The sequence below is a fragment of the Colius striatus genome, chromosome 3 (assembly GCF_028858725.1).
Source record: "Colius striatus isolate bColStr4 chromosome 3, bColStr4.1.hap1, whole genome shotgun sequence".
NCBI classification, from domain to species: Eukaryota; Metazoa; Chordata; class Aves; order Coliiformes; family Coliidae; genus Colius; species Colius striatus.
The window spans coordinates 7,480,663-7,728,210 of record NC_084761.1 but is presented as its reverse complement, the minus strand read 5'-3'; the positions used below and the strand labels follow the sequence as shown (position 1 = coordinate 7,728,210).

Genomic DNA, 247,548 nt, shown 5'->3' with positions numbered 1-247,548 from the left:
TTCCCTTCATTTTCAACTTTTTCCTAACCTGCAAACTGAATAAACTGCTGCCCACTGAGAGTGTTGGCAGTCCTTCTCCGTACCTGCTCTCCTGGTCAGTTTTCCTCAGCATTAATTGCCCTCACAAAATCAGACGTCACCATCAAGTGCTCTATGGAAAACATAAAAAAGTTATGTGAGGAAAAGCACGTGTCTCTGCTTCTGCCTGCTCTCACAGACCCTCAGCCTGGGCACCTCCAGCCAGGTCCTGCCTTGCCCGTGCCTGCAGCTCACACGACCCATATGGATTTCCCACTAGGCTACACAGTCAGATAATGACTGAAATGTATGGCTAACTCGTGCAAGGCAATGTTTTCTTAGTCTTTTGTGGACTAGAGTGCTTTTCAGATCTAGAAATACAGGAAGAATAATATGGTTATCTTTTCCCAAACAGCTCGGACCCCATTATTATGCACCATGTGACATGCAGAGTCCCAAATGCCTCTATTCATCTTGTGAAATCTGTAGTGAAACCCTAGATAAGGTTTCTTTTATCAACTAAAATGCATTCCTATGGCTGGATTATTTTTTCCACCTATAAAATGGAGGTATTATTACCCACAAATGGAAACAGTTTAATTCCTGCTTGTAAACTGCTTGATGATCATTAGATAGTAAGCGCTAGAGGAAGTCTTTTTTATTGAGTAGTTTTTGTCAATTCCCCTCTTTATGAGGCAGCATTTGGTACATTAAGCAAGTAAATCCTTAAGTGCATTTTTGACTCTTGGCTGCAGCCTATCTAAATAACCTAACACCGTCACAGGAGCAGGTGATCCTGAGCTAATGCTGGAACTGCTCATGCTAATAGAAGAGCAACTGGCTGAACGATCCAGAGAGACTTTTGTTGCTTTTCCATTTTCTTCTCATCTGCTTAATAGAGCTGAGCAGTTATATACCAGAATATATGACTGCTGCATGACTTCAGTTAAACTGAGGATGAATATTGCAAGTGAAATACCATCAAGATCAGGCTAAAAAGTGTAGAGAGAACTTTTGCCTTTGTAAGGCAGCATACTGTAGTTCTGTGGCACAAGGATTTTGAATTTGTGATCAGCACACCAAATTACCTTTGTCTTAACCTGGTTGTGTTGCTAAAGGCAAAAAAGTTGTGCATGTCTGAAAGACTGATTCAGACCTGGCAGAGATATGGATTCTGAGATCTTTCAGATTTATCTAAATCTAATTTCACAGCTCTTTTTTTCTAGGCATGTGTAGGGGGCTCTCTTCTACAAAATTCTGTTGTCACTGCTGTATTTGATCTCTTTGCAGGATGGGTCACAGATGAGCCTTAAGGTGCTCAGCTCTTTCTAGGTGATGAGTGTGCAGCATGCCTTTGTTTCCTCCTCTTTAAGTGGAACCTTCTGATATTATATCAGCTTGAATATTGTCTGCTGTAATGAGGATGACACAAGAAATTTCCATTTTGTAATTTAAACACATTTTCCTCTGATTTTGCAGCCTGAGTGCAGAAGTGTTTTCATCTGCAGAAATAAAGGAACATTTGCATATAAACGTGAGAACTGAGGATAGAGAGAGTGTGTGCAGGAGAGGGATTTCTGCTCTCTCCTACTTCCTTTACTCTGCCAAATTTGCAGTGTGCATTTTTGAAGCCAAGATCATGGACCAAATGCTATACAGCTACACTTATTTTACTATGACTAAATCGTTTAAAGTTACTACTGATCTATGTTAGTTTAATTATAGATTTTCATGGACTTATTCCAGATAAGGCCTAGATAAAGCAGTAGAATTTTGTCATAGGACTTGATTTGTTATCCAAAATGTCATGAATATAATAAGGACACTGAATAAATAATTTATAGTACCACGTGTCTTGTCTTATTTATAGAGTACAAAATGAGAATAATTTTACTAATTTAAAAAAGTTAGTGTGAGCATACAGAAGGGAATATGCCATTCTGGAAGATCATGCAGTACATTGAAAATAAGATAGATAAAAAGTGAGAAATGGAGGAATGTACTGAAAAGGAAATGCTTATATAAGGTTTGGCTTAGTAATGACTGTGATTAGAATAGTGCAGATCTGAGGAGTCCAGATCTTCTAAGACTTATTCTAGTATGCATTAGATCATGCTGCCAATCCTTAAAGTTCTTGACAACTTGGAAGTTCTGAAAAATCCAGTAGCAGACACTCTATTTCTTACTGCAGTTGAAAGTATGATTATATGCATTGAGAGACCCAGATAAAGTAATAATAAAACACGTAAATAATTCTAATTTCTTATCTCTGATGAGCAATTAATATAAAGAGCAAAACAATCAAAGCAGTGGTTGAAGAAAGGAGTCCTTTATTCTCAGCAAGAGACAAGAAAACAAATTGCAAAAATGGAAGAATACAAAAGGCTAAAAGGACAGCTCAGGGTTGCTCTAGACATTGGAATTAAAATACAAAACACTGACAGATATGCAGATTTGAAACTAGACCCCTTTAGTCTCATACATAGAGTAGAATGACTATCTGCCATCTGGAATTCAGGAAATCCAGTGAAGATTGGAGGTGTAAACAACACACACAGGATTACCAACATCTGTTTTTTTTCTTGAGGGCAAGTTAAAATAATGGGAATTATTGTACGATTTTAATAAAACCCGATGATATAAAGAAGATCAAACAATTGTATTTGTTCAGAGATGATATGGATTTACACATGCTGAAAATATGCATACAATCTATCATCTGTTTTCTGTTAATCTCTTCTTCCAGCTCCTATAAATCCTATAACAGGACAGAATTTCTTGCAGATGTAACATTTTGGAAGGTTCAACATATGATATCTGTCCTAATCTCTCTGGAACAGCTAATGGAAAAAAAAACCTAGTAAGTTTTGAAAACTCACAGTAGTATCTCATACTAGCCCACTCTGTCTTTATCTCCCATCCCATTTCTGAGAGTAAAAGACTCCAGGATGACTATGCCAGTATAGATAAATTGAGCAATCTGAGCTGAAACGTGACAGAGGATGATGAAACTTAAAGTCTTCTCCTTTGACATTCTATACAAACATAAATGAATTACTACACTAAACAGTGCTATCAGTGTCAAGAAAAGATCCTGTTAATATTTGGCCTTGATACCAAATAGCTTTCCATTTTCAAAGGGCCACAAAACATTATAAAAAATATTAAAAGTGTTTTGCACAATTCGACTTAAAAACATTGGTTGACCGGGACCAATATTGTGTTGCTAGGAAGGGAACAATGATGACATTGATTATTTCCACAGTTAAGAATCCACAATGTAATTGATTTTTATCTGACTCATTTAGTGTGGGCAGGCTCCATTTGTTCAAGAAACCTGTAATATATTCCTTGAATCACTGTAACTATGAGAGATAGAAAAGTTGGTGTAATGAGTTAAACACACTATTTAACTCAATTTGTTTTGCACACTGAATTCCCATTTCTGACACAGATACAGGTTCTATCTAGATCTACTGGTTGTTTTTGTAAGGTGTCTCATTCCTTTTGTGTGCTGTCTAATAATCAAGAATTCTTCTTTATTCAGGGTGCCTCTGATTTTGGATTTCCCTATCTGGAGATTTCATTTTCAGCTACAGGGAATACTTGCACCTTTCACTGAGTAACTGACACCTGGGCTGCCAGTAAGTTCGAAAGTCATGACCAGTAATGACTTCAATAAATGGGAGTGCTAGACTAGAAACAATTATTTGATCTGGTGCATATTTTTGTCACATTGTCTACTCCTGAAGAGCCATAGAAGTTTGGGTCGTGGGTTGTATTGAAACTGCTAGATGTATAAAAAATGCATAGAAGTCCAGCAGAGCTAGAGCTAGGTGAAGAAAATAAAGGCTTTAATTAAAGTACCCTCTTCCAAAATTATGCAGAAAATTTGTGATTGACTGCAATATCATCCTGAACTGTTGAATAACTTTATGATTTAAATGTACCCCAGAAGTATTCCAGTCAGAATTGAACAGTATTTACTTGCTGTCTGAGGTTCATGATTCCTGCTGCTCATTCCTCCTCAGAATACTACAGATTTTAGGTATACTGTTGGGCTTGGTCTAAGAAGAAAATCTAGATTAAGAGCTTTTAATTCAAATCTAGATCTACAATTTGTACTTTTTGGACTTTTCTTATTTTTAAACAAACAGATTTTCCATTAATGTACTAGCAGAAGCAGCAATCTGGCAGAAGAAGCAGTATTTAGTTTATGCATCTGTATGCATGACTCTCGGATTCCTTTCTCCTTCTTTGCTGATAAATGACATTTTATTAGAAAAAAAAATAAAACCCCAGATGATCATTAACCACAGTTGCTATTTCTGCCAAAAAAATATAATCAAAGAAGCAGCAATCCTTCAAGTAATAGAATTCAATAAACAATCAGAGCACTTGGATGTTTTTTCAACTAGGCATATAACAAGGACATTCTTGTTTTACTGTTACATTGGTTAACTTCAAATGGATTGCAAATGTTCTAGGCAAATCCCTTTGTTTCCTTGCTCAAAGCAGAAAATAATTTTTTCAGACTGGAAAAACTAATTTTTACCTTACAGGTGACATACAAACAATTTGGGGTTTTATGAAAAAAAATGATACTTCCTTTTTCTTCCTTTGTTTTATAAAAAGAATTCTTCCTCTTTCTTAAAAGAGGATTTTTTAAATGTTAAATTTTTGCAGGCAGGCTCTTTGTGGCTCACTTGTTTAAACAAATGTATGTTTGAGAAGCACATGTACATCACCATTTTGACAAGATAGAACAAACTGGAGATAAAGAAATAACGACATCAGATATACTCTGAGAAAAAAAATAGCCTTAGTGATACAAAAACCTGAAAGAGGAACCATTGCCACAGCACTTTGCAAAGCTGTAGCTTCTGCTACAGAGTGAAGTTTGACACCACAGAACTGTCCTGTGTGTAAGTGGAAACTGTATTTACACATCAGTCAGGTAAGTTAACCCTTCTGTTGATTGGCCTTCATGGGTCCCATACTGCCACTGCTCTCTCCTCAAAATACAGCCTCCTCAATGATTGCATCAGCAGTTGAGAGAATCTTTGCTGCCTTAGAAAATGATTTATCTCCTCTAAACCTTCATGGGATACTTCTACGTATTAGTATTCACTCATCTTGTGTGCCAGGTTTTACATGTGAAATAGATCTTCAAATTGGCTTTACCATCTGTGATGTAACTAATATGGCAGTCATTGAACTTCTAAAACAGGATGGCTATGAAGGATGCATCTATTTTGCCACAGAGTTCTATAAAACAAAACGTTTATCAGTAATTAAAGCTGGAGATGAATAAAGAAAGTATGCCGGGAAAACCACAGATTAATTCAAGCATAAATGACCCATTTAAGTTTTTTTTTTCACTCAAGTAATGACTGAAGAAAATGAGTTCAGAGACTGATGAAGGATGCTGAATAGGTAATTATTGCTATTACAAACCGCTTAGTTTAATTTGTAGGAAATATGATTTGAAAATTAAACAGTACTTGATTTTTTTACATTTCAGGGTGGACTCTTTTTCAGCTGTGTCTAGCACTTTTGTTTCTCAGAACTTCAATGACCTTTCCTTTTGTGTTCATGATAGTATTGGATAACCAGAAAGATCCATTTTTCAACAGTGTTATCTCAGTAATAAATTACATTTTCTGCTTCTCTCTCTCAGGTTCCTGGTCTAAAGATCTGTAGGTGTTTTACAGGCCTTGGGTAAAAAGAGATAAAGATCAAATCTGGGCACAGGTAGATGCACAAACAGAGGCTGATTTATGAGTGAAGACATAACACGTACCATGAAGCTTCTACTTTAACAATTAATAATAGATGAGGAGAAGACTGCATTGCCCTATGAGGCAAAAGAAATCCTTGTTTTGTATTAGTCCATCACTGCAACTACTCTCTTGCTTCACTGTGTTTGTGATGATTCTTTTCAGATTTCTTCCAGTTATACTTATTCATAACAATGAAGTCAATGACAGCAAACACTGCATATTGCCATAGTGGTATTCTTTTAATTTTTCAACCTTCCAACTTTTTTCAAATCTGTTACAAATATAACAGAGTCCAATGTCCAAATATAAAAAAGCAGACTTAATTGACAATAGAAAAGTGGTTTTCCTGCTTTTTTAGTTTCTTTTGCTTTTTAAAAATGGAGAACTACAGTTTAATTCATGGAAATATTACTTGGTCTTGTTGATACCTGCCTACATTTGCTGAAGGATGACCACAATAAAGATGTCCCCCCTGTACAGCAGGCAAATAAAGAAAATAACTAAAGTGCCTTTTCTCCAGATGGCTTGGAATCATTAAAGATAATTTTGATGTTTGTCAGTTGGTTGCAGGCATATGCAGTAGAGAATGTGTATAAGCTGTATGTTCTGTACAACAGTAGGCTAAGAAGGAGAAGAGTGCTACATTCAATGCTTAGCAAATTTACTCTGTGGTGAATTTACCCAGTGACCTTGCAAAATGGGCTGCTCCATCTATTTTTGTTTCAGACACCCTAGCTATAAAATAAAAGTAAAACACTACTTCTCCAAAACCTAATCAGGCTTGTTCAACAAGCTTGGTGGAGTCATTGAATGTTGTTCAAGAGTGGGACTGAGAGTGGAAAAGTTACATAGTGCCAATCCGAAGAAGTAGAGACTGAAGGCCATTTGTCTGTGGGGATGCACTCAACAAGCACAACACATATTTAACCGTGGCACGTTGATGACACCTATTTGACAACAGACTGTCTACAAACCTATGGTCTTGAACTTATGCAATGGTCTTACCCGATAACCTAAGCTAGTGGAATGAATGATAAAACAGGAACATCTTAAAAATAGTGAGGAATGATTAACATTTTTGTTGAACACAGTGGGATGGATTCATCAACCATAACAATTTTTTTCATAATTAACCATGCTGAATTTTTCATTTAAAAAAGCACAATGTTTGTATGTTGTAATTATTACAGGGTGAAACACGTTTGAATTAGAACAAGATAACTTTGTCATTGGGTAGGTAAATTCATAGTGTCAGGAAACTTCGTTCTCCTCCCCAGGTTCTAGGAATTATGTGCCTAACATTCTCTTGCAGCACACAGTACAAGCTACTATTAATAATATATCTACAGCTGAACATAAGGTATGGAGGGAGTATTTAAAATGTTTAATTATTCAAATGAAGGAATTAATTGACTGTGCCTTTTTTGCAGTTCCACAATATTTCTAAACATTAGAAGAGCTCAGCATGCTAGGAAGAATATAAGTGCCTGGGAGGAAATAAAAACTAAAACAAGTGGAAACTGAAAACTTTCCTAATAACTGAAGCTATAGCATACACAGTGTACATGCTGCCATTTGCTGTTACATGCCTAAATCAAAAACATGATAAATCCCTATGTATTTGGGATCCTGAATAGAAATAAATCAGATAAGAAAAATATGATCTTATCGTTCTTAGTAGAGTGTAGGCCGGTGGCATTTGCATATTAACAGCCTATCTAAGGCTCTCATAGAGATGGCAAGACTGCTGATTGGTGTTGGTGTTTACCAATTAACTTTGTTATAAAGAAAATATAAATTTATGTTTGCTGTCTTTTAATTAAATCTGCAGCACACAGGAAGTCACAGTAAGGTGGGTGGTTATGCATGTACGACTTCCCTATAAATCTTTTTGATGTTAGTATCTTGGCATGTATAAAAGAAATCTTTTCAGGGAGAAGATACATCACATTCAACTGCTTAGGCTTAGACTTTCAAGAGGTGTCTGCTTACTCCCATTTAATTATGAGTTCCATAACTCAAAATATTTTCAGTGAATGCATTGACCTTTTGAGTTGCAGATGCCATAGGAACTATATTGTACTCCAGCAAAAACCTTGAAGAAAGGCCTTAAATGTGAACAAGTAATCACTGATTGGAGAGCCAGTGGAGTATATCTAGTGTTGGTGTAGTACTCATACTTGTCCTACCACTTCAGTTTTGAAGAGCAAAGCAAAGTCCAAATGATACACATTTAGGCTTTTCCTGACAATTGTAAGCAAGATGATATTCTACTCACCAAAGAACCTCTTCTTTCTTTTTCTGTCCTTCCTCATATTAATCTGAAGTGGGTTCTTCATCTCATATTAATGGTTTCTGTTAAATAAACAAAACAAAGCCAGAAAGAAACCAAGTTCTTCTTATGCCGAGAAGAGGAAAGTAGGATTCAGAGCCCAGATTCTTGAATTGATTAGGAGGAGACACCTGCTTGTTATCTTCTGCTATTTAACCTCCATAGAGAGCACTGGGTGAGATAGATCTCTGTGATCGGTATTTAATTGTTGGTTTTCATGTTTTCCACTCAGTCTGCAGACTTTTAGGTTTATCCTTCTCAGGCATCTAACTCTCTAGATGTCCTGTAGAGAGAGCTTATATATCTGAATCTGCATTTGAGGAAAATTATGGAGGCATTATGGAGAAACAGTTTGAAGTCAGGCATTTAGAACAGAATAACTGACTGGAGGAAAAGGGTATCTATGTATATACAATATATATATACACACAAAAAATATGTGTAAAATGTCTAAAAAGTCTGATTGATGAATCTGATTCTCTGGGTGAAGATTTTCCAGTGCTGAACCTTTGGCAAAATAGAATTCATTATATTATTTCCAAGCTTACCTTGATGGAGATCATCACATTCCTTGCTGGAACAGGCTGGTGGGAAAGCAACTATTCTCACTAGAAATTGACTCGAAACCATGTTAATTTACATATTTGTATTCAGGCAAGCCATAGTCAAAGTTAAAATATTGTTAATATAAAATGTATAGCCATATAAACAAGTCATACAAGTCAGCATTTTTAAATTATCTAGCAAGAAGGAGGAATCTGTGCAGAGATTCAGCATAAAGATTGTGTATAACTTTCTTCTGCCCTAAGTCTTCTTTTGAAAATTTATTTCAGACTGAACTAACTCTTTTTATAGAGCTGAATTTATTTCCCAGTGTAAGTTTATAAGCCAGTATTGCTGAACTGCAGTAGGGATCCTCCCAGTATGCATTTTTAAAGCATTGAAGGATCTGTATATGGTCTGTTCATACACTTGATAAGCTACAGTACTTGAAGTCCATCTACCATAAATAAAAATGGGAAGTTTGTCTAGAAACAGCCTGGGAAGCCCTGACCTGAAGAAGCATCTGTTACCTTGCTGTCAGCCAGAAATAGTATCATAAACTAGTACTAGAATTTCCAGTCCTTTCTCTTGGCCTCCATAGCCAGAAGAAATCTGTGTAGTTCTGGTGTTGCACCTCCTTCAGCTCCTCATTGGGCAAACAGGAACCTTTTATCTTAATAAAAAGAGTAATCCATTTTTTACTAACAATCAGCAGAGAATACTTGCTTTTAAGGCTTCTGACAAGTTTGCTTAATTGGACTCTGGATGAAAAAGCTAGCATAAGGCTATTTAGTAGTCTCAATGCTCTGATTTTCCCACTTTAGCACTAATTTTTTTAATAAACTTTGGTTAATCAGATTTCTGGGACCCAAGCAAATAAAAAGTGAAATTCACCTTGTCTGAAAAGAGCCCTGGTCCCATTTAGGTCCATTAGAATTTAATTTAGTAATGTAAGGGCAAGTGCAGACTCCAGCACCCGGGGAGGAACAATCCCGTGCAGCAGTACAAGCTGGAGGTTGACCTGCTGGAGAGCAGCTCTGTGGAGAGAGACCTGGGAGTGCTGGTTGACAGCAAATTAAGCATGGGATAGCAATGCCCTCATGGCCAAGAAGGCCAATGGCATCCTGAGGTGCATTAAGAAGAGTGTGGCAAGGAGGCTGAGGGAAGTTCTGCTCCCCCTCTACTCTGCCCTTTAATAAGGCCACATCTGGAGTACTGTGTCCAGTTCTAGGCAGTTCAAGAGAGACAGGGAACTTCTGGAGAGAGTCCAGTGGAGGGCTACCAAGATAATGAAGGGACTGGAACATCTCTCTTAGGAGAAAAGGCTGTGACACCTGAGGCTGTTTAGCCTAGAGAAGAGAAGGCTGAGAATGGACCTTATCAATGCTTATAAATATTTAAAGGACTGGTGTTAAGATAATGGGCCAGTATTTTTTCTGTAGCACTCAGTGACAGGACAGGTGTTAATGGACATGAGCTGGAACACAAAAAGTTCCTCTTAAACATAAGGAGAAACTTCTTTAATGTGAGGATGAGGATGCTCTGGCACTGGCTGTCCAGAAAGGTTGTGGAGTCTCCTTCTCTGGACATTTTCAAAACCTGTCTGAACACATTCCTGTGCAACCTGCTCGAGGTGAACCTGCTTTAGCAGGGGAATTGGACTAGATCATCTCTAGATGCATTCCAACCCCAATCATTCTGTGAATCTGTAACATTCTCCCAGTACTTACTACTTCATCCAGCTTTTGAAGTATCATTGTTTCAGAAGTATACAAGCAAAAGTATTTCAGTAGCAAAAATCTGCTCAAAATTAATATCTCAATAAAAATATTTTATACTTAATTCCTAATATATTGAAGAACTTATATATATAAACCTTGGAGATGATATAAATATATATAAACCTTGGAGACTAGCATCTAGTTTCCCTGCAACAGCAATTCTTCACTGCTGAAAAAACCTTGTTCTACTTCTGCAGGTGTAAGATTAGCACTTTGTCCATACCCACTCAGATTTAGATTTACAATGATGCTGCCAGCAAAGACATGAAGTGCAATGGCATTCTTGTACAATGCAGCTGGTAAGAATTTGGAAATTGAAAATTGCAGTGCTTAGTATTAACTAGAGTTGAATAAATATCTTAAGAAAGGTTTTGTGAACCAAAGAGATTGCTATAATTTTTCACACTTTTTTTTTTTTTCTTGAAGAAAAGAGTATTGCAATATTTTGGGGTTCTTAAATAGCAAGTTTTTATCTTCTAGATAAGATAGAAAACCAACTAAAACCCTCATCCTTCTATAAATTCTATGTAAATAGAAAAAAATGCAAGGTAGAAGTTAACTTAGAAGACTTTCCATTTGAGCTTCTAAATAATTAATCTCACTTGAACAAACATACTACTACTATTCTGGGCAAAACTTGCAGACAGATAGGTATGTAAAATACTTTTTTTTGCCAAGAAGAACTCAAAAAAATCAGCACCTCTCATATGGTCTAAACTAAATCAAAGTGAAGACAGCATTTTGCAGTTTGTGCAAGTAAATTTGTAAAGACAAAAGTAAATAGATTTTTAGGACAAAATAATAAACTCGTTGTGGTGAGCACCATGATGTGTTAGGGAGGAGGGAGAAGCACCAGCTGCATCCATCATCTGTCTTGGCAATTATACTGTGCTCATCGCCATGGTATCAGAACACCTTTACAAGCTCTAAGGGTAATAATGGTAAAGCATCTCTAGTTTATCCTCATGTCCCAGGAAGGATGGCTTTGTTATTATTATTACTGAGGAACAGGTAGTTGAAAATATGGGATTTTACATTTTACTCTTAAGGAGGTGTGATTTGTAATTGTTCCAGTATCATCAGGGAATGAACTCCACAGCTGTATGCCATCTGCCAAGAAAATTTAGTCTGTTCATAGTATAAAGATAACTCTCCTCTTGTCCCAGAGGAATGCAGCTGTAGTGGAAGGTCATGAAGTCAGCAAGAAGTAGCCTTCATCTTCTTACACTGTCATAGCACAGAGAAGTTGCTTCGGATAGATGTAGGCAGGAAGGTAGAAACAAGGACTGTTGAATATGCTGCTGATTTTTATTGGCTTCCTTAGCAGTGTGGGCAGCTTCCCTCAGCATATGTGCAAGAGAGCTGTTCTTATCACTCCGCCAGCAGACCATGCCTCCCTTGGGTTTCAAGGCATTGATGGACGTGGAGAACAGAGTTCTGTCTGAATACATTTGGAGCAATGTATAGCTGTCTGCACTGGAGCATAAAGGTGCACTGTGTGTGAAATTATTATTTCCTTAACTATTTCTACATTCTCTCATGTAACAGGCATCAGAATGTGGCCTTTATCTTTGTTATCTGCGTCTTTTATTAATTTTTATTTTCTGTATCCCCTAATGTTAGATTTTGCTTTAACTGTGAATAACACTAGCATTATAAAATGACCCTATTGAAACAAATGGAATTTGATGTCCTATAAAGAACACCTCAATTAGAACAAACTTATTAAATCTTGATCTTTAGAGTGGAATCTTCATTTAATTTAATATTCCTTTTAGCTCTAATGAGTAAAGACTTTATTCTTTGCATACAGCTGTCACTAAGTAATGCTCTGCCATGAGATGAAAAGACTGGACATAGGTTCAGGCTTTGCATGGAGGATCTATTTCTGATCTTGCTGTGCAAGTGTTTTTTTTTAACTCAAGCTAAACATTATGACAGAGACAAGTGAGATAATTGGATGAGATATATGCTCTATTTCACTTATGGTCATTTTATGTGTTGAAATACTCGTGTCGTTTATGTAGGAGAGAGATCCTATTGTTCAGCCTTCTAAATTATCTGTTTCTTCATCATATTATCAAGGCTCACTTCAACTGTTCTAGTTTGCATAAAATTACATGCAATTTCCTTTTTAATTTAGTTATTTTTCTTTTTAAAGAAGAACAATCACTATATTCACAAGGAGTATTTTTTAAACTGGAAATTCATATTTAAGACTTCAAGGTGTATATAAATTACAAAATTGATTTTAAAAAGGCCAGCTTTCTGTTAGGTGTGTGGGAGTGAATGGCAGACTAATTCCCACACACCCAAGAAAATTGTGAGTTGTCCTTTTACCAAGTATTCAGTTACAACTGGCCCAATATACATTATTTACGTATTGTACAGAAGTATTCCTTTTGTAGTTCCTTTACTTTTCACTGGAATGTTACATGTCTATATAAACATACAGATCAAAGAATCCATTTTGAAATCTGTACTCTCAGATGCCAGTGTTTTGTATTAAAAATGTGTTTAACCTTATTGTACTCTGCAATAATCTGCTGTTAGGGAGCAGATATCCTAAATATTTTATTAACATTAGATTATATTTAGCAGGGTAGAGATAATCTGCTGATTTAGGTAAACATTACAACAAAAAGGTACCACTAGAATCTGCTGTCAGCATCTTTTTGCACTACTTCTCAAGACTCCCTAATGTGCATTTCACATTACAGTTAAAATCCTTATATTTGCCCTATTATTTATCCAGCTGTGGGATCACTACACTGTCACAAAAAATAAAAAACCCAAACCCTCAAGGCAAATATATTTTACAAAACCACAAGGAAAGGAAAAAAAGGATTATAAAAAATGTTCTGCTACACATTATTTACCTTAAGGGCTTACTTTTCAGTTTACTATTGACATGACTCAAAGAGCAAGGAGATTGGATTGATGCCTTTTTATTCCAGATAGGTATAACACAATACCTTGATAGATGTTCTAGATAGATATTCCACATATGTAGATATAACAGAGGTGCACTGGGCTGGGAAATATCAGTGATGAATCCTGTTAGCATTTTCAGAATACTCTCTAGAAAGAAAACAGAAGAAATGGCATTTACTTTGTCACTTTGAAGCCTTTGTGGGGTTTTGACCTAACTCTATGCTCAGGCACAGTATACCTGGTTGATAGATTATTTCTTCTCATTGGCTATGATGCTGGAGGACAGGGAAGTGAGTCCCTTTGGAGCCAGTTTTAGTACTGCTTTTTACATCAGCTGTCAAGTGGAGTCAATAAGGGACAGTTGTTACCATCTGCTTAAATGCGTGGCCTGGAACCTGTATATGTATTTGTGCACATCAACAGTTTTCCAACATATGTGCCCAAATTTAGTCTCTGAATTCATTACTGGGCTTTCAAACATGTGACCTGGTTTTCAGAAGTACTGACCATGCAGACATCTGGGGATTTCAGGGGAAGCTGTGATTATTCAGCATCTCTTGAACAAAATCACCCAGCACAGTTTCCATTTTAAAGCAGTGGAAAGACAGTTGTTGAGTTCAGTAGATACTGAATTGGCCTGTGGATATTTAAGCTTTGGCAACCACATTGGACACTCTTGGCCAGGCATGGGAATCACATCAGTGAATCAGCCACATGAAAACTGGAGTGTCATATGATAAAAAAAAACAGTATCAAAAAACTCGGGCCATTATGACTTCCTCTGTACTACTTCTTTTATCTGTCTTGTGACTTACTCTTTTAAAATCCTGAGCATCTTTTAAAACTTACCATCCTTTAAAAATGGAACCTTCAGAGAAATGTTCTTTATAAATCTGAAAGTTCCCACTTCTATATATTATTACTGTATGTAAGATACAAAATCTATCAAGCCTCAGATGGGCACGTTGTGACAATGATATGGAGAGACATCATTAAAGCTTATTATCAGGGAAGCACACTAAAAAGGTCTAATGTTCAGTAAGGACTTTTGATTTTGCTTGCCTGACAGTACATTTTGGAAGACACACAAAGCATATGGTGGCTAAAAATCTTTTGTTAGTTAAGTAATACAGAAAATTTACTTTTTTTGTGAAGAGCAAGTTCGTAACCTCTGAGGTTTACAGCTCACTTCTGTAGCCCTTGAGGGTTTCTAGTGCTAAAACTGACAGACTATCTCTGACTCATTAATTTGACTTCTTACTGTTCTGGCTTCCATCCATGGATATTCCAGGCCTAGAGAATGCACTTCTAGACTAAAACTTGTCTTAGTTAATGAGAAGTTTTTAGAAGAGGTATTGGTTAGATCAGCTCCTCAGCTGTTCTAACACATGCCAGAGTAAGACAGCAGAGGATTAGAAAATCTTTGCTATGTGTCCTCTTCCATGTCTAAGTGCAGCATCTTTATGCTCAGACACACTGTAGAGTCCATCATACTGACTTTAACCTTGATGATTTTTAATGCTATTTTAGGTCTGTTTAGAAAGGCTTCTTCTCTGCCTTTAAAAGTTGAACTCATGGGAACAAAGGTGGTTGGGCTTTCAGTTGGAAGGATACAAAAACAGTTCTGTTATTTTCTGATCTTCTAGACTCTTTCTTCTTTTCTTAACAAGACAAAATTTTGTTGGCACAAGTTTGGAATGATCTACAGAGCCTTTTGTTGACTGCAGTACTCCTCACACACTTGGTCAATCATTCCGCATCTAAATTCCATGGTACTGTAATTTCTAACAAGCAGAAACATACATTCTTCACAGGTACTGGCAATACTGTTACAATTCAAAAGTAACTTCAGTTCTGCCAAAGAGGGAAACTGACTGTCAGTTTTCCTTGTTCAGAATCAGAGGAATAGTTGTGCAACAGGCAAACCTGAGGGCACAACTCATTTTTCAGCCATACTGCTGAAAGCTGCTTTAGACATTTTGTCACTGGTTTTCCACTGCTGTACACTGAAGACATTTGCGGTATACATGTGTTTTCCCTTATACATTTGCAAGTACTCTATTTACCCTCTAAATTCATCTGTTTTTTTTCTGAATTTCCTTCAAAATAAACTGGAGCTACAAAACTCTCAGGATATCATTAAGTCCACTCCAAATGTGAATATTGTTACTGCCTGCCTCAACCCAAACCCATGCAATTACTACAATTTTGGTTTTGCAAGACCACCAAAGGGAAAAATATTAGGTATAAAGATAATTTCTACATTGCAGAATTGCAATAAATTATCTTCCTCCTCAGTGAGCTGTGAAACAAGTCTCTTGTGCTTTTTCATTCATGAAGCGTCTCCTGGCTTATTAAGATCTTTTGATGGCGATTCCCCCTTTGCTATGTGCAAAGTGTCGTGTTTTTTTCAGACTTCATGACAAGAACTAAAACAACCTCAGTGTTTGTAAGGTGTTCTAGTTAAAGTTGCTGTGAATTCAAGAAGTGATAAAAACAAGCTCATTCTGTCCCAATCTGAATGTGTATCTTTTGTAATGAAAGGAGAAAGGTTAATTTAAAAGGTGTGTGCTCAATAAGTATAAAAGGAGAAGTATATTTAGTGTTGACACTGCAGGCTGGGATTTTACACGTTTCACACGTTACTGCACTGATATGATACTAATGATTGCAGCTATGGCTAAAAGAATAAAGGTTTACGAAATGTTAGCCATGTAACTAAAAGAAAGGTCTAGAACCAGTTGTGTTTAACCATCCAGCAAGGCTAATACCAAAGGAAAGCATTCTCCTCATAGATGAATGACAATTTAATCGAAGCAAACAGGGCTGTCTGATGTGTGCTGATTCAAATGTGTAGAGATGTTCAAAACAAACTTCTGGGTTGTGTCATTCAAGGCTGTTTACAATATTTTTAAATCATAGGACTATTTTCAGTGTCTATAAACCTCATGCCGCTTGTAGTCTGCTTGTTAAACACATTTTGCTTCTTCCACACGTCTGCTAAGGTATTTCTTTCATGTCTCAAGCTACATTATTGCTCCGCAGCAGACATCTTCTAACATTTAACTGTACTTTTAGAGACTAGTGATTGCAAACATGCTGCCAGTTGGCCTGCTACAGTAGAACCATCACCTCTTTTGTTTTCCAGCTGCAATACATTTTGCATCTATACATCCGAACATCTCATTACAGTATGAAATAACTATCAAGGAAACAGACACTGAGTGCTCCATTCCAGTTTCCACATGACATTTCTTATCACAAAATACCTTTCACATCAATATTGCCTGAGATCAGGCCTGTCTAGCTGCTTTTTGACAGATTTTCACAGCTCTGGATTGTGCATTAATAATAATGATTGAGCTATATGGCATTTCTTGTGAATTAATGATTGGTTAGAAAGCTCCATTGACTCAGTGTTCAGCAAAGGGCTATTCTCTAGCAGGTCATTAGTCCCTGAGAAGAACTCAGAGGTTGCATCAACATTGTTATCATTCACAAAAGTGAGATACAAAATTTGGAACATCTAAACTGCAATTGTTCTAATTCTATGTTCTTCAGATTTATCACCACCTCAAAATTTAGGTTAACTCAGTAACTTCTCTCTTAATTTCACTCTTTTTCAAAGTCTCTTATTTACATAAAAACCCCTGCAAGAATAAGTTCTAAGAGTATATACAATTAAACACAGAAATGAACATGCATGATGCACAAATACATACACAGAGTATGAGTAACTTTCACTGAGACAAGGCTATACGTTGCCACAGAGTTTACCAGGAAAACAAAGCCCATTTTCTAGCTTTAGGTTGAAAACCCAAGCATTGTCAGTGATCTGCATGTGAAAGTCTTAGTGAAAACAACTGAATGAAATTAGAGGAAGATGTAACAGGAACATTTAACATTGCATAAGGCCTGTGCCTATAATTATTTCACCCTCTAAAGGCATATGCACTTGAGTAAAGATTCTAGTTTCCCAATTGTTTCAGAAGCAAAATACATTCTTTATGGGATAAAACTGTAGAAAAGTAGCTAATTATTACCTTAAAGCAATGTCAAAAAGAGAAGTCTTGAAAGTGGAAGGTGATGGGTTAAAGTGGGAAATAATTCATGTTTCTCGACTTGATAAATTAGAAGTTCATTGACTGACTTCATTGAGAAAAGCTTCATAAAATCACATAGTGACCAAAGACGTGCTTCAGTATTGTGTGTAATACCCATTTCTTTCAACTAGTTTTCTTGTTTACATCATTACATTTAAGGGTTTTGGTCATGTAGGTGTTCTTACAACTATGTGCTGTGAAGCCACTAAAACACACTGCTGCACATCTAGTAAAAAGGGTTTGTACCCTAGTTCAGAACAACTCTAGTTCATTATTAGAATTCTAAGACATGGTATAGCTAAAACAACTTCACTGCTAATATGACTAAAAGGCACAGAGTGTATAACAACTAGAGTAATTTATGATTCATTAGTGTAATATGATGTATGAGTTCTGGTTTCTATGGGTCTGATCCAAAGTCTTATGACACCATAGGAAACATTTACTTCCAAGCAGCTTTAATCACCCTCCTGTTTTCCCCAAGCTCTTAGGGTCAGATTCTGAGTGCATGGACCTGAATCCTAACCTGCAAATGTTAGATCCTAGTCAAAATCCTTTGGGCTTTTTTTTGCTATAGGGGGATTCTTAAGGGAACCCCCAGGAACTCAGTGAAACAAGAAACTTGCACCATAGTTAGGATTAGTAGCCCATAAAAGACATCATTTTTTGATGTCATTATTTCTGCACATGCATAGCACTAATCATGCAAAATATTTAAGCAGCTTTTTAGCAGTCAGATCAACAGGGAAACTTGCATAATCTTAAGCGCTTGACAGGACTGGACCATCAGTGTCTCTAGATGCAGTAATAAGTATGGAACAGAATCATTTTGTGCAGTATTTTCAGCACAAACCGCATCACAAAGTGTTAAATAATAAATAATAGCAGAGAGAAGTATACACAAGGGAGGAATGATATGATTTCAGAGGAGACTTGGAAGGAGATGTTGATGAGGTGGAGGTTTTAAGAATTAAATATTAAAAACTGAGAAGGCTGGTTTTGGCTGGGACTGATCGTTTTCACCTGCTGAGAAACCAAGGGGCTTTCTAACCTACCTCATGGGTAAAGATGCAAAGCTTACTGTCAAACTGCTCAGTGGAATAATCATTGTGTTTAAGAGCCTATTTTAGATCCAGTTGCAAAGGATCGCAATTAGCTAACTACAGCCCTCTCTGATAACAGACGTCTGCTTTGTCTTCTGCTTCACCTTTATGTTTATTTACTGCTTAGCATCTCTACACGGACTTACGCAAAGTTCCTGAAGTGCAGCAGCAATAGAACTCCCTCATCAGAGCAGCAGGGCAAGGGATGATAGGAAGCCTGCCACTGCAGAGCCCGGGCACACCAGCCCTTTTTCACCAGCGATGAGCGGCCCGCAGGGCTGCGGCGAGGCTATCGCAGGCATGCCCCCGAGGAAAAGATAAGCGGTTTTAAGCACCAGCCCACTGTTAAATCACACCATAATGGGCTTATTTCCTACATTTGGTGGCAGCATAGTATTCAGGATAGTATTATCACCACTCGCGCAGGTTATTGCCAAACCAAAAGAAGGAGTTGAGGGAGTTAAATAACAGGGATGGGGAGTGAATCACTAAAAAGTCTTTCCCAGTCAGTTCTCTGTTTGGGGGAAGTTTTTTTAATTCTGCATCTCACAAACAACCCGCAGCCTCACCGTGTCCTCTGGAGCCAGCCTGACTGACATTATAACAAGAATCCTAAATAAATGATGTGCAGGGGCAGCGCATGTTTAGCAGACATAAACGCAGCCCCGCTCTGAAGCATGCGGTACGAGTGGCACTGTACCTGTCACAGCGCGCCGGGGCGAGGGCAGCGCCCGCTCACGCCCATGGTTTAGCGGAGGCGCGGCCCCATGGACGCCGCTCAGCCGGGGGGACCTGCCTTTGCCTCACAGGTAGGGGACTCTCCGGAGAGCGCTAGCCTGTGAGGAGAGCAGCCACGGGGAGAAGTGCTCTGCTCATCTGGAGAGTGGCGCCCCGCGCTCCTCTTTCGGGGCTGCCACCGCCTCCTCCTCGCCCAGGAGCCCGCGGCGGGGCCGCGTGAGGGCGAGGCCGCCCGGCGCCCCCGCTCCGTCTCCCCCGCGCTGGCCGGGCGCCCGAGGCGGCGCTCTGGCTGTTACCCCCATCAGCGCGGGGCGGGCGGAGGGGAGGGGACGAGGAGGCGCTCCCGTGCTTGTGGAGACGCACCTGTGGGGAGCGCCCGTCTGGGCGGGAAGTCTCTTATGTAAGGGATGGTGGGGAGCCGGGCCGGCCCCGCGGCGAGGCTGAGGGGCTGAGGTGGGGGCCGGCTCTGCGGCGGGGCTGATGGGAGTGGGGAAAGCCCTATTGAAGGGCTACTCGGGAGGGGGGAAAGCCCTACTGAAGGGCTGCTCGGGAGGCAGCGGCCGTTGGCCTCTCAGAGAGGGACGGCTCCGCAGAGAGGGGTGCTCGGGGGTTAGGTCGGCGAGGAGTCCCGTGTCTCTGGCGCGCAGCCTCCTGCAGGTGCCTCGGAGGACGGGCTGAGCTCGCCGGGCTGCTTTGCCATAGTCTCACCCGCACGCTGCCCGCCAAGGCGGATTTCCCCTTTGGCGGCAGCCCTTCCCTGCCCGCTGGATGCCGCGGCGAGTCCGTCCAGCCTTCCGCGCTCTGCCCTGGCAGCCGTCGCTTCCCGCGGGCTCGCCCGGCTCCAGGCGGAGCTCGGCGGGTGCCGTGGCTGGGTGAGGGAGTTGTACGAGAGACCGCGCCGGGCTCCGCGGGGGAGCGGAAGGTGGGTGCCCCCGGCGCCTGCACGCTGGCACCAGGCGGCGCGGGGAGGCTCCTCGCTCGCCCTCTATCCTTCCCGCCCCTGCAGCGCGCTCGCCTCAGCCCTCCCGCCTCGTGGCCCCCTCCACGCCCCTCTCGCCAGCCCCTTCTCCCCAGCCCGCCGCGCAGCGCGGTGCCCCACACTCTCGCCGCCACCTCCACCCCTCGGTACTCCTCCTCCTCCCGCGCGCTCCCTCTCCCGCGCACTCCACTCCACAAGTGCCGCGCCGGAGCGGAGCGGAGCGGCGACGGGCTGCGGACAGTGCGCGGGGGGCGGCGGCCCCCGCCCGGCCCGGCGCGCCTGGGGCTGTCCGTGGTGCTGAAGGCGAGAGCGGGCTGAGCGGGCGCCCGGCCCCTGACGGAGCCCCTTTATGTTCAGCTCCTGGCGCAGCGCAGCATCCAGCAGCTCGAGCGGCGGCGGCGGCAGCAGCATCGCTGAGCCGGGGCTGGGAGGCAGAATGGAAGGCTTTTTTCGGCTGCTCTTCGGCTACTTGGTGGCGGACCTTCTCACGCTGGTGTGTCGGGCTCAGGAGAAAGCTGGCCAGCAGCTGGGAAGCTTCGTGGTGCTCTCAGGAGGAAACCATTCCAGCCTTGGGGAACAGGTAGACCCCTCCGAGCCACCTCCCACCCCGGACTTCTGCAGGGGCTACTTTGACGTGATGGGGCAGTGGGACCCCCCCTTTAACTGCAGCTCGGGGGAGTTCATCTTCTGCTGCGGCACTTGTGGCTTCAGGTTTTGCTGCAAGTTCAAGAAGACAAGGCTAGATCAAAGCACCTGCACAAACTATGAGACGCCGTTGTGGATGAACACCGGGAAGCCTCCTTCCCGCATAGATGACCCTCTGCATGACCCTACCAGGGATAAAACCAACCTCATTGTCTACATCATCTGTGGGGTTGTGGCAGTCATGGTGCTGGTGGGGATCTTCACCAAACTAGGGCTGGAGAAGGCGCACAGACCACAGCGGGAGCACATGTCCAGGTAAGGCTGAGTGCCAGGCAGCAGGGTCCCCTTCCCCCCTACCTTCACACCTACCTCTAGAGAGGAGAGAGGAGCCCATGTGTTCCTGCTAAACAAACAACTCCTGCCAGGCAGGCTGCATTCCCCTGCAAGGCGACCGAGAGAAACCGACTTTGGCAAGCAGAGCTTCCCAAGCCCAGGTTATTAAAGTACATGCATATTGAGGAAGACTAGAAAGAACTATGGAGCCTGCACAGACAGTAGTCCATTTTAATCTGCAGTGTTTGACCCTTTCCCCAAAAAGATCCAGCAAGTGTTCCCGAAGATACTGTGTATGATTAGGAAAAAAAAAATCCTGAAACCAGCAACACTGAATTATAGAAAGCCTGATGGGTTCCCTCTTCCAACTGTTTTAAAGCTTGGAAAATGTTTTACTTCTCAACAGAAGGATGTAAACAAATGTCATCTCACCCTCCCTCTCCAGCTGCAAAACGGTTTTGGCAGGACCTTCCCTACTCCCCCAACCCTTGCAAGTGTGTGAGCTATTTGTAAAATTTCTAAGCTGTGAAAATGAGCCAGAGTGGAAGGGAAAAGGGAGATGCAGAAAGGAAAAAGCTATTGTAGAATTTCTTAACAGTTCTTTTCAATAACTGTTGAGAGGTTGAAAAATGGAATATGAAAGTCTTGTATCATCCGTATATGTGTGTGTTACACTCTGTATCCACAGTGTAATGGGTGAGTTATATCAAAGAGAACCTCCCCCACCTAGAGTTAGGCATGCTGTGTACCATCTACTTGAGATACTGGCAGCCTAGTGGTGGATAAGCAGGTGGGCAACTCAGGACAGAGCCCAATGGCTTTAACAACATATTCCAAACTCAGATTCTCACAGCAGTTCAAAATCAAGGCACAACACATTTGTCAAGTTTGCAGTCTGTCTGATTCTTTATGCTAATCCCAGGCACATGAAAGTAAAGCAGATGGGGGAAAGGCATTAAAAAAGGCAAACAGCTCCATTAAAGAGTCTAAATAGATTCCAGCATTTTGGACAACTTTAGTGATGATATACAATTAACAGGATACCTTCTATTGAACGTGCAGTGTGGCAGAAAGCTTCCTTTTGCCCTAACTGGTAATAGTATAGTTCACAATCTTTAAAGCTTAAATGAAGAGTTATCATTTGAAAGATAGTCCAAGAGATCAACTCAGCACCTGGAGCTTTAGTTTTTACTGAAGTTTCTGCATGACTTCTTGATTAACTTCTTATCCTGCAATGAAAAGAGAAAGCTACAAATCCTGCAAATGCATCACCAGTTCACTGGCAATTATTTGCTATTTATAAACTGGTTGATATGGATATGCTTTTACTACTGAGAAACAAAGCACGCTGCAGAAATTTTAGTCAACGTCGTGTGTTAGTGACACTTCTCCAAAGATTTTTTGTTTGCTTGTTGAGGAAGTAATAATAATCCTTTAGATGTCTTGAACATTCTCAGCTACAAAACCGAGAAAAAAATACATGGATCTCAATTTATTTTTTAAATCTTACTCTTAAACTACGGATCGTGTTTGGAAAAAGCTCTCCTGTGTTTCAGCTTCTTTCTATAGTGTCTTCATGCAGGCAAAAAGACAGGGCTTGTAACAGTTACAAAAACCAGGACAGAGTGAAGTTGTAGCAATCCCTGCTTATATATGACTTAAATAGGTCCTGTTACCACTTGTAAAAATATTTTTTATCTAAAGTACAGGTGTGAAGTATTCTGAAAGATATTCTGGTTTAGTTTATAGAAACAGAATTATAGGGGACTGGAAAATCATTCTGAAATCCTTCAGCCATGTATGCTTAAAGATTAGATTCTGAAGTGGTTCTTAGAAAAGGTCATTTGTTACCCTGATTACTTAACAATGTCTGAGATCTTGTACTTTTCTTCTTACCATGAAAATGTTCAAGTCAGGATTATATAGAAACTTGGAAAGTCATGATCACATGGAAAAACAGTCACCCACTCAGTACACATAATAGCTAGTCGTGTTCTGAAAAAGCAGCACCACAGGGTTTTGATTTTTTTTTAAAATTCTCACACTCCTATTACAGCTGTGGAGTGGGCTTAACATTAACTTGTAAAGGAACTAGATTTGTAAATCCCTTCAGCAATCTAAAAATCTGTTCATTGATTGAAGAATGAAATAACCTCTCTGTCCTCAAATGTGTGTGTTTAACTACAATATTCTATCCTAGCTCATTTTATACTACCATTCCAGAAAAAAGGCTGCAATGCTTAAGAAAGAAATAATTTATCTGCTTAAACAGTTAATAGCACCAACAAGAAAAATGTTTAGTACATATTCATATTCACATTCACCTTTTATAACATCATAACAATGTAAAAAAAAAATTCAAAACCAAAAGCAGCACTAGTTATGATTTTTTTCTCTACTGAACCTTATTAATAAGCAGAAGTGTAATGCATTGAGAGTGGTAGGTAGGCCAAACCAAAAGTACTAAGTGTTACTCCACTTTGGCTGGCAGCAAGAAACACATCAAGGTCGATTTGTCATCTATTTCCTCAGCTAAGATCGTCTCCTTTCCCTTCCCTAGTCAATGTCTACAGGAAACACTTGAATACTCTTCATTCCTATGAACAAATTCACCTATGGAATGGATGGTACTGCTTATCAGAAAAGACAGTGCATAATGCAAACTGCTCTCTTTTTTTATGAGGGCTAATTTAGTAAAAAAATTGAATAGAATACAACTGGTGTAAGTTATCTATTTCCATTTTTGATGTACTAAAAATATTTAAAAATATGAACAGAGACCTGACACATGGGAATAAGAACATTGACTTAGAAATAGGAAGCAAAACTATGCCGCACTTATTAATTCCTTGTACCTTGCAGTCAGTGGATCTGCTTTTGAGGTGTGTAAAAGTAATGAAAACTTCACAAGTTTGGCGAGTAAGCTGTATATACACTCACCTTGCATTACATTTTGTTTACTGATACACCAAACCAAACCAAGAGCATTCCATTAATCCCACCGAATGTTCCTGAAACGCTTAACAATGAAAAAGCATTATGGAAAATAATGTATTTAGTGAAAACAATCTATAGGAAAAGTTATCTATTGAGCAAGTCTTTTCAGGAAAAAAAGAGAGTAAAAATTTGTCCTTTTTCAAAGAGTTTGTTACTTCTTTTTGAGAAAAAAGGCCAAGTGTGGCACTGTTGACATTTTTGTTCTTGTTAGATCACTGCTTTTCAGTAAAATGCTGTCACTGTTGGCATGGATTTGTAAATCTGAAATGTGAAAATGGAGAGGGGAGTACAGTATTAACTCTATGTGGCATGTTTTTCTTTAGATGTAATATGAGAATGTTTTTCTTATCTCATTCTTCTAGTTTTTAATTTTTTTACTTGACATTAAAAGGAGCTAGATAGACTCTTCAGCCACAATGCTCAAGAACTAAGCAGTAATAGTAGTATCCAAGCAGAGTAACTCTTCCTTTACTCTCCTGCTTTCCGAAAGAATAAGATAGTATATGTTATCAGGTTTGGCAAAGAGAATGAACGTGGCAGTAGTGTGCTTATAAAAAAATAGAATTGATCTGTCTCCTGAAGCAGACCTAGAAGCTCTGTCAGGCATATGAGGGCAGCATATTCTTGCTGCTTAAAACTACATCCATGGGACTTCCAGACTCCACCAGTTAAAGTGAAGAATCCTCTCTTGAAAATGAGTGGAAAAGGGAAAAGCTTTACTTCTGTTACATGGAGGAGATTTTTCTGTAAGTAAACCATACCTTTGTCCTCTTTCCTAATCCTTGTGGAGGATGTGCAAACAAACCAAGAACCAAAAAGATAATATTTACAATCATGTTTGTATGCTATAGCCCTTGTTTTTTTTAAGCAGTGCTTCTGAGAGTATGTTAACAGCCTTCTGAATATTGTGAACCATCTGAATTCTTCTTTCTTCTGTTACATAGTGCTGAGCTAATGAGTTAAGTCTTTTGTTGATCATTTAAAAGACATCTACCCAGGGCCAAAAATAGTCTGACTTGCCAAAATCCTGAATCCTATGTGTGAAATTATTTCCCTTATGGGTTTTGACCCAGTTTTGGAGGCAAAATATGACAAATGACCTTTCATGAAATAACCTGTGTTTCAGCTTCTTCAAGCTTGTACCCGTAAGGGAAATGCCTGGCTCCACATGCTTTATAACACCTCAAAACACTGTTACATATCCAAAGAGAAAGATCTTATGGCAAAAGAAATGCTGAAGTTTTCTTATGTTTGAATAGTTCTGGGCCATGAACTCCTCCATAGGTAACATTTCTCCACTTTTGTAATACTGCAGTCAATATTAATACACAGGACCTAATGATATCTCTACCTGATTAGATGGTTACCTCGTATTTTGCATATCTTTAAAAAAATCATTCAGTATAGCAAAGGTGTTGACAAAGACCCTCTAGGTGTATATAATTTTGCAATGGGACCCACTCTAAAAGTTTCTTCAGATAAAAACCAAAATCTGTAAGAGCATAGTTAGGTAGAGACAAACATGTGAAAATATTATGCCAGACTGTTGGCCTATGTGGAAATTTTTGAAGCAAAAGTCTATTCAAGGATTTTGTCACACACTAGGGCACAAACTCCCTTTACCCGTTTCATTATATGAGCAAAGCTCTAAAAGAACAAAATGCAGCTACAGAGTTTCCTTTGTACTTCAGGTACACATTTTTAACTTTCCCTGACACCAGTGGAAGAAAAGGACAAGCTCCTTGTTATATGAGCTATTCTACCCTGAGAAGATTGTACACTTTGGCTAACACAGTAAAAACATGGGTGCTGGATTGTTATAAAGAGAGCTAGATGTTGAGTAGTTTCTTATTTCATAACATAGTGGGAGCTGGACAGCTACTTCCTTAAAACCCCTTTGAGAAAAAGTACTCTTAAATGGTAGAAACCCTAGATGCCATTTTCACAGACAGGCAGTAGTTAATCTGTTATCTAAGACACTGTATTTAAAGTCTACAGTGAACAATATTTACCATCAGATTAAGGGCAGCGAGGAAAGCATTTCTGAAAACCCACTCTCAGAAAGTTGGGAAACACTAATCCATGTATTACAAGATCTCACACTTTCAAATCCACATTGAAATTAGGAACTTTTATTTGCTTTTCCTCCCTTCCCAGAAACGTGTCCAGCTTCCTCTGGAATTAGAATTAATACTGTTGTGAATAATTTCCTTTGTATAGAAACATGTTTGCATAAATTGACTAGATATTAATGGCTTTGGTCCCCACTTATTTTAAACTATGTTTTGAAACATAATATTTTTCTTTTGCACCATTTTCTACATACCTTTGTGAGAGCTCTTCTATTGAATTTTTATTATTCTGCTATGTAGGCCAGCTCTGCTATTTCTGCTGTATAAGCATTGCTTCAAAAAGAGCATTGCTCTGATGCCATTAATCATTTGGTTACTGTCTTCTGACCTTTTACAGTATCAACAGAGTATTCTGTAACGTGTTGATCACAACTGTAACTAATATTTTAGTAACATAATGCTGGCCATAAACACAATGAGATATCTATATTGTTCAGCTATGTACCAAAGAATCGTCCTGCAATCTGAAAACAACATCTACCTCAGGATTCCTTCCTGTCTGAAACTTAAATGAAGCTACTTTTTAATATTGAAAAGTACAGTGCTTCTTCATCAAGAAATCATCGTGTCACAGAAATACAGTGGAGGAGCTAGATGGCTCTTGCCATGGCTTTCACCCATGAATGTTCTTATTTTTATATATTTATTAGTTTATAAACTACTCTTACTTGATGCAGTATCTGGGACACTGTATATAATTTTGCAGAAAATGAAACTAAATTAAAAAAAAGCTCAAAGGGTCTAAAAATTAAAGCTAATAAAACAGAGATGCATTGACCTGAATAGAAAAGACTTGTGTTAAACCCTGAAGACACCGGTAACACATACCGTAGCTTTCTTTTCCCTAAGGCAACAGCTTCTGCAGGTGGGCCAATTATTCGGTATGGTACAAGAGTTCAGGAGGTAGCTATATGACATATACCTAAGGACTAATCCTGCACCTACAGAAGTCAATGGTAAAAAACCATAGCCCAGAGTCACGTGGTGCCATGCTGAGAGTTTCAGAGCTTAAAACTTAGTCACTAACTCAGGATCCAGGTAAGAAAGGACTTACACTCAGCAGGACATGGCAGTGAAACTAGTCCTTAGAAAATACATCAGAGCGGGATGAAGCTGTCTTTCTTTCAGATATAGTTACTAGCTGTAGCTCTGCAGGAAAACTCCACAACCAGCATCAGATTGGGCCTGGCCTAACTCTTAGGAGTCCTTTTACTTGCTCCCTCTTTGCTAGTGTAAGGCTTTCATCGTGTTTCTGAACTGGCTTCAAAGCAGCAAGGAGTGTTCCTATGCAAGCTCTGCTCCATGTTAATGACTAGGACACTCAGGAAAGGCAGGAAAGAGATATTTTGATCTCCCCTTCTGGATGGGAAGAGCTTAAATCCTTGATTAGGAAGAGTGCTATGCCTACTGGATTTCTACATGAAAATCATGTGACCTTTCAATTTTTTGATATTTTTGAATGAAAATGTCCAAGACCACTGCATTGTGTTGTGCTCTGTGCAAGTACATGTATGAGACTTCACTTTGACAGGCTTGGCTGGTAACCTAACTGTGAAGAGAACTGGTTTGTGAAAGCTATAGACCTAGAGGCTAGGTGCTGAGGTGCTCACCTTAACCCAGATGGCAGTGTTACACATGCAATGGCAGAACTCTACAAGTCTCAATAAGCTTAAATCAAATTCCTACAAAGTCAAGACAGCTAAAGAACTTAACATTTTTCTGTGTATTACTGCTAGCACATTGTCTAAGACAACCTAAAAAGAGCCTTAGGTGTGAAGTCTCACAATGAGTCTGGTTGCCTGATTATGCTGTGAATGGAGCTGGTTTCTCCAGCAGACACTATGATGGAGTGCATCTCAAACTAAAAAAATCTTGGAATATATTGGTGATGCCTTACATATTTTACAGATCCATTCTGATTTTGTTTGGTTTTCAGGGCTCTTGCTGATGTCATGCGACCACAAGGTCCTTGCACAACAGATCATATGGAAAGAGATCTAAACATTGTAGTACATGTGCAACATTATGAAAACATGGAGACAAGACCTCCTCCAAATAATTTACGTAAGTTATGTTATAACTTTATCAATATTTTGAATGCTGGCACCAAAAAGAACATTATGAAACAAATATTGCTGGATGTCAAATGAGGATCTACAGCACATAGGTTCTTGCAAGTTAGAAATATTAATTATTTCAAGATTAGGAATATTTAGGATTTCCTAGTGCAAATAGTGCCAACAGTAAGAGAAAGACATTTCGAATAGAAATATCAGTTATTTGTTTTTAATTAGATGTCTTGGTTGACTAATGTTGGGTTTGTATCTTTGTATTTTTGCTCAGCTTATCAAGCTATATTTTATTCTGTGTTTTGTTACACCAAAATACAAATAGTTAAACTTACAGCAAGATTTCACAAGATGTTTCATAGGACTGTAACATCCAAGACAACAGTGGTCTCATTAGGCTTTTAAATCATCTATTCCTATTAAAATAGTAAAAGACTTTCCTGAAGAGTGTCAAGTTGTATGTGGCTTTCACTTTCTGTGGTTTTTTTTTCTCTCTTTAAGGGAAAAGTGAGAGGAAGATTATTGTTTTAAGTTTTAAATAATAATTTTATTCTGTATCTGTTATTATATGTTGATGTTATTGAAGACAAGGAAAAATGCACCTTAGAGCTTCAGAAGAAACATGGTGACATTTCAAGTGGTTTTGCAGTCCTAGGCAACTTATTGACGGTTTTGTATTAGACCACAATACAGAGCTTTCTTGTGCTCAGATAGGTTTTCCTTCTGTGATGAATAGTTCCACTGCAATTTTAATTGAAGAGATATAAATTCACATCTCTTATATTAATCCATATCTTATATATAGAGATACATAAATGCATACTAATTATTGATAATATATTTACAAATTCAGGTTCAATGTATTTAGAGAAGAAAAGGGTTCAGGAAGGTTTAGATTGTTAGGTGGTGGATGGCTTTCTTCTGTGCTGTAGCTCAATGTAGATGTGAATTTTACTGCAAATATGACAGAATCACAGAATGGTAGCAACTGAATACTTGTACTGCGTTGGTATCTGAATTTCAAAACATTTAATGCACTAGTCTTTTCCTTTCTGTAACTACAGAAAGAAGAAAACTTGCTTATATTTGGAAAAAAAAGAGTTTTATTTGGACTGTGCAGTGTAGCAGTTGTGAGATTTTACTGCTGTCTTTTGGGGCAAAAGTGTAAAAACAATGGGAGAAAGAACAGATTCCTGTAGTGCATGAACTTCTGATACTTGTTTTGTGGTAGAGGCTGACTGTGATTTCTGATGCACATTGTTACAGAGTAACATGAGAGAATTAAAGCTGTGACCTCTAATAAAGATACCACATATAGTGAAGTGTGACACCTAATCTGTCTGCTCTGCTCTCCAGCAAAGTACTTCCACCTTCCACTGCAGAGGGGGAAGTACATATATACTGCAGCATCACATCCCTGATTGTTGTATAAAAACACACCACTTCTGAAGGAGAATTTATGCTTCTCTCTCAGTCAAACATGCTCTAGCCCTCTGGTGCTGAGGTGGTGAACTTCTGAAGGTTTAAGGAGGAGAGGAATATGCACTGTATCTCTCTTTGGTCTGTATATTAGCTCTTTATTCTCTAATTCTTCCCGTTGCAAAGTTTTCAAGAAGAAAGATGCCACTTGGTAATGAAGTTAGAATAAAATCCTTATTTTCTCCCATATGTGAAAAGTTTATTCAAAATCCTATTTAACGAAGGAGCCAGAAAGAGATTTTTACTGAATTGATTGTATCTGAATTTTTGTAATCATTACACAGAGATATTTTGCTTAAAACAATTTGTATACTACAATATAAGACATAAAATGGCAGGTCTTTAAAGTCCTTGTTTCTTGGATTTGAATTCAGATTTAAGCTTTGCTTTTATAAATGTTTACTTATAAATACAACTCACAGCCATATAGTTACTGCATTAAGGACGAAAAAAAGGGATGCATTTGATAGTACCTTAGAATCTTGACTTATGATGACCCCAGATATCCGTACCACATTTGTCTCAGAATTTGGCCCTCTGGCTCAGGTGGAAGAATTATATTTGAAACAGCTCTTACACGACTGTGATTTACACCACAGAAGTGCTACTGCTACTTTGAAGCTATCTTAATCCATTGGGTAATGAATAGGGCAGTCCCAAGACTGTTTCACATGCAGCTCAGGCATTCCTGCCACAGATGGAAACCTCAAAAGCAAGCAGATATGATGGTAACTGTTTCAGTCTTTAATCAACTTTATGGATTAAGTCAATCATTTTAGATTGTTCAGAGCAGACCTTCAAGTGGTGAAATTACTCAAGGCATTCTATAACTGATCTTACATACATTCACTTCATAGCAAGTAGATCATTATTCTATATTTGTTGCCATTATATTCCCTCATAAACTCATCTAAAACATGACTAAATGACCTACTAGAATTAGCCAGAACATCGCAGATGATTGCAGTCTATTGAGAGCATGCACATGTCTGTTGCAGAAAAAAACCCTTTGTAACGCAAGAAAAATGAAGGAAAAATTATTAAGACAAATTTTCCAAGTTTAGTGTTGTAGCAATTTAAAATTTTATAGTGGAGTTTTGAAACACTCCGAGAGTGGATATCACTGGCAGAAACTTGTGCAGTGCAACATTACCTACTACTTGTACTGGAAAAGTGCACGCATTTTCTGGGTATTTTTACCAGCAAATAAACCAGAGTACATTACATCTTTCCTAGGAATTCTATTCCATATCTTTACTTATACAGAGAAAAATGAAATGTTACTAAGTTATTGTAGAATCATAGAATGGTAGGAGTTGGAAGGGACCTCTAGAGATTACCCAGTCTGACCATTTTCTATCTACTATCGTCTCAAAATGAGACTTAGAATCTTGAGACTGGTGTACTTTTTACATTGGTCCATAGGTATGAAGAGGACAGAAGGAATTGCTTAGGCATTATGTACCTCTTCCATATTGTGTCTTTCAGAATACTGAAGACAAGGTGTTGAAGGCCAAACATTATTTAAAATGTTCTTATTTGAATGTTCAGTTGAGCCAGGCTCTTCTCAGTGATGTCTAATGATAGGACAAGGGGCAATGGCTACAAGCTGGAACATAAGAGGTTCTAAAGAAACATAAGGAAAAACTTCTTCACTATGAGGGTGAGGGAGCACTGGAACAGGCTGCCCAGATAGGGTGTGGATTCTCTTTCTCTGGAGATATTCAAAACCCACCTGGACAAGTTTCTGTGTGACCTACTCTAGATGGTCCTGCTCTGGCAGGAGAGTTGGACTAGATGATCTTTCGAGGTCCCTTCCAGCCCATAAGATTCTGTGATTCCATGATTTTACTGATACTGCCAACCCCATTCTGAAAGTGTTTTATGAAGGCAAGCTCTATCAAAATGACAAACTTCACATCATCTCTGACACTTAAAATGAGTGTATTTTTGTTTCTGGACTGCCATTTACCAGAGGACAAAGATTTTCTAAGCTACTTGCAGCTAGCACAGCTATTTGCCAAAACTATAAGTTCAATGGAAGGTGAAAAGTAGAGATCTCTTTTCGGCATCTTGCAGTTGATGGTTTCTTGCCCCTTCCTTTCTGTTCTGACAAGAACAGATATATTGGAGAGTATGGGAAAAAAACCCATTTTTTTTTCTTTGCCCATGGAAATCCAGACAACCTAGATGCTTTTTAGCAAATGCTGTTTTGTTCTTAGTGGTCATTAGCTGTCATAATTTTCTTCCAGTACTGTGCTTTATTTAGGATTAATTTTCTGTTATTTCCTTTTATTCATACATGTAATGCAGTGATGCTTTTTAAAACAAAGAGCAGATTATCTACCAGGAATCATAGCATTGAGGTTTTATAACACGGAATGTTAAATAAAATAGTCAAAAAAAAGAGGACATTTAAAAGTTATGTTAAAAACATCAAACCAAATGCAAATCTTCCTGCAGAATTTGCATTGTTTTGTTCATCTCTGACTTTCATGAATCTGAAGAAAGCAACAGCATTCAAGAGTTTCTTTTATTCTTCTTTTTATTTTCTTTCTACTTACTATGTTAGAAGTAGGTAATTTTTTTTTAACTTGGTGGGATGCTAACAGTGGTGCAATTGGACTTAGGAGACTTTGTAGCTACCTGATTTTTGAAACATGATTACCACTATTATTTCTAATTAATAATCTATGATAGTAGACTGAAACAAATACGTTAGTGCAATCCACAGGCAGTCTTCCAAATGATCAGTAAAACCTCTGTTACTCTCTCAATAATAATTAGCCTTGTACTAGTGTATTTAAAGCATTTATGCAAACTCCCAAGATAAAGGTGACTTTTAAAGAGAGGCCAGTTCTAGGTTATGGAGGTTTTAAGATGAAAAATAATGTCTTTTAACTAGTTTGACATGAATGGATTATTTTTTCATTTTGACTTTAACATTAAAAAAATTAATGTAAACACACCACTCAAAGAAGGAAGTTTTGTACCAAGTCAAATGGCCAAGTTTTAATAGTGGCCAAGGATTTGCAGCACGTGATGAAAATTACTTTTTCTTTTCTTAAATATATACAATGAAATAATATTTGCTGCTGAATTTGATTGTCAGTTGTCCTGGATACTTACTTGACTACAAATGCTAATGCTGAAAACAAAACTAAGACATTTCTGTAACTGCTGCCTCACGATAAGTTAACTTCTGTTACTTTTTTGTTTCTGTGTTAAGACAGCAAGCAGTCAAATAGGAGGGTGTTTTTTTTAAGTTCTTGTATATTAGAACAAGTAATCTGTATTGTGCATTCCTGTGTTTCCCCCTTTTTCTCTAAATAGTAGCTCAGCCTCTGTTTTCCAGTGAGAGAAACTGTCACTAATTTGACACTGAAAATACAGTGAGAATTTGTAACCTTTTTTGCAGTTTCTTTCATCCCCAGTGAATATGCTTTTTGTTGTTGTTGAATATAGTGGTCTTTGGCAAACCAATTATTTCTATGTTTAAGATACATAAACATGTTTATATCAGATGATTCATTTCATCACATTGCCTAAATATAATTCCTACTGTTCATTGAAAATAAACACCCAGGCATGTTCAGAAACTTTAATAAAGGGAAGTACTACTCTTTGAAAGATAAAGCCCTTGAAGTATATAGAACATGACAATTAGTTTATTTACACAGTACCTGTTGGACAGTGAATGGCATAATATTGCAAATGGACAGGTATGAGAATGTAACTATATGCTTCTGGTGACAGGGGCCATGAAACTCTACCAAACACTTTGTTCGGACAGAGGGCTGCCAAATCTAAAGGACTAAGCAAATAACTGTATGTTTGACCTCATTGGTATCTAGCTTGTTTGATTACAGTAAAATGCTTTTTTAAGCCTGGCTACATGCATGGCTGTAGCCCAAAGGAACTGGACTATGTAATTTTAATCAGCTGTTGTCCTCTTCACAGAAGGGCAAAATACAGCCAGAAAAGCTGAGCTGTGCAGACAGGGCTCTAGCCATATTTTATGAGTGAAAAGATGGACAGCACTAATAAGTTTTCAGCCAAGAAAAAGATAGTTTGAACACAGTGACAGAAGGAGAAATGAAGAAGTACTGCTGATGGAGTGCTCTGAGACAGTGAAGAATGAGGGAGACTAAAATGACCAGCCTAATTGGAGGACGTACTTAGTTCTCCAGAAGCTACAGTGCTCTGACAGGGGGGAGGGACTGTAGTCAGTAAATCTTGGGAATTTGTTTCCATTTAAAGCCTTAGTCTTCACTGCCAGTAGACAAAACTGAATTTTACTAGATATGGTCTATCCAGAAAGCACCTTAACACTATTAAAAAAAATATGGTAGTTTAGATTAAATTCCTCACTTAGTAGACGACTTAAATTAACCCTGGCAGAGGGCTACTTATTACGTTTTCATTCTAATATACAACAAGGGGGACTAATTTCACATTTCATTGATATACTCTACAAAACTAATCATCCAAGGAAAAGCCCATGCTGCCATCACCAGCCATGTCAAAAGGAAAGTTGTATTTCAAAAATATAATTTCTATTTGAGGTTAAAAGCTGCAAACTGCTTTGTCACAGCTATCTTAAGACCACTTCTTAAACCACTTCAAATTAATTTCTAGATACTGAGTGCAGCTCAAATTATGCTACCCATAGAACTTCAAAGCATTAGCAAATTGGTGGTAGAATTAAAAAAATATAATTATAGCTATAGCAATGCATTCCAGAGCTCCAAGGCTTCCATGCTGGAAACAAAATTTCCCATATAAACTTAAAGTCTGAAGATGCATTTCTCTTGCAACTCAGTCACTGTAAAACGGTAATATTTAATCAGTTCTGAATGTGTGTTTAGCCTCAATCATTATTATAAAAAATGTTTCTAATTTACATTCTGATTTTAATTCATATGCATGATGCTGATTTATGAGAAGATGCTATGAAACTTCTTGAAATATCAATGGGTATTTTCAAGGAAGTTAATTACAACCTGAGAATGAGAGCTTCTGAGTTTGTTTAGGAAAGACAAAAGGTAAACCGAGTGAAATGCGCCATTTATCATTGACTGTTGTACATTTCATCAATTAATTTTTTTCAGAAGACATGATGATTTTGAAAATGTTTCTATATAACATACACAATAGCTTTTTATTTATCACTACACCAGCCTTCCCCAAGCATAATATGTCAGAACTCTAGCGATGCCTTTACTGTACAACTGATTCTCTGCCTTTGGAGTGATCCTGCTCGCTTAACGTGGTAAATGAAAAAAAAGCAAAATCCAAAGCCCAAGTGAACATTAAACACAACATTTTTCATGAACAAGGACTAAGAGATTGCATCATGGGTCTATAATCAAACAAAAATGTGAACTTCACATCATTACATATGTTTGATGGATCTCCTCTTTATTCCAAATTGTTTTTTGTTAGAGATGACTGTATTGGAAGCTGTAGGCAAATGTTATGCATTCTACCTGCAGTTTGTGTCAGTGGGATATCTTCATAAGATCTACTTGATATAGCTGCTTCCATTAGGATTGAACAATGAAGTTTTCATTCTCTTTCTTCATTTATTGTACAATAAGAACAATTAGATTAGATTACTGCCTTGTATCCTATCATTTACTTCTAGTCAGCTTTTAATTCAGATAAATTTGACATATCTTAACAAAAATAATCGTCAATGTAAAATATATTTGGGAGAAATACAGTTAATCACTGATAGTGTCTTTTAGCAGCAATCATTAGCAGTATGGTAATAAAAATATTTAGAATAAATATTTGCACTTTATAATGCAGTTTAAAAGGTTGAATGATTATTGAATAAAAATTATTGTCATGACAGAAGAGAGCATTGCTGTACTAGACTATTATATAGGCAGCTTTGAGTCACACAAAGGCAGACTTGAAAAACACATATAAAGAATGGGACTGATTTTTCTGTCATTGGCGTGCGAATTAAAGTACTTTGAAATGTTACCCAGTAGTGCAAGGATGTATTTATCATCCACAAGGTAAAAAGTTCTATGTCTAAATGTGGTTTGGCTTTGGAAAACAGTTATGTGTTTCCCTTGCAGTTCCACTTTTACTTCTGTACTATCAGTGTAATTATTTAATGAAAGTTTAGTTCCACAGGTGTTTGTTATTGGATATTGATATATCCTGTCATCCAATACTCACTTGAAAACAAAGGCAATGCTTAGAAGAATAAGCATCCTCTATAGTACTGGCACTTTGCAATCTATGTTTTGCTTATTGAATTTTATCAATGAGGTGCTGTTCCTATTATACACTATTTAGTATCTAAAATTGTATTTTGTCTTTAGAAAGGCACACTAAGTAATAGTATCCTCCATGTTGTGTAAAATATTCCCACTATTAACCACAGCTGTCAGCAAGATTGATCATCAATGCTTCATGCCTCTTGCAATCTTTCATGTCACTGGGATTCTTCATGTTAAAAACTGGTATATGAAACAATGTCAAAGTAACAGGAATCACATTTTGAAAGAACAAAAATCAAACCCAACCAAATAACAAAACCTTTTTCTTTGATTGTATTCTGCCATATTTTAGCTCCTTAAAATAAAGAGGGGAGAGTCTGAGATAACTTTTTTTTTTTTAATGTGACATGAGTCTCCTCATTGAAAGATGAAAAATACCTTTTGCTTTCACTGTTGGTTTGCCAACACCATCACACAGACAAAATACACTTGCCTTTTCCTTACCAAAACAATGTTCTTTTTAACTGTTGACTTACAGCTTAATCATCTCTCCAAATCCATTAACTCCCACCCTCATATTTTGTCTTAAAAATTGTAGATTTTACCAGAAATTATAAAAACATAGATTCATTAATATATCAGTTTCTGTCCATGCATTCAAGCACAAGCATTAACTGTTGCAAACTGACATATCCACAGCTAAACATATACATTCTGTATCACTCTGGCTGTGTGAAACTTTGATACTTTATTTTTTATGTGTTAAAATGCTCTTATCAGAAATTTAACATTCTGTGAAATTGCTTTCCTCTTCATTTTTTTAATCAGTCATACCAACTTTGTCAAGCAGAATCAGTACGGTGGTTACAAAATAATATAGAAGAGGTTGGCTGCATACATTAAGAAGCTTATGAATACACATCCCAGTATTATGAGGCAATTGTGATACACTGTTCAGTGAAAGATATTTTCACAAATTTCAATCTACAGTTTCAATCATAAACGATTTTCAGTACCTTTGGTCTCTGCTTTACAGCATGACTTCTTGGAATGTACACATTGGTTCTGACTCCAGTTTTGTTATCATAAGATAAAGTCAAGAAGGGAACTGAGTGTATTTAATATTTATGAAACAGCTTTGTTGTTGATTTTTAGAGTAGAAAAAATAGTTGGAAAAAATCTGTGGAACCATGATACAAAGCTACATTGATAATCATTCTCAGATTATTACAACCTGGACTTTAATGTTTTTCTAGTGTATATTAAGTATACTAATACATTTAATCTTTAATTTTTAGTTACTACATTTAAATCACCTTTAAGAACCCATCAGTAACACATTTTGGTTTTAACTCATACATTTAAGAAACATGTCTGTGCACCCAAATTTAAGATTATAACTGTACTTCTGAATCTGTAATGAATTTGTAGCATAATCCAAAATAATACCATCCACTCCTTCCCAATTAGAGAAAATGCACATTTGATAAATAGTTACTCATACACAGACATGGGCATACATGAATGAGAGTGTACATGACAAAATTTGGACACTGGGGTTAGCCATTAGCTGTGTTTGCAATGGACTGTCTCAAATATATCTGTTTTTTAACCCATAAAGTTTGTTCTCAGTGTGTTCACCTTTTATGTTCCACAGCACCAGCCAGGAAAAAAAAACAACAGCCTTTCCCATGTAGATAGTTGCTGTTCCAGTGCTAATCTCATCATTCCTTATCACTTTTGACCTCCTTTATTTTTTTTCTCCTAACTTATTCTTTATGTGCACTAAACTTTGTGCTTCCTATTGCTGTCTTTTCTGCTGCCTGTAACAAGCTGGTCCTCTGTGGCAACACATGTTTGATGATGCTAGTTTTTGCTGTTTTTGAAAGCATGGGGTCAGCCATTCTGGAGAACATATGAAAGAATACCACAACAGAAGTATGGCAAATGCCTACGAGCCAGGGCACTGAGAACTACTTTTAGCCATAAATTACAAAAAGGTAGTGGATGAGATTCAGAGATGGGAGTAGGCACAGTCTGTGAGCCTGGCAACAAGAATAGGATTTTGCCAGTGCTTACAATAATGGCCAGTTTAAGCCAATTAGATGAAATTCTGATGGGTCAAAAGTAATTTTAAAGTACTCACCATCTTTAATGTCTCAGGGTTTTTACCCAGGGGCACTACAACTCACTTAAGAGCTCATATATATCTTACTGAGGCAAATTATGTTTTATTATTAATCTTAAATAAGGAGACAGATAAAGGGATTTGTGAGAAGTTTATCTTTAAGGAAAGTGCAGTGAAAACTACCAAATAATTTACCAAATTAAACCCTCTGAGAAGTGTTTTGAGAAGCCAGGAGGCAAGAAGTAATTTCCAGCCAGTTGTACTTTCCTTTTTTGTTCTGACTACAGGAAAGTTTGAGAATGAGGAAATTGTCCATGCCCTTGGCACACAGAAGAAAGAGAACCTTTTGTGCTCAGCTATGCTCCTCTCCTTTGGCAACACAGCTGCTGTAGTTGAACAACTGTTGTCACCTCTAGTATGCAGAACAGGCCACTTGAAGGGCTTGTGCAGATAACAGAGTTCTCAACCTCTGAACCCTGGCACAAAATAGAATTGCAGATGGCAGCTTTCACTTATGTAAATGGTGTAAAATTGCTCTGGAACCTTACTTGAGTATGAGCACAGTAGAGATTTGTTTTACTGAAGCCCTTCCAAGTACGGTGGGGTCCAAGTCATTGTGTCTGCAAAGGGTTAGTTGGCCAAGAACAGACTAAATGGTCTACTAGTCTGGCCAGGTGGGCTTGACCTGTGTAAAACAATGTGATTCAGAGAGCAAAGTAATAGATGAATTCTTGAGCATCCCATTGCTAAAAAGAATGAGGTCTACTGACATTATTTTATAAACAGCTTCCAAAATGGGAAAATAGGCCTTTAAACATCATTCTTATCCAGGAGTTAAACTGGGGAAGCTGGTATTTTATATATTTTTGCTCTTTGGTTGACATATCTGAAGGCCTGAAGGAGTTGCTGTGCAACGCGCTCAGCAGTTCTTTGTGGAGGCTGGGCTAAGCATCGGGAATGCAATTCTTCCTCAAAACATTGCTCTACCTCATCAAATTTCTAACTCTAGTTTAAAGAATATATTCTGCATTTATAATAATGGATTAAAGAATCTCTCATTTTTTCCTGAAGCTGGAAGTTTAGAAAAGTAACCAGCAGTAAGTACTGTGAGGAAATGTTCCTTTTGTCAAAACCAAACATGACCACTGTTTTGATTAGAACAGTTTCAAGTTTCCAGTTCTAGCTCTGTAGTTACATTGCCAATAATTCTTGACGTAATTAAATGAACTCCTATAAGGATTTTTTAAGCAAAATCATTTAAATTTACAATTTATTACTTCTTTCTCATAATTTTAACACTATTTTTCTTTGGTTCTTGATTTTCCTCCTTGCTTAAGGACATGCACTTGAGCAAAAATGGCTGTGAAAAGGAATACTTTTGCTCAGAAATAATTGACTCCAGGAAAGGTTTTCAAGAAGGTATACAAAATCAGAAAAAAACCCATGCACTCTATGGGATAAGGCATTTGCAGAAGGTTTTCCATAGGCATTTAACTAGAATAAAAATCTATTTAAGAGTTGTAATGAGCAAAATTCACTTATAACAGCCATCTCCTTGTTCTCTAGTATGCGTCTGGGGTTTATCTTGTGTCTTCAGGTTCTTGCACAGAAGTCAGTAAACTAAAATCTTACCTTAGTAGCCCAGTATACTATTCCATAACCATGCAAAAGTATGATTGTGATGCTAGAGAAGCTGGGGGCTAAGCTTGGATAAAAATGTTTGTAGGAAAAGCAGTAACAATTGCTAGAAACTTGTGAATCTTGAAGAGTATTAAAAATAAACTTATTTACGTTTCTTTGAAGATGTCCATATTTTAGCAGATGTATTATAGAGGATAAGTGTATAAAATATAATTTATATTATTAGGGTAGCTCTTTGTCTGACTTGATCATTATAGTAATAATTTAATGCGCCCATCTCAGAATTACCTAACTCACTAATTCCTTTCTGACTGTGATCCTACACCTCTTACAGAGAGGTCTGAATAACTATATGCAAATAGATTAGGCTTATTTCCACTCAGTAAGGAAATTACACTACAGAAAATAACCGTCTGCTGCAGGATTCTTTACAAGTGCATACAAATGACACACTTTATAACGTGATGATCTTGCATTGTCATAATCGAGAATTTTAGAGACATTAACATTGACTTGTGAAAATCTGTTTTGAAATATTTATTTGCAAACTACACATTATTTCCCAGGTGACACTATTTCCACCATTTCTGAAATATAGAGACATAGATAAAGATGTCTCTGCAACCACAGACACAGAGCTAGGGTATGTGCTGCAAAGTGTGATCACCTCTATCTGCTCTGTGCACAGGAGAAGATTTTCAGATTTTGTAAGAGTCAAACTCACCCAAACATTTTTAGAAAGTAAGTAGTCCATGACAATCTTGACTCTGTAACTTTGTGCTTTATTCTGCTGAAATTGTTCACTGAAATGGGAATGGAAAGTGATGTTCCCCTTTCCTCTTTACCATCTCTCATGCCTGATAATCAGGAAGAGGAGGGATTAACCCACTCAGTAACTCATACACAGTACCTCAGATTCCTCTTGCGTTTCCTGATTTTATCTGGACAAAGAATAATATTCTCTGGCTTCTTCAGAATTATCCATGCTGATATACATATACTGGTTGATCAGAGTTTGTACTTAAGCTTTTTTTCTGCATTCAGCCATTCGTTGTCCTAACAGATGTAGAAATGTGTCATCCTTGAGATCTCAATAACACCAGAAGGGGCAATGAGTTAAAAGTTACTGGAGAGAGTAATGGATATCTAGACAGAAACAAATGGCATTAGCCTTGTTCTCTTTTAGGAACAATAAACCTAGAGTTATTTATTGAGTGCAATAAAATGCTACAGGGCATTGTTAGCATGAAACTCAGATCCATAAATCAAATAAGTATTGAGATACGGTTCTGAGATTCTATAATCATCAGATAGGGAGATCTAGTCATCAAGGGTAGGCAATGATGGGAAAACAAGAAAAGAAGCATAGAACAATCTATGGCACATATCCTTCGCTGTGGATCAAAGAAGTTATCTATCAGGATGATGCCTGGTTTGTAGTGTCTAAATCCTAACTATACAGGAAAGGCTGAGGAGAGTGGGGCAACGTGTCAGAAGATCAGATCATAGAGGAAAACACAAGCTCAAAACTTGGCAGATGGTTTATTAATTGTTAATTCTTCTCATACTTTAAAAGATATTAAGTGGAAGCTTCCAAGTGGAAATTCCACACAATAGTTAATGCAGTTCAAAAGCAGCATTAATCCTCCTTTATGGCTTGTAACATCCTTGGGAAAGAAGATATTACACAGCTCCAAGGATGGAAAGTCACTGGTGTTACAAGATCTGCGGGTTACAAAGTGCAAAGTCCTAAGTGCATATTTCCCTGTGTGAAATCCGTGTACGTAGAAGTAGATTTGCTTTCCTTATATATCTGTAGCCTGTGTAGAGTTAGAGATCAGTGCAGCCTGGAAGTTGACGAGCGTAAGCTAGTAACTTTAAGAAAACTATTTTCATATAATTATTGACAAGTCTTTTCAGCTTTGAAGGAATTGACAGAAGAGGAATCATTTTGTCTTAATTGTCATCTCAGTAAATTAAAACTAGAATATATGCCTGTCATAGTCCAACATCACAGGCACAACTGAATCCTGGCAGTCTGTATATCATCAATATGCTATCATCTGAAGAATCCTTTTGAAATATTCTCATAGTGACTTAAAACCACCGATTTCACTAGATTTGACCTTTGTGAGATAATTGCAAGTGGTCTGCAGACTGCTTGCTCTGTCTTATGTATTTGATATCAGTGACAGTTCCTAAGTCTGTCATTCTCCCCAGCATTGCTCTAAGACATGGAGTGCTTTTTTACATTGCATACAGGACTAGAACAGGTACATGCTTCCTCTTGCATTGAAGCAGTTCCTGACATAGCGTCTGTATAAAAAATGATGAGGCCTTGCAGCTGGAGTTATGTTCATATAAAGCAAACCTAAGCTTTTCTTTTTTTCCAGTCTGAGTGCCTCTGAGTATCAGATTGTCTTTCTGCTTCACGTTGTAGAAAGGTGTTGCAGAATCCAGCACAGAGCTGGCTGTGGTCCAGCAATACAACATTATCATATTTATGGTTAGATACCTACAACTAGATAGCAGAGATTGCTACTGCTACAGCTGTCTGAAGTTGTATCCGCTGCTATCACTACCAGTCAGAGCAAACTAGGTTTGGCAAACTGCAGTATACAATATCAGCAAGCCTGGCAGATCCAATTCACGAATGAAGATCAGCATAGCCTTAACATAAAGAAATGCCAGATGAAAAGGTAACTTGCTCAGAGTGGATGTATTGAACGTATGGGATGAGAGAAGCTGTCAAAGGAAGATGACATTGAAGAGCCTCACTTCACAAGGAAGATGTCAGAAAGAGAGTAGGTTCAGTTTAAAATGCCCCAGAGATTCTCTTTTTTTTTTTTCTAAAAGGATTCAAAATTTCAGAACTAGATAGTGTGTAACACTCTGTAGCTGCCTACGTAGCTCACTGAACTTTTGAGAACAGAGCTGTGCCTGCAGAGCAGTCCTTACCCCTGTTTTCCTGGACTGACCGTTAGTCACTATATCAAGTTAACTCATTTAGTAGATGCTTGGATGAGAACCATATTATATCTTTCTTTTTAAGCCACGTAGAAATAAATCAGAAAGAGAAAAAGCAAAAAATAACCTGAAAACTAAACTCCTTTTACAACAATAGTGATAATAATTTAATCATTTGCCTAGCTGTGACTCAAAGCAGGACAGGCAAAGTCATTCCATGCAACCCGAGGAGTATCTAGTGGATGATACCGTTGTTTCATCTCTCTCTTTCACACTTGATCTCTTTCTTGCTTTTGTTGCCTTTCTGTTTGTGATTCTACTTTTCCGTGCCTGACAGTTGTAATGAAGATATGCCACAGTGAGTGGCATAGCAAATGTTGTAGAAAAATACTGCCAGAAGAGATGAAATGAGATAGCTAATACCTGACATTGGTTTCTGAAAGTGATCACCAATATGTAAATTTATAGAAAAAAAGAGTAAACTTAAAGGTCTTAATTAGTTAAAAAAAATCAATGAAAACACTTAAAAATGCACAGAACAAACTAACTCACTGTTAAGGTGTCATTGAAGCATAAGGATCCATAAAGGTGATATGGGAAATGACAGCAAATGTTTGTGACAGCTTCAACACCAACTCTAGCTGAAAAAGTGTTAACGGGTTTTTAAAAGCTTACAAGTTGTGCTACTTGGTTTAGAATAACAAATGTAGCTTTTAAAAACAAAGAATTGTGTTTTCTTACATATTTTAACATTCTTAATAACTTCAGGATACTGCAACTCTACGTAGGTTCTATGGTGGAATATGACATTCTCTCACCATCAAATTTCTGAGTTTAAGCCACTTGTGTACAAAGTATGTCTAAGCTGCCAAAGTATACATAATAACAAGCATTAATATATATCTCCCTCACATGCTATGTAGTAAATAACACGTATAACATGTTATATTCTCAGTGCACCACTGACATTGCATCAGAAGGGTAAATGGAGGGTAACATGATATTTTTTCCCCATCTGTGTAAGCAATCCCCATTTTGCTGTTCCCTCACTGTTAAGCATTAGAAGAGGAAGAACTTTTGTATTATTAATACACCTTTATATGAATATATAAACAAAAAAAGCCTTCTGTGAGTGCATTTTCTAATATTATCTGTAGCTACTATTAAAAGATTCCCTGAACTAAATCATTGCACATTCTGAAGCAAACAAATATATTTTAGCAGTGACAGTGTGATCTTTTCACCTATTATTTAGAATGCTTTATAATTATGGTAACTTTATAATAACTCTATAGGTACAGAAAAGTATTTTTGGATCTTAGGAATCTGTGCAAAAGAATGTGAAAGCTACAATAGTATACTGATCCCTATACAAAACTAGGGAAAGTCAGGTATTGTCTTTCAATGTCTTTGACAGTCTTTGAGTTTCATCTACTGTGTTTTAAATGAATACACTTGAGGTGCAGCAGTATAAATTGTATCTGCATAATACTATAATAATTTCAGAAATATAATACAATAAACACTACCATTGTTTACATAATCAAGATATTCCCATCTCATAATCCAAGGATGCTTGTAACAATCTGTTGTATCCCTTACATTAACATTATTACCTACCCTAGGTACACTGAGATGTAATTTAAAACAGAAATGACAGAGGACTGGGGATAAGGAAGTGCTGATCAAAACCGTAAGGATTTCTAGAGGTCACAAACATCCTGGCAGTCAGCCAGCACCACAGTTGCTGACTGGAGAACACTTTCCAGTTTCTCTGCAACTCCAGGTTAACACAGTTATTAAAATAAACACTTTGAAAAAAAAAATGAATCGGTATTGTTCAGGAGCTCATTTTGGAGAAAGAATGTGGAACCCTTTCTAATAACTATAATGCTTCAAATAAGAGTATTAAAATATTTGAAAATGTAAAATGACTACCCAGGCTAAGTTCTTAATTTTTATGCAATTCACTAAAGAAATTGTCTTTGGTTAGCAATGATCGTTCAAAAATTGGATATGAAGTCTGGCTATAATAAAAAAATCTCCTGCCATTGAAGTGGTTATAGGCATTGACACACACATACTGTCATAAAAAAAGAAAGAAAAAGCCATAAGGGAAAAGTGAGTGATTAAATAGAATATGAAGCTTGTTGTGTCTGGATCCCGAGTTTAAACTCGGTCACAATGAGTGTAACAGTGGCCAGCCTATAAATTTGCAGCCTAAACTATCACTAGATTCTAATCCTTTGAGCATTAAATAATCTGGGAAAAAAAGCAAGGTTACCAGTTTCTTAATAGTGTCAGTAGCTTGTTCTCTTAAGAAGACAGACTTATTAAAAACAGAAGTGAGAGTGTTTGTTAGCAAAGTTTTAATATATGAACACATTTGATCTTAACAGAAATAAAAGAAAGGTCTTTTAAACAGAAGTGTGTTAGCTTTATTGATTAACTGAATTTCAGGTGGAGTTGTTACTTGTGACACACTGACAGAGTAACTGGGCTATCCAGTGAGGTGGAGTGCCTCTGCTTTCTTTTCTCTCTCTATATTGTTACAACACGCTTTGGGCTAAAGCAATCTAAGTGGTATCCAAGTTCTCTTGCTGTGGGTGTGAGAAGAAAAGGGAAAAGCAAAGGGACAAAACTATGTTCCACAGCAATATGCTCACTTTGGCCACCCTACACATCTGGCCACCTCTTAGCTGCGTGGACTTTGTGCATTCATAGCTTTTAATGAAGGAATGAGTTTTATTTGATCAATGATGTATACACACGCCCCATATATAATACAACTCCTACAGGTTTATCCAGCAGCTCCTGTCATCAGCATATGGGCTGTGAAGCCAAACTGCTGCTTTCCTTCACTTCTGAGGGTTATATTTTAGACATAATTGTTTTTTAATGATAAATGCTTGTTTTTTTTCTGAGGTTTTAATTTTTTCTTGCTTTGATATTATGTATTAATATAAACTAGAAGTGTAAAAAATGCATGTAATCCTGAGAGTACTGTTAAACCCTGACTGATAGGAAAAAAGAGAAGAATACTAATGGCAACAGCATATACTGAAGATTTTGCTTTCATGTGAGTAAAGTTTAAGCTATTCCCTTAAGCTATTAGTGTAAGTAACTGTATGAGGAAATCCACAGACACTGCAGATGTGCAGGAGTGAGAGAGTAGAGTTTGCTTGGTGTTCAATGGTCCATGGGTAATAAGATGGCAGTACCATCTAGTTCCTACTGGACAAATGTCTACATCAGAAATTCCCATTTCTCCCCTCCCCCAGCTGCACATTTGGAATTTTCAGCAGCCAAAGGCTGAATTAAGAGAGGCAGGGCTACACCTGCAAAGCTATTTTGATTTTCATTCTATAGATAAAGATACACACACAAATAAATTCCTAGCACTTATGTGGCAATCTGAGTCAAGACATCAGTTAATTCCCTAAATATAAGTGAATGATTGTTAAACTCACATGCCTTTTGCCAAATGATTCTGTGAGATCTATTCTGATCATCCTAAACTTTAATCTTCCCCTAACAGTATTTGCCAACCTGATATGTACAGATTAAATACTCTGTCTCTGGAGAGTAAAGTAATGTTTTAGAGTTTTCAGTAGTTACTCTGATTCCTGGATGACAAACTTGTAACAGATGACATACAGGATGAATCACTGCTCTAATTAATTTTTTAAAAGATGGTGGATTGATTCATTAACACTGGTAGTTCCAGAGAAAATGTAGCATATACATAGCATAACACAAACAAACAGTGAGCACACAGTAGTTTGGTAAGGCACAATTATTGTTGACACTAATTTTGGGTGTCTTATTTTTGGATTTTGCCTGCACAAATAATGGACTTCAAAAACCATGTTGACATAACCTCTGCAGCAAAACACAGCTACATGTAGCTCCCATAGCCCTATATAAAGCAGGAATCTGTCAATCTTTTCTCCATGATATTTTAGCTTGATCTTGTCTGGGGCATGGACTCTTTTTTTTGATGATGTACCATATATAAACTATGGAAAAGGTTGTCAGGCCCATTCCTGCCCAGCTGTATGGCTTGGAGTGAGAGGGGCCAGGAACTTGGTGCAGTTGGCCCGAGGTTTCCTTTACATAGCTAGAGCTGCACCATCTTTTTTAGGAACTGTGGTGAGCAGCAGGTATTTCAACCCTTTTAAAAGGAAGAAGAAAACGCCATCACTGAAGTTGTCCATGTAAGATCAACCCCAGATAGTGCTTTAACACACTAGAAACCAGGATGGCTGGCAGAGCTTTGAGGCAGCTCTAAAGCACATTGTGACTGAAGAAAATTGGGATGTAAATTGTGAATATACAAAAAGATCTTTTAAGCTTTTTCTTTATATATGGACAGTCCTTAATGACAATGAACTCTAAATACAACATATACAATGTTGTAGATCTATGACTCAGCAAAAGCTAGCATCAATCTTTATTTCTTTTTGTTTTTCTCTTGACATATTGGCAAAACCATTAAATTTTAAAAAAACTTCTTAATTTCTCTTTCCATAGAAAAAAATTTCTCTTTTTATAGAAAAAATTTCAAGTGCTATATTTGTTGTTCTTTCTTATGAGACAATGGCTGTTGACACTCTAATACATTCTGCCACAGCTAAAGATTCACTATTCTCCATTCAGTTGGTGAGTCTTTTCATGCCTGTTATATCTTTTTTTTTTGTCCTCCAGTACTCTTTCTAGTGCCTACATGTGATACCTCTGTGCAGCTGATGGTGTTACTGATCTAACCCAGGATTTATAAGTTTTGCTCTCAATACTTGCAGGTCTGAAACAACATTTAGCATAGTTGGAATGAGAGACGATGGTATCATCCATTCTCTTATTGCTACAAATGTTCCTTCTGTAAAAATGTTTTTTAATAGGTTTTTTAATTTGTGGGCAATATCTTGCTAGCTTAACCAAGTCTCACTTTCCTGCATAGTTTGATAAACCTTAAACCCATTCTGTGCAACGTCTATAATTGTTTAGATGCATAGTGGCTTGTCATTTGCATCTCACGAAGCTTATAACAGTAGCAACTTCAATTAACTATGCCACTTGGCTTCATCATACTTCCCCCAAAATATCTTTGTCATCAACATTTCTCGAAGTAGCAATTCTTTTGAGGTTTACAGAATTTATAGGTCACAGGTAAAACAGCATGTTCTCTGCAAATGTTAATGAGTTTACAAACTGCTGAGTATTACAATGATAAATTTGATCGTATTTCTCTATTGACTTTACACAGTCTTGGCACCACAATATTTTTAGTTTATATCTCCTCTCAAAGGGCCCAATCCAAAGCTCGTTGAAGTCAAGGAAAAGAAGTGAATTAAGATTAGCAGCTTTTGATCAAACTTGAGACAGTCAGTGCTGTATAAACATTATCTGTACACATCCCTTATATACAACTAATGTCTCTTTGCACCACTGTACTGAATCTCGTTCTTTTTCCAGCTTTCCACCTGATTGGGGAATCTATTGAAGTCCAAGCAGTTAAGGCAGCTGTCTTGAGTCAGATAATTTCCAGCTTTCCAAATAAAAGGAACTAATATAATATCTACTTTATACTCACATCACTGTCAAAACTCATATGGTAGTGTGGAGGGTTTTCAGAGAGAAAGAGGGCAGAATGTAAGCCCCAGTGATTTCAAAAGGCCTGCCCCTGGTCAGTCATCTGCTTCTTCAGTAGGCTCCCTCTCCTACTTTTACAGACATTTTCACAAACCTTTTTGAGCACAGTACACTTTACAAATCAATTGCTGTAGCTCTTAAATGTGTTCTTTCATACCTGCAAGCATATAGCACAGGTTGTGAATAGGAGAGAAGGTTTCACTGCTGTTTAGTGTCTCTGCTGATATCAGTACAGAGAAATCTAGTCTGACATATTTTCTGAGCTTTTTAATATATTTACAGATAGAAAGATGACTTTTGTTTAGAAAGTCTCTTCATTTCAGGAAGGTGCAGGTTTTTTTGTTGTGGTAAATGATGGCATTAGTATATAGCATTTGAAGTGATAGTAAGTAGAAGTAGCACTACTTACAGAGAGGAATAAAACTGTTTACACCTGCTTTGTTGAACAATCTTCTCCAAGAAGCTAACTTAAATATACAGACTACAAAACTAAAATTTTCCAGATGAGAACCTCCATGAAATGCAGACCAAATACTGAAAATACCTAGTGATAACATATCAACTATCTTTGTCACTGAAAAATGTGTCTTACACAGCAAAGCCCCTTAGGTTACTGTATCAGAAAGCAAATCACACAAAACTGCTAAATCAGTAAAGGCAATTGTTCACTGTTGCTTGAAGCTATTAGTATACATGTGTGAGAAAAGTTTTATTCAATAGTTCACTCAGATACTCTCAATTATGTGAAACTTTGAAATCCTTGTGACCTTTTTTGCTATAAGAAATGATTTAAAATCTACTTTGCATCTGACATTTAAATATGAGAGACTATACCATTCATTTATTTACCAAAATAAACAGAGATTAGTGGAAAATGAACAAACTAAAGTGAACTCTTACAGAAACAAATTAAATTGTTAGAGGAATGAATAAATAGGACTGCTTCTACATTTTCTTCTTTTCTTGTTTTTGCAAGTCATTACATTTACTTTTACACAGCTTAGAGACTAAAGGCTAGGTATGAGATACTATAAGCACCTGCTACCTCTACCAAATAAACTATTCTCAGTTAATGAAATAAAATTTTGTAAGGAGTTGGGTTATCATACTGCTGAATGTCACTTACTGTCACTTAACGTTACCTCAAATCTTATGCAACTATCAGAAACTTCTCTTCATGTTATCAATGAACATGATTTTTGTTGTTTAGTTTAGATACTTGATGGACTGCTTTGGAGGTGTCCACTGAACGTTGAAGTAATAGATTTTATTTTATTGTTGAAACTGATTTTGAAGGACTTTAGTTTGTGGGTCCTGGCATGGTCAAGTGTTTCCAAAATTCAACTATATGACTGCTTTACAGTTTCTTAAAAGCCTGCTCTCGTAGTAAGAAAGAGACTCCGAAGATGACTGTTGTTTTCTGTTTTTTACTGAAGTGTTGGGGAAAGTGAGTAGCACAAGCAGTAGTCCTTTCTATGCAAAATAATCAGAGGCTCTTCAAAGGACAATGGTAACTCTTCCCTCTTCCATTCCACTAAGCTACAATGAAAGAATACAGAATTACACAATATTATATGAAACTAAAAATACATTTTCTGATCTCAGACTTGTATTTTCCTCGCCTCCAAAACCTATGGTCTAGTCAGTGTAATCTATCATGTAAAAATACTGTGTACACCTCACATACTTTCTAAATATCTGGTGAAATGGCTATTTGATTTTTTCAGAGTGTAGGATCAATATGAGTGAATGGACAGAAAAAGCTGTATGTATTTCTGAGATTATATTGATAAGTGTATTTTTTTTGTTGTTTACAACTTCTGGGGCCCTCAGTTTTGTTTTCTCTCTTGCTGTCTAAATTCAATATCAAATAACTTTACAATCCCACAATGCTGCTTCAAGCTTTAAAAAAATGAACTACAGGCAATGCCAGTTTTGGGCAACTATCCAAAATCACACAGGAGCTCCATAGTGCAAAGTAACTTTCGTTACCTTTGTATCATATAGCTACAATTTTCTTTTTCTTCTCCCCATTCCCTTGAGGAATGACCTCTGTGTCTGAGTTGCTGCTGTCTACAAAATGTGCTAATTGTTACAACTTTTCTTTCTAACAGGGTTTGTGTTTAATCCTATGCCTGCTAAGTACCTGAACAGTAGTTTCATTAGGGATTGTGTTTAATCCTATGCCTATTAAGTGCCTGAACAGTAGTTTCATTGTATATCATGTACTGTTAGGAAGTGTAAGGCATAAGCACTCTCAAGGTAACATATGATACACGATCCTTTTAGGTCTTTGTTCTGAAGGTGAATTGAAGGAAAACAGTATTCATTATTTGCTATTTCTTAATGTATTCGATATTTTTGGCCTACTTTTGGAGAGATATTCAAACCAATCAGTCATAATTCTCACATCTTTAAACACAACTTCATTGGAGAACTAATCAAGTCAGCAACATGCACAGCAACATCTATGCTGACTGTTTCAGACACAATTAAAATGTGTGTGTGTCAAGTCTGAAATTTTTGCCATTTGCACTATATACCAATCTTGATTTTGTAAAGATAAGTAAATACAACCAATAACTCTAACATGTATATAAATGTAGTATATAGTGGTTTTGAGTTAAAATAAGTGACTAGTTACATTTCATGAATGCACAAATGATCAATGCAGTTAAAAATATTTTGAAACCAATAATTTTTATACTAACTTTATATAGCAAGATAATGACATCAATGGGAACATCAAATAAGCAGTTTAAGGTCATACAACATGTACCGAACAAGTTTATGGCTACAGGTTACTATATCAGTGATGTTACTATCAATTATATTTTCTATTTACAGTGGTCATGTCAATGTTTTCAGTATGAAGCATTGGAAGAAATGTAAAAATGAGGAGGCACAAATATTTCTGAAATGATTAGGAAGTTTTTCAGTTTCTACAACAAATCTTTATCTAAAAAAATCAGTAGTTAAATAAACCTCAGACATACAACTCTAGTTAACAGATCCTCTGCTTCACAGTAACTGGTACTTCACAGCTTAAAGAGCAACTCCATGGTTTATCAGCATTTCAGCAGAACACTGTTGTGAGTTAACCTTATGAGGCAACGTAACTGAAAATATTTCAGCATGTCTAATTCCATATTATATGGCAATAGTGAATGTAATCCACAAGGTGAATGTCTCCACTCAAGCTCTTACATTTCTGCCCAGTGCTTTTCAATAAATAAGCACTTAATTTGGCCAGCAGTTCATAGGGAAACTGCTGCTGGTTCAGCGTGAGGGTATGCATATACCCTGTTTGGTAGGTACCAGTGATGTCTGTACCAAAAAGTTGTTCAGTATGAAGTAGGTCAAATTAGGAGAGACGTTGAACTGGAAGTAGAACATAAGGCTTTTGGAGTAAACAGAACATGTTTACATTGAGTTTAAGAATACCATCTTGCTCCCATTGTGAAAAAAAAATGGTGGTTTTCCTTCAGTTCCTTTTGCAAAGTTAAGCAGAACTTTGCTTTTTGTGTAGATTTTGTTGAGGACTCTGAGGGGGTAGTATGCCTTCCATTTATAGTACACCCACAGGTTTTGTTATTGCTCTTGTATTAAAGGAATGATAGACAGAACCATTAGCTGTGCAAATTATTTTCTTACATAAGAAGAAGAGAGTGTCATGCTATGATGGTTCAGGGGTGACTAGCAGCCCTGACACCACATTGCTTCTGTACAGGTCTTGCAACAGCTGCTGGGTCATTCCATCTCCACTCTGGATCACAAGGCTTTGCAATCACCTTGTTCTCATCATCCTGCCATGAGAATGCCATGAGTGGGGCCGTGGGTCTCTAGTGAGTCCCTCAAAACTGTCGTCTCATGCATCATGCAGTCCTACAGCTTATTGAACAGGCAAAACTCAAGGTTTTCCCAGACATATCCAGCTGTCTCATGACTGCCATATTTGCCATAATGCACTATAGAGTAATAGAAAAAAGGAGAAAGATCTGGCAAAGATATTAAAGTTATGCATTATTTGTGTGCCTGGCTCATTTTTCTTAAGACCTTGGTGACCCACATGCCTTGGGTATATCCCTGGAAGCCTGTGGTTCAGGCAAGTGGTATCTTTCTGTTCTTTGTGACTGTGCCACCAGATAACACTTTCAGCAGTAATGCCATTTGGAGTGTGCTCATTTTCTTTTTCTTGCCTCTTTACTGAAGGGTATTACCCTCCTCCTTCCCACCAATTACAATAGCATTGCTGCTTCACAGCTGTCTTCTGAGTCAGGCTGTTACGACTTTAAAATAACTTAGCAAAAACTCCCTGTATATATAGTTAAAGCTAGACTGGCTCCTCTCAGTGTGGCTGCACAAAATGGAGCTGGAAGAATGTCAGGGCAGCAGGCTAAGGATTGGGGGTATGAATAAGCTCTTTTGTTGGCATCCCTACACTTTTAGCTACAGGCAGCTCATATTTCTGCTGTAGACACAAGGTTTGTTTTCAACAATTTAGTGTCCTTCTGAGTTTGAAATACGAGAGAAATAAGCCTGCTAATCAGATTTGAGTCAGAAGTGGCCACCCCTAAATTAATGGCTATTTTCTGAAGGACTCTTAATTCCTCAAAGGACCTCTGATTTCATTTCTTGCTGATTTCCCCAATAGCTCAGAATTAAACAAAGCAAATCCATTTGCATATTTCAATACAGTAACAGAAATTGCAAATGATAAATAATTGTACATTAATCCCATGTTCTTCACGTATGTATACAGACATAATAGACTAGGCAAGTAATTCTTCCTAGAAGAGCTAATCAGAGGTTTTAATTTAATCAGTTCATTTTATATTAATCTTTTCTGTTTTGTCAGCCTAATACATGTAATAAAAATTTAATCTCTTCATTGTTTTAGTAATGTGAGCCACTATTTTACAGTGAGTACTTGACTGATGGCCACAGCCAAAAGAAACAACATGTTCGCTTACCCTCATGGGGATTTAAAATAACTGTTTTAATTCAATGCCTTGAATAAAAAATAGGTTTTTCCCCTCAAAAAGATGAGGGATAAACAAGAGAAATGGGGCTTGTGTTGATTTCCTCTTCCCCACTCAATTTTCTGACATTGGCTTAGAAATCTTTCAACATAAGTAATTCCCAGTATATGCATAAATTGACTAGTATGCTGTGGTTTTCTCGAGTCTCCAAAGACTTTTGTGAGACAGGTATGGGAAAAGGGAGTGCTATAAACTCTCGAAATAACCTTATTTTTCCAAGTGAAAACCATTAACAATCGTCAAAATAATGGTCCAGAGAAATAAGGGTTCAATCCAAAAGGCATAAAAATGAATGGTAAGCAAAGTGATTTTTCTTTCACGGCCAATGACTTTTCATTGTGGCCAACAGAGTACCAGTAATGGTAACACGAGCCTGGGAACCGACTATGAGGGCTTTATGCTGCAGTGTGACAAAGCTTTGCTAACAAAAGCTTTCACATGTTGGAAATGAGGAAATGGTCCCCTTACTGTGGAGCCCATGGATAAAATGCACTGTTTGCCATACTTCTTTTAATCTTGGAAGATGCAAACATGGTCTTTTGATTGTTTTTGTCTTTTCTTTCAGCCAGTGCTGGCAATCGGGCAACTCAGCATCTTAATGATTACACTGTGGAAAGTGGATATTCAGCCTTTCCATTACAATGTTTTACCCAAGGAAGTTTTCTAAATAAAAACAATAGATTCCTTTCCTTTCTGTCCCTCTCCTCCCTCCACTCTTCCTGTCAGACAAGCTTTTCTAGTGGCATTGTTATAAATGTTGGTAACTTTTGAATTATCACCATGGAACATACTGGCGAGAGAGAATCTTTCTATAAGGCTTTTCTAGTAGCAAATTTCATAAAGATACTGATTTTAATTAATTGAGCAGATTAATAGCAGAACATGTAATGCAATCATCTGATGATTAGAGGAAGCTCGATAAGCCATTTATAACACCAGGATTCAGCCTAATTCACCCCTTGACAAAAAAACCTTACAAATATACTGTATTTGCTGTCAGAATAGCTGCCTGCAATTAAGATCTTTTGCTGTCAACAGTGACAATGAGTGGAAATAGGAGCACGTTCAATGACCTTGAAATGTAGTCAGGTATCATTTTTACTCACATTATATTTATTGTTGTGATAGAGTTGAACCTACTTGCCTCAAAAAGTTCTTGAATATTATATAATTTTTCTAGGTATATAAGATTACTTGGTGCTATTTGTAGTAGCTGTATAAAATGTTAAATCACTAAATGTTGTACTATAATGATGTGTGTTTACACACATATATTTTCATATAACTTTATATAACAAAAATCCTACTTACACTTCAAAAGATTAACTTAACTAGATTTCAGAGAAGTTACCAATCCATGGTTAAAACATGCCATTTTTCAGACTCTAGAGTGAGGCAAAGAAAGGGCACTTTGAAACTACATATATATTTAAAAATAAGACACTTCTTGCTGCTAATAGGCTCTCTTCTGTTATCTTTTTAGTGGTTCTATATAAAACTGTCTCCTGCATTTTTCAACCCTAATTGTAAAAATGCTATTTTTTGCTTTGGCTAGCACAAGATTCCTTTGCTCCAGCCTGATAGAACAAAAGGAACCATTCTGACATAGAAAAGCTCTTAAAGACTCAGGCTTATCCTTTAGAAAATTGTCCCAGTGTAGGACTGCAGAAAGCATGCTTTGCAGGGCACGCTGAGACAGAGACTGAGTGCTACGGACACTGTGAAGGAAAATGGGGCATTGCAGCCAGCGAGCCACTGCCACACTTCTGTGTTCACTTCTTGACAATCTAGAACCCTTCTTAATATCATGTGTCTGTCCTGTGAATACAAGACTACGTTGCAGTGTTCCTAAGGTTTTTGTTGCTAAAAACAATGTATTTTCAGACAGCTGTCCCATTCTCCCTTTTCCATCAGCTCTTCTTGTTATGGAAAATGCCTGTAACACCAGTAAAATATGCAATCCAGGCAAATTCTCTTGCTGAGCAGAATGAGACCACTGATTGTTATTCAACAACTTTGAACAGGTGCTACGTGCAAAACACAAATGATTTACTAGCTTATAGGAAAACAAAGTTATAAGGTTTGACTTCATTCCCTAAATTTTTTATAACCGACTTCATGCTTTCTAGCAATGCTGAGCTTGTAATCCTGTTAGTCAGCTCCCTTTTACATGGTACACTGATTTGATTTGAGCGCTTTTATTCTTTTTCCTGGAATACGAGGATTCTGTGGACATTGTTTCAGGACCTCTCCCATTGCTTGGTGTTGCTGTGCTCCTGCCACTGGAGATGGCATTTCTGAATGAGCAGGTGTGTGGTCAGAACATCCCCATGACTCAGTAATCAGTAGATGGTAGATCTATCCCACAGGACTTTTGACTACCAGTTTCTATTATTCTTCTGTGAGGGAAAAAAACCTCCCAACCTTCCCAGGCTGGACTGAAGATATATCTGTATAAACACATCATGTTTATATATCACATGGAAGTGAAGTACATTTTGGTTGTATTAGAAAGGTTACTTGTTACCAATTTAGACTATTCACAAACGAGTTTTAAAAAACACTGCAAGTGTGGATTCAGCAGTACTAGAAAAGTAGTGAACAATTTGCTTCAGGTCACTTGTTTCAAGAAGACCTTTATTCCTATATTGTGGTACATAATAACATATGAAGGGTCATAGTACCAACCCTTGCCATGAAGTCAGTTATTTCAGGATTTTATTACTTGTTATTTTAAAGGAGGATCTCCACATTGCTATAGTCCTTATTCTTTAAAATGATGAGCCCATTTTTAAGCACTGTGGCATTTAGAGCCTTTTCTTATCTTTTACATATTTCTTGTACATTTACAGTTATGCTGTCTTGTTATCTCCTAGAAGTTGCACAAACACATTGATCAGTGTTATAAAACAGAGAAGTTATTAAATGTTTGTGTCACTACCTTGAAACTCAAGTAAATGAAACAGTACTTTTGAAGAGTGGGAAAAGTTTTCAAACTCAGAGAAAAAAGACCCCTAAACCAGTTCAGTAGCCATCCTATGGATTTCTGCATAATAATTGCTTACATTCATAGAGATTTTTAAAATGCTGCATGCTTCAAATTCTTCATGCTAACAAGGTGTACCATACAGCAAAGCAATATGGAGTCATAGAGGCAAAATTTAGGGTGGAAGGGACCTTCAGAGGATATCTAGTTCACTATCAACTACACACTCAAAATAGGTCTAAATAGATGAGGTTTCTCAGTGCCACGTCCAACTGAGTCTTGAACACCTCAAAAGGTGGAGAATCTGTAACCCTGCTGGGAAATGTGTTGCAATATTGAATCATTTTTCTGTGATTCCTTCACAGGTGTAAGACTTCATACTTTCTCCTGGTGTATTTCATGAAGTTCTGCTCAACTAATTTCTCCATCCTGTCCAAGTCTCTCTGATAAGCAGTTCTTTCCCTCAGTTTATTCACTGCTGGCCCTGGTTTAGCATCATGCTTGTACTTCCTGAGAGATCATGCTCATACTTCCTCACTCCATTCTCCAAGTTGTTATTTGAGACATTAAAAAACACTAATCTCACTGCCAAGCCCTAAGGAACCCTCAGCTGGTTTGCTGCCAGCTGGTCACAATACTTTGATCCCAGCATTCCAGCCAGTTTTTCACTCCTGACTATTCATACCATCTGTATCTCAGGAATTTGGTGATAAGGAGGCTATGGCAGGTTGGGACAAAGACCTTGCTAAAAATTTAAGTGTGCAACATCCACTGTCCTCCTCTTCTCTACAGGGAGAAAGCTCTAACCTCATCTGAGAGTGAGTAATGAGGTTGATTAGGCATGATTTGCCCTTTCTAAATCCCTGCTGGCTGTTCTCAATCACCTTCTTGTCTTTCATGTGTTTAGAAATGGAGCTAATCACCTTAAAAGCTGTAACTTTACCAAGGACCAAGGTGAGGCTGATCACGGATTTTATTACAATAAATTGAGTTGTAACTGTTTCACTTGAATTCTAAAGAAAAAAAAAAAGGTCTATCATGGACTAAATTACTTAGTAAGTTTTATGTACTTTATTAGTACAAGCCAATGGCTTCAAATATGAGAAAAAAACTACAAACCTGTTTGTAGCAAGAAACATCTCACTGACTGAAGAAGGGTGGAAACAGCGTATTACTAAATATACAAGATAACCATGAGTCTAAGTTAATTCCACAGGCTGCTATAATGGAGGTATTTTGCTACTATTGTACAAAACAATATTGAGGTACTTTATTAAAATGAAGATAAATAACACCTATTTTCTGAGGATGGATGAATAAGAAACTCAATTAAAAAAACCTCATCCTAAATCATTGTTAGTCTTTAGGACTCATCCTGTAAAGTGCTGAGCAAACACTTACTGATTAAGTTCCTAATTAGAGTAATAGAGCTTTGATAACTGCTATGTCATTAAACGTAAATTGGCTTTAAACTAATTGTATTTGCATTGTATCATGGTTTCTATTAATGAATGCATTAATGTTTATACTCTGCAAATGCTTTTGAAGTAAAATATTGAAGTCTATACCGCTTAATTTGAAGTGAAACGCCCTTTGAATACAAACCTGGAGTGGCGCTAGTGGAAAAGGTTCTGTAAAGGAATATGGTGCAGTTCTTTACTGTTTATGATGAAGAGCAGAGGAAAAGTGACTGGTGGATTTTTGGACTTCCTCTATTCTAGAAAAATGGAGCTGTGCATTGGATTCTGCAGCGTAAGTCAGGGTACGATGTGAGGGTTTCCTAATTTGGGCCAGCTGCCACCAACTCTGCTCTAGCTATACTACATACTCCAATAGTGAAATGTACAGTTAGAACCAATAGTTTTAGATATAGTGAGAAGCAGAAAAATAATCCAGCCATTTTGCACTTAAAATCCATAACCCCCTGCCAACCAAACCCAATGCAAAATAAGGAGGTGAGATGTAAACTGGTTCTGAATATATCATAACTGAGCTACACAATGCGTTTCTTTTCCTGGCATTGAGAATAAATGTCAGTGCTAACTCAGAACTCCCCTATTGGGCAAATCAGGAAACCTTTTGCAATACCATCTCTCTTTGCCAATACTTATTGGGCATGTCTAGGGATAAAAAACAAACCAACCAAACCAAACCAAACCAAACCAAACCAAACCACCAAATCCCAAAAGCTGCTTTATGCGGTTTTAACCTGACAGGGAACCTGAGACCATGTGTAGTGGTGTGATCAGAACAGCTTTCAGCAACAGCATTTGCTCTGGGAATTCTACTTCATACATAAAACCTTCTTTTGTATAGCTGGTCTTGCCTCATTTAATTTCAGTTGCTATCAACAGACAATAACCAACAAATAACTGTTCACAATTATTTTAGTTGGACTCAGAAACATGATGCCTGCATTGCTGTTCTACCTGTGGAATACAATTTGCCACTGCTCTTTGACCAAATTATTACAATTTCTACTATAAATTTACAGTACAGTCCAAAATGCAAGAAAAAGGAGAGTACTAATCTTAAAAACAATTCTTTTCATCAGCATTCCTGATGTTGACCTTAGTCAGTGGAATATTTGCAGAAGGCAAAAGCTCAGAGAAAATAACATGGACAGAAACTTGTTTAAATATTCATATGAATATTCCTATGAGCAGGTGTGCATTATTTTCTAGTTATTGCTTCCATGAGGAAAATGGTGCAAGTTATGAGAATTAGACAAAGTTCAGAAAGCACACAGTAATATACGTCGTAGTAAAGTAACTGAAAAATTTAGAGCTTAAAATCTGGCACTTGTATATTAAAATGATCAATGCTTGAACCCCATTTTCAGCAGTTTGCAATTCCAAATTCAAATAGACTAAAATAAAATAATTGATTAATTATATGCCAGCTGACCATTAATTTTGTTTCATAAACCAAGTCATCCAATTTTCTGATTCGAATATGTTGAATATTTAGTGGCATCCTATAATTCTGGAATGGAAGGCAAAGATATGAGGGTCATTTTTTGTCTAAATAGTTCTAAACAGCTGGAAACCTGAAACTCCACTTGTCAGACATTCTAGCACATTTCCAAGAGCTTACAATGCCTTACACACAGATTTTGCTGCTTCTATCGTGAACATTTGCTGTTATTGAGTATTTTTATTAAGACATTCAATCATAGTTTAACTCACTAACTGATATCACACTAGGGCTGATATTTGGAATTCCAGACATTTGGAGTCTCTGTTACCAAAATATTTTACATTCTGTGAGTAGTTGCTCTGTAAACCCAGAGCAAAAATAATCCTCTATGGAGATGAGCTTTATCTCCAGGGTCTGGGTTAAAGCTGAATGTGAACTCTGAAACTTGATGCTTGCAGGGAGGTTTTTATTTATACTCTGCTGGTATTCTCAGCCGTGTGAGATGAGATGAAGATGATTATTACTGTTATAAATGATAAAGCCAAAAGTAAACAAGTGAATTTCTTGTCAAAGCAGTGCCCAATATTTTGAACTTTAAAAAGCAAAAAAGAACCCTGAAAAGCTAGTGCCTTTTGTTTGCTATACATATTTTGCTTGCATAGTTTTATTAGACCTCTCAATATTTTTTATTTTTGAGTTTTTGACAGTTTTATAGTGAAGTCTAACTCATTCAAGCCACTGTGCAAAGTGGTGTACAAACGAGGGGCATGTATATCCCTGTCTCCCTCTAATGATTGATGTATTGTGCTCTAGGCATGCAGGAAGCTGATTTGGAGGTCTCAGGAGAAGTAGTGGTTAACATAAAACCATCAGACTTGTTAAGCAGTAAGATAGACTGAACTTGCAGTGCAATTTACTGCTCTGTGAAGGCACCTGTATTCTTTTTAGCATGAGTTAGACTTACTGTAAGCTTAACTTTTCACTTAACTTGCAGAGATCTGAAAATCTGGGACAACATGATAAATCACTCTTTTTCTTCTTAGATATTTGTCAGCATCTCCAGGGAAACTCACTGGTCAAGAAGTGCTGAATCTCCAGAAGGATATTAATATACACATGGAGTTAAAGTAGTGAAACCACCAAGTCCCATAGCATTTTAAGAATGATGATTTAGAGATGTCCAGTGGTATAATCTTGCCTTGCATACCTACCCAAAAGTCAGATTATCTTCAGAACAAGTCTTTCTGTTCTAGAACTATGCTGTACATTCCCCTAGAAAGCTTTGCATAATTGCATATTAATGGTTATGTTAAACAAATATAAAGGAACATAACCAAATATAACACTGTAGTGCAATGACTTTTTTTTACCTTTTCTGCTTTCAACATCTGGCTTTTTTATTTCTGAAGTGCTATTGGTCTAAGTGCCAAGAAGTGTTTTCAAATGAGTATCTCGTAAGTCAGAAATACAGTAGGTGATTTACTTAGTTCATTGCAGTGCTGTATGGGTGTCTATTGAAGTGATCATTCATGTATTCTTCAAATATGCAAATAGCATAATCTTTGATTTTAAAGAAAAAGATTCACTTACTTATTCAGGACAAAAACGTAGTCTTACTACAGTGGTGAAGAACATCAAACCTGTGTCCCTACAATATTCAGTTTTCACTAGGCCTGTGTTGATGCAGTAGTTTTTAGCTATGATTAAAACATTGTAGGAAAAAGCCTGTGACAAACATAGCTCAAATACCATAAGTGTAAAAGTTTATCATTTTTTCATAAGGAAATAGGATAAACCAGTACATATACTTAGCACCTGATAACAGAAACAACACCGGTTACTCCCATTTGTAAACTGGCCAAAGGATTCTTAGAACTTACAAGAGGATCAACAGAACAAAGGTTGAAAAATGTGCTGTAAAAGGGACTCTGGAGAAGAGATAGTACAAGAGGTAAAGTGCTGTTTTGGTGTCATGGCAGCCATCTACCATTTACACTCTGCAGTTCTGCATCCTCTATGAAAACACACAGGGAAATCTGCATTCTGGAGTGTATAGGTATCTGTTAGATGAACTGGATTCTTCATAACAAAGAAAAACTGCTATTTTGAACGGTGGTTTTAATAACAAAATGAAAATGTAAATGGTCCATACAATGCTCTACAAAGATTAAAGGTGACAGAAATATATTCAAGTTCAACAGATTGTCTTATGGTGAAAAATTGCTTTGTACAATAGTTTAAGTGCTGAACAAAATGTTTTGTGACAGAAATTTGCTGCATAGGAGAGATTGAAGGAGGCATGTTTGCAGTGTAGAGTGCATATATTTGACATACTGTAAAATTCACAAGTATTTAATTGTTGTACTCATAAAATATATGCAGTGAGCTCTCTGCAGTTTTCAGCCAGTGTCCTGTCTGATTACAGTATTTTGAGCTAAATGTTTCAAAAGCCACAAGCAGTCTTTGCCAAATGATTGTCTATAACTAGCCATACCTATGTGATTATCAGTGACTTCACTGGCTAAAGCACTCTATGCCTCTGGACTATTTACCCCTCAGGGCTTTGCTCTACTGCAGTTACCCCCTCGTGACTTTTTGCTTATTTGCAAAGGCAGATGACTACACACTTGTGGGAGCCTCAGCTCTTGCCTAGCAGTTGACATTTGACATTGATTAGCACAATCAGTACAGGGTTTATCCTTTTCTGCTCTAGCGTTCACAATACCCTTACATCCCATTAGAGTCTAGGGGCTCTAATGACTTCCATATATGTATTGCTACATAGCATTAAAAGGCCTGTTAGAGTCTCATTCTCAATCTAATAGGTATAGCATTAGGTTATCACTCAACAGCATACAGTGACAGAGAGGGAAAACTAGAGCTCTTTTCCATATGTGTGTTGTTACATAGCATTGAAATGTCAGAGTCTCATCCTCAATCTAATAAGTTATCATTAGGTTATCACCCAACAGCATACAGTGACAGAGAGGGAAAACTAGAGCTTTTCAGACAAAGCTAAGTTGAAGATAATTTAATTTGAATAACAAGCTGGATTTACTGGTAAAATCTACATTTCATCTAACCTTTGGGCACTGCACTTACTCTGTGCATATCTTTGGGAGGAAAGAAGAATTTAATAGGTTATACTGAAAATAATGTTCCTGCCTATAGATTTCCTGTCTCTTATTAAATGTGTTATGACTGTTGGATTCAGCTATATTGTTTTGTAAATGTAATTATTTTTAATATCAGTATTAGGAAAGAAAAGTAAACAGGATTCAATCTAATTTATGAGACACTTTAGAAGATGATTTGAAACAGACTGATTACAGTGTATCAGCCTTAATTACAGTATATATAAACTAAATAATATGAAATATTAATATGCTGTTTTCAGACCAAAGAATCAATACACAGATGGAAGTTAATTTTTTCCATGTGCTTAAGTCAAGAAATGAAGGCAACTCTATGTAGTTTTAGGATAGGTCTGAAATTTGACAATTAAATTAAAACAACCAAAATCTCATTCCTCCACAATGAAAGCACGACTCTTCAAAACTAAGCACTTGACTGCTTTTTTAAATTGAATTTTAAAATATAGTCTATTTTTCACTTGTTTCTTGCAATGCTAAATAAAAGTACTTCAATTGAAAAATTAAATTAAGAGGAATCAATTTGTGACAGATTTATAAAAGCATGTACTGGCTCCTACACAATATTGAACAGCTACTTCTTATTTAAAAATCAGATTTTTCCTACATGATCATAATGAATGATTCCAGAAATACCATTTTATTTTACTTCCTTGGTTCTGGGATTTCCTCTTCTTATTGACACCCCAAAACCATATCTGTAAAGCTCAGCCACGTGACATATCCTGCAAAAGATTGCTATTCAAATGTGGAACTTCTTGATGCACAGGGAAGATATTCTCCATGCTCTAGTCCTTAGACTTGCAGCCTGTTTTTTGTCTCAGTTCAGGACTGAAAGTCTTTTGACTTGTGTTGCTCCTGAGCACTGAGTGCGAGTTTCAGTCCTTGGTCTCAAGGCTTTTAAGATTTGAAGTTATGCCCTAGATATGTTGTGCTGCTATTTGTGCTCTCCTCCCCTGGCACACCGGTGGAACAGTGAGCACCACTCTACCTGTGGCACAGAATCATTGGTCTGAACATGCAGCACAGTTTCACACAGACAGCTAAAACATTCAGGTTTCGGTTTCTAAAAAAACACTGTATGAACCTATAACTGACAAACAGGAATTCACTGTGGTTTGAAGTGGTAGAGAATGTGAGGCAGGGTAATGTGAGCAATCTGCCAAATAGGAACACCAGATTTTTTGTCACAGACAAGACCCTTAAGCCTACAACTATACTAGAAAGCAGAATGAACGGCGATTAATTTTCTGGCTTGAGGTCAAACAGTATGGCAGAGCACATGTTCGTGCAGCTAACTATTCTCACATCTCAGATGGAGTGGCACCATCCAGATCGCTTGCTGGGAACAGTTTGTGGCTTGTGCTCTCACCCAAGCCATGTCCAGACATGTGGGTCGGTGCTGCTGGCCCACACCAAGTCTACAGAGACTGTGCAAACCAGTGAATAGTGCAGACAGCTGTGCACTGATGCCATGGCTGAGACACAGGGTCTATTTAATTTACTGCTACAGTTTGATTAATTGAAGGATTCACACTTAAGCAGAAAGGAAGTCCAACCAACAAAGTATAATTACAATAGCCTAAAATGATCCCAAGTTAATTTAAATCTCCTAAGAATTTTGTGTGCAGGTTTTCTAGTTTTCTGGTACACAGTGTCACAAGGCATATATGCATGTTGGGCCAAATTAATTGGACTTGGGGACAGCACATCTCCCAGTTTGGAGCAGCTGGTGCTGTTAGATTACACTAGCAGCACTGGAGTATTGTGTGGCTTCCACTGCCCTCTGGGGCTGGCAATCACGACGAATCATAGAGATGTGACCACAGTGTTGAGCCTGCTACCTCCAGCCTGCTCCAGTCCTTTCCTTTCTCACCTCACATCTATTTACTGCATCACGACTTCTCTGAAGGTCAGCCATTCAGCCTCCAGAGTGCTAAGATTTTGTGACTAGAATTTGGCATTTAAATTGCTTTTATTTTATTTTTAAGACAACATTTTTGCTTTTTCTCTTTGAGTATTAGTTATTCAAAAATGTCAAAGACAATCTCCAAGCCAACACCTCCCCTCCCCCATTTTTTTCTTCTCTTCCTGTCTCTATACATACACAGAGATATTTTTCTCTGTATTCTTTTCTTATACAGTGGACAAGCCTACAGGTTGGGGTTATTGGTTCATTTGTTCAGCCAATTTTGCAGAACTGTCCTTGGCATTCAGGGACAAATAATTCTTTCCAATCAGCAAAAAGGAGTCAAAAGAGATAATCCAATACTGCATTAGGTTTGTAAGCAGTTCAAGGTCTTATCAGGCTTCAAGATCTTTTTTCAAAGAGAAGCAGAGGTTTCTCAAAGAAATATATAGAACATCATAAACTTGAAGTAATAGTTATATCAGTGCAGACAGCAGAGGCAGTATACAATTACCTTTCAGATTCTGATGACCTTGACACTGTAATTATGAGCAACCACCCCATTATTGTTATGTCATTAAAAAGACAATAATTGCCTCTACATTTCCTGATTGCCAAGAAAAGAGTTTTTGATACTCGTTTATCAATTACTTGGAAACACCTAATACCGAGGTTAGTTCTAAATTCGGAGTTCAATTTGCTGAAAGAAATTTGCCAGTAAATTTTCAATCTAGCAGGCTTAGGCCAAGGTAGGTCTTACTTTAACACTTAAAAAAAATCAAAAAGACACAGTTGCCATTACCTATCTTCCAGATGCAATTTTATATTATTTTCTCTGTAACAATTTTCCTCCATTAAGAATGAAATACATCATTGGGTTAACATGTAACGTAAGAAGGAATTGCTTAGGAAAAGATACAGGGACTAGACCTGAAAGCAATAATCATCCTTTCTTCCTATTGCTTTTAGTGCTCAGCATTTCGCAAGGTTTGACCAGGGCCAAATTAATCACTTGCATTTAAATACCTCCACTATTTCACTCGGCTTCATAGATGTCACAATTTAGCATGAAGGGAAGTCTGAAGAGAATTGCCATCGGTTAAGAGTCATAGTGCAAAAAGTAGCTTAAAAACCAATCAGATCCTGAAATTAATTACTTTCTCTCTCTCCTTTCTGCTAATATCTGCAAAATTCTCTTTGAGCTTCTAAATATAGAAGAAATCAATTTAAAGGCAAAGTAAAGAGGAGTGGCAGCCAGTGCTTACTCCTAATCTATTAGGGTAGCTGTACCTCACGTGGACAAAACTCCTATTAGTCTCAAATTTTGTATGAAAAAGAAAAGCAGGGCTTGAGATGGTTTCACTACGGGCTTGTGCTGACAGCCAGCCTAAGGTCTGTGCATCAGTAATTTCTAAAGGCAGGTTTGGCTGGAACTGAACTCCTTCCCTAATGGCAACATGAGCTGGCCAGACATGAATCAGCTTCTGTCAAGAAGCCTTGTACTCCATGAGCCATTGTCTGCTACAGCAAGTTTTCCTTACCACACACACATGCTTCTTTCCTTTATAATATTTTTAAATGTTGAGTCTTTTTAATATATTTTTTTTTCAAAATAACACCCTTAAAACAAAACAAAAATAAAGCATGAGATGAGAGATTCTATCTCACCTTGTATTCCTGTGCTTTCCACTCCCTTTATGAATGTATCTTGCTCTTTTTCATATATTTACTGTAATCATATAAACCAACAACAAACCTGCTTAGCCAAAGTCTTAACCTGCATATCAAACAGTTAGAACTCTCCCTCATAAAGCTAGAGGCATCTGCTTCCAGGGAAAAGAGGTTTATTAAGTTTCACTTGCATTAGCTACACCTCTCAATTTATAATTCTCAAAGACGTATGTGGAGATGTCTTCCACCTTCTTCAGGGCTGCAAATTTGAAACACTGCAATATACATACATGAAATTCTCTGACTGAATCATATATTTGAATGTTTTTGCCAAAACCAGTGAATATTAGAATAAAGTAATTCTTTAGACATGGATTTTGTGAGGCAGATGCACATTTTCAGCATTTCAAAGTTTTCATAGTTCCTTTGATTCCAACAGCCTGATGAACATCTCAGGTTAGCCATATTTTTGAAGCACCTTGTTAAACATTGACCTAAACAAGAATTCTTTGTCTAAGAAAGGCTCATTCGAGCTTCCATTTATGAACTAAACCAGATCTTACCTCAGTCCTTTCTCTTCTAAGAAAATCCACATTTCTGCTTATAGAGAGACTGGAGTCAGAGCAGTTTCCAAGGAAATGGTGAGCTGTAACAAAACATATTCCTAGTGAGGTAAAGTTCATAGTCAAGAGAACAACACAGTTTCCAAGTCTACTGTACAAAGAAAGCTTTTCAGGTGAAACCAAATCTTCTAGTAGCAAAACCAAGATTCAGACATTGGTCCTGCAAACAAATATGAAAATAAAGGTGGTTTCACATGTCAGTATTGAATTCTGTACAGTTGCTAGACTTTGCGTTCATTTGCAAGATGTGAATTAGGGTTAAAAATCCCCATGCTTTTGAAGAGTAATTAATTATTTTAAATTTGGTTAATATTAGATATATTAAGGGTTTTGCTTTATTTAAGGAGAAAGCTGAAATTGATTTAAAAGACAAAAAATATTTTGATCTGTGGATTCCAAGGCAAGTCTGTAAAACTCAATAGAGATGCATTTTTTCTTCAAGCTCTGGATGAGGCTTGAGTGTCAATTTGGTAGCAGAGGCAGTATTTTTACTAAGAGTTCTCTAATGCTATCTTACTGTAAACAGATACAGTTTTAAAAAGAAAGAACCCTCAAAATAGTGGAATAAAATTGTAGTTCTGAGCAGATTTGTCTTGGCGTGCATTCCTCTCATTTGGAGAGACTTGGATCTGCGAGGATTTGGATGGGGTCATAGCTACCATCCCTGCCATATACAATGCAGTTTGGATCCCAAGAAACCCAGAGGTTTATCAAAATATGTAATACTAAACTACATCTTTTAATAAGCAAATCTGCAATTATAATCTGCAGTTTTGCACTCATTTGGTGGACTTAAACATTTATTTGGTCTTTTTATGTCCATGCAGGATCACACCTAGGTTTTTAGCGAGCTATTTCTTTCTTCTGCTGATCCTAGAGTTGCTGTTACCTTCAATGGCATTGTTTGTTTTGACCAAAAACTGAGTTTGGCAGCTACATTCTAACACAAAAGTAAAACAAGCTTTACTGAAGAACTGATTCTTGTTCTTGGCTTTTTTTGTCAACTGGTTATAAGTGTAGGCAACTCAGGCCACATGCCTCAAGGGCTTCCAAAACTTTTGCTTCCCATGGGCAAGGAGATACAGTTTATCTTAGTGGTTCCAGATGGTTACTGGAGATTAGTATTGCTTAGCTATATTGCACTGATGATCATTCTCAGAGCAGGCAAGCTGTAATTAATTGATTCCATCTGTATCTACATTTGGGCAGTGAGTGATTTATAATGACCATTCCTACAAAGCAACAGAGAGCATACGATTAATGAGTCAGCCCTGGTGGGCTATAGTACTGCTGAGAGACTGGTAGAACTGACAAGCCTTTCCATAAGAACATTAGTATACAAGTTAAGCTATTGCAATGCACTTATAGCTTGAGGTTTGAATACAGAGCATATATGTAACCTCACTATGCTATGCAGTTGTAAGAATTCCTTCAGGACAAAATTGGTTCAAAGGCACTAAAAATAGTATCTGAAACTACTACTGTGAATTCTTCAGTTAGAAGGTCATACCACCTCAGATAAGTCAAGCACTTTCTATTAAGGTTTACCGTTTAAAATGGAACCAGAGATTCTCTGGCAGTGACGTATTTTAGGAAACATGGAGTGCAAGATATTACAGTGCATATACTGAAGTTGATATTACTGTTTTTGGAGTACCTGTTATTTGGATAAGTTATTACAATTACATATTCATGAAAGAACAATATAAATTTTTCTGACAGTACAAAGGTTCCAATATTTGTTCTAAGGATCTTCTAGAGATCAAAATACAAAGACAACTCAAAACAGCCTCATAACTGTCACTATACAGGATCAAAGTTATGATCCATACAGTGTAACATCCTTATTCTGAATAATTTGGGTGATGTAAAGGACTTTATAGGATTTGCATAAGAGTTCTCTGAATTAGGATATTTGAAAGTTGTCATCTTGACATTGGGAAGCCCACCAGTTTAGTCCATAAAACAAGATCTCTGGACAGTTCCTTATTTCTGTAAAGCAATTTCTTCAGCTTTGAATTACATAGTTTTGATGCATTTCTTTGTTTGCTTCCCTAAATCTGAGTCATTGTATCACCAAAGAAGCATTTGAAGGACAAATGCAGAACAGTTCTTGTTAGTGGTGGCAGTTTTTCAGCAAAGAAAAACTTTCTGGGATTAGTATTTGAGTACAGTCATTGGTCCTAGACTGATGGGTGAATTTCTCCTCTACTTTGGTTCATCATATTTTAAATGGGTCCTTCTGAATATACTATACATTTTAAACAGAAATTTAATCAATTCTTGATCAAAAACCTGCTAAAAAGAGACAGATAAAAAATTGATGCTGAACACAAGTTACCTATGTGAATATCAGCACACCTGACAAATATAGATCATGCTATTATTTACCACCATTCATCCAGGTACAAAACAGGTGACTACAATATTTCAGTGTAGGCCTATCTATAATTAAAATAAACTTTTAAGTAATCTATTCTGGCTATGCTGTAGTAACAGCTGTCAGATTGAGCAGCACTTTGTAAATCACCTTCTGTTTAACATGCAAGTGTTAGAGTTATTTATATATAACTACACCATATAAATGTCACAAAGGATATTTGGTGATTCACAGATGATAACAAAGAACATACTGTGGGACAAACAAAGGAGAAAAAGCAGCATGTGTGTTTTAGACAGAGCCATTTGGAGTTCTTCACACTGTTCCTGAGGAGTTCCCAAAGGCATCAGCACCAGCACTGGATTAGACTTGTACTCACTTTGCTTCAAAACCCATCTCTACTGAAGCCAGCAAGAGTTTTGACCTTGTTTTTCTAAGACCCAAATTTTTGCTGATGGCTTTATGTGACAATTAATCCTATGTTAACAAAGAACAACCAAGTCAAAGTTTGTGTGTGGCAGGTTTGAGTGAAATAATTCCCCAGGATCTATCTACCTCTGAGCCATTAGGTACCGTTTCTACAAATTAGTTCACTGTTAATGTATAAAATAATTCAAGACAAATCACAGGTGTTTCATCAGACTATGATTATTGAGGAAGGAGACTTACAAATACATTTTATTTTCAACCTTAAAGCCTTCAGTTATGGTGTTAACCATTGTCCTTTTGCCTGGTGACCTTAAACCTCTCTCCTGGCTGTGATCTGTGCTTTGTGATATCTGGTTGATGATCATTGTATGGAGCTGAAATGTAGGAATTTAAAAAATACTGATAAATATAAAATGATTTTAGATATATTGAAGTGCTTTTGGAGATTTAAGCTCTGACACCCAAGGAAAATCTTTCTTCCTGGTTACAGGGTGCTCTCTCCCTTCTGCTGTTTACACTGTTTGATCGATTGTCTCACTCAGATACGATTGAATCTGTCTGAACTGGTAGAGATTGGATTTATCTGGAAGTTTTTTCTATAACTTGGGAAAGAGTTGGATTAAACAGATCTGTGGACCAAAATTTTGTGATGCAGGTTTTGGGGAAAAGAAGTATTTGAACTGGTCTTCTCATACTTCAATATTAAATATACACCTGTGTGAGACCCACAGCCAGCAACCGAGAGTAAGATGAGAGGTCTGAGCTCCCAGCTCAGACCAGATGAGTAACTCAGAATCCTAAATCACTGAGTTGGCAATCTTTCTACCAAAGCTGCAATAAAAAGAAATATTTAGGGCCATATATGGATGTGTTGCTTTTCCAAAGACCAAAGCTTTTCTACTGACAACTAAACTTACAGTCCCTGGTCAGCTCATATAGAACTGAGACAGAAATGAGGCGTTTTCGCTTATTGGTCAATTTTATACAATTGATGGTAGAGAGAAGCGTCATTCCAGTCTGCAGGCTCCTGATCATATTTCAGTCTTGTGTAGTGTACATACTTCAGAATGTAAAGTACATCTGCATAGAGAGATGAAGGTAGTATAACAAATGAGAAAGAAAAAGAAAATCAGTTAAAAATTAAATCTTGTTAGTTGCTTCTAACCAATAACACGTTAGTATTTGCACTACTTTAAAATCAGCAGGGATATAACACTCTGTCATTTACAAGCATTAGAAACAATTGTTAGAAGCATTCCCTAGCCATTGAGGGAGTTTATTTTGCTGTGGTTGACAGTGCTAGTTTTGCCTATAATTACTGGAAATGGCAATGTGAATGATTTCAAGGGCAAAAAAATACTTAAGCCAAAATTTACAGATGGCAAACAAACTTAGAAATAGGATCAGACCTACAACTTATTGCTGGCCATTAAAATTTTCTTTACAATTGTAATGTAATAGAAAAGGTACAGCTGCATTCAGATATTTTTCCTTTATTTCAACTTTAGATTTTTCTTTTCCTTTGACTCATTTCTTACAGCAACTCTTAGAGAAATCTTATTGCAATAAATTTGTCTTTTCAAAACACCTCTGAAACCTCATACCATTACCTGGTAGCTAATAGGAATCTAATCACTCATCTAGCATAAGTTTTCATTGCTTGTTGAAATAACAGCTCACAGTTGCTCTTGGACAACATAACTACTGCCTAAAAATTGCAAGCTCCAAACCCACCAATAAACATGCACACAAACAAAAAAACCCACAGGCTTTATAAAAGCAGAAACAGTCAATCAGACCCTGACAAAACAGACCATCCAAATGTTTTGTTTATTTAAAATCTTCACGCTTTTCCTTTGAAATGAAGAGGCAGTATCCACATATCCTTCACAGTTCATTAATCTTACCAGGATGCAATGGCATATTAATCAAAACTAGTGAAAGGAATGCTGTCCACAGCTGACTGCAATATACACAAGATGTCTCATTGCATTTCTTTGGAGAAGCATATTTATTCAGCGGAGTACCCTTGAGGATTTAATTCCAAACACAGGCATCCCCAGCATTTGCCTAAATAAAAATGCAAAGGATCTTCTGTCAAGAATTCCTTTGTTTTACTTAAAGTAACTTCATTGTTGAGGAAACAAACAAAAAAATATTGGAGAATTCTCTGTTACATCTCTTTACATTTCACCCAGGAGTTAATTTATAAGATCAGTGAGATGGGAAAAAGGGATGACACGGGGACATCTGCTGATTAAATGTTGCACAATTAAATAAAATTGAGTATTACAAAACAGAGCTATTTGTACAGCTTGACAACTGAAGAATGTATGTTAAAATGTGCAACTGTGAAGCATAATTTGGAGCTGCCAGACAAACTACGATATAGAAGTTTGGGAAGAATAATGATAGCAGATTCTTTGGCTCAGCTTTCGCCACTTTGATGGATGGCTAAAAATCAATACTCCAGCAGCCGTAGACAGGAATGCCACTGACTGTCTGTTCGTTGCATTTTCTGTCTTCAGGAATTAGATTTTTGAAGTCATATGCAATCAATCATTAGTTTAATCATTGTTTTGCTGTTTTGTGTTTTATCAAGCAGCAGATATTGACCTTTGTGGCTTTGATTTTTTAGTGCAGTTTTAAGTCATAAGATTCTCTGCCCTCTACTGATATGTTTCTCCCATGCCATTATCTGTGTAAACAGAAGTGCATATAGAAAATCTACAATGTGTTCATGAAGCAGCAACAAATTTCAAGCTTTGAAATTCTTATTTAGAACAAATGCACTTTTATGTTTAGAGGCATTAAATGACATCGTAATAGCAATGACTTAGAACCTGACTTTACAGGAATCATGCACACACTTTTAATTCTTACAGACAGCGTCTAATTTACTGTATTTATTTGGTTTAAAAATTCTAACTTTCTTGTCTTATCTCCTTCCCATTTAGAAGATGTATTTGCTTTGCTGAAGTGTGCATTTTTCCTAAAGACCTAGCACTCAGTCTTGATCAAGTCCTGACAACAGGAATTCCTCAAACCCTGATTTTTCTGCATGTTAATAGCACAGTTAATGAGCTTATGTTAATAAGACATTTTGAGTGTCTTTAAAAAAAACCCCACAAACATCCAGTACAAAACCTAGGATTTTCTAGACCTTTCACAATTAGGTATAGGTGTAAATTCAGAATCCACTTGGATATAAGGATTGTGCTTTAGCACAAACATTGCAGTACGAAGCTAAAGAAAAATCAAATATAAGATAGGAAAACACCATGCCAGAGCTAATTTTGATGAGAGCTGCTTCTCTGAGTTTCCATAAACTGAAGAAACCATTACAGCCATCTGCCCATACTCTGCATGAAGTGCTCTCTCCACCCTCCCATCATGATCCCCCCCAGATAAGTGGGGCCATAGCTTTAAGTTAGACTCAAGCAATCTTCCTTGAATGAGAATACTATGAAATCTCTACATATTATATAAATCAAAAGAACATTAAGCTCACTTTCATCTTATTGTGATTTGAGAGATCCTGGGAGTGAGTATATTGACAAAACCAAGATGCAGCAGGAGGAAAACTCAGTATGAGTGAAAATTTATTCACAAGACATATAAAATCTGCAGTGTAAAAGTAAGGTAATATCCCAGGTGTTTGGGCTGTTTTATCTGACCTTTAGAGTCTCTTTAAGAACAAAAGCAAAAATGGAAAAATGTATTTCACTGTGTTGTTGGGATAAAAAATTAACTTGTTCAAGGAATGTACATGCCAGAGATGACTGTTTTATGGTAGGAATAGCTAGACATGTTTCCATGTTAATCTAACTGAAGAACAACTCTTTCTGACAGCAGCTCTTTCTTAAAAACTGTGTCATAAATTCATTTCTCACAAAGGAGAATTAGTAGAGCATTAGTAGAGCCAGAGTAGAGACTCTGGCTGCTCTAAAAGGCAGTTCACGCGCTGCATTACATTAGACTTGTTTTCAAAAAGAAAAGCAACAGAATCTCTTACACTTTTTGCTACTATGCTGTTTTGCCTTTTTAGCATAATAATAGGTATATATATCTTATCCCTTGTAGATTTTTTAAGTACTAGGGAGTGCTATTAAGCAAATGCAGTAAAACAATGTAAAGCAGGAGAGTGAGGAGTGTGGACAAGGTCAGCCTAATGCTTTAGTCATATGAAACACTGGCTTCTTATTACTGAATTGTTAATCAACAGTTTGATGTTAATCTATAGTTCGGCAAAGAAATATATTTGTTTTGCCTGCAGAACGTAAGAAGGGATGGGATCAAAGACTCCATTCCTTGCCTAGCATGATTCTTTGAGCAAGAACCAGAAGCACTTAAAGTCCTAGCACAACTTTGCTGCTTCTTACCCCCATTCTCAGAACATTATTCTCCCTACACTATTCTGTAAGATAAAGCAGATAGGAAAGTTGGTTAGACACTAAGGAAGTACATGCTGTACCTTTTCTAAGTGGATATAAGAAAGTGTCCCTATACAAATTGTGGCCCCTAAGCTACAACTGGGTTTCTGCAAACCCAGCTCAACACTATGCACGTTAAGCCCTTGTCTGTGGCCTCTTACAACCAATGGGAGTCATTGCAGCGACTACAGTGGGCCTTGACTAAGCCCTGGAGAGGAGTTAAGCTTTCGCTCATCGGCATAAAGAAAGGCTGAAAAACCTGACAAGCAAAACAATTGCTTTGAAATATTTCTTCATTAAGTTCTCATAGAAAGGACTCTGGCTATCAAGCACCTTGTGGCATAGGGAAAGAACAAGCCTGTATTTTCCAACTCATGAATTGTTTGTTGAGCCTTTCAGCTACTGGGAAGTAATCAACCAATCCCCCAGTCAATAAAAAGAGTTGATAAACATCAAATATTACATAAAAATCACATCACATTTAGGCATTTTGAATGAAGAAATCTATGTTTATGTGTTACTGTAAGAGTATTTTGTTTTCCTACGTTATGTTTCTATATGGTGTGTTTTTCTGTTTACATGATAATGCACTTGCAAAACAGAGCAGATATTTTAGTCAACTATTACATATAGAGTCACATCAGTTAATGCTGAATATTTAAACAAATCTATAGTTCAGTAAGATGAATGTTTTAGTATGGCTAGCACTGAATTCTCTCATATCACAGTTTTCTCATTCATTACCTCTACAGTTTTCTTCCTTACACCCCTGCAGTTTATTTGTAGTTACTAATTTTATCTACTAGTAAAACTCATTGTTAGGTCCTTTGTGCAACTAATGTCTTGAGGTAATAATAAAAAATAACCTGTTTCCCTGTCAGAAATGTAAAATGTTGATGTTGCTTTATTGTTGCCCACAAGAAATGAAGGTCGTTCATTTAATGGCAACAAATATTTGAAAGACAGAAGTGTTACATTATCCTTAGAATGAGTCTTGTAAAACTCCATTTGCTAAATGAAAACCTTTTAAAGAAAAATGACTGAGAATGTCTTCCTAACATGTATGAAATTTTTACTATTTCCCTTTCATAGTCCAAGAAAACAATTTCACTGATTTTAAGTTAGCTACTTTGCTTTCAAGCACTGTACAAAGCAAATGCAGCCATAGAAACCCCCACACTCGTTCTGAAAGAAACATCATTAGCGACCTGCTGATAATAAATACAAAATATGAATATTTAGAAATTAGGACACTAGAAACTACTTGCCAGAGGTAAAATGGTCTGCCACAGACAAGGGAGATTGAAACATGTTTTTAAATTACTCACAGAGGCATCCTTGGGCTGTTTCTGATTCTCCAGTGTGTTGTCCAAAAACGAACACTGGAACACAAATGAGAGTTGGTCTCAGTTTATGCTACCAAATATGCTGCCATTCTGATTTTTTCTCCCCCCAATTTAGCTAAGCAAAATGTTTAGAAAAGTGAATTAAGAAATCTCTCCATTTTATATTTGGAACTATAAAAATATTCTTTCCACTCACAAAGAATCTACTAGATCTACTCCTCATCATTTTTTGGCCAAGATATCTTTTTAGCTAGTACAAAGAATATCAACAGAAGAAGGAGCTGCTCTTCCCCACAAACAGACTAACATGTTTCAGAAAGTGAAAGCTGTTAGGAAAGAGTACAGAAGCAAACATTTCAGATCTTAGAACATAAATGATTTTAAAATATTTTGATATTTATTCAGGAAACTTTTCATCAGTGCTTGCTGTTAGGTGGTTTTCACTTGGAACAGCCAAAGTGGGCAGTTGCCCAAGCCAGCAAACTGCGACAATTAAACAGCCATTGCCATCATGTTTACTTTTCCTTTACCAGAGCTCTGAAAAACAGACTGAGTCTGTTAGTAATGATATACTAAAGATTTTAGAAACTGAGGAATTCAGACCAGCCCATCTTACAGAATGCCTCTCTCTTCTAATGGGAGAAGATTAAAGGAGGCAATGAGTCAGTTTCAAAGGAAATTTCAAGCTGCCAATACTGGAGGTTCCATAGAGAGAAGTCAAACAGTAGCACTTGTTGGGCTCAGTGTCAGTGGACATCTCATTAACTGTACACCATGCAAAGGGGAATGTGCCAGTGAAAGACTAGGAGCTGGTTCTGGCAGTGTAGTCCAAATGTATGGAGGGGTACACAAGGGTTTATGGGCGACCGCGACTTGCACATGTGCCTTTCTCCAGAGACAGGACTTTGTGATTTGATTGAGACCAGAGGTCAAAGGAGCAGACAATTTACAGCAGTCCAATGAAGTTCCCAGAAGCGAGGGCTGCAGCAGTGGGTGGGATGAGAGCCTGTTAAGGGCATTTAATAATGGCAGTATTTATAATCAGACTTCTGGCATAGCCTTTCTAGCTCTTTGCATGGTACTGACACCAGGGAGTAGGAGCAGAAGTATTTCCCCCTGATATTTTTTTCCAAAACTACTTTAATAGAGCTGAGAAGGGAGAATGTGTCAGAGGATGGCTCTTCCTGTTACCCACCACTCCAGTGTGTGGCTTGGTATGCCATCCTTCAAGGTCTTAGGAAGGAAAGAGGAGCATGCTGGAAGTATTCAACATTGGCTTTTGTATTTTTGTTTTCTTTTCCATGTCATGCCTCTTGAGTATCTCATGGGAGCTCCAAGTAATTAGCCACAAACTCTAGTTTGATGATCCCTTTTAAAGCAGTTTGCTGTGCTCCTGTAGAAAGCCAGACTGTCCTTCAGGCAAAAGCAGCATATACAAAATATGATGTCTTTGCTAAAAATGTGCCTTTCCCCTTTGAAGCTGCCTGTAATTACATATCTAGGGAATAGTTTGATGTTTACATTTTCAAGTATATAGCTGGTTGTATTTAGCATAATATTTTTCATCTTTTCCCTTTCTTGTTGCACTTTTGGGGTCATAAATTATTATATCATGTTACAAAAAAACCAAGCATAGAGCAAGTCACAGCAGCCCTGAAACAAGAGGCCAAAAACCATTTAAGCACTTTTAGGTGGTGGCCATCTTCCCTGAGCCTTCTGAATGAGGTGCCAGCTGTCTCTCCCTAAGAGTTCCCATTCAGAAGAGTCTGGCTGTTTCCTGTGATGTCTAATACCCAAAGGGATCTACTGACTAGTCTGACATCACTTCTTGGGGAGAAAGTCTGGCCAACTGCCACAGCTTCTCCCCCCTGCAGCCAGACCAAATGTCTCTTTCTCAATAAAGCTGGCTTTGGACCCTTGGGTTAAATTCTTCTCTTGGATTTAGAAGCATAAATTCTGAAAGTATTAGTTGGTTTCAAAGGAGATATTCCAGATTTACACCATTTTTCTTATGATCAGAAGCCAAAGTGAGGTCTAGAGTACATAAAATACATCCAGGCTTTTGGTCTAAATTTATAAGGTTCCTTTATAAAGCCTTCAAACAAGATTTATCCTCTGGTTAAAAATACGTTTCAGTTGACTTCATCCTTGTCAGCTATTGAACAACATTCTAAAAGTCTTTTTTGCCACGAACACAGCATTTATTATTTATATAATATGTATGTACGTATGTGAACAATAACAGAAAGGATTCAATTATAAATCTACTGTCTTCTTTTCAAACACTACTTGTTACTTTATGATTTTTCTTGAAATCATTTGATACTTTTACAAACATTCTCTAAAAAATTCAGTAGAATAATGTATTTTCTTTAAGTTCCCGTCTCTGGACATGCTCCAGCACCCCGGTGTCTTTCTTGTAGTGAGAGACCCAAAGCTGATCACAGTACTTGAGGTGTGGCCTCACCATCTCTGAGTACAAGGGGATAATCACGTCCCTAGTCCTGCTGACCACCCTACTTCTGACACAAGCCAGGATGTCACTGGCCATCTTGGCCATGTGGGCACACTGCTGGCTCACATTCAGGCAGTTGTTGACCAATGTATCCAGGTCCTTTTCTGACAGACAGCTTTCCAGCCACTCTACTCCAAGCCTGTACCATTGCATGGGATTGTTGTGGCTCAAGTGCAGGACCTGGCACTTGGCCTTGTTCAACCTTGTACAATGTCCTTGACCCGTCACTCTAGCCTGTCCAGATCCCTCTGAAGATCCTTTTCTGCTCTCAAGCAGGTCTATGCTCCTGCCCAGCTTTGTGTCATCAGCAAACTTAGTGTACTCGATCCTCTCATCCAAATCATTGATAGAGATGTTAAACAGAACAGGCCTCAACACTGAGCCCTGATTAACAACACGGATGACTGGCTACAAACTGGATTTAACTTTATTCCCCACCACTCTCTGGGCCTGGCCATCCAGACAGTTTTTCATCCATTGCAGGGTACGTTTATCCAAGCAATGGGCAGCCAATTTCTCCAGGAGGATGCTGTGGGAGACCATGTCAAAGGCTGTACTAAAGTCCAGACAGTCACATTGCTCATCAGATTAAAATCTATGTGGGCTTTGTCTTTCCTAGACTCATCCCTACAAGCCTGGATGATGTTTGTTTTCCTTCTTGGTCACCTGTCTCTGTTTCTGTATCTTGCATACATTTCCTATATGGTTGAGTTTTGTCAGGAGCTACTTCTCCATCCACAGAGGCATCCTGCCACATTACTTGATTTCTTGCTCACAGAAATGGACAATTGTTGAACTTGGAGGTGGTGATATTTGAAAATGAGACAAGGAAGTTGCTGGAAAGGAAAAGATGTCCTGAATGTTAAATGCCGCCTCAGAAAATGATATTATAGCTGAGTCTGTAAAAGGTTTCCTGTCTTACTCTCATTAAGTGAGGCACCAAATTTTCCATGGCCATTAATTTCTTATTTTCTAGGTGTCTGTCAGGAGCTTTGCTTCTGATTGACAGAAATGCTGAACACTATTTATTGCAACTGAGATGAATAATAATTTGTAATTTGAACATAAAGAGCTTTATTGTTCTAAACACCATGTTCAGAGCATCTCCAAGCACATCAGGCACACCTCCAAGTCAGAGGATACTTTTGACCTTCATCTCTCTGTGCCTCAATTAAATGCCAGCCCTTATCTCACAAGAGTTTGTGAAGTTAAATTAATTAGTCATTGTGAAGCCCTCAGAGACAGTAGTGATAAATGAGACAGAAAAGTCTATGCAGGAACTATTTCTCTTCTGAGATGGTTTGAACAGTGAGAAACAAACAAGACTGGTGCTACACACAGCATAAAAAGTGTAAAAGAAAGTGCTGAATGAGAACTGTTCACCCTTGGAACTTAAAAAAGCAACAGTCCAATGGAAAAAGTACTGAGAGATTATGAAATGTGTATGCATGAAGAGTACAAGTACACCTACACAGACAATCTAAAAATTTTGTCATTTTCCTATTTTTAAGTGATGGTTTTGCAAACTTTGAAGTGTTTCTGCATGTATTTATGACAGTGTATTTGATATCTCAACAGAATCAGTGACATCAGAAGATTTTGGTGTTTGTGACAGACTTTTTCTTTACTTTGTGACTCATATTTGTATTAATATTCTTTCATTGTTAACATAAGTTTTTTCACTAGTGAAACTACAAGAGTGCCTCTGGTAGTATAAAAAATAGTCTCATTAAAAATGACATGTCTCTTAGATCCAATACTGAACCATAAGGTAATAGAAAACTTCTATATTGCAAGGAACAAATACATATTCCATTTTCATTAACATAATGGGACACATTTTCTATAGAATAATGATACTGTAACCACTGCAGCTTTTCCACATATGTTGTTAGGTTCCTTTATTTTCACAGGTTTAAAGCTTTGCTATAAGTCTAAGCTAGAAAATAAACTGTGAACATTCTCTTATCTTTAAAAAAAAAATCAAATTTTCTACTGCCAAATTTTTAAGTTCCAAATACATGAAGTTTTCTTCTTTCTAAAAGATGGCTTGTACACTTCTGATCCAGTATTTGCCATTTGGACAGCAAACTTTTTACCTGTTCACTTCAAAGAGATTTAGAATTAGTGAACTCAAAAACTCAGAATACAAGCCATTGGGCAAAAAATTTGCCATGGTTAAAACCCAGTAGAAACCATGGAGTCAGCATGGTTTTAGACCAAGCTAAGATTGAAATAAATGGGATGAGTCAGTGCCCACATGCTGCTGGACCTTCAGTACTTCTGAAGTCCATCTGAACCTGTGTCTGTTTCTGACACTACTGTGAGGTTTCACCATCTAACTTCTCTGATAGCTAGAAATGTGCTCCTAATTTTCCCATTGCCCGTTTAGAAACAGCTGGTTTTGTGCTGTCCTCTGTAGTGTTTACTTTGCAGGTATCTTTTCCAGGAGCAATCATACCTCCTCTCAGTCTTTTGTTAAGCTAAATGAGTTAAACTGTTAAAATATCTTTCACAGAATGGATTTTTTGTGCCTGTTCTTTGGGAAAGCCATTTCTGCAATGCCCATCTTTTGAATGTTTGATGTGGCTGTGCAGAACAATAGTATAGACAAAGTCTTTCAAATACTTTCTTTAGCAATGCAGGTATTTTCATCTATACTTACAAACACTGTGCCACCTAGGAAAACAAATGTTTTCAACAACTGTGGCATGCGAAGGTTTACAGGTATCCTAAATCTAACATGCCTACATATTTTCCTCCTCTGCCATTCCAGCTGTGACAGCTACCTTGAAGAAAAACTGTTTGGAACACAAATGATATACAGTGAAAGTCTGAACCAGGCTTAAGTCCTCACCAGAATCAAAGCAATCCATTCTTTATTGGAAAAAAGAGTTGAAAAGAGCACAGAAACACATAACCTACAGGAACATTCTGTAATATTTGGAATGACTGAAAATTTGTGATTACTGCCTAGAAATGCTAAAGGTAGAAATGAGCTTACAGAAAGCTAGTCACATTCCTTATGAATGCATTGGAGGGATAGGGAATGATAGTGATGGGAGTAGGATTCAGGTTCCATTGCTTCTATTTTGAAATATCAGGAGCACACATTGCACATGTCCTCTGGCAGCCTGGCAGTCCTCCAGCTCCTTCACAAACATTGCCTCCTGCTCCTCTGCCAGCAACCCTGGCTAGAAAGTTGCATGACTAACTGCATCCTTTCCATGCACCTTCACAAAGTATCACCACAGGAAGTTTACACTTTTATGTCATTTACACACAGAAAGCTCTTACTCTGAATTGTGAAATCTGTCAGTTATCACACAATCATAGAGGGCTTCAATTAGCAGAAAAAAATGTTCCCCTTCACCCCCTCCTGAGAAAGAAAGATTTCATTTGACCAGGTTCTTTAGAGAAAAAATGTTACTCAGAGGCAGCTAGATTCTGAACCTTCAAGTTTTAGCATGACAGTATAAACAATAATTTTTCATTAAAGACAAGAAGTATCTGCTTGACATGTCAGGTATTTCGTAGTCTGAGACACTGGTAAAAATGGAACCAGCCATAGAGGTTTCAAGAGGAGTCTGTATATATGGCACGCTCCAGTTGATGACAGAAATAAATCCTTTACATACAATGTCAAAGGCAGAATTCTTCAGCCTACACAGACACAATGAAGAGCAGGATGATCCTAGGTGATATTTTTAAGTCTGTACCACTGTTTAGGATTATGCAATCGTTCATTTGACTTAAGAAAATGAGAGGTGCAGAGATGAAAAGACCAAAAAAAGACATGAGGTCTTCACAGCTGCTCAGCTTATTAGAAGTACCAAAATGTGGTCTGTAAAGGCCATTAAGGCAACTAGAGCACAGTGAATTAAGTGATCCATGAAAAATATGATTCTTTCAAACCCCATAGGTCTTTTCTAGCAGTTGTGTGAAACAAATTTCTTTTATGGGGCTTTTTGCATTTTTTAAATGGATGGTTACAATTATTTTTGTTCTTGAATAAAACTACATATCCTGTGGGCAGTAAGGATACAATTCTGTCTTTGGGAAAGACTTCTAAATGTTTCCACATTTCTTCTACAAAAGAAAGATAAAAATCACCTTTGCAAAAACATTTTGACACTGTCAATAATTTCAGTGGTTTCTTTTAAAGTCAGCAATGATTAGCAGGTTAAATAGAGAACTGCTTTTAGTTTGATCAGATGTTTTTGTTAAGGAGTGATGGGAAGCTGTGTGTGCTGGTGGACCTGCAACTGGACACTAACACTAGATGGCCATTTGATCTGGGGGGTAGTCACATGGTGTTGCAAATCTACTGGGGAAGAAAAATTTATCTACACAAAAGTGAGATAAGCAGAGAGGCCCTTTATTTGATGATGCATCAGGGACATGGGATTATTCCCAAAGAATGTCCAATGAAGCATTAAAATTAACAGATATTTATACTCAACATTCTTTTGTTCTTTTCCACTATGCATAAATGCCTGCTTAGAGTTGTTCATTAAATTTACCCTTTACCTTGATTGGTTATTTGTTACTTTTATACATTACATCACTCTTATGGATTGCTCCCTTATTACACAAGTTATACACATTCATATATATTACAAAAATCACTTGTTCAACTAACTGATTTAAGCTATGGATTATTTGGGGCTCTGGACCAAAATGTTATCTGTCCCAGGTGCATTGCCAAATAAAGGATAAGAATTTCTGCTTATCTAACTGTTGTGTAGATAAACTTTTCTTCCCCAGCAGATTTGCAATACTCCCAGTTTTGCTACAGCCATCCCAATTTTGCCAGTTCTGGTACCATTACCTAGGTAATCTCAGCCTTTTGTGATCTGAGGGATGAAGTTACTTTGGTGCTTTGCAAGATGTTACTCCCTCAAAAGTCTCCAGAACACCTCCCTGATTGTCTGTGAAGTTGGGCCTTCTGTTCCCTTTCTCACAAAACTCCCCCTTAACCACCTGTGAAACCCAACCATCCTGCACTGGTAGCTGTCTGTAACTCAAGTCATTTTCTCACTCTTATGAATCATGTTCAGCACTTTTTCACATAATGTCCGGTAACTTTACACATCCTATTCCCCTACCTATCCCAAAGGCCAAGGTTTAGGCAATGCCCCAGTTATTTGCTCTAATGTTGATGGCCTAAAATCGGTTTCACATATTTCTTTTCATCCATCATTCATTCCAGATGGATCCTCTTCAGTTTCCTTCAATTTCAAATTGCACTGCATCATTTACTTATAAGCTTGTTGCTTACTTATCTTTCCCTCTGCTCAGCTCCTCCACTTGTTCTCTGGATTAGGAATGTTACAGGATGAATTCTTCTTTTCCTTTATCTCCTCTTATCAGCCTGTTAAAATCTGAAAACAGTTGCTAGCCTGAAAGAAATTTAGTTAACTGCAGAAAGACTTCAGCAAAGAGAGGAGTCTTACTGTCAGGCAGAAGCAAATGGGAGTGTTATCTCAAAACCAGGGTTGTGGCAGTAGTTTTTCCTAGTATGCATTCTTAGCCAGCTCTCACTGTGTATTTTTGAGTTGGGAAGTACAGATTCTGTATGCTTTTACATGCATATTACAAGCAAGTGATAGTAAATTAGGTGTCCATAACATGAAGCACTTCCAAACCATTTTTTTTACCCATAAATTTCTAAAATTCATGTCTCTCTCAATTGAAGGACCCCAAAGCAGACATATCCAAAATAGACAGAAAATCTAAAGATTTTGTTAGTAACAGTGAGCTATTACAAACATATGGGTATGTAACCTCATCACAGTACAGTTTTGAGACAGCTACAGCACTCTGCATTACAGCTGTTTGTCATAGGATCATAGAATGGCAGGGGTTGGAAGGGACCTTTAGAGATCACCTGGTCAAACCTCCCTGCAGAAGCAGGTCAACCTAGATAAGGTCACACAGGAATGTGTCCAGGCAGGTCAACAAGTCCAGACATTTGTCACATTCTATTTACTGTTTATGTAGAGCTAGATCCACCCAGCAGGATAAGCCTCTGTTGTGCTGCATTGAACATAGCACTCCAACAGCAAGGAGAGGAATTGCAGAGGAGGAGGAAGCAACACAAAGTGTTTGGAAGTAGATGTACTGATGGGACTATTTGGGTAAAGTGAGCAGGGAAACTGAAATGATAACATAGGCATCAAGATGATTCCAGTGGGTTTGAGATTGTTATATTGCATCAGGATGAGGCTTGTCATTTTCCCCTTTTCAGTGCCCTCTCTCAAATTTATACAGTTTATCAAAGGTTTGAGTGGTTAACTATTCAGATTTCCTTAATGTCTTTGGGATATAAGCATATATTTTGAAAAATAAAAAAGAACTTTTGGATGGTCTGTAATGTTGTGGATTTCAGTGACTCAGAACTTTCAGTTGGTTTCATTCAACTGAAATCTCAGCTGTACCTACATTTTGTATATATTTCATTTCTCCACTTTGCCTAAATATTATTTTCCTGTTTTTTAACAACCAGTGCATTTTTTTTTTCATTAGGTATGGATTTATCAGTGCAGTATATTCTCCTTTGTGTCATGTCAAAGTGGAGCAGCCATGAAAGGGTTCTGCCTCTTATTCAAATGAGGCTGCATCCTATTCTGTCATGATCCGGAGCTACAAGAACATCCCCTTTTCAACTGCAGTGTTATATTTCATCCTATCCTGAACAAAATCACATTAAAACTCCCCCACTAAATGTAGAGCAGTGAAGTTCTCATTAAAGTGTGACTTGAATTTCACTACCATGAACTTTTTATACATTAAAATCTCTTATTACTATCCCTTATTTCCGTTGGGATAAAAATAGAATTGAAAAAAAGAGAATAAAATAAACGTTATCATCTTATCTTCAGATACAACAACCAAAATCTGCCTCTTAGTTTTCCCAGCCTGCACAAGAGAAAGCAGCTGCTGTAGTAAAGGAAATCTCCTGAATAGAATGGCTTCAATGTGAACAAATCAAGAGGCACCTAAAGCTTTAAAATTTCATGACAGTACAGTATTTTCAGACACCTTTCATGGGGGCAACCACTGTATGGTAATGGGGATGGTTGTAACTTTGCCTAAAGCACTGTTTCTTCTCTGAAGTCAGCTAAAAGCTAGATTAGGAAACTCCAGAAAAATGGTTCATTGGTAGGCGGGAAAACTGACATTAGCATTGAGTTAGGGGTCTTGCATGAAACAAACTGCCACCAGAGGTTATAAAGGACTGGAAGCTTTGATGTTGCTGGAGCAGGGCTCCTTTGTTTTCTATTTGTAAAAAGCTCCCCTGTGGAGTTTTTATTTGGGTTGTTAAAATCAGTTTAACTCAAAGAGCTGACAATAAGCACTTGGGAGCAAAACTGTCTCTTTGAAAGTCTTTTTGCTACTCAACTGCATTGGCCAGCCCTGCCAATTTATAATTCTGTTAGCTCTCACTGCTCCAAAGGCTGCTTAAGCAAACAATTAAGCTTTGTTGATCACTCTGAGCACCAGCATGGCAAAATATGCATTTTCTCTGTAGCCTAGAAAACACCCAGAACAAAAACATTTTTTCACTCACTGTTCCTCACACCATGGTATTAGATGGCTGGAGGTTTCTGGGTTTAGTAGTCAAGGGCAACCCATGCTTAGCAAGGAGTTAAATTTCTGATGCATCAGAGTTCTGGGCTGAGAGGAAAGCCGATATTAAAAGTAGATGTCATTTTACACTTAATGTTCCTTGAGTAAGGCCATCTCTGTTGAATGCCTAATACAGTTTTGATTACTGACCAAGGCTGTTACATTCTACCCCCACACCAATTCCATAAGTATTACTCATTATTTCCAAAATAAACTGCTGTGGTCCCTGCCTCATGCTCATTGCATTGGCTGCCACTTTCTTTTGCCAGGACCTAAATGTTGGGCACAAACAACTGGCTCATTGGCCACATCTGGTGCATTCCAACCTGAAGCAGAGGAAATGTTTAAATGCAGCATAGCAGACAGAATACTTGATCAAGGGGTCCTTGCGAGCCAGTTGTGCTGGGATGCCTGCATATCATATCAACTATCAAATTGGGCACCTCTGAAGTGTGATTCATCCCACAAGCATATGCCTGTGCCATCTTATTCCCACTTAGGGCAGCCTGCTAGAATAAGATTTGAGATGTTTGTACAAGTAGGGAAAAATTTGCTTCAAGGTATATGGCACAGTGTGTATTATCAAAACTTACTAGATTGGAATAGTTCGTAGATGAGGAATCTATTGTGCTAGGTTCAACATCATACAGCATTGAGAGATGGTCTAGAAAGGGAAAGATGATCTGGAAAGTTTACTTTTTGTTCTGTTCTGAAAAGTCTTCTGGGTAACTGCTGAAATCTTTGCCTCTGTAAAATCAAAGTGATTAAAAGACAAGCTCTATGAGACCATTTGATTTTTTTATCAGAAAACGTCTTTGAAAGAATAGAAACCAGAATTTGACAAGTCTTTCAACCAAGTTCTAAACTTAATAATGAATGAATTTAATCTCTGGTAAGTTTCAGACTTTTTTGTTTCAGCCTGAAATATCTAGAATAGTATAATTCCAGCCAGGTCTTACAACCTCTTCACTCTGCCCTACTCAGGCTGCCATGGCTAGAATGCTGATGGGCAGTGTCTAAAGAATGAGCATCTCCTGCTTGCTTTGGTACCAGTATCACTTTTTTTTCCCCCTAAAAACAGTAACAGGAAAAAGTGATGGAGAGTGAACTTTTTATACTGTAATTCTCTGGGGAAATGAGCAAAAGGGCCCTTTGAGTTTGTCTGTGCTCAAGTTCTTGTACAGATTTGTAAGCACAGTTAACTGTTTTTACTCTCCTGACAGTTAAAGAATCTGTTCTCACTGCAGTAGGCACTGGGTGGAAGGTCACTACATAGCATTTGTTTGAGAAAAACAAAGAAGGAATTTTGCTTAATACAATTATTTTATACTGCTTTTATCTACCAAGCAAGGCAGCACTTTTTAGAACATTTGGAGAAGGCAGGAGGTGTTTTGTGGGAAGTAGTAATGAAAAATTCATGAAGGATTAAAAATAGTTGAATTTTTTGGGTTTAATTCAGAATCTCTTTATATTTCCCTTAGTTTCCTTCCCTATTTATATTGAATATAAACAATGAACTTGTTCTAAAAAAGTGAGATGAATGAGAATGCGCTAGAGTGAAGTAAGAAATAAATAAATTCTAAAGTAGTTAGTTAAACTCTCGACCCTATACCCACAACCAAGGATCAAAGTGATATGTTTAGATATTCAGACCATCCACATGTCTACCCACAATTGCAAGAAACTTCCCTGAGATTCAATGCTTTTTCTTTTGTTACCTGAGAAACGATGGCTTGAGATACTGTAGTTACCTTTAACTTTATCTGAGCCTTTCACTAAGTCTGAACTCATTTTGGTTGGAAAAGACCTTTAAGAACATCAAGTCCAACCACTAACCTCACACTGCCAAGCCCACCACTAAACCATGACCCTGAGCACTTCATCTACATGGCTTTTAAATACCTCCAGGGATGATGACTCCATCACACCACTGGGCAGCCTGGGACAGTGTCTAACAACCGTCTCATGGAAAAAGGTCATCCTAATAGCCAGTCTAAATTTTTCACACTGCTTGAATGAAATATTCCTATAACACAAGGCTGTGGAAACTAAAGAGAAAATGCAAGAACATAGATAATTGATGTTGTTCTGAATGATGCTATCTGGAAGATCTCTTCACCTGTAGCCCACTAGATACTTGAATATACTTCAAGTGCAGTTCTGTACTACACGCACCTTAACACACTCTTTACAATTATTCCTCCCAATTTACCCACTGGAAGGACGCACTTCCAAGCCTTCAAAAGACTACAGAAATGAAGTAGCATAACTCTACTACTCCTTAAAGGCATGTGATGCCCCTACAAGAAGACTACCAAAGTGTTTTGAGACAGGCTTACATGATGACAGAGTACAGAGTACCAGGAAGATGTTTAGAGGGTAGATTCCAAACTGATAGCTCTCTCTATGACTGTATCTGGGCTTCTGCATCGTGCCCAGTGTGGTTAGATCTCAGAAGAGCTAAGCTAATGTGCCATCTTTTTTTCTAGCTTCATTCTTCTTCTTTTATTAAAATCAAGTTGTATTTGGTCACACTGACACAAACAAAAGCTAGATACTTGCTGTTCATATAAAGCCGAAATCAAAAGAAGAAAACTCTCTATTTGTACCTTCAATTACTGCTTCTCTGGTACCATGTTCAAGGACCTTTACAGACAGTTATGAAAAATGAACTCTGACTTAGGATACGCTTTCAACCTCTACATTTCAGAAAGGTTTCAGGGTTAATATTATTTTTGCTTGTTTTCTTTTTCTCACTATAAATATGATGAGCAGAAAGATGTTGCCATGGAGAGATTTTATAATGTGCTTAAGAGCACTTGTTACAGTTATGTACCACAGAGCCACCTTCACTTATGTGTGAATTGTAGAGATACCTGTAAAATCACCCCAAAGAAGTAGATAGTCTACTGTCTCAGATGTTTGCAGCACTTATTTAAAGTTCAGATATCACAAATATTTTAGCAGCCAATAAATTATTTGGAGACTGCTCCATTTATAGTCAGAAAGGGGAAAAATGATTGGACAAAATCAATACATCTTACACCTAAAGTGTCATCATTATCTGAAGCCCAGCTTTGTAGTAAGCTGAATTAGACATTACAAACGTCCAGTAACACAGAGCTCTTGCAATCCAAGTTACCCATTGCTATACTATGTGCTTGAGGACATTTTTATGTAGAGCCGTATGAAATACAATGGCTTTGCTTTGAGCACTATTTTGCCACTGCAAAAGGCAGAGTTTTCACAAATTACTGAAGGATAATGTAATAGATTCTTCTCTCAGGAAAGCAATAGCCTGGGGGCCAGCGCTGCACTTTAGCTAAGTCTGTGCTGCTCTGAAAATGGTAGGCTCTGGAGTAGTTATGGTGTTACCATGCTCTCCCTCCTTTCCATTTGACTTTTGTATTGACATCTGGAGGCATACCTGTGGGCAGTGTGCCCAGGCACTGCTCGTGGCTTCTCTGTTCCCTTGGCTTGTTCAAACATGTGAGTACCCAGAAAGTTCTATTTTTCTTTGAGTCTAAACTTGAAGACTCACAGTCTGCATAGCTTTTAAGCCTAAGAAAATTCTGGGGCTCATCTTAAACAGATGGCACAGGTCTGTGCCCTGGAATTTCTCCAAGAACTTTAGAGCATTTAAATCTCTGGCATACCTGTAGCATGTCCATACTGCTGGTTTGTCTGGGATAGAGCTGAACGGCTCCCACTAGAGAGGGTAGGCTTTAATTAACATCTTTTGTAAACAGATGTTTTAAGCTGACACAGTAAGGCTTTCTCACTAGCCCCAGAAGGAAATATAACCAGTCCTGAGCTTATTGCTAGCTGAAATAAAGTGTCATACCATTCTGAGTCCAGTTGGGAAAGGGGAAGCAAAGCTCAAAATAGTATTTTCAGAGCTGGATACAGCTAAGAGTCTGAAGAGGGCTCTGCAATTGCTCTCTTGTTACGTGAGTGCTAGTTTGTGGCAAGCAGTGCTAATAGAAATAATTAACTCCCTAAATTTCAGAAAAAGTGCCTCTTCTGACGTTATGAGCTCAGTTGTGTGTCCAGATGAGCTGAGGCAATAGCAGAAGGCAGCACTTCTTGCACAGGCAACCTTCACCTTGGATAGCATTTTACATGGGCTGGAGAAGAAGGAGTCACATTGATTTCCTTCCTTTCACAGGCTCTGACTCTTTGCTCCATATCATCTTAGTGAGGCAACCAGCTCAAAATGCCAAATTACTGAAGGAAAAAAACCCTGCAGTAACCCACAGCCTTTCACTGCCAGCATCAGAGACTTCAAATCTCCATCAGAATCATGACGATTTATGCAGAATTTATGTGGATGATGTATGATGGCCCTTGAATTGAACTAGAATTGTGGGCAGATACAGACACATATATATACAAACACACATAATGTATTGTTATTTACATATTGTATGTATATTTCTGGAATTTACTCAGATTTCAAAAGGTTACATAGATTTTTGACATGAACATTTCATAGAATCATAGAACGGTAGGGGTTGGAAGGGACCTTTAGAGATCATCTAGTCCAACCCCATAAACACTGCACTACTGCTTTGAAAAAGAAAAAAAGGTGTTCATCAGACTTTCAGCACCAACCTGAAACTGTAATAAAACTGTAATAAGACTTGCAATATTATAAGGTTGCCAGAATTCTGAACTAAAAAAAAAAAATAGAAGAAATCACTGGTTACATTCCCTTTCGATACTTATGAATCATTTAGTTCAAAAGCAGGTACTCAGTTAATGACTGTATGGGATATACCTCCTGTGAATATAAAACCTAAACAGTAATTATTGTTAATAAATGGTGTTGCATAGTAAGGTTAAAAATCTTACAAAAGATTACAACTGGGTGTAAATATTCCTGAATGCCCGTGACCAAATGTGGTTCCCAGGGATTGCACTGTTATTGTACTCCAGTGACACGAGACAAAAATGTGCTCAAAAGTTAATAGCTAAAAAGAACAAAACTGTAATTTTAGAGGTAGGGATTGTTTTGGAATCATAGAATTGTTTTGGCTGGAAAAGACCTTTAAGAACATCAAGTCCAACCACTAACCTCACAGTGCCAAGCCCACCACTAAACTATGTCAGTCAACACCTCAGCTACACAGCTTTTAACTGTCTTCAGGAATGGGGACACCATCACATCCCTAGGCAGCATGTGCCAGTGTTTAACAACCCCCTATACCTATACCTATACCTATACCTATACCTATACCTATACCTATACCTATACCTATACCTATCTGTGCCTATACCTATACCCATACCCATATCCATCTATATCCATATATCTATATCTATCTCAGTCTATATCTCTCTAAATCTATATCTCTATACCTATCTATAGGATATATGTAAAACAATTACTTTTTAAAAAACTTGCATATACCAAACAAATTGTTTTGAGCATTTAGTATAAAAATGTAGTATGGTGGACTTTGAGGAACAAAGCAAGTTTATGTCAAACCAAGGTCAACTGTACTATCCAATAACATGCAGAGAGACCACAATAGGGAGAATTGCAGTAGCCCTTCCCTAAATTGTCCTAATTAACCCAAATCCACTCTAATTTTGATCTACACACACAGAGAGAAAAGTTAAGGAATCGTGGCTTTTAGATGTTCGTTGCTGAATAATATCTTTGGGTACAAACACCCTTTAACCCTTCCTGATAATTTGCAGCCTATGTTTTGCCTGAAGAAATTCATTTATACAGAGCTATAGCTAAAACAAGAGGGAACTGGAACACATATTCCGACAGCAATGGGGAAGTATTTTAAAAATTCCATCCAAATACACAAATACCAAGAAGAAGAAAGTACAAATGAATAAAAGGAATGATGGATGGAAGGAAGGACTGGAACAGGCTGCCCAGGGATGTTGTGGAGTCTCCTTCCCTGGAGGTCTTCAAGGCCCACCTGGACATGTTCCTATGTGACCTGATCTAGGTGACCCTGCTTCTGCAGGGGGGTTGGACTAGATGATCTCTAAAGGTCCCTTCCAACCCCTACCATTCCATGATTCTATGATTCTAAGTGGAAGGGAAAGATAAAGGGAAAACAATGGTTATGCAGAAGAAAACTACAGCAGAGTAGGAAGTTTTCAAAAGTTCAGAACTTTGTATTTCTTTATGAAATATGTATAACCTGTCACAGCCCTTCCCTAGCTACATGCAACTGTATTTGAAGTATTACACCAAGGACACTTTGGAGCTATAAGAGAAGAGAAATCATTCAAACAGATCTTCAAAAGTGTGAACTGATTTATAAGTCACTTTTGAAAGGGAATGTTCCATACAGCAACAGAGTGTAACAGTTTTAGTAGGCTGAAAGGCGGTTGGTGAGGCTGCTGTTACAGCTCAAGCTGCACCATGGTGGTTCAGACCATCACAGCAATGCCTGGTGCCGCCACCTGAACCATCCACCAGGTCTCACAATCAGCCTGGAGATTTGACAGTTAGTGGAAATTTGGCTGGTTAGTGGAAACCAGCCTCTCACTCTTCTTTACAAACTACCTTCAAATTACGCCCTCTGCATTCTGACTGCCGAAAACACTGATGTGTAGTAAAATTCAATTACATTTTAGGATTTAAATAGTCTCCAATTTTAGTCTTATAATTCCAATTTTCTACATAATCCCTGTAACAGGGATTATATAACAGGGTGCTCAATTGTACCTTTTTTTAAACTATCTGTGGGTCCAGCTCCTTGGGAAGAGAGAACATGACACAACTGAAAGGTGAAAGGCCATTTCCCTCCATTATGGTCAGTAGGCCCTATTTCTGTCTCATGTCCCTCTGAAGGAGAGATGAATGTCGTACTCCACAGTTTGCTCAAAATCCTTACTAACACACTGCCCGTGAAAACCTTCCCTTCTTCTCTGACAGACTCTTTAATGTCTCTTTTTCCCCTGTTGTAGGAGAATCTATGCAAGAACAAGGAGACAGGAAGTGGCCTTGTGGAAATTATTAATAGCAAAATGGAATGTAAATATGTTCCACATTGCAAAATGCAAACCACATTTTAAGCTTACTGTTGTTTTAAATCAACACAACCCCTTTAAAAAAGGCTATTGAAATAAGCACACATATACCTGCCTTCAAACACGTGCAGGAATAGACAGGAAAAACCACATTATATGTAAGGAAATAAGCCACTCTGTTTCATGCATTCCCTCTTTTTGATTGCTTAGCCTAAATCAAACCCATAGACTTAGCATATCATATACAAGTATTTATGGCTACACTATCTATTCCCAATGTGACGTACACGCACATTTTCGTACTCATAATTTCTACACATATGCATTAGATATGTGCCCTATTTTTATCCTGTCGTACCAGGATAAGGAAAAGATAATCACGAAGCCATTTCCCTGACAAACAGAACAGTGCAGACAAAACCATTATCTCTGTGGCCATCCATCTTGTGTGTTATTAGGCAGCAGTGGCAATGTTTTTCAATATTGCCTTTTTCTTCTATTTTTTTTCAGTATTTTTGACACTGCGTTTTAGCAATCCGAAAGTATTTTTACAAGTAGAAAACTGCACGTTTTTCCCCCCGTGTTGGATCCAGCGCGTTGCAGCGCGTTTCCATGGCCACGGTGTGGGCGGTTGCCGGGGGGATGAGGCAGCCGGCGCTGGCGTTGCCTCTCGCTCCGCCCGTGGATGCAGCCCAGCGAGAGCCGAGGGAGAGCGTGTGCAGGTGATGCTCCCTGGCATCGAACGCCGGGACACAGAGGTGCTTTGGTCGTCATCTGTGAGAAGTCTAATTGAAAATTAAGTGAGTTCTTCTTTTGAAGTGAGTTATGTGCTAGAGGATTAATTTTGCAGGAGCAAGAGTTCCAACTGCCAGGAGACAGGAGGTATAAAGAGATGAGTTGAATAAAAGTGTGGTGATGATTCAGTATCGGTGCAAGTTTCCACACTGAAAGCCTTGCCCATCTCTGTAGTATTGATTGAAATAAGGATCACAATGGAGTGCTGCTACCAGAATTGAACAAGTGAGAAAAACGTATTGAAAAGCATATAAAAAAAGCAGTAGTACTAGCATGTAGATTGCACTGCAGCAGCCTTTTGAAACAAAAAGGCTGTAGCACATTGTCTGACAATTCTGACGCAGGAAACTCATTTCAATGTCTCTGAGGCTACCTCCAAGGAGTACACCAGGCGAGTTAGCATGCGATTTTGTATTTCGTACCTTCAAAAAACTTCACCTTATCAAACAGCTGCACAGAGAATCCCGTGATCCGTTCTTTGCCCTAAGGTTTCTTTTCTCTGTGAGCAGTTCCACTAAGTTTTAGTGGATAGTAAACTGTAGCTGGGTGGCAAACTCTTGGGGAAGACATTAAAATCAAATGCAATGAGCCTTCGAAATGACTTGGGACTTCTAATTGGTCTGACGATACTTCTGGTATTAGGATAAGTAATAACAACAGATTGGAAATGCTTTTGAGCAGAGCAAGGAAAAATAACTGCTGCAAAAGAAAGGGATAATGAATGCTGTGCTAATAGAAGGTGTCTCAATGGCCTCTTGTGAAAAAAAAGATACAATTTCTCCTTCTTACTGAAAGAGACTGATTCAAAAGAGAATTTGCATTGTCTGACAATGATCAATATTTATGTCTCCAGCCTCCTTTGCAGATGCCCCAGAGTAAAGCGGATAGATAATTTAACTCTTACTAAGAGCTACAAAGAAATTCCATTAAATCATTGCAAGTCATTATCAAATCAACATTTTTCCAGCCTGCCAGCAACCTCCACTAAACGCACCCTGAGTGCTGGCATAGCTGCATGCTCTTGGAGAAGCATTAGAATACTTATTTATTTATTAATCTTTGCAAGCAACTCCCCAGCAGAATTTCTGGGATCCCCTCACTGATATCATAATTTCCTCTTTGAATGCAAACTGTTCACTAGATGATTTCCCAAACACACAAGGAGACTGTCCCTGTTTGAGGAGCTTGCAACTGAAAGACAGAACATTTAATCTGTTTCAGAGGAATCAACATTGGACAGTTTATACATAGTTTGAATTTAATGTAATCTAATATGAAATAAGAGTGGAATTAATTCCTTATCATTAGAAAGTCCAGCACTACTGTTGTATCTATGTCTCAACTTGGAGCCTTGTTCTTTTTACATCTCTTTGACAAGTCAACATAGCTCTATAGAACAGTATTGCAGATGTCCTTTGTGCAACATGACCCAGTCCCAAACTCTTGCATTGCCTTTGGCAATCAACAGTGAAATAAATATATACATATGACTCAGTATTGTAACTGTGACTAGTATGCTAACCTCACTCATTCTTTCTGTCTGTCTATCGCAGTTATTTCTAGGGCACCACACTATCTGAATGCTAAAAATTGCCCTTGACAGGAGCCAAACCCACACATGCTGGGTTTCTGAAGCAGCAGTGTAATTTCTGGCACCAGAGTGCCAGTTTTAATTAGGGAAGAATGAATCTCTTTAAATAAAATAATTGACCAGCATGGTAGCCCCACACTTGAAGTGAACTTAACCCAGAACTTGCTTACAGTCCTCAAATTCTTGTAGCTGATCCTCATTCTTCATCTTTCCTTCCACCTCCACACCTCTTTTTCCTGTTTTAGGATCAGGGAGGGGACCTAAAATACCATCAGATATCTATTTCTGGTAGGTCTGAAACCAAGACATACAGGAAATGTGAGGAGTAGTGGGCTGCAACCCATATCTTCAAATTTTATATAACAGTTCATGTAACGTGGGAATATGCTCTGGATCCTAATTGTTTTCTCTTTAACAATAGCAAATGTGGGAAAATAAAATAAATGCCATGTTTGTCAATAAAAATAATTAGTACTTTGAGTAGCATATTCCCCTAAGTTCAGATATGCTCATGTTATGATGATAATGGAAAATTGAATGAAAAATGGGCAGAGGCTTATGTACTTATAATTTTAGTATGCTCTAAAAATGGTTATGTGTGTGTCATTAGAGAGGAAAATGACTTGGCTTCACAGACCTTGTCTTCACTCAAAAAGTGATTTTTTTGTTTTATTGCAGGGTTAACATATTAAAGATTTGATGCATAATGGCATTACTGGAGAAGCGACAGGGAAAGTAGCAACGGAGGTTAACACAGCATTTCCTATTTGTTTTACAGCAGAAATGACATGTGCTTTGGTCATTTTCATGATGGGTTTGATGTTTAATTATTCTGTAGAAAAGGCACAGCTTTTCCAGTCTATGCTTAAGTAAGTGCTGTCCTCATTTGCACATCTCACAATCATTAAGGAGGAAATTTTGTGCAAATAAATTGGCATTTTACATACCCAATGTGGTAATGAATGTCATAGTTACAGACACAGTGTTATGCATGTAAAAATAAAAGCACATATTCTAAGTCATATTGAAGGAGAGCTACTCATTTTGTTTACAATTTAAAACCACTGAGCAACATTAAATATCCACCTTGGTTGTAGGTACAGGCTCTTCCCTAAACAACAAAGAGAGATGGAGTCCTTAACACTTTGATTGGGAATTGGAGCCTTTTTTTGGAACATATCTAAAATAATTGCTTTGAAATTGCCTCAAATTTTAACCTGTGTTGCATGCTTCTCTTGTTATTTTGTAACCTCCTCATACAGTTCACCTGACATTGTTACAATGAGATGGCAGCAACTAGATGAGTTAAGAAACCATAGTTATTATCTTCTGAAAACATTTTTGAGAGTGAGTAGGAAAATTTTTACTTAATACGTTCAAGTATAGCCTATGAAAAGAAAAGCCAATTTTTGAGGTCAGGGTTAATAAACAGGCAGATGTGAATATAAGAGGAAAAATGAGCTTTTCTATATACATCTCAATATATTGCCTGATAATAATCTGAGTTTTGATAGAAACTGGCTTTCCTTGGTAATCAGGAATGCAACTTTTGCATGAAACCCACAGAGTATTGTATTGCTATTGCACTGATGAAGTAATTATGTACTACTTCACGTCTTTATAGTAAAATAAGCTGCAATAAGTCCTTCTTTCTTTACATATCTCCAAGAAAAGCTTTATCTATCCATAGCCTCAGGTCATCAGCTTACAGATTACTCTCTACTAAATTTTACATAAGATCGAAGTTCAGGGAAGCTGATGGTGTTACTTCTGCTGGTGCTAACGGGATTTTCTGTAGGCCCTAGGAGCAGGAAGAGAATTAGAACAGACATAATTTACCTCCTTTTTGCACCTTCATAAACTTGTTATCATCATAAGTTACCTTTTTTTTTCCAATTGCATACAATAACCACCCTAGACTATGACAATATATTTTCCTGTGCTGTTGAAAATAAAATCTAGATGAGAAAGAATTAACAGAAATAAAAAATCTCTTGCCAGTCAAAAGTCAACAAGGTAAGACCTTGGGAAGTGCTCTGAAGCCTTGCAGGCCAGGCCTTGTGTCAGGACACACTTGAAAGTATTGCCAGCCAGCAGAACAGAGGAAACTTGCAGGGATAAGAGGAAATAATCATGGCACTAAATTTAAATGTCATTCATATTGACATTCAAATACATCAACTGTACCTGTAGAGGTTTGAATACTTACTATCTTATTACAAAGGAAATAAACACGTTTCACCATTATATCAAATGATATGTAGAACAACTCCAAACCCACTGATCACAAGAATGGAATGAAAAATCTCTTCTTTACCAAATAACGTAAAATATTATGCTGAATTTTACATTACTGTGATCAATAATGGAAAATACATAGCTCTAAAAATAGTTAATGATTCTGAGACATACATACACCAACAGCACTACCACATAAAGCTCAGAAGTTTGGATGCTAGAGGAAGAGCAGTTAAGCTATGTTAGTCAGCACTATCCCACCCAGATCTTTAGGCAAAACTATGGATCAGGTGCAGTTTCTCATGCAAATATTCCATTTTTAAAGAGGTTGCTTTGACAATGAAATGAAAATCAACATAAAAAAAATAGAGCATTAAAAATCATATACATTATTCACAGGTTCCATTCTCTTAACCACAGTTATAAGGCAATCTGTGAAATAATGAGCAGTAAAGTAACCAATATTTTTTTCAGCAGGGAAGCAATTGCTCCATGTGGCTCCAAGTGCCTTTCAGCACTTCTACCATATATTTAAAACTTTTACAAAAAACTGTGCAGCTTCCTCTGTTCTTCAGCAATAGAGACTGCATGATGAGTGAAATCATTGCTAATGGAACAATCACAGCTATTACTTTAGCTATTGCTTCATAAATAGAAATTTGCCAGTATTATTCTCTACTTGCACGCCTGTTACATGGATGTGAAAAAGAAAGTCTTCTTTCTCTTTCTAAAATTTAATTTTCAGTTTGCCTAAACGTGGCAGACATTTTAATTACTGACAATCTTGAATTTGAAACAGCACGAGATGAGGAGTCAAGGAAAGATGTAGTTGAATGAGATCGTTAGAGAAAGACAGAAAGAAAGATAACTTCATACAAATATTACTCAAAGGGAAAAAAGAGGTCTAACAAAATTACTAAGCAAGATGCATCCAGGTTTGAATGATATACTGGAAATAATTAGCTCAGTCCCCTTAATTTGTTTCTAAATTCCTTTAGATAATATTTTTATGACAGTTACATCCTTCTATATGAAACAGAGTTTCTTTCAGAGGACCTACAGTCTCCAGTCAATATCTATTCCAGTTGATTTTAGGCTGATCTCCTTACAGTAAATGGCATAACAGGTTGAAGGAAATAATGAAAACACAATCCCCAAGAAATCCAAACTAAATCAGCTTTCCACTGCACAAAGAACAGTTCTGGTAATAGAAAGTCTCTTCCACTAAGCTGGCAGGAATCAATGCTGCCAAGCAGTCCAAGTGGATGTTTGCAGCTGGTAGCATAGAAGCAGGAGGCTGCCATAGCCTAAGGAGAAAGTTGAGCACTAATTAGTATCACTTGCATGACTGACTGTACTCTCCAACAGACACAGATCAGGCTGCAATAGAACATTCTGTGTTGGACTGAAAAAGAAGGTGAGAGTTATGGTTTCTCAAGTCCTATTGGAGTGGAGTAACCCCTGTAGAGAATTCTGACACAGCAACTTAGCAATAGATCTGAAATTTTTCAGTGTTTAAATGAGAAGACATGAAGTGAACATTGTTCTTATGGTGAAAGAATAAGATTAAATTTCCAGTTCATACAGATGGTTTTGAAACAATAGTAAGAAACTTGTAAGAATGAGGGATTCTTTAACAGAAAGTATTTGGAAGTTCTGATGTTATCAGACATTTGACTGGGCAGTTCCCCACGTTTTCCAATGCCTTGAGCCAAATGTGGCCTCCCAGTATTTCTGGACAGCACCCTTTGTGACTACTGCACTTCAAAACTGAAATCATCAGTTAGGGCAGAAAAAAATGAAAAAAGTTATTTGTTTTTCAAGTATTAACAATCACTGCATGTGGCTTCTATACCTATCTATCTTAATTTTTCATGTAGAAGATAGAGCAGGTGAATAACTAAGATCAGCAAACTCTTACCTCCCTTGAAAAGAATGGCAGTGCATTTTACAAACAAAAAATGCACTTAGGCATAGAAAAGGAAGAGAAATTCACATTTTTACAAGAGTTATGCTCTTTTTTTCCCTGAAAGCATGAAGAATCTTTCAGAATTAGCCACACTTCTGGTGCTGACACACCAGGTTAGAAGAGACCACTCAAATGAGCTGGCTGGAGTTCCTGCAAACAATAAACACTCAAAGGTTGACAAAAAGAAAGAAGGTGGCTTCCTAAGATGTATCTTGAGATGCAATCACATCAGCAGCAGGCTGTAACACAGTGAGAACCTGAGCAGCAGCGGCAGCAGATGCAAGAGTCAGCCCAGCCCTGGCAGCCTGCAGAGGGTGGAGAGTGTAGCAGCTGTCAGTGGGATGGCAGCAGCCATGGGCCCTTGGGTCATTGCTCTGTGGAGAACACCATGCAAATGAGTGCATGTGAAGATAAAATTGGGAGCTAAATCTTTGGCCAATTAGCATGTTATAGACTAGTTACTGTGAAAGAAAATTTTGTGTGGTGGAATGGAAGAAGAAACATAAATGTCAATGGTCAGGTTCAGTCTTGAATGAAAATGCACTAGAGGATTTGCCTATAGTAAGATGTGGACCAGCCCTTCCATGAGCTGTGTCTATGGCATTCCCTCACATGCTAGCTTTTTAAGATTGCTTTTCTCTGAGTGGCAATGTCACAGACCTTCTCTCAAATGTATACTTTACAAAAATGATCACGGATCCAATAGTTCATAATTGATTACAATTCCATTAGGAAGTAGCAATATCTGCAAGTCTTATATAATCGAAAGACAAATCAATTCTAAGTACATTAGTACTTTTAACACTTCCAAATTCTGAGTTAAATGCTTTACAAATTACAAAAATCCTCATTTAATTACTTTAATAAATCTTGTTTACAGATGACTGTGAAAATCAGTGAAAACTAATTCACTTTGACTGTTCTGTCTTCAGTGCTGACAAAAATAGAACAAATTTCTTTTTACTATGGTCTGGAAAGTGGATAAAATAGCTGAATATAATCACAATATGCTAGCAGCACATGTTATTTTCCCACTATTAAGACTTGATATTTTTGAGGAAGTAATTCCTTTTATTGGAAAGGACTTTTGTTCCATTTATTATGGAAAACAGATCTTGAATATAAACTTGGTAACATATTTATCTTAGCTGAAAAGACTTGTTTTTTAAACAGTTATCTGTCTTACAGTCTCAATGTCAGAGGAATTTACTGCACAAGTACAGTTGTTGTAATCATTTGTTAATAGTTCGTGATCAAAATACAGAATAATTTGGCCCAAAACATTGGCAGACCTCTGGGCCATACAAACCAGTTAAACATTTTGATCTTGGCTTTCTCAAACTATTTTGGCAGAAATGCAAGGATGCCACTGCAGTGGAGGAAAAACACAACACATGATCATGAGTTGTTAATGACACTCAGAAATCAACAAGTTCCCCAATTCACCATTTTTCTATTATCCATACTCTTAATTGTCAACAAGCTACTAAGAAAAAGATTTCTACTCTTTCATTAAATAAGTGTGCAAGATAGGAGGCTTCTTCTTCATGGTCTTTGTAACTGATTCTAAACCTTTTGGTGACGTTTTCTTCCCCTTTACAGTCTGATCTAGAGCTCACCACATTCTGTAGAAGGCTTCTCATTGACAGTGCTGGAACAAAGACTGTTATTCTAGAGGAAGAGAGCACTAAGTTAAGTGTTGATGAAATATGCTATACGGGACATGTACGGAGACAATAAGAAAACTGGCTATATGTAGATCCAAAATTGTGAGGACTGAACCAAGAAAAACAAATTCCATTAACATTCTTTCCAACTTCCTTCCTCATACATGATTTAACAACTTAGCTGGGAGCCTAAAGGATACAAGATCCTCCCCAAGCCTGTAAAAAACAGGCTTCTCCAGCCAGTATTAATAAACATACTCCAGTAAATATCCATAAAAATCTCATGGTGTGTGAGATATGCCTAAGGATAAGAAATTTAGCCATTAGTTTATAATGACATTCATCAGGAAAAATACCTTCCAAATCTCTCTTTCTCTCTTTTGAATATAATTTCTTGTGTTATATCTTTCAGAAAGGAGTATCTCCCCTGTAATAGCCTTAGTCATTTCACAGTCATGTAGACACTCTTACAGTAGATAGATTCAGAAGACTGAATGTTTCAATTATTGTCTTCTGATTTAAACTCTTCAATTATTTCAACTATTGACTTACAATTTCTTACTGACCTAGTTCCACCTGATGCAGATCTGTTGCCAACACTGTATCAGAAGTGCTCCTTTTGAGGGCTTAATGAGAATAGTTACAAATACAGGTTGGGTTTTTTTCCAATGTGTTTGGAGATCATTTCAGCATACAGAAGGATTTTTTTAATAAATGAAAACAGTATCCAATTAATAGGTGACATATTACTGTATGTAGTAAGTCACAGCATACATACACAATGTTTTTCCTAATTACTGCACGGTACTATTAACATCACATTGAGTGTGCAGTATTACAATTCAAAAGCATTTTAAGCAGCCTAATTTTCTTCAGGCTTGGCACAGCTCTTTTCTTTTGATTCCTGAAATCTGAACCCTGCTCTGAGGAAGTGAGGACTGTGGACATTTCAATTGTTCAGCAGTGAGAAATAGGATTTGCATTCAAATGACGCCCCCCCCCCCCCCCCCCCCCCCGAAAAAAAAGAGAACTGGTCTATAATTAAGACAGTACATACAGAGATTAGTTGATAAAAACTCTAAAAACTATTCCTATTTTAAAGGGATACATAGCAAAAGAGAGAGTTTGAACATTAGAGCCTTTCCAGATAAGCATTTGAAAGGGTACTTACTTTAAGTGACCCAGTCAGAACCACTATATTGAACCAGCTGACTCACATGGTGTAGATGAGGCTAAGAGCTGGATTTAGTGATCATGATAACAAAAACAACCATATTGATGTGATAGCAGTGGCTGTTAGAGCTGCCTCTAGTGCTATTACTAAGCTGAAGAAGTGGGCTCTAAGAACTAAACAATATCCTAGCATTTAAAACATATCTATCATTATAGGTACCTGTTTAGAGGAATGGGACACAAGGACTCTAGAGGTAGAAGGAACCATTATCACAAGCCTGAATGATCAAAGTTGTCCAGAAAAATATATTTCTTGAATATGGTGTGTAATAAACATAATCAATGGGGACAGTTTATTCCACCAGAACTCTTGCCACTCACACAAGCTGAGAAGAGGAGATCATATTTGCTCTGAGAAACAGCAAATCTGCTTGGCTTCTGGGAGGAGGAAAAGTCACTATAGGTCTGCAATCCCATACACCCTGACACATCAGCATATTACTTGGTGCTATGAAAACCATTGCACCAAGCAAAGACTGACATTCAAGGAACTAATAAGAATTCAAAACAAGGATATTGTTATTTATGTGTTGATAAATTCTAATACTTTTATTCCTTTTTTTTCTTAGGAAGACCCTGTTTTCTGTAGCAGGCAGTACAGTGGCTATGTATGTGTTGTGCTTTTGGTATAAATCTATGCGAGTTCTTTCTATTGCATCAGTCAAAGGATATTAAAGTGTGATAGTAGAAAATCAGAGCATTATATTTCAAGGGAGCATTCTCAACTATTATGTAGGTGTTTTTCTTCTCCTTGCCATTACTAGAAACACAGGATCCTAACATTTACTCACTGATTTCTTGTAGAACAGACCTAAGTAACTAAAATGCACTGATTCATTTCAGTGATAGCCTATACAATTTTTACAATAATAATTTTCTTCCATACATGGATTGTATTGACTTGTTGGACCTTCTTGTAGAGACAGAAATGAAAAGCTTTAGATGTTATTAATTGCCATTATCTCTAATTTCAGAGTGTGCAACACACATAATACTGACTGAATTTCTTAATGATAGCTCAGTTTGTGCAGCAGACAAGAATTTGGTATCTTATCCCTCAAATAAAATTCTTTAGACCTGCCTGATTTCCATATGTTGTTAGTTGGAAGGTCACAGAGTAGATCCCAGTTCCCATAAGGAACTTTGGAAATCTTAACAAAAAAAAAAGCCCAAACCAGAAGGGTTTGCCAGCAGGTGTAGGAGTGTAGGGATCCTGGCAATCATGATTTGCACAGATATATGATTTCATCTACATGTGGGCAAATTACTGCCCCACTGACTGAAGTGAGTAGTATTGTAGCCCAGAGCACACAATCACAGCCCCACATTTCTCTTACTGTACTTAGCAAACAAATACAGATATAGCTAGTAAATAAAAACAACTACTTTTAAGATAAATGTATGAAGACACCTATTAAATGCTTTTCATGTCAATTGTGAAACTTCTTAGTCCTCTAGTAATCTCACTTGGATTAACACAGAAAATCTCCCTTATCCCAATTAGATCAGATTATCCTGTTCCCAGACTATAATTTCCCAAACCAATACTACACATTTGTGCTTTTTTTCCACTTAGACTCTGCATTAAAACATTTCAGATTTCATAAATCACATGTCCTCAGTTGGAAAAAAATGTCATCTACACCTCTTGTATAATCCAAAGAATTACTCCATCCAATCTAATTTCAGTTATAAGTGTTCCCTGAAAAACAGTATTGTGGAGCTCTGCATGAATTGTCTTCTGATTATTCTATCAATTTCATTTACAAGCTGATTTTCTGTCTTTCTGTGCTTTAAATTCAGACAATGATATGGCTGTTAGATTTTTTTTTACTTGATCTAAACTTTTAAAGCAAAAAGATGTTTTAAATATAGTATAATATTTCCACAGAAAATGTGTTAGTCAAAATAACACACAGGTCTTTCTTATGTAGACACGTTATTCTGCTAGGACTGTTTAAAAAGTTCCTAGCTTTGCATGATTATTCAGTTATTCTTGATACTGTAAATTCCCATAGTTTTATTTTATACACAAACTGATCTGCAGAAAAAAAATGGATTCAGGTAAATTTGTGAAAGCTGGCACGTCAGAATGAGATACTTCTGCTGAACTACACTGAAACAGGTCTCAGTCCTATCCTGGTCAGCACCTTTCAGGGAAAATTATGATGCTTTTCCTAGAGTGATGTGTTTGCAGTGTGTAGGAGAGGAACTGGACCTCTGTAGTAGATGCAGTGCTTCTCCTGCTAAGGGTTAATAGTTCCTTGTCGGAATTGCAGCTGCAGTTGTTTTTGCTCTGTGTTGTGCTTTAAATGCCTTAGCCTGCAAGCTCTCTAACCTACACACCATAAGCACCCTGACAACCAGACTGACATTTGCCATGTCCATTGACAGCAGGTACTTCTGTCATGTACCATACCTGTTGAATATATTAAAATTAAACAAGCTTGTTATGGTTTCCATTTTCAAAAGAAACAAGTGTTTCCAGGCAAATGTTATTTGCAAACTCATGTTGGGAAATGTGGATATAAGCAAGTTAAGTGAATAGTTTGTCCACATTTATTAAGTGTGTAGCCAAGAGAGCAGAGAAAATTTACTGATGCTTTGGTCACAACAGTATCCATCTGTTCTCATAGAAGACCATTATTTATTCATCTAGATTTGGCTTTCATTCTTAAGAGTCACTCCTGAACTTTGAATGCTTCTTAGTAAACTTGAAGCTAACCTCCCATCAAAGAATAGCAGAAAACATTGAGACAGTGTGTTCCTTTAAATCTTTTCCTAATGCACGCCTATATCTGAATTATCCTACTTCTCATTTCATTCAGCAGCTCTCACAGATCCTACCTGTTGGTGGATTTATGGTAATCCTGTACATTAATAACAACTCAATGTACTTGTCAGCAAATGAGATGTTAAGGAATATGATATTTGGAATAATTTAGTGCACTATGTTTGACCATTGATGTTTTAGGAGGTGTTGATCTTTCCATGAAACACCGTTTCTTCCACTGATATTGTAGAAATTGTACACAGACGTTATCTGCATTTAGTATATATGAACACTGTGCATTGCAATAGCACAATGACAGTCTATTTACATAAGTTACACATATGGGATTAGTAGCAGTGCTGCATATTTTGCACTATGTTACTCAACTCATGATAAGCAAGCACACCAAAAGTGGATCCCTTGGATCCCCTAAAACTTGACAGACCTTCACCTTCATCTCTGTCATCACTCCCTCTTGCTTGGTGCCCTATAGGTGATTTCTATCAGTAAGTTTCTCTGAGCATTTGTCCCCTCATGGTGCATAATTCCCTAAATGGATATGAGAGAGTTCTTAGCAGGTAATAGCAGTTCTACTTTTAAAGAGAAAGGGAATTATTTTACTCACTAAAAACATGGAGCTGAAGGTAAGTTATCAGCTCATGTAAATCAGCCAAGCTCCATTAATCTCAGAGGAATTGCATCAAATTAGCCAAGTTGAGGACCAGACCCTTAATTATTCTCTCAGTAATAGACTTCTTTGACCTTCTGCCTTAAGACTATGGCCACTAGACAGTTTTTAAACCTTGTTTTTTTGTAAGCAATTGGGATTTCACTCAGAGGAACTCAGATATTAAATGCAAATTAAAGTGGGTATTGGGGATTCTCACTGTACACTTTAAACATCTAATGCAACGTTTAGACTTTTCATTCTTGCTTAGTTGAAAAAAATCCTTACCTGTGTAGTATAATTGAAGTTGCTTCTTTAACCTTGTTATTTTTAATTGAAAGCAATAGTAACAGAATTTTGGTGTACATAGGTTTAAAAGATTCATTAACAAAGAAAAATAAATGCTTCTGCCTAAAATTGAAAATAAATTATCATGGTCCTGTTGCCTTTTTGAAAAGTAAATGTCTCCTTTTGTTCCTTACAGGAAATAGCTAGTGCAAAAAACTCAGCAATAGACAAAAGAATAAGTAGTTCCCAAAGGATTGTATTTTAGGTACTTTTTTCAAGATCTAAAAGCTGTTATGACATCAGATAAAATTCCAAATTATCAAACTGGTCACGTTTTGTTGAATCACAGATTACAGAGTGTTCAAGTGTTTCATGCATCATCTGACCAGGGACTTCACATATCAGGGAAACTCACGTACAGTCACTTCTGCATTGCCAGTTTGCCTTGGCTCTGCTTTCAGCCAGGACTTGCATTCCCTGACTACCTGCACCACGCTCGTGTTAATTCACTCCTAGCTTCCTTTCTCAAGTGACCAACTGGTTTTCTCTGAGAGGTGACCATGAGACAGCTGCTGTGGTATTTTGCTCTAAAATCCATCAAACAAGCAATGTGGATACTTATCCTGCCATGTTCTGTTTGCTACTCCAGGGACAGCTTGTCAGTAACAGTCCTTGTGCCCTCCTATGCCCTCACAGCATTCTCAGGGACATGAAATACACACCTGGCATCACATGGCAAAAGCACAGTTGTAAGAGCATTTCAGGCACTTTGAATGTAAAAGATGTATTCAATAGTAATTATGAGCTGAGGTCACAAGGGTCCTTCATAGGAACCATTTGATCTGCTTCTGCTACGTAAAGGAGGTTTGAGGACTGATTCCTAGTGCCAATGCCAAACAGCACTCAGCAGCTCACAACTCTGCTGTGTTGAGCTAGTCAGTTCGAGAGCAGAGGAGTCAGAGAAAACTAGCTGGAATGGGTTCTGAATTAGGGAGCAAACTGATTGCTAGGAAATGGAGCAATCATGGGCTAATACCTGGACTATTTTCAAGTGCTATCCAGGATAGATAGAGTTAGTTTAACCCAGTAGTTACTAATACTGAGCATGGGGACATAATTTAGTAGCAATGTTCCCAAATGACAATACTGAAACAGCATGTAAAGAATCAGAGATGTGACACATGCACTAGGACCAGTGCTCTGACTAATTTAGGCCATATAAGCTATGAGTTCCTTTCTGTCCATAAAAGTAGTTACCCACTATTCTAAGTGCAGCATAAACTAAAAATTAATTAGTGGCATGATTCATTTTAAGCTAAAGTCATCATTTATGTTGTGGTAGAGCACAGGACAGCTGTTTCTTTTGAAAACTATGAATGTTTGACTGTTTTTCTCTTGGTAAGCCGAAGAAGAAGACTACAAAAAATGTAGCTTAAATGAAATTGATGAGTTTAACTAATATTTTTCTGGGAAAGGATAATTCATGTTTTAGAGAAAAGAAACTGCAGTTCAGCAAGGCAAAACAAAGTTTCTGACATGATGCTACATACACAACTACTATTTAAGATGGAGAAGATGGGACCTGTTAGAAATGTGATGTAGGTAAGAACTGCAGGTCATGCTGAATGTAACTATAGGGCTGCAAGGATTTTACTTGGATTCCTCAAGGATCAGTGAAAGGTCGAGCTGATTGGTTCTCTTCATCAGAAAAGTGTAACAAAAACCTAGGAGTGTACTAATTGAATCTGCAGATGACAAAAGGTGAGAAACAGATGCCATATGGGCAATAACAGTATAATTCAAGGAGAGGACTGATCTTCAGGATTGAAATAACAAAAATCAGATGCATTCTGCCAGTATAAAATAGAATGCCAGTACCAGGGATTAATATAAAGTTCTGCCAAAATCTAAGAGCTATTTGATGACATATGACATACATGCCATGATCTAAGGCACCAAAAAGGCTTCCTGGTTACTACTTGATACAACTCTGGTCATCTCATCATGTGCAGTCAAGATATACTAATGTAAAGTGCAGGAAGTGTAGAGAAGAACTGTGAGAGAGGCCAAGAAGAAACAAAAAAGTCTAAAGTCTGTTTTATAGGATAAGATTAAAAGGTGCTGGTGTGGCAACCCAAGCAGAATGACAACAGAACAAAAGGCAAAACCACCTTTGGTATAAGTATATTGGAAGGAAACACCAAGTAGGAGAGCTATTTGGGGTAACAGGCAAAGCCGGTACAAGTCCAAACTGGTGTAGACTGGCTTTGTGTACACAGAGGCTGCAAATGATAAACTTCTAACCATGAAAGGAGTGAGTTCCTGAACCCGTTATCAGTGTAAAGAAAGCAGTTAGCTTCAAAGCAAATGTGAACCATTTATACTGTAGTTGCCTGAGAGAGCAAATAACTGGATTTGATAATCCAGAAAGTCCTATCCAATCTTAGTTTCGCGTTCCTGCCATGGTGATGCAGTGATGAGAGAGATGATTTCATTTAAATGCCATAGAGTGTGATATATAAATGTCCAAGTTCATGTCTCAAATCTTGATCCTAGGGAAGAAAATGTGAAACATCTATTTAGAGACAGAAACTCTGTCATGTATATGCACTTGAATCGATACAAGGTTATTTCACTCCTAAACTGAACTGAATAGAAGTAACTTTGTCAGGGCAAATTAAGCAAAGGTAAAGATCTACTAGTTTGTGCATCAGCTGTATATGTGTTTCCTACTGATGCTATAGTTACTAAAGGCTAAAACAGCATAATATGAAACGGAAGCTGTCAGCCCCAAATCCAAATCAACCTTGAAGATTGGGCAGAATGTCCTCCTCGGTTAAATTATATGTACTTTAAATTCATAGCCTCCTTGCTGAGGGACAAAATCAACTGGCAATAAACACTGCTTGTGTTTTTTATTCTGCTACTGCAGTAACTGCAGAAGGTGCCTTGATTAACTAAAAAAATCTACTCTGACATGATCAGTATAAATGGAAAAGCAAAGAAAAATTACATGCATTTCTAAACAGCATCTGACACCAAGAATACTCTGTAGAGGAAGAAACCTCTAAGGATGTCTTTGCCACAGAGCAAAGATCCCGAATCAGTACTGACAACACAAACCCTAGCACTCGAAGGAGTTGTAGCAGACTGTCACTGTGAACTGATTAGCCATAATGCAAAACAAGATTTGGATACCTTTATGCAGTGCCATGCTAATTGATAGTCACGCTGCTTTTGGAGTGTGAGCTAATACTCAGAGATACCTCTGAAGTATTTTGTGCACAGGATCTACTTGATTGATGAGGAAAAACTGTTTTTTTTGAAGAATTGCTAGATCACTGTCCATAGGAGAGGAAGTGGAGCCACCAATCAGACTAGCCAGGTAAATCAGTCCCTTTTTTATACTGCAAAGATTTCTTAGGAAAGTTGTTTTTTTCAGACTTCAGTTTTACTTACCTTTCTACTGAAACAGCAGTTTACTGTTTGGGGAAACGAAGATGTGGGAAGGTATGGCTTTCTTTAAGCTGTGGTAGTGAGAAGCAGACGCAAAGTCCTGCTGTGCCTACAGCAAGGGGTCCTAGGTCAGGGCAGAGTCAGATTGCAAAGGAATTTCCTAGAATAATATATGTTATATTGTGTATCAAAAGCAATGTAATTTCCTCTCTTGCTCCATACTTGGTGAGGAAATAGCAAGAAAGAGGTTGAGGAAAAAAACCAAGGGAAATCCATACTCAACAGATGAACTTAGGGACAAACTAAATGAGGAACAGAGATACCTAGGGAGGAACTTAATCAGAATTTCATCCTTTAGAACTAAAGGCAAGAGCAGATAATAAAAACAGAATAAATGAGCCCTTTTTGAATGGAAATTATCACCCATATATCTGAGACCACTTAAGACATTTCTACTTCACTCTAACGCAAAGTTGATCAGCTGCATCTAAGGCACCTTCAGCAATGCACACCATACTCAGGTCAGGATAGGGAAACTTCTACCTCCTCTTGAAACTGTACCCTGTAAACAGGAAATACAGGTTCAGAGGGGAATCATGACAGTGATTACATGTGTAACTTACACATTTTGCTGTAGGGAGCTGTTGATGTAAATGGCTTTGGGAGCAATGCTGGATTTCTTCTACAGCATGTTCTTTCCAGATATCTGTACATGAAGTTAAACCAGAACATAAACTGGCCTGTGAAAGAGCTATCTCTTTACATCGTTCTGAAGGACAGAGAGGAACACTAACATTCCTGAGAATCTAATTTACAACTATTTTAAGGACATTTTATGCTAATAGAACAGTCCAAGGGGCTTTTAATGTAAACGAGGCCCTGTGTCTCACACTATTTCAGCTCATGCATCTGTACAATAATAAATACTTAATTACCTCCAGGGTTGTTTGGGGAACTAATTAATAATGTGTGTAAAGTGTTCTGAGATCCCTTGGCTGAAAGACAGCACAGAAAAGCAAAGTACAAAATGTATTTTGTGAAACATGATGTTTTATAAACCAAAATAAATCAAAGGACACAAATACTAAACTGACAGGCATGACTTACTTGCTAGTTTTCATATCCTCTTGCCTTCTCCACTGTGTGCTCCCATTACTTAGCTCACACTTATGTGGTTCAATAGTTATTTCTATTACAAAGGGACAGTATCATCTTAGAGGAAGGCATAGCACAAGTGCATTCAAGCCTGCAAGTAATGCATATAGAAATAAATATTTGGAAAGGCATGGGCAGAGTATTGTTGAATGTGAAGACTTTTGCTCTGTTGCTCTGCATTATCCTCTGGCTACTCGTGCATACAGGCTACAGGAGAAAGAGCCCAATGCCCTGGATTAACACCTGCCTTGGCAATCCTACTGCACTGAGGAGGAGATATATGTCCTCTCTCCTGTTGGAGGGGAAATGCTTTCTCTTACCTTTAGCAAGGTCAGCAAAAGCTCCCTTTCACACCTAAGGATGGTTTGCTTCCCTGCCCTCTGATTTCTTTGATGCAGTTTTCACAATTTGAGTTAATAACTATTTTTATGGCCTCTAATCTCATAAACGTAGCCTCCTTAAGACATTTTCCAAACATTCTTAAAAGCTAAAGATGTTTCATTTTAAGAAACAAACTACATCACAGGAGCATAAGAAGACAGACAATTCCTGGGTCAGTAAGGCCAGGATATCTATCTGTCTAGCCATTCATCCATTGAAAGAAACACAGCTCCATAAAAACATGAATAATAAAACAACGACAAAACCCTAACCTATTTTTTTTTTTGAGTTTTAATAAATGTACCTATCTTATGGTATGGTCTTATGTGTATAAAAATGGTCCCAGTTATAAATGATCCGTATCAGCTCCTATTACAAAAGTACATCATTGTGATTCAGTGGAGAGGAAAGGAACAGAAAGTACCAGGCGACAGACTGCACAGAAACATTTTACATCACACTGTCACGGTTAGCCCCTTTGGGTTCTATTCTATCAGCTGTGATGCCATGCCTACATGGGGAAAGATAAGCAGGAGAGCAAAGCAGAGTTGTTTAATTAGAGATGTAAATGTAAATAATCTTCAATACAGCTTTGAGTTCAGGAGAATATAATAATTCAGAAATACAGCTTTAGTTGACCAAATTAAAATGTATTTAAGAGAATTTGTTTCTGATGAGAATATCACAGAATAGGATACTTAAAATAAATGTATGAATACTGCAACAAATGAATTTGTTTTCATTTTGCTTATGTGTCCCTGTATAGATCATTTTTAACTTATATCCTGTAGTAAACATGTAGAACAAAAGATCTTTCTAAATCTTTCTACACATTTCTTATCCTTTGAATAACAGCAGGAAAAGATGGAAGCACAGTCACGTTCAATGACTATTGATATGAATTGTGGTTGGAGGAGGACTGCTTCTTAACAGATGTCTGTAATTTTGTAGGTGAAACTCTGTTGTCAATTGCATGAAACTAAATTGATATTTTGCTTCTGCAACTAAATGTGAATTTAACTAATAAGACAAAGCCGCAGCCTTTGGACAGTAAAAAGTTGTCATTGAAAAATGCAGCTTATGAGTCTCCACTGTATGTCAGACTAAGGCAGTAGTTCTGCTAAACAACCTGCTCTTTTGTGAGATTGGATAGAAATCACCAGCCATCAACACGACTTCATGAGATAGGGCTGTGTTAAAGATTTCTCACCAAGACTACTGCTTAAATTATATGGGCTTGGTAACTTAATGGCTTTCTGACCCTTTGGATAAGGTGAATCTGTGCTGTTTTCTTGCCAGTGTATTTATTTGTCTTGGTATAAGGTAAGGCAGTAAGACAGAAAGCCAAAGTAGTGGGAAGATTGAATACAGAAATAGGAACTTGCAGGCAGCAGGAAGGCTGTCCATGCCCACCCCTCCCTGATAACTCTCACAGGAGGCAATGACTGGGCCATACTAATGAACCAATCTTACCCAGACATACTTTTGTGAAGCTGGCACAATACAGTACCTGAAGGGTACTTTAAGAGACAATGATGAAGTGTTAAGCTTTGTTAAACCTCAAAAGATGGAGCATCCTGAAGTTTTTTGTATGAGCTGAGTAGGAATGCTTTCCTCTTTCCAGCAGCCTGATCTCGTGCTTAGTAAGGTTCGCTGGACTGTTTATATGTTCATAGTGAAAGATCTTTTATAAAGAAAAACTCTGTGTTCTCACACTGATTTGCATGACAAATAATGTTATAGGGAGGGTAATGCAGAACTCAGGACAAGGGTATGGAACAGAATTTACTTTCTTTTATTACAACAAAAATGTTTAAGATGCATCTGGTAAATAGAGCATTGAATCTCAATGTAATATGCTATAAGTTGGCTAGACAAACCGAAGAGAAAAGCAGAAGGAAAGGAATAAACAGAATGCTCCATGTGGAAGTGAGGTCATTACATATGATCAATGACCATTTGGACAACTCACAAATGCTCCAATGCTCATATGCAATTCATTTGAGTGGTTTAAAAGGTACTCAAAAATCAATACATGAACATTCTGTTAAGTGCTTAAGTGGCTATAAGGAGCATGCATGCTGTTCTCAAGCATTTGACATGGTAACAGGCAAAAATTTGCTTCACCAATATCACCATGTAATGGTAGACTATATATATATATATATGGTGTCTTTTGGTTATTGAGTGGAAACTATTAACCCTGTAAAATCTGAGATCAAGAAAATGCACAAAAGTACATCACCTGCTGTAGAAGATATTAAGTTATTGAGCAATGGAGTTGTTGGAGTGGGTTTGTGTTAACTTCAAGGGAGCCATGCTATTGTTATTTTGTGAAAACTCAGGAGAAAGAGTAAAATTGGTCTATGCATTTATTGACCCCAGGCTATTCCTGTCACTTACCACAACTGCACTGACATGAATTTCCTTTTCATCAGAAAAGGAAAGAAAACTCACAACATGGCAATTTTTGGCAAGCTTAATCAAGTACAAGAAAAGCTTTTCTTTCCACATTTCCAGGTCACATTTCCATAGTGTTATCTGTTTAGTGGATGATAACAGCATGTCCCATACATGCATCATACAAACAGAAACACATGCAATAGCGACTGTATGCTGAAAATCTTCAGTGAAAGCTTTTTCCAGTTAGATTTTGACGAAGAAGCCGCTTGTATTTTCAGCTTCACAGAGGTGTGACTACAATGCTTGCAGAGATCTAGAACTTAAGTAATAGTGTGGATCAGTAGATGCAATGTACCTCTTAGGTACCATTGATTGGTGTTACACCAAGCCCTTTAACTCTAATTGATACATTGAAAATACTACAAAATCCCCAAAATAGAATCATCAAGGCTTTTTGGGATTTTGTTGTGGTTTTATGTGTTTTGGATGTTTTTTGTAACGAAAAAAGAAATATTTATGCCAGTGAGTGCTTAGACTGTGTTTAGCTTGGTTGTATTAATCCTTAAAGAAACATAAGTCAAATTTTCTCTTGCAGTTGCAATTCAGACACACAGCATATAATTCTTATAATTAAACTGGGAAAGAGAAATCAAAGAAACATCAGTTTTGATCAAAATAAAGCCAGTTGTATTTTTAGTTACATTACCTAACACATTCAAAGGACATTATACAATAAGTGTTTTACTGTAAAGTGAAATGCTATTTTAGGTAATTATGTGGAAAAAAATTACAGAGCAACCAAAAAGTTCCACCCAGTCCTGCCACTGCATACATGTATGTATGCAAACATTTCCCCTGAGGTAAGAAATGTTATTCATAGAACCATAGAATCATAGAATCTGAGAATCATTATGGTTGGAAAAGGCCTTTAAGATCATGGAGTCCAACCACTAACCTCACACTGCCAAGCTCATCACTAAACCATGTCCCCATGTCCCTCTCACATGCATAGAGTTACTTTTGTCTGCAAGGGTTTGTATCATTGAGGGCTGAGATGCCAGTAAAGGTGAGGCTTTCACTGCACAGCAGAGCCCTTCACATAAAGCTCCTTGCTAATATTTTCACTGCTGCTTGATAAAGTTGTCTTGAATTTGGGTTTTAGTAGGTATTGTGATCACTGCCAGAAAGATACAGATATTTATCACTGAACTCTGGACCAAATTTTAAATAGAATTGTGTAAATATACTACTTGCTTAGTGGAAGTACATCTCTCTGTGTCTTAATGGACACTATTTTAAGATCACTTCATTCACTGTTGAGAAGTACAATCTCTTCATGGGCAGGCAATTGTAAACATTGCTTAGTCTACTAAAGTTGCTGTTAAATACAGTGAGGCTGAGTCACTGGTGCCATCACTTATAACAGTCATTTACCTCTCAAAACATGTGCAATAATACTATTACTCTGATCTGGTAATCTCCTACATCCATTTTCTTAAATGCTGAGGCTTGAGTGAGACAGCTTTATGCTCGTCTTGGGGTTTCCTAGTTCATGTGCATTGAAAACTTCAAAAAAAAGGGATTTTTATCCTAAACCAGGATCAGTTGGATTAATATTCACAGCAAGTGGATTTTAAAGTACTGTGATTTTTTAACTATGATTGTTAACCACACAAAGTTTCAAGCTTTGTGAAATAGAAACTGGATGCTTCAGATTTTCTGTGATAGATCAAAATTTTGATCTATCTTTAAGAAGACATTCTTAAAAGTTCATCTTCAAAATGTAATGAACTTTAATGGAAAGAATAACAATAAACAGAAAGAGATAAAACCCTAATAAAATCTAAATCCTTTAGAATCATAGAATGGTAGGGGTTGAAAGGGATCTTTAGAGATCATCTAGTCTAAACCTCCCTGCAGAAGGAGGTCCATCTAGATCAGCTCACACAGGAACGTGTCCAGGTGAATCTTGAAGACCTCCAAGGAAGGAGATTCCACACCCTCCCTTTACCCCCAGAAAAACTCACATCTGGAATATCATAAGCATTAAAAAAAAAGAATTCCATATCTTTTTAGGATGATCATTTCATTGCACATGAACAGCAACCTGAACAAAAATGAAAAAGTCCTATCTTTCATATGCACAAGACACCAAAAGGACCTGGTCCCACACAACACTAACTGAGGAGGCTTATCGATCCTACAGGCATTAAGCACATCAAAATGAAATTGTGCAAGTGTTTACAGTAAAAAAATTAACTGCCATACTAATGCAAAAGATTCTCAAGGGCACAGAATGGCTGTCAGCCCTGTGATATATATCAGGGGTGCTTTCATATTTCAATATGAAGCTTCATCGTATTTCTCTCTCACTTTTGTAGGCTATTGTTGATGTTCCCTAGAGGTGTCAAATACAGCTCCACTCCACCCCCAGCTTTCATGTATATAGTATGCCACTTCTGCCAGATGATTAATGTTCAAGTTCTTAAAAGTAAACGCGTTTCTCTAGTTCAAATTCTATACCAGGAGATAATATTTTAAAGGATGGCAGTTCTAGTTATTTGCAGTTACTAAAGGCATTCATCTTTATTTTTTAGGGAAGGATTGAAATGCAATAATGGTGTATGGTGGGAACTGAGAGATTTATTTAGTTCGTTAGGAATGATTTATGGAAGTCTTGTTATGGGAGAAAAAATGACTGCAACTGAAGGTGAGTTATTGTGCACAGGTTAACTACATAACATCTTAAGTACCTGTAAAAATATAAATGACAGCTTTAAGGTTCTGATGGAAAGAAACATAGCTGAGATCAGCAATCAGATGGGAATATATCAGTAATGTAAGTCTCTCCTGAAGCTCAGTCTAAAGCTAAACTTTTCTTTAGCTTCAAACTAATTCAATGAATGTTCTTTCTTTTTTTTCTCCACTTGTTATAATGTGGAAAACTTATCTTCCAAGTTTCTCACCAGGATTTTAGGGAAGATATTTTTTAGATGAAATATTTCAAAAGAATCCTAGATCCCTGGTCACTGGAACAAATCAGCATTTGAGGAGTGCTAAAATTCAGACTGAAGATTTTTCCTGGGGGTACCTACCACACACATTGAGAATTAAAGAGAGTTCTGTTATCATTTCTTGTTAATGACAGACTGAAAAAAGAGAAACATAAAAGTGTGATGCAGCTACAGAGCACTATGTAAAAGGCAACATGTAGCTAAGAACCATCCCAAGCACCAGCACTTCCCAAGAGGAGCAGTCATTCACTAGGGAGCGAGGAACAGGGCTGTCAGCGAGGTGAAGTGACAAAGAGAAATCTCCAACAGCAGGAGCAGATCACAGTGGGACGGCTGTGGACTGTTATGCAACAGGAGAGGAGTGGTGCAATGCAGGCACTGCCTGAACAAGGCATTCATCTAGGAAGTTAAACGGTCAAAGGGATTTTACATGTTCTTTAACATCTGCTGGTAGAACTTCATGTTGCTTCCTGATTAATGAAAGTCTTAAATAATTAATGAACTTATCTTATTATTACCTTATAATAATATCTCATGTATGCTTTTGAGTGAGAATAGGTATGGCAGAAAGTCCAGGAATCTTCTTTCTTCCCATTTACAGCTTGCAACAGCAATGCCCGTTCTCCTAATGAGCACACAGCAATCACAGATGTCAAGAACAGCTTGATGCAATATATTGGCATACTCCTAGGGAATGATGCCACCTGCCTTTTCATTCCTTCCAATGGGATTTTTATAACTTTGTTTCATTGTAATATAGTAGTTTCCTAGCAGGTAAAGAAAGATTCCACATAGCATGTGAGCCTTTGCTTCTGCTCTTTTATTTAAAGAGGATGTTTTCAACTGCTAAAAACCGTGATAAAGGCAGAATGATGAGCAAAACTGTGGCTGATGCCCTTAATGTCCAATGACTTGGAAAGGACAGCAGAGGGAGTTTTGTCATCTTAAAGTGTGTTCATACTGCCTCTGTCCTCCCTGATAATTGCTTTAGATCAGCTGTTTCTAAGGGTGAAGCAACTCCAAACTGAACATTTTTTTTTTTTTAAATTCGAGAATATAAATATTAAGAGATGTAGGTGCTGGAATATGGAAGGAGAAGAAAGTAAAACAATGAACAGACGAGCTTCTGTAATGTACATGAAGTCTGCAAGTGAAGAGCACAGATTGCTTTTTGAATAATGCATTTTGTATAGAAAGCGCTCTAAATAACTCAGCAGAGAACACAGTGTGTAAGTAAGACAATTAAGCAATTTTACCAGTTAAGCTATGGTCTACCTCAAAATGAGGGTCATTATTTACAGCTTAGATTGAACACTGATATTCTTTATGAAACTAAATGTTTAAAGAGGACTGGAAGAAACCTATTTCCTTGTAAACAAAAAGTAGATCAGCCTTGGGTATGAAATAAACAACAAGACAAAATAGTCTAACCTAGATAAATAAAATGTGTTCACGTTCAAGGATCCTACTATGGAAATGTCCTAATTACATTTCATGAATCCTAGGGAAATAAAACAGGAGCTGGACTCAGCCTACTTGAAAGTTGTATTATTTTTTATTAGGATGACTAAAATTCTTTTTCTAAACCATGAAGGCAGCTTTAGAATTTGCATTTTAAGGGAGTGTGGCTAGTTCAATCAAAGAGCAATTGAGCCAGGGCAGTACTTTAGAAAGATACCATTTCTGGCCTCCCAGAAACAGAAGCCTCTTGTGACTGCAGAGCTGTGATTTGGGAGTCAAAGATGTCTTCTACTCTTCTTGCTAAATCTATTCCCAGAAGAAAAGCAAGCATAGAGAGATAAAGTGGTGGATATTTTTTAACTTAAATGATAGTAAGAAAGGGTAAATAGACGGTCTCTTCCAGACTCTAGCTAAAGTGCAAGGAGAATAGCAAGACAAAACAGCAAGGTGAACCAAATGAATTCTTAACAAGACACTGACAAAAGTATCTTCCTCTTATCGCTTTAGATGATGAAACAATGCTGAAGACAGGTTAGAAAAAAAGCTTAACATATTTTATCAGGTAGTACTAAGTATCTGCTGAACTTAATGGTTTAAAAAACGTAATTTGATGGGTAACTGTCATGTTGTATGGTTGCATGCCAATAGCCAGGCACATTGATATACCACCTCTTTTGACATGTCTTTAAATAGAAGAGATGGAACATTGAGCAATTTGTATAGAATAGGGAATTACAAAAGGAAAACATGAACTTTTGCTTTTCAAATGATATTTTTTATAATTTGCAGATCTTTTTCAACTTTTTTCTCTACAAAGCTACCTCAGTTTTGGAGATCTGTTGATTAAAGAGAATTTTGATTTAAAAATTATCTTTTTTTAACTCAAACATCTTTTAAACAAGAAAAATTCCAACTGAATCTCTAATCACGGTACCAGAAAGACAGATGAAATTCACTGAGTACTGAGAGAGAGCTTTACATTTTTGGCAAACAATCAGATGCTGGAATAACATTTAACCTTTGCATGATTTCACAGTGGCAAAGATCTTAAGCCAGGCTCTTCTCAATGATGGCTAATGATAGGACGAGGGGCAATGGGTATAAACTGGAACACAAGGGGTTCTAAAGAAACACAAGGAAGGTTTTTTTCACTGTGAGAGTGAGGGAGCACTGGAAGGGGCTGCCCAGATGGGTTGTGGAGTCTCCTTTTCTGGACACATTCAAAACCCTCCTGGACAAGTTCCTGTGTGACCTACTCTAGGTGGGCCTGCTCTGGCAGGGGGGTTGGACTGGATGATCTTTCGAGGTCCCTTCCAACCCTTAAAATTCTGTGATTCTGTGAAAACAAACTTTCTTGAAATGCTTGAGAACACCTGTCTCGGAACTCTTCCTGAGTTATACCTGTGGTTCTGAGATTACTTAGCCTGGGAGTACAGCCTCAGAAAAAGGAGCCTTTCTGAATACCTTTTATCCTGTTCTACCTATCCAGAATAGGCAATCCATATAGCCAACAGGAGGAAGATCCTTTCTGCTGAGAAATTATTGCTTCTTTCTTCCTCTGGATAGTGAGGGATCATAGTGGAAGAAAAAGAGGCACATCACAATTTGCCTGTGGCCTACAAATTACAACCCACTTCTGAAAGGATATTGTCAGAAACTCAAAGTTACAATTACCATCAAGTTGGCAAAACATTGATGTGCTTTTCTGGCAACAGCACTTCACTCAAAACATCCGCACTATCATAAATTTAATTGGAATTAAGAAAATAATATTCTCTGTATCAGAAGGAGGCTGAGTGCCTCTTTCAGATTTTTTATTGTATGTATTATGTTAATAAATATTTAATAGTAACATGCTAAGAGTTCTTTTACTGAAACACATCTCTCAGTCAGGGATTGTTACATGGATTTTCAGTAGAGACAGCTTCTTGTCATAGAATCATGGAATCATAGAATGTTTTGAGTTGGAAGAGACCTTCCAAGTGTCACCTAGTTGCAGTCTCCTTGCTGTGGACAGGGACATCTTTTGTTCTTGGTGAGTAGACACTTGTGAAATACAAAAAATACACTCCAATGATTTACTTAAATGCTCCTTGAATGGAGCATGTAAATCCTTTTAACTGGCTCACAATTTATGAGACTTCAAAAGGTAGGCTTTGAAGTCTAGAAAAGACCTTTGAAGTGGCTGAATATGCAAAAAAGAAATTAGAGTGTTTAGCACAAAGTACTGAACTTCATTAAGTGTTTTTGTCAATTAGAAAATACAGCAGGTTTTGCATAGCAAATAGGGTATTGTGTTAACAAAGACTTTGGCTATCTCCTGATAGAGCCTCTGAAGTTACCTAAGGGCTACTAACTAACACTCAGCCCTATTAGGAATACACAGACTGGACACAAATCACTTCAGAGATGGACCTAGCTATTGGATAAAGATAATAATTTGTGTTCTTATCAGCCAATTTGGTATGGGCTCCTGCCTATGGGACAGAGCTGCAGCTTACCTGCGTTTGTTTAGATCAGGTCAACATTTGCATCTGACATAAACACTTTGAGCTATGAACTGTATCTATAGTCATGCTCTGATAAATCTGAAAGCCTGAATTGATTCCACTTTTATTAACTCTCTCTTTGTTGGGAGATGCATTATTTTTTGCATTTCATGAAACATATCTTTTCTCTCTTTTGTAAATAAACACCAGTAGGCTTAAAGGCCCCTTATACTTTAGGTTTCAACTAATTAATTTAGCAAAAGTGTGGTGATAACATCTAAGATGGAAACAGTCTACTGCCAGGGTACAGATACAAAGATATTAGGAGTAAACTTCTCAAAGAGTAAACATGACAAGAGCTACTGAGATGAAGCCTGTGCACAAAGATGTAACATCTGCATATGCAAGTTAGCAAACACGTTGCAAGCTCTCAGTATGAGGGACATCATCCTGCTTAATAGAGGCTAAGTTTCAAGCTCAAGCCTTAATAAATCAGCTTGTGTTAAACAGCATACCCCTTGTAGAGGGTAGATATCACAGAAGTCCTTTCTTTTCTTGCTTATTCAGTCATAATAATGAACTATGGGGGAATGGACAGAACAATCTTCCTACGAGAAACCTTTAAAACAGAATGCAATTTATATTGACAGTTTCTGTCTACAAGTCATTGGTAGCTATGAATACATGAGTAGCTGGTGAATATTGTTATTTTGAACTGGGAAACTTTCCCAATCCAATGTTTCTGTCTGCTCGATCAAAACACTGAATTTATGTGTTTGGGCTGATTTAGTCTTCTGATTTTACAGCTTTTAATTATTAATGTCTTAAGCAAGACAAGGTAACTGAGACACATTTTCCAATGAAACTGCCTCTATCATAAAAAAGGATGTAAGAATGCTGTTGATCTGTACATTGTATTGCTGGAGTACCTACATAATCACAAGTGGGAACTGCCACAGAGAATACCATCTAGGCATAAGATAAGCAACAGATGGATTTGGGAAACAAATAGAGAGTCCAATATAACATTGAGACAATATTTGGTGAAAAGAAAAGGAGAGGTCAAAGCATACCAGCTGCATAATCACTCAAAATTTTCTGTCATCATATGGAGAAAAAGGCTTTAGGAAGGGATATGAAGGCAGGCAACAATTAGCCTTGTGAATGCTGATAGGAAGCTCGTGCTAAGCCTGGAGATCTGTGTTTGAAAACAACAGGTGAGTTATCAAGCTGTTGTTACTGGTACCAGGGAGATTGGGTGCTGGTGTATTAAGAACATCTGGGCTGACAGATGAGACAAGGATATGGCATAAAAATTATGTGATACATGTTGGAACACTTTCAGGTTTTCCCAGGTGGAATCCCTTGATAAATAAAGAAATAGGAAACATCAGTTGTAAAAGGAGGAAAATAACACAGAGAAGAATTGCTTGTTCTAGCACTGAAATAGGGAAAACACCTCTGATAAAAATAAAAACTGATCCTTCAGATTAATTCCTTGCCCACATAAGTATATCTTTTAGGGAGTAGCCAACATCTACATAATACTTGTTTTGTCTGTTGACTGTCATAATACTTTAGTCTACAGCTAAGAACAGAATTGGTGGAGCTGAAAGGCAACCATAAAACAATGATGTATTTTTATGGTATTTTAGTTCAGACAAGAGCAGAAGGCACTAAATGCTTACAGAATAAATAAAGGCCCAGACATTTTAAAACTAATTGTACTGGCAGCTAAGATTTGAGTTTATGATGGAACTCAATCTTGGAAAGTTCAGATACAATGGTTTAAAAATCTGAAGCTGGAAAATAAAGATATCAGAGGGAACTCTCATCATAGGCAAATCTTCATCCCTGCTAGTCAGAAATGAAAATCAAAACTCATTAAAGCATCAAGCTACTATGTGGTGCCACACACAACATTCACTTTTAGGCAACAGCCTACCAAATAAGCCTGAACCATCACTCAGACACTGAGTCCTACAAAGCTAACTAGATAAGATAAAGATACTGGAAAGCAAAAAAATCATTTTGGTAGCGTCAGAGAATTTGTTAAACATTTCAACATTTTTACATACATAAAGAGTGCACGTGGAACTTTGTAAAGTACAGTTTCATTGACATTTTCCAAGAAAATAGTAAGATAGCCTACCAAATGAGCAAGGGATTTGGCTGTGACTTGCTTCTATTGTATCAATTAAGAGTTACAGGACCAGAATTTAAGCTAGTGTAAACTGTTTCAGCTCCGATGACTTCGTAGGCTGTATGCCAATGGAGCCAAAATGACTTACACTTGCTGAAGATCTCACCTGCACTGTTCCAAAATGTTGGGAGGACTTGGAATTGGAAATGCTCAGCATTTGAATTTGCCCTGTGGCAACAGATGGGTATTTAGATCTCTCCAGGCACTTGGATCACAGGGAACACCGTTTGAAGGACATGGATGATATGTTTTTAGTAATTGCCATCTAATTTCAATCTGTCTCTCTCCATTTAGTTCTATTTTATTGCTTCCTCCTCCTCCTGTCATTCCCACCCTTAGCCTCAGGGACCTTTATATTTCTCTCCTTGGCTGGCCTCTTTTAATAAGGCCATGCCTTGTTATTTTATTACTCCTTAAGTGGCTCCCTGTCTTTGGGAGCATCTAACCTCCAAATCTGACTGCATCTTCTGAAGCTGAAATATAAAAGTATTTTGACAGGATTTGTTAAGAAGAAGGTGAAGATGCACGTTTGGCCTGGTGAAAAGCAGATGCACTGTTGACTCCTGAAAAGCAGCCATTTCTGATGTCACCCAATTAAACAGACTGGATTTTCTGGGGAAAAATTAGCCCCTTTACCCTTTTAATCCCATTGATTTTTCTATGTTTTTGCCTAATGTCTTGATTCTTAAGAAATACCAGGTATACCTGTTCATATTATTCAACCGATGGAATATTATAAGAAGTTAAAGTCAAGTCCTACTTGTGCTTGTTACTGGCGGTTATTTCATTGACTTTAATAAATGCAATATCAGGACCTAGTAGGGGGCCTTTGGTCAGCCTATATGTACTTTTGTGTAAATGTACACAATACATTACAGTTTCACTGAAATTGCTTTACTTTTTATACAGTCAAATTATATAGCTCTGACTGCCCAGTCTCTGCAATTTTCAAGTCAGCTATATCTACTTTTTGACTTTCTAAGCTTGCTGAATCATTGCAATGTGTGAGTCATGCTCAGCATTATTGTATTATATTGTCAGATGTGAGAAAAGAAAAATAACAGCATTTATCATAAACAAAGATTTAAAAATTTATCATATACAAGCAATGATTATTATGTACCCTTGGTAGTATTGCTTTATATCAGAAGCTGTCACAAAAAGATTTCACTGCTTATAATAAAAAAGTTTAAACTCTAACCAAATCACTGATACATTTGTAGGCATTAATCCACCATTTGTCTTTGACAGGAGCATTTGAGATCCTATGTACTTTACTAGAAAGTGTGGTTTTGACTCAGCATTCTTGGCTACAGTTTTTCCACCTCTTACAGAGCTATATATGCTGAAGGTCACCTTTCATCCCAAAGGTGACTGCCTGAATGTAGTAAGGGAAATGAGGAGTATTTGTCTACAAGCTCCAATAAAAATAATGAGAGGATTTTACACAATACTTAAAACATGCCATTTCCTTGAGACAGGACAGAAAAAGAATTCCTAAGGGAGAAAGGGATACTTAAAAAACTTAACATGCACTGGATGGTTTCCATGCCTCTAATCCTTTCCTGTTGGACTTCAGTTACAATTGCTTTCTACTTTTTGAATTTGAATACTGTAGATTGATATATAAATGTGTTATGAATCAAGCCAGTTCTCTAACTCACTTGTTCAATGTGAAAATTCCACTGAAGAAGTATGTTCATCTATTTCTAAGAAAGAGGTATAGAAACCAAAGACTGCTTATCTCCTTAAGAAGGTCCAGCATCTTAAACAGGGATTTCTATGTTTTAGGAGGAACACTGACTTATATCAAATATACCAGCCCTACTTGTGTTACACAGTAAAAGCTTTTGAGACGTTGGCATTAATAATCTGTACAATCTGTGAAAAACCTCTCGGCCCCAAACCTGCTGTGCTGCCCACACAGGAGTGAAGCACAAGTCACTCCACAGGACTCACCCTCCCTAAATGCACACTTTCCTGCCATGATTTCACTTTCTAGTCTTCAACAGTCTGATGCATTTTGCATAACACAAGAGGGGTGTAAAGGACACTACTTAGTGAGATCTTTCAGCAACAAGAAAAAGAGGACTTGGTTTCCTTCCAGCAGTCAAATGGGACAAACTCAGGTTTATTGGGACAATGCAGCACTGAATGGGTTAACAGTTTCCTTCCTCCACTTCCAGATTTTCTGCTATTTAATTAGTAGAGGTATTTTACCCCTCCTTCACTTGAAAAGCTGAATGAATTCACATCACTAGGAAAACACAGAAAATACAACATGTGGTTGTATGATTAAAGATTATTTTATAATGCAATCATACTAACTGGATAAAAGACATCTCTTAATTTCTGCATGCTTAGTTTTGCAACCCTAATAATCTTCTAACATCTTTGCCTGTAGCCTTTCTGAAGTGAAAATGTCTTATTGAGTGATAATTATCAAAGAAAATATGGTATTATAATAATTTATAAGTTAAGCCATCCTCTACTTGCTGGTCACAGTCAGTGCATCCTTATTATGCCTAAACCAGCCTGATATTTCTGCTCTTATTAAATTGGTTTTGCCTTTTCACCAATACATGATGAGGATTATTATGAACCAGAAGAATATTTTCAGCTTTACACTTCTAAGAAGCATTTCCAAGAAAGACATTTAGTCATAGCCTTGTGTGCAGCCCAAAGTGATAGTTGTAACAGAAATACTAATCTGAGCAAGCTTCTCAGACTTTGACTAATTGCTGACTGCTGACTGCTCAGTTTATGAAGTCTGAGCTGAGCTACAAACATACATCCAGCTCTGCAGAGATATGAATCAGAGCAAGAGCAATTAGTTAAAAAATCAGGAGCTGTTAAAAATAAATCATGTGATATTTTTGAACTTAATTGTCCAAAATTATGCATTTTCAGTCTTTGCCCTGTATTTAGTCACTCACAGAACCAAACATGCATCAATTTTCTTTGTGAAAATACGCATTTGTGTCTAGAGCCTTGATTTGCACGTGTCAGTTAAGGTTTGTACGCAGGAAATAGAAAATGGCACGTGGAAACTGCTGGGTATAGGCTGCGATTTTTAGCTGCTATTAATATTCCTAAATGACTGAAGTTGAGCATAAGGCATGATAAACAGCACAGAACTAAATATCACAATATCCATGAAAAAATACGCTACTAGATTGGAAAAGGGAGAGGATAAGGAAACAAGAAACCCATGTAGCATTTAAGTACAGAATCATAAAGAAAATGGAACATCTCATTAGCTAAGACAAAGAGTTTAAAGCAGCACAGCTTCAGCTGAACCCTTTGCTGCTAAACAAACAATATTCTCGACTCGCCTTCCAGAGTAAGTTTTTTCTGCAGTTTAGGCAAACTCTGTGAGGAGTACTGACTTACACAACATAAAGTCAGAATGCTGGAGGGCAGTGCTGCCATTCAGACAGATTTAGGATTGAGTTGGAGGCCTGGACAAAAAAGAACCTCGCAAAATGCAGCAAGGACACTTGTAGTGTCTTGCGCCTTCAGACAAGCCTCCTACAAAGCTCTGCTGGAAGGGATCTGGGAGTGTTGGTGGTCAGGAGGCTGAGTGTGAGTCAGTGGGTGCCTTTGCAGCAACAAAGGCCCACAATATCCCCAGCCTGTGTTAACAAGAGTGTCAGCAGTGGACTGAAGAATGATTTTTCTCCTTTAGTCAGCACTCATCAGACTACAGCTAGAACAGAGTCCACCTAACGTACCACTCTGCCTTATGGGAAACAAATTAATTCCCAGAAGAAAAAAATCAAACAAACCAGAAAGCTTGAAAGCTGCAAAATATGAAAGTGTTATTTGAACCATGAACATTAATCCCTCAAGGTATTTTCCTACTTCATCATCCTTTCCCCTACTTTTCCTCAGAGTATCAGATGTTTTATGAAAAGGATGAAAAAAATTCTTAAAAGTTCTATTTTGGACTGAAAACTCCTTTCTTTCTCATTGCCTCAGGATGTATTTGATTCCAATAAAGTACATGAAAAATCTATTTGGGATTTTCTGATATTCTCTCTGTCCTGACCTATTATTGTACCCTCTCTCAACACTCTGTGAGAATAGCAATATAAGAAGTGAATATTCAGAGACTCCCTGCATACACAGAGCTCAGACACAGCTGCTAACCAGCAAAAAAAAAACCCTAACAAACATTAAATAAACCTTCAACCTTCAAAGTCAGACATCTTGTCTGAAAGGGAAGGGTAGAACACGGTTAGAAATTGTCAGCTTTTTACTTTGGAACTTGGCATTGGCAGATCATCACAACTCTTTCAACTCATCTTCCAATTTCAAAGTGAAGTTTAATTTTATATTGTGTCTCCTTGCATTAGAGAGAGTGTGGCCAGCAGATCAAGAGGGCTGGTTATTCTCCTCTACTTGGCACTGGTAAAGCCACACCTGGAGATCTGTGTCCAGTTCTGGGCCTCCCAGTGCAACAAATATGGACATGCTGAAGTGAGTCCAGCAAAGGGTTATCAAGATGATTAAGGGGCAATAAACAGGCAATAGCAGAGCTGAGGACTAAGTGTAGGTCTGTCTACCGAGATGGTTTCATATTCATACACTTCTAAACTGTAGAGAACTTGTTCCTTTTAATGCAGCCTTTTTCTAAACTGTACTAGCCATAGCATTTCTAGGACTTTTAATTGCTGATGAGCAGGGAATATATCTATGCCTAGCAGGTCTTCCAGTGACCTGCATTCTCATCCTAAGGCTTGTGCTAGCTCTTGGAGGGGAATTTTGTGGTTAATCCTTTTGGGGTTTCTCCTCACAGTATTATTTCCACAGTACTTCTTCCTAACTGAAGGTGAGGACTCAGTTTCATTATCTTGCAAAAGTGTTTGTCCTCAAACAAGTACTCCTTGCCACCATCTCGTTACCTTGAATAAAGATAAATGAAGCTGGCATGAGAGTGTAAGGAAGGAGAAAGGTAATAAATAATAGAGTAGAAAATAAATATATTGAAGTACTGCAGTATGCAAAAGGTCTGGGAGAAAGTATTGTGTTCTTTTTTTTTAAAGCAGTCTTCTGAAAATAGCTGGGTGGCTGCTGTCATCTGATTTTTCCATGCATGTCCAAATTAAGAAATACAAGTTTTGTGTCATTAGATATACAAAATTTAAAGTTCAGTTTTAAAATGCCAATATGTTTATTGAAATTGGATTTTAAAGTTCATTTTGTACTTCAGAATACTCAAAAGTGTTTAAAAAAATGTGAAAAAAATGTATTGGTAAAAGATGAACATTTGGAACAAAATTGTTTTGTATATGGATAAAACTATTTCACTGCATTTAGTTTTCCTAGCTAAGTGCTAGTCTCTCTGTTGTTCCATATTTCTTGCACATCAAGTCCATTTCTCAGAGGCAATGTTCTGAAGAAGGTCCAGTCATCTGTACAGGGAACTCCCTGACCACATTGAAGCATCTCAGGAATTCCTTTAATGTTTTCATTTTTATATGCTTTTGCTGTAAATTAAGATTATTAATCTTTAATCTATTTGAAGGCTTTCAAAGGCTAAATACTAAGAAATCTCCATTAGCATCTTGCTTACTATGGATCACTCAGTAATTGTCATATACATGAAAATGTATTTACATATATATGTATACATACATCCCTTCACACAAACCCTTTCTGGATATGTTTTTTGGGATATAATGGATTTGATTAAGTTCCAACCCCTGTCAATTTTCTTTGCATGTTCATAGGCATTTGAAATGTTCTGGTTTTTGAAAAAACCTCTTTGAACTCACACAAGGGGATTAGCCTTTTAAAAGGAAATGACATGTTAGCTGCATCTGAATTAATTAGCAATCGAGTACCTTTCAAAAGAAATTAGTTCCTTTGTGACAGAAATCAAACATCTCCTTTACAAGAGTTTGGATTTTTTTTTAACTTCTCCATATTGTTTTTCTCTTCTTGGCCCTGCAACTACTGAAATACAACTTTTCCTACTCAACACACCTCACTGGGGCAGAAAAGCAAGTTGCAGAGAAACTTCACCGTTTGTTACACTGCACCAATACAGGCTCCTGTTTACACACACCCTACATATCCTTGTGAAAGAATCTGACAATTTTGAACTTGGTAAACACCAAAGAACCTAATTTAGATATTAAAGGAACAAGCTTAAACCCTTAGATCATGGCCATTGTGCAAAAATATGGCTATATATACATCCAGATTTTTTTTTTGCTGTATTTTTAAGGAAATACTGTGACTTAATGCAATTAGAAAACACCCTTACTCCCAGAGTTTGCAGTAAAGATTAATGTCTTATGAGTTCAGTTACAAGACAGTTATTTTAGTACTAAGTATTCAATGGACAATATGTTATCACTTGGAAGGAGAAATATTTCAGGTAAAAAGAGTCACAGAACTGCAGGCACCAACTGCTGAGAAATTGTTAGCGAGCTTAATCTATAACATACACCATTCAAAATCCCTTTTTCCTTTGTCTCAAAACACCAATTTTTGCTTCCAAGAAAACCAGTACCTTAAGTATATGTTCTGCTTCAGTTTGTTTTCCTTCAACAGCTCACAGAGCTTCACTGACCAGTGTAGGTCTAATTTCACTTTGGAGTGCATCAAGAAAGCAGTTAATCTATAGATTGTGACAAGCAGGTCATATTAAAACACACTAAAACATATGTATTTTAAATTCTTTCTGACTAATCTCTTATCTCCTCAAATGTTATTCTGATTTTTTACTATTCATTTAGATATGAAATGTTAATGGACTTTTATTCAGAAGGTGGCTTTATTCTGAACATCTCTTCTCAGGTAAGGGATGATAGTGAGGAGAAATGTTCTGATTTATTAAGCCTGAGGGGCTTTATAGGTTAAAAACCCCACTGTAAACTCAGTTGGAGACTGAAGTGTCAGGATCCAGCATTGTTGCTAAGATATAAACCATGTAAAAGACTGACTTTGCTTCTAGTATTTCCATGTTGTTGTTTCAGTGCCCTGATCTTTCCTGAGCAGGACACGGGGGATCTCACTCTAATATTAACTAAATACTGCCTGAGACAGTAAGCTGTCTCACCAGTGTTGGAGAAGCAGGAGCTAATTCTTCCCTGCAGAGGGCAAAGGCAGCCCCATGGGCTTTTCCAGCTGAGCTAATTCAGCTTTCTCATCAGGGAGCAAAACATGAGTATAAGGTATGTCTATCATGACCAGTGCCCAAGCTATTTCACCGAGTGTAATCCTGGGCAGGGTTGACATGCTAGAGTGTGTTGAAAATATGTGAATTCTTCCTAGAAAAAATCCAGCAGGAGGAATGAAAACTCTGCACCAGTCACAAACCTCTCTGGAAAGACAAATTTCAAAAAAATCCTCCCAGTCAAATGCAAGATTTACATTCAAAGTACTGGTAAAAGAAAGAGGAGTTGCGTGGTGAGTTTCCCAGATAAACAACTGTTAAGAAAGATGACATAGCATTATTATCAAAGTTGTAATTCAAGTTGGAGCATAAATAAAAATGATCTCATTTCTTTTAGCCCTGTTGTTGTAGGTCTGCTTACTGCTAGGTTTGAGAGAAATCCTTGTTTTGACACTTCATCCTAGATTAATGTTACTTTGCCAGTTGGTTGTATTGTTTCTATGACATACGATGATAAAATGTGCTAGGAGACATGAAATAGAAGTAGACAATACTACTTTAAAATAGAAGTAGACAAACATCTCCCCAAACTAGTCCTCTTCAAATTCTGAGGAATCTCAAATGCCAAGGAACCTGACTTTTTCTGAAAGGTGTGACTTATGTTGAGCTTGCTGATACAGGATTTAGAAGGCTTATGCTGGATTCATGGCGTAGATGCAGATCCCTGATATGGTTCAGCAGAAGTTATTTAATGTCCTCAGTCTCAGCGCACTATCTGATGAAAGGGAACAATCACACAAGCAAGTGTAGAAACTGCACTGAATATAGTGCAGCACTGAGATAAGTGAGGATGCAAATCAAATAGTGCCCTAGACAGTTTTGCATTGATCTGGTAGCATTCCTTTTGAGCTAAGCAGACAAATATTTCAAAATCTGATCTTGTACAGGAGGGGAAACTCTAAGCTGCCTCAGTAATGGTATTTTGTGAGAGCATGTCTAACCTGTCTCTTGGATAATCTGCCTTAGTGTACTAGAAGCACTGCAGAGAGTGCTCCATATTATAATAGTACACTGTAATACAGGTGAGGGTTTTTTTCTGAAGTGAAATCAGCAAAAGCCTCCAGGATGCAGTGAAAACTAATGACCCCACAACAAGCTAGTTATAAAATACAGAGGTAATAGCTATGTAGTCTTCAACAGGGAAGGGTTGAGTGTAAATACAACAATTTTGTATAGCTTAATTAATATGGTGAACGGCAAGACCAGTAAATGCTTTTCCACAGTGGAAGAATTCCATGGATGTCGCTTTAAGGACAGCTGATGACAAGAACACCACCATTCTCAGTGGATGGCTAGTGATTAAAAATCCAAACAAAAATGTGAAACAGAAGAAGGAAGCATTGAAAAGTTATAGCATCTAGAAAAAAAATATTGAGACATTGAGGAAAAGTCGGTGTCCTGCTTAATTCAGGGACTGCGAATTAACTCGTAAGAAGACAAGATGTTTAAAGAAGGAATGGGTAAAGTAGGACTATGCACATAAAGGGATAAAAGGGAAATTAAGAAACAATGATGATGGACCCAGTGACCTTTGCTGTTCCAGTAATTACAGTTATTATGTTCCTGAGTTATGCAATTCTCTCATGGTTGTGGCTTATATTCTATGAATAGGACCCTTAGTGTTAAAGTAAATCAGGACTTGTGCTATTTTTGGTTCTAAGCTAATAATTAAACAAACTGAAAAAAACCCCCTAACACTCTACATTCAAATCCTTCCCCCAAGCTTGAATAATAGAATGAGATACAAGCTGCCAAAAATGGTGATATTCACACATGAAGCTGCTACTTTGTGCTAAAATCTTCCCATTGTCTGTATATACTTCAGCAGGAGGGTAATTCAGGCTAGATATTTATTTAAGAACATAATAATGCCAAAACCAAGGTTTCTAAAACTAGTTAGATCTCAAAAACCCAGTGAACCCCACTAGATAAATTTAAAACATAAAATTTTTTAAAAGCATACATTTTGGAGAGATTTTTATTCTCTTTTTAGATTTTTAAACTTTAGGATAGTAAAACTTTCAGTCTTTGTTGTATAAATAGGGCCTGAACATCCACGAAACTGATCCCTCCTCTCCCTTGTTTCTCTTTAGATTGTATTCTTGCAGACATGAGCCAGGATTCTGATACCATTTCAGAAACTGAAGCTTTAGCTCTTAGATTTTTAAAGACATTTAGGCACCTAAATATGAAGCCAAAATTCTAGTGTGGTTTGCCTATCTCTTTAAGCCCTTAAATACTCTTAAAAAAATCTGCCCTCAGTGCCTGTTTACTACAGTAATACTACAGTGTAAAATACAAGGGCACATCAGACAAACCAAAATAATCTCTGATACAAAAGTGTGAACAGAGCCAGGTGGTATCTGTATTCCACAGAAGGAGAGAATACTAGGACAGTAATCTGTTTTCTTCTTAATTCCAGTCTGGTCAGCTGTTGGAAGAAATCCTTTTTGAAAGCCCGCTGTGAAGAGGCTGCGAGCCTCTGCTGACAGAATCAAGGTTTATAGCTTATATAAACCAGTAGCTATGGCATGCTGTGGGGAAGGACCAAGTCACCAGGTAAAGATCGAGAAGGGCTGGGAGGACAATCACTCAGAGAGGAAGGAATTCAGACATTTTAGTTGAAGACAAGACAAGACAGATGGGCAGATGCCTCTCCTGCTCAGCTTGCTGCCTCTGTCTGCCCCACACAGTAGAGAGATGGAAACATTCCAGTACATACATTTTACCATTGAGTGGACTACTTATTATTCTTTCTTGACATTGGTTAGTGCATCAAAGTTAGGATCCTGAGATTATTTTAGATTCTATAATATAAAATAAATGTTAAATAACAATAAAGTTAATTAGTGATTTTAAGGTAGTAATTACACTGTATTGCAACACTGCAATTCCTGTTCTGCTTCAGCTTTGAAGAAAACTGTGGGTTTCCCATTGTCACATTCTTACCTGAAACATATGGCAAGATGCCTGAGGCTAAGACTTTACTGCAAGAGTAGGAGCAGGAGTAACTACAAAAAGACCACTTTGAAAAGTTACAAAATCTGGGCTCTGCTGAGTCATGTGTAACACATAAACAACCTATTTTTTTGTACTACAGGATGTCTTTTTACTATTGTTATATATTTTTCCTGTTACATGAAATGGTTTGAAATCAATGGTGCAGAAGCTCTATTCATTTTAATGGCAGTGAGTAAAAGGCTGAAAATAGTATGCAGAGCGATATCTGCTCAAACCACTGAAGGAAGATTATCCCCTGAGATGAATCAGTAACTCCATCATGTTTTCAGGCCAAGTTCTTATTCTACAGTTTCCTGTTATAACTGTAACATACTCTTACTGAGCAGATCCAAAGGCTCTTCTTAACTAGCTGGTATTTTCTATTTACTTTTAGTAGTTATTTGCAAACGGAGCTCTGATACATGCAGAAGATCCCATGTCTGATGACCCACCAAAAATCTTTCTTCCTTCCTAACAGCAAATACAACACTTGCTAAAAGCACAGCAGATGCTTTGTCCGTAGAAATTGATTGGTTAAGGGAATTGACAGTCTGGTGAATTTCCATGTTGACAGAGCTTTTAAGTTTCACATGAATGACAGGGTCTGTGGAACAGGGTTTGTGCATTTAGGTGGGTTGAGAGGTAGAGAGAAAATGGAATGATCATTCTGTCTCTTCTGTTTCTATGCAGTTTAAAAGCATTTTGACTATTTCCAGACCCTGTATCACCCATGCAGACAACCTTTTCAGGCAGCAAGTTCAAAATGCAAACAGTATGCTGAGGTATTATTATTTCTATTACGCAAAGTCCTTCTGAAAGGCAGCAAACTTTCCATTAATTTCATTTACAGCTTTCCATTTACCAACCACTTTGAAAGTCAGAATGCCATGGTTGACTGCACAGAAAGTAGAGTCTTGTACAGTCATGGAGGCTGGTATTTATATAATGGTACACATTAAACCAATTTCATCAAATACGCAGAGTCTTTTAGGTGATAGAAAGATGCAAAGATAGCCTGTGAGGTAGTCTGAAGCATCAAGAAAATGCACCTGTGAAAATATATGTTCATCTGAAGTATCACAGCTAATTTTGCAAATTTCTACAGTAAACGTTACTGGAATACTGATATGTGTTCCAAAACCCAGAAAGGTGAAAATTCACCTCAGCTGGTAGTCATCTGACATAAAGCAATTCCTTATTGCTTTGGATTTGGTTAATCTAGAAGGCACAAAGTACTGTATTTCTGAGAATTCTGTTTTGAAATCAAGTAATACATCAAAAATGACTGGAGAACGTTTAACATTTTTGGTAAAAATTGAATGCAAATTGCATTGCAATGACAATCTGTGTAGAAATTTCAAGCCAACGTGACATATACCAGCTATGACATTATTCTACTTCCACTGTCACAAGAGATACCATATAAAATAATGCCATATTGACTGACTCCTTAGTAGAGCAGCATTTACAATGGGTGGCAATGTAAAAGAAAAAGGTTATAAACTTTATACCATGGCATTTTCAAATTGACAGAAGTGATGATTTAAAAGAACTGCTACAAATACTGCAGCTGTCCAAAGACGTTCCAGGCAGTGAAACATTAACATTGGGAGATTGTTTATCTTGACGTTAACTTCTTTTGGCTGAAAAAATAAAAACTCTTGAGATGATTTTCTGCAAAATGAGATCCAGATTTTCCAACCAGCTCAGCATTTATCTAGACTTTCATACAGACTAACCAGATACTAAGCACTCATTGAGGAAAATGTGGGCTGATAGCAAAACAAGAAAAGACGCCTACACTCAAAAGAACTTTTAGTTTGCATTCAAAAACCATAGGAAACAAGTAAAGAAGTAGAGAGGGTCACACCGTTATGAAAAAATGTTTATATTGACATTGAAATCTTTCCTAGTTTTGCCCTTTTTTTTCAATTCATATTGTTTCTCAGATTCAGGTTGGACTCAAAGTTTTTTATAAGCCAGATGAATGAGACTGTCCAGTGGCTAAATACTCTGGGATGAAGACTAGGCTTTGATTTCTATTTTTCTAGCAACCAGCAAAAATAAAGCTGTAAAACTTAGCAAAAACTTATAATTTGTCATAAATAAGAATTTTCCAGAATCTTATTTGGCCAGCTAACTGTGGAACAGCATGAGATGAGAGAAAGGAGAAGCAGGGGTTAAAATAGACGTAGCAGTTCTGGCAAGAACAGCAAGCATAACACTGTTGGGAAGAGATAGGGTGATATTCTGATCATACCCATTTATTTTTCAATTGAACTTTATCTGGAGCATGAGGGGGTTTAGTTCACGTGCACACGGAAGGTAGAATCTCATTACAAAACTCACACGTTAAGGAAATACCCATGACCACCAATTGACATTGCAACACATTGCAACAGGATAAAAGTACTCCCTGAAATATATAGTTAATTTTAAATGGAAAATGCTCAAAATAACTATGCAAGATGATAACATTTCATTTTCATCACTTACTATATTTATTGTATAGGACTTCTGTGGGACTTCATATTATAACTTCTTCAGCTACAGCAAGTGTTGGCAAAAGATTTATTTCAAAATATTCTTCTACCATAAAATGAATTCTAATAGTGCAGTAATTTCTGCAATGTGACCTGATTTGGATGTGCTTTTGAAACTCACAAGTGAAAAGTATAACCAGAGTTTGTTATGTACAGTAAGATGACAGCTCAACTTTAACCAGAATTGACTGAATTAGTTCTGGGTACTTTTCAATGAAGTTGGCCAGCCAACAGGATGTGCACATTTATGCCCTTTGAAGACTAGTTGATATTGCTATCTTGAATGTCTTCTACTCAAACAAGAAGCTTTTTCTGTGAGGAGATCAAAATGTTGCAATGCAATGCTAAACAGTTGAAATGATGGCAATTTTCCCAGCAAGTGTAATTACTCAAGGATTTGTCCAACCAAAGGGTAAATAAATTATTTCCAAAGTCTTTGTGAAAACCTCAGTTTGGTCAGAAATCTCAGGATACTGTTTTTCCTTGTTAAATGACAAAATTTAAAAAGAGATGCAAAGCTCTGTTTGTCAAAATCCAAATGACTGACTGCACTTCAAATGTTTAAAAAATGTGAAAATGTGGAGGCAATACAGCTAATGAACCATGCAAAAGCATTTGATGGATCTCAGCTACTGAGTTTCTTTTGAAGGAAAAAAAGAGGTATTGCCAGGATTCACACACTTGAATAGTAGTGCTACTTGTATAGATTTCCCCTTTCATTTCTCAAACTGTGTTTTATCTAAAACAAAAGTGAACTTGCTTTAGCAGGAGGGTTGGATTAGATGATCTATAGAGGTCCCTTCCAACCCCTACTATTCTATGATTCAATTACATGATTCTATGATTTTTAAATATAATTTTATACAAAAATATCTTCATTATAAAATTGATTGGTTTTCTATCATACTAGGTGTCATGGAAGAAGTCACTGAATGGACATTACTTCATATGAATAAAGAAGTCAACTTTTCCCATACACTGTAGTATTATGCAATGACTTCGTAATTACTTAATTGACTTTTTCAATGACTTGAATAATTACCTTCATAATTTTGAGTTAGGCATTAGAGATTTTAAGAGGTTATGCCAATTTTCTTTAAAATTAAATACTAGCAAAAATAATCAAAATGTTTTTGAATAAGCCCAAGGAGAGTGTGGAGTCTCCTTCCTTGGAGGTCTTCAACACCAGCCTGGACACCTTCCTATGTGACCTGATCTAGGTTGACCTGCTTCTGCAGGAGAGTTGGAACAAATGATCTCTAAAAGTCCCTTCCAACTCCACCATTCTATGATTCTATGATAATAGGAAAAAATGAAGATGGTGACCAAGTATGGTTAAAGCAATGGTTAAAGAAAACAAGTAAAAGTGTTCCTTGACAACATCCACCGAGGAAATGGAAAATGAATCTCACCTTTTATAACACTTGATAGAAGAAGAAGGGTACAAAACCACAACAATGGACAAATGTTTCAGGTCAACAATAACATGAAACCTATTTGCTGTTAGTTCTTTAACATTTTTAACTGCTACAGAAGTGTTTTTGTTGAACTGCATCATGAACAAGACAGCAGTAAACTGCATGAAATTAAAATGTTCATTAAATCTTTGTTGAAACATGACAAAAAGCATAGCAAACAGCCATGGAAATGCAACAGCTGTAGTAAAGCCATGAAGTCCACTAAATACAAGTCTTGAGGCTTGTGTTACCAATTCACCCAAAAACTTTAAGTATAAGCATCTCACATGAGGATACTACGTGATATAATTGCCCTCTGAGAGCCTCAGAAGGTATTACAATAGATTTACTGGACCAATACACACGTCACAGTTACACTTATTTAATTTCCCAAGTGAGCTCTAGCAGAGCATTCTTATTTGAATAACACTGACAACTTGGAGCTCTAAAAGCCTAAGAGTCGTGCAGTGATTTACCTGGGAAACTTAGTTAAAAAGAGTGACTTTAATTTATCGCCAAAACAGTACTGCATTCAGCTCTGCTAGATCCTGAAGCTGTATTGCATTCTACTTTGGGCTCAGATTTGGTAAAAAAAAAAGAAAAGAGGGAAGTATGTGCATGGGCTCACTCTTATTCTGGTCAGTATTTAGAATTACAGAATAACTCGGGTTAGAACGACCTTCAGAGGTCCAATCCCGTGCTCTAAGCATGGTGAACTTAAATCTTGTTACTCAGAACCTTATCCAGTCAAATTTTGAGTTACCTCCAAGAATATAGATTTCATAACTCCTCTGGGCATCCTCTTACAGTATACTCTTAACAATGATTTTTTTTCCTAACCAGAATATCTTATATTCCAACTCACACTTATAACCTCTTGCTCTATTATTTTTCACCCCTAAAAGAGTCTGGCTGCACTTTCTCTCCACCCTCCCATCAGAGAGCTCACTAATTTAGTGGCCCTCCACTGGACTCACTCTACTATGTCTACACCTTTTGTTCTGGGAAGGCTCAAACTCTGCATGGTAGTTTAGCTGAAACTTTCCCAAGTGTGAAACAGAGAGAAATGACTACTTATAAATCTGTTTAAGTCACTGTATCTGTCACAGATTTGTAGGGAAGGCTCTTGCAGGCAGGCCTCTGGTGCCTACTGAACAAGTGAGCTGGTGAAATCGCTATAGTAGTTTTTGCCTTTCATCAGCAAGTGATAGAATGAGGAGACTCTGCAAGAAAGAAAAAGCTCAAGGTCTGATTTCTGAAATGGATTTCCTTACAGGAAAGCTGGAAGGTCAAAGCTACAGCTACTCCTCAGTTTTGACAGCTGAGGTATTTTCTTAAACATAGGCATCTCCTATCATTTTAACACCTTACAGTGGCTGGCAAAATTTCTGGGTCTGGCAGACAGACACAAGATTTATAAGAGAAGCAGCTGGAGGCAAGGCAGGAAACCCTTGATGCCAGAAGTAGTGTCTGCAAGGGCCACCTGTTACTGCAGATCTCTTCTGGAGTCAGAGTGGCCACACAGACCCACCTGTTGAGGACTACTGACTTGCACCATGTTAAGCAACTACAGCTGCTCTGAGGCAGGTTTACCTTTGGCATGTTCACAGTGCTTCAACCTGATGTTGAGCATGGACAGCATCTTACACAAACTCCAAGCACAGACATGACAGAAACTTGTCAGCTGTATATATGGCATGAAAAGCATAAATGCATAATTCCCAGGACACAGCAAACATTACAGCTACACAGTCCTGCAGAAGAGAGAAAAAGGAAGGGAACAGCTCAGTCCTGTTGTAGCTGTTGGTTTCTTTCTTTTTGCCCTGAAAAGGCTGGTGTAACAGGGAGACTGTCAGCTTGGGAATTCAGTTATCTCAGCTGACTCCACTGCACCAAGTGAGATCTGTATGTCTTGCACATTTAGCCATTGCTTCAGAATCATGTCATGAAGATAGTAGCTCATAAGCGCCTTTGACATTTGCCTTCACAGTAATGTAAGTACTCTGACTATTTGAGTTGCTATTTTTTATGCCACTTTAAATGACAGAAGTATCACAGCTGCGCTCTGAATACATCAATTTACAAAGAGAATCTTACTTTAATAAAATGAAGACTTCAGAAGAGCTTACAGCAATCTAAAAATAGTTATTTACTCTCTATATTTATTCTGTGTAACTTATTGTTTATGCTCAGTTTAATAAACAGTTTACAAAGGATGACTAATACCAAATAGTTCAGACAGTATGATGTCTCACAAACTACACGTTCCTGAATAAGGCTCCACCTGTTAAAAAGCTAAGCAATGAGTACAAGCTCACAGACAAAATTGAAAAAACACCCCCTTCCTTCCGCCTCCAACCAAGCAACTATATCTGAGCAGCTACTCAATAACCTGAGAATGGAATACAGAAGTTGCAAAGATGGTATACACAGATGAGAGAAGAAAAAGCATGTCAGATACTTATCTGATTACCACAAGAATAACAATTTCATGGATATATCTCAAGGGATGCATTTGCAGTTTTAAAGTCTTAATCCCATTTGTACAATACCTACATAGATTTTTTTTCGACTTCACACACACACACACACACACAAAAATCAATAATTTGTGAGCATTTTAATTTCACAGCTTTAGTCACTCTGAAAAAGACTTTCAGTCAGCACAAGTCACTTCCTGACTATATTTTTAGGATAGTGAAAACTAACATAAAGATGTATCACAAGGCAGAAGACAGGAATGCAATGTAACAACTTCCACAATTAACAATGCAGCCTATCATGAATATTATACTTTCAGGCTCTGTCTCTCCTGGAGAGACGAGTTGAACTGAAAAGGTACTGAATTCTAGATGGTTCTATACATATGTTGGATTCTTGCAATGTCTAGTAGACTTGATGTTTATTTGTTAATCCTGCAAGCACTTCTGCAGCAACAGTCTCTCACCAGTCAATACCTCTGTCCAGATGGGATTTGTCAGTTAATAGTGATTCTCAGTAAACTAGGAAGTATTGCTAAACCTAACTGCAGACATTTTGGTGAAGCTGCAGACATTTTCGTTTCCCTCTCAGGCTCAGCATCTTTTTAAAATAAAACATTCTTGAGGGCCATGAGACTATTAAAAAAGGCAAAGATTGATGAAACTCGAGAGTTTCACTCACTTCACTTCCAAAGTTAACAGTTTTATTAAAAACTCTCTTCCCTCTGACCAGTCGTCTCTCTGAAGTTTCTAGTAGTTACTCACACCATATTAGAGTTTACAAAAATCTTAGGAAGGGATTTTAAAGCATCATTAGTCTCCTGGGTCCATCTTTGCTATATTACAGAAAAGTTTAGGGCCTGGCAATCTCCAATAAAATAGTGAACTCTGAAACTGCAGGAAGTTACACTTGCTAAATCTCATCCTTTATATTTTGTTACATGCTGGAACACAGTAATGAAAAAGCAGTTAGATAAATTGCATTTCATCTAACAAGCATGCAATCCATTCCAATCCTTAAGGAAATTCAGCATTGTGCACCAGCAGAACTGCTTTCCAGGACTCATGAATACCAGCCAGAGAGAAAAATGAATTATTGAACTCAAACTCAGATCTAGGACCAAGCTGCTATCAGGGCAGTGAAAGAACAGGAGGCATTACTCCTGGATTTTCTTCTTCCTGACTCAACTGTTTCCTTCTGTTGTCAACAAAATGCCTTCAACATATTGAAGTGCTGCATACAGAGAAACACATGGATACAAAATGTGCAAAGAATCCCTTCTCCCTCTCCCTGCTATTACAGGGGAACTAATATCTGCAAGAAATCCAGTAAAACTTTGTCTACTATATGTCTCCTGAACTACTGGGCAGGAAGGCATTTTCTTCTTTCCTTTCCTTCCAATTCAAATCTAAGTTTCAGACAAGATACAGCCTTATGTTTGCAAATGAGGACTGCGTAAAAGCTCAGCAGCAGAGTTAGCAACAAAATACATGAGCTTTTCTATTCCTAGCCCAATGCCTTATTTCAAAACCTAACACTTTTCCTCTCTTTCCTCCACGTAACATTCACGTAGTCAACTTTTAGCTGTGAATGAGTTATGAACATCATCAAATGGACAGATTATGCTGCTATTCTCCAAACGGATACCCTTACAAACTCTACTGACCTTTGATAGGGAGATTGATTTAGCTAAGCCACCATTTACTATGCTTCTTGTGCTTATCGATGCAATAAAGCTGCAATTTGCCTGCCAGAGTTTTGTCATTAACTGCAGCAGAACATGAAGCTGCAGGGCTGTGGTCAATGAGCTCAAGCCCATCCTCCTCTGTCTTTGTTTTAGTAGCTGTAAATCTTGGTGTATAGAGCTTCAGGAAACGCATTTTGTTGAACCTAAATAGTGGGAAGCTAGTCAAGCACATAATGCTTCCCAAACAGCATGGTGACTATCACAGCAGTAATACCATAGGAAACACAAAGTGATTTCAGGCAGGGAAAAGGAAATAGATATTTTGAAACATTGCTCAAACCACAGAAAGTCAGAATGACTGCTGGCACTTACTGCAACTATACGAAAAATGTATACAGATTTTTTTCTTCTGCTTGAAGAACCTTCAAATTTCTTAGCAAATGTAGACTGGTTTTGGCTTTTCTGCTACTTGAATAGCCCTATTTTAAAAATATTATGAGCTTCATTCAGTCAAATATTGGTAAAAAGAGCAGTGGGGCAAAGGCAAAGATCAAATGTTAAAAGACTTGGTATGAGGCTGCTTGACCTCTGCATCTTTATGGCTGTCCTTTTGCTTGATGCTGTCCCATACCTCATTTCATAACAGCTTGTGTCTTCCAGGAATTTCCAGTGATCCCACAGACATTTCCACTAACACTTGACAATATTGACCCCAAACTCAGATTCCTTTCCAGTGATCGTTCAGTTCTAGTTCAGCTGCCAACTTCTCTATTGCTGCCTTAAGCCTGTGCAACTATTTTTAACATTAAAGAAATAAATGAACATGGGAAGGAATGTTGCAACCTTAGGTACGCTAGTACCAGATGAGATCTGTTGTTAGTTACATCTGTTTTACTTTTTCCTGTAGTGGTTCTCATTCTATTCTTTAAACATTGCACAGACAAATTAGATCTGCACAGTGAACTTTGGGCTCTCAGCTTCCTGTGCTCTTTTGTTCTCCAATTCATCTGTCTCAGAGTTCTCTTCCAGTACTCGTCACCATAGAAACTGAGCACGTTTCAGTGATTACGTTTGGTGTATTATATAAAACTTCAGATATAGTAAGAAAGCTTTACAAAAGATTTGTAGGTGGGCTTCAAAAATGATCAGCATCTGAAAGTCCATTCTGCAGTGAGCCCAGTCCTCCGCATCCTGTCACCTCAGGTTTGTCAGCTGCCAGGATTTACTCAAGTCCAGCTGACATGGTAAAGTGAGATCTGCTGCAGTAGCTTAACCTGCTGGTCACTCAGAAGATTAAGATCAGAAACAAGAGAAGTGGCTAAGATCCAGTAACTGGATCAGAATACAAAGTGGGATTCATATGGAAAACTATCTTAAGAAGATGTAGGGCCCCTGCCTGCTCCTGAAAATACAGTAATAACAGTGTGAGGGCAGTTACACTTGTCAAAATGAGTGGTGCTATGACTGTCATCAGCATGCTGGCAATCCTAAAGAAAAGGTATACAGCTGCCCAAGCAGTATTGCCATTGTTACTGTTGTCATCATTGCCCTCAGTGTGAAAAAGAACCTTAGCCACTACAATACAGCATCATCTCCTCTTAGTTATCTTACCTTAGCAGCAGCTCATTGTTGCTAATTTAGAAGCTATTCAAAGGTCAGGTAGACTGTGCTGCTATTCAGAATCCTGTCTAGACCCAGGAGGAAATAGACTTTCGCAATTGTCTCCATGTTACAGCCTCAGTTTAGTAAGGTGTTTGGGCACATGCTTCACTAAGCAGATGACTAATACCACCGACTTCAGGCCCTTCAATGAAAAAAAGCCACAAGGCACCCAGCTCTACTGCTTTAACCAACCTGCCAGAAGTAACTACTTGCTGAAAATCGCAGTGTAATAATAAAACAAATACTAATGTGAATATTAACTGTGTAGTCAGGCCCCAGGTACACAAAAGAACTGCATGGATGGGCAATTATGTCTGCTCTCACAGGAGCCTGATGCTGCACATAGGTGCTGCATTCCTGCAACTTGCCAAAGCTGTAGGAGTAACACAGCTGCTCATATATTTCAGCTTAACAAAACAGATAATCTCAAGACTATTATTAAAATAATTTGAAGTGGATGTAAAAGCAATCCTTAATTAATGGGAATGATTCAGTGTGTACTTTTGTGGAATACCAGTCTATACTTATTTTTGAACCAGAAGAAGAAAAATGTCAGAGTTGAGAAGTATGTTGCTTAATTCATCTTGTATGGAATATATTACCTAGAACAATAGGAAGATGGAGACAGAAAAAATATATTCAAATAAATATGTATGTCAGTGTGTTCTGGTCAGGTACATGAAACTCCTCCAGTATGGCATAATAGGTGTAGGAGCACCAAGCTGATATGCTCCAGATTTTTCATTGGAATGTGATTCCACATGGGACATTTTAAGCTTTTCTGGAAATATTTTGTATTGCATTAACACTTTCAATATTTTTTAATGTCTTTTCTACATGTCCATTTTTCCTGAAGCCACTGTTTTGTGAGCCAAGAAAATGCTTCATAAACATCGAGTAAAATGGTTTGGGTTTTTTTTTCTCATCTAATAATTCCCAATAAGTTACACAGAAGTTCAATTTCACATGAGATGGTACTTGTGTCATCAGCATTTATGTAATTCTTGGAGCAGAATCTGCCTTCATCTGAGTTCCTTTGTTTCTACTGTGTAAATAAGAGTAGTCCATCACTGACTGAATGGAAATGGGAGATATTAGTCTAAGGACAATATTGAAAGAGTTAACAAAGGGGCAAAATATAGTATTTTAGTGCAGAATACAAATGATACTGTAGTAAATAAATCTTGTTTGTGACCATTAAACATGGATATGAAATTTGATAGGTAATTAGTCACAGTACACATACACAAATCATTTTACAGAATAAAGTACCTCAAGTACTTATATATCTTGATCATTCATATTAATGAAAAAAGTTAATGTTCTAAGCAGCTGATTTTAAATATCTGTCTCCAGGAAAGAAGGTACTTTAGATATAAGTTGATAAATTATCCCACCACACTATAAAACAAGCAGGCCTGTGTGTAAAGTGCTGCTAAGATCAATATCAGCCATCCATTTTGTACTGGTATGAAAATTTAGGGCAATGAAAAATGATAGTCAGCATGTGCACTTAGCACACACTCCTCAATGGAATCTACCATGGTACCACAGCAAATGCAGCAGTGGAATGGCAAACTAAGGATGTCTTTTCTGGTGGTGGTAGTAAAAAGGGCTGAAGAGCTCCTGCAGATATCCATGGGAGAGCCTTCTCATGGCTCCTGCAGGAGGGGAAATGAGCCTGAGCTCAGAACAAAGCAACCTTTGCTCAGTTGTTAGAAGGGCAGCACGGTCTGGATTGGGAAAGGCAAGGTACAAGCAGCAAGGTAATGGCACTCCCAGCATAAAGGAGAAAGGACCACACTATAAAAAAGGTAGTGAGAACTCAGCTGTGGCTGTTACTGTCCCACTTCTAGTGGGTGAAACTCCTGGAGTGCTGTGCCCAGTCCCAGCTACGGCCTGTGCCTTTCCCAGCACGCACTTGCTTGCTTCCTTCTTTCTGGAGATGGAGGAAGCAAAAGGCATGTTCTCTCCTTTTTTTGCTTTCCCTGTAGCCTTCATTCTCCACTTTGTGAGGGGGGATAATGGGGAAGCAGTTTCAACTTAAATTGGACCTTAAACTGGACCTCAGTGCAATTGTCAGTGAACAAGAAAACAAATTCTTTCTAACAGAGTAAGTGAACTTCAGATGCCTGTTTCAGTGCAACGAGTCCCCAGACTTGCCTGCAGGAGATAGCACTGCAGAAGTTAGTGACAAGGTCTCAAGCCTGTCACAACAAACTCGTGCAACCACTGAGGTAGATAAAACTAATTTGTTTACAGATTGTGGCTGTGTAGTGGATTAAAAAAAAGGTTAATGAATATTTTGATTTATACTACAAGTTGGATAAATACATTTGAATTGAGGCAAAAATATTGGATGCTGTAGCATCACCTTCCAAACACAGCCAACTAGTAAGTATTTTTAGGAATTTGGTAAAGAATTCAGAACAACAGAGGTAGAAGTTTTCAACAAATCTGTATCTCTTAGTGCTGTTGCTATTGTTACCTTAAACTACCTGTTTCATCCTACTCAGTGCCTAACAACCATTTCTTTCTCCTCTTTTTTTTTCCTTTATTTGCATTTAGAAGTTAACTGTATTGGCAATATCATTACAGGTAACCAGCAGCTTCTGATTTCTACTTTAAATACACAAGATCTCTTGCAGATAAATTAATCAGCATGAAACAGGCATCAGAAACCATTTGGGTAATAGGCAGAAGATTGACAGCTGCCTTCAGCAGAATGACTAACTTTTCCAAGTTACAAATGGATGATTATAGGGCCTGAAAAAAGGAGCAAGAGAAAATAAAAAAAAACCACAAAGCAGAGTGAAGACCAAATTTTAGAGAGGCTCATTCTTTTGCTGTATGCAAGGGAAGATGGTGTGTAGGCCACTACACAAGGCTCAGGTAGAAAATGAGACCCCTAACTTCCAAAAAAGAAAAGAATGGTGTTGCGAGACACCAAGACTGTGCTACCAAGACTATGTGCTGGCAATACAAATCACCTATGAACTAAAGAGAGGGCAGGGACAGGTGACATTGTAGCAGGAGTCTGCTACAAGCTACCTGACCAGGAAGACTGGGTGGATGAGACCCTGTGTAGATAGGAGCAGGATCACATTCACAGGCCCTGGTCCTCATAGAGTACATCAGTCACCCCAATATCTGTTGGACAGACAACACAGCAGGGCATAAGCAATCCAAGAGATTCCTGGAATGCACTGACAATAACTTCCTTCTCCAAGTGACAGAGAAAACACTGAGGAGAGGTGCTGTGCTGGACCTTATTCTCATCAAGAAGGAGGGGCTGGTGGTAAATGTGAAGCTCAAGGGTAGCCTTGGCTGCAGTGACTATGAAACGGTGGAATTTGTAGGGCAAAGAGGAGGGTGCACAGCAAACTCATTGCTCTGGACTTCAGGAGAGTCGAAGTTGATCTCCTCAGGGAGCTGCTTGGTAGAGCACCAAGGAATAAAACCCTGGAGGGAAGAGAGACCCAAGAAAGCCAACTAACATTCAAGGATCGCCTCCTCCAAGCTCAGGAGCGATGGATCCCAACAAAGAGGAATATAGGCAAAAATGCCAGGTGGCCTGCATGGATGAATGAGGAGATGCTGGACAAACCCAAACACAGAATGGAAGCAAGGACAGATAGCCTGGAAGGAAATTAGGGATTAGGGGAAAAGTAAAAACTCTGTCAGGAATGGCAATGACAACAAGAAAAGTTGTGTGTGGGTGATAAAAGAAAGACTAGGGAAAATGTGGGCCCTCTGTGGGAGGAAGGAGATCTGGGTGGGACATGGAGAGGGCTGAGGTGCTCGATGTTTTTGCCTTGGTCTTCACCAACAAGTGCTCCAGCCATAGCACTCAAGGCACAGAAGGCAAAGGCAGAGACTGGGAGAATGAAGGACCACCCACTGTAGGAAAAGATTGGGTTCAAGACCATCTAAAGAACCTGAAGGTGCACAAGTCCATGAAGTCTGAAGGAAAGCGTCTGCGGGATGAAGTGGCTAAGACACTGTCCATCATATTTAGGAAGTCATGACATTCTGGGGAAGTTCCCACTGACTGGAAAAGGAGAAACATAATGTCCTTTTCCAAAAAGGAAAACAGTAGGAAAACCTAAAGAGCTGCACACCAATCAGCCTCACCTCTGTGCCTGGCAAGATCATGGACCAGGTCGTACTGGAAACTATGCTAAGGCATATGGTAAATAAGGAGGTGATTGGTGACAACCAACTTGGTTTTACTAAGGATAAATTAACCCTCACAATTTTGGCAGCGTTCTGTGATAAAGCTACAGCATTGGTAGATGAAAGAAACTGACATCATCTGCTTGGATTTGTGCAAAGCATTTGACACTGTCCTACACAACTACTTCTCTCTAAATTTAAGATACTTGGATTTGTTGGATGAATCATTTGCTGGATAAGAAACTGACACCAATCTATGTGGTACAGTCGACATGCTGGAGGGAAAGGATGCCATCCAGAGGGACCCTGACAGGCTTGAATGATGGGCCCGTGCAATCCCAAGCACAAATACAGACTGGGCAATGAGGAGAAAGACTCAGGGAGTGTTGGTGGATGAGAAGCTCAGCATGACCCAGAAACATGTGCTTGAAGCCCAGAAGGCTAACCATATCCTGGGCTACATCAAAAGCAGCATGAGCAGCAGGTCAAGGGAACTGATGCTTCACCTTTAATCTTCTCTCCTGTGACCCCCACCCGGATTACTGCTTTCAGCTCTGAGGCAACCAACATAACAAGGGCATGGATCTGCTGAAGAGAGTCAAGAAGAAGGTCCCAAAAATGATCCGAGGGCTGGAGTACCTCTCCTGTGAAGACAGGCTGACAGAGTTGAGGTTTTCCTGGGCCAGGCTGAATGGGACTTTGAACAATCTGATCTAGTGGAAGATGTCCATGGCAGGGAGGTTGGAATGAGATGATCTTTAAGGCCTCTTCCAACCCAAAACATTCTATGATAAATGAGGCTGAATTTCCTGTAATGACGAAGAATCTTCTGCATTATGCATCGGGAGACGGAGGGAAGCACAGGGTACAATTCAATTGTATAGTCCAAAGCAGAATAGAGCAACTAGAGCAAGTTTATTGATCTAAAGAGAAAGATAAAGCACTAAGTGTAGATAGGAACATTTCTCTTTCTTAGTGGCATGATTCCAACACATTTACTGACCATCCAACTTAGAGACCATCTTCATTATTGCCATAACACCGTTCTACTTACAGTCATTACTCACTTTGACACAGTGCACTCTAGATGCACAAAACACAAGAAAATATAAATATTGCTTCCATTCAGTTTAACAGCCTTTTCATTTTTCTGCCTAATAGGAAGTACTGATTCTCCAGTCTTGCTGATGGAGAAGGAACAGTAAATCTGAATGGTGAGAAACAGTAAATTTGGCACTTGACATTAGAAAGCATAATGTAATAGAGGTGCTGATAAGTCCCTCTGTGTTTAGAAATCTTTTAGAAACCTCTTTTTTTTTGTGTGTGTGTGTAACAGCTTGAAACACAATCTAGTCACTCATCCAGACATTTTACCAGCTTTTGCAGAGTTTAAGTGCAAGTTCACCTGCGACAGCATTTTGTCTGCCAAGAGTACCTGTGTCATATGATTCACTAGACAGGAGACAAAAGAATAGTTATCAAAGGGCAATGTCAGTGTTTCCTGAGCAATAAAACTCAGTCTCATCAATAACCTGTACCCAGAGCCCCCAAAACTCTCCCAAGAAACAAATAAAAAATCATTGGCTGTTGAATCACGCCTTGATAGAATTGCCAGAGAGAGCACTGCAAAGTAGAGAAGCTAAACAAAATCAGATACTGTTCAAAATCACACCAAGATGAACAGAGCTCACTGGGGCTAGGCTGATTTCTTGCTATCTTTCTTATTGTAGCAGGATTCTCATAATAAGAAATAACTTCATTAGATTAAGGTCTAGAAAAGACACCAGAAAAAAAAAGATCCCAAAGTGGAAAGCAGAATGCTATTTATTTTAAAAAAGGCTCAACAAAACAAAACAAAACAATGATAGCATGATAGGCTCAGTCCTGCAGGTATTTTGTATATGAACTTCTAACATTATGCAGTACATAAAGCACCCATGGGAACACACATAGCATTTGCATATACTGGAAAATGGTAAAGGAGATGACAAAATAACGTAACTGAATGACAGAAAGCAGTGCTGGAAGGGGCAATTCTTGTGACCAAGTTCTGTTTGGACTTTTCCTGAGGCAAAAATTAGGTCCAAAATTAGTGTCACCTCCAGTCTCATTTTTTTTCCTGTGTTGTACACAGTGGTACTTTGATAAAAGTGGAGGTTCATTTTCTGACACTAAAAGATAACAGAGAGAAACCTCAACAGAGGGATGCCAATTCCTTAACCCTCAGATCTTTAGAATGTAAATACATACCAAATGGTAAGTGCTTGATTGGCTCCCATCAGGAAAGGAACAACTCTGCCATAAAGATACACAACTTTGTATTGCCATTACTGTACTATGCTGTAAGGCATACAGCATATATGGTATGCTCAGAAGCAGAGCTGTCCCCCCCATCCTCATCATTTTCCCTTCTTTGCCCTTCTGCTGCTCTTTTAAGAAAATGAAATGAAATTAAATTAAACCTGATAATTTTGTGACCCATTTTACTGTGTAGACCCACAAACAGTTGCATCTTTATAACTGGGTGGATGGTAAACTGCATCATGGAAGGACAAATAAGAGACTAGGGAAGACTGAGAGCATATTTAGTGGCAATAGGAGTTGCAAGAAAACATACCAAAGATGTGAGTGGAATTTTACTTTGTCTTTTTTCTTTCTACTGAGATGAATTATAACAGAAGTGAAAAGATGAACAGGTGAGAAGCTCCAATTATGCCCAAATCCAAGCATTTGAAAAATGAACCAGGGGAAACATATAATTGCACTCCTTGTGCATTAGTTGCTACAGCGTGTTCATCTGAACACACAGCTCAGGGTGAATAAACAAGTGCAAAGAATCCTAATGTGAGTATAGCTAGAGAAAGAAATGCTTTAGAGTACTGCCACATATATCTTAACTATTTGCTCAGAACAGATTTATTTCCCATCAAATCCTCCAAAAGCCCAGTTTGAATCTCAGAACAGGTATAGGAGAGAATGTGCTTTCTTGGAAATTGATATGAAAGTGGAACATTTTGTTTCAGAAGTTCTGTGTAGGCTTAACAAACTTTTCTGAGTGATATTGAGGACCACTATAAGAATTTCTACAAGTGCTGAAGTTTCTGGTTGCTAAGATGCACTGACCTCTTTTGGGCAGCACATTGATTATATGATGTATCTTTCAGAAAAGCAAGAATGCAAAACACAGAAATTAATATACAGTCCTTTTGGAGGAGGAGATTTAAGTAGCTATAGCTCACTAAGTAAACATCATCCTCAAATGGACATCAAAACCAAATCTGAGGAAATTTGCCATTTATTTCTGTCTCCTATAAAAGTATAAAGGCTTGGTAATTCATGTTGATTGTAAGTCTTCTACTACCACTTATGATAACTATACTTGGCAACTAATAGCATTTGGGGAGTAGTTTGTGCACATTCTGTATCAATGTTATGAAATCTGTAAAGCAGATGGAGTCTCTCTGCTACTGCAACTTAAACACCCCTGTGGCTCTTATTTGTCAAATACACACATTGCACAAACATCTTGATTGCCTCTGTCATCAAGGAAATCAATAATATGCCGAGTCCCCAGCAAGAGCCCTTCTCAGTCTTTCATAGTGTGTCACATTGCTGTGGCTGAGGCATATGAACAGAAGATGCCCGTAGTCACACATCAGGCTATCCAACATCCTGTAGGTGAACCCTCTTGCTCAATAGATTTGTCAAAGAACGTTTTCAATAAGATCATATGACAAAATACTGGGGGTTTATTGTAAATTTGGGTAGCTGAGCAAGTGAGACAAATGTCCAATGGGTGAGTCTATAGCCATTTTATCTGCCATTTCTCTATGGCTTCTTAATAGCTCTGCTCTCCACAGCAGAGTTTAAGATTTCCCAGTTGACTTTACTGCTATATTTAACCAACTAAATATAGAGAATACTTGACTCAGATTTGTAGAGTGCCAGTGCACTATTTCTCACAGACATCCAGGCTAGCAAACACAATTTATGCCATGGAATAATGGACGTGTGATGTTTCTGGGGATGTAACTCAAGAACTGCCCTGGGGTTCTCCCCTGGCAGTGAGCAATGTGCCAAGAAACATGGGGACAGAGATGGGGCACTTCACTGCCCGTCCAGATACCTCCAGCCACTGCCACCAGGGAGACTTTTACTCTATTAAGTGAAATTTCCCTAATATAATTCTGGTAATGACATTTCCAATGTTTCTAATGGTATAATTATCCACTAGACTGGTGACAGGGGAGGGCTATTTTGAATTGGATGGCAGCTTTTGATGGATTTTTCAAACTCTGATTAATAATTCTTATTATAGTAAATATAGTTTTACTGAAGTAGTCAGTTTTTCTTTCCTTGCAGAGCTAAGTGTTTTGCCTCCCTAACTGCACCTCCTAGAGACTCCTAGTATATGTTTTGTGTTTGTTGTTTTTGAGCACGGAGAGAGGGAGGGACACCAGGCAAACTGCACTGCTTTACTTTTCACCTTTGGGAAGCAGAAAGACAAACCAGCCAGGCAGGTGACTTCTACTCCTTGTAAGTCTTCAGAAAAGAGTTTGTACCTTGTTTTCCCCCTTGCTTGGGTGGGAAGAGCACAAAAAGGGGTATCACTATGATTACACCCTTTGGTACGTATTTGCTTGAAGAAATCCTTATTGTGGCAAAGTGATATATATGGGAAGTACTCATTATCAAGAATTTGCAGGGTTAAATGTTTGCTTTCAGTATCAGGCCCTTGAACTCTGACCTGCTTCATGTGTTTAGTCCTATACAGCCAGTGAAACTACTCCATACTCTATGACCACGAGTATCAGATCAAAATTATTTTCTGAGATTTTGTTTTTGTTTTTCTTTAAAAAAGGAAAAACTAATTCTCAGAACCACCAAGATTTGTCACAGTTTTGCCCTAATTATAAATCCAGATTTCCTGGGATTTTTTGTTCAGCTGGTTGTTAGTTTTCTTAGGGATCTATAATGAAACAAACATGTTTGAGCTTCCTTTGCTTTTCAGCTCTGGTAATATTAAAACACACTGACACATTAACATAATCTGTACCATGTTATAGCACCTTGCTGTTTTGTACTTTTCTTTAAAAATGAGATAAAAAAGAAAATATTAATGTCTGTCTGGAAGCATATTTCATGCATTAAAAATATAACAATTCAAAAGGATTCCTTTATTAACAAACCCTTAGGGAGTGCACATGGTTAAAGAGGCAACTAGCTTTTTCAGATTCAGGCTCTGTTGGAGCAGGAGGATTGTTGATTCTGTACTACCTAGAAAAACACTAAAGATACGGCAGAGAGTAAATGCAACACAGGCATAAGACAAATTTTTATGTATCTGCATCTGGACCTAACAGTGGATGAGCTCCTTATATTCCTCACATGTATTACTATCACAGTACAATGCCTTTTCCACAATGAGATTAAAGCAAATCACTGGGATAGGAAGATAGGAATCAGCATAATCTACCAATTGCAGTTAACTTTGCATTTGATTTTGCTTGTTTTAGCATTTAATGTTTTAACATTTTATTTTAACTAAAAAAAAGTGAATCATCTGAGTAAGAGATTTAGGTCTAATTTATGACATATCCTGAATAAAAATGGTTCCATAAGAAGAACTTCCATTGTGGAAAGTGGAAGGCAGACTGTACTTTCCATGTGGTTTCATATCATCTGAATATCACAAAGCAATGGCCACTTGGCATCTGTTTTGAACAGCATTTGCTTGAGTTAGACCTGGGACTTGACTCAGCTAAGAACATGGCATCAGAATATATCACAAAAATGATGAAAAAATACAAGAAATACCCTTAAAGTAACAGGTGTGGTATTTTTATACTTTTCCTAATTCAATTGATAAAAAGAGAAGTACAGATAAACCACTCCTATATAGCCATTAATTCAGGCATCCATTTATCCAGTAAAGAATGGAAACTGCTTTACAACTAGAAAAACAACTGTCATACTGTAGGTTGTTATAGTGCTCTTTGCAAAAGTCCAACTACTTGAGAGCATTTGTAAAGTTGTATATCAAAAGATAACCTAAACATCACTTAAAAAAAAGTTCTGCTAGAGATTGGAAAAATCAGTATTCACTTAGGCAGCAAAACACAGAGCACAAAGCTTGAAGGTTTCTGGGACACTTGGAGGGAGTAGTGACTGTGCAGTGCTGAAGTTGAAGGAGAGTGCAAACATACTGCAGATAGATCCCTCTCCCACAGAATCTTTGCCTTATCAAAACTGTGAATCCATCTCTGACTACTGGCACAGTCTAAGTGCCTATTTTTTCCAGTGTTCCTAGCTTCTTCATTTTCATCTCAAGGAAATAGATAACATTTCTCCCTACCTGTGAAACAAGGGCATTTTTCTAAAAATAACGTGAAATTCATGGAACTCTTTTCCTAACTCATGTACCTCAGGGGACTAATACTCAAAACATGACTGTAGCTACTTTGATACTAAGCTACATTTCACAGTATACTATATATATATATATATATATATATATATATATATATATATATATATCTCAATAGATGATTTCAGAAGAGCAGCAGGGCTTTCCTCTCCTTCCAACCTGTACTACTACAGTAACTTCTTGGTAGTGACAGAATAGGTGGGGATGGCTCATTGTTTCCTGATCTGGTCAAGTATTTCTCCAATAAACACAAATTATTTAGCAATGGTTTAAAAATTAGAATATCTGGGGTTTTATAATAACAGATACCTGACTTTAGCATGTCCCTTACAAGCAGGAGTTGAAGCAGAGATGAAGTGAGATGCGCTTCTGGAGATCAACACTTTCACTGCAGTGGCTGCCAAGCAGGGCAAATAGTACTGGTGGATCATTCACAGCTGGAAGGACTGGGGCCATTAACCCACTTGTTATACCATTAACACCTAGGCAGTACTTCTCATCTCATGTCTTTTCATCTTCACTTGTATAGAAGACATCATTAAATGATTGGGAAGGCTGCTAGGTTTGCAAAACTAATATGCTTTTCTCTTCTGGTAAGAGCAGAAAAGATTCACCAAGAGCAAAGGTCAGTCAGCTGGGGCACTTCTTGCTTTTAAGCAGCAAGTATTTTTACATCCGTCCATCCAAGTACATAAAGCAGCAGCCTGAGTTAAACAATTAAGCTTCATTGCAGAGGTAGTAAGGTGGTTTTGAAGGAAAGAGGTTTTCTGAAGGAGTACATACGGATCTGCCTCAGAAACATGCACACAGACTATCAAACAAATGAGAAGGGTTACAATCCATGGACTTTTAACATAGGTCTTTCATTTTGACGTGCAGTAAAAAGAAATTAGATAGATTATGAAGAAAACAAATATAAGAGGAAGAATAAAGGGAAGGGATCCCTTGGCAAGTTTGTAAACTGTCTGTTCCAAAATGGATTCAAACTGTAGTACTTTCTTTGAATCTGGTTTGGTTTAAGCATGTTGCCATCATCCTGATCCTCTGTGGATAAGTCTGTGAGTAAGCACACACATAAAAACCTACACTTCCTCACTCTCTTTTTCTGACAGTCAACAGGTTTGTGGTTTTATTTTAAAAAAGGTAGCTTCTAATACTAAATCTTAATGCTTTGTTAGATAACAAATGAGCTAAATTTGAAGCTGAAAATATATTTTCCTTTTCATGACTCTTTTATAAATTCTCTGTCTTCTCACATCCCATCCTATTGCTAAAAGATAATGTACCAGGCAGGAGAATAAGGAAAAGAGAGTTAAACCAATGAAGAAAGATGCTCAGTTATCCAAACAGGGTGGATGGCTGCCTGTCTCTGTTAAGAGGCAAACCTTGAGAAATTCTAAGAAATCTCTAATAAAGAGATTGTACAAATTTCAGTACTTACTGTTGCAGAAAAAGAGACTCAAATGCTGACATAAGAGAGCAGTTATAGGGCAAATTTCAATGCTTCTGGAATGCATCTTTCAAATACAATTATTTTACATTTATTCAGCCTTCAAGACAGCTGTCCCACTTACATACCAAGCCCCATTAAATGATTTTCTGCTCGGTATTAATTTGCACACAGATATGAAGTTAACCTCAGTTCACCATGTCCCTTCACAGACACTGTAATTCATCTTTATGATGTTTTGCTCAGCTTGCTACATCATGTGTACCTGTATCTAGCAACTCACATTGAAGGAGAGTAAGGGCTGTGCACTTCCACTGAGGAAAGCTATACAGAAATAATATTTCTTTTTTTCCAGAGAATACAGATTAATGATTTAAATATACATATATATTTCTAAGTATAAATCACTTTTTTCAATATATTATTATGTTTTGGCAGCAGTATTTCAAAACTACAAGCAACAGTAGAAAAGAGAGCCTATCTTACTAAGAAATACATATAAGAAATACACATAGCTGCAAGGCTTTCTTATCTTTTGAGTTATGAAGATTTAGAGTTCCACACAGAGCTTCCAAAGGGGTTGTGGAGTCTCCTTCCTTGGAAGTCTTCAAGACCTGCCTGGACATGTTCCTGTGTGACTTGATCTAGGTGACCCTGCTTCTGCAGGGAGGTTGGACTAGATGATCTCTTGAGGTTCCTTCCAACTCTACCATTCTATTCCTTAGCTGGACTATTCTGAGCTTTTGTTCTGTTGTGATTACATTAATTATCAATAAAGTTAATTTTTGCCAAGAATGGAGGTTTTCCACAACATATATTAATGGTCATACATTGATATATTGAGCTTCACATTGATTTTAAATGAGGTGACACTGTACTAGAACACATCCATGAAATTCCAAAGAAAAGATCTTTTTGGTTTGGTTAGGATCAAGTGGTGTACACAAGCAAGTATGATATGAGCCTAAGAGCCTTTCCCAATGGAAAGACTCACAGAACACCTCCCCCATATAGTCACTCAGCCCACCAAGAAAAATAAAAAAATCTTGTTTAGCATAATCTTTTTCGTCATTCTGTAATATTTCTTTATATAGTATCAAGAACCAAGGCTGCTGCCTTTTCCTTTGCAATGACACCAGCTTAGAAACTCATCTCTGTCCAAGATAACCCTATAATGCAATATGCATGAGTGAGTTCTCTTGGGTGATACAGCAGATCAGAAGAATTGACAAAGAACCTGTTCAAGCTGTTACATGGAGATTGATACCTAGCTACACTGAAATGAGAGAAGCATGGTCCAGAATGGAAGTGTGAACAGCTTTAAAATTCCTTGGGCTGCTTCCCATGAGGTCAGCCCACTCAGTGTGAGCACCAAGCAGATTGTGTTGGGAGAGTCAATGTTCAATGTTCATCAGTCTCAGGTGGAAAATGGAAACTTCACACCATTTCATCAGTTAGGAATGCGATAACTAAATCTTGTCCTCTAGCATCCTGGTTAATGTGAAGTAACTGTAAAAGTCAACAGAACTGTTCCTGGTACTGGAAATGGGATTATTTGACTGTTACATCTTGGAAGAACCTCAATGATAGCAGGAGCTCACACACAGAAAAACTATTTTGTGGTGAAGCACTAATAAGTGCATCTTTTTTATGTTTGAGAATGTTTCTTTCCTGGTATTATGTGTCAGGGGTTTTCTTTGTTTTTCAGTTTATGCAATAGCAAGCTCCCCATCTTCTCCAAGCCCCATCCTCTCCTAAATTTTCTGTGATAGACCAGGCAGTGCAATAAAAATGGACAAAGTCTTTTTGCATTATTTTAGGTATAGTTGAGTATAGGGCAGAAGAGCTACACTTTTTCCTCAATATGTTTTCTTGAGTAATAGAAGGAATCCATACCACGTCCATGTCCATCAGGCCAGGGTATGTGGTAGAGACAGGGGAGTCAGAACATTTACCTAAGATTAAAGCTGATTCAGAACTTCCAGGCATATACAAATGCTTTCACTGAAAATTAAGATGCACTCTAACATAGTTTGCCCTCTTTTAACTTCAGCAAATTATAGGTTTTATGGGGGAACATTTTCCAAGAAGCAAGTGAGTTGTGTCGATGAATCTCAATTATTTGCTAATGAGATGTGTAATTCCTAAGTACCACTTTGAAAATGTACCTCATACTGTTTGAAAGTATCCTTGTGCTCTCTAAGGGTGAGGCAATTTCCCTGAACTTTGAAATGAGCTGGTAGAAGGAATCAGTACTTCACACTTTCTGGGAAGAGCCTAAATCACATGGAAATATATCAAAGTAGCAATTGGTGTGGGCAGGGAATTATTATAATAGTGTGAGGCTGAAAACTGTATTTTAGACTTCTGCATAATTGCAACAAGAAGAGAATCTCACTGACATGAAGCTGAGAAGACACAACAGTGACTGTGCTGCCATTTATTTATTTTTAAATGGAATGGACAGTTCAGAAATTGGATGGTTGTGCACAGCTGGCAAAGTGTGGCCAGAAAAATAATCAAGGAAAAAAAGGGAAGGTGAGAAGGGGAGAGGGGGAGCGAGGGACAGAGAGAGAGAGAAAGATTACAAGTGAAATCACCATAATGGAAATGCAGGCTGAAAATACAGGACTACTAATGTGGAGGACACTTGACATCGTAAAAGGGATTTAAAGGAACTGGAAATAGAACTGAACAAAAATCGAGTCATACTATTAAGCAATCTGGCAGGAATTATTACTTTGTTTACTGGTTAAGTGGGACTGAATAGTAAATATAGTTTTATACATAAAATTGAAATGTTTTGGCTTGGTAATACTAGAAAAAGACAGTAACACCTGAAAGATTAATTTGGCTGCTATACATTTCATTCAAAGTGTCTTTTCTTCCAATGCATCATTGTTAAAACAGCATGCCTAAAATAGGTAGCAATCACAGGAAAAGTGAGAGGTCTAATAATTAATAGCAATGATGCAATTACATGATAAGTCTGTTTCATTAGTAAGAACTAGTATGCCGCTAGGAACAAAGGCTTTGCAATAGGTTGTTGAAACAAGTTAAATAAGTAGAAATAAGAGTGCTTAGCATGAAACTTCTAAAGAGAAACATTAGTGAGTAATTATATGGCCAGAACAATTTCTTCAGTATCTGCATTACCCCAAGAATTCCACATTTCTGAATCTAGTCTATCTCCTGGAGATCTCCAATTTTGTTTAGAGGTTACCCGGGATTAGTTTTGCATCAAGACAGATTTTATTAAGATCAGTTACCATCAAATTTGAAGGTATTTTGGAGATCAGGTCAAGATATCTGAAAAAAATCTCTCTCTAAAATCATGCCTTCTGTTTGGAATCTGGCACCATCATCATCATCATCATTTGTCAGTCTCATATGCGAGTTTCCACTGAAAATTGGTTTAGAGCACCGTAACTCTCCTAGAGAAACAGAATTATTGGGAATCTTATCTTCTCTAATTCACTTTAGTCCATGTCTGCCCACACAGTAAAATTAAGTAATGATTTACTTTTAAAATGCATGAAAGAAAAACTAAAAAATTCAAGTTGTACTTGTAAATTTGGAGGTGATAAATGCAGTAGATTAAACTTAAAATATATTTATCCTCTTCTGTTTTCCATTTGCTAGCTGTTCTCATACAAGTAATGTACCCTTTAGAAATCTGCAAAAAACAAATTAATGCATGTTTTCTCACATTACACTTTTTAAAAACAAATAACTGTCTGAAGGATTATCTCCTTCCCTAGGGCTAATTAAGAGTTAAACTACTCTGAGAAGTTATCTTTGTAAATTATAGCTATTGTATGCTATTAAATGTCAATTACTGGGGTAAGCTGATTCCTACTGCATATTTATTAAGATTAATTTACAAGATGTATTGAAGGAATTATTGAACATTTAAAAAATGTTAACAGGTACAATTACTAATAAATCATCCTGACAATAAAAAAAAGCCCTCCTTTTCTTCAGTAACAACATAAAGCTCATTAAATCTTTCAAATAAAACTGTGAGTGTGTTGCCAGAGACAGAATTAGTGGTTTTCAGCTATTGCACTGAAATATAATGGTCTCAACTGCACAAGGATGCTGGATAGTGTCAGGGTGGTAATTTTCAATATATATGATGTACTGAAGAGTCTCTTCCCTCTGGCTGGCTGCCATTTCTGCCTGCACTTGGTGATACTCTGCTGCTTTCAAAATTCCCAGTTCACGTTTGTGTAACAGGGGAGATGAGCCCGAAGTGATACAGAAGGAAGTGCCTCTGGGAGTTAGCTGACAAGTAATGGCTTAGGAAATTTCAAAGTCAAAGATGAAAAATTGTTTCCAAAGTCCATTGGCAGAGAAGATTTTCACTATTTATTCAATTTACACACTGTAACTTGAGAACTCGGATGACTCTGCCATTTTGTTATTTACAAGCAACTCCCCAACACCTACAATAACTGTTCATAAGAAAACACATTGTCAAGGAGCTACTGTTTTTTCATTTCTTTATTCATTTTAATCTTCTTTGAGTGCTATATGACCTTTATAAAGAATCCATCGTGGGATTTTCTTCTGATCCTTCACGAGTTGCCCTCTCAGATGCTGCTCTTTCCTCCCTATTTCCTTCTAAATCTCTACACAACATTGTCAGTGGGTGCATTCCTGTGATTTTTCTGTTGGCCTTCCCTTGAAACATATTTTCCTAACATTTGGTTCTCTATTAGCCTATGTCCCTGAAAAAACTAGCAACATGATTAATCAGCTACTGATCTTTTTTTCTTGCTCCTTTTATTAAAACCTTTGGAAGACTATTCTCTGCTGCCCTGGTGACTCTTCTACAGCTTGGAACTGGCAGCTCTAGTTGTTTTTTTCTAGGGTAATTCATCTTCTTGCTTTCTATGCACAGTTACTAACAAATCAATCAAACTCCTACATTTGAATTTAGTAGAGGCCTCGGACGGCAGGCTGCACTATTTCAACTTGTATCTGAAAGGCATATGTAAAAAAGAGACAGAATTGTTCCCTCATTCTGTCTGAATAGAAACTATTTGTTTAAGTCTACAACTGCCTGTAAACCAGAGGCATACTTAATAGAAATAATACAATGTGTTTGGTGTAATAATACTTAAATTTACCCTTACATGTTTGGGAGGGTTTGGATATAAAGATCAATCCCTGGGATGAAAGCACAATGATGATAAACTTGTTAAAGATTAATTGGTCATAAACATCTGTACAATTAAGGAGGATGTAGACTACCAGCACATTATGTAAACATGGAAAAAACAATTCCATTTTAGGTGGGATGATTATTGCAGGTGATAGAATGCATTTCCTTCTCTTTCATCAGTCAAGTCAAAGTAGCAAGAAATTCAACATATTTCACTGTAATATCAGGACACCAGCGTTAAGAAACCATTAAATAAAAGTATTTCTCTGAGGTATTAATTAGAGAGGCTTTGGTTTATGATCACAAACCTTTTTATATTCTTTTTCTTAGAAAGGTCATTTCATAAAGAGCTGAATGTTTGCAATTCTACGTGTAATAACATGCAGCTAACTGCAGAAAGGAACTAAATGAAATAAAAATTGAAATAAACCAGTATTTTTCATCAGCTCATGTATGAAACTTCCTCAGATACACAGCATGTAGGAGAAGTAAATACAATTTTTCCCAGCTATTTGTAAGGGCAAAAATATGACTTCTGGCAAACAAAGGAGCCTTTTCCTCTTTACAGGCATTCCCAGTGCCCAGCAGAAGCTGCATTTCCTTCCTTTCTTCCCTACAGCAGCCACTGAAGCTGGTCAGTCAAGCAGGAACAGAGGGCTCAGTCTATGCACAATGAACCCAAAAAGGACTGGGCAGCCTCTCCTCTGGGGCCTTGCAAAAGATGTCCTGTGGTTTCTTTGCACCAATGCCTTATTACCCAGAGTTCTGTTGCAAGGTTTTATTTTCTGCCATTCTTCTCTTGTTTTTGTTTTTTAAAAGAAGTGGAGAAAGGAAATTGGACAAAATGTAGATTCACACCACTGCAACAGGCGTAATACTTGTTACTGTGACCCCATCAAAATAACTCTCAAGCTCATGTTCTTGTGTACACTAGTTGAAGAAAAAGCCCAGCTGGCTCCCTTCCCACTCAGCCACCCAGTCTTTGCATCACTGAAAAAATTTGCTCTAGCAGACTGAATCACCCTCCCAATGCACTGCAAGCACTTCCTTGCATTCACAGCCTCCAACAGGCCCTTCTGCTGCTGCTGTACTTGTGTCAGGGCACAAGGATCTGAGCAGCTCTAGACTCACATAGCCCAGGGCTAGAAGGAACCTGGTAATCCCTCTACATTTCACGTAACACATTCATCTGTTGGTCCATCCCAGCTCTCCTGGGCTTTCCCATGGGCTGCTCTGGGCCATGAGGACTGTATTAACATCCAACCATTCGTCTAAACACAGCTATACCGCTAATGGCACATGGAGACCATGATGTGCCTGAAAATTACTCCTGTAGACCCATGAAAGAAAAACCACTCTGGTTTAGGGGATGCCAATCTAAATATACTGACAACATTTATACAGTGTTTAAATAACATTCACTTGCCATATGGGCTATGTGTTTATTCACAAGAGGGAAGCCCACCGCATTGCAGAATCTTTGGTGCATTTTATGTTAACAGAAGAGCAGAGATAACCTTTGATTGAGCTACCTACAAAGTTCAGCATCTGGCAATTCAAAGAAACTCCTCTCTGTCTTACAGTGACTAATCTATAAACATAATAGCATACTCTGTAACAACTCCCTGCACAACCTATAAGTCTAGCTGTAAACACCTCTGCTACCACTGCAGTGTCCACAACAAAAGGAACACTAAATTAGCTTGAGGAAAATAGTGAAGTTTAATGATCCAATTATGCCTTTGTCTTTAATGAAATATGGAAACACGTTTTTTATACAGGCAGAGTACTTTCCTATGTAAGTATGGTTTGGAAAAGAACTGATAAGTAAAACTAGTAAACTGGATTCAGAAAGTCAGTTTCTATTTCAGAATATGCCATTTTTTTCTTGAAGATTATTTTAATTATTTGTTTCTAATAGCAATGAAGTCCTGACGTCCTCTCACACATTTGTTAAGCAGTAAAAATGATTTGAAAGATTTAATTTCTTTCATATTTGTCTTTTTCATTTTCTTCTTGGAGAATGCTTGGCTGGTCTGAAGGCTTCTGCTATCAGACACTGTCTGTACCTCGTTGTGTTTCATTCCTCTTTCTCAATTTAGTATAGTCCATCCTGTTAGTTGTTACGAATCAGGAGCTCAATTTGATTGGAAAGGACTCCAAATTGATAAGCAAGAGGCATCAGATGATGACCAGCTACAGCTGGAATCTGGGTTGCTGTTTTTATTGAGCACTGTAGGTCATAAATGTTTTCTTATAATGTCTCATACCCTTGTCTGTATAGCAAGCATCAGTCTACATGGTTGCTGGTTATAAGCATAGGGATCACAGACATTCTCCTCACTCATGTATATATGTATGGGTGCATATAAGCATTAAGTCTGTATCCTTCCTCCTTCATCAACCAGTTTGGTTCCTGGAACACAGACAGAGTCTGGTTTTGCATGTGTAAGTAACAATAATTGCCAAGATTACCTTTTTATTATCCTCATTATCTAAGTCACATGCATAGATTTTTTTCAGCTTGAAAAAAAGGAAGCCCAAGTGATCAGTCAGTTGATGAACTATGGGAGACTGTATAAGATCTAGTCTGGTGCTTCATCAAAATGAAGCCTCTGCTCATAAGACAGATCAACCATAAGTCAGATGGCTGTTAACAACAACTGAATTAGAAACATTTTTCAAACAGTTCTTTCCTACACAAAGGCTAAACTTGTAAAGGTCAGAAGAATGCTGAATTATTTCCTATTAAAATTTTGGTTGCTGAAGGATGTTTTTCCAGTGTAACTAGATTTACAAAAGATTATGCAGCTTTGCTTATATGAACCTTTTTTTCTGCTTACGCATTTATCAGGAGAATATGTTCTGCACCTTGAGGTTGTTTTGGAGATAGTAGCTGCAAGACAAATTCTGGTACATATGATTGCTCAGTAACGACTGAATATGCATCCCTTTGTTGTTGATTACTACCAGAAAAAAACCCCACAACAGTTACAACTAAGAATAACAAAGTAATGAGAGAAGATTATGCTTTGCACTTGGAAAGGTTTTGAAATTTCAGAACTGAATTTATTTCTGGCTTGGATAAAAACTGAATATTTTGGCACTCTGCAAAAAGTCAGTTCAGCACTGAAGCTCTGGCTGCCCTGTACCTCACTGGACAGGACACAGATGTGGAGCTGGGCAGAAAACTACCGAGGAGCTGCAAACTGGAAAGCCAAAATCCCAGTGCCACGTTGGTGCACTAGTAAAGCTGCACCACAGCCAAGAACTGGAGTCATCTCCCTGGCATCTTGTCAGATGTGCCACGGAAGATGGAGAAGTTGGGAAGCAGATCTGAGCTTTTGCTTCCCCATCAACTTGCTAGGCAGGCAGCAGAGGTGCTTGGCAGATAAGGTGACAGAGATTGATACAACTTTCAAAACCTATCCATTTTTCATTAGCCTTTGGTTAAAACCAAATTGCTCCTGGGTAATGCTTTGATCTTCACAAATCAGCATTCTCCAGTTAAAGCATTTCTGACCAGCTTTAGCTGAGGCTCCAAATCACAAATTCCACAAGAGCTGGATGCCTGTCTCCATCAGGCATCCTTTGCAAATCCACCCTTCTGAGAGTATCACATTCTTGGGATGCAGGCCTGATGCCATGGGCTTTAATGTGTTCAGGATTAGAGCCCAATGGATTTCACACTAAGAACAACCAAGAGATAAACAACAGCATTCTTTAAGACTCTTGTGAAGTAGTCTTTTTCTGAAGACTTGGGACAAGAGAAAAACATTATATTTACACAAATTTACAACACTTACATTTTTGGTCCTTTTTATCTTTCTTGAAGAATGAAAAAATTACTAATGACATGCTATTTAAGAGTGGGAAAAAATCCATGAATAATAAATGTCATTAATGCCAGCAGCAATTATAATTGAATTGCCCACAGATATTTATTTCTGCTTATTTTTCCCCTCACTGATACTGCTACAGAAAAACATAAATTCACAACTGAATCTGCTATAATTTTACGTAGCTAGAATAAAGACTCGATATTTTACTCACATGAGGGTCACAATACTCACATTAATAGTTGAAATTCAATAGGCTGTTCTAATTGCACTTTGTTTTGAAATCAGGACAATTCATTCCAGACTCATCAGCGTTGAGCCATGGGCCCAAAGATTTACCACAGGGCTTCAGGTCTTTCACAGACTCCTTTAGCTTCAGATGTTTTGGAAAATAAAAGTTAATTCAGACTTTAAAAAAAAATCATAAGTTGTTTTCCTTTTTACAGCCCCATTCACCACCACAGGCTGGGGATTGACTTGCTGGAGAGCAGCTCTGGAGAGAAAGACCTGGGAGTCCTGGTTGGTAATAAACTAACCATGAGCCAGCAATGTGCCCTCTTGGCCAAGAAGGCCAATGGCATCCTGGGATACATCAAGAAGAGCATGACCAGCAGGTTGAGGCAGGTTCTGCTCCCCCTGTGCCCTGGTGAAGCTCCATCTGGAGTCCAATTCTGTGCTCCTCAGATCAAGGACAGGGAACTTCTAGAGAGAATCCAGTGAAAGGTGACCAAGATAATCAGGGGACCGGAGCATCTTATGCAGAAAGGCTGTGTGAATAGCCTTCTCCAGTTTAGTCTGGAGAAGAGGACTGAGGGGGGACCTCATTAATATTTACAAATACCTAAATGGTGGATGTCAGGAGATTGAAACATCACCTTTTTTCTGTTGTAGCTAATGACAGGACAAGGGGTAATGGAAAGAAGCTGGAACACAAAAAGTTCCATTTAAACATCAGGAAGAACTATTTCACTATGAGAGTGACAGAGCACAAGCACAGGCTGCCCAGGAAGGGTGTTGAGTCTCCTTCTCCGGAGGTTTTCAAGACCCACCTGGACATGTTCCTATGTGACCTGATCTAGGTTGACCTGCTTTGGCAGGGGTTTGGACTAGATGATTTCTAAAGGTCCCTTCCAACCCCTACCATTCTATGATTCTGTGATTCTGTATCTGCTCAGATGAGCAGCTTTTATTAACACTTCCAGCTTTGGTGCTTTCAAAAAATAAAATGAAAAAAAATCATTCTTTGAATCCAGGATTCAACTGGCTTGTTCTTGAGAGGCTATGTATTTTTAATTCTCTCTATGATCATAACTTTCATATAGTGTTTACAGCTGTATTAAATCACCTCTAAAACGTTAAAGATTTCCTATATATAAGCCTAGCAGCATTACAGTCTACCACAGTGAGCAAGGCAGTGGGACAGGCAATTTGCATATGCCCATTCTTATATGGCCAAAACTCCTATAGGTTTTACTTAGGAGAGTTTACTTTTTTCTAGAGTGGATATATCAGGTTTTCTTCCTAAATTCAAAGTGACCATAGTTTATTTCAAATCACTTTTACTAAATATCATTCTACTCATGTTGTTGTTATGGATGAGACACATAGTATAACAGTGCTGTCTGTATAGCAACCACCGCAGGCAAAATGACAGTGGGCTCAGGCATCCAGAGCCTTCAACCCTTTCTTCTACTGATCATATTGCTCTCATGTCAAATCTTCTACATTGTCAAAACAGAGATTTTCAATGAACCAGGCATATGGACAATCACTGGCTACCATATATCAATACATTCAAACATATTTAGTATTATACAGCTACAGATGAAAGAGTAGGCAGTTGCCTGGGTCACATAAAACTGCTGCTAATATATGACAATTGCCAAAACTTAGGAGGTTTAGCACATCTCTCAATTCTGTTTTCAGAAACAATGACAACAATAACATACAGAAGTAATATAATGATTTACACCATTAGCAGGTAGTGTTACTTATGGCTATGTACAGCTATATAATTTTGTGCTTTTAATATAGGCTCTGATATTGCTTAATTGAATTCTACCTAAAACCAGATATGAACTAAAGCTGTTTGGAGGAGGATATATTAAAATTTTATAACATGTTTTCCAGTGCCTCACGTAAATCTTGGCTATTTCAGTTCCGTTTGCATGGTTGAAGGGTTGAATCCTGAAAACAGCAATTCCTGTAAGAAGTATTGCTGAAACCTGGAGTTTTCTCCAAACCCTACTGCATACAATGAAAAAATGAAAATGATCCACCATCAGGGATTAGACTGAGGAGATACAGTCTTTATCCAGAAAAAAATGGCCTGTATAGTGCCATTGTGTGTGGGGGCTTTAGATGTTTAATACATGATGCTCAAGCGCCTTTTACCAAATGGGTCTCAAGTGGAAAATAAAATATTATGGGTGAAAGCCTGCCCTTGTCCCTTTGAGTCCTCAACCAGGCTAGGACTTCACATGAATAATGTGTCTACGTGCGTGACATGGTTATGTGTAGTACCTGACCTAGCTGGGAACAGGCTGGCTTGGCTTTAGAAGCACCAGCGCTGGGCTCTTCCAGACACAGCTGTCACTACTGAGAGAGCTGCACGTAGAGACCCTTCTAAGTCAAATGTACTCCTACCCAGAGTTTAGATTTTATAGATTCAGATTTAAAATGTAAAAATACCGTTTTTTTCCTTTCCCCCTTTAGACTGTTTGTGCTATTCTGTTATACATTAGATTACATCAGTGGCTGAGCAATGTGGCTCCCCAGGCAGACTGGTATAAAATGAAAAAAAAAAAGCCAGCAACCTTGCTGCTAGCAGAATAACTCACTTGTTACAAATCATAGCACCTGTTTTCACCTTCACTCCATAGAAAAGCCTCATATTTCAATCTGCTGAAATATAGAACCTATAGTTTACTTGCAGAAATTACTTCTGGAAAACAGTTGTTTAATACATTGTCTCCTTCTCTACTTTGGCTTAATAGAGTAGAATAGAATAGAATAGTTGGAAGACACCTATAACAGTCATCTAGTCCAACTGCCTGACCAGTTCAGGGCTGACCAAGTTAAAGAACATTATTAAGGGCATTTTCCAAAAGCCTTTTAAACACCAATAGGCTTGAGGCATCAACCACCTCTGTAGGAAGACCGTTACAGTGTCTGATCACCCTCAGTAATCAAATGCTTCCTAATGTCCAGGATAAACCTCCCCTAGCACAGCTTTAAACCGTTCTCACACATCCTTGTTACTGGTTACCAAGGAGAAGTGCTCAGCACCTTCCTTTCCATGTCTCTCCCTCAGAGAGCTGTAGAGAGCAATGAGGTCACCCTTCAACCTTCTTTTCTCCAAACTAGACAAACCCAAGTTCCTTAAGCACTTCTTATAGGACATTCCTTTCAGTCCCTTCACCAGCTTTGTTGCCCTCCTCTGGACACATTTAAGTGGTATTATCTTTAGCTAAGCAAAATCTGTCAAGTCTTTTTTCTTTTTTCTAAGTGCACAGTAGGAAGCCGAAGTATCAATATGAAAAGCACCATTCTCCAATGAAACTTTCCAGGAAGTGACAGCAGTTAAGACTCTAAAACAAACCGATACTCACATACACCTACAAGACATCAAAATTGTCCCTCACTTATATTCCCTTTATCATAATAAAGGTCAGGTTCTTTCACTAATCTCTAGTCAAGTGGACTGATGCATGTATAATAAATTACAGAAATGTTCTTTGTGCCTTTATTACTTTGTGAAAAGAAACAGCTAAGCAAAGGGTGATCATCTACCCATGAGGGAAAAAAAACCACTCCAAACCCCACAAAATTAAAAACATAACAAAAAAGTCTTTATTCTGTCCCTACTGAATGTCAAAGAGAAGAAACGGTTTTTTACTCCTAACAAAGCCAAATGGATTCATAATTGGCAGTTAAGCATGTAGTTACCTGCCTTCAGAGTCTATCTCCAAGCTGAAGAGTGAAAGATCTGCAATTTATTTCAATAAATGCAATAACTATTGACACACAGAAGAGATATTCTTCTGGTATTTATTCAAGGGACAAAAGTCTCAGGGTTGTACAGCTTTCTCCATCTTACCCTGATTGCAGGTAAACTGCAGAATCTTGCTACAACTTGGAAATACAAACAATTTTTCTCCATTGAGAACATTTAAATAAAAACCTAAGAAAAGTATGAGGACAAGTCAGACAAACTTCTAATTTCCATGTTCTGTGTGGCTATTGCATCATTAATATCCAAAACATTTGATGAAATATGTTTTCCTACAATATTCTGCAAGATTTACTATTAATGATTATTTAGTGATCCAAATGTAAGTTGGATGGAGTGTTCAGAAGAAAAAATGTTCTAATTTTTTCTGTACATATAATGTTTTCTGCTTTTCATACTCAGTTGTTCACTGCAAATTGCAAGGACAATTGGTATTTAACAGAAGAGAGACTCTATTTCTAAGGGTTTTTTCATTTATTTGTTGGGTATTTTTGTGTTTTTTTCTTTGGGGGGTGTTCTTTCTGTGGGGTTTCTGTTTCTGTTTCTGTTTTTTTTAATGTGGATTCCTCTAAGCACTAGAGGATAGAACACATCATTAGTGGCTCTCTGTGGATATGATTCTGCCAGATACAGACTTTAATCAAACAGATCTTTCTGATGAAATCAAACAGGGGTTGCTTATCTGTGTACTTTCTGTGCACTAGGAACACAAGTTCTAATACAATCTGAGATGGTGGCTATAAAATGACATTGTGTGTGGATTGCACTGGATGGGGAAAGGCTCAGTACTAAGTGTGCTGTATTTGAATGGCAGACCACTCTCTTGCAGACATTATTGCTGTTTCCTTGCCTATAAAGTTTTGTCTAAATTGATTTCTGTTCCCATTTGATAAAACAAGGCTGTAGGATCTCATTATATCTTTCAACCATTTCTTCCCTGAAGTTTTCCTACTAAGCTACCTGATGATAATATCTAGTTTTCTAACCATATGTGAATACATTCTGTCAGGCCAGTGCAATGAGCAAATGCTAGCTGCTGTAAAGACCAGTTAAATTGAAAAAATTATGTTGTATTACAAGAATTCTCCATCTGAAAAGGCAAAAAAACCTGGCAGAAGGGGGAGGCTACTCTACCAATAAAGCAAGGGGACCACTGCAACTATCAGTAAGAATCACCCTTGGATGAAACATCATAGTACTTTAATAGGTCATGGAAATATTACATAAAATATTAGAACATGGTCCAAAAATCTGTAATTAAGATATGGAAGGGAAGATTAAATGACTACTACATGACTTGTCTTTAATTATACTGGAAAGGAACTATTAACCACACTATTTCTGGCTGTAAATACAAAGTGAATTTTCCTGAAGTAGCTTAGTAACATTGATTAAAGTTTGAGGTAAAATAGAATAAAAATGAAGTGAAACACATTTACAGCATATTGAGTTTCTGTGGGAAGTTTGAATAATGATCCATTATTGTAAACAGAGGTTATTTACAATAACATGTTGTGAGAAGCAACAGTTCTGACAGAATTAATGTAAGGATATAGCCTTTGGTCACAGAGGAAGTTCACAGGCATCCAAATATCAGAGCTTCCAACAGGCTTCCCTTGGGGCAGGGACTGTGCCTTTTTCTGCTTGACAAATTCTTAACACATCAGGAATAAATAAATAATAATAAGATTGTATAGGAAATTTTTCATAATAATCTGTGTAACACTGGAAGAGTTCATTGCTTCAGTCAGCCATGCAGGAAGCTTCTTGCTCGCGAGCAGAGCCTTCAAGGCTGGTAACAATCCCGGGAGGTGAAAATCTGACCTCATACCTAGCTCCTGTTTTTATTGCTATGCCTACAATTTCTGTTCTTCCAGAAGATGTTCATTTGAGCTGTCACGAATAAAAGCCCACAAAAAACTGGGGCTCTTAACACCTGACTGGATTTGACAGTAAGACAGAGAAGGTTGAGACTTTGGCTTCTACAAGTTTTAGAGCAAGACGTAATTGAAGGAAGTGTAGGAAGGCTGTTGCCAAAACAGTTTTGCTACTAACAAGAAAAGGACAGCATAAAAATCATATGTGTGTGTGCCTGGCAGGAGTCCACAGAGCCTTGTTCTTGGAAGACATTCTGAGAAAGCTAAAGAGGCATTCTGCAATTCATTAAAAATAACGTACACAGAGTAATAGGTTATAACTAGAGATGTCTGAGAATAGAAGCATCAATTTTACCTTTCCTTTTGGGTTTGTACTTTATTTTTGAGATGAAGAACTACACTGGGAAAGACCAGTGGGTGACAACAGTCCAACTAATAAGGAGAGAGGAACAACAAAAAAAGATCATATTATAAAGAGACGTAAATTGTGTCCCCTACTCCACCTTCCTTCTGACACATTTTATTTTAGGCAGGAAGCATTGGGCAGGCACTCAAAACTCAACCTGGATGTTGTACTCATGCCAAGATGCACTTGGTCTCAACAGCACTATTAATTAGTATGACTGCTAAATAAACTGTCCCAGTCCCCCATTCATCATTTTGCATCAGGTAATCATGGCTCTTAAAGGACCCAACAGCTGATGTAGAGGCTCTGTAACAAATTATTTAAAAGAAACACCATGTATTTGTTTTTGAATATCAATTTATCAAGAAGGAAAAGTTCCAGTTTTGAAAGGTTTCTCACATTCAGTAAACCCGTCCAACATACCCTGCTGAAAGGTAAAGGACTGTGAGACAACAGATTTTTATAAATGAAGTAAAATCCTTAAGTCATAAATATCAGTAATTACTACATTGTCTCATCTAGGAAAGATAACACTCTGTGAATACAGATATCAGTGAGAGCAGTTATACACCAGACTAAAAACAATGTTTCTACAGTTTAAAGAAAGAACCAATGCTCAGGAAAATGTCATAGGATAATAACTACCCCACCTCCAAGGCACTGGTGCAAATATAACCCATGTTCATTTGTCCATGTTCATTTAACTGAGAATTAATTTAACAACTCATTTTTATTCAATGGCTTTTGTGAAAAAGGTTGTTGATCTCAATCTCTTTCCAGTGACCACATAATAAAACACAGCTCTAAAAGAGAAACTAATAAGAAGTTGATCTCATCGGGAAGGTCAAAAGAGATGAATGGGGTGAGACATTCTCAGTGAGGTATAGGGCTTCTGCATGAGGTTAGGGCTCAATGGCAATGAGAAGTGCAAATAAACACACCGACACCTGTGCTGTGTTGAGGATATAAAAGCTACTGTGAACCTAATTCATCAACACCAGGCTTGTAAATTAAACTGTGATGAGGTATCAATACAGAAGACACACTGAATTCCTGCAATTCAGTTTCTTTATATTGGCCTAACTCCATTAAAGTAGGTGATCATAAAATATATTCAGACAGAGCTTTGGAAGTGTTCTACATTTACCTGATTGTGCTGTTCTTGAAAAGTCTGAGTTTCACTGGGGAGACAGAAAAGGCTAGCTTGAGCATTGATCAAAACCTCATCCTAAACAAGACAGTTTTCAAAATATCAGATCTACATTTCCATACTTTCTCCTCAACTTGCAAGTTAATACGATGCTCCAGTTTGCAATGAGGAAAAGAGAAGAATAAATAGAACAGTAAGCAAATAGAGGCCACAAAAGGAATAACCCAAGAGTTGAGAGAGGTTTTTTGGTTTTTGTTTTTTTTTAATTCCAAAAAAGGACAAGAAACTGTCCAATAAGTAATTTAGAGACCATTTTCTTTGCCGTAGACTCAGACTGTGGGAATTTCTACGATAATCATAAGATCTGGATACCTTTTATTTTAAATCGACTTAACAGCAAGTAGAAGGGAATAATCGTCTACCTTTCTTGTTTTTATGCTTCAGAAGAGCGATACACATCTGTAATTTTGTCTTCTCAAACCAGCAATGTGAAAGTGGGAAGACAGAAGAAATGAAAGTGGGTGGGAAATGGGTCTGGTGTGACTCTTCTGGACACAGCTATGTCTAGAAGTACTGGAATGCAAGCACTCCCATTCCTGCAGCTTCAGGCTAGCTTGACATTGTCACTCTTCTTCAGAACCAAGAAGCATTGGTGTATATATTTCTTTCTCAGCGAAGATGAAACAACCTGTGTGATATATAAACAACAGTACGTCTTCCTCCTGCTGTCACAGTCTGCTTAAATGCAGACATGAAAAGGAACAAGAAAAAAGTTTGGCATGGAACTAGGGACTCCGAAGGCCTTTCCCAACCACCTTCCAGAATGGGTGGTATAGGGAGCCAGGAGGATAAAGGCCCTTCTACATACACCTTTATTCATGGACAGACTTGGGCTGGGGCAAGACAGTGCTTGTAATCGGTACTGAGGTAGTGTGAGTTACAGCAGCCCAGGTAAGTTGGCAGGAAGAGGACAGGACTGCTGACACTGTTCTCTCTGTCTTGCCTTTTTGGCTACAGCTATGTTTCTGAAGAGATTGTAGAGTTACCTTCAGCTGTGCTGGCCTCTCACAAGCCTGCTGGAAGTCTGTCCCGGTGGTGATGCCAGAGGTTGCTCTGGGGTCAGTGCATCTGTGGTGCCTGGCAGAGACCTCATCTAACACCAACAATGCATCTGGGCACGGAGACAGAGCAGCGGATGAAGATGGCTCCACAGCTGGTTATCTTGTCTATCCAGACATAAGGTGGAGGCCAAAGAATTAAGCTGGAAATATTTTCATGGATTCATATCCTATTCTTGCCTTTCTGAGATAGCACAAACACCTGCAGTGCAGATGTTTTTCAGGGAAATGTAGCACAGAACTATAAACTTGAAAAAAAGACATGTCTGAAGAGAACATACAGCCAAGAGATCGTTCCCTGCACAGATTATAGGGAGGAGGAAGACACAGAAAAAGGTCTAACTTAGGATAATGAAGAACACAAATAAACAATAAAAAAGAAAGGCACTGTGAGAAACAAGGCAATACAGCACAGTTGTCTGTCAGGGTGAACTGCAGGTCTCTGATTTACCTCTGGCATGGCAAGATGAAAGAGAATGGTGCATAAGACGTGCATAAACCCTCAGGACACTGATCTGACAAAATGGTCCCAGCTGTAGTACTTGCAACACTGATAACAACAGTGTTAATGTACATACACACTGAAAAGGAGAAGGGTAGTACATCTGCAGCTCAGAGCACAACAGTTCACACAAGCTCACGTGTTCAGTCTTACATGACTAATCCATTCCGATTTCCACCACTTGACAGGTGGAGGCTTTTCCCAGCCTTGTCTTCCTGTCAGCCACATATCTTGAAGAGTATTCTTGACTAAGCAACTTGCTTATGATAATGTAGCCCATTATGCCTTCTTCTCAGAGGAACAGAACGACCTGTGCCTAGCCTACAGCAGTTACTTTGTTAACTGCTTTGAGTAAAGACTGTTGGGAAGAAAATATTTGCATTTTGGCAAGAAGGTTGTGATAGGATGGATCATCTCCACCTATGTTCAGGTGACTGAATCTTTTTAAAGGCCACTGAAATTTGCTTCTTCAAAGCAATAGGTTTTTCTCATTTATTGAAACATTTGTTCATCATTGTCCATTTAACTGTTGAGTTATCACTCTATAAAAGGCCTTTAAAATGCAAAAATAGAACTAGGTCATCTTTCTGCTGCACATCTCTGTACGTGCATGGACGTTATTGATCACAGAAATTGCACATAAGAGGTTCTTAAAATACCACGGAGGTTGAGACAGCAGCTATCACAGTTGCCTTTTAAGTCCAAAGGTTCAAAATAAAGTAGGAACATCACTGAAATGTTAAAAAGGAAAGGAACATTCCTGTTGATACGGGATTGCCAGTGTTCTAATTTTTTTCTGTCCTCCCTTTCCCTCCACTTTCACACTTGGCACTTCCTTCTATAGGTCTAGATGTAGAGAGGATCAAATAACAGGAGGCTGAAATCACTTAGTATACTTCTGAATGATCCTTAAGATTATTGAGAATAACAAAAGCAAACAGCATCTGGTAATATGATGTTCATTTCGTTACAAAACTGCAGCTTAAAATAAAATTTAAAACTACAAAAAAGTCCTTCCCCTAGTAAATACCTCAGTGATCATTTCAGGAAAAAAATAAGATATTCTTCTGTTTCTCAGGATACATTCTGAAATTTACAATGTGAAGTGCAAAGAGAAAAGTGTTTTTCTAAAATATATTTTTCCATTTTGTCTTTCTTCTTGAATCTAGTGCCAAAGCATGAAAGAGTTATTTCACCTCTTCATGAAATGTCATCAGCAGCTACACTAAGAAACATTTGTGAGTAATAAAGTTACAAACAAGTAACTGGTTTGTGGCTACTGTCAAGTACACAGCAAAGAGTTATAACCTAAGTGTCTGCCACACACTGCTAATAATGCCATGACTAAAGCGACCAGTGAACCTTGTAGACTGACAATGTGTTCCTCTTCTCAAATCATAAGGGGCTTGAAGTATGTTTTCTCTTCAATGAGAATGTCAAGCTCTGTAAACAGGATATACAACTTTTAGTCAGATTGCCTCTTTCCTACGCTGCATGGTTAGAAGTGATTTACTTGAAAGAAAATGAGTTGGACACCCATCATCTTTCTATTCACTCTTAGTCTATTTTGCTTGTGTTATTATATTTCAAGTTTCAATTGAGAGGCCTAAAGCAAATGAGATGGGCTAATAATAAGAGAGAAATTCAGAATATGTCATTTTCCCCATAAAAGATAGATTTTTTTTTTTTTCAAAAGAAGCTGTTTATCTCATATTCTGTCTCATCTAATCTCCTGGAACTCTTGTGCATATATTTGGATAAAACAACATTATGCAAATAGAAAATAATTTGATCGAGGAGTTACTGAAATAACAATGTAGAACACACCATAACTAACCAGCTACATTAAGGGCCAATCCAAATTACTGTGCCTCATGCAAGTGCTCGCTTATAGAAGACTTGGTGTTGATTAAAAAAAACACATAAAAGACTCTAAGAAACTTAAATTTTTGTTTAATTTTTAGTTATTAAAACCGAATATCTGAAGAGTCAAAGAATCAACTTGTCTTTTTTAGAAGACAGTACCTCAGTATTCACTAAAAAAGGCAATAGTTTCAAGAAACTAACCAAAGTTAGGTTGATGTCACACCTAAAAACAGGAAGGGCAGGTTTCAAGAGCACTTGGAAAAATTGCATGTCTACTTGATGGCTCAGAAGGATTCATCCTGCACACTTAGTGAAAGGACTCAAGACCTCTAATTGTCACCGTCTTTAAGAACTCACTCAATGAAGTTCTGTAAAGATCTCAGAAACAAAGGTGTTCTGTTGAGCCTTAAGAGGAGAAGGATCACATAATCAATTAGTAATAGTTTATGTAATGAACTAAAGGACAGAGGAAAGGAAGGGAGAAAAGAATAGAAATCAACAGTTCATCAAACTTCTTATAGCATCTAGTAAAAATGTGGATAACAACTAATAAAGACTTGTCAAGAGCATATGGAGCTAAACCATGACAATGGAATGAGCCCTTTGAATGATGGAAAGCTGCAGATACAATAAATCTTGATTTGTAGTAGGATTTCAGAAGCTGTAAAAGGTAGATGCAAAGTGGTCTAGAAACTTAAATCGGAGAATATTACCCGATTACTCATGTTTTTTTGAAATGGAAGGAAATACTGAACAATATTCTGCACAAATTTATTGTCTCCAATATGAGGAGGATGATGGTACAGAAAGTACATACACATATTAAATTTGTGGACAACGCTAAGCTGGAAGGGATTTCAAAGGCCTTGAAGGACAGAGTTAGAATTCAAGAGATCCTAAAAAGGTGGGAAAATGGTGTGAAAAATCATGCCTAGTAACTGAGATACAAAGTTCTACATATAAGAATTGTCATTTAAACAAAGACAGGATAGGAATGAGAAGGTAAAGAGCATTCTCATATAAAAGGATATCTGGGCTTCAGGAGTTCAAAAGCAGAACTGGATGAACAGCACCCTACTGATACCAGAGAAGAAATGCTAGAATGCATAAATAGAGATCTTGCAAGATATGAGACATATGAGAAGATATGAGATGCCAAGCCTCAAGAAAGATGTATTCAGAAAAGCTGGATTTGAGGCCTCTAATCATTCTATATGGGAAGAATAAAAGTACTCCTTTTCTGTAGAGAATTTAAAGTACAAAAAATGCAGCAGCACAGGTGATGATAATCATCTGCTCTCCATACCCTTCGAGGATAACAGAACTAATGGACTTAAACTGCCTTAAAGGAGAAGTAAAACAGATAATAGGACAAGTTCTCTAATGGTGAAGATGCTGTCAGAGTAGCATTAGAACTGGACCAGATTGTACAGGTAGGCAGTGAAGACCCTCACTGGGGGTTTTTACAAACATAACTAACATCTATCAAGAATATAGGTAATCCTTCCCAAGAGGAGAATGGGATAATTAAGGTAATCTTTTGAAAAGTCAGTCATTAGTATTTTCTGTGATTCTATGAAACAAGATAACTTGCATCCTACTTTGTAACCAGCAAATTTTGTAAAACAAATTATGGCTACTTCTCTGAACTCTGATTCTGCATTGACCTTCTTTCTCTGAGCTTTTGTTTGCTTAATACAGCCCAAGAAAACATAGATGGCAGTGACATTAGTAAGGCTTGCACATGCAGATCAGGAAAGAAGAGATCCACAGCTGGATTTTCCAGCTTCACTGTAGCACACTGATATATTTTCATCTCTAGAGGCACTCTAAAAGAATAAACTAAATTATGCCAGAAAATAAAAAGCATACTGTTCTCCATTGCTGGGTCAGGTATATCAGAAGAGAGTGTATCACTGGAACATTCTCAGGTAAGATAGATAATTAAGTAAAATATTTCTCAAAGCCCATATTAGCTTAATGATTAGTGAGTGAATCCATCCTCAAACTCTGCTGTTTGAAGAGGAACGATGTTGAGCAACATCCTTCCAAAGTGAATCCATCCTCAAACTCTGCTGTTTGAAGAGGAAAAATGTTGAACAACATCCTTCCAATTTTAACTCTATCACAATCTTAAATCACAACTCTTCATTTGCCTTTGCCCAATGTGAGGACCCTGCAGTCAATTTGCTACCCACAAGATATAGGCAGGGCACCACTAAGTTATTCCTTAGACATAACAAGAAATAACAAAGACATAAGGTTTGTAACATTTTTGCTTTTATAATATTTATACTGTCTAGAATTTTCCTTCCAAACAGTGTATTGGGACAGCTAATAGACAAACCAGTGGAATGTCTGAGGTAAGGGAATTTTCAAGATATTGAAACTGTTTAAATATTTATACTTATTTGTCATCAAGACCCATTACAGTCAGAGAAAGCAATACACAAGGCACAGGTAAGGCATATAAACATTTAGAATATCATAATGACAAATATGTTCCTGTTACATAAAAATGTATTAATTTTTGGAAGAAAAGTAATTTAATTAAAAAACAAAAGAGGGAAAACAAACAATCTGATCTGGCTGGTACATCTTTGCAGACTTATTTCTATGAAAAGGTGCAGAAGGATTTGCTTTGTAAAACAATTGATACCTTATGGGAAAGTGTAAAGAACTTTCTTCTGTTGTGTAAGTAAAATTTGCTGAATTTATCTTTTCTTAATTTGCATAGCTAAGGATATTTGCAGAGCTCAGTGTGTATAACTGGTGGGTTTAATTAATTTCTCAACTGTGCTACTTGAGGCAAAAGAAGATGAAGAAAACCAGAAATGTGGGTGGCAGTGAGAATATAACACTGGTCCCTGCCCTCCCACAACTCAAGCACTGGAAATTGATATGAAAGCAGGGTCTTGGTATCTCAAGAGTTCATCTGCTTATTGCCTTCTTAAAGGTTATAATCCTCTGTTTGTGAAACCACAATGGGTTGCTCTAGAGAAGATTACAATGTCACAAATCCTATCAGAGGATTAGAAATCTGTCAGGTTGTGAGTAATTATGAAGGAAAAGCAAACCTTCAGAGGACACAAAAATAACCTTCATAAAAGGAGATATGGTGTCACATAATAAACGTCTACATGGAAATCCAACTTCAGACCCTAGCACTTTTGCAAAGCAAGAGCTCAGAAAATATTACAAGAATGTGAATGCAATGGTACAGAATGGAGCCCAAGGGAACTGAAACGCAGGAGGGAGAGATATCCAGCCAGTTTAGGCACAAGGGCAGTGATGTCTCACTCCTACTCTCCTCGGAAGGCAGTAAACCAGCCAATTGACTTCACAGAACTCTGCTCCTACATACTTGGAGTCTAACCAGAAACAAGGAGCCCAAACCTGAAACATGCTGAAGGTCTCATCTCCTAAATCACTGTGACCACAGAAAATTCAACACCTCTAAGCCTCAGAGACTTCCAGAAGACAGTGGAAAGCTTCACTCACCAGCTCTTGAATTTAACAGACACGCAAGGATGCAGTTATCTCCTTCCCCATTTTCAGTCGGTCACACAGAGTTCAGAAGAGCCCACAGGCACAAGATTCTTCTATATATATAAATAATTCCCAGAGATTTAAACAAAAAGATGCAGCAGCACTTTCAGTTAAAAAAAAGGCCTTTTTACAGGATCATTGCATGCACTTTCCTGTCTGGACTCAGATGGCAGTGGAGTCCCACACTTCATTGGGCACATTATTAAAATGTTGTCCCCCTAAGATCATTATCCAAAGAAATACAATCTTTGACTTTCATATAGAGAAATGTCTAAAGAATATAGATAAATCAAACGAGTGGAGGTGGCTCAGTATTTGCACTGTAAAATTTGTGGTGTTCTCATCTGGACTTTGGATAAAAGTATTGAGAATTGGGAGTCTAACTGTTTTCAAGTGTGTGTAGATAGCATTGCCTTCATCTAACAGCAGCACAGAAATCCATTGCACTGGAAGGAAACAGGGGAATTTGCCATTTAAAAACAGGCGTGGGACACTGCTCAAGCAACAACAGCACTCTGACTACACAGCTCACTGATATGTCTGTAGTTTGTCTCTCCTGCCAGAGGAAAGTCAGTGTCTCCTAATAACCTTGCTCTACAGTGTCTCAAATTAGACCAATAAGGTGCTGAGAGTTATTATGTCATCCTATCTCTTCCCAATTTTCAACTCAAACCAACAGGAATTTTGGTGTCAGTCAGTACTACAAATCCTGCTGATTCATAAACACTTGCAGCAGGAGATATACTTCACTTGCTTATGCTCAATGCTGTCAGCACAGCCCACAACACCATTGTGTCACAAGGACTTTAATATCTTTTTGAATCTGGCAGTGTAGCTGAAGATGTTCCTGTGTCCAGTATTTTTCTCTTGTGGGAAAAAAAGCATCTCCTCAGAAATCCACTGAGGATATCCATATGTGAAACACCATGCAACAACCTCTACCACAGAAAACAGTAACAGACCAAGAGGTTAATCATGTAGGACATGAATCAAAAAGAAATAGCACTAGACATCAGTATGCTGAAAGACACTCACATTCAGCGGCACCATGGAGGATCCAGAGTATAGCAGGTAGCACGGGACTAATTCCTACAATTGCTTGATAGGACAGGGGAAGGCACAAGGCAATATGTTTGATGACAGGCATTTACACTGTAGACTGTCACTTCCATTAAGCTTTCTGCTTTTCTTTCTGGATGAAATGCCATCCCACTCATTTCAGATCCTTTTTGTGATGGTGATTAGACGGGTAGGTTGTCTGTGTTACAAGAATGTTTTTGTGATACAGTGCAGAGAGAGAACAGATAACTGGCTAACATAAATTGCTATGAAAAACATGTATTGTCTCAGAGCTATCACACTCAGGGAAAATACAACTACTCACATGACTTGTGCAATACCAATGAGAAAACAAAAGTCTGCATATTATAAGGGATGGAGACTTATAAGGATAAGTTACGATTCCATCATATACAGAATGACACAATTCCATTTGTTACTGAGAGTAGAAACTCATCTGAGAATCACAGAATCTCAAGGGCTGGAATGGACCTCGAAAGATCCTGTAGTCCAACCCCCCAGACAGAGCAGGGCCACCTAGAGTAGGTCACACAGGAACTGATCCAAGGTGGGTTCTGAATGTCTCCAGAGAAGGAGACTCAGCAACCCATCTGGGCAGTTCCAGTGCTCCCTCACCTGATGCAAGGCTACAAGTGTGGAGAAATGGCAGCAGGAATGATCAAAGCTTTGGAAAGACAGTAAGATGGAAGAAAATTGAACAGAATGAAGTTATTTACTTCAGAAAAGAGACAAATATTTGAAAAGTGGAAAAAAATGCATGTAAATCATAATAAAAAGTACAGAAGCTGGATTGTGAGCATCTGTTCTTGCCAAAACAAAAAATGGGTTAAATGGCAAGGCAGAGAAGATTAGATAATAGGAATATTTCTCAGTTTAAGACTTGTACTGGACTGTGGAAAACATTGCTGCAGAGTCATACTAATTTAACAAGAATTGAAATATCATTTTATGACTATGAAGAACAAGACCATGTAGATTTATAAGTTAATGTAAACCAAAGGGTTTAAGGAGATTTTTGTTTTGGACATAACCCCTAGTGTAAGTGATAAGCATTCACCTTTCAGAGCTCTTGCACCCTCATGTCACACATGTAGTACTGGAGAGAGTGGTTACTAAACTGGATGGACAACACATATTACATATATGTCTATAACTGCACAATCAGTGCATTATCTAATGGGTGTGCAGCCTGATTTTGATGTACCAGTTGTTCAGAACATATTCACATATGCTCATGCCTGCAATGATACTTTGATATGCTTAAGAACAGTCTTCAAAACCACAACAGTTCATGCAAATTGGAAAGAAGAGACAGAGAATCTAAATAGAAAGACAATGCCAATTGCAATATAACACCTACAAAGAGAGAAAAAAACTCAAGTGATATAGATGTAGGAAAATGCACACACAAAACCTTGGGGAGAGTTAGTTCAAATGCATTGGGACAATCTACAGGGAGGCAACAACAAAATATATAGGCCAAGGATTTGAGTTTTACCTCAATAGGTGGATCAGCACCATGAATGAAGAATATTCTTATTATGCAGAAAGCAATTGATCTAAAAGGAGTTAGTTTACAGGCATAATCAGGTTGTTAAAATCCTACAGCTTTCATGGTATCTGGAATTTTTCAGAAATAGCACCTGCAATTTTCTCTTGGTGAGGCTTGTAGGAATGTGCGTATGGATTTGTAATGCTAGATGAGCTAGTTTTGTAATTAAGTATCATAGACTCAAGAACAAAGAGACAAATATGCATGTTAGGGGCAATTCATTATGGATGGGAGGGGAGTAATTTTATACTGGTACTCTCTAATCACTCAGATGTCTCCTGTTTTCATAGCTGTTATTTTCAATTTTGGTTAGTTCAAGGCATATCTTTTTCTCTTGAGTATCTGAAAATGCTCAGCTATTATTATATTTTGCTATGAATTTTCCCTTTTTTCCCCCTTGAGTTCCCAGTCTTCTTTTGTGTGTCCTGTTCTCATTTCTTTTGTATGTGTGTCTGCAGGTGGCTTTTATAGCAAAATCTCATTCTGCTTTCCTGCCCTTCCCCCATCCTCTCCTTTTTTGTTACTGCATCGCCTGTCTCATTTGTTCTTTTCCTTATGCCTGTAACTGCTCATTTACTAATAGATTCCATTCTGTGCCTATAGAGTTTTTCATTTTCCCAGTCTTCAAGGGCTGAATCATTGACTTCACTGCTAACGAAAGGAATGAATCCCCAGGTCGCTCTACAGAACACACTCCACTCTCCCATGTAAGAAGAGGAGGAGGATATAAGGAACATACATGGCAGGCTTTGGCTTTCAAACAGTGAACAAGCTTATTATTGCTACCAGCCTCCCTTCCTCTTATCCTGGGCATTTCCCATAAGCATGGAAGACTCTTGACAAAAAGAATCAAACTAAGTAAAGAGCACAACACATTCCATAAACAATGCAGAAAATAAACAAAAAGTTTGGAGGCTTTTGCCTTATCACATTCACACATGTGACCATGGTGTGTCATATGTTTCACATTGGGTTATTATTTGCATTTAATAATTGCATTCCTTGTTTTCTGAATTAAGTGCATAAATTAGCTATGACAGCTCTTAATTGGATACAGTGCAGCATAACTGCAGCACCCAATTACATTATTGTTGTCACTGTGATGCATATTTAAGGAACACCAAAATCCACAATCAAGGAGGAGTGGAAAAGTTCCAAAAAAAGCATTTTCACTTGAAAAACGCAGTAAGCTGATAGCTGTGACATCTGGATATCAACTTTAATTGTACAGGCTGAGATATTGGTCAAGATAACAGATAATGTAATGATCAGTCTTCATCAACTACTGAGACTTTTACCAGAAGCCAACACCTTGGCCATTTCCAAAGGCTCAGTGTTGGATGCTGGGATGTAAGACTACAAACTAGTCTATAGTTTATAGCTATAGTTTTAGCTATAAACTGGTTTTGGTGTAGCTTCCTTCCAGTTCTTATTTTCTATGCCATTTGCCTCCTTGAAGTTTTTCTAGACCTGGATCTCTTAAGCAAATAATAATAGTTAAAAGCACTCTCCAGCATTTGAGGACCTTTCATAGTTTTTTATTGTACGTCTCACTTTTTGTCCAGCAGATATCTGGCTTTTGTGTAGTGAGCTCCAGCATGACTTTTTAACCTCTTCCTTTTGGGCTGGTAGTAGGAAGACAGAGAACAAACCATGAACACTAAATCCAGAATGACTGCTCAAAATCTTGAGAGGCTAGGAAGCAGCCTGGCATCATATTGCCTTGCTCCAGTAGAAAATAACATATGTTATGAATATTGCAAGTCTTCTGCAATACCACCACATTCAAACCAGAAACTGTGGCACAGTTTTTTTACTGTGATATCTATACTCTCTTTACTTTAAAAAGAAATATATAAATTGGCAGTTACATGGTGCAACTGGTTATATGGAATACTATGCTGGACAATGTACCAGTGTCAGGTCAGCCAGTCACAGCTTGGGGGTTAAAGTTGGCCCCACTCAATGAAGTCAGCTATTTGCCAGTACCAACCACAGAATACCTGGTTTACAAGGGATTTAACTTGGTACTAGAGGTCAGGGATAAAGCTGATAGAGATTTTTCTGGTTAAACTTTCTTCCCAAAATAATAATTAATTTATTCAAAATATTTCCTCCCTGACATTTAATACTTTTTTGTTATTATTTCAGGAAAAAAGAGAACTCAAATTGAAAAAAATCTCATCTTTCACATTGAGATTATGTGAAGTAGTTGTAGACAAATTTCTTTATTTCCTGAGAGAATATCTAGCCAGTATTGCTGAGACTGAAGCAGTACAAGACAACACTGTCGAGGCCAATACCTTTTTCAGTTATAAATGTGGATTGTTCCAGAGCAGGCAAGGCAATTCCTGTTTCAAGGCAAGTCCTAGTTGTCAGATTTAGACAGATGTATATATCAATCTGAGATTTTTCCTCTCAGGGTCTAGGAGCCCATTCCAATGGGAGTCTCTTTATAAATAAGAAATGTTCTTCAATATAGTTCAATGCACTTTGCCAGAGTTTGGCCTTTTGCTTAATTTACTTTGTGCAAATGGCCAATTGAATGAGTAATTTGAACTGTGTCTTCTATGTGATGACTTAGTCTTGTGTAAGCATCTGAATGAGTGAGGGGCACTGTACAGTCAGTGTGGCAGTGAAAGAATCACTGTCATCAGTTTGCTTGAAATTCATAATTCAAGAGAGTTCTGGGCTTTTAACAAAACAAAAGAGGAGTCAAAGATGATTTGGAAATGGAAAATATGTTGCTTTACATCTTCATAAATACTCAAGGAACAAAATCCCAGCAACATTAGTAACCCAGCAACCTAGTAATAACAGTCTGCCACTGAACACCTGTATGAAAAACAAGTACGCCCAATTCATTTTCCCTGGTACATTTCTAAGGTAACATTCTTCATGTTTAAAGAGATGATTGGGTAAAAATGATAGGTCAAAGTAAGAAACACAGCTAGAAAACTAGTCCTGGTTAACTATACCTTATTTACAGTGTTTTTGCAAGTCTCCACGTCTGCAAGTCACCTTGACAGTGAGCTTAGAAATACTGTAGCTCACAATATTTTCATCATATTGAAATCATGAGGGTTTGACAGCCTGAATAATAAGAATTGCCACAAAGGAACTTTGTAGCAGTAGCAACTACAAAGTACTGACTTAGCTCTACTTATTCTAAGTGAATGTAGTGGTAAAAGGTTCACATCTTCCTTATAGTAAAGATCCCATCTACGTTGGCATCTTTAGTGCTGTCCTGTTACAGAATTATGGCTGCACTAGCATTCCTCCTCAGAAGTGTACTTGTAGATGCAACCATAAAAAAAGGAGATATTTGGAAGGTACAGATGGCTTGAAGAGAGTAGTCTGCTATTTTATGGTTCAAACCATTAGAGTGAGAGACTTTCCTCAGCTGTACTCGAGAGACAGAATGGGAATGGAAAAGAATTTCACAAATTCTTACTCTTAGAGTTGCTCCACTTCTACCAGACACACCAGTGCTACAGCTGAACAGAAACTTACTGTGAGCTTTTATTTATTTGAAAAAAGCAATTAATTAAAATAACAATTGTTTGAACTGTGGGGCATTCCTACAGAACACAACATAATGCTGTGCAAATAACCAAGCTGATGCTGGCATTAAAAGCAGTGTAACTTGCATATATGTAGCAGCCTGCCTAAGCCAATTTAAATTACCCTGGCTAGCTGCACAGAGTGGCACTACTGCCCTGTATTCAAGCTACCTTGGAATAAACTCCAAGTTTTGGCTTGTATCTCAGTGCTGCAGCAAATGTAATCTTTGTGTTGTTCAATGTTTTTGAAACCCCATTCTTTAGTTCAAATATCTTTTTAATACAAATGTTAGCAAGTATTGCTACAATCATTTGTCAACCTTTAATCATGCCGTTAACTGTTTGAAGTACAGGTTTGCTGTACTCAAACTCCCACTTCTTAGTAAACAGTGTTTTGTTGCAGTAAATCTCCTGACATATCCTGTCTAATCTGTACTGGGTAACAATGTTAGAACCTTAAGACTGATTTTTTTCTTAATGTTTGTCAATTTTCTTTAATACAGATGCACCACAGATGAATAATGTCATGCCAACATCTCCCCTCCTTCCTCAGATGGCACATCAACATTCATATCCCAGCCTGGGACAGATCACAAACCCATATGAGCAACAGCCCCCAGGCAAAGAGCTTAACAAGTACGCCTCTCTGAAGGCAGTCGGTAAGTAAGCAACATGATGCATGACTTCTTCTTTAGATCGGTATGTTGCATTTGCTGCTGTCAGCTGACATTCTGCTTTAGAGTTAAAAAGTCTTGCTCATTTAGACTATTCATGACAGAGTTTCCAATAGAATATTATGTTAGTTGGAAACGAATTAAAAATTGAACAGTGGGACTGCAATTAGTCACAAGAAAAGGTGATCATATGCACTTGTGCTTATATATGCATAGAAAACCACACCATTTCTATTGCACACCATTTTTCAGCAAGTTTTGTTGTATGCACAGTGCTCAGACCTTGTTCTTTATGCCCTGAATATGCCTACCTATGTACTTCAGTATGTATTTTCCATACTTACCTACACAAATGAGAGAGAAGGTGATCAGATATGTTACAAATTTAAAGCGTGTAATTTAGACATCTGCTAAATATTTCCAAGAAGACAAGGTACTTGTACATTTCCAGAGTAAGAGCTTTCACCTTTTCTGCAGGATGTGCATCAGTAGGTCCCTGGAGGAATATACTGAGGCTTGATGATTTTGAACAATTAGTGCATCATAAAACTCCTAATAAAGATCCTTCTGTCAGCTATTTTCTGTCACTGATTAATGTAATACACTGTTATTTTAAGAAAATGGGGCAGCATCCTCAAAGAAACGGTTGTGAGGAGGAAAAAGGGCAATAGTAGGTAAAGATCCCAACCTTAGAAATGTTATTTTTATCAGAAGTTGATAATCTTTTTCAGGGACTGTAAATACCTGCTGAAAAACATGTGAAGACAAAAAAGCCTTCATCACCTTATATTTCAGGCCCCTTCTAGACAATAATAAATTAAGAACTGGGGGAGGGTATTCATAGCTTCCCACTAACCCTTGCTCAGCTTACACATACGGATGTTAACATCATTTCCCCATGAATTTAGAGCAGTATGACACCGCCTATTTCCAGACAGAGCTATTATGCTCAGAAAAACAGCAGAACAGCTGAGAACATTCTGACTTCAGAATCTAGTATTTATCACACCAGAAAATTTTTTCCTCACAAAATGACATTCCTTTATCCAAAGTTCAGAGCAGCAAACCTATAATAGAATGCACATTGAAGTCCCATCACAAATAGTTTAGCTTTGTTTTAGCTTACTGTTTTTTTTAAGTGACATTTAAAAATCTGTTTATTAAAGACAAGACAAGGGTTAAAAGCTTTCTGCTGAATTTTGAATACAGAGTTGCTTTACAATTCCTTCTTCAAAAGGTGATACTGTGTAATGATGTGGTGATTATCACAGATTTATGCTCTGATATCAAGCTTCTTTTTCAAATGTCAATTTAGGTCAAGCCAATCATCAAAGCTAAAAGGTACTTAAGCATAATAAAATGAGAAATGAAATGCTAAAAAAAACCCCTTCTCTCATCTGCCCAAGAGCCCCTGAATGTGTTTGTTTATTAAAATTATTAAATTAGAACTCAGATATGTCTTGGATGTCTTTTACTTGGTAAGTACAAGTTTCTAAAGCAGCTAGATTATAACCATACAGTTAAATCAACCTTGAAAGATTGTGCACTTCAGCTCCAGGAGTTGTATAATGCCTCTCAGAATCTTAAACTAAATTAAACATCACTTTCAGGGACATTTTTTTCTAGGAGGATTGCACCATCTTCCTGTGCTTTTCCCCTATTCCCTCTCTCATTCCCCCGTAGATTTTACTGGACTGAGACCACATCAGCCACACTTTAGATGAATTTTCAAAAGAAATTTACAAAAGTGCTGCATTGTTATCCAAACTTTTCAGCAGAAAACAACAGAGATTTTTGACCTGTCATACATTTACACCTTCTGACATAGAGAGTAAGCATTGAATGTGCTCAGTTTTTAACCACTTTCAGACTTTAACCACTTTCCGTGATGCCAGTCAGGTCTGGATTTGTGACCACACTGACACCAAGCTAGCCAGACCACACACTGCAGAGATCATAAAGAGAGCTCTGAGAGGAAATAGCAACAGGCCTACATCAGGCCCATCAATATAAATTTAACCTGACAACATCTTTTGAGCAAACATACATAGACAGAGTTCACCTTGCCGTGGTACTCATGTCACAGGGTTGATGGCGTTTTCTATATGCTAACATTCAGGTTAATGAGTGTGTATAGTCCATGTCCCTTTACACTCATTCAGAGTAGCTTGAGGGTGTAGTCATCTGCCACAACAGAAATTTAATATGGGATATGTTCTATGTTTCTCCATAGGTATGAGGCAAACAGTATACATTTAAGTGCCTCTTACTCTGAATGGTCCCTTCGTTTGGTTGTAGTCCACTGTGCTTAATTCTCTTCTTTAACTGGGGGATTCAGATGGAGGAAGAAGTATTCCTATTGCTTTGGAGCAACTGTAGCTATAGTACATTAATATCACTCATCACAATGTTGCCATAAGTGGTGAGAAGTTTAGATAACTGAAAAAGTGATGCTTTACCAGAGGCAGTATTAAATTAATTTCCACACAGCTGCTTTCTTCTGAACTACAGATGTCCTAAAAATTTGGCTGTCTAATTTTAGAAGTGAGCTACTCATCCCTCAGTGATTGGCTGCTGTGAAAATTCAGTTCATGGAAAAGTAGCAATTCACAGTAATCTCTCTGCTCGGGATTGTGCTCTGGACCTGCATTAAATTCAGTACCTAAGATTCAAGTGCTTGTGAAAACAAGAGACAACAGCGCCATTACTATTGATTTGCATTATGTTACTGAGAGAATGACCGATACTTTGGTAGTGAGCTGAGGCTGATCCCTGGGAAGCTATTTGAAAGCTACACCCTAGACTCCAAATCATATAGTTGAGTGCAATTTGGAGTTGGACTGTTCATGCATGTATGCAATGCAATATGTGCATTGCAGAGGGTCTGATTCAGCACAACAGGAGAGCAGGAAGTTGAAAAGGCCAACATAGATGCATTTTATTTAAAAAGCAAAACATTTTTGTGTGAATCAGGCAAAACTGAACAGCCAAATCCTTACACATTCAATGGAATAGGATCTTTTCTCTCATTTCTTGTTAGGAATTTCTTTGTTGCAGCCTCCAGAATTCCTTAAGTACTGACCAGAGGTTACTGAACAAATCCACTTTTTCCTCTTACTGTCTACTGGTGTTTACACTTCAGACTAACACATGAATATTCTATGCCTATTTTATATTCTCAGATAAGTTCTTGGAGTAAGGTAAGGTAATACTGAGTTGAAATTTACTTACTGTTTTTCTCACTGCAGCAGAATTTTACTCTCCTCCTACCTTAACACATACATTATCAGGGAATAATCAGCAGAAGGTAGAGGATGCCTTGGAAATGAGACAGAGTAACACACACTTCCTGAAAGGACAGATAAGCAATTCATCTCATGGCATCTTTAGCACTTCTGACTGACAGGTGCACTCACTTCATCCATTATATGTCCATTTTTGAACCAGGGAATCTTTTTTCAATGGAGTCAAATTTGTCCCACCAAAGAATGACAAGAGACTGTCTCTGAGGAAAAAAGGTTAACAAGCTCCAAGACCACTCCCACCAAAAGTGGTCACTGAATGTTATGTGGTGCTAAAACACCCAGTGTTTCAATATTTCAGGTTTTTGGTCACCTGAGATGACACGATTCTGGATTCCTTCAGTGCTTTTTCAATGTTTGTTAATTTATTTAAAAAGTACAGAAAGAGGTTTGTTTTTTTTTTTTCATAAGTTATTTCCAGTTCATCAACCATGATTTTATTCCATGCTTCCATGCTTATTGCTCACTTCAGCAGTCCTGACGTGCCTAAAGCTACAAGCAGATGCAGACCTTGTATCTGAACACCTTCATGAAATTCAGGTCCCAGGACATATAAAGGTAGCTCATCACACATCATTTGGACACTCATTCAGAAAGCATGAACAGTCCAACTTCAAATTCCACTCTGCTAAGCTGTAACTTAGAATCCATCCTATTGTGTTATATGAGTTTCTCAGAATTCAAATTGGCCTCACTATCCTGAGGTATTCGTTATGTGACCACGGTGCTCTCTGTCAATTTTCTTCCCAGAGTTTCACAGAGTACAAAGTGACTAACTTGCTTTAGAGCTTCTTGCAAAAATTTTAAAATGCCCCTAATCTACCTTTCTAAAGCCCTGCAGGACTGGGAGGAAGATCACTCAGCTGCTGGAAAGGTGAATAGACATACATGTAAAAAGTGAGAATACAAGTATTCTACAGTTCAATGTGATTTTAGATTTTCTTCATAGACTTTCTCCTTCCCCTCTCTCACACTCATACACACACGAGCCTTTGAGGAACTGACTAGGCATGACTTGAAAAGAGATAACTCAAACAGTCACTTCTGCAACAGAATGGGCAGAATTCCTCCCTGAAACTCAGATGCAGGATGCCTTCAGTGATGCTGGGAGTTGTAGTCTCCCTTGGGATGAAATCAGAGCTAATTGATCTGATACAGTGAAGCTAGGAGGATACAGTTGGCAGCAGACTCACCATCACATCCCTGAGTCTACAGCTCCCAGCATTTCTTGAAGCTTCACAGTTCTTTGATCCTAAAGGAAATGTCAGACAGTGCTTCAGCTCAGCTTGCAGTTGCCAAACTCCAAAGTGAGATTATACAAATATGACATGCCAATAATAAATATCTCCCGTTTAGGTCACCGTTACTATGTAGGAAACGTGGTGGCCACAAGCGTGCCAATGCACGAGGCAACATCTCCCTCAAAGAGGTGAAGCATGTCATAAAACTCTCCAGTTTGTTTATCCTTTGCATCTACATACGCAGAAGTATCTAAAGGGGAAGATTACCACATGGTGTACTTGCTTAGATTACCCTAAGGTGTTATCTTTGAGCCATTCACCTGTCTGATGTGAAATTTTACGTTACCTTCTCTTAAACTTCAGATCTCCACTTTCCATTGTAACTCTATGTTGACACAAGAACAGTCATATGAGAACAGAAGCGATTTCACAGCTTCCCTCTAAAAACTGGATACTTATCTCACCAAAAGAAGAGATTTTGTACCATTTGTTAAAGTTCATTGTGCTTTGGGCTGGAAAAAAGTACAGTAATTGGAAATATGGAAACACACAACAGAGAAAAAGGCCTGCCCTTGCATCCACAGTGGTCCACAGCAGCCACAGTCAACTTTTAGGGAAAGAAGAAATACAGCATGTGCTTGTGCTTGTGTTACTTTACATTGCTATACCAACCACGCTGTTGCCTAGACATGAGTAAAACTTCCAAAATGGTCATGTTTCTTTGGAAGGTTTAAAAGGAATAGTGCTTTCATTTCAAAGAATAAAGACATTTTCAGCTACTACTTCTGTAAGCAGTTGCACAAAAACGGATTAAAAAAATCTAGGACATAGGAGTAGCTCCCTGGTTTAACACCATGAAAACAAGACAGGGAAGTACATGTTAATGCATCATTTGTCATATCCGGTGGGTGGTTCAGTTAATGATTTCATATATCTATAGGTATAGTTGGTGTCATACAAAATACTAGACTAGGCTTCTACATAGAGACCTTCTATCTCAGAGAACCTTATTTACTTATCCCAGTATAGCCAGACAATTTGAATCTTCTGAATCTTTCACATTTTAATCCTTGGTTCTCCTTCAAGCACAAGAGAAAAACCAAGCAGGATTCAGTAGCAAGGCTCAATTTACCAACCCCCTACTATCACTGTTTTCTCGGCCTCCCCGTTTACCAACAAGATGCAGTGCCACTTGTTCCATGAGTGTCTTCTGCTGAGACCACACAAATTTCACATCCTGCCTAGTGTGTGTCAGCTTTCAAGCTCTTTTCTTGCTTCTTCTAAATCATTCAATTATTCTGTTATTTACCAATTTGGCCTCCGATACGCAGACACTCTGTCGCAGGTAAATAAAACATGCTTGGGGAATCTTGATCAAAATACATTCCTGTTATCATCCAGCACACTCATTTCTTCTCCCAGTGAGGTAGCCATATTTTAATTATAAATATGTTGTTGTGAAAAGCCTCAGCATCTTGAGAGAGATATGAGCTGCATTGCTGACATTCTTTTAAAGACACAACGTTTTACTATAAAATCTACAGGGTGATATTGTTTCTGAGGCTTGAGAATTCTGCTGTAAGTAATCAGACATTTAAGCACCATTGCCTATGCCATCCATTAGCAAATAAATGGAGCTGTGAAAAGGTAACTCTTTGGGAATACGTTGGTCTTAGCAGAAGTAACATCTAGGCTACTGGGAGGAAATTCCAAATAGTCCTTTTTCAAGAACAAGTTGTAACACCAAAGTGAGATGCTCTTAAACATTTCCATTTATGTTGTCTCACTTTTAAAACTTTAGCACCACAACAAACTTGTTAAAGAAATGTAATCTAACCTTCAAGTCCATATAGTTTCAGTTTCTCATAATTTTTAGTTTTCTGGGTTAGATTCACACCTAGTGAATTTCTTTTGTCTGAATGTGATTCACTACTTGGGTTTATGGTGTATGAAGAATATTTATAAATATCTATTAATTTTTAACCTATTTTCCATGTCAAAATATCAAATTTAAATGGATGCTTTCTTAATTCTTTTTCTTGAAATTGATATTCTTTCAACCCATGTTCCCTACAGTGGATTCTCTACAACAATGACATCGACATTTTTTCTTATTACCAGCAAGTATTTTCAAAAACTGAAAATGAAACTGTCACCAATAAAGTCATAAAAGTTTAGATTGAAAATGTCACTCCACAATCTATCAGTTGTACATCAGAGAGAACTCAAACCCTTCCAGTGAAAATTAGCTTGGTTCTCTGGAAACTATTTGATTTTTTAAATCCCTGTTACTTATGATGAATCAAAAATGAAACAAAACCTCATTTTCTCTTTTTTTTAAACACACAATAGGCAGATTGAAAATAACTGCAACATGAGTCCAGTTGGCTGCTAGAGGATGCTAGTCTTTTGGGTTTCTTACTCTTTTTCTCATCTTTTGTCTATGAAGACTGCAGCATTCAGAGGTAGCAAGCTTACAGTAAACAGTTTTATTTCTATCTACTGAGATAAGTGATGGCCACAGGAAAGAAGCTAGTAAATCTACATGAAACATTAATGAATTATGCACGAGATCTTTTACACATTAAGTGATGTGAAGACCTGAGTAAAGGAAACTTTTCGCTTAGGCAATTCCACTAGATAAAAAATGAACCAATAAAAACAGAGCTCAGCTTATGCAAAGACAAGGTCTAACAATATTGAGCATTTCCACTTGCAACCCTTCTTAAACAGCCTTCTCCTCGAGTGCTTAATTTTACAGTATAAATTTATAGCTATGTGCAAACTTGATTCTCATTTTGCAATGCAAGGTTTTTTATTCATTATTTAAGAGTAAAGATTGATCATCCAGATACAAAAACAACTGTGATACAATTGCAGATAAAGATATAATTGCAACACTTTGAGATCCCAGCTATACTTAATCTGAAGTTTGCAGTTTTGCATAGAGTCTACACATAAATTACATTGATTGTTCTAAACATACTCCACTCATTTTTTTTCTTCCTGGACTGTTAGGTGTGCAGGTCATTTACAGCAATATTTTACAATAAGAGTTCATACGTGTGCTCAACGTGATACCCTGCAAATGCTTGTTAGAAGTGCAAATGATCAAAACTTATGACTTTACGGGTGACTCAAATCCCTCCAAAGATGTTTTCTAAAAAACTGACAGAGATTTAGAGAACATGCTGTGAGTTCACCACCACTTTTAGATATCTGCAGTGACCAGAAAGTTTCCTAATCTCAGCACATGGAAATGAAATTCTAAATTATTTCAAAGTGTCAAGTTTGAATGAATTTTGGGGAAAAAGACTTGAAGAGAATTTTCTTGAATTAAACTAAACACCTCTAAATAAACAAATGGTCTCTGAAAGCATTTAGTAGTAATCTTTCATAGTTATAATATTAAAATCTAAATCAAGTCATAATGATAGATTCGGGATTTTTTCTTTCTAAAACTTAAAAGGCAAAAATGAAAAGTAGCTTTTTTAAGGAAGGATTTTGACAGAATCATTACAGTTGGACAAGACCTCTAAGATCATCAAGTTCAATCACCCATCTCCCATTGCCAAGCCCATCACTGAACTAAACCATACCCCTCAGCACCTCATCTATGTGTCTTTTGAATATCTCCAGGCATGGTGACTCCACCACCTCCCTGGGCAGTCCATTCCAATGCTTAATAACCCTCTTGGTAAAAAAATTCTTCCTAATGTCTAATCTAAACCTCCCTTGAGTCTATTTCCTTGTGTCTTGTCATTCATTACTGGAGAGAAGAGATTGACCCCCACCCTCACTACAGCTCCCCTTCAGGTAGTTGTAGAGAGTGATCATGTCTCCCTCTCCAGAATAAACATCCCCAGCTCCCTCAGCCACTCCTCGTCAGACTTGTTCTCTAGACCCTTCACCAACTTCTTTGCTCATCTCTGGACACACTCCAACACCTCCATGTCCTTCTTGTAGCAAGGGGCTCAAAACAGAACACAGTATTCGAGGTGCTGCCTCACCGGCACTGAGTACGGTGGGACAATCACTACCTTGTTCCTGTTGGTCACACTGTTTGTGATCCAAGCCAGGATGCCATTTGCCTTCTTGGCCATGTGGCTCGTTCAACTGGCTGTCGGTTAACACTCCCTGGTCTTTTTCTGCCTTTGATTTCAATTTTCCCATGAATTGACCAAAAAATACCGGAATAAAATCAGAGAATACAATTCTGAAATCTCATTACAATCAATATATTTAATTCAGGAATAAATTTAGGAAATTTGTGTTTGGGAAGCAAACTCAGTGAGAAACAGACTTCAATTCCTATAGCCATCGTTCGTTTTCCATAGTTCTACTGATTCACATTGAGATTATTTTTGTATGAAAGTATTCTTTCTTAAACTACATCAGAATCTACCTCCATCTGGACAACTGAGCTTTCAACTGTTCCATTCAAGTCTATTGCATTTACAATATTTGTGATATGAACATTCAGATTTGACTTGGTCATTTTAAACAGTTGTGAGGACTACTTTGTTTCTATTCAAGTGCACTTAAATAAACAAATAATACTTTGATTCTACCACATTAAAAAATTCAAAAGCTTTAATACTCTTCAACTTTGTACATGAATATGTCAACAGTAGTATCGTGACGTTCTTCAGAATTACCAGTGAATACCAATGGAGACTAGTAAGACAACAGATAGGAATGAATCCCTTATTAATGATGTAATATAAATAACAGCAGTTATCTACCTTCTATTTTGGTTCTGCAAAGGATGTTCTAAAGACAATAAATGTGTTTAAGAGAGAAATTACATGGATAAAAGACACAGAGATCATTGCTTCACTCCTACGTATTTATACTATAATAACAAAGGTCTTGAGACATGGAAGGTGGAAGAGCAATGACATGATTTAGAAGGCACACAGCTAATTTTTTCCAAATGTCCTTCCCCTGACAGCTTGTTTGAAGAAGGATAAGAGGACAAGAGAAGATGAAAAAAAAAAATATATCTGATATATAGTAGTTATGATACCACAGCATCAAAAAAATTACTGCAAAAATCTCAGTCTATCATCCTAATGATAATATTAAGTACAGTAATTTTTATACTGTGAAAGTTGGAAAAGCTTTCTAGGCCATAGAAGATGCTCTCCAAAAAGTTCACCTTCCCTTGCAAGGGACATGGCACAACGGGGGAGGAAGATCTGCAGCCCAGCACTGTTGATTCTCATTTTCACAAGTGATGGTTATGATTGCAGTTTCTGGGAAAAAAGGTAGACGTGGGAGCTGAACGCTCTGGTACGGTGTAAGTCTTGTGTGTGCACACTATTAAATATTCATTGAAGTGAGCTTCATTACTGATTCTTCCTTCACTGTCTGTCAGTCACAAATGCATTTGCTTTATGTGAAGGCTACTCAGAGGGTTCTGTTCAGAGAAGATATTCTGTTTTGCCTTTGGATTTGCCCGATCTGTATGAAAACCTTATGAAACCAATTTTCATCTAATAGTGCAAGTTTGGCTACTGCCAAGAAGCACTATTTCTTTTCAGTTTGACACATGTCTCTGGTTCAGAAACCTCTGATAATTATGCACAGGGTTTTAATAATACAAATGCACACAGTCTAGCAGGAGGGAGATGGGAAGAGAGGGAAAGGAGAAAAAAACCACAAAGCTGAATGTGTGCAAGTACAGCTATAGAATTACTTCCTAATTACTTTTTTTTCCCTCTCACTTAATAACACTCTCTTAGAAAGGATTCCTTCCGGCAAAAAGAAGAGGAAAAGATAACTTTCTAATAGAAATGAGTTATGTCACAGTGAATTTTGGGGGAAAAAAAAAAAAATCAACTTCAATACAGAATGATTGCTACAAATTCTTTAAAATTATGGCTGTTAAGTAAGAGATCAAATAAAAATAACTTCTGCAAAAAATAGTTATTACATCACCAGGACTTTTTTTTCATTTAACCAGTACAATTCAAAAATGTTCCATGTTCAGAAATAATACTGTAAATCTAAGATGATGCCAGTTGAAAGAGAGAAAAATGCAGGTTTATTGCAGCACTAAAATGTCTTAATAATGGATTCAGAGACTTTTATTTACTGGGTCTTCTGTGTTCCCATGCAGTTCTCTACATCATCACAACTAGGAGTATTTGCAGTTGATTTGTAGCTGATTCAGACATATGTTTTAGAGTTATAACCAGCAGTATACTAAAAGAAACAAAAACATCCAATAAAAAGTATTAAAACAAAATGAAATTCAGCACACAGAAGAATGTCAACAGTGATGTGTGAAAAAAATGAAATTAGATTCATGCTAAGAACAGTTATTACAAATAAATGTGGTCAGGAATATAACAGCTTGTTCAGTCAATGTTAAATAAGAGAAATTGACACCTTAAGGAAAAACAAACACACATTGTTAGATGCTGAATCACCTTGCAGAACACTGTGATTTTTTCTAATGTGACATGACCCACATACCCAGTGTGCAGCCTGCCAGGACAGCTCACCTGGTTTATGGTCCACTCCGAGGAGCAAGGCACATTGCTGTATGTGGACTGCCTAAATTATTCTGACTGCAGTAGTAGGATCTGTTATTGCACATCACTGCACATTTTTTCTGCAAATGTATAACGAAGTGGTGCTCCTGGAATAGTTAGGAAGCCTTGCCCTTAAACAAACTGAAGGTCCTCACCAACCCAAGAGGTTACAAACAATTTCAAATTGTTGTTGGTATATAAAAGCATAGCTGCAAACTTTTGACACAATCAGATTTATCCTAACTGATTTGCTTGAGAAGCATTAAAACCTAACCAGTAAAAAAGCAAGGAAGATTACTGAAGGAAGAAGTGGAAGAAGCCTTTTAAGCAAATCTCCTAAGAGTTAACCTCTTTGGCTTTGGACAGCATTTTTAGAAAGCACACCAAGCCCTCATTTCCTATAATCAGTTTATGCTGCAGTCATGCTTTATTCAGAAGTTAAGCATGACAGCATTACTCCTTAGATAGTTTCTATTTCAAAAGGCAAGTTTTCTTACCATATATAAGATTTCCAGTAAAACTCAAACTGATAAATATGGCTAAACAAGATAAAACTAAATAAATATTTCACAGTAGAACTTTTCATATTTATTTGCTATTGTAGATGTCATGAAAGGACATGAGCTTAGAAGCCTTTAGGGGAAAAAAAAATGAAAACCCCCCAGATTTACAGTTACAGGCCAGCCACTAGCTGCATTTTCAAAGAAAAGTCAGAGATTTGAATACATCATTCTCTTAGAATTCTTTTACAATTTCATCCATTGGTTCAAGAATAGAAGTGATAATCTTATTTCCTCTCAAGTTTATCATTCATTGTACAATACTGAACCAGGAATTTAACATCTTGATGCTTGAATTCAGAATGTTAAATCACTTGAAGATATAAAATGTAGTGTGATCTTTGTCTATCTGCATGCAACAGACTTCAGGTCTCCTGAAAATATTTACAATTTTAATTTAAATTAACGTAACGTAGCCACCATTTGTTTCCAGGTTGATGGAACCTATTGATTCTGGTAAATCAGAAAAACTCTGCCTCATTAGCTAAAATGTGTCTTTGTCTTGAGTATTTTGACCAAAACCCAATCACAATATCACTGCAGCACTTTGCAAAATGAGTCATAAATATTGCAATTTAATACTATGTAAATCAATGCAGTCAAGTATACAAAGCCCAACTGGTAAAGCTGTTTTACAAGTCCAGGAAGAAACTTGTCTAAGCTTACACAGTAAATAAATGTTTGTAAAAAGAAAGACAAAAAATAGACTTTGTAGTGCTGTGCTTCTTTGGCATGTTGTCAGTAGAGTGGTGCTGCTTACAGACACGTGGCTACTCTTCTGTTCCAGGGAACTTTAACCATGTACATAAGGTACCACACATGATGTCTGATGCCTGAGGAGTTAATCAAATTCAGTCTCAGTGTTCCCAGCCAAGCAGCAGCTTTTGCTGCCTGTAGAGGATAAAGAGAACATTGCTGAGACTGGAGGCTCTACTTACCAAGTCTAATTACATTCCTATTCTAAACCATTCCTAATGCATTTCTAAACCCAGAAATATTCTAGTCTCTTCAGTCTTTCAGAAACTGTCATGAAAGTAATCAATAGAAAAAATATTTGGGCCTACATATTTACGTTTCAGCATATTTCATATCGTGAAAGTAGAATTTTATTTCACTGGGAAAACCAAATGCTTTCTTTTTTCTGTTCGTGGACAAGATCCTTTCAAATGCTGTCTGCAGAATAAAAGGTTGATATGGTATGTCTTTTCATGCTTGGTCTCTCTCCAGACCCTTATAAGAAATGAGTAAAGAGACAAAGTGGTGAAGTGGGCCAGGGGAGGAGTAACATAGAGGCACAAAAAGTAAGCTCTACCAAAATTATGAAAGTCATTTACGAGTCGTTCTATGCATTATTTTTCTTTACCTCTATTAATAACAGAAAATAAAAATAATGATAAATATTCCATGCAAATAAATGATTATCTTCCTCCTCACAATGTCTTGAATGAAGGTGAATTAGATGTTAGAGCATTTGGGGGAGCAAGGCAAATATTTAGAACAGAAGTCAATGCATTGCAGCCCATAGACTGAATTCTGCATTCTCAGGGCTCAGTACAAGAATGGAGGAGGGATGCAAAAATTCTGTTAAATGGTTTTTGCTCTTTCTTAGAATTTTGTATGGTTTAAAATTGTCCCACCTTATACACAGCCACTCCAATGACTGTCAGAGGAGGAGAGCTAGTGACTAGACATGAAATAGCTACATTCCTTCCTCTTGTCCACATACAGATCTATCATATCATCCTGTATATTGCTGTCATTCTAAGAATCAGATTTACTCACAACGTCTAGCTGTATTCTGTTTTCCAGTAGACTTGCAAAGCAAATCCTTCTATGCTCCATGATACTTGGTGAACCCTTCATTCAAAAGACAAGCCATTAATTATTTGTTTTACTGGATGGAACACATTTTTCAGTGAATTTATTGGTTCCAATTGATACCTGACGACAGCCAATATAAACTCAGTCAGTTAGGTTTTTTCCCCCTCACCCAAGAAAGAACTTGTGCTACTGTTGAAAGAGTATTTCTTTGATTTTGAGATGAACTGCAAAAACTCACACATAGACTTGGCTTATATCTTGGTAGTCTTTGAACATATTGTCTTAGATGACAGCTTAGAAAAGCAAATGAATAAGCAATCACACATTCAGACAGAATGAACAACAACACTACCAAAGACAGCATCCTAGATTTCCCTGGGCAAAATTCTCATATATTTGAGCGAGGCTTCGTTACTCTTTTGTCTTTCCTTGAGTTTTCACTTTCATTACTTAGAAAGAGAAGTGTAGGGTTCCCTTAGCTTCAGGTAACTACACTTACATCTCAGCAAAGTCATAGCTGTAGAAGCAAAGTCTTGTTATAGACTGGTAGATATTGCATAGGGGTAGCTTTACTGTTACACAGAAAACATCCACAAATAGGAAGTTAGTATATTTCAGCTGTTATCTCATGTGTCATTGTAATAATTTCATTTCTATCCTGTCCCTTGGCTTGCTTTCTGCATTTCTAGCCCTAAATGTGAAATAGTCTTTTTGTGACCAGCACAAGTCTGAGTTTCACAAAGTAGTTCTTAATATCTCTTCAGACAAACAATTCTGTGAAACATCTACTGAGAAACAGAGCTCCCTATATATCTTTGCATTTTCTGTGATTGCAAACTCTCACTGAAGCTTTTAAAAAACATATTTAGAGCTTTTATAGGGGTCCCCATATCCTCATGGATTTCCTTCTCTCATTTCAGAGGTTTATTCCCACTCCTAGGTGCCTACTTTCACAAAAACTGTAGGACATAACCGTTTTTCAGGATTTTACACTTCTTCCATAGCTATAAGAAGTGGTGCAAGAATTAAGAGCCATTGTATGCACTCACAAAGATAAGAGAATTGTCAATGAGGAAAAGAGTAAAAATGTACTGTTTCAGAATATCTTAAAGTTGTGCTTTCTATACAGAAATGCTTGTAACTGCAATATTTTACAAGAAAAAAGAAAGCATTACACAATGCATGTCCACACAACTCCTTATGCCAAAAGTGATTAGAGACACCTTGAAAACTACTTAACTTAGGGAGTAGAACGATATTGTATAGCCTTAGAGCCACTTCTCAGCACAGATAACATATGCTCAAATAAGTGCACTGAGAAATTTTATCCCCGTTACAGTCAAAAGGATTTTTGTCACTGATTTTTAAGAAAACACATTTTCACCCATGTTATTTACTGTATAAATCACTTGCTGCTTTGCATGCTTTTGTTATATAAATGTAGACTACAAAGAAACACATGAAAGGTCCAATCAGCAAAAGAACAAAGCTTGTCTCTGTTACTGACATATTTATGTAGAATGGTGATATTTCAATCAAAACACACTACCAAAGGCCCACCCTTTTCTCACCACATCACCTAAATGAGCTTACACTCACAGAATTTTTCCTAGGCATTCCCATCACCTTGCTATACCAAGTAGCTTCGTAGCCATCTCCTTTCAAGATCAGAATTCAAGGAATAAGGTCCCAATCTGAGACATTTGATACTGACAAAGTCAAGATCAAAATAAGACAGTTGTGGTCACTTTCTTTAAGGTATCATTGAATTTGGATTAAAGCAAGAAGTGGGGTGATCCACCTTTTAAACGACAAGCTCGTGGTTGTACAACTGTTTTCCAAGTGATTAGGATTTAAGTCTGTATTCCCTTCCCATTGAGGAGCATCCCGGCTTCTGTTGGGATGGCACCCACCCAGATTCACAGCCTGATCACCTTGTGCTGTGAAACAGAAGAAAATTCAACATTTATTAGGCTAGAGAGACAAAGAAAGAGAAAACATCTCTTTAGCTTAATAGTTAAGGTACACAGCTGGGAGGGAGAAGTCCTGCTTTTGATCCTTACACTGTTTCTATATTTTTTCAGTAATTCATTTCATGCACAGCAGGAACAAAAGCCCAAGTTCTCCCTCCTCCCAGGCACGTGGTTCAGGTTGGAGAAAAATTCATATTTCAACATTTTTTCCAGATGAACAGCTACAACAGTAACTTAATTTGTGGGTGCATTACCTTAAAGGAGTAAAAACCTTACAAAAATATTGAAACTGAGAACATTTTTATAATTAGCTGCCAAGACTGGAGGGAGGGAACAAAAAGAATAACATGCAGAATTAAAGCCCTTCTTTTACTATTGTTCATTTGGAAATTTTGCAATTCTAATTCTTTACTCCTTTTGCAAACATGACAGTGATATCTTTAAATCCTATCTCACTGATTTACATACAGGAACTGATGCAAAAGGCACTTCCATAGCACCTTTCATCTGAAAACTCAGTATACTCTACAAATAGCAATTAAACTTTGTAACATTTAACTACCTCCTCCAATGTGTTAACACTTCATTTTACAGCTAGTGAAACTAAGACAGAGGGAAGTTGAGTCATGTACTCAAGGTCACATAATAAATCCATCCTGTAACTCAAAAGTGTCTCTTTGCATCTTTAAAATCCATAAAATATTTATAGGGGCTGCCTAAGAAGTAAAATGAACTTCCTGAGATTCACAGTGGATTTTCAAAGTAGCTGGCATCAGGATACTATAAATATGTTTTTCTTGCTAAAATATTTGTTACAAAACCATGCTCAATATTAAGCTTCTGAATCTTTCCTGCTTCAGAAGTAAAAAACCTTGTTTCTGCACTGTACTAACATCAGGTCACTCACACTGTGCCATAGCACTCTGGTTCTATAAAACTTATAATCTCATCATTACACAAGAATGAGGACTGCTTCAAGAGTCTCCAAATGCACTTTTGAACTACTGAACAATTTGATTCAACCAATGTTTATTTTTTGCTATATATTTGCTTACAATGGCTTTTTCCCCTTCCATCTAATCCTTCCATCTAATCTATGTGTGTCTATACGTAAGCCTGTGCATGCATGCTGAAAGAAACTGTTTTAAAGAGGTAAAAACATTAAAGAGACTTCCTTTCATTCTTAGCATTTAACTCCTAGACATACATAAGAACTTCTCAGTCAAAAGCATGCAAACCTTTATTTGATCAGGACAAATACAAACAGCAGCTCCCACACTGACACTGCTGCACAAAACACATGCAATCAGTCACTCGTCATATGTTTGCCAGGTTTCTGCTTGACTTTGCTAACCAGAATTTACAGATCAAAGCCTGATTTGTTCTCTTCAAGCCCAGTTTCCAGACAACAATTGAGAAGTCCATAGGAAGGGACTGTGAACTAAATTAGTTAAAGCAAGAGTAACATAACCATATTTACAGAATTAATCGTTTCACTTACTGTATGATCTTCCATAAGAAACAGTATTGAAAGTTTTACATTTAACATGGCATAAACAAGAGCAAAATCAATCTCACAGATGTGTCATAGGCACAGTCCTTGTAAGGCTTATTTCTTCCTTGCTTAGTTTTTAGTGAGTGTTGTTAATAGTAATACAATTTACTGTATAGTTATCATTTACAGCAATACAGTTCACACTAATACAATCTACACTTCTGTGAGGACATGTATTTGGAGATTTGAGCAGTATAGTTAATGTCTGACAAAATCTAGGACCATTGATGGCAGTGGAAAAAGGTGAAAGCAAGAAAAAAAACAAACAAAGGAAGCAGCTTGAGCTTGTTGTAACCTTTTTAGTGAGCCATGCAGAAACGAAAAATGGCACAAAAAAATTGAACAATGAAAATATCTGCAAATTGTGGTCATTATTTACATAACTGTATCACCACTGTTTTTTTTCTAAACAGAGGTCACTATTTACCTTGTAATCGATCATCAAAGATACATAGAAAAAAGTGCTGCAGCTTAACTAAGTTCAAATTGAAAGTACAAACTTACAATTTTACTCTTTCCTTATACAAGATTAGCTTAGATTTGAATTTCTCTATGCAAATTAAACCAATTTAAATGTGAAATAAGCAGACAAAAGTATCTATATTAGGAGCTGGACATAATTAACTACGCTGAATTTAAATTATGTAAGCTAATATGACTTTACATATATAGACAAGGTCTAAGATGGAGAAGCTCACTTCCCTAACCAGCTGATTTGCAGTGCCTTTGGTGTAAAAAAATATGAACACAGTTGTGTGAATATTCACAATGCCTTTTCTGCAGTTTTTTTCCTCAAATATTGCTAAGAGATTGCATTTCCCTCCTGCTCTTATTCAACTTGTATATATAATTCTGTTTTGTGGCATTTAGTGAACACCTATTTAAAGACAAAATTAAGGATTTAAGAGTAAAGGTTAGTCACACAGTCATTACACAAAAAATGTCATGAGATGATAAACAGGAACTGCTTTAGGCAATATTCCTTCCTGTTGAGGAGCCAGGACAAGAGTAATGCAGAACTGAAGCCTGATCTTGAAGATTAATGTGATGCTTGTGGGAATTTCACCACCCTGCATAAAAATCCATTTTAGAACCAGAGAGAAGGAGAAAATTCAGTGCAACAAAATCCTCCTAGCATTACTAGGCAGACAGAAAAAGAAGGAAAGAGCAAACAACAAACAGCGCAGGGAATTAAAAACCTACTTATCATGAAGTCAAGAGGAGATGAGCTGTACAGAGAGCTACATGTATAAGACTTCTGCAGAGAAGCCTTACATGGCATAGCTTCAAGGAAAATGGAAGGATCTAGTGAGGGCAAAGCAAAAGTCAAATCCAGGCTGATCAAATTCAAAGCACACAGTTGCTGATTAACACGCCACTGTGTTATTTGATCTACATATTTGTCACTATCTTGAATCAAAATCTTGATTTTTGAAGGCGTGTAAATAAACCCTCTTTACACAAAAGGCAAGATCTTAAAATGAAATTCAGTTAAGCTCCCCTTGAAACCCTTGATACTCAGTCTCAAAATGGAAACGAGTTGTTAGACTGCTGCAGAATGCCTTTAGCTTCCCTACCATGGCTCATGCTTTTAAGCAAGGCCAAATAGATGACAGCAATAACAACAATCAGACTTGATCTGAAGTATGCACTGGAAAACACTTGACTAGGAAACTGCAGAGGGCAAAACTCTAATTTGAGAACTGCAATGCAGTATTTGGTAGCAGGGCTATTGCATTTCTTAGTAGCACTGGCCTCAGAAAATGATGGAAGAACCTGGAATTCAGGATTTTCATAGTTTGTGCAATCTCAGAGTAAAAACCTAAACTTCAGCAACCCAAAGTATCTTCAGCATCATCAAGCATGAGTGAACTTCCAAGCCAATCTCATCCTTAATTTTGCCATAAGGCATTACTCAACAGAAATGGGCCTGCCTCATATGCCTTTGGGCCTCACACCTGGCTTTGTATGACACTTTGCATTTGAAAGGATGTGCTCTTATACAACAGAGAACTCAAAGGTGCCCCAATATTTCCGCAAAAGTCTCTGAGCTTTTGAACACATCATAAACTTCCAATGCTATGTGAAAATGAGCAGCAGTAAGTTTTATAGGACCCATAGTGTAAATATCAGCATAACTTGAGAGATATGGGGCAGGAACAGTCTTTTGTTAAATGGCAATAGGGTTTTGTCTTCATAAATTAAAAGCTTAGCATAATGGCATTCAAAACTAAAGCACAGAAAGAAAATAAGGGGTGGGAGGTGGCATGGATTTCTCATACTGATGTACCTGTAACAATATCTGGTCCACAGATGTAACTGTGCATGAACTACTGTAAACTCTGTAACATTTTTCTAACCTACAATTGACTTTTTTTTTTGTCCCTCCCCCTTTTAAATCCACACAGCTGACAAAGTCAACGATGACTTCTACACCAAACGCCGACATCTTGCAGAACTGGCTGCCAAGGGGAGCCTGCCACTCCACCCAGTGCGCCTAGATGAAGAGCGAGCTTACACGATCGACAGTGGCCTAACCAAACAGAATGGGCAGAAATCCAGAATGGCAAAGATCCACACACACCCATTAGGTTACAATTCCCACTACAAGACCTGGGATCCCAATGACCAGTCTCTTAGACGGCAAGCTTACACAAACAAGGGGAAGTACGGGATGGGAGATCCAACGCTAAGTGACCCACTGACAACACGGAGCCAGCATTATTTGGGCCCACAGCCATACTTCATAACTAACAGCAAGACAGAAGTAACTGTTTGAGTTTCTTTTCCTTTTTTTTAATGAAATCCTTTAAAAACCACATACAATTACACCAACAACACAAGCATTCAACTGAAAGGCAAAAAATAAATCTAAAACTATGACATTAAAAAGAAAAGGAAAGAGAAGGAAGGAAGGAACTTCCACCTGGACACTCTTGGTACCCAGCCACCTGTAGGCCGAAGAGTGGGTTAATACCATTCAGCAATACACACTGAAGGTTGAATTATAAACTCCATTTGTACTTCACAATGGAACACAAACCCTTGTGACTAAATTTTTTACTTGAAACTAAAATCCATGATGAGAAGTAGCACAATCTAGAGAAACTTTATGTCTGCTTAAACATTTACACTATGTTCCTGCCTTGAGACAGAGGAAGAAAGAGAGAACATTATACTGTAATATATTATTTCAGAAAGGAATTTTGTATAAAACCTATTAATAATCACTAGATCTGTGAAAAGCCAAGAGCAAACATCTTGGTACAATCCCTAACATATTATTGTACTTTCACACCATCCTATAGAAAGCGCAAAAAATATATATTCAATAGGGGACAAAGACTCTTTCACAAGGAATTTTGAAGACTGTTATGATTGAGAGCATATGGGAACTTTCTGGCTGGTAGAGAATTCTGAAGGATGACAACAAACAGTAGAAGATTTCATTTCAGTTTACTTCGTTGATTTGATAATTTTGGGAACCTCTGAAAAAAGAGACGTATCGTGACACAGAAAGCTGCTGGGGGAATAAGGGCATCAGAATATCCCCTCTCAGTCCTCCTGTTTTCAGGCAGATGGTAACAATTCTCACTTTGCAGACTGTCAGGACTTTTTCTTCACCTAAATGTTTTGCCTATCTTCAATTGCTTCAGACTGAAGTTAAGCGTGGGTGGTGCCTTTACTGTATTACTATTGTTCTATGACAGTCTTGTTTCTCAAAGTGACCCCTCTGTTCCTTTAAGCTATTTCCTCATGTTTTGCTAAGGATGACAAGGGTTCTACCCTGCTCAGCCTCCTCTGTTTGTCCTGAAAGGAAACTGGACTACATCTCCATGCAGTGGTTGCACAGTTAAGACTAATCATTTAGCCCCTCCATTTTCCCAATTTAAACTTTTTCCCTCTAGTCTCTCATTTTGTATTTGCTTTTAGCCATGGTAGTTCTTTGTAGTTCAACTAAATGTTATATGGGATATTGTCTCTATCATTTGGCTTTCTATGGTGGCGTTCCCTCTTGGTGGACTATTTGGCAGAAGAGGCTAACGGACTAGCCTCCAGCGTCAGAGATCTGGGTTTGAATTAAACATACAATAGGACTCGTGGTCTTGACTGTGGTTCTGATGAGCTGGATGCCTTGTTCATATGAGTAAGACCACTCTTGAATTGGGTGTTGGTAGTAGACTCAAAGTCATGGGCCTGTAAAGGCTTTAGCACACCCACAAAATGCTGAGATGGGTTGGCAGTGCTGCAACAGCCTGATGGCAAGCAACACAATCAGTCTTTCACTTAAACTCCTGCCCTTCCCCTGAAACAAGTCATTTAGCTAAATCCTAACCAGCTATCTTAACTACAGTTGCATTCTCACCAGCTGTCAATTCTTCTGGAGATTAGTTTTTGAAGATTACATAGGGAGGAGTGAGAACTGTAATGTTGTAAGAAGAAATGGAAGTGGCATTTCTTACTGTACTCAACTGACTGGCAGTGTTTCATCTTAGTCAAGCATACAAGGGCTAAGAATTTGAAATGTGGTTAAATGGAGAGACCATTTTTTTAGCTCTATCAAGATTGATTTGCATCGTGAGAGCACTGGCATCTCTCCATAAGCGTGCTGCTAAACTGTACGATCATGTGTTTTAAGACTATCAGAAATGGACAAAGCCCACGGGACAAATACTTTGCACACAACCCAGATTCTCCATTATCTTACTTTCAGTCCTTTAATCTCTATTGCCTTCACAACTGGCTGACTTAATTTGACCCTTTATGGAATGTTGCTGTTAATCCATATGCTTTAGATACACATTACAGCTGCACTCTAATTCACAAAGGTTTCGTGTAACTTGAGCATATTTTATGTGGAAATATTTTAGTAACTGTATGTTCTGTAAGTAAACCCGTGTTAATACTTGTTAACTACAGAGTTTATGATACCAATAATACTTCCTACAATAAAATGTTTGTTTGTTTTTTAAGAATGTTTATTTGTAAACATATGTATTCACTATATTAATATGAATTTCTTACCTGGCAATAAAACTGATTCTATGTGAATCCAAATTGCTGGCTCATTCCTAAACTTGTATTATTGGGCCAGCTTTTGAGTATTAACTGAGCTTCTGTAGCCTCACTGTAGTCAGTGGAGCTCATCTCAGCATGAATGATGATTTGACTCTGTCATTGGCAATGTGTGAGCAAGAGGTTCTTCAGCAGGCAGCTACAAGTTGTGTGCGTTAGGTGTGTGCAATTCTTGTCACAGACAATGAATGTAATATACACCAGGCACACAAGTCTTGCAAAGTTCCATGTGCCCTGTAAGTCTCTAAGTGCCACAGAGAGCTCATGTCACTTGATCAGTTACTTACAGTTTTGAAGAAAGTAAAAAGGTAAGTGTGTACAGGGCCAGATCCTGGTACTCATGGGAGTCCTACAGTACCCTTCAGCTGCATCTCTGGATTGAAACCACCCAGTGATCACAGATGAAACACTGGTGTATACCCCTTCAAAATTTAGATGTTTGTTACATAAAAGCCTGTACACATTTGTACCAGGCCTCCTGGAAGAGGAAGTCCTTTACAGGCTTTCATAGTGTTAAAGACCAAGGAACTGAACCTCAGAAATGGAAGACTTTTGGGCAGTTTGTTCTCTTTGACTTGCTGCAATGATATCAGATGAATTTCAGAAGAAGAAACAAAGAATCAGGATACCTAGCTTTAGAATTAACTTAATGCATAGCTTGATGTAAATTATTTAGGCAATTTATGATTCTTATGAAGCCATGACACATTATCAGAGGGAAAACCTAAATTTGTGACTAGAATTAGCCATTTTAATAGTAGAAAAGTCTCATTTTCATTATGTGCCTTTATGGGTGCCATGAAATAGTCCATAAAAACCCCACTTCTGGTTACAGAAATATTTCCCTGCCTCAGGCAAAACTGCAGAAACACCACCACTCTTGAAGGGGGCTCAGGAGAGACGTTTGGAGTGTGGTCACAGCACTAGGAAAAAATGACTAACCCAGCAACCCACAAGGAAGGCTGTAGAGCTCAGGAAATACAAATCTAACGTATGGTAGACACAACTTACTATTACAGATCCACCACCAGTCCATCTAATTCATACATTTTTATCAGCAAATTCTGGACTGGAATCATGGATGCCAAAAAAAAAAAAAAGAGAACCACTTCACTAGTGCAAGTTTATCTGCATAGGATTTTGCTCTTTCAGATACATTGAAAAAACAACAAAGAAACCCCTTTCACCTGATACTCTTTCTCTGCATGGTTTTCTCTCTTATGTTAGCCTGAACAATTTGTTAGCACGAGCAAGAACAGCACTGGGTTACCATAAGGCTCTTTGATATTAAGGCCAATGCACTACACTACAAACGAAAAGCATATTGCCCAGAAGTGAAGATGTTCCATTTACAGAGCTGTGGAGTGTAAAAGTCTAAAAGTTATCTGACTTATACCCCTTTACCCTGGAAACATCTGTTCTCATAACTAAAAACTTTTGACCATGATTCTCAGCTTAAACAAAGTGAAGACATGGTGACTTAGATAAATATAGGATCAGATTTCATGAGATTCCACATCATATCTACAAAGCCTCTCCAGGACACAGACTTTAGACGTTAATAGTTCTGGGAAAAGATTCATTCTTTTTTCTGTTCTTATAGAATGGTTATTGAATTTTGCCTACTAAATAAATAACCCTAGTCCACAAATCCCTTTTGCACACAGTCCTGACACTTTCTTTAATCCTGGTTTCTATACTTAAATACATGAAGGACTTCCAGTTATAAATATAGTCTTAACTGTAATTATATCATCTTTCTATTTGGCATGGATAATTTTATTTTTCTAAAACCAGTTATGATAGAAAACATTATTGGATTAGATTTTATCATCTCATATATCACCCAGTGCTGACAATGTGAAAATAGAGTGACTTCTATGTTACAAGAAAGTGAGCATTGTTTTTCTTGTGAGTGTTAAAGTCATGATATTGTCTCCGTTGATTATATACAACTTCAGATAACTCTCATCATTTATTTCAGCATTATTATGTATAGTAGTAGTATATATGTATGTAGTAGTATAGATGCCACGCTAGCTTGGGTATCAAAGTTGGTGTTAGACAAAAAGGACTGAAAGTCCTGCTCATTTCAAGTTATACTAGAACTTGCTCTCCATGTTGTTTCTAAAATACTATTACATGATCAGTAAGAAATAGCTCCCAGAACACATTAAAATCCCAATTAATACAAAAAAATTAAAATTCCTGTATTAGTTCAATAACAAATTCCTAAAGGGGTAAACCTATTATCTATGCTATTAAATACCAGGAGCTACTCAGAAAGTTCTTGCTAACTAATCCTCTAGAAATGAGAGTGGCTTGAGAGAGCAAAATCTCAGGTTTTCTAATTATAGATAAAATTGCTGATTTATGAGTAATTTGGCAGAAAATGTAGTGTATAATGGCATTATTCCAAAAGTCACCTGGAGTCATGACACTATCCTGGTTTACAAGATGTGCATTACATTTATGTTATATTTCTGTCAGATTCTGACCACTCTGCCCAGCTGCCACCCACCTAAAGAGATATACAAGATGATCATTTATGTCATATTCTGCAGTCCCACCAGACTGTCCACTGAAGAGTACAGAAACCTCACCTGACAGTTTAGGATTCAAACTCAAGCTTATCTCTAGCATTTGCTCGTGACACAAGCAGTGTTTTCTCAACAAGAGGTTTCATGTCAAGGGGCAACACTAGAAGAGATGAAGAAAGAGCCTGTGCAATGGGAATTCGTCAATGGCAGCTTGGATTATTGCTCACAGAGCACATCTCTTAAGCCCAGCTAGCTCTCCTGGTGTACATTGTATAGAACCATGTTTAGGATGGAAATGGCAGATGACTGTGAGTAATGAGGGAGATAAACTCAATGTTTTATGCTAAACCACTAAATCAATTCATTTGAAAAATGTGACATAATAGCACATTAATCTCAGCCTACAGATGGGAAAAAAAGAGCCAGCAAATGCTATTACAGCTAAAACCCCAGGCAAAAACTCTCAATGTAAACACCAACATACAGTTCTAATTTGAAAAGAGGCTGTAAAAACGTCTTGGAATTCATGCTTCAGGCTTTAGAGATCTCCAGCCTGAAACATGCTGTCTGAAAGTAAGATATGTCCTCATACCTGTCAACTCAATCTGGAATGTGAGTGTTAAACCAGTCTTTTCATCCTCAATTCAGCTACATTAATGAAAGTCAGGACCAAATTAGTAACAGTTATGTTCTGTATCTGCACAAAAGCTGCTATCAGACAAATGCAGCTGATTGGATCTATTAAACACTTCTGCAGAAGATGCACCATGAAGAATTTGACGTACCTCACTCAGCTGTGCTGCTCCTACGAGGTTAGCAAAACATAAGACAGATGTGTTTTTCACCAGTGACTGTAAATTACACTTTCTGACACTAGGAGAAAATCAGTCCTGACCCTCTTCCTATGTCAGAATTTATCAAATCAAAAGCTGAACAAGGCTCTCTGGACAGGCCCTCCTCATCGCAGGTCAGATAATGGTGTTGCTTCAAGAACAAATTAAGTTTCATTTAATTTTTCCACCTTCAGAGTTTAGGGTCCCTTTCTGGGAAGCAGAAGCTATGGATTGAAGCTTATCTGAGGCTGAGATAAGTCTAGAACCCCAATCTATTACTGCTACTCTGGTTTCACTTATAAGAAAAATATATTCTACTTGTAGTAGTGCATGAAGCAACACCATAGTAAGCCTCATGGAGGCACAAAGAGCTCTTTGTACCTATCTTTCTCTGTAGGTAACTTGAGGCCAATTTTACATTCCAAAACAAAATGATTTTGCAAAATGTCTTTTTTTTTAAGTAAATTAAACTTTTAAGTAAAGATAGATTCCCTTTTTTTTCTTTTTCCTATCCAGAGCTTTAACAATCCACTCACACTGTTACACCCTAAGTTAACATCTTCCTTCACTTAGCAACTTTGTCTCCCTTTCAATTTTAAGAGGCATCATTGCTTGTTAATAGGGGTTGATGTAGCACTGACAGAGTTCATCTTCTGAACCTGCACATCAAGTGTTGTGTGCATCTCTCCCAATAAATAAGACTAGGAGTACAACAGGCTATCAACAGCAATGATTTCAAGTTAAGAGAGTATGTCAGGCACTGCTTCTGCTCAATCTGAGGTTCAGCTAAAAATTAGAACCGAAAAATGGCGATAATCACAAGCCTTTCAGTGGTCAATGGCAGGGTTATTTTGTCAAGGAAACAAGTCCTACCAAGCAGCAGGTGTGTCAGTGGAGACTCTAATACTCCCAAGTAGAAATACCTTCCTCTTTTTACTGCATGCAGATGTTGGCCTTATTTTCACTCTGTGGTATTTGGGCTCACACTAACGTTTTGATTACAGTAGTTATTATTTCAGACACTTTTACCAATGTTAGTGCATATAATTCCTTGAAGTAATTGGTCTCCAAGGGAAAGAACACTTTACCTGCTACTTACCATTTCTTTAAGCAACAGAAACACTGCAAAAATATCATAATTGTGCTTTCTCCCTGCCACAAGTGAAAAGAAACTAAGTTTTGCTTTGTCACTACAAGGGTAAGGAGAGAGCTCACAGGTTCCTACTTTGCTGTGTCTTTTCAAGGCAGTTATCCTTCACTAGGCATTTTTCATACACACTCTGCAGAGGACAGCACCTACTACTGAGCACAGAGACACCTTGTTGACTCCCTCACATTCTAGAAATGAAAAAAAAAAAAACCCAATCATGCATTTGCAAGACACAAAGAGAGACTGGACTACAGTGCTATTAGCACTGGCTTTGCCACATGCTATGGTTCAGTGGCTACTTTCCACCACACAGTTGAAGGGATCAGGTGAACTGAGTCATGGTATTTTCAAAATGTGTTCTCTTGTGAAGTCCTACAGTCTTGCTGAGCATCCATTCACACATAGTACCTCACTTGGGCTTTCAGCTTCCATACCAATGTAATATTCTCAGAAGAAAAACCTTCTCTCTTTGTGTACACATATGCATGGACACACACATTTTTAAAGAGTTTCCACATTGGTCACTTGACCTTTGGAACCTAACTCTAAAACATTTGTGTTTGCAACACCATTGAAGGGTAATACTGATTTGGAAAAGCCACCTAACTAACATTTCCATGTAACACTACATTTCAGGAACCTTATATCACTTTTGAAGGTGGAATTTATAACCCTAATTTACTTCAGTGCTTTTCAAAATGAAATATTAAACAATGCGACATTTTAAAGGAGAGACAATCTAAACTTTAGGGATGAAAAGTCTCCTTTAAGGCTGTAATGTATTCTACCATTACTGCTTGGGGAATGATAATACTAAGAATGATAGAGAGCATCTTGACAGGATCCATTAAGGCAGAGACAGCTTGTGTATACTATTATACTCAAGACTCTGCACAAGCCTGCCTATGCAGAGCAAACTGTTCTGGTTTTTACCAACAGTGATATATGAGTTTGGTTTTATTCCTGTTCTAAGACATACATCTAAAAAGCACAAGGCTTAGAGTGCTCATAAGGCATCCTGTTGAACACAGCAAGAGATGCCACATTGTACAGCATGATTCTAATAGCAAAGACCCTGATCCTGTACTGCTGAGTTAGTGGAAGACCAAAACTCACACACAATGCACACTCACTCTTTGATATGCAGAATTTTTCAGGCTCCACTACAAGCAATTTTTTTCAATCAGACACCAACTAAATAGTACAGGAAAGGAAAAACAGCAGATACATGGCAGGATTGCACAGATCTCCTGGGGTCAGTCACTACTGAGACTGCAGTTCAACAAAATAATGGCTGCAACATTGCCTTGTAGCAAAATGCAATTATCCTGCCAGGATTTGATCTACCTGGTTGTCTTGTAACTTTGACACAGCTCATAACAGGTGGGGAACACTCCATTCTGAGACTGGCTTCAATGTGCACATTCAAAGACTGTGAAAGACAACTATTACAGCCAGTAGGATACTGAAGTCTGCATAAAATCAAAGTGCAGGTATAAAATGTACCACTTCCTACAAATAGCATCAACATATCTTAAATTTTGAGGCTCAGTTTCCTTGTATTTGTTTCCTAACTTCTTCAAAACTGCTGTCTTAGACACACTTTAACTTCTTTGACTTTTAGTTAATATTTGTCTGCTTACACATTAAGACATTGCATGTTTTGTTCACAAAATGTGTGTCACACTAAATACTCATGGTGTTATTTCATTGTGCACAGTTTATTTAATTAAAAACTGATTATTATATTAGGTAAGACATTCTTCAATGACAGCAATATTAGAAGAATTTTCAGCAAGAAATGCCTCTTTTTTTAACCACCATTTTCAGATGATCATAATTCCATTATCTTTGCGGTTGCCCTTCTGTGACAAGTTAGTAATAGAAAACTTTGCTTTTTTGAAAGCTCCTGTATACACCACAAAAGCTATTCTGCCATTTTAGGCTTGTTCCTTTTAAAAGTGGGAAAAGAATAAACACATATTTGCAAAAACACTGTGGCTGTGTGGAGTGTGAGTGAATACGTGGAAGAGAACAGATGCTGCACTTAAGAGATAGTATCGAGTCTTTTACCAGCTTGCATCTCATTCCCCATATCTATTATATTACAGCCACAACCACTGTATAATAATACTTTCTCATACAACACTACTACAGAGGTTGAAGTGTAGCCAATGCATTTAATCAACTTCAGGAAAGATGAAGTGACTTTACAATAATGACTTTCCAGTGTGTTTTACTATATTTGTTCACTCTTCAACAGTGACCTTTTAGGATGGGTCACGGTTTCAGAAAAAGCTAAGATGAAAACTTGCATTGCTATTCTTTGTAAAATAGTACAATAATAAGGAGTCTGAAAACTCTTTTCTGTTGTCTTATCTGAAAATGGGACAAAAATGTATTGCACCTCATATACATATATATGAGAAAAGAAGCAGCAAAAAATGAGACAGAGGTAAGACAGCATGATGTGCAACACCTGTTAATGCTATCAGCATTAACAGCACACTATTAATGTTAACAGAAACAAGCTTGCATTAATATGTTTAAGCAGACAGAGGGCATTACTTTATAAAGACATAATGTTATTTTTTTTCCTCTCTCCTATGCTTTAGATTTGGACTTTGGTAGATTGTTGCTCTTGTTAAACTGGTTGATTTGGGGTTTATTAATATCAGAATGGTCATATTTCCATCCACAAAAAAAACCTAACCCCTGAGGAAAAGACAGATTATAAAATACATTCACCAGATCAAGAGAGAAATTACAAAACTTAGGAGGTGACTAAGGCTGCAGTAAGAAAAAATAAATGTAGTATTGATAGTGTTGCCTGTTAATAAGTACAGAAGTTTTACACCATCTGATAACTTCCCCTTTGTCAGCTGTACAAGGGAACCACATGAGAGATATCATAACAAACAGAGGTATTTTTTCCCTCTTGGAGATCATAAGTCTCCAAAACCTGTGGCATATATGTTCACTTACACTCAAGCTGTTAATATATACAAGTGAGAAGAGAACCAGTATTTTTATCAATGTGGAAGAGCAGCTGAGACAGACAACACAACCTCCGCAGAGGGACACATCCATATGTTACATAATAATGAATGCCAGAAAAATAATACAGTTTTGGGGCTTCTCTTGTAGAACTCTATTCAAAGACCTTTTAACTAGAGGTCAAAAAAAACCAGTGTCCATAAAGATGCTGCAAAAACTGATATAGCATGAGATCTTAGGAAAAAAAAACGTGCAATAATGATTGGATTCTGTATTAATCCCTGGGCCTCTTTCTTTTATCCAGCTAGGCCACACACTATCTCCTGCAAAAGCCCTGCTATTCATATACTATATTTCTTGTTATTTTCTATTGCCTAGTAAAGACTTCTGAATTTGCTGCCAATTCAACCTTTGAAGCACAGATGGGAATAAAAGGCATACTCTCCCATACCATGTTTTCTAGTATTTTCAAGTTGTACAATCTCTCAAGCTGTATGATATGCCTGTTTCCCTTGGGAGACTATTTCACATACACACAGAATCCTAATACTCCTTATGCATATTCCTGTATGAAAGGTTTGAAGCTGTGATAGAGAAAGGAGCCCTCTGTGCTCCTCTGTTCTCATCTCGTTCCTTCAGGAATGGGAGGAAAAACTGCCAGAAAGGTGTTTTATAGATTTCTCATCCAAAACTTCAGATTGACAGGTGCTAGCAGGGAAGGCACTTTTGGCACTCTGTTAGTGAGCACAGAAAGTATCTTCTGGAGCATCCTGATCAAAGGTTAAGATTTCTGTCCTGAATTCACATAGTGACAACTTAACAGTCAGCTGCTCATTTCTAATGGTAAGGTCTCCAATCAAAAAGTGGCAAATAGCAGCAAATATAAAACACTTTTATCAAAACTTCTGACTCTGGCTTGTATAATGTTTTCATAATAAATTCGGTAAATTTAGGTTAAATTAATCTACTGTGAAATATGACCATAATGGGACAGTACTGTTATTGTTAAATCTCAAACAGACCACAAAGAGGAAACAGGTAACATTCTTCTAAAGTTTACTTTAAAATATCAAAATATATTTATATTTAATTCAGTCAGTCATTAAAAGCATTGGGTTTACAGGTAACTCCTGTCAGCTTAAAAAAGGAAGGCAAAATAAGAATAAAAAAGAGCTCACCATACAGTATGATGATATGAAATAAACTGGATGGAGCACTGAGCACTAATGCACAGTATCTCATGGACACACAGTTATTATATATCATGGGTAGGAATAATAACACAGATATACAAGTTTTAGAATAACATATCAGGCAACAGATCTGCAAAACACAGGGCTGGGAATTATAACACTACACAAACTGACTATGAGTCAAAAAAACCAGACAGGCCAAATGGGAAAATCGCACAAAGTAATCTTCCCTCTCCGGTCAGATGCAATAAAGCCTCAGCTAGAATACTGTGTCAAGCCTTGGCCATTGTGCTTCTAGAAATATAAAGGTCAGCTGGAAATTACCAGGGAAGAGAAAATTCAGCAAGGTTATTGCAATCAGTTTTTACTTAAACAATTAGTATGAATGAACAGAGATATAGAGAAAACAAACTGTGAGGAAAGCAATGAAAAAATTACAATTGCTTATCCTACAGAACAGACAACTAAATAGAGGTATTACATACAGATTATATAGTTCAACACAAAGAGTCACTGAAAAGAGGATAAAATTGTTCATGTCTAGTAGTGAGGACAGAATACTGAAATAGTTAGCTCTCTTCTCCCTGGAGAAGGGAAACCTTCATGGGGGACCTCATCATAGTATTCCACCACTTAAAGAGTGGCTACAAAGACCACAGAGGCTCGCTCTTCACAAGGAGAAGGACAAGAGGCAGTGGCGAACAAGTTGCATCAGGAGAGGTGTCATCTTGATAAAAGAAACTAAATTGTTTTACAGTGAAAACAATCAACTACTGAAATTATCTCTCCAGGGATGTCATAGAGATCCCATCACTGGATGTTTTTAAGATGTGAATGGACAGGGTACTAGTTAATTTCACCTAGGTTCTCTTTCCCATGATCAGTTGGAGCAGACAGACTATGAAGGTCCTTTCCAACTTGGGCTGTTCTCCACATCTTCACCTTCTCTACTTGCACCACTGGCGATGCAAGTAAGGAGTGACATATATAAACATTGGTCTTGACTCTGGTTAATTACTTAACAAACACAGAGGATTTTTTGTTGTCTTTTAAAAAAAGACACAATATAGTCAGTAACTTACAATAAACCATGTTTTATACAGCAGTATGAAGCTGCTTGCAGTATGTATACTTTAGATATATAGTCACTTCTCTAAAGATGCTAGATTTGAAGTAGAATTGCTTTGAAGATGGAAACTACTACTGAAGGAGTTCCAAGGATTTGCTCATTTTACACTATAGTGAAGTCAGTAATTATACTCAGGATTCTAATTCTATTTATCCAGGTCTCTCCTTCCCAGGACATCACTGTACTCTGAAAGGCTGACATCCCTCTGCCACTCCTTAGAGAATTTGGTTTGGTCATTTATCTCAATAGACTTTGGCATTATCCTATCAGAACAACAGAGAGAATTCAACAGCAATTTTACAGTTCCTCTGTTTGGATCACAGCAATTGTGAAAATAGTGCAAATATGAAGCCAAGGGGGATAAAGTATTGGTGAGGAAAGGTGCCTCAGATATAGAGGGATATCATTTTCATATTGTCTTTAGGTCATTTCACAGGGTAAACAAGCAAAGCCAGAAAAAAGTTACAAAAAAAGAATCACAAACTCACTTTGGAAGTATTGGGAAAAGAAGGAAAGACTCTGAGTGGGGACAAAAGGAGACTTCATCACATAACAGGAAGACTCTGCATGTAACTCTGCAGCATCTTTGTAGTCATCTCCAAACTATTTTTTTCCCCTCTTACAACTTGTCTACATGGAACTAGTTATGGTAACTAGATGGAACTATTTACTTCTACTACTATAAAATAGGTATCAACCCTGGTATTCAAACAATAGCCATTGGGGAAACATATGCTGGGCAAGATTTTCTGGGGTTCACTACTAATGAATGTTTTCATTCATAACTTAGAGGACAAACTACAGGGTATATGTGCAGAAACACGAGGGCACAAAAACAAGGTAGGAAAGGATGGACTAGGAAACTCTTCAGCAAAAAGCACTTTTAAGCTCTAATGTCACATTAAAGCTTCTGCTCATATGGGTATAGCTTTAACTGAAATAGTATCCAGAAATTTACAAATGAACTCCAGAAATGAGAAACAGCAACAATCGGATGACAAGAAATAAACTTGATAGAGGTGAACCTGCTTTAGCAGGGTGTTGGACTAGATGATCTCTAGAAGTCCCTTCCAACTCCTACTATTCTGTGAAATAAAAACAATAAAGCCAACATAAAACTATTATTTTACAGAGTATTTCTTCTTATTATTCTAGAGTAAAAACAGCTATGGAGAGACATGATTACATCTACATAAAGAGTTGCTGAAAAGAGGAAAATAATATACCTCACTGGAGACAGGAATAAAAATCTAGGTGGCATAAGCATGATTTATTCAAGTGTTAGAAGAAAACCCTTTTGAATGACATGGAATGATAAGCAATGAAATGGATTATATACAGAGACTGTAGAGTTTCCATTGCTAAATGATTTTAAAGAAATATTGAACTGAATCTGTCAAGAATGATATTGACACCGTTGAACCCTTCTTGGAGAGGAAAGATGGACGAGATAATCTTTGGAAGTTCATTACAACTCTTTTGTTATTTTTTTCTTCAAGGCCCACAGTCCCCAACATGTCACAAAGTCCATTTCCCCAGGAATGAGGATCTTTTTCCACATTTTTTTATCAGTTAGAAGCAGATGAAAGCTGTAATTAGTAGTGTAAAGGTATCTGAGTTTTCCCCAAAAATCAGTGTTGTTACATTGCAATTGCAAATCAGTGCATATACAGTAGCTATAAGCAAATATATTCAGACACACTGCAGACTGTCTGGAAACAAAGAATCCTGAGGCACAAACTATTTTAACTGTGTTATTATGTATTACCAGTATCACAGAATATCAACTTCAGTCATACATTTGACAGGAATTTTTATTTCATGTCCTTCCCTGACAATCAGTCTTTTAAAAGGCCAAAATCCCAATCTCTAATACAACGTTCCACACAGATGAGGTAAGGAAAGAACCTGCCACCAGAAGTCAATTAAAATCTGCAGTTCAAGTAAAACATGTCTCAGAATTCCAAGAAAGCATTTTAACAGATAGAAGAATACAAAAGGAACGTAGAAAGGTTTTGAACCATGAAGTAAAATTGAGTTTCCAAAAAACATGGGTTTCATTTCCCAGTCTGAAATGGTCTTTCTATGTCATTTAGGATGAATCAGTTAATCTGTTGTGGTATTAGTTCATTTAAAAAGTGAGAATAAAAATACTCTCTCTGTAATATGACTTTCAATTCCTTGGGACAATTGTCTAGCCTATGCTATTTAAGAGAGAAAGGCAAGGAATATATTCCAAATTACTCCTAGTAGAGTTTGTATACAAACTCTAGTCAGTCCTAGGAAGCATGCACAGGGTTAAAGCTCCAAACAGATAAATTCACTGAGAATTTAGGCAATGGTGTCACTGTGACCAAAAGATGGCCTTAAGATAAATAAATGGGCTTTCAGTGTTCCCTACAGTCATTCTATGTCCCTTGGCACCAAGATGAAATCATAATGCTTTGTAATTACAGATAAAAGGGATTTGACATGAGTGCTCTCCAAACAAGCCAAACATCCTGGAAAGTAAAATAGACCCAATAACTTGCTTGCATGTTCATTCTTCAGACTCGAGAATAACCATCAAGACAATTTTCTTATTATTAGCAGCTGTTCAGAAATCAGTACTAGATTCATTAGTTAAATCAGTGGGCTTTCCCAGACAAAGAGAAAATTATGGAAATGGGAGGGTTTGAGAATAAATTAGCCAGACTGTAACAATATCACAAACATGAAACTCTACAGCTCTGGCATATAGATATTACACAAAAACAAATCTCACAAAGAAAAGATACATTCAAACCATATCTGAATAACTAAAGTAGAACCTCCCATTCTTTTGACAGCAAGGAAGGAAGGACTCATCCACTCAAGCAAAGACTCTTCTGAAAAAAAAGTACAAGGATGCAACACAGAAAAGTGCAGAAACCTTATGAGTTGTTACTCTGCAATTTAAAAATACCTCTAAATTAAATTAGAGGGAATGCTGCCATCACTATTTAAAGAATAGGATGAAAAAAACTTGGTCTAGAATCTTTCTCTTCCTATTTTTCTAGGATAAGATCATAACACGTGTGAAAATTCTTAATAGTTACTATTTTGACCCCTGTTGCAACTGTACATGTCACTAACATATTTAAAACTGTTTGTTCCCCACATGTGCTCTGCAATCTGAAGGTAGAGCTCTAAGGGTTAAATCTACAAGTATTTCCTTTTTTATGCTTGTTTTGAGTTCTGGGCTGCTGCCTACATCAGGCCCTTTGCAGCAGAGACATTTGTAAAAACTGGTGAGACTGACAGAAGGGACTTCTTTCCTCTTTCAGGAAACTCCAGGCTATTGCCATTACCCACTACAGAGAAAAGGACTATAAAATACATGTAAGTTGAATTTATACCAACAGTACAGATGTATATGCAAAATGCATAGCCCAAAGTCACACTTATAAAGCATGTCTGTATATATTCTTATTGATGATGCAGAAAAAAAGTGTTTAAAATTGTAATTGAAAGTACCTCAGATCTGCAACAGAAAAAAAACCCCAAGCATGTTGATTCTTATCACAGTGAGTTCACCATTAGGAAATGAGGACCACATGAGGAAACTCAAATTAGCAGTAGCTGTGATTATTTTATTTTTATCCCTTGAAGCCTTTTCTAAAAAATTAAAAAGAGAAAACTCATGACTGTTTTCTAGGATGAACTGTTTCCTCCCAGGTAATTTATCTTTCAAATGTGAAATACTTTGGCTTAAATAATATAGACTACAGCTGTGACTGCAAATGTGCACCTGGAAAAAGTAATTGTTACCTAGTCTAGAACTTCAATAAATTTTGGGCACTAATTTTCTATTTGCTTTCAATGAGTTCCTTGATGATGTTTTGCATGTTATTTGTTTCAGAATCATTGTCTTCATTTTAGTAACCCAATGTCCTGGTCTCTACTAGCAGAGTGTTGTGGAGTATGTTGAGAGAGGATCATTGTACAGGGCTGTTATTTGTACTCATGAGAATCTATCTCCCTTGACAGAGTGTGGGAGGAACTCCTATATATGCCAAAGAAATGCTATATTTCTTTTTATTTTGTATTATTACCATCCATAGACAGCCATACTCTATAAATATACAAGACCTGTTTGAATGCAACTACGTGTTAAATATAAAAAGCACCCCTTCAAGTTATTTTGCAACTTGGAGATAACTTGTTGATCTCATTACACTAGAGAATTTTTCACACTATTTCTAAACATAAAACAAGTATTCAGCTATTTCACAGAGAAAGTGGTACTATTTCCTGAATTATGCTAGCAATCATAATTTAGAGTTTATATGCGTAAGCTTGACTCTTGAAGAGAAACAGAGAACGTTAAAAAGTATAAAATGGATTAATATTTTTGAAATCATTGCAAATTCTATAAAAATCTAGTAAAATGGCTCACCACTGATACCTGCAGGACCACTTCAGAGGTATTTATTTCAAGGAGACGCAGCATCATGCCTAAATGTAATCCTTATAGATGCTTTCCTACTGACCTCCATAAGGATTAGCTCACACCCGATGACTTACTCAGCAAGGTATTTAAGCACATACCTTATATCTGCCAGTTATCTGATAGTTAAGGGCAGAGGCTCTGGACTTAAAGTTAAACATGTTCTTAAGTATCTTGTGGCACTGGGCTCTAGCTGAGAAAATACTTTTTTGAAACTTGTGGAGGTATTTAAATCAAAATGATAGCATCTGGATTTGCTGGATTACTTAACCCAATACAACAAATGGCTGACTTGCATGCTAAACTCAGTATCTGGTAGAGTTTTTTGCCCAATATTGACTTCTGTAACAAGTTGGTTGTGTTGCAGTAACTGACCTAACCTCAACAAAATGAAGAATTACCTAAAATCTTTTAGTCTGTGGTCTACCATACTATCTGATGTTTCATTAAATTCATTCGTTCTTCATATAAAGTTTTAAAGTAATATATAGTGGGAAATTCTAGCTTGCATATTATCTCCATTTCTATATGTAACCTTTCCCTTTTCCAATGGCCACTATCCTCTAAATAAATGAAACTACAAAGCTGCAAGACAATTGCAAACTGAACAATATTACTAAATAATCCTTTTATCTTTTTTTTTCTTTTTTAATAAAATGCCATTCAATAAACATTTTGAAAACAAAAAATATAAGGAAACAAGAGATCAAGTTTCTGATTGCAAAAATGGAGAGTAAATTGGAGAGCTTTTTTTCAGGCTATATTGGTAGCTAATCCTCAGTTTCTGAACAAAAATCATCATTGATAACAAGTGGTGGGTTCTGAAAGGCCTGAGCAACCTAAGGGGGTCTAAAATCACTTTGCAGATGTTCATAAATTTTTATGATTTGATGATGTACTGCTCTTGTTTCTGTACAATTTTCAAATTTTATGATTTTTTCTTTTCAGTTGCAGCTTCTTAGTGTAAACAAAATTATTCTCAGTTGGAAAATACACATCTTTACTTCTTTACTGAGGAAGAATATTATTACAGCATTAATCAGAAGGACCCACACCGTACATAAATGAATTCAAAATGATCAGTCTCTTTACCCTCTGTAAAACTGTTGCAAGGTAAGGGGCGTATTGCTAAAAAAAGTAAGTGAAAGGAACAGACTCATTTCAGCATGATATTTTTCTTAAATGTTTTTATGGCTACCAAAGTGAAAGAAAAGCTTCATTCTGATCCTGAAGGGAGTTTCCTCAACTGAAATTCATGAGTTCATGCCCACTTAAGCTCATAAAACAAAATAACAAAGACCCCCTTTTTTCTTTTTTTTATCCTCTGTAACTAACAATAAAAGTAAGCCTGTCATAACAGTCCCTTAAGAATGACTTACAGCCATCTAACTAGCCTGTGAGCTTTTATACATGAGATTTCTCTTGATATCAGTATTAGTTCTATGTTTCTAAAGGATGAGAGGTTGCCTTTATTAAGGTGTTCTCACTTCCATGCATTATCCGTAGATAAGCTCTTCATGATTTCCTTTCACCATACTTTATCTTTCTATAAGTGACTCTATGCAGCTTGCATGCACTCTCCAGCTTTGTAAGCACTAGCAGAATATATATCATTGGATAAAACATCATCTCCAGTTTTAGTGGAAGGTTGCAACGAAGACAGATATTTCATAAATGTCTTTCTAGATTGATAGCAAGTCAGAATGTAAAAAAAAAATATACAATATCAATCTACATAACACCATTTGCTATCAAGAAATGGGCTGTCTTAAGTGTGTGTAAACAGCAATATTATTCATGGTTACACCACAGTGTAATTGCTTGCTGGATTTGAATGAGGCTGCCTTGAATATAAATGAAGAGACAAAGTGAAGATAAAAAAAGCAGCTGAAGCTAGAAACCATAAAACTTAAACTGGAAATGATCAAGTCGCATACACCTCCTTTTATTGTGTGTGTGAATAGGAATGATTATTAAACCAATAGATCTATAACAGTAGCCAGAGTGAAGTACAACGCAGAAAGAAAACTGTTTCCCGATTACATTCTGCCAGTGCTCCTTAGCCTTGACACCCGGGCATTACTGCCAGTAAAACCCTAAGCCTCTTTTAAATACAGCTTTGAAATTGCTTCAAACTGTATCAGAAGAACTGGTGACTTTTAGGAAGCTAGATGGTTGCAGAGCCCTCACAAATCCATATCCCTTTGTGCCAAGGGAAATATAATACCTAGGTCGCTCATGCTAAAAGGCAGCAACCAGGCCTGGCGCATCTTCAGCGTGTTGATTAACTGAAAATTGTAACAAGGAACAGAAGGAAATTTAATCTGCCATTCTCAGTGTGTTGCCATGATTTGGAGCAAATCCAAGTGAGTAGTAGTGTTCAATATGTAATTCCCTTGTTCTGAAACTGGAGCAATAGGATTATGACTAAACCATCTCAAAAATTAGCTGCTGAAAATGCAAAATGACCAATACGAGAGGTGATCTACCCGAACTGCATTCCCATATCTTACTGAGACCTTATCCACTACATTCTGTCCACAGACAGAAACCAGCACAGAAACTGTCATAATACCCTGACAATAGAAAAACTGGCCTGAGGCAGCCAGAAATGAGAAGGCAACCTCTTGTCTCTGGTAGCCAGTATAGAGATGATGAGAAACTGAACAAAAACAAAGGAGCAGCCCAAAATAGATGTAGCAAACTACTATCAGTGAAAACAAACAGGAAAAGGTACTGTTTATCTTCCTCCAAAATGAGCATCTCAGTATGGAGCGGACAGTGGAAGTTTTTGATTCCTCCAGATAAATCAAGACTGTCTTCCTCCAATATAGACATTAGGACAATGTTAATGACAAAAGACAGCAGCAAAGACTAAGCTGAAGGAGAAAGAAAAATTATACTCCATCCCAAGAAACCACATTGGAGGCTGCAGTGGCAGAGAGAGGACAGAGAATATATTGTCAATCTTGTCAGTCCACAGCACAGTTAAATTTTTACAGAGACTAATTAAGCTGGACACAGTTTCCCCACTACTGTCAGATCTCCTCAACCCAAAAATAAGCTGAATTCAGATTAAAGAAAGGCATACTTGGATATTTGTTTTATAAAATGTGATTACTTTCAATTCAGTATGTTGGAAAAGAATATTTGACAATTTTGAAATCTTTTTTCTGCAGGTATTTCAACTCTTACAAATACTTTTAATTTTAGTAATTTTTTAAAAGTTATATGCAAAATTTGGATGTTCCTTTCTCTGTTTAATGATGACTGATGAATCTGAAATTGTCTAAAAATCTGAGTTGAAAAATGAGTCTTTAACAACATTTCCTCATAAACGTTTTGTTTCAACATCTAGGCAACACTTGGCTATAGCTATTTTTCTTGGCAAATGTAAAGTTGTTTCCAGCTCCCAACATCAAAAATTGTCTCCATGTGCCTTTCACAAATGAGTAAAGAAGCTCATATACATCTACTCTTCTTCCAACCTTTCTGAAATACATGCAAAGTTTTGAAAAGAATCAAAGTATTCTAAAACCTTTTATGTACATCAAAATATACATTAGGCTAAATTTAAAGTGGGTTTTTTCCACTTTTTCAGCTCCCATTGTACTTCTTTCCATGTATGGCAAACTCTGGATTCATTCACTGTAGACTGTTAGCTGTCAACTCAAATGACATTTTGTTTCATTCAAATCTAGACATGCCCTCCTTCTGTAATGACAATAAACACTGACTTAACAAGTTTCTGAGATCCTGTTTCACAACTTGTTCAAATATAGAGGGGGAAAATGGAGCCAAAGACATTTTTATATCAATACTTGCAGGAATTATTCAGTGTACTTCAGTCTCTATATATTATAATTTTTATCACAGCTAATTATTTGCATAGTGTCATCTTCCAAAAATATAAAAGCTACTTATAAATACAACTACAACTGGAGCTCAAAAGTGTCTAAGTTTGTTAAAAGGAAAAAAAATTAATGCAAACCTCACTAAGCAAAGTTGTAATTTTGGAATTTTAATGCTTTCAAAACTTGCTCTACTTAAAACAAGAAATTTTATGACAGATGGGATTCCCAAACTTAGTTTTCAAGGTTAATTTTAATTTTATTCACTCAAATATTAAATCTTGGACAAACACTGTTAAAAAAATTAAACCAAATCAGGCATAAAATTCTCAGCAGAAACACCTGTGCCATCTACAGAGAAATAATGTTTGAATGAGAACATCTAGAATAATATCTATTATTAAAGCATTACAGACAGCAAATGTTTAACCAAGGAGATAATCCTGAAGCAGTCTAACTGAAAGACAGGGTCAATGGGGAAAAGCACTTGAACAGCTAAATATGAATAGTACGGGATCACTCAATCTTATCTCTCACAATGGGCAGAGAAGCTCTGAAGTAGAACCACTATGGAGAATAGGGTAAGAACAAGTGAAACATACTTTATACTCCCCTGGCTTCCAGCAGTTTGCAGTCCAGGATGGCCTGAGCCAAGAATGTCATCTTTCTGTTTAACAATTCTCAGTAAATTCTTTTTATTTTGTTATATTTTGCAGTCACTTCATAGACATGTAAATTTTTAAGACCCTCAAACTGCAGACAGACATTCTGTAACATTTTGTATTGTATAAAGAATAATCCCTTTTTGCTTCTTTTGCCTCTACCTCCTGCTAATTTCATTTGATACCTTCTGAGCATTTTGAAAGATCAATTGGATTTAGGGTGAGATGAAGTTATGAATGTAAGATTAAATATTCTTTATGGAACTTGATATCCATTTTTGCAACCTTATATTTGATGCTCAGTAAATGAAAATGTGTGGATTTTAAAAGGCAATTTAATTAAAGCTTAAGGTTATAAAAACACAAAGAAAAAAAAAGAGAACACTGCAGGAATTCTAGTATAGAAATACTGAAGAAAGCTACACAGAAGTGGAAACAGACAGGAACATACTGTGTCCTAAACCAATCATACTGGTACCACAAGATCCTAGTCTAGAGCTTTTATACCCTTAGATGCAGACATCTAAGGGCCTATAAGCAACTTCTACATCCTTAGGAAGAGTTCATTAAGAAAAGGATGTCTCTCATCAATAGTTTTAGATCTATTATGCAATGGTCTACTTCTTTTAGAAAATCTAGCCTGTGATTTTGAAGAAGATTGAAAACCTTATTCTAATGAAAGCAGAGCAGACAACTGTGTGGAGAAAATAGTCATTAAGCTTGTTGAGTTACAGGGAGGCTAATGACAGCAACGGTATGTCAATGCTTTAATATAATATATAACAGCTAAAAGTTTTTTTACTCAGAAGGAGACATGATTTTCCTCTTTCACAGATCAGACTGTACAATGGATATTCCACAACGTTAGGAAGCTCATAGAGGTGGTAACACTTTCCTCTTGATTTTACTGCAAGTCCCCTTTTACTCTGACACATGGTCATCTCCTGGACAGGTAGTTATTTGAGAACAGATGTGTTTAAACTTCAAGGCAGGATGGACAGAGCAAGGGAAACAAGTTTCAGGAAAAAGATAGTACCATTTCCACTAGTTATCTTCCTTAACCATTAAAAGCAGAGAAGTGGCTCTTAAAAGAGTTACTTTCCCAATACAACATTTATATGAATGAGAGAAGTGACAATATCAAAGTCACTGCAAGGTAAGTTACTTGGCCTCTAAAGAGCTACAGATTTTAAGCTATTAAGATAAATTTCATCCCCTTTCATTAAAAAAAAAGCCCAAAACTTTAACGTCCTTCTTTCCAAGGATCTCTGATGAGAATGAGAGTTGGCAGTTGTTCTGTAGCTGTCGTTGCCAAGTCATCAAGCATAGAATGTTACTTTCATAATGAATAAATTGCAACAGATTTAAAGTCAGCAGGTATGTAACCTAGGGACAAAAAAGCATTAATTAAATCAGCAAAGGCAGGTAGAAGCTCAAGAGGAAAAATCTGAACAAGGATTTGGGAAGCATTGATAAGGCTAGATTTTCTCTCCGCATAGCATGTGCCTCTAGCCATTCAGCCCCTAAGATGCAAGAAAGCTGTGAAACAAGCTATCAGAACACTTGTCAATCACTGGACAATCTGTATCATGGTCAAAAGGTTCTTCTAGGGCCTGCAGGAAAATAATGGAATAAATATATGATATAGGATTATCAGTGACTAAGCAACAGCAGTTTTGATTATTGCAGCAAAGAGGCTTAAACAGAAGGGGGGAAGTGATAATGGATAAGTTAAGGATTATAATTCTTACTCTCTTTTCATTTCTAAGTTTTTTTTTGTTTCAATTGCATTTACTAATTTCCACATTATGGGAGACTTTCTATATTACTGAGAGAAGGACTGCCATTCTCCAAATTATTAATTGCAGCTAGTTCAGGTGGTGCTCTTTTTGATTCTCAAATTTTGAAAGTTAACTAGGCAGACAGAGGTACACATTTATCACTGGAGATGCCTGTTGCTCTTTGAGGAAAATGCAATACAGAATGAGAGAAGACTAACCCAAATTCAGAAGAAATCTGATAGTCATCTCACTTATTAAATTATCAGTAAAAACAAATCTGAGGAAAGTCTTAAGAGTACACAAAGTATGTATATATATTATTTATATGTGTATAAAATATGTATGCATTTTTTGTGGAAACTACTTGTTTTACCTTTAGCAATACAAATAAAAATCCACCAAACTGCCAGTTGTTTAGAATCTTTATTAATGGTCTGAGCAAGAATGACTAGTAGATAAGAATTAACTTCTAACTTTGGTCTAAATAATCTGTATCTTATCAGTCAATTTGAAAGCAAATTAAACACATCATTACTTGTTCTCTGGATATGAATCTGTCACCTTACTATCATGTGAAGAAGTGTTTTCCATCTGATTAATACATATGGAAGATTAACATTGTCAGCTCCTTAGGTCAAGTGAAATTAAATTAAGATGATAGTTAAACAGAAAATACATCATTGTTCATGTTCAAATGTGTTCCACAGAGCCAAAAATACAAGTCTGGATCAGGAGTTTGTTTCTATACCTAGATATTTTTATTATATGAATGTAACTTTTTAAAAAGATCTCATTCCACAGCAAATTTCAACAGAGCAAGAGAAACAAAGAGAAGGTTGTTCCATGATGAGGTGGAACAAAGAGAATTGGGAATGGAGTACCCTAGTAGTCAGACAAATACCCATCTTATAAAAAGAGAACATTTTTGAGATTTCACAGGTTCAGTACCTGAATGATCACTACAATTTGTTGGAAAACCTTGCATTCTACTCAATATTTCTTCTGTTCTTAATTTACACGTGTATAAACTGACAGAAATGCAACATTAGAGAAAAGGTAAATAGAGCATTCTAATACAGAAGCTGAAAATGCAATTAGGTTTTGAAAACCTTATTACTTCAGATTTGTTTTCTTTTTAGAAATAGATAAAGCATGTATTGTTTTCAAAACAATGGGTCTGTGTTTACTAGTACATGGACTACATGTTTATCTGCATTCTTAGTGAAACTGAAGCTAATCTAGAACGCTGGTTTTGAAAGGGATCTTGTTTTCTGTATTTTTAAAGAGGTGAAATAGAGTGTAACAGGTAGACCAGTGATGGAATGACTCAGTGATTAATTGAATCATCCTAAAATCCCAGAGATAGGTGACAGATTTCCATAAGAAATCTTCTCTTAGATACTTACAACAGTTCAAATGACAGGTATTTTCCATTCACTTCATATCTTAATTTGCAGCCAGAAGAGGGCTTTTTTTTTTCAGTTTATTACTTCTCTATAAAGCCCTCACACTGAGGAAGAACATTTATGCCTTGGTTAATTTATTCATGAAATATTTTGCACTTCATATTACCCTCTCCCCAACCCCAAGCAAAATTAACATAAAAATTGGTGTTTGAGGAAGTTATTTGAAGTTATTTGCAACTGCATTGAAAACCTATCTGAATCACAATATCCACTTAGTTAGGCTGTGATACCAAGAGTGTATCACAGAAAAGTTTTCTCACCAGTAGAAATCTATTAGCATAGAGTTTACCTGGAGAAAGCTAGATTAAAACAATTCCAAGTGCTAAATATGTTCTGCATATGAAGTTCATCCACCCTCATAAGCACAAATAATGAATGGACAGGTTTATAATAACTTCTCTAACAGGAAATTAGAGATGTATTGTTATTTTCTCTTCAAGAGGACGTAGAGCTCCTTTTCAATTCACTGAAAACAATTCAGCAGTTCAGTCAGAATGGAAGGACACATCGGTTAGAGGGGACTTGGGCATTAATAGCAAAATTAATCTGCATAGGCATGTTGTATAGATATCTCTAGGATCCGTGTTAAGAAGAAACAAGATGTGACCAAATGGGAGAGCTGCAAAGGGAAAAACTGAAAACATTTGTGAAAAAGTTCAGTAGTGTTACTGCAGACTAATCAATCACCTGGTAAGTATGTGATCAACACACATGGGAATTCCCACAGTGTAATAACAGGTAGATAAATTGGGTTATACAATTTTTCTAGTTCCATTGCTGCAACTGGAAAGCAGCCATTCATTCCGGTGATGACAGTTATACCCTCTGGCCATCACCACTAATTAAATCGCTATCTTTGCTATTCCATTTTTTCCCCAGATACAGATGCAATCAAAGACAGAACAATATAAAAAAGGAACAGGAAACTAGATTTAGGTAATAATTTTTAAAGCAAAGTGGGCTAGCCTGAGACATTAATGTAAGCCCTTGGAGAGCAAAACACGCGGCTTCCAGGAAGACGGCTGCAACATTGTGAGGTGATGTGTGTATCACCATAATGTTGTTGTCAAAATCTCTTGCCTTTCACAACTGCTATAATGGCTACAAAAATGCATAGTGATATACAAATGAGAATAGCTTATGGATACTATGTTTATCACTAGTGTATTATCTACAAATTATTACAGGTTATATTAAAGCCTATTTAAACATTAACAACACCCATGTTATGTTTTGAAAACTATTTACTTTATACATCTAAAATGATTGTTTTACTGTACAGAGTACAAACATGGAGTTTGATTTCTCTTCAGTATATTGAAGCAGTAACTTCTGGTGAAGTTGATTTTTATTATTTACTAATTTGTTCCTAATAGATTTTTCTAGCAATAAAAAAGTACATGTATGACTCACAAAGCTATTTCAAAGACAAAATACAAAATCTGAGCTAGACCTCATAATTTAGAGGTCATCATTGGACGTCATCAGCTAGAACCAGAGTTTCTATTACTGTATGTGCACTACTCTCCAAAGAGATTATTTAAACAGACATCTCATAGATACAACTTCTTCCAACAGATTGTGGACATCACTGGATTTCCAAGTCCAGAAACCAAGTAATTGTTCTTATCCTTAGGACAGTTTTGAGTCAGATGTTCTAACAACAGAATAACTAACTGTTAATTCCTCAGGAACTCTCTTGAGGTCAGATAGAAGCCCTAAGTGAAACGACTGCAACCACTCGCTCAGTTTAATGTCCAGATTGCCCTAGGTGCAGAGGGATGACTAGTTGCATTCAGTAAAGCTCCATGGATGACTACCTCAGCAGAGAAGCTTGCAGGATCAAAGCTGTGCCTTCAGGCTAAGACCAATGAACCCATTTCATGGATGACTTAAATCTAACTTTGATGCAGAAGTGCGTCATTAACTCATTGTCTCCCTTTGGCACAGTATCTGTAAGCCACCTCAGACAGACCATAGGAAAATTCAGGCTGGAAGGGACCTCAAGAGGTTATCTAGTCCAGCTTCTTGCTCAAGACTTACTTTCTGAACCCTTTTTTTTAAAAAACATATATATATATACACACACACACACACGTAACAAACACACCATAACATTTCATTACTGTATATTGTAAGCAAAACCAATTTAATAAGGAGATTACATTCAAGGACACTGTTTTGCTCTAGGTTATGGAAAAAGAAGCCTCCCTGCCTTGTGGAAAAAAACAACCCAACCTCTAATACAAAATGCAAAATAATGAGAGACAAAGTGTTAGCTTTAAGGCCACATTGGCTCATCTCTTAGCAGCAAAATTGCACATAAGAGTTAACATTAAAAACCAAAATTAAATAAATATGCTCTCTAATGAACTAATATACGTGGGTAAGGTAACATCTGCTACTTTGTTTATAACAAATGTGTCAAACATTAGATATGCCAGCATTCATGCACATGTTCTGATGGAAGTTGGAGCATTTGTTTATTCACCCAGCAGAAAATGGAAGATTTTATGTATGTCATGGCACACTAATATCAGACTTGAGAGCACAGGTAGAGCAAGGTAGAACTTGCTTCTTAAATAGAGACAGATCTTCTGATACCTGTTGGTTACTATAGAAAAGCAGTCCTCATTGAAGTGATTTAGGAACAAGCAAATAACATATCCTTTATGAAGTTCTGATTTACTTTCTATCTCTAAACGAAATTCTAAGGAGTGATTAGTGAACTAGGTCGGGACTAACCCTGGGAGGTAGTGTGACTTTGCTGCTTGCTTTGTGTTTCTCTTGCCAGTTAATCCTAATAAAAAAATCTCAGCATTTCTCAAGGCAGTCCAGATCTATTCTCACAGAGAAAATGGAGGACATTCCCTACTTCTTCATAAGCATCATCTATTCCTTTATAGGAAAACTTGGGAGTAATGAATTTCAGTAGATCTGTTGGCCCTCATGTTAGACAATAAGCAAGATTTGATGCCAAAACCCACTTTTCACATTGGTAAGTGAAAATGCAAGGCCTAAAAGCCGAAAGGTGCCCTTGAAAGGAGTTGCAAATTGATGTAATGCCCAGCTCTTCTATGTAAACCGTTCAGAGACATTTATTTGCTGTAGTGGATAACAAATCTTGAAAGCTTATTACATCTAGATTAGACATTTAACAAGAAAGCAGACCAATTCCTCCATTTTGTTTGTAGAGTTCAACAGTTCATATTAACCAAAATGTACTTTAAATTCACCTTCAGTATACAAACCAGAAAGATGCTAAATAAAAGAACCACAAAGCCCCAAGAGTCAATAAAATATTTCCATCCCACTTTTTAAAATTCCAGTAAGATAAGTAATATCTTGCAAGATTGTTAATGGGGAGTAATTTATTTGTTGTTTAAGCCATTATCATACTAAATATTTCAGAGGTTTTACCCCTGCAGAAGCAGGTCAACCTAGATCAGTTCACATAGGAATGTGTCCACGTGGGTCTTGAAGACCTCCAAGGAATGAGACTCCACAACCCCTCTGGGCAGCCTGTGCTACTGCTCTGTCACCCTCACAGTGAAATAGTTTTTCCTTATGTTTAAGTGGAAGCTTTTGTGTTCCAGCTTCATCCCATTACCCTTTGTCCTGTTGCTAGCAACTAGAGAAAAAAGGGATGTCCCAACCTCCTGACACCCACCCTTTAGATATTTATAAATGTTAATAAGATCTCCCCTCAGTCTTCTCCAGACTAAACAGCCCCAGTTCCCGCAGCCTTTCCTCATATGAAAGATGTTCCAGTCCCCTGATCATCTTAGTGGCTCTGTGGTGGACTCTCTCCAGAAGTTCTCTGTCCCTCTTGAGCTGAGGAGTCCAGAACTGGACACAGGACTCCAGATGAGGCCTCATCAGGGCAGAGTAGAGGGGGAGAAGAACCTCCCTTGACCTGCTGACCACACTCGATGCATCCCAGGCTGCCACTGGCCTTCTTGGCCACGAGGGCACATTGCTGGCTCATGTTTAGTTTATTATCAATCAGCACTCCCAGGTCTCTCTCTGCAGAGCTGCTCTTCAGCAGTTCAGCCCGTAGCCTGTCCTGGGGTGCATGGGGTTGTTCCTTCCCAGATGCAGGACTCTGCATTTGTCCTTGTTGAACCTCATGAGGTTCCTCTCTGCCCAACTCTCAAGCCGGTCGAGATCCCGCTGAATGGCAGCACAGCCTCTGGGGAATCAGCCAGTCCTCCCAGTTTGGTGTCATCCGGGAACTTACTGAGGGTCACTCTATCCCCTCATCCAGGTCGTTGTTGAAGATGTTGAACAAGAGTGGCCCCAGAACCCATCCCTGTGGAACTCCACTGGCCACAGGCCTCCAACTCAATTCTGTGCCATTGATCACCACCCTCTGGGCTCTGTCATTCAGCCAGCTCTCGATCCACCTCACTGTCCACTCATCCAAGCCACACTGCCTGAGCTTTCTGATGAGGATGTTATGGGAGACAGTGTCAAAAGCCTTGCTGAAGTCAAGGTAGATGACATCCACTGCTCTCCCCTCATCTAGCCAGTTGGTTATGCACTCATCAGGTTGGTCAAACAAGATTTCTCCTTGGTGAAGCCATGTTAACTCCCCCGATAACCATCTTCTCCTTCATATGTTCAGTGATAACATTCAGGATGAGTTGTCCCATCACTTTTCCAGGGATGGAGGTGAGGCTGACTGGCCTGTAGTTTCCTGGGTCATCCTTGCCCTTTTTGAAGACTGGAGTGACATTGGCCTTTCTCCACCCCTCAGACACTTTGTCTGTCCTCCATGATTGCTCAAAAATGATGGAGAGGCTTAGCAATCACATCAGCCAGCTCCCTCAGCACTCTAGGATGCATTCCATCAGGACTCATTGACTTATGAGCCTTAAACTTGGCCAAGAAGTCTTTAACCTCTTCCTCTTCCACCCAGGGCAAGTCCTCTGCTGTCCTGGCCATCCTATTCTTCTTGCTGGACTGGGCTTCCCAAGGGATGGCCTTGGCCGTGAAGACTGAAGCAAAGGCATTCAATACTTTGTCCTTCTTTGCATCCTCGGTCACCAGGGCCCGTTTTTAAAAAAAGGGTTTTTTGTTAAACCCTTTTTTTTCATTTAACTTTGCATAGACAGGAAAATGTAACTTACTTGAATAATCTACCATAGAATTACTTCATTGAAGCACTTTTCTATGAGATTTTAAATTACTATGTCTGTTACTGCCTCTAAAAGAATATTCAAGATCATAATAACATGTGGTAATTAACCCACAACAAATGACTTTGGTAAAGAAAAAATAACAGTGAAAACTGCACTTAAGTAAGCACCTCTACTTAGCAGGAAAATAGGGAACATTATAACACAGGATTTTACTTGAGAATTGGACTAGCAGAACCCTCAAAGTTGCTTGACAACTGAAGTGCTGAGCATAATAAGGACAGATGTGTGGACATGAAAAGTGGCATCCTAAAAAATACAAGTTTGCTTTATAGTATCTCATAGGAAACCCCAATCTCTTCTTGAAGCTCTTTGTGCACTTGTATATAGGGACTGAAAACTGGATGAAAACAGAAACTTCAGGCTTTCCTGTAAGGATCTTGACAATATGAAATGATGTGTTGCAAATTCATGTTGTGGTACACACAAAATGTGTCTTGTGCATCCCACATGCAAATATTGCATTAGCATTGAGGAAAACTATCAGCAAGATATGTAAAAGTTCAAATGAAATTGTTAAAAATGAGATATTTAAAAGTAAAAATGAAATTGTGCTGCTGTGGATCAACTATAAAACGCATTTGAAAGTATCAGAATGAATTAAATGATAGTTACATACAACCAAAATGAGATGAGAAACAGCATTTTTATAGTTATACATTATAGATTTAGAAATTATCCACTAATTCTACTGCTAAACCTAAAAGCAGCATATATCAATGGGAAAATTGTAGAAGGGATAGACTACAGCTTCAAAACAATTATCTAACTATAGATGTCAGCAAAGACTCTTATGATTCTCATAAAACCATTCAAAAAGGCAGTCTAAGCTCTGATTCAAGAAAATGGTCTGATATTCCAGTTATCATTTCACAGGCACTGAATACTTAATGAGGTTGCCTTCCTCAGTACTCTATTGTATTTTTACTTAAAGGTCTCAGACCAGTAAAACTGACCAGAATAATAAGATCACTCCATGTTTTAGATTAATGTCCTCAGCAAAATCCAAAAGACTTGGGTAACGTGCAGCACGTTAACCAAACACACACTTCGGTTGCTTCATAGCACAAATGAGAAATTTGATCTTATGTCAGAGTTGCTGTGTTAAAATGATTTTTCTACTCCCTTCATTGATCATTTGAAAAATCAGAAATCTCTGTGGTAAGTGTCCAAGTTCCTCTCTAGTGAATTATTTCATAAATTTGGGAGAGGACAGAGAGATGGAGGCCAGTGAGGTTGATGCTGGAATGAATGATCCTTGAGGAACAGCTCTCCAGGCACTTGCAAGTAATTGAATACAGCTTGGACTGCAGTGAGGAATGCATTTGTGTAAGAAGTACTGCCTCAAAGATCACAGATGTAATCTGGCATTATAACTACAGATTCAACACAGACACTAATGTTTACTTCATCAACACTACGCTTATGAAATGCTAGACAAAAACATGGGAAAAAATATGCAGAGAAACACCTCACAGACTCAATTGGCAGTGAAGTCTGGCAGAAGTCTATCACCTAGTGACAGTTTCCTTTTCTCTTAGTTGTTAGGATGATATAAAGAGAAGTGAGACAAGTCCTGGGCTTCATTACTGTCAGAAGAAAATGGTTCCCAAGAGAAAAATGATGGGCAAGTTGAACTATTTGGATATAATGATCAAAAAGTCATAAAGACTTCAAAATGTTTTCAGATTGTTCGGGCCACCTGTATTCATTTTTGATGCATTAAAATACAAACATGTTATACTCAGTATCAGAGAAGGCTAATATTTACTGGAAGTGTCAAGGAAAGAACTGAAATTTAACTCCTACATCTGAATCACCCACTGCCAGGTTAGAGGGAGATTTGTCTGGTGTATAAGAATGATAATTGCAACCTCCTCCTTTGAGTTTGATGTTTATTTCCCTAAAACACAACTGTCATGTGCTTGGGACATATTAGTCACTTTGTATTTGTGAACACTGCATATGTCAAAAGAAAATATCACTGTTAGGAATACCATAGCCAGTGTATGAATATCATTACTACAGACAGAGTGGGAAATCTTAACTGAACTAGTAGGAAAAAAAATGAGGAATGTAAAAATGTGTCAATGTGTAAAAAATGAGGAATGAATTCTTCTTTTGTGTGTTTTCTATTGTCCAGAGAAAAACCCTCTCATACCTTCTCTTTTTTCTAGTTTAATTTCTTTTCTATTTCCTTCCATTTAAAGATGCAGCTTGGAAAGCTACATAAAACAGTGACTTAACACTTTCACTGTAAAGGCTTTGCTAAGGTAAGGAAACATAAACAAAAGCTGTCTGAACAGTTAGCAGGTAAAACCTTAAGGTAAGAGATGTCCTTACAAGAGATCAAGTGACTTTTATAAAACAGGCATGCAGCTGCACAGCGTGGGCACCATTAACACTGCATAAGGATGTTTAGATGGGCTAGAATATGAAGCTCTTAAGACAGTTTGGAATTTATTTCCAATATGAGAAGGGGGTGCTTTTGCTCTGTAATTCATTAGGTAGTTCATTCTAAGAAAGAACATGTCACTGTTGAAGAGTTCCCAGCCCTGTTCTTGGTCTTATAATGTATGAATCTACTGAGCTCCAGTATATACCTGTAAAATAGAAATGTAACCTGTAAATGTAAAAACCTGTAAAAGGTTTCCATGTGATTCTTAAAGTTCAGATAACTTCCCAAACAAACAATTTACATGAAGAGTTTGGAAAATATGTTCTCAGAAGGATTTTCTCACTTGGGAAAAGGATAACCTGTTTGTAAAATAAAAATAAGTAGGATCATTGCAAGGTAACAGTCTTCAAAAATAGTTATTAATCAATGGCTTAATCCTTGCTCAAAACTAATGTCCATGTAAATTTCATTAATCACAGCACATTGTGGGTCTGTAAAATATCCCAAGTTTTATCCATGGAACGTGCAGTATTCAGGTAGCATTAACACTGTCTTTACTTACTGACATTGAACAGTGACCGGCTGAAAAGCTTAAATACAAAAGATTTCCTAAATCTTTACAATTACATCCGCACAACCTTATAAGAGAAAGGCTTGGGTTAATTCCATTTCAATAAAAGTCATGATATTTGCTGGAGTGAGAAGTACAGGCCAGAACAGTGTCTTTCAGAGGGTTAAACTGTACTGTCACCTTCTACTCTCATCAGCTTACAGGACCTCATGCATCCCCTCATTAGAAAAAGAGAGATTCTCTCCTTTTTCTCACAAAAAGAGTCAACAATGGCTGGCAAACAGGAGAGGTATTTCAAGTTTCCCGTTCATACATACGGTCGAACCCAAGTCATAGTTGAAGAACAGCTTGTAAGAGTGGACTGATGCTCAAAAGCCTGTATTTACAATTTATAGTTCATTCTGAGTGAGAATCCAGTACACTGCAAGTGATTTCAGCAGTGACTTAATATCCACAAGTGCCCTAGTTCCATTGCTTTAGCATGGAACAAGATGTCATAGTTGAAGAATTAAGCACTAACATGGTTTTGAGTCCCTTAAAATAACACTTGTCAAAGCGTTCAAGTTGTTTACAATAATTTACCATGTTCCTCAGTTAAACCATCTTCTCCTGGTGTTTTCTAACAAATGAAGACATTGTAGTGACATTAGCTAGACCTTAGTAAAGTTCCCTCAAGCAAGAGAAACATAAAGAAAGAAATCAGTTTAGTGTATGGACAAATTCTTGAAGAGACCCTGTAGACGTTTTCATCATAGAGCTAATTCCATTTTTTCTCCATTCAACTTGTTAAATAAATGCCCTACAAATGCTGGAATACATTCAGGGGAAGAAGCAGGAAAGAAAGAGGGAAGTGACTACTGTAGTGATAATGGAGAAGCAATTAGTCTCTGACTACTATATAAAATAGGTAAAGGAAGGAGGCAAAGGTCAAGCAGATAGTCTTGGAAGTAATTTAAAATTTAGTATATTATATAAAACCAGAAAACCTGTCTAATTAAACAAAGCCCTATATCAAAGAGAAATCTATATTACAGCATAAGTTAAAAAAATGCTTTATTATTCTAATCCTCATAACTCTAAAACCAGAGTTTTCCGCATTTCTTGTGGATACCAGTAATTGACAATCTTTCTTTTAAATTTAAACATGAAGTATATACTCAGTGTTATTGCAATGAAAGAATGACAACATTTATTTTCTGTATTTCTTTATCTTAATCTCTTAGCTTTGCCCTGAAACATTGCCAAAAAATGTCCAGCCTGGGTAACAGGTTTCCATTCCAACCCCCCCACAATCTATAATAAAACTCATTAGCAATTTTTGCACTTGGCATGTACACAAAAACTTCTGGTCATTTTCTTCAGGTGCATCAGAACGGTTTCTGTCAGCTCAGAGCAAATTCATTCCTACTTTGGACACTCTAGCCTCTGTCTGTAAACATAATACATGGACCTTTTAAAAATGTTAAAGCCAATGGTATTTTTAAAAGATCTTACTTTCGTATCCCCCAAATATCACAGAATCGCAAAATGACAGAGGTTGGAGGGGACTTCTAGAGATCATCTAGTCCAAACCCCCTGCTAAAGTAGGTCCACCCAGTTCAGGTTGCACAGGAATGTGTCCAGGCAGCTTTTGCAAACCTCCAGAGAAGGAGATTCCAAATACTGCACCCTACAAGAGTTTTCAGACTCAAATTGCTATCTCAGCACTTAAAGATCTCGTAAAAGCTAACGAATTTATCTATGTCTGTGAATTCAGAGGGCATTAAGTTACTTAAAACTATGCAGTTGGCTTCATTTAAATTTAAATAGCTTATTTCATGTGTCTCAATTCACCTTCACTGTAATTTAGGTCAAATCAAATTAAGATCAATTTAACAGTGATTGAGGTTGTCTATACAGAGATTAAGCATTGTTTAAGGTACTAAAAATAATTTAGTCCCCATGCAGTCAATTCTTGCAGGATGTGCTAACGTGTTACACTCTCCACAGTGGTAAAACCACTGTAAGGAATGGCTATATCTCTCTGACATCTTTGGCCCAAGCCAGCTGTACCTGTCCCCCACATTGCAGCTTGTCACAGACACCGTTTTGAAAGGATTCAAACTGAAATAACTTTCCAAAGCAAAGTTGGTGCCAAAAGGAACACATGACACCACCTCAGATTTAGCAGTTCCACAATGCATAGTCAGAAAGCTAGGATGGCCATTCACTGCATTTCCTTCTCTAGATTGTGTGATTTTTGCTATGCTTTATTTCCACCCACTTCTGTGCATGCTGGAGTTTTCTTTGCTTGAATTACTGTAGAGCACTTTTCTTAATATTTCTGTAACATATATTATTTTTAAAATAGGGTTTCAAGAGCTTTCTCAGATTTGGGATTTTTATCACAATATGATTTTTATCACTCTTCTGATGACACCTTTCCCATTTCACACAATGCACCTATGTGACATTTGAGAACAGAGTAAATGCTGTCCTATTGAGCTCATTTGTGTTTAACCACAACCATGGTACAAGCTGCTGTGATAACCATTTAAGCCATTTTTAGTGCAAGTAAGCACTGGAAAAATCATCCAGATTATGTCTCGAGAAAATCACCTTTGGTTGCTGTTAGCATCACAATTCTTCAGTGCTTCCAAATCTACACCATTGAGGACCATTTTACATATAAAGTAGTCACCACACTATAACATGTAACTGTCAAAGATGCTTCAAAGGTCTGTTAGAGCCCATACTTCTTTGAACTGTGGTGCCTGCCACAATGGTACATGCAAATATCATTGAACTTGTATCTGATTTCACAGCTTCTATGATAATGGTTCTTCAAGATAATGCTTGCCAGATTAAGGGCTTCTGATTAGAGCTAAGAAAACTGGCTCAAATATAAATGTAAAATACAAAAGCTAAGCTTTGACTTCAGTTGGAATAGCTACAGGAACTTATCTACATTCATAGTAACCTCTTCAGTTTCATCTCATGATATTTTCTAATATGCAGGAGGATTCTACAGTCTGCCTCATGTTTTCATGTTTGAAATTCAATTCACAGCAGTGAGATTATGCAGATAACTCAACAGCCTGATGCTTCTGGTCCATGTGGGATAAATTTCAGACATTCCTGTGTTTTGTATCTAAGATGAAAAGATGTATTTCACATAAAACTTGGAGGCAAAGACAATTCTGGCAATATCAGAAAACATGTGATACCTGAAGTTTATTTCACATGTTTTTAGATAACCAGAGCAGACACAAACATGCTTTATCAACAGTTACAAGTTTCCATCAAGACCAAATGTTTCATCTAGGACTTAAACACCAAGGTTGTTTCTCAAATTGTGCCTGTGCTATGCAGAGACACATTAGTTGTTTATAGGCTGAATCTGAGCAATCTTTCTTTAAACAGAGAGTTGGAATGACCTCCAGAGGCCAAGTGCAACCTGTATTGCTCTTCAGTTATACAAATAGCCATAACCGATGGCAGAATATAACTTGAGATGTCACTTCTGATCTATAAGAGGAACTGCTCTGCTCATGATCATTTTACTAATGTTAGGTCAAAACTTCAGGTACAATATCACCAGTGAATCTCTACTTATCCCTTTTTTACCTTAATTGATTTTGCCACATTCAGCTGTCCCATAGGGGATGGCCTAGTGATCCAGGAGGCCTATTTACAAATGGGAAGAAAAAACCATCTAATGTTATCATGCTAGGTTTCTCCTTGTGCATGCTTAGCATCAGAGTGAAATAGTATGCATAGAACACCACCACAGCAAGAAATCCTTAGTAATTTCCATATCAAAGTCACCACAGTGTTTCACCTATATTTCTCTACTTATAGCTTTTACAACAAAGTGGCTATTAAATCTGTCACCCTATTTGGTGCTTGCTGAAAATGTTTTTTTTTCCATCAAGACCCTTAAGCAAGGGGGATTTAGTCCTTTGCTGCACTTGGAGCATAATGCAAAAAAAAAAAACCCAGTAAGTTTGTCTGTTCACAGACTTCATAAACACACATTTCTTGAAGAAGGTTCACTGCACCTTTCTTTTGGTTTCTTGTTTGTTTGGTGACTGTTTGGGAGGGGTGGGCAGGAGAGTGTTGTTTTGAGTCTCTTTGTTTTTACTGGCATTGCCACATATATGTCCAAAGCTTATCTCTTTCAGACAATATAACTGTTTTCTTTTTCATTTATTAAATCTTTTATTTTATGGGAAAAGATACCTGAGGAAAAACAAACCATAAAGAGTTTGAAGTTTTGACATCATTGTCAATACTACTTCTTAAAAAGTACAATACTCAGCAATCAGGCACCAGATCTGGCTACCACTGATTTTAACAAAGCACGGTTTTCCAAAGGCTTTTACAATCTTTTATTTCTACCTTTGTCTTTCTCCTGATTAAGATGAAGAGTGTACAAAACAGATTTGTTGTAAAGCAATAACATCTAATGGAGGAAAACTACCACCTTATGCCAGCAGAGTTTTTTTGGTAGTAAAAGTCTGATTTATGGTCTTAGTAGGGAGTAATTTCAGGTAGAGGATTCCCTTGATGCTGGAGAATCTAGAGCCACTGTTTTTAGCATAGTGTGTAGTATTTTTCATGTGGAAACAGCTGTAAGGTTTACAGTGGTTTTGTTCAAAAGAATCTTAGTGAAATCTGATTTTATGTTAGTAGGGAACTATAATCTCACATGGCATTAATGGAGTCTACCTCAGAAAACATCGGCCTAATTTTAACTCTCATCTGTTTTACACTAAAATAAGACACTGAATTTAATAGTATTGTAAACTAATTAGGTCAGATCCAAACAGCTTTCATTGTTCAAGATAGGGTGCAATAATAAAAATTCTGTGCATTTAATAGATGATCATTGTGGCATTTTTACAAGAATCAATATCCTGGTCAATATTCTTCATGAATTATGAACTGCCCTTCTACAACAAGTACCCTCACACACCTTGTTTGTCATATGTTTATCAGATCATAGAATCATAGAATGGTAGGGGTTGGAAGGGGCCTTTAGAGATCATCTAGTCCAACTCCCTAGCATCATTCATAGAAAAATAACTTGGTTACAATGACTAATACTTGAAGCTATTGAAATAATTTTGCATCTACTCAAGTGAGTGCATTCAGAGTCTAGACCACTATGTTGAGTTAGTAGTTTACTTTCCCTATTGCTGCTCTTTGATAATTATGCATTCCAACAGTGGAAGCATCAAAAATATTTTACAATAAACATGACTTTACTAATTAAACATTTAATTATTAACCAATTAAATTCACTAATAATGCTCTGTAAATACTTAATGTGAAATAAGCAGCATGGGAAACATTAGGTGGTGGCTCAAGTTTTCCAGAGTTTCTCCAATTAAATTAGTTATATACTTTAGTCAAGTTGTGTTTGGTGGTTTGTCTCCTAATCAGAAATCCAGTCATCTTTGTAACAAAATAATAAAAAAGGAGAATAAAACATAATTTGAAGAAAAAGTTAATTCAGCTGCATTTTGTAATCTATTTTACATATTTTCCAAGTAAGCTCACTTGCAAGCAACAATGGGCCAGTTTCCCCTGGTTAGCCCTCATATCTGTCACCCACTACAGTGAAATCATTAAAAGATCAAATTTTAATCACATGGAAATTAAGGTCACCAAGAGGCATACAAAAGAAGCCACTCCTTCCTGTGAATATGGAAGCTTTTTATTTGTTAGGTTACCATGCCTTTTTGAAAAGCTTATCAGTTGTTCACAGAAAAAGTCATAATTTGCATGAAAGAAGGATCTCAGCATGCAGTGTTGATAGAAAGGCTCCACAGCTGATCTCTGCTGCAAAGCCTGTCACAGGAGACCAGAATAAAATTTTGACTGAGAGCAGGCTAACTGCAAACCTCAACATTCTCTTGTTTTATAAGAGCACACAATTCATAAGCATCGAGGGTCAGCAAATAACAGGAAATTTGGTGCCCTCCTTGTACTGTAACCCCTCAAGGGCAAGGGGTTTTTTGTCAGGAGAAATGCTGAATTCCACAAGTGTGAGGTTTCCTGTGTGGCTGCAATATGCTTCAGTTAACATTACTCTACATTTAGAATAATTTTACTGCAGCATAAAGAGGGCAGCAAATATTAGGAAGGTACAATCCTTTGTGTGCTGTTGTTTATGGCTAAGAGAAGGTGAAAAGAAAGAGATCTGATAGTCTGTCTTCCACTGTTCAATGTTAAGCTTAAATTTATACTCAATTAAATAAACTTTCCAGTTATGACACATAAAACATAAAGCCTACCTGATGGAAAGCACAAATGACAAATCATCAAATACCATGCTGAGTAAGTTTCTCATTTAGATATGCTGACTTCTCTTTCCTGAGCATGGCAGGTCACTAGAATTTTTGGGGAAGATTATAAATCCATGCAAACAACAGTTTGCTTTGCCACTCAAGGCTGAACCTCAAACCAAAGCTTCTTACTTTTTACCCCTCCAGGAAATACGAACAGACCTAACAGCTGTATATTACATAAAAGGAAACCTAACAAAATTGTATGTTATTGAGTGAACTTAATGATAAAAATAAGTCCCTTTCAATCACAGGTTTCTGTTTCCATCCCAAATAATCTAGAGATTAAGGTAGCTAGAAAAGGTAGCTTCAATACACAGTGTCCAAACACCAAAACTGACATCATCTGAAAGAATCATCAGGAGACACTGCCCTCTCCACCTGCAGAAATGACTATAGCACAACTCAGGGTGTTTGCCAGTGTAGGCCATGATGAAATTGGTAAAAAAGTGGCAGATCCTGACATTTTACTAGAGATGAAAACAGAGAATGATACTAATGAAGAGGTGGAATGTGGGCAATAAAAATGTACCCACATCACATATGCCAAATAAACAGACGAATGCCTGGTACCTCAAGCTTAGGTCCTGAGAATATGAAAAATTAGTACAAAATTAGCTGGTGTGTGCACTCCAATGCACAGCCTTAAGCTAGCAGCCAATTTCCTGGGACAAACAAAGGTCAGTGACTGATGAACCTAATTTAAAACAAAAGGAAACCTATCTGGAACAGAATTAAATAAGCATCTGCATGAGGGAGATAGTTAAAACAGAAAAAGTGCAATATATTTGACACTATGTTATGTCTTCTTACTTCAGATCAGTACCCTGGTCACAGCACAGAGTCTAAGCAAGTGAAACACCCCTAAGGAAACTCAGACTTGGACATCAGAAATAGGTTAAGCTCAATCATCTAAAAAGGCAGGAGATGTAGTAATGAGACAGGAAGGGTGAAAAAATAAACCAAGCAATTCTCAACTGCTCCAAGGTGTCCCACCTTCCTCCCAAAAGCCTACAGCAAAAGCAATATGCATGAGGTCAATCCTCTATGCATTAAGCACAGGAAAGTACAGTTACATCATTACTTTGGGGAATGTAGCATGCCTTAATAACAGATGGCAAACTGCAGCTCAGATTGTCCCAGTACTCTGTGTGGGGACTAGCGGCAAGCAGAGCCAGAGGTCTGTGGAGTGTAAAAACCTTTGTAGGAGATGAATCTGTATTTAAATAGGACAGCAAACACAAGCTCCCTTTCCCCATACTTCTCCACAAGCTGTTTCCTTATTCATGTGCCCACCTTCCCATCTCCAGGAAGAGTCTACTTTTGTTGTCTCTGTGGTAGTAAATTGGGATTGGTCATTTATTATGCTGACAAAGACCACTGCTATGTCTGATCAAGGCCTCCAGGTGCCATGCACACTACAAATAGCTAATAATGATTTGGAACTGTTCCTTCCATGATGACAGTTTTTTATCAGTTTGTGTTTCCAGGACTGTTCACAGCTCTCCAATACTACCTTCAAGATAAAAAAACAAAGGTTGTAAGCATTTTTCTTCTCTCTTTGGAAGATAAAGATTGGGGGAGAAATTAAAATGGAAAAGTCTTATATCCTTGTATCAGAGTCCCTTCTGCAGAACATAGAGAAAACATTTTTAAAAGAAAAGATACTTGTTTTGGTGAATTTTTTCCAATTGCTTCAGGTTCATCTGGCCCTGTATGAACCGATCTTCTCAGCTTCAGAAATTCACTGAAACTTCATAGTGTATGACTTCTGGCAAATAATAGGTGCTATCACAGCTTGGAAAAGGAATATTGAATTCACCTGTTGCAATGGTTTGAGAATTGTTTGCTTTTTAAATTTACATGCACATACAAAATCCCAGGAAAGTCAGCTTGTTGCTACTGAGGATTACTGTATTTTCTCTGCCCTAAAAGGAGTTGGCAATCTCTTTCATGTAGGGAGTTCCTATAATGCAGGATAGCTTCTCTTTGCTCATCCAATTACATAAAGTATTAACAGAAGAGCTCTTATTGCATAACATCAAGAATTACATCCAAAGTTACATGGTTCCTGTTGATGACTTTAGGTACTCAGTATTAATTTTACCCATTTGTCTGCAATGCATAAAATTCGTATGGGTTAATTAATTCAGATAACCTAGAGTGTCTTCCCTACAGAAGTCTTCATGTGAAAAATTATTATTTATGAGGTGTCAAGTGAACAGTATTACAGCTCTAAGAGGCTATTTGGTAGAGACGTGGGACACATTAAATTTTAAGGCACTGACACGCCTTGTTAATTAGAAATGACACCATTCAACATTTTTACTTCCAAGAAAATTGATTTATTATAGATCCATTTAATTTTGAGGAAAAGGTTGATGCTAGGGATCCTGATTCAGAGTCCACAAAGGCAGATTTCCAACTGCACTGTAGTACATGTTCAGAGCACCTTGTGTAGTACAGATGGATGCAAATGAAATGCAGAGCCCTCTATATCTAAAGCAGTGTGCACAGCTGTGCAAAAGAACTGATTTCCATCCACTTCCCAATTCTTCATTTCCACTGGGGACTCTGCAAAGCACTTCTTAAAGCAATCCTTGGAGAAGCTAGAAGAAAACGAATGATTTCCCCACTCAGTAGACAGAGCTATGCCAGTGACAAGCAGTTCCTTGTTTTTAATGTTTTGCCAAAATAAAAAGAATACAAAGATACACAGTCCTGATTTTCAGAATTATTTGTATGCCTGGCAGTTCTATCTAATGAGGTCTGCTGATGCACAGTGAGCACAATTCCTTCTACAGCTATGTAATATCCCTGTAAAGCACAGATCAGACTTAAGGAAATCACAGCATTTCCCTACACCAGAGTACCTAAAAAGTTGGAGCAAATTGCTTTAAGCATCAGTGTGAAAAAAATTGGGCAAGTCCACTGATTTCAGCCATGCTACAAATTTATTTTCTTCCCTAACCTAACCATGGAACAGTGTCATATGTGACTAACTTATAGCCTTACAATAAATTAATCACAGTGGTTGATAAATTCACACAACCATTGTAACAGAAATAGATTCACATGTTAACGTGGAGTCAAAGGAGATACACAGAACTTGCCACTGACCAAAAAACCTACACCAGGTCTAAGAGGGTTCTACTTGTCTATTTAGGTCAATATTGGAAGGGTTTCAGGACAAAGCCCATCAGCAGTGATGCTTTCAGTCTGAGTAAAACTAGAGCTGGCTTATTCATGTGACAATGCCAGGGTTTATATGAAACTTCATGTTATTTTTCAATGTGTAAGTTTATGTGTTTGAGCTGCTGCTTTGTTATTTATGTGAAACATGAATCCTTCTACAAAACAAACACAGTAAAACCTGCTCATAATGGGCACCAAAGGGACTTCTACTTTTCATCTTTTTTTTGTAGCAGCTGGTTGAATAAAGCAAAGTAATTAGATTCTAGCACTCAGGCAGCTGAGATTTACTGACTGAGAAGTAGTGCTGCCCCAAGTGAAGAATGCAACATAAATAGCTCTGGCTTGAGGGATACCTTGGACACATTGACATTATCTTCATGAGGTACTGGCATGCTAAGCTCCCCCTCTGTGGGATGAACAGGCAAATCTTCTGCTCGTGTGGGGTTAGTGTGAAAAGGGAGTAACAGACAGGCCATTTGAAACATCTGGAACATCTCTCAGCTTGAATATAACATATAGGAAGAGAAATTTCAAAGAAAAATTGCAGTAAGAAAGGCACAGCAAAACAAAAAACAGAGGGGAAAAAAAGAGACAATAGAGAAATTAAGCTAGAAGAGTCTTCTTGAATTAGAAGTAGATAATTACTCTGACTCCTCATATTCCTTTAAATCCAAATTACTCAAACAATTCCATAAAGAACTACTGCACCATGGCTTTGTCTACATTGGAGGTTTTTAGTTGTGTACCTATAAGTGTTTCTGCAAAGATGACATACAATCCATGAATTTATTCTCTAGTGCTTGCTGTCACTTGAGTGCAAGAGTTGTTAAATGTCCTTCTGTATTTAGAAGGAACACTCT

At 37.5% G+C, this 247,548-nt stretch overlaps 1 protein-coding gene across 1 annotated transcript; it reads left to right on the top strand.

Annotated features, from left to right (window-relative positions):
- Nucleotides 1–20,583: 20,583 nt before the first annotated feature.
- SHISA9 (shisa family member 9) lies at nucleotides 20,584–204,624 on the top strand. The gene is made up of 4 exons (XM_061993957.1): nucleotides 20,584–21,274; nucleotides 28,358–28,485; nucleotides 184,681–184,836; nucleotides 204,254–204,624. The coding sequence occupies exons 1-4, from the start codon at nucleotides 20,664–20,666 to the stop codon at nucleotides 204,622–204,624; spliced, it is 1,266 nt and encodes a 421-aa protein (XP_061849941.1). The 5' UTR covers nucleotides 20,584–20,663.
- The last annotated feature ends 42,924 nt before the right edge of the window (nucleotides 204,625–247,548 follow it).

What these genes read in the sequence shown, in the direction of transcription:
- SHISA9 (XM_061993957.1), top strand. Translation starts at nt 20,664, where the DNA reads ATGTTCAGCTCCTGGCGCAGCGCAGCATCCAGCAGCTCGAGCGGCGGC. An exon ending in CAGCGGGAGCACATGTCCAG is followed by an intron (nt 21,275 to 28,357) that starts GTAAGGCTGAGT and finishes TTTGGTTTTCAG; the next exon opens with GGCTCTTGCTGATGTCATGC. An exon ending in ACCTCCTCCAAATAATTTAC is followed by an intron (nt 28,486 to 184,680) that starts GTAAGTTATGTT and finishes TCTTTAATACAG; the next exon opens with ATGCACCACAGATGAATAAT.